This window comes from Oncorhynchus tshawytscha, linkage group LG11, assembly GCF_018296145.1.
Source record: "Oncorhynchus tshawytscha isolate Ot180627B linkage group LG11, Otsh_v2.0, whole genome shotgun sequence".
Taxonomy (NCBI): Eukaryota; Metazoa; Chordata; class Actinopteri; order Salmoniformes; family Salmonidae; genus Oncorhynchus; species Oncorhynchus tshawytscha.
The window spans coordinates 33629285-33864147 of NC_056439.1; the positions used below are offsets into that span (position 1 = coordinate 33629285).

Here is a 234863-nt window from a genome sequence, read left to right on the forward strand (position 1 = left end):
TTTTGTGGCACCTGACCACACGACTGAACAGTAGTCAAGGTGCGACAAAACTATGGCCTGTAGGACCTGCCTTGTTGATAGTGTTGTTAAGAAGGCAGAGCATTTTAGAAATATTTAGGTCGCTTTATTATAGACAGACAGAGGAGCCTCTTAAAGAAGAAGTTACAGGTCTGTGAGAGCCAGAAATCTTGCTTGTTTGTAGGTGACCAAATACTTATTTTCCACCATAATTTGCAAATAAATTCATTAAAAAATCATACAATGTGATTTTCTGGATTTTTTTTCTCATTTTGTCTGTCATAGTTGAAGTGTACCTATGATGAAAATTACAGGCCTCTCTCATCTTTTTAAGTGGGAGAACTTGCACAATTGGTGGCTGACTAAATACTTTTTTGCCCCACTGTATACCTACTTACATTTTGGAAGCTAATAGATTACATTTAGTTAAAATATGAGAAATAATAATTGTAATCAGAAGATACCTATAATATTTACATGCAAAATAATAACTGCAGATTAAATAATGCTTTCATTGAAAATAGTACACCCACCCTTTAAGAGCTAGAATTGACTTTGTACCTTATGTTGTGATTCTCAACAAATATATTGTTGTCTTCTCACACTATTTTAACCCCACAAGCCAATAAACAGGTTAAGAAGCTCTCTTTATATTGCAAACAAATAATCTGAACCACACATATTTTAGAATTTCTGTGCATCCTTGACAATCGCTAATCAATATCCCAAAACAGCACACCTTTTTTTCTATGAACCTGAACATCATCATCTTCTCTTTCCAATGTGAGTTTCAAGGCACAAGGCGAGACCCAGATGCAGACACAGGAGGCAGGTGGTTGGAGTCTTACAATGTTTAATAATCCAAAGGGGTTGGCAAGAGAAAGGTCGTGGACAGGCAAAAAGGTCAAAGAGCAGAGTCAAGGAGGTACAGAGTGGCAGACAGGCTCGTGGTCAAGGCAGGCAGAATGGTCAGGCACACGGGTACAGAGTCCAGAAACAGGCAAGGGTCAAAACCAGGAGGACTAGAAAAAGGAGAATAACAAAAAGGAGTATGGGAAAACACACTGGTTGACTTGTCTAAACATACACAACGAACTGGCACAGAGAGACAGGAAACACAGGGATAAATACACTGGGAAAAATAAGTGACACCTGGAGGGGGTGGAGACAATCACAGGAACAGGTGAAACCGATCAGGGCGTGACAGTGAGGGATTATGGCAGGGGAAACTGTGTTGCATAGTTTAGTGTGTGGTGCGGGAATAATGACAAGTGAACCTGGGGAGATTTTTGTTCACATTGCCCTTAAAAGGGGAAACAGACTGAGGATTTCAAGCAAACTGAACTCAGACGGGACCAAGTGTGAGAACACCCTAAGAAATATCAGAACGAGCAATGTCAGAGTCCAGAACTGCATGTACAAAACATTATGAACATCTTCTCTTTACATGACATAGACTGACCAGGTGAATCCAGGTGAAGGCTATGATCCCTTATTGATGTCACTTGTTAAATCCACTTCAATCAGTGTAGACTCCTGAACATCTAATCAAATGGCTACCCAGACTATTTGCATTGTTATTATCTATGAATTGGTAACTTTAATAACTCTACCTACATGTACATATTACCTCAGTACCGGTGCCCCCACACATTTACTCCGGTACCCCCTTTTATTACTGCTCTTTAATTATTTTTTATTTCTTATCTCTTACTTGTTTTTTTTAGGTATTTTCTTAAAACTGTATTGTTGGTTAACGGCTTGTAAGTAAGCATTTCACTGTTGTATTTGGCGCATGTGACAAGTAAAACTTGATTAGATTTTTTTGAAGGGGAGGAGACAGGTTAAAGAAGGATTTTTAAGTCTTGAGACAATTGAGATATGTATTGTGTATGTGTGCCATTCAGAGGGTGAATGGCAAGACAAAAGACTGAAGTGCCTTTGAACGGGGTGTGGTAGTAGTAGGTGCCAGGCGAGACGGTTTGTGTCAAGAACTGCATTGCTGCTGGATTTATATATATATCACAAACCCTTGAGGTGCCTTATTGCTGTTACCAACGTAATTAGAGCAGTGAAAATACATGTTTTGTCATACCCGTGGTATACGGTCTGATATACCACTGTTGTCAGCCAATCAGCATTCAGGGCTCGACCCACTCGGTTTATAATGGTGTGTATAAACCAGTGGAGGCTGCTGAGGGGAGGACGGCTCATAATTATGGCTGGAACTGATTCCGCTCCAGCCATTACAACGAGCCTGTTCACCCCAATTAAGGTGCTACCAACCTCTTGTACACACAGACAGTATGGACAGTATATGAATAGGAAAGGTGTGTACAGCAGTAGTTATATAGGGAGGCTGAGGTCCTTGATGATCTTCTTGGCCTTCCTATGACACCGGGTGCTGTAGATGTCCTGGAGGGCATGCAGTGTGCTAGTACATTATGTTCCTGGGAGAGCCTCTTCACCGACTCACATGAGAAGTGCTTTGTGTGTGTTTAGAGTGAGACACAGGGGGCAGAGGGGGTTCCCATTCCCTGCATGTGGAGTTTGATTACATTGTGAGAACATGTGCACACCCAGCAAAAATAGTTCTCAGCAGTGCATGCTTTTTGGGCTGTGCTCCTTCAGAGGCACACTGGTCCAGATTCCAAGACAGCTGTCTCTAAATGGGTGAAAGGTTAAAGCCGTAAAAAAAACGCTCTCTGTAAGGAAAGGCAAAGGCTGTTTAAACAGTATAAATGGAAGTATAGGCCTGTATGATGAATTGGACAAATGGAAACTCAGTCAACAGAAGCGTCTGATGAGACCTTATGTGACTGGATCCCTCTGTGTGCCAATAGGACTACACACTTCAATTGGAGGCCAACAGCATATTCGTAACAGAGTATGAAATCCTCTGCACTATTATCAATCATAATGCATCGCTATCTGATGACTCAGGAAACAACAAAGCATGACCTGAAAACCATTTGGGCTCTATTTCAAGTGCAAAATGCAGTTGACTTGACTCAAATCCACACCATTTTTATAGGCTGTTTTGAAAATATCCTCTGTAGTCAAAACACTTCAATTGGCTTTGGGAATAAATTAACATCATGATATGGTGGGGGTTAAAACCAGTTTGAAGACCTGGATGTACAGTATGTGATACTTCCAGGTTGTTATTGTAAAATATGTGTCCTCAATAAGTTCTACGTGTGTACTCAATAACCTGCTAATGTACTGATACACATGTGTGTTCTACTAATGTGTACTCAATAACCTACTAATGTACTGATACACATGTGTGTTCTACTAATGTGTACTCAATAACCTACTAATGTACTGATACACATGTGTGTTCTACTAATGTGTACTCAATAACCTACTAATGTACTGATACACATGTGTGTTCTACTAATGTGTACTCAATAACCTACTAATGTACTGATACACATGTGTGTTCTACTAATGTGTACTCAATAACCTGCTAATGTACTGATACACATGTGTGTTCTACTAATGTGTACTCAATAACCTACTAATGTACTGATACACATGTGTGTTCTACTAATGTGTACTCAATAACCTACTAATGTACTGACACAGATGTGTGTTCTACTAATGTGTACTCAATAACCTACTAATGTACTGCTACAGATGTGTGTCCTACTAATGTGTACTTAATAAGCTACTAAAGGCAATGTAAACCAATGTCTACACTAAAGTCTGAGTGGTTGCTTCTAGCATACAGTACCTTTAAAGTCAAAACAGGACAGCAATATGGCTAGTACAACAGGAATACAGTACACCATGAATGTGTACATGTACATTCTCATGGACAGTAAACAGAGAGCAACCGCTCTGTTAGATCAGTGATGAATCATTACGCAATGACCAGTTGGTTATCCTGAATATAATGAACTGTCAAGCTAACACCTCTTAGATGAGCTGATAATAAGGGCTTACCAATCAATAGAGCTCTCACAAAGCCTCCATGAGGGTTCCTTGGAGGCATATAGGAGTGAAAACATGACCCGGGGGTCACTCAATTAGAGCATAGGGATCAGGCACAGGCCATGTCATCATCCCTGACCATCTCCATTACATAACCACATGGCCTGAGCTCACTGTAAGTGGTCATTTAAGACAAAGTAAAAACCTAATCAAATAAAATGAAAAATGTAATTGGTTAATGAGGGGCAGACATTTCTTAACCTTGCAAAGCTGCCTGATCCTGCAAGCTTACATGACCGTTGGTGCACTGATATCTGCAAGAATCATTCTGGTATTTACGAAGGCTAAACCTTTCTAGCTCTGAAACTTTTGTCTATTTTGTTTTTCAATTGTTTCCCCTCTCACCCTTCTCAGCCCCAATGACTCATGTTCTCTTTTTTGTGGTCATCTGACATAGAAAATATGTAATTATGCACTGACCTGCATGTGCATTGATTGCAAGGAGCATGCGTAAACAATACTGAGGAGGAACAGAGCGACGTCACACATCCTCATGGTAATAGCAGTCTATTGGGAACAGGAGGCACGCTCCAGAAACATTGTTCCTGGCTAATCATCCCCTTAGCCTCCACCTGCATGCTAATGTGTACTCTGGCTGAACCCAGACCCTTGACCTTGTGTGGTCAGAAGGAGGTTGAAGGTCATCTTGAGAGTGCGTTAAAAAAGTGATTAGGGCACTAATGGAGTCTGGGCACTTAAGAGTTACTGGTCCTCAATAATGGAAGTAATCCCAAACCCCAAGGTCAGGCCTAGTGTCCACTGATAATCAACGGACCCCATCACAGACTGGTTCCACTGGACATGAAACCATTACAGACATAAAAGGCTCCACACAACAGAGAACAAATACTTCACACTAATCTAACACTAACAATGGGTAACGGGTTGGCAGTAAATCTGAAACCGCATATCAAAGCTACAGTTGAAGTCGGAAGTTTACATACACCTTAGCCAAATACATTTAAACTCAGTTTCTCACAATTCCTGACATTTAATCCTAGTAAAAATTCCATTTCTTAGGTAAGTTAGGATCAGTACTTCATTTTAAGAATGTGAAAAGTCAGAATAATAGTAGAGAGAATGATTTATTTCAGATTTTATTTAATTCATCACATTCCCAGTGGGTCAGAAGTTTACATACACGCACTTAGTATTTGGTAGCATTGCCTTTAAATTGTGTCAAATGTTTTGGGTAGCCTTCCACAAGCCTCTAACAATAAGTTGGGTGAATTTTGGCCCATTCCTCCTGACAGAGCTGAAGTAACTGAGTCAGGTTTGTAGGCCTCCTTGCTTGCACACCCTTTTTTAGTTCTGCCCACAAATTCTCTATAGGATTGAGGTCAGGGCTTTGTGATGGCCTCTCCAATACCTTAAATTTGTTGCCATTTTGCCACAACTTTGTAAGTATGCTTGGGGTCATTGGCAATTTGGAAGACCCAATTGCGACCAAACTTTAACTTCCTGACTGATGTCTTGAGACGTTGCTTCAATATATCCACATAATTTTCCTCCTCATGATGCCATCTATTTTGTGAAGTGCACCAGTCCCTCCTGCTACAAAGCACCCCCACAACATGATGCTGCCACCCCCGTGCCTCACGGTTGGAATGGTGTTCTTCGGCTTGCAAGCCTCCCCCTTTTTCCTCGAAACATATCGATGGTCATTATGGCCAAACAGTTCTATTTTTGTTTCATCAGACCAGAGGACATTTCTCCAAAAAGTACGATCTTTGACCCCATGTGCAATTGCAAACCACAGTCTGGCTTTTTTATGGCTGTTTTGTAGCAGTGGCTTTTTCTGAGCTGAGCGGCTTTTCAGGTCATGTCGATATAGGACTCGTTTTACTGTGGATATAGATACTTTTGTACCTGTTTCCTCCAGCATCTTCACAAGGTCCTTTGCTGTTGTTCTGGGATTGATTTGCACTTTTCGCACCAAAGTACATTCATCTCTAGGAGACAGAACGCTTCTACTTCCTGTATGATGGCTCCGGGGTCCTGTGGTGTTTATACTTGAGTACTATTGTTTGTACAGATGAACATGGTACCTTCAGGCATTTGGAAATTGCTCTCAAGGGTGAACCAGACTTGTGGAGGTCTACAATTTATTTTCTGAGGTCTCGGCTGATTTCTTTTGATTTTCCCATGATGTCAAGCAAAGAGGCACTGAGTTTGAAGGTAGGCCTTGAAATACATCCACAGGTACACCTCCAATTGACTCAAATGATGTCAATTAGCATATCAGAAGCTTCTAAAGCCATGACATAATTTTCTGGAATTTTCCAAGCTATTTAAAGGCACAGTCAACTTAGTGTATGTAAACTTCTGACCCACTGGAATTGTGATACAGTGAATTTTAAGTGAAGTAATCTGTCTGTAAACAATTACTTACTTGTGTCATGCACGAAGTAGATGTCCTAACCGACTTGCCAAAACTATAGTTTGTTAACAAGAAATTTGTGGAGTGTTTGAAAGAGTGTTTTAATGACTCCAACCTAAGTGTATGTAAACTTCCGACTGTAAGTTGTTAATTCAAACTGAAATGCCATATTGACCTGTTAGCTCAACGTTCACACATGCCTGAGCACACCAAAAGGTCTGTGAGCAGCTCTGCTTTGCAACAGGGTCTGTCTGAGTCAGAATTTACGTGTTCTGACTTATGTATCTACGTGTTGCTGTTAATGGTCAAGCTACCTGATTCTGCAAACAGGGACAACAAAATAATAACAATCATCCATCATCATATGATGGTAAGACACAAACTTCAATCCATCGCATCTATCATTCCCTACAGACTGATGTGTGTCCCACCTCCATACAGAGCACAACTAACAACCTCTGGATATTATAATCCAATCTGTGGGCACCAGGGCTCTGGGGGCTGGGGCCTGAACCAGGACTGACCTGATTAGCCTCTCAGCCAGAGAGCTGCCCTCTGCTTCATTAGCCCAACCCTCCTCTGTGGAATGGCACTTTTACTACTCTTAATTTAATTTCCCTAATCTAATTTCCACTTGAGCACACCATGGCCAACCCTCTTCTGGTTGTGGGGTGTTTTTGGGGCCTTCTGGTAAATAGCATTGTGAGATCATCTCTTGGAAGACTTCTGGCTTTCACTGATAGACGGGTGGGGTGGGGAGGGGGATCAAATTGATGTGTAGTTATAAAACAGTCTGGAGAGAGGGCTGATTGTGTGTTGGTAAACACTGGCTGTCTGTTTGCATTTCAGCCCACAGTCACCTGCTTGGCAACACAACAAAGACACCGGGACCATATGGTACTCTCGCTGAGTGACGCTATCTCGCCCTATCATCAAGATTGCACAATGTTGGTTGTCAGCACAAAGCAAACCATACTGACAAAGAAAACGTTTTTCCAGACCAGGTCTGGTTTGAGTTGTAACAGCAGACATAGGACAATGTAACTGATTGGGGAGGGATGAGCAAACAGCTCCCCCTGTTGGCTGTGTCTGTGTGAGATACAGTAGCAAAGAAACATGAATAAGAGAAAAGAGGATGGGACAAGAAGAGAGGTTGACATGGTAAGTTGGTAGAAGACATTGCAGAGAGGACAGATTATGAGTGACCTTTCTGACGGTCAAGAATTTTTTATCTTGAAACAATTTAGACATGGACTGTGTTTGTGTGCCATTCAGAGGGTGAATGGGCAAGACAAAATATTTAAGTGTCTTTGAAAGGGGTATAGTAGTAGGTGCCAGGTGCACCGGTTTATGTCAAGAACCGCAACGCTGCTGGGTTTTTTCACGCTCAACAGTTTCCTGTGTGTATCAAGAATAGGCCACCACCCAAAGGACGTCCAGCCAACTTGACACAACTGTGGGAAGCATTGGAGTCAACATGGGCCAGCATCCCTGCGGAACTCTTTTGACACCTTGTAGAGTCTATGCCCGAAGAATTGAGGCTGTTCATGCTCCTGTGTATTATTTACGAGCAATAAATAACGTGTAATAACTGATGTCGCTGTGTATTAGACTTTCCTTTAATTATTTCCACCAAAGGGCAAAGATCCTTGGTATAGATAGAGATGGCCCTGACATATGCACTCTGTAAACACTTATGTACCAAATTCACTTAGCAAATATCAAAAGGCCCTGGATGTTTCCTGACATTTTTCTGGAGAGTGTTTTCTCTCAAAGAACAGGAAGCAGAGCCTAATTTTCCCACAGACCCACAGAGGTTGGATCTCAATGCCGTTCCACAGTGGTTCCATGTTGTATTTACAGAGGACAATAAAGGAGAAGCTAACTTATTGTGAGAGGGCCTCTGTGTCGGGGCTACTTGGCCTCCTAATTACAGTAAGGAACACAAAAGCCCTTTAACTGTAACTCTGTCTGCACATTGTTTCATTCACATCATCGTTTCAGTTCATCAACAGCACATTGATTGGTTGGACAATAGAATTGATATTGGCCAGCATTCCTCTAATGTAAAAAAGGAAATGCTTGGGAGTTGGGGGGGCTCCCTAGCTAGCTTATTGTCAGCTTCACATTTCTGACAGTTTGTTCCTCCATAGTTGGCAGTCTTTCCATAGGTAATTTACCTGAGGTGGGAAGCATCTGCTGGCTGCCAGGAGCATTGTTCTGGGTCATCAGTCACGTGTCATTGACTAGTGATTCATCATGCTGTTTTCAAAGATAATGGGGTTCCCTTTTGACCCAACAGTTATAGGAACCAGGCCAGTCCTGGTGTGTTTTTCAAATAATATTTCAGCCAACCTGACAACTACAGCTTGTTGAAACATGTATAAAAAAAAAGTAAAATGTGGCTTTCACTTTGAGGGTAATGGTTTGGCTTAACACCATGGGTTGTGTGGTGAGCCATGAGTGAAGCATCATTTGTCAATATTTGTCAGGACTGTTTTGGTCCAACACCATCTTTTCATCACAGGTCAAACAGTGATCCTAGATAATGCTATGAGGACAAATCCAGCTTGGAAACATCCCAAAGGGGGCTATGCGGACTCAGGAAACCTCACTTCACTTACGCTTTGAAATAACTGCCCCCTTTGGGACAACTTGATACAATCTTGTATTAGCTAAAATCATCCGGGTTCTCTATATAGATTTCCCTTTGATGTTCTGCATTTGTGCTTGGGTTCCTTAATCTACTGCCCATTCTCAGTCACTGGAACCTTCTGATTCAGGTTCCTGATGATTGCCATGACTTTCATTCTTCACTTTTACCTATCTGAAAAAACAGAGAGACATGTCTGTGTCCAATGTTATCAGTGCTGTGAGCTAAAATGTGCTTGTTACAGATGGACAAGACTGGTCTAAAGTACACTATATATACAAAAGTATGTGGACATGTGGCTCTTCTAATTAGTATATTTGGCTATTTCAGCCTCACCAATTGCTGACAGGTATACAAAATCGAGCACACAGCCATGAAATCTCCATAGACAAACATTGGCAGTAGAATGGCCCGTATTGAAAAGCTCAGTGACTTTTAACATGGCACCGTCATAGGTCAGTTTGTCAAATTTCTGCCCTGCTAGAGCTGTCCCGGTCTACTGTAAGTGTTGTTATTGTGAAGTGTAAGCGCCTAGGAGCAACAAAGGCTCCGCTGCGAAGTGGTAGGCCACACAAGCTCAAAGAATGGGACTGGCGAGTGGCTGAAGCGCGTAGCGGGTAAAAATCGTGTGTCCTCGGTTGCAACACTCACTAGCACGTTCCAAACTGCCTCTGGAAGCAATGTCAGCACAATAACTGTTAGTCGGGGGGTCATGAAATGGGTTTCCATGGCCGGGCAGCCGCACACAAGCCTAAGATCAGCATGCGGAATGCCAAGCATCGGCTGGAGTGGTGTAAAGCTCACTGCCATTGGACTCTAGAGCAGTGGAAACACGTTCTCTGGAGTGATGAATCACGCTTCAACATCTGGCAGTCCGACGGACGAATCTGGGTTTGGCAGATGCCAGGAGAACGCAACCTGCCTGAATCCATAGTGCCAACAGTAACATTTGGTGGAGGAGGAATAATAGTCTGGGGCTGTTTTTCATGGTTCGAGCTAGGCCCCTTAGTTCCAGTGAAGGTAAATCTTAACGCTACAGCATACAATGACGTTCTAGAGGATTCTGTGCTTCCAAATTTGTGCCAACAGTTTGGGGAAGTTCCTTTCCTGTTTCAGCATGACAATGCCCCAATGCACAAAGCGAGGTCCATACAGAAATGGTTTTGTCAAGATTGGTGTGGAAGAACTTGACTGGCTGAATGGAAGCAAATCCCCATGGCAATGTTCTAACATCCCAGAAGAGTGGAGGCTTTTATATCAGCAAAGGATGGACCAATTCCATATTAATACCCATAATTTTGGAATTATACTGTATGTTTGACCAGCAGGTGTCCACATATTTTTGTTCATGTAATGTATATAATATATCACCATCACAACCCCAGAGCCGAAGGTCTCACCATCATTTCTCTCTCTAGGGCCTAGGCCAAGACAAATATTCCTGACTTGTACTTGTTAAATTATAGGGAGCTATTTCCTGAAGTGATTAAGGAAATCAGTCGTCACTGCATGGTAGGAATCAATTATCCATATTATGTGTTTGTTCGGAGTTCTTTACTCCTTTGAAAAGGGTATGTTTTACAGTTTAAAGGTAATCAGCAAATCTTGCCAGATTTTTTCAGCTTTTTTATTGATCCTATCATGCTTCAAAAGACCAGATGTTTGAGCTCGGACTGATCTGATAGGGACAAACAGATGTTTCAAAGGCCAAAATGTTCCTCAACATCTGATGTTGAGGCACTAATTCCATGAAAGACTATGGTCCCATGTGGATATGTCAATATATTGAGGCTAATGTCACAACATTACTTTATTAAACCCCTTTCAGTGGTGGAAAAAGTACTCAATTGTCATAATTAAGTAAAAGTAATAGGAAATGTCTCAAGTAAAAGTGAAAGTCACCCAGTAAAATACTACTTGAGTAAAAGTCTAAAAGTATTTGGCATTAAATATAGTAATAGTAATATAAAAGTAATAGTAAAAGTATAAACCATTTCAAATTCCTTATATAAGCAAACCAGATGGCACTTCTTTTTTTTTTGACGGATAGCCAGGGGTACACTTCAACACTCAGACATGATTTAAAAAACAAAGCATTTGTTTTTAGTGAGTCCGCCAGATCAGAGGCTGTAGGGATGACCAGGGATGTTCTCTTGATAAGTGTGTGAATTGGACCAATTTCCTGTCAACATGTAACAAGTACTTTTGGGTGTGAGGGAAAATGTATGGAGCAAAAGTAAAAAGTTTTCTTTAGGAATGTAGTGAAGTAAAAGTGAAAGTTGTCAAAAATATAAATAGTAAAGTACAGACACTCCAAAAAACTATTTAAGTAGTACTTCAAAGTATTTTTACTTAAGTACTTTACACCACGCCCCTTTTTGACACCAAGGTCACTCTCCCTCCAAATGCTGATATATAAAAATGTCAATCTGATATGATGGATGGTGGAGGGAAATATTAACCGCATAAGGGAAGTGGAAGACTGAAAAAAATCCTCTGGCACCAGGGGCCCTCTCCTCTCCAGAGCTGACAGGCAGACAGACAGGGTTGGGATAGGGGTTCCTGGGGGATCCCAAAAAGAGCTGGACAGACTGACCCACAAGGAGACGGGGATAAAGCCACACAGTCCGTATTTCCATCATAGGAAAAGTCAACTGGAATTACATGGTCAGGTATGCATTATGGGGACAAATGCTGTGGTGGTTACAGGCAAGGACTATAGCCGCTTTCATGTGTGAAACTTAGTGTGGTTCCAAGAAATACAACTGTGTTTCATAATGGGCTTTACCACACAAGCTCAGCTGAGTAGCACAATACAACCTTTAATGTGACTAGCACAGCAGACAGAGCTCACACCATCCTAGTTAGACTTGTGATAGGCGCTAACAGACAGAGGGAAGAGATTCAACTTGAAGGAGCGCTCCAGCTGACCCAGCTGACCCGTGGACCCAGGGTCGGATTGGAGAGACGCTTTGAAGGTGTTGTGTTCCAAGACATGGTAGGCTTGAGCTGGGAGACGCACCAACAGAAGGGAGATCAAGCCCCAGGACCCACTGAAGAAAAGACTAGAGTTACACCCCCTCAGCCCCCCAAAAAACTCATAGCTCCCCACTCCCAATGTGCTGACAGAGGACTGACAATGTTGTGGTCCAGAGATACTATGCCTAATGTGGTTTTGTTTTATTTGTACAGATACAGTTTATGCTGTATAACAGTAAAGTATGTCTGAAGGGTGATGAGTCATTTTTCATGATCCCTCACTGGAAGCATATTAAGCAAGTGATACAACATTTGAAACCTAACTCCACCACCTTAATTTATTACTGATGAGGCTAGCTTTGATATGGACCAAACATGTATGCAAATTAGTAGTTAATTCACTGACCTGGACTAAATATTCTATGGCCATCCAACAGGCAGTGATAAACATGAATCTTACTATCAGTTTTTGACCGTTTGTTTTGGAGCAGTGGTACTTGTCATCAGGGACATACCTCCTGTGGCTTTCTCTTGAGGACAAAGTGGGATTAGGGCTCCCCCTCCTCTTGGACCACTACCAAGGCTTAATGGAGCAGGAATTAATGAATTGGAGGATGGATGGATAGATACTGTAGATAAGTAAATGGATGATCTGAGGATACACGCAGGGTCAGGTGACCCCCAAATCAGCACTTGGGCTCTACTTACAGACAAAGCGCAGGGAGGAATAGGAGTTGTACTCTGGTGTGTGGGATTTACTGTGAGTAGTTTCTGCCACTTCTGCCATAACTGGCAACAAGTCAAAAATATGAGCAACAGGGGAGATTCACAGAGCTCTGAATTCCTATGAATCTACCCTGTTAATGAAGGAGCTATAGGCCAGGGAGGTGACCTGGGAAAGGGCTGTATCCTGTCTCCAGGGGAGGTGCAGAAATACAGACTAAACCAGTCTGGCCCTGTCAACATCTGGTTCCTCTCTGCCTAACCATACATGTAATGGGCCTAAGTAACTTACAGATATAGACCCGAACTGACTATTTATATAGTCTGGCTCTGAATATTCAGAACTAATATTTTACTATTAAATTGTACCTTGGGTTTGGGAATGAAAAGTCCAGCCAGGAACAAACAACCCTGGAGGAGCACTATAGACTACAATACCTCTCGGCTCACCCCCTTTGTTAGAGAGACACTCATGAAACACACAGAGAATCTCACTGTCAATAGACTGTCGCTAGAGCAAGTGCTGGCCCGGTAGTGACGAACCTAACGATTGTACTTGTAGAATTGCAATGCTCATCAGTGGACAACAACATGACTTTGAGCCAATCAAAGAGCACAACTTGTGGGAGAGAAAAAAAAGGGGGGAAAAAGAAAAACATTTTCATTTTTTCCCATACATCCGCAGATGAGCCATTCACACTTCATACTCAATGTAGGCTATGTAGCTAGCTAGGACGCAATGCACACAACACTAAATACCTCCTCTGAGCAAACTAACAATTGTAGCCATTATAATTAAATCACAATGGATTAGCTAGTTTCCATTAATTAGCTGACTGTGTTAGCTGCCAATTAGTGCAGTGTCCTTAGCTAGCTAGCTATGTTGTGCTAGCTTGCGAATATGCTAACGTTTGCTAGCTAGCTAAGCATTTGGCTATGTGCTGGCACTGGTAGTATGGGATTATGGAGAGGGAATTCAATTGTTTCTTCGTCATCTTGCTAGGTAGTTATCTAGCTGTGGTTATATGGCTAGTATCAACAAGGGCTTTCTACAAAATAACAACATTAGTGCAGATAGCTTGGAATCTATTCTAGACCTTAAGCAATACTCACGGGTATGCATTGCTAAACAATGCTACTGCCACCTGGTTTGGAGCATTTTAACAAGGCTGATGACTTCCAAGGTCTTTGCTGTGTGAACAACACTGTTCAGAGGTGCTAAGTACAGTCGGCAGGCAAACGTTTGACAAATCTACCAGTGTGTCTGAGCTTTAAGACGGATTCCACTGGACCCAAGAGGAATGAGGATCCGTAAAAGCGTCATCATGGGGTCCCAGAGAAATCTGTAACCTATCTCATTTGATGAAGGCGTGCTCTGCAAATACTCAACTGATAGCGCAGGCTTGAAGGATGCTGTTGCTTTCACTGGTAGATTATTCAGGAAAACATACCCCACATATGCAAAGAGCTTATTTTCTGCCCCATTTGACCCTATCTATGCCAGTGGCACGTTGATCTCCAGTTTACGATATATAATCCTTTAACACCTCTCTGACAGATTTTCTGTTGTGCTCCAATTCGGTCTAAAACGTGAACTTCAGTTACTGTGTTTACTCTTTAACATATTTTAAAGAACTGGTTCAGATGTATTTGGGTTGACGGACTGTTTTATATCTTCTGTGAAGCTGCTCCACAGACCAAAGGCCACAGCTTTGATAGCCTGTGAATGGAGCCCTGTACGCTAGTGCATTGTAGGCTCTGTTGTGGTGACCTGCAGATATCCATTCAGAGACCATTACTAAGCAGATTACTCCTCCAAATCTGTGTCAGGATATAGTTCTCATGTCTGGTGATGCTGATACAGAGATGTGGAATACGAATGGATTGCTCTTTTTATGAACCAGGCAGGAGGAGTACAGTAAAGGTCAGTACAGTGTATCAAAAACATGTTTACAGTAACTGAGGCGTGAGAACTATAAAGAATAGGCAAGGTAAACTAAGCAGCTGTGCAGTTCAATGAAGCCTAACAATCAGATGATCCTGAAAACAGAGTGCTGCTGACACCTACAGCACAGGTCAGGACATGCAGCAAATAGCAATAAATAGGGAGACTCCATTAATTTAATAACTGTTATTTCACACTAAATTTCATGCAAGTTATATAATCACACAAACTTGTGCCCGGGTCAAACATGTTAAGAGCAGCTATTGAAGAAAAGGGAAATTGGAAATCCAACTATAACGGTCTGTTTCCTGTGTATGGCAGTGTTACCTTGGATATGAGAATGAGTCCTGTGAACCACTGTGCCAAAATGCAGTATGGGGACTGGTGATACCATGAAGACAGGGTCCAGATGTTGCCCTTCTACCGAGGGGGAATACATTCCCTATCACTCACACTGCAGGTGGGAGAAAGAGAGGGAGAGAGAATGAGAGAGAGAGTAACAACGGCAAACAGGAAGTAGGGAATTTACAACACAATGCTCCTAGAATTTCCTGCATGCTTCAACAGATAAGGAAGTCAATCTAATTTTATATTTTCCCCTGAAATATATTCCCACTGTCCCAAGTCACATCTTGTGTTTTCTGCACAGTAGGCCTATACTATGGCATTGTGGTGAAATAACTTCACAAATACATAATTGTGTCCCTCAGACTGAAAAATCTTCATATAAATTTGTAGACCGTCATTGTAAATAAGAATTTGTTCTTAACTGACTTGCATAGTTAATTAAAGGTTAAATAAAATAAAATAAAAATATGAATTTGAACAATGCACATTCCAACTCTTCCTTATTTATATATCATGTAGAATTTCTGTGAATCAGGTAAATCCAAATACTATTGTAGTCTTTCATCGAGAGAATGATTGCATGCACAACCTTGAAGGCTCTAAAACACTGGGCACACATAGGTGTAACCTAATACATCAGACAGTGATAGCTAGGTATAACAGTCTGAAACAAAGCAATACAATTGTTTGGAAATGTTCCTCCCACGACCTCTGCAAGCCAGAATGTTCAATAAAATGACATTTGAACTACCGGTTGTCTGAGCGGTTGGTCCTTATGCAGCTGGAAGTTTGAGACAAAATATCCGCCGGAAAGTTTTATGAAACCGACTTTTTAAAATGCTAGTACTGAGATTTCCATCACCTTGCACATGTTCAAGACCACGTAAACACCCTCAAGAGCTTGGTTAGTAAGCATGCATCACGTTTTGCAAGAAAAATATGAACTCAAGAAAAATATGAATGCAACATGTAAAGTGCTGGTCCCATTTCATGAGCTGAAATTAAAGATGTTCCATATGCACAAAAAGCTTATTTCTCAGGTGATGAACAGACAAACCATGAAAGCCACACACAGACGTCTGTGTTTTGAATTTGATTTTCTGTGGATATTTGGTCAAAAATTTCTCCGGCATAAGGACGCAAACTCAGTGGACAACCGGCAGAGTAAATTAAAATTAAGTTTATTCAAAATTCTGACTTGTAAAGGGACTGTTCGGAATGATGTAATCTATGTTAGAGACGAGTGTAGAGGCATGTCCATTTCACACTCAGATTCGTAGAGGCTAACGCAGGTGATCCTCTGTGTATCTTCCTGACTAGTGGGAAATCACTCCAGAGAAAATCCCACCACTGAAATGGAACTTGGGACATGCTGCTGTAGCAGAGGATCCTGCTCCTGCATCTGACAGCTGAGCTGACCAAAGAGCAACTGTCAAGCTGTTGACAGAGCCACAATGCCCACTCAACTGAGCTATTTCAGAGGACAATCAGATCTGGGAGAGGAGAGGAAGCCACAAGCAGGTCTGGAATCACAGAGGGAGCTGGCCACACACACAGGGCTGGAGAGGCAGATATTGTAGCTGACAGTGGAACAACACTGCCTCCTATAGAGAGCGGTGACAGTCTCACATTATAGACCTACATGAAGTAAATAGTATTGCTTATTAGTTATTAGTAACAGGGTATTACGCAGCAGCTAGAGTACAATTACTGTGGTAGGCCTATAAGTATCTGTACTTAAACTGTTACAATGTATAAGGTCATCCAGAAATAATGCCCAGTATCAATGGACATCAGTGTTGTTACAATAGGCCTATAGGCATAATATTCTGCTTTCCAAGATAAAAGTATCCTGAATGGATAATTTCAAAAGTTGCTGACATTCTGATCACAATCTTGAATGGTGCAGTTGAGCGATGTGAGCGCATTTCCAGTAAACCTTTAAATTGCATTTACTGGTCACTTAAAAAGTTGAATATGCTTAGGCTTGCGTTGCAGTAAAGCTGTAGGCCTATGTGGCGAATCGGATATTGTTGTTTTTACCGTTTTTTCATTACCTCTGTGGAATTTCATACGGTAGTGAAGTGGGAATTCAGCAACTCTTCTTTATTCTTAAAAGTAAAATCAACACACTATTAGCATTCCTTAATGTATTAAATGTAATATACTTATTTGGTATCATGGCATTCGCACATTTTGTTTGTGCATTCCACCACCTACTGTGCGGTCAATCACCTTACATTTTGTTTGTGCATTCCACCACCTACTGTGCGGTCAATCACCTTACATTTTGTTTGTGCATTCCACCACCTACTGTGTGGTCAATCACCTTACATTTTGTTTGTGCATTCCACCACCTACTGTGCGGTCAATCACCTTACATTTTGTTTGTGCATTCCACCACCTACTGTGCGTCAATCACCTTACATTTTGTTTGTGCATTCCACCACCTACTGTGTGGTCAATCACCTTACATTTTGTTTGTGCATTCCACCACCTACTGTGCGGTCAATCACCTTACATTTTGTTTGTGCATTCCACCACCTACTGTGCGGTCAATCACCTTACATTTTGTTTGTGCATTCCACCACCTACTGTGCGGTCAATCACCTTACATTTTGTCATTTAAAAATTTTAAAAGAAGTGGGAAAATAAAAAATTGCACCCTCAACTAACCCTTACCATCCACCTATATACCACTGGTTTATTAAAAAAACACCACCCCATTCCACTACTTTGACTCTAAATGATCCTACACCAGGCCGACGGTCATTCAACACACCTTGTAACTCCAGGCCGACGGTCATTCAACACACCTTGTATCTCCAGGCCGACGGTCATTCAACACACCTTGTATCTCCAGGCCGACGGTCATTCAACACACCTTATATCTCCAGGCCGACGGTCATTCAACACACCTTGTATCTCCAGGCCGACGGTCATTCAACACACCTTGTATCTCCAGGCCGATGGTCATTCAACACACCTTGTATCTCCAGGCCGACGGTCATTCAACACACCTTGTAACTCTTCTGCAGTAAAACCTTGTACAGGCAAGTACATCTCTGCAGCTGCCATCACATCTACAGTGGCAACAAAAAGTATGTGAACCCTTTGGGGTGGAGTCTTATATCTCCCTCTCTAACTTTAAGCATCAGCTGTCAGAGCAGCTTACCGATTCACTGTACCTGTACACAGCCAAATAGTACACCCAACTACCTCATCCCCATATTATTACTTACCCTCTTGTTCTTCTTCATCCCAGTATCTCTACTTGCACATCATCATCTGCACATCTATCACTCCAGTGTTAATGCTAAATTGTAATTATTTTGCTTCTATGGCCTATTCATTGTCTTACCTCCCTACTATTCTACATTTGCACACACCGTACCTACATTTTTTTTCTAGTGTGTTATTGACTGTACGTTTGTTTATGTGTAACTGTGTTGTTTTTGTCGCACTGCTTTGCTTTATCTTGGCCAGGTCGCAGTTGAATATGAGAACTAGTTCTCAACTGGCCTGTCTGGTTAAATAAAGGTGAAATAAATATTTTTGGGGAATTACCTTGATTTCTGTATAAATTGGTCATAAAATGTGATCTGATCTTCATCTAAATCACAACAATAGACAAACACAATCTGCTTAAACTAATAACACACAAACAATTATATGTTTTCATGTCTTTATTGAACACACCGTGTAAACATTCACAGTGTAGGGTGGGAAAAGTATGTGAACCATTGGATTTAATAACTGGTTGACCATCCTTTGGCAGCAATAAACTCAACCAAACGTTTTCTGTAGTTGCGGATCAGACCTGCACAACGGTCAGGAGAAATTTTGGACCATTCATCTTTCCAAAACGGTTTCAGTTCAGCAATATTCTTAGGATGTCTGGTGTGAACCGCTCTCGAGGTCATACCACAGCATCTCAATTGGTTTGAGATCAGGTCTCTGACTGGGCCACTTCAGAAGGTGTATTTTCTTCTGTTGAAGCAATTGTGTTGTTGATTTACTTCTGTCTTTTGGGACTCTGTCCTGTTTCATCACCGAACTTCTGTTGAGCTTCAACTAGCCTTAAAATGCCTGCAAAATGTCTTGGGAATTCATTTTTCTGTTGATGATAGCAAGCTGTCCAGGCCCTGAGGTAGCAAAGCAACCCCAAACCAATTAGCTCCCTCCACCATACTTTACTGCTGGGATGAGGTTTTGATGTTGGTGTGCTGGGCCTTTTTTTCTCCACACATACTGTTGTGTGTTCCTTCCAAACACCACAACTTTAGTTTAATCTGTCCACAGAATATTTTGCCAGAAGCGCTGTGGAACATCCAGGTGCTCTTTTGTGAACTTCAAACGTGCAACAATGTTTTTTTTGGACAGCGGTGGCTTCTTCCGTGGTGTCTTCCCATGAACACCATACTTGTTTAGTGTTTTATGTATCGTAGACTCGTCAACAGATATGTTAGCATGTTCCAGAGATTTCTGTAAGTCTTTAGCTGACATTCTAGGATTCTTCTTAACCTCATTGAGTATTCTGCACTGTGATCTTGCAGTCATCTTTGCAGGACGGCCACTTCTAAGGAGAGTAGCAACAGTGCTGAACTTTCTCCATTTATAAACAATTTGTCTTATCGTGGACTGATGAACATCAAGGCTTTTAGAGATACTTTTGTAACCCTTTCCAGCTTCATGCAAGTCAACAATTCTTAATCTTAGCTCTTCTGAGATCTTTTTTGTTCGAGGCATGGTTCACATCAGGCATGGCTTCTTGTGAATAGCAAGCTCATATTTTGTGAGTGTTTTTTTACAGGGCAGGGCAGCTCTAACCAATCTCGTCTCATTAATTGGACTCCAGGTTAGCTGACTCCTGTAGCTTTTGAAAAAAGTCATGAGCCTTCACATACTTTTTCCAACCTACACTTTGAATGTTTAAATGATGTATTCAATATCGACAATAAAAATACAATAATTTGTGTGTTATAAGTTTATTAGAAGAATATCATATCACATTTTATGGCTAATTTATGCAGAAATCCAGGTAATTCCAAAGTGTTCACATACTTTTTCTTGCCACTGTATTTTCTGTGATTTACGTTTCATTTATACAGTACTGTGACGCCCTGATCTGTTTCACCTGTCCTTGTGATTGTCTCCACCCCCTCCAGGTGTCACTTATTTTCCCCAGTGTATTTATCCCTGTGTTTCCTGTCTCTCTGTGCCAGTTTGTCTCGTCTTTTTTCAAGTCAAACAGCGTGTTTTTCCCGTGCTCCTGCTTTTGCTATTCTCTTTTGCTAGTCCTTCCGGTTTTGACCCTTGCCTGTTTTCTGGACTCCGTACCCACCTGCCTACCAGTCTGCCTGCCCTTACCTCGAGCCTGCCTGCCACTCTGTACCTCCTGGACTCTGATCTGGTTTTGACCTTTTGCCTGTCCACGACTGTTCTATTGCCTACCCTTTTTGGAATTAATAAATATCAAATACTCAAATTATCTGCCTCCCGTGTCTGCATCTGGGTCTGGCCCTGAGCCCTTATAGGTACAGATGATAACCATGGCAATGACTGCTAAGAAGACAACTTCACTGAAGCACAAATTTGTAACATTATGTATTGGCCCAGGCTTACTACTCACCCTTGACCCATCATCCTCTACTCTCTTCATTGTCTCAGCATACAACATCTTCTGTTCTACTCTGACACTGGCAACCTCAACCTGTCTCTCTCTCCTACACACTGCTGCAACAGGACCCAAGCTTAGCATCTGAAACACTTTGGTTGGTTTGGCACAACAGCTCTCCCTGGATAACTGATATCCTAACATGCCTTTATCAGGTAAAGACTCTGCTTCAAATCTTAAAAGGACAGCCAATGTCTTCTCAGATAGCAGAATGCGGTTTGTACTTGGCACCATTCTTCCTCAACACACATTTTCCCACTGCACTCAGCTCGTCTCCTCGTAACCACGTCTATCCATTCACAACACACTTGCCGTGCCTTCCTCTGCATTGCTTGCAGAGCACGCACTGATGGCGTTTCTCCAAAACCCAACTTCTGTTCCTTAGCCCAATTTACAAGTCTGGCTATCTCTGACCTCTCCACACTTCTCTTCAATCATTACCAGATCAAAATCTTGATTCAGCTTACTGCTAAATTTACTATAGAGACTTAAATGAGGCTTTTATGTACTTCAAATGCACCTTCATGTTCAGGGATCCAATCACAATGGGAATACAAGAACACATTAGAACACCACCCATAGAACACCATTTTGAAATATAATAAAAACCTACATTTTTTGCTCTGTAAACCTTGATAAGGGTCCAAAACAATAGAGGCGCTTATCAACAGCCATTATCCTCAAGGAGTTGCTGCATTTCCTTTTCACTTCAGTTTGCTGCTCAATTCATGCATCTTGGTTGGAGTGGTAGATAGGTAGCCCTTCCCTTTGCACTGAAATCAGTGGAGGCTGGTGGGAGGAGCTGTAGGAGGATGGGCTTGTTGTAATGGCTGGAAAGGATTAAATGGAATGGTGTCAAACCTTGTTTACATATGTTTGTTGTGTTTGATACCGTTCCATTTATTCCATTCCAGACATTACAATGACCACGTCATCCTATAGTTCCTCCCACCAGCCTCCACTGACTGAAATGTGGTGGAACCATGACAGTAACTTGACTGGGCATATGAAGCGTCCGGGTTAGAGTCCCGCTCCTTGAAAGCGGCAGCTCTACCCTTTAGCTGATGCGGATGTTGCCTGTAATCCAAGTCTTCTGGTTGGGGCATGTACGTACGGTCAGTGTGGCGGTGACGTCATCGATGCACTTATTGATGAAGCTAGTTACTGATGTGGTGTACTCCTCAATTCCATCGGAAGAATCTCGGAACATATTCCAGTCTGTGCTAGCAAAACAGACCTGTAGCTTAGCATCTGCGTCGTCTGACCACTTCCTTATTGAGCGAGTCACTGTTACTTCCTGCTTTAGTTTTTGCTTGTAAGCAGGAATCAGGAGGATAGAGTTATGGTCAGATTTGCCAAATGGAGGGCGGGGGAGAGCTTTGTACACGTCTCTGTGTGTGGAGTAAAGGTGGTCTAGAGTTTTTTTTTCCTCTGGTTGCACATTTAACATGCTTGTGGAAATTAGTAAAATGGATTTAGGTTTTCCTGCAATAAAGTCCTCGGCCACTAAGAGCGCCGCCTCTGGATGAGCATTTTTTTGTTTGCTTATGGCCTTATACAGCTCGTTGATTGCTACGAAAAATATAGATGAAAAGTCTCTTGGTAAATAGTGTGGTCTATAGCTTATCATGAGATACTCTACCTCAGGCGAGCAAAACCTTGAGACTTCCTTGATACTAGATTTCATGCACCAGCTGTAACTTACAAATAGACACAGACCGCCACACCTTGATTTACCGGAGGCAGCTGTTCTATCTTGCCGATGGACCAAAAACCCTGCCAGCTGTATGTTATCCATGTCGTCGTTCAGCCACGACACGGTGAAACATAAGATGTTACCGTTTTTAATGTCCCAGTTGCTAGGATAGTTGTGATCGGAGCTCATCCATTTTGTTATCCAATTATTGCACATTGGTTAATAGGACTGAAGGTAGAGGGGAATTACTCACTCTCCATCGGATCCTTACAAGGCACCCTGAACTACGTCCCTGATATCTCTATCTATCTATCTTCTTCATGCGAATGACGGGGATTTAGGCCTTGTCGGCTGTCTGAAGTAACTCCTTCGTGTCCAACTCATTAAAGAAAAATCTTTGTCCAGTACGAGGTGAGTAATCACTGTCCTGATATTCAGAAGCTCTTTTCGGTCATAAGAGACAATGGCTGAGTCATTATGAACAAAATAAGTTACAAATAACGCAAAAAACCACACACAATAGCACAACTGGTTAGGAGCCCGTAAAACAGCAGCCATCTCTTCTGGCACAATCATTTGAACAATGTACAGTATTTGATGTTTACAACGTTTTCCGAAGTTTGTAATTTCCACTTTGAAATTTCAGACTTGATTGTCCCTTCTGAAAAATGTATCAATCAACCTGTACAAAAATATTGATTGAATCATAATTCACATTTCCTGTTGCTGCAGAACAATTTCCCTGCTGTAGCATGCTGCCTCAAATTAAGATTCCACATATGTACAGTGAATTCATCTGTCATTTCCTTGTTTTTTTGCAGGAGTTTGATCATTTTCACTCCATGTGTTAAAATCAAATATACAGTGCCTTGCGAAAGTATTCGGCCCCCTTGAACTTTGTGACCTTTTGCCACATTTCAGGCTTTAAACATAAAGATATAAAACTGTATTTTTTTGTGAAGAATCAACAACAAGTGGGACACAATCATGAAGTGGAACTACATTTATTGGATATTTCAAACTTTTTTAACAAAACAAAAACTGAAAAATTGGGCGTGCAAAATTATTCAGCCCCCTTAAGTTAATACTTTGTAGCGCCACCTTTTGCTGCGATTACAGCTGTAAGTCGCTTGGGGTATGTCTCTATCAGTTTTGCACATCGAGAGACTGACATTTTTTCCCATTCCTTCTTGCAAAACAGCTCGAGCTCAGTGAGGTTGGATGGAGAGCATTTGTGAACAGCAGTTTTCAGTTCTTTCCACAGATTCTCGATTGGATTCAGGTCTGGACTTTGACTTGGCCATTCTAACACCTGGATATGTTTATTTTTGAACCATTCCATTGTAGATTTTGCTTTATGTTTTGGATCATTGTCTTGTTGGAAGACAAATCTCCGTCCCAGTCTCAGGTCTTTTGCAGACTCCATCAGGTTTTCTTCCAGAATGGTCCTGTATTTGGCTCCATCCATCTTCCCATCAATTTTAACCATCTTCCCTGTCCCTGCTGAAGAAAAGCAGGCCCAAACCATGATGCTGCCACCATCATGTTTGACAGTGGGGATGGTGTGTTCAGGGTGATGAGCTGTGTTGCTTTTACGCCAAACATAACGTTTTGCATTGTTGCCAAAAAGTTCAACTTTGGTTTCATCTGACCAGAGCACCTTCTTCCACATGTTTGGTGTGTCTCCCAGGTGGCTTGTGGCAAAGAAGAAATGGCTTTCTTCTTGCCACTCTTCCATAAAGGCCAGATTTGTGCAATATACGACTGATTGTTGTCCTATGGACAGAGTCTCCCACCTCAGCTGTAGATCTCTGCAGTTCATCCAGAGTGATCATGGGCCTCTTGGCTGCATCTCTGATCAGTCTTCTCCTTGTATGAGCTGAAAGTTTAGAGGGACGGCCAGGTCTTGGTAGATTTGCAGTGGTCTGATACTCCTTCCATTTCAATATTATCGCTTGCACAGTGCTCCTTGGGATGTTTAAAGCTTGGGAAATCTTTTTGTATCCAAATCCGGCTTTAAACTTCTTCACAACAGTATCTCGGACCTGCCTGGTGTGTTTCTTGTTCTTCATGATGCTCTCTGCGCTTTTAACGGACCTCTGAGACTATCACAGTGCAGGTGCATTTATACGGAGACTTGATTACAAACAGGTGGATTGTATTTATCATCATTAGTCATTTAGGTCAACATTGGATCATTCAGAGATTCTCACTGAACTTCTGGAGAGAGTTTGCTGCACTGAAAGTAAAGGGGCTGAATAATTTTGCACGCCCAATTTTTCAGTTTTTGATTTGTTAAAAACGTTTGAAATATCCAATAAATGTCGTTCCACTTCATGATTGTGTCCCACTTGTTGTTGATTCTTCACAAAAAAATAGTTTTATATCTTTATGTTTGAAGCCTGAAATGTGGCAAAAGGTCGCAAAGTTCAAGGGGGCCGAATACTTTCGCAAGGCACTGTATGGCAGAGAAATGAACATGATATTATCTGTCAAGAGCTCTGGTGGACATTCCTGCAGTCAGCATACCAATTGCATGCTCCCTCAAAACTTTAAATATCTGTGGCATTGTGTTGTGTGACAATACTACGCATTTTAAAGTGACCTTTAATTGTCCCGAGTGTAACGGTTTTCTTTAGGTGAAGTAGAGGCGGACCAAAACGCAGTGTGGTGGTTATTCATGTTTTTTAATAAAGACACTAGCCACAAATAAACTAACAAAAACAATAAACGTGGAAAACCAAAAACAGCCCTATCTGGTGCAAAACACAGAGACAGGAACAATCACCCACAAACACACAGTAAAACCCAGGCTACCTAAATATGGTTCCCAATTAGAGACAATGACTAACACCTGCCTCTGATTGAGAACCATATCAGGCCAGACATAGAAATAGACAAACAAGACATCCAACATAGAATGCCCACTCAGATCACACCCTGACCAACCAAAACATAGAAACATACAAACTAAACTATGGTCAGGGTGTGACACCGAGCACAATGTGCACCTGTGTAATGATCTTGCTGGTGTCTTTACAGTCTTATGTCCAACAATTAAAATATATAGTACCAGTCAAAAATTTGGACACAATCACACCTACTATTTTTTAAAACTATTTTCTACATTGTAGAATAGCAAAGACATCACAACTATGAAATAACACATATGGAATCACGTAGTATCCAATTAATAAAAAAAACTATTTTAGATTTTAGATTCTTCAAAGTAGCCACCCTTTACCTTGATGACAGCTTTGCACAATCTTGGCATTCTCTCAACCAGCTTCACCTGGAATGCTTTTTTGAAGGAGTCCCACACAGTTTTGAAGGAGTCCCACATATGCTGAGCCCTTGTTGGCTGCTTTTCCTTCACTCTGTGGTCCAACTCATCCCAAACCATCTCAATTGGGTTGAGATCGGGTGATTGTGGAGGCCAGGTCATGTGATGCAGCACTCCATCACTCTCCTTTTTGGTCAAATAGCGCTTACACATTGTCCTGTTGAAAACAAATTATAGTCCCATTAAGCCCAAATCAGATGGGATGGTGTATCGCTGCAGAATGCTGTGGTATCCATGCTGGTTAAGTGTCCCTTGAATTCTAAAGAAATCACAGACAGTGTCCTCATCAAAGCACCCCCACACCATCACACCTCTTCCTCCATGCTTCACCGTGGGAACCACACATGCAGAGATCCGAATCAGTTCACCTATGCTGAATCTCACAAAGACACGGCGGTTGTAACCAAAAATCGCAAATTTGGACTCAACAGCCCAAAGACAGATTTCCACCGGTCTAATGTCCATTGCTCGTGTTTCTTGGACCAAGCAAGTCTCTTCTTATTATTGATGTCTTTAGTAGTCGTTTCAAAGTTTTCCGGATTGACTGATGTCTTAAAGTAATGATCAAATCAAATCAAATCAAATTTATTTATATAGCCCTTCGTACATCAGCTGATATCTCAAAGTGCTGTACAGAAACCCAGCCTAAAACCCCAAACAGCAAGCAATGCAGGTGTAGAAGCACGGTGGCTAGGAAAAACTCCCTAGAAAGGCCAAAACCTTGGAAGAAACCTAGAGAGGAACCAGGCTATGTGGGGTGGCCAGTCCTCTTCTGGCTGTGCCGGGTGGAGATTATAACAGAACATGGCCAAGATGTTCAAATGTTCATAGTCGAATAATAATAAGGCAGAACAGTTGAAACTGGAGCAGCAGCACGGCCAGGTGGACTGGGGACAGCAAGGAGCCATCATGTCAGGTAGTCCTGGGGCATGGTCCTAGGGCTCAGGTCCTCTGAGAGAGAGAAAGAAAGAGAGAAGGAGAGAATTAGAGAACGCACACTTAGATTCACACAGGACACCGAATAGGACAGGAGAAGTACTCCAGATATAACAAACTGACCCTAGCCCCCAGACACATAAACTACTGCAGCATAAATACTGGAGGCTGAGATAGGAGGGGTCAGGAGACACTGTGGCCCCATCCGAGGACACCCCCGGACAGGGCCAAACAGGAAGGATATAACCCCACCCACTTTGCCAAAGCACAGCCCCCACACCACTAGAGGGATGTCTTCAACCACCATCTTACCATCCTGAGACAAGGCTGAGTATAGCCCACAAAGATCTCCGCCATGGCACAACCCAAGGGGGGGGCGCCAACCCAGACAGGATGACCACATCAGTGAATCAACCCACTCAGGTGACGCACCCCTTCCAGGGACGACATGAGAGAGCCCCAGCAAGCCAGTGACTCAGCCCCTGTAATAGGGTTAGAGGCAGAGAATCCCAGTGGAAAGAGGGGAACCGGCCAGGCAGAGACAGCAAGGGCGGTTCGTTGCTCCAGAGCCTTTCCGTTCACCTTCCCACTCCTGGGCCAGACTACACTCAATCATATGACCCACTGAAGAGATGAGTCTTCAGTAAAGACTTAAAGGTTGAGACCGAGTTTGCGTCTCTGACATGGGTAGGCAGACCGTTCCATAAAAATGGAGCTCTATAGGAGAAAGCCCTGCCTCCAGCTGTTTGCTTAGAAATTCTAGGGACAATTAGGAGGCCTGCGTCTTGTGACCGTAGCGTACGTGTAGGTATGTACGGCAGGACCAAATCTGAGAGATAGGTAGGAGCAAGCCCATGTAATGCTTTGTAGGTTTGCAGTAAAACCTTGAAATCAGCCCTTGCTTTGACAGGAAGCCAGTGTAGAGAGGCTAGCACTGGAGTAATATGATCAATTTTTTTGGTTCTAGTCAGGATTCTAGCAGCCGTATTTAGCACTAACTGAAGTTTATTTAGTGCTTTATCCGGGTAGCCGGAAAGTAGAGCATTGCAGTAGTCTAACCTAGAAGTGACAAAAGCATGGATTAATTTTTCTGCATCATTTTTGGACAGAAAGTTTCTGACTTTTGAAATGTTACGTAGATGGAAAAAAGCTGTCCTTGAAATGGTCTTGATATGTTCTTCAAAAGAGAGATCAGGGTCCAGAGTAACGCCGAGGTCCTTCACAGTTTTATTTGAGACGACTGTACAACCATTAAGATTAATTGTCAGATTCAACAGAAGATCTCTTTGTTTCTTGGGACCTAGAACAAGCATCTCTGTTTTGTCCGAGTTTAAAAGTAGAAAGTTTGCAGCCATCCACTTCCTTATGTCTGAAACACATGCTTCTAGCAAGGGCAATTTTGGGGCTTCACCATGTTTCATTGAAATGTACAGCTGTGTGTCATCTGCATAGCAGTGAAAGTTAACATTATGTTTTCGAATAACATCCCCAAGAGGTAAAATATATAGTGAAAACAATAGTGGTCCTAAAACGGAACCTTGAGGAACACCGGAATTTACAGTTGATTTGTCAGAGGACAAACCATTCACAGAGACAAACTGATATCTGGACTGTTGTTTATCTTTTTTTTTATTTGAGCTGTTCTTGCCATAATATGCACTTGGTCTTTTACCAAATAGGGCTATCTTCTGTATACCACCCCTACCTTATCACAACACAACTGATTGGCTCAAACGCATTGAGAAGGAAATCATTCCACAAATTAACTTCTAACAAGGCACACCTGTTAATTGAAATGCATTCCAGGTCCAGGTGACCTCCTCATGAAGCTAGTTGAGAGAATGACAAGCGTGTGCAAAGCTGTTATCAATGCAAAGGGTGGCTGTTTTGAAAAATCTCAAATATAAATTATATTTGGATTTGATTTACACTTTTTTGTTACGACATGATTCCATATGTGTTATTTCATAGTTTACAATGTATAACATAGTAAAAATAAACAAAAACCCTTGAATGAGTAGGTGTGTCCAAACTTTTGACTCTTACTGTATATATACAGTATATTTGCTCTGAACTTGTGGGGCAAGCAAAGGATGAAGACATCAAATAAAATCAATCACCTGCAGGCCGCCAGTTGTGGAACCCTGGTGTAGGGTAAACACAGGTACTAAGGTTAAGTACATTGCGATTGATAATAATTTGACACATTCATACCGACACAATTACATTGTGTCCACTTAAGGACATTTTCATTCTGGGCAAGTCTCACATCAAACCCACTGACATGATCAAACCATAGAGAAATATGATTTTGTTATCAGGTAGTCGTTTACCCAAGGATTCAAACTATAAATTATCTACTGCCCTCTACTGTTGTACTGATGTACTGAATGTTACAGAAGCTACTGAGCTTTTACTTGTTTAAAGCATATTACAAATTGCATAGAAAATCTATATTTGTTAATTCTGTCGGGAAAATGTATTATTCATAATGATCAAATTCAAAGTCTTGCAATATTGGTGGTAGTGTCAGAAGGAGTTCCCTTTCACAGATTCAACATACAACTAAATCAGGTTGTACAATCCAATATCTTTCTGATAAAATGTCATATTTTACTAGACAATCCATCATCCATGTCTGTGTGTGTCATTATGTAGAAGTACACATATTATCAAAGACAATTTGATAGAATTTTGAATACAACCGCCTGCTTGTTTCATTCAAAACAACTTCATTTCCCAGCATACACCTCAATTTGCCTTTATAATCTGATCAGCTGATTTGACCTGGCTGGCAACAACAACAAACCTAGCGCACAGAAATTCGCTAGGGAAGGGGTTGATGAACAAAACAATGACAAAGCTAGGAAGGATTTCAATGCAATAATATATTTTAAAGTCTCCCGAAACGACTTGGGCTATTTTTCTTTGTATGCTTTTGTTGACCGACCAGTTGTTATCGTAGCATTCGTCTATAATATTATTGACAACCGAGTTTACCAAAACTGTCTAGCTTGGATAACACAGCTAGCTAGCCAGCCAGTTAATGTTAGCTGTTTCAGACAGGGGCGATTGTGATTTGTTGTCGGTTTTGTTGATCAGAACTCGTAGTTTGTCACATTGACATTGGAATAACGTTCTTTTAAACTAGCTAACTACGTTAGTTGGCTAACTATTGTTTAAATGTCAAGGTAAAGGCAGCTAACTTACTAGCTAGCTTTTTTAGGCAGCTGTCAACTAGGTTATTTTATTTTCGAGCTAGGTAGCAATTAGGAAGCTAGCTAACAAGGGAAGTAATTTATGTTTGATTCTAAACAGCTGGCTAGTTTTCCCAGCTGTGGTTTCAAGTTGGTGCCAGTTTGCACATATTCATGTTAGTGTGGTTAGCTATATGTTTCAGGGAAGTTGTCTTGCCAAACATTTGTTTTATTGCATACATTGAGTTTCCAGCTTTACTTTGCTGTAACGTATTTATTCTGGCAGTGTTATAATGTTCACGAAGCCAGTTATAACCCTAATGTATGTTATTGTCAAGAGCAGGTTGACTTAAAATAGCCGGAACAAACATTCAACCATATTGCCTCACAGTACTATATTTGCAATGTGTCACATATTGACATTTTTGTATTAAATGTATGGAATGCTGCAGTAATTGTTGGCTAATAAGCTGTAAGAAGTTGTAGTGGATCTTGAACCTTTACAGGTCAATTGGTGCACTAATCACCATGCAACCCTGTTAATAAGTCTACTTACATCAAGTTGTCTATGTTCTAGGTGTTGTGTAGGTGTAGCCTATAAAGCACACAATATTTAATACTACGGTCATGTGTTATCACAAACTACTTAATTGATATTTATTTACTCTTCTTTTGGGTCTATTTGGCGTTGTAGTCAAATTACTCCAGCTAGCATAAAACTGTTCAGATTTGGCTTGTGAAGGAACAATGAGTGGTCATGGTTCATCAGAAAAGGAAATTAACACCAGTCTAATTTGTCAAGAGAGCTATGCTTGTGGGGGCTCAGAAGAGGCTGCTTTTGAATGTGATGAATGTAGAAGCTTGCAGTGTGTTCGCTGTGAGCAGGAACTCCATAGTCAAGAGGGCCTGCAGAACCATGAACGGGTAGCAATAGGCCCATGGCATGTACCCTACTGTGACAACTGTAGAGGAGGGAAGGAAAGGCCAGTGAATGGCGGCAGCCATAGGTCTGTCGTCCGCTGTCAGAACTGCAAAGTCAACCTGTGCCAACCGTGTCGGAAAAGTACCCACAATGGAGGTAACAAGAGGAAGCACCCACTCACTGCCTATCCTCCTCCACCCAAACCTGCAGAGCTCAACTCAACCCCTTCACCCAAACCTGCAGAGATCAACTCAACCCCTTCAGCAAAACCTGTTGAAGTCAAATTAACCCCTCCACCCAAACCTGCAGAGATCAATTTAAGCTTATTGGTAGATGAGGCAGAAGTCCAGAAGGCAAAACTTCTGGAGAAAGTCTGCAGTTTTCTTCTGGTTGACGCGAATGAGGAGATGCAGGTAGGTAGTGAAGGGAATAAATAAAAAGTCCTTTGAGTTTTTGCATTCTGTCAGTTTTATTTCTAAACTAAATGGTGTTTTGTGAAATGGAATTACCTCATCTGCTAACACCACTCTTTTTTTTCTCTCCAGGTAAAGGACAATGGCGCGTTTGTGAAGAAATTGAACTGCAAACCTGACAAGCTGATCAAGGTGGTGTCCATCTTTGGCAACACAGGAGAGGGCAAATCCCACACTCTGAACCACACTTTCTTCATAGGCAGGGAGGTGTTCAAGACCTCCCCCACACAGGAGTCCTGCACAGTGGGGGTGTGGGCAGCATTTGACCCCATCCACAAGGTGGTGGTCATTGACACAGAGGGCCTGCTGGGTAACAGCTCCAACCAGGGCCAAAGAACACGACTCCTTCTCAAGGTGCTAGCTATCTCCGACCTCATAATCTACCGTACCCATGCCGACCGCCTCCATGACGACCTCTTCAAGTTTCTGTGCGACGCGTCGGACGCCTACCTGAAGCATTTTACCAAGGAGCTGAAGGCCACGACGGCCCGCTGTGGCCTTGACGTGCCTCTGTCCACACTGGGTCCGGCCGTCATCATATTCCATGAGACCGTCCACACCAAGCTGCTTGGCTCAGGTCAGTGCTGAGAAATACTGTAGTCAACACTTACCATAGTATGCTGTACACAAATCGAAGATTGTTACTTGCTGCACTCATCAGTCTCATTGTTATTTCACCTTCCTTGACAGAGTGGAAGCAGGAATACAGTAGATTCATGCATATTGTCAAGAATGCTGCTATAAGATCATAAAACATGTGATTTGTTTATTACTGGTGCACAATCCTACTCATCCCTATCTCCCTTTGACACGCTAAGACTAGTATTTGTTATTTCAACAGAGCTGTTTTGATACAGTGTGATCAGGTAACTGACCAGTCAAGCAGTTTGAATAATCTAGAGACCTTTTCCTTTTAAAGTATGTGGCTGTTGAACTGTAAATTATTTTATATCCCTTAAAATATGCTGAACAAAAATATAAACGCAACATGCAACAATTTAAAATATTTTACTGAGATACAGTTCATATAAGGAAATCAGTCAATTGAAATAAATTAATTGGGCCCTAATCTATGGATTTCACATGACTGGGAATACAGATATGCATCTGTTGCTCACAGATACAGTACCTTTAAAAGAAAGGTAGGGGTGTGGATCAGAACCAATCAGTATCTGGTGTGACCACCATTTGCCTTGTGCTGCGCGACACATCACCTTTGCATAGAGTTGATCAGGGTGTTGATTTTGGCCTGTGGAATGTTGTCCAACTCCTCTTCAATGGGTGTGTGAATTTGCTACATATTGGCAGGAACAGGAACACGCTGTCATGCATGTCGATCCAGAGCATCCCAAACATTCTCAATGGGTGATATGTCTGGTGAGTATGCAGACCACGGAAGAATTGGGACATTTTCAGCTACCAGGAATTGTCTATAGATTCTTGCAGCATGGGGCTGTGTGTTATCATGCAACATGAGGTGATGGCGGTGGAATGGCACGACAATGGGCCTCAGGATCTCATCATGGTATCTCTGTGCATTCAAATTGCCATCGTTAAAATGCAATTGTGTTCGTCGTCTGTAGCTTATGTCAGCCCATACCATAACTCCACCGCCACCATGGGGTACTCTGTTCACAACGGTGACATCAGCAAACCACTCGCCCACATGACGCTGTACTTTTATTTTTATTTGATCTAACCTTTATTTAACTAGGCAAGTCAGATAAGAATGAATTATTATTTACAATGATGGCCTACCAAAAGGCCTCCTGCGGGGAGGGGGGCTGGGATTAAAAATAAATAAAATAAAAATATAGGACAAAACACACAAGCGACAACACTACATAAAGAGAGACCTAAAGACAACAGCAAGGCAGCAACACATGACAACACAACATGGTAGCAGCACAAAACAGGGTACAAACATTATTGGGCACCGACAACAGCACAAAGGGCAAGAAGGTAGAGACAACAATGCGTCACTCAAAGCAACCACAACTGTTAGTAACAGTGTCCATGATTGAGAAAAACATGCACATTGTCTACAGTTGTAAGGCCGGTTAGACGTACTGCCAAATTCTCAAAAATGACGGAGGTGGCTTATGGTAGAGAAATTAACTTTAAATTCTCTGGCAATAGCTCTGTAGTCAGCATACCAATTTCACGCTCCCTCAACTTGAGACATCTTTGGCATTGGTTACAAAACTGCACATTTTAGAGTGGCCTTTTATTGTCCCCAGGACAAGGTGCACCTGTGTAATAATGCTGTTTAATCAGCTTATTTATATGCCACAACTGTCAGATGGATGGACTACCTTGGCAAAGGAAAAATGCTCACTAACAGGGATGTAAAACATGTGTGCACAAAATTTAAAATAAATAAGCTTTTTTGTGCATATGGAACATTTCTGGGAACTTTTATTTAAGCTCATGAAACATGGACCAGCACTTTACATGTTGTTTATATTTTTGTTCAGTGAATGTTTCTTGTCTTTAGAGTTGGACTTTTTTGTTGTGTGAGGCACCTTCCATCTCAGTTTTGATTGATCAACGTAATAAGTGAAATGTCATTTTTATGAAGGGATATATAAAAGTTAAGTCTGTCTTCTCATCCTGTTCTTTGTTCTCCCTCATTTATAACAGACAATTCATCAGAGTCTGTAGATCGGTTGCTACTTGAGCGGTTCAGGAAGTTAGGCCGTTTCCCAGAGGCATTTAGCTCCATCCAGTACCGAGGCACGCGTACCTGCAGCCCCCCAACCGACTTTGGTGGCCTGCAGCACACCCTGGAGCAGCTGCTGGACAACAACGCCACCCGCTCCCCTCGCTCCCCAGTCGTCATCTTTAAAGCCTTGCAGGTAGTAGACATGCTTATAACTCAGTCAGTAGTCAACTGGCTCCAAAACAGTTTCAAACAGGCTCACATTTACATGAGGCAAACACTAAAACAAGAACGGGATATTTTAGCAAGTTAGAAAAATTGCTATTCATTAGTTACAGATCTGTTTACTTTCACACTGTTTGAAAAATCTAATCAGGCTATGTGTATGACATTTCTGATGTATTGTTTCTCTCTGTCTAGGCCCTAAGTGAGCGCTTCAATGGGGAGATCTCTGATGAGCTCATAGCCCACAATTGCTTCTTCCCTGATGAGTATTTCACCTGCTCCTGCCTCTGCCTCAGTTGCGGGTAAGTCCTCTCATTTATTTCATTTTCTCCATCTCATGCCACTGACTACAGCGAGGGTTTTAACCAGTCACATTGTTGTTGCTATTTTAGCTCTGGCTGCAAGAACAGCATGAACCACCTTGGGGAGGGGGTGTGTCATGAGGCCAAACACCGCTGCCGTTACTCACCCCAATACGACAATCGCATCTACACCTGTAAGGTTAGTTCTGTGGATATCCACCTAAATCTTGTACTACCTGAACCCAATGTTGCCATATAATATTCTGAAGATCTGACTCTGTATCAGGCTGACCGCAATGCCTCTGTTGTCCCACTAGGCCTGTTACGAAGGGGGAAAGGAAGTGGTGGTGGTTCCCAAGACCTCTGCGTCCTCAGACTCTCCGTGGCTGGGCCTTGCTAGATTTGCTTGGTCAGGGTGAGTGACACTTGAGGTCATCGGTTGGGGTTGAATTTCTACCGGTGTCTCTAATTTTAAGTCATGGTGCTTTTTGATCTAGAATCACCAATCCATTCATTGCTAACCCTTAGCTGTTTACTAACTTATTTGGTGCACTCCAGATATGTAGTTGTTTGTCTTGAGGTACAGTGCATTCGGGAAGTATTCAGACCCCTTTTTCCACAATTTGTTAGTTACAGCCTTATTCTAAAATTGATTAAATTAAACATTTTCCTCATCAATCTACACAATACCCCACAATGACAAAGCTAGAACAGTTTTTGAAAATGTTTACACATAAAAAAAAAACTGATACCTTTTACAATTTACATTTACCCTTTGCTATGATACTTGAAATTAAGCTCACGTGCATCCTGTTTCCATTGATCTTCCTTGAGATGTTTCTACAACTTGTTTGGATTCCATCTGTGGTAAATTCAATTGATTGGAAATGATTTTGAAAGGCACACACCTGTCTATATAAGGTCCCACAGTTGACAGTGCATGTCAGAGAAAAAAACAAGCCATGAGGTCGAAGGAATTGGCCGTAGAGCTCCAAGACAGGATTGTGTCGAGGCACAGATCTGGGGAAGGGTACCAAAGAATATCTGCAGCAATGAAGGTCCCCGATCATTCATTCTTGAATGGAAGAAGCTTGAAACCACGAAGTCTCTTTCTAGAGCTGGCCGCCCAGCCAAACTAAGCCATCAGGGGAGAAGGGCCTTGGTCAGGGAGGTGACCAAGATCCCGCTGGTCACTCTGACAGAGCTCCTCTATGGAGATGGGAGAACTTTCCAGAAGGACAACCATCTCTGCAGCACTCCACCAATCAGGCCTTTATGGTAGAGTGGCCAGATGGATACTACTACTCAGTAAAAGGCACATGACAGCCCGCTTGGAGTCTGCCAAATGGCAGACCATGAGAAACAAGATTCTCTGGTCTGATGAAGCCAAGATTTAACTCTTTGGCCTGAATGCAAAGCGTCACATCTGGAGGAAACCTGGCACTACCCCTACGTTGAAGAATGGTGGTGGCAGCATCATGCTGCGGGGACATTTTTCAGCAGCAGGGACTGGGAGACTAGTCAGGATCAATGGAAAGATGAACGGAGCAAAGTACAGAGATCCTTGATGAAAACCTGCTCAGGACCTCAGACTGAGGCAAAGGTTCACCTTCCAACAGGACAACAACCCAAAGCACACAGCCAAGACAATGTAGGAGTGGCTTTGGGGCAAGTCTCTGAATGCCCTTGAGGCCCAGCCAGATCCCGGACTTGAATCCGTTCGAACATCTCTGGAGAGACCTGAAAATAGCTGTGCAGTAACGCTCCCCATCCAACCTGACAGAGCTTAAGAGGATCTGCAGGGAAGAATTGAACAAACTCTCCAAATAAAGGTGTGCCAAGCTTGTAGCGTCACACCCAAGAAGACTCGAGGCTGTAATCGCTCCCAAAGGTGCTTCAACAAAGTAAAGGGTCTGAATACTTTTTTTTTTAAAATGTATAAATTTGCAAACATTTCTAAAAATCTGTTTTAGCTTTGTCATGGGGTATTGTGTGTAGATTGAAGGGACAAAAATAACAATTTAATCCATTTGAAAATAAGGCTGTAACAAAATGTGGGAAAAGTCAAGGGGTCTGAATACTTTCCGAATGCACTGTATATGGTTATAACTGCTCTGTAAAATGTAACTTTTTTTGTGTCTCTGCAGGTACGTGATTGAATGTCCAAACTGTGGGGTGATCTATCGGAGCCGGCAGTACTGGTATGGGAACCAGGACCCAGTGGATACGGTGGTCCGCACTGAAATCCAGCATATATGGCCTGGGGTAAGAGAACTACCACACCACATACCTACTAAAATACTTCTAAATGCCTGTTGGTATTATTTCCACATTCTCAACATAGTCTTATATGTAAACAAAATAACTTGTAAACTTCTTGCAACTCAATGTTCACTTTCCACAGGCAGATGGATTCCTGAAGGACAATAGCAATGCAGCACAGCGTCTGCTGGATGGTGTTAACTTCATGGCCCAGTCTGTGTCAGAGCTCAGTGTGAAGCCTGCCAAGGCCGTCACCTCCTGGCTAACGGATCAGATCGCCCCGACCTACTGGAAACCCAACTCCCTCATCCTGGTGAGTGACAGAGGACCAACCACACACACATCATACGTGGAACATTTGAGTCAACACTTTCTTGTCCAGGAACCTGTTTATTTGCCCTTCGCTGCTTTTCAGCTGGCGGCCAATGTTACACAACCCATGTTTGCGGGTCACAAGATAAGGCTCAGATCGACCCCTCGTCCTAGATTCCCCAGTCAATAACTGCCTCTTGTTTTTGTTTTTCCCCTGTAATGTCCAGACATGCCTTAAGTGCCAAGAGGTCTTCCAAGACAACGATACCAAGCATCACTGCCGTGCCTGTGGGGAAGGGTTCTGTGACACATGCTCGTCCAAAGCCACGCCTGTCCCAGAGAAAGGCTGGGGTCTGGTCCCCGTGAGAGTCTGTGACACCTGTTTTGAGCAGAGGGCCACACATACAGGTACCAACACCTCAAAGCCAAAGTTAGCCTGTATGTATTTATTATTAGCCATGCTGTACAGTGGTAACTTAGTATACTTAGCCTTTAAATCTGTTTTTAGCCTTACATAGTCTGCATACGTGTTTATTTTAGCCATACTCATACAGTGGTAACATAGTTGTATGCTTTGTACAGAGATGTTGCATGCAGAGGTTGAAGATGAGGAAGGTGGAAACCTAGCCAGGAAGGTTGGAGAAGCAGTGTCAAACACACTGGGTGCCGTGGCTACTGCTATTGACATCCCACTGGGTGAGTGTTATGTAACACAAGAGCCAGATAGAATTGTGTAATGGGCAATGACTACAGGAATTTAAACCCATGGACAGGCTGCCATCTGGTGGCATATGAAAAATGTCTCTGCTGCTCCTTATCACAAATAAAAGTATTTTTAGATACTGCAGTATTAGGATACTTTTATCGTTCGACATGTTATTGGAAGTGCAATACTAAACCATTCTATTGTAACAGTCATTTTTTACTGTGTGTCCGCTCTCTCTTCAGGTCTGGTCAAGGATGCTGCGCGTCCCACCTACTGGGTGCCTGACCAGGATATCCTCTCTTGCCACAACTGCCAGTGCAGCTTCACTGCCAAGTTGTCTAAGCACCACTGTCGCGCCTGCGGGCAAGGCGTGTGTGATGAGTGCTCGCTGGAGCGTCGGCCGGTCCCGTCGCGGGGCTGGGACCACCCCGTCCGTGTTTGTGCTAACTGCAACCAGAAACCTGGAGACCTTTAACGGGGCTGGCCCTCTTCCCTTACAACACTGGACTGAACCACCTCTAGACCCTCCACCCACCCCTTATAGACCTCCATTAAATGGTTCTGTCCTGTGTCTGTGGCAAATGTAAATCTAGTTTTAGGGTTTCTGATGCCTTGTGGAACAACAGGAACATCTATGTAATTTGTCCTTATCAAAAGAGTGAGCCAGGAAGATATTTTGAGCTCTTCATTTACCCAAATCACAGCTTTTTTTAAATGGTTTAAAAATATTTTTATACCATGGAAAAAAAGTACATTTCTAGCATATTAGCAATGTTCTTTTCTTGAGAAACCTGGGGAGGGGATTATTTTTAATCAATACTTTCCATAAGGCCTTGTTTTACTGATGTTACTACTAATGTTGAGGGGATAATGGTATCAGTGAAGTCCCTGCTGCAGGTTAATTGCATGCTCTACTACACTATTTTAGGTTTGCTCTAAGTCTGTTGCAGCTTTACAAAGCTGCTGCTTATCATAGCCAGAAAAATACAAAAAAACAAAGATTTGACTTAGATTTGAGCATGCATGACCACCCATATCCCATTTTTCAACCAGTCTGTCAAGAGTTAGTCAACTTTAGATTTAGGATATTTGGTCTACAAATAGCCTTTTGGGTTACTGCTTCTGTTGGCACTAACTTCATATTTACTTCAGAGGTTATGGTTCTAGGAAGACATGGAATTATGCTAGAAGGTGAATTCAGGATTTTAGAAACTTTGTTTTGTAGAAAACAATTGTTCAGCTTGAGTCTGAAAGATGCATAGCCTTTGAGATGTTCAGAGGGTCTGGTGATCTCTGAATAAATCAATACCTAACCTCTGTTATATTTTAACTTATACTGGGTGGTATTTTTGTAATGTATCTGACAATTTCTGTTACTTAAGTGTATACACATGATGTGCATTATGCACCTAGAATTTGAATGGTGTGGCAGTTACTACCGTTTGTTTGAATCTTGTTTGATCACCATAAGCATAGGCTGGTGGGACAATGAACTCAGCATTTGTTTTCAGCCCTCTGCTTCTGTGGCATTATTTGTCATCCATGTTAAAGATTGCAGTGTCAAATAGATTGCATGCTCATTCTTTCATATTTTGTGCTTTTTAATTAAGAGATGATATGCTATATGTAGACAGTAAGTCATCTTAAGTAAGTTTAATGTGGTTTTATTTCTGAATAGTGTTATTGGTATATTTGAGTTCAATTGCTTTCTTGACTGGAATCTGTTGTCCTTCATTCATACAACACTTGGATATGCACAGTCAGCTAGCATTTATACCTTAACCATTTCACTTCTTTGATGGTTAGATGAATAAGAGGCTGAAATGTCAGAACCCAGGGAACAATATTACCTGGATACATGCCAACCAAACACATATGTTTATTTCCTTTATGTGTTTAGGGAAAAAAAGAAAATTAAGAAAAAAAGGTTGTCCTGTAAGCATTTAAGAGATAATTGTCATTTTGTTAGATTTGTATTTTTGCCCTTTTGTCTAAGCTGTAACCCTAGATAGTGAGGTATAGAAATTACGATGGAATCTGCCTTGTCTGCTGTCAAAATGTTTATCTGATTGAATGATGTCATTGTATGAAACTAAGTCATGTCTGTGTTGCTAATATTGCACAGAATAATAGCCAGGAATGTCAGCTATGTCCCCATCTAGTCCTTTGTTTTCCAAACCTATTGCTTGAGTGAGACCTTTGTGACAGAAATTATAATGGATTGAATTCTCTAATCGACACTCCTAATGCACAGACAAAGAGGTATGAAACACTATGTTATGCTGTTATTGAACATAAGATCATGAAAAAGTGTGGATGTATGCATATTGACAATGTCCATAAGTGGTGGAATAACTATATTATTAAAGTCTTATCAGCTCATGGCTGTTTATAATTATTTGGTTTGGCAGGGGGCTATGGATATTTAGTCAGGTTCTATTTCAAATTTCTAATAAGATGTGCTCTTCTTCGAACCCTGGCAACCTTAGTTTTGTTGCATTGGTAGGAAGAAAGTTTCTGACAACTTTAGCTATCTCTTCAAGAAGTCAGTATCATAGACATATGGTCGGTATTCCGTTTTCTACAATATAAATACAGGCAGAACCCTTTAAAATCGTTTTGACAGTTTACTCATTGAGTTTACCACACAGGCCACGCCTTATATACGTATACTGTGGATGCATTGGCCAACGATTTTACCCCGAGCCCTGATTGGTTGCTTTTGCGTAGGTTTCCCTCAGAACTGCAAGACGCTGATATTGCGTTACAGTGTAGCAAAATGGCGGCTGTCATTCAGAACCCACTAAAAGCGTAAGTAATTTTGACAAATTGATAAAATTCTATTTTGTTACTTTGTTGCCAATACTTAAATTAAAATGATCCGTCTTTTCAAGCAAGTACAAGACGCGTGCAAATTAGAAATAATGCTGTCTTAGCATTTTGTGTATGTCTACTTGCATAATGTGCCACTGCTTTCACCAAAGTAGCACCTACTTAGTTTTTTATTAGACATTTCTGCTTATGATTTATAGTATTCTAGCTATAATATTGGTTATGATATGCGAATGATATATGAATTACACATTAGGCCTATAGCCTAAACCTGCTAATTTATTGACTCCCCATCCAGAGACGCTTTGACCGATACTTTTAATCCTACTTCAAAATTAAGCACAAAAGTGTTTCAACATGCATTGCGCTGTGACGAGAACGAATAAAATACAATATTACATTCATGTTGGATATTTACGTAATAACATTGACATTCCGATTCAGAGAGTCGTTTATAGTTGGTGTGAATTTCCGACATATCAACTTTGGCGCTGAGCGCAGATGTGGTCAGGTCCAGGACCCGGTAGAGCAAGGGAGGAGGAATTTTACATTTGCATGCCTTTCCTTCCGAAAGCGAAGTGACAGCAACGTGAGCCCCGGAATTTCAGTTGGAGATAGTAGGCCTATGTATTTTGTAACGCCAGTGCCATAATTTCAGTTTTATGCTACGCTCTGTGTGCAGGCACCACTTTATGAGTCTCTACAGTGTTTGTCCATGACTCCATATATGTTTTGTAGTGTCTTTTTATTTAACTAGGCAAGTCAATTGAGAACAAATTCTTATTTACAATGACGGGCTAACCCGGACGACGCTGGGCCATTTGTGCACCAGCCTGTGATACAGCCTGGAATCGAACCAGGGCCTGTAGTGATTCCTCTAGCACTGAGATGCAGTGCATTAGACCACTGCACCACTCGGGAGCCCTTTAACATTGTATCTAACATCCTTTTGTCAGAAAATATCTATTCATCCCATTGAAGTTGAGAAAAAACTATTGTCAATTTAATAGTTTCAAAGCAAGTTTGTATGTATTGATTGGTATTGGCAACGCCTGTATGTCCATGTCTTTGAGAAAATGTACAAGACCTACCGGTAGGCCATTTCTTTGTTGCTATCCATGTTTGGACACTGACAGACTGTTGTAGTGCAGCAGGGCAGTTTAGGTATAAGCAGACCTTTTGAAATGTGCAGTACAGATGGTGAGACTGTCTGGAGGTGAAGAATGAGGGATATAACTTGACAGTGCCTTTTTTAAATGGAGGAGTGGTGCAGATGAACCTGGTCCAGGATCCTGTGCCAATTTATCAGGATGCTATGGCAGATGTCAGTAGTGTAGAGAAAAGATGTTGGTTGGATGGGCCTGCAAAAATTTGCTATGGGGCAAAGATACAATTGAGCTGTTTTTAAAGCTGATTTCCTGCAATTCTACACATTTTGCCTTGAGGCTGAGAATTTTTTTAAAGCTAAACTGTAGGTGTGTTGACTGTCATAAAGGCACTGGATTATGAGCTGTCTTGTTTGTTAAATGAACAAATAATGTAGGCAGTGGCATGGTGCATATAGCCATAGAAACACAGTGACATATACCTCAATGTGGTCATATTTGTGGCTTATTGGGGGTGTGGCTTTCAGTTAATTTTGGCCAACCATCCTATGAGAGTGAATGCCATTCCAGTTAATCTGAATGTCATTCCAGTGCACTGCTCTGAATTCTGAGATTGTTTGCATTTTTAGGTAAAAAGACTAATGTCCCATTTGGAACAAGTAGAGAGAGCATATCTGCTCAATCTGATTGGGTGGGCCCAGGCCCACCTGTGCCTACGCTGCTGGACAGAAGACCCATCTGCTCCTCGGTAGAAGTACCCTGGCACCCCCATGGGCCCTACAGGATCAAGGGAGTGTGCTCCTCGCCTATACCCTCCATTTACGTATGATTGCCATTGTTATTATACATTCATGACTGCATAAATGAGAGGGAACAGCTCTACCACTGACAAGCATAAAGGGATAGTCTTGTTTCATAATTTCATGGCTGTGGTTCCCAGTTGGCACAATGTAGCCTAGTTTGAGCATGTGCCATTTTTTAAAATACATTTTGCTGGACTAATTTCCTCTAAACCACTTTATCCTTGCATCCAACAAGATCAACCTACACATTATATTGTGCCTGAAGCTGCTGCTTCTTCATCTCATAGAGAGGTTTTAACATTCAAATGTGGAATATCTCCTCGCTATAAGCTATGCTTAATGAAGTGTTTCAATCTGCTATAATTAGCCACATGTCATTTTTCAGATTATAATTAGTCACACTTGACACTAATTGGATGTTGCTCATGTGGACCAGTTTGACAATTTTGTATCAAGAGTATTCTCATTTGAGATTAGGCAAATTTAATTAGGGAGTCTTGTTGGCTTTGTTATAGAGAAGGATGTGGTGGGTGTACCTTAAGTATTGCCCCTCCCACACTGTGTGTGTGTTAATTCCTGTATGCATGAGAGGGAGATATAGGGTGAGAAGAAGAGATGAGAAGAGGGAGAAGGGCCTCTACAAGCTGCTGATAAAATGGAACATAAATATGGAATATAAATTTTGAGCCTGTGTGTGCACAGTGTGTTATCTTTAAAGATGACTCGGTGAACTGGCTATCTTAGCTATAGGGTCAACGTGTTCGATAGGAAGTCTTGTATGACACTATGCCATTACTCTGCGGTTGGCTTTGAGTGAGTCATGCTGTATGTGTATTGGTACTGCAGTGAGGTGTACGCCTATCGTCTGGTTTTCCTCTAGCCCTCATCCTGGCTCTGTTGTGCTGATGGTTGTAATCAAGGGCCTGTTGTCAGGATGCAGTCTCTCTCTAGACCCTCCCCTCTTTCTATGCTGCAGCTCTGGTTTCCTGTAAAGCTGACATGTACCTACAAAACCCAAGGCATTTGCCTCAACAGATCTCAAAAGGCAGAAGTTGGTGGAGGAAATGGTTATTCTGAAAAATATGTATTGTATTGCCCTTTTTCAGCCTGTTGGAAAATGTATGGCTATAAGAGTATCAAGGTCTAGACAACAACATTGTAACTCCAACACTGTAACTCCAGCCCTCATAGGCCCTAAACTATACTGAACAAAAATATAAATGCAACAATTTCAATTATTTTACTGAGTTATAGTTCATAAAAGGAAATGAGTAAATTGGAATAAATTCATTAGAGAGCCTTAGGACCATGCCTCAGGACTACCTGGCCTGATGACTCCTTGCTGTCCCCAGTCCACCTGGTTGTGCTGCTGCTCCAGTTTCAACTGTTCTGCCTGCTGCTATGGAACACTGACCTGTTCACTGGATGTGCTACCTTGTCCCAGACCTGCTGTTTTCAACTCTCTAGACAGCAGGAGCGGTAGATATACTCTGAATGATTGGCTATGAAAAGCCAACTGACATTTTACTCCTAAGGTGCTCACCAGTTGCACCCTCTACAACCGCTGTGATTATTATTATTTGACCCTGCTGGTCATCTATGAACATTTGAACATCTTGGCCATGTTTTGTTATAGTCTCCACCCGGCACAGCCAGAAGAGGACTGGCCACCCCTCATAGCCTGGTTCCTCTCTTAGTTTCTTCCTAGGTTCCGGCCTTTCTAGGGAGTTTTTCCTAGCCACAGTGGTTCTACACCTGCTTTGCTTTCTGTTTGGGGTTTTAGGCTGAGTTTCTGTACAGCACTTTGTGACATCAGCTGATGTAAGAAGGGCTTTATAAATACATTTGATTGATTGATTAATCAATCCCTAATCTATGGATTTCACATGACTGGGCAGGGGCACAGCCATAGGTGGGCATAGGCCCTCCCACTGTGGAACCAGGCCCAGCCAATCAGAATGGGTTTTGCCGTGTATATTTTTTTGTGCTGTGATTTGATGCTTCACAAAAAGCCCTTAACCTTTCTATTCTCATAGCTTCTACAGATTGTAAATGAAAGATAATTATATTATTATATTATTGATCAATTTGAGTATGACTTTTCAAATCACCCAGTATTGCGATCTGCAGTGTTAGTTCTATGTAAATGTTGCAATTCTTCAGCCATTCCTGGACCTGTGACCAAAAATGAGCTACGTATGGACAGTACCAAATTAAATGATCAAATGACTCTGCCTCCTCGCAGCAAAATCTGCAGACCTGGGAAGATTGTATACCCCATATACTATATATAACATACTATTGGTTGCAATAATTTTGTATAATAATTTAAATTTTAAAAAATGAATTTTTGAATCCTGCTTCGTTTTGCTTGTCAAGTTATAAACCATGTGCCATGGAATCAGTACATCGCAAATTTCTTCCCAACTATTTTGCAATGTTTTGGTCCTTAAATGAAATTTGTATATATTTTTATTTATCACAATTTTCTTTAACAATTTTTGGTCTTTAATGCAGGGCCGACAGACAAGTTCTTCAGACAACTTCAGACAACTTTTTCCCCCTTCCACTTGCCTCTTCCATTTTTGTGGTAATGCTGCAATTAATTGGTGATCATTTTGGGTAGAGCAGACATTTCCATATGTCTGCGTTAGCTGCACGTGTGACATAACTCCACCAGTCCTGTTTATGATATAATTTACAAAAATGCTACTTTTTTAAATGTTTTTTTTTTAAATACTTATTTTTTTTAAATCAATTAGTATATTTGAGTTTAACCACAATATTTGCTGTATTATTTGTTCTGTATTTTGAGGTGGATTAAACTGAAATTGCAACCAACTTTCTAAGGCTTGTTTAAAAAATAACAATATTTTGGAAATTATTTAGTTTTCAGAAAACCGAAAGTGAGCAGTTGTAATCTGAATATAGGGAAAAAGGCCATTCTTGAACATGGGGTGATACATTCTTACTAATTTACAAGATAACTATTTCTGATTTTTAAGTATAACTTTTGTATGACTGATGCCTTTTGTGAGTAATTTAAGAATTTCTGCCCTCTGAATTCATACTCGTTATATAAGTAGGCCTTTTTAGTTTTGTCTGGCTTGCCATTCCAAATAAAATTTAATATTTTTTGTTCATATAATTTAAAACGTGTGTCACTAGGTGTAGGCAAAACCATAAGCAAATAGGTAAACTGTGATATGACTAAAGATCAGGGGGATTTTTCCACGAATAGACAGGTATTTTTCTTTCCATGGTAGCAAGATCTAATCTATTTTTGCTAACTTTCTATAAAAATGTATTGGAGTGAGAACATTTCTTTCTTTCGGGATATGTATACCAAGTATGTTCACATCCCCATCAGACCAATTTATTGGTAAACTACACGGTAATATAAAAGTAGTATTTTTCAGTGATCCTATGCGTAATATAGTACACTTATCATAATTTTGTTTTAATCCAGAAAGGTTAGCAAAAGTATGTAGATCCTTTATGAGGTTGTGGAGGGATGCTAATTGTGGTTTTAAAAGAACATGAATCATCAGTGTACAATGACACCATTGTTTTTAAGCCACGGATTTCTAATCCCTTAATATTATTGTTGGATCTAATTTTAACAGCTAACATTTCGATGGCAATAATAAATAGATATGCCGATAGTGGACAACCTTGTTTTACTCCTCTTGACAGTCTGAAACTTTCTGAGATGTAGCCATTATTTACAATTTTACACCTAGGGTTATCATACATAACCCAAAATCGAAATATTCTAGGCATTTTATATATAAACTCCAGTTGTACTTTATCAAAAACCTTTTCAAAATCAGCTATGAAAACCAGGCCTGGTTTCCCCGATACTTCATAGTATTCTATTGTGTCCAGTACTTGTCTTATATTATCTCCAATGTATTATCCATGTAAAAAATGGTCTGATTAGGATGGATAATATCAGACAATACCTTATTAATTCTATGCGCCAAGCACTTAGCTAGAATATTTGCATCATAACACTGACGTGTAAGAGGCCTCCAATTGTTTAAATGGACTGGATCTTTAAATATACACTTGGATTCTGTTTCAGTAATAATGAAATCAGACATTCTTGTTGCGTTTATATAGGAGTGGTTAAAACATGCTAATAATGGTCCTCTGAGTATATCAAAAAACAGTTTGGTATATTTCCACTGGTCTGCCATCCAGCCCTGGAGTTAAAGGCTTTAATTGCATCAAAACATTCCTCCTCTGTAATTTGGCCTTCACAGAGTCTTTCTGTACAGATGTTAATTTTACATTATTAATAGGAAAGAAATCCATACAATTAGCTTCGGTTAGTGGAGATGGAGGAGACTGAAACAAAAACATATTCTTAAAGTACTTTACTTCCTCTTTCAAAATGTAATTCTGTGAATCTTGTGTGACTCCATTTGTAACAAGTTTCAATACATTTTTTTGGTAGCATTTCTATGTTGAAGAATGAAAAAAATGTGCATTTTTCCCCCCCATATTCCATGGGACTAACACATGTTTACATGTTGTGTTTTATATTTTTGCTCAGTATAAAACTCTAGGGGTTCCTCAAATGTAGTGTAAAAATAAATGGAATTAATGTTCTGAATTAGGCTTCTGCAGATCACTTGGCTTGCCTGGCCTCATAGAAACTGAGTTATCATTCTCTATTATGCAAAATGTGTGTTCATCTAGTGCTCAAACTAAGGGCTGGGCACAGACATGCGACGCCCAGACTGTTGACAGGAGCACACTGATCGAGGAGGCCCCAGCAGCCACAATATTTTTTTGTTGTTGTTTCCCCCTCACTCACATCTATAAGATGATGTGTGCTTTTGAGCTTTCCCTTACTGTAGCTAAGTCACAACAGTGTCTGTGTCTGGTTAGCTCTGCTATGTATTTTTACCATTGGAACAACCTTCCAACCACTTCAATGTCACACAAAGGTGCTAAATAACGGACAGTGGGGGGAAAAAAACGTATGTGAGTATGAGCGGCACATCTCTCACCTCTTGTGCTCTCAGACGCTGAGGCTTGTCACTCATGATGAGTGTTGGAGATGTCTCTCACCTAGGCTGCTGCATCTGCTGCTCAGGGCCAGTGCACTAGTAGGATGAAAGACATGCAGCAGCCTTTGAGACAGACAGTTGACACCTCATAACAGAGGGAGCTTTTAACATGACTTTCGCGGCTTGTTTGTTTTCTATCCTCCTGGATGTTTTTGGTCAGACGCTGAAGCTCGACTGAAGTGATCTAGGTACAGCATTCAGATTCACATGACATGATGGTAGTTTAAGGCCTAAATGTTCTTTAAGTAGGTTAGTAGCCTCTAATGACTGTATTGTTCAACAGTTACATGTGTTGTAGCTGTTTATGGCATACAATCCTGAAACATGATTGAGGGGCTATGACATATTAGTCATTTCTGGTCCCAGGAACGTGGTGCTTTAGTTTGGGCAGGCATAATAGTCATCATTATTATCAGTAGTCTAGTCTTGAGGTTTATTTAAAATTGAATAAACTCTGTCACTCACTGCTCAATCACCTTTTCAGATGGATTATTTTATATTAAACCCTCAAGCGAGCGCTTACCAGTTGGCCACTCTGCATGTGCATAAACCCCAGTTTGTGATTTGTTCCTGTAAAAATTCCTGTGCTGCTCAGAGGTTAGTTTTAGAACCTTTAGAAATGTCATTGCGCTATGAAATTTCCACAAGGCAAAGAATATCATTGGCATTATTATCTAGCCTACTATTCACTGTCTTTGTTGGTTTATTACACGAGGAAGGAAAACAATGCAGCCTGCTAGTTACCATGCTATCCGTTCTGATGGTTTGTCTTTAACCTCTCTCTCTGAGCTTCATGCTCTCCGTCTCTCTCGTGCTCTCCCCTTCTTTCTCTCCCTTCTTTCTCTCTCTTTTCCCTCTTATTGCCTTGTGTACCTGGAACTGTTTACTCTTCACAACCACACTGACATGCAGCCTCATTCCAAGAATCCTCAAACACTGTGGCTTTGTCTTACCGCAGTGCCTTCCTCTATGTGAGGGAAAACATTCCAAGCATGTCTATCTGTTGGAAGTTGTCTAATCAGAGAGTTAGGGAGAAAGAGAGGATAGATTTGTAGGACAAGGAGGAGAGAGAGAAAGCGGATTTGGCCTTCTTTGCCCGGCCCAAGCGTGCCAATGCCTCCTCTTCTCACAGACCTCCGTATCTCTAATTGAGGCTGGGAGAGCTACGATTATAGCGCCTCATTAAGTGTGTCTTTTCAAAATGGCTGCTTGTGCGTATTGTAATCGAGAACATGTGGTGAAAATGTATTATGGGTAGGCTATACCAGTGGCGGGCCCAGCTAGGTAGAACTTTACACAGGCATATGTTGCTGCCTTTTGTGTAAGATTCAGCATTTATCCTCATCTTTGATGTAGTCAAATTAAAACCTGTCTGTGTGCTAGCGGCTCTGCTGAGATTAATTAAGCAGACTAATTACCATATGAGCTGTGTGGCAGGGACTGAAGGTTTGAATGTGAAATATCCTCCTTTCACAGCAAATATTAACATTGATACCCTAAGGGGCTGCCAAACTATCACCGGCATTGGAAAAAATCTCCACAAACTATAAGATCATTGAGATAATGTTAGCAGTAGTAGTGTCTGTAAATCTTTATATGTTAGACATGAGAATCTTTGAACACATTCTATATTGTGATACCCTCGCCCAGCACATCATCTTCCTCATTAAGTCATCACCCTAAATAGAAACCAAGGCTCACTACTGTGTAGAATCAGTCATGTGATTCAGTCATGTCCTAGCGACCCAGAGGTCATGATCAAATCAACTGTATTTATAAAGCCCATTTTACATCCACACATGTCAAAGTGCTTATACAGAAACTCAGCCTAAACCCCCAAACAGCAAACAATACAGATGTTGAAGCACAGTGGCTAGGGAAAAACTCCCTACAAAGGCAGGAGCCTAGGAAGAAACCTAGAGAGGAAGCAGGCTTTGAGGGGTGGCCAGTCCTCTTCTGGCTGTGCCGGGTGGAGATTATAAGAGTATATGGCTGTTAAGGCCAGATTTTTCTTCCAGACGATGAAAGGAAAGGCAAGGGATCATCAACTAGATTCAGCGGCAGGCCAATTATTATTATTTTTTTCTATTGAGCGGATGGTCAAGGGGTCGGAAAGTAATTACAAAGCATTTGTAGAATCATCTGCGAATTGACCGCAAGAAGCCCAAACAGATATAATATTTATCTAAAACATAATAATTTCAAACCTCACTTGGAGCTGATTTTCTGGTGTTTTACAGTCTTGAAATGAATGAATGAAAGTGCAAAAAATATATATATATCAGAACTTGATGGGCCAATTTGGGCTACGGGCCACCAGTTGGGGAACCCTGGGCTAGGCTCTATGAAAGTCACGCCAGTCTCCGCAAAGAGCAATGTAAGCATCACACAGACAACATTCATCTTAGTCACGTTGTTTGTCCATGGTAGAGCCACTCCAATCAGCGGTTGAAGATCCTGGGAATAGTGTTTGTTTGATTATTTGATTGACCCTGGTCATTAACATGATTTAAAAGCTGACTGTAATCATCATTGCATTTCTGCTGGTCGCTAGGGAACGGCCCATGACCCGCCATCCCTGATTGTATGCCGACAGAGCAGTACAGAGGATGAAGAGGTGAAAATATGCTTCCAGAATGTAGCCAATACCAACCCTATAATGTTTTACATGGTGTATAATTTGTCAGATCAGGAAAACCTTTATTTATTTATTTTATTGAACCTTTATTTAACTAGGCAAGTCATTTAAGAACAAATTCTTATTTACAATGACGGCCTATACAAACTCATCTTATAGTTTTGTTTGGGGCTGGGTTTAGGTCTACAAGATCTACATGGCTTAATGTACAGTATATGCCAGTCAAATGGAAACTTCTCTTCCCCTGAAGAACATACGATCTGTACGGATATTTCTAGTGGTCCATGGTGGTCAGTGAGTCATGGCTGAAATGAATTGTCTGGTTAGCCACTAATCTGGTATTTTGGCCTATTTCAGTGTCTATAACAGCCACATAACCAAATGCATGTCTCTGCCAACCACATGTGGTGTTGACCTCTGTCTGAATTGTCTCCCTGCTGCAGGTTGGGTGACCAGTTCTACAAAGAGGCCATTGAGCAGTGCCGCAGCTACAATGCCCGCCTGTGTGCCGAGCGCAGCGTGCGCCTGCCCTTCCTGGACTCCCAGACCGGTGTGGCACAGAACAACTGCTACATCTGGATGGAGCGCCACCATCGCAGCCCTGGTGGGTAGAGAAGCACTATTCTGTTGGTTGGGAGTTATGATGGCTGGCTCTGTGGTTTACTAAAGGGCAATTCCACGCCAACAGTGTTGCTGAGACTCTGATTTTTCACTTTGAAATGTATGTCAAATAAAAACAATGATTGCGGTTTATGCTGTCATTCTCTTACCAAACTTTGCATCTGCACTGTTATTCAAGTAAATGCATTTTTGTTTAATGTTCAGTTGAAATTGTTCAAAGTAGTCATTTTGCATTCTACAGTTGTATGGTTTGTTTAACTTTGCAATCATTGGTTTTTGTTTGACATGCATTTTTTAAAGGGAAAGTTCGGAGTCTCGGCATCACTCTTTTAGCATGGAATTGCCTTAAAACTATCATTCAGTTGACGTTTAGTGGGTAATGTCATCTGTCTAAATATGTCCCTCTGGGCACTACAGCTACACACATGTCTAATATAATGATATCCAATAGTGTTCATGTTCCCTCCAGGGAGAACTATTCATATACAGTGCATTCGGAAAGTATTCAGACCCCTTTACTTTTTCCACATTGTTACGTTACAGCCTTATTCTGAAATGGATTAAATTGTTTTTTTCGTTCATCAATCTACACACAATAACCCGTAATGACAAAGCAAAAACAGGTTTGTTGAAATGTTTTCAAATGTATAAAAAAAATCAAAACTGAATTATCACTTTTACATAAGTATTCAGACCCTTTACTAGGTTGAAGCACCTACTAGGTTGAAGCGATTACAGTCAAGTCTTCTTGGGTATGACGCTACAAGCTTGGCACACCTGTATTTAGGGAGTTTCTCCCATTCTTCTCTGCATATTCTCTCAAGCTCTGTCAGATTTGATGGTGAGCGTTGCTGCTCAACTGTTTTCAGGTCTCTCCAGATATGTTTGATTGGGTTCAAATCCGGGCTCTGGCTGGGCCACTCAAGGACATTCAGAGACTTGTCCCGAAGCCACTCCTGCATTGTCTAGGCTGTGTGCTTATGGTCGTTGTCCTGTTGGAAGGTGAACCTCCGTCCCAGTCTGAGGTCCTGAGCACTCTGGAGAAGGTTTTCATCAAGGATCTCTCTGTACTATGCTCTGTTCATCTTTCCATTGATCCTGACTAGTCTCCCAGTCCCTGCCGCTCAAAAACGTCCCCACAGCATAATGTTGCCACCACCATGCTTCACTGTAGGGATTGTGCCAGGTTTCCTCCAGACGTGATTCTTAGCATTCAGGCCAATGATCATGATCTGAGAGTCCTTTAGGTGCCTTTTGGCAAACTCCAAGCTGGCTGTCATGTGCCTTTTACTGAGGAGTGTCTTCCGTCTAGCCTCTCTACCATAAACGCCTGATTGGTGGAGTGCTGCAGAGATGGTTGTCCTTCTGGAAGGTTCTCCCATCTACCCCAGAGGAAGTCTGGGGCTCTGTCAGTGTGACCAACAGGTTATTGGTCACCTCTCTGACCAAGGCCCTTCTCCCCTGATTGCTCAGTTTGGCTGGGCGGCCAGCTAGCTCTTGGAAGAGTATTGGTGGTTCCAAACTTCTTCCATTGAAGAATGATGGAGGCCACTGTGTTCTTGGGGACCTTCAATGCTGCAGATATTTTTTGGTAGCCTTCCCCAGATCTGTTCCTCAACACAATCCTGTCTCGGAGTTCTAAAGACAATTCCTTAGACCTCATGTCTTGGTTTTTGCTCTGACATGCACTGTCAACTGTTAGACCTTATATAGACAGGTGCCTTTCCAAATCATATCCAATCAATTTAATTTACGACAGGTGGACTCCAATCAAGTTGTAGAAACATCTCAAGGACGATCAATTTCGTGTCTCATAGCAAAGGGTCTGAATACTTACAGTACCAGTCAAAAGTTTGGACACACCTACTCATTCAAGGATTTTTATTCAAGGGTTTTTCTTAATTTTTTACAATTTTCTACATCGTAGAATAATAGTAAAGACAACAAAGCTATGAAATAACACATATGGAATCATGTAACCAAAAAAGTGTCAAACAAATCAAAATATATTTTAGAATTTAGATACTTCCAAGTAGCCAACTTTGCCTTGATGACAGCTTTGCACACTTTTGGCATTCTCTCAACCTGCTTCACCTGGAATGCTTTTCCAACAGTCTTGAAAGAGTTCCCACATATGCTGAGCATTTGTTGGCTGCTTTTCCTTCACTCTGCGTTCCAACTCAACCCAAACCATCTCAAATGGGTTGAGGTCGGGTGATTGTGGAGGCCAGGTCATCTGATGCAGCACATCAGTCTTCTTGGTCAAATATCCTTTACACAGCCTGGAGGTGTGTTGGGTCATTTTCTTGTTGAAAAACAGATAGTCCCACTAAGCTCAAACCAGATGGGAGGGTGTATCGCTGCAGAATGCTGTGGTAGCCATGTTGGTTAAGTGTGCCTTGAAATCTAAATAAATCACAGACGGTGTCACCAGCAAAGCACCATCACACCACCACCTCCATGCTTCACGGTGGGAACCACACATGCAGAGATCATCCGTTCACCTACTCTGCATCTCAAAAACACATGGCGGTTGGAACCAAAACTCTTGAGTTGGACTCATCACACCAAAGGACAGATTTCCACTGGTCTAATGTCCATTGCTCTTGTTTCTCGGCCCAAGCAAGTCTCTTCTTATTATTGGTGTCCATTTAGTAGTAGTTTGCTTGTTAGCAATTTGACCATGAAGGCCTGATTTCACGCAGTCTCCTCTGAACAGTTGATGTTGAGATGTGTCTGTTACTTGAACTCTGTGAAGCATTTATTTGGGCTGCAATTTCTGGGGCTGGTGACTCTCTAGTGAACTTATCCTCTCCAGCAGAGTAACTCTGGGTATTCCTTTCCTGTGGCGGTCCTCATGAGAGTCAGTTTCATCATAGTGCTTAATAGTTTTTGCGACTGCATTTGAAGAGACTTTGAAAGTTTTTGAAATCTTCCGGATTGACTGACCATGTCTTAAAGTAATGGTGGACTGTCGTTTCTCTTCGCTTATTTGAGCTGTTCTTGCCATAATATGGACTTGGTCTTTTACCAGATAGGGCTATCTTCAGTATACCACCCCTACCTTGTCACAACACAACTGATCAAACGCATTAAGAAGGAAATCAATTTTACTAATTGATTTTTAACAAGACACAACTGTTAATTGAAATGCATTCCAGTTGACTACCTCATGAAGCTGGTTGAGAGAATGCCAAGAGTGTGCAAAGGGTGGCTACTCTGCAGAATCTCAAATATATAATATATATTTGATTTGTTTAACGTTTTTGTTTTTGGTTGCTACATGATTCCATGTGTTATTTCATAGTGGTTATGTCTAAACTAGTATTCTTCAATGTAGAAAATAATAGAACAAAGGAAAACCCTTGAATGAGTAGGTGTATTAGGTGTGTCCAACATTTGACTAGTACTGTCTATACAAAAGTATGTGGACAACCCTTCAAAATTAGTGAATTCGGCTATTTCAGCCACAACCGTTGCTGACAGGTATATAAAATCGAGCACACAGCCATGCAATCTCCATAGACAAACACTGACAATAGAGTGGCCTTACTGAAGAGCTCAGTTACTTTCAACGTGGCACCGTCATAGGATGCCACCTTTCCAAGAAGTCAGTTTGTCAAATTTCTGCCCTGCTAGAGCTGCCCCGGTCAACTGTAAGTGCTGTTATTGTAAAGTGGAAAACGTCTAGCAGCAACAACAGCTCAGCTACGAAGTGGTAGGCCACACAAGCTCACAGAACGGGTCCGCCGACTGTTAAAGCACGTCTGTCCTTGTTTGCAACACTCACTACCGAGTTCCAAACGGCTTCTAGAAGCAACGTCAGCTGGTCGGGAGCTTCATGAAATGGGTTTCCATGGCCGAGCAGCCGCACACATGCCTAACATCACCATGCGCAATGCTGGAGTGGTGTAAACCTCACCACCATTGGACTCTGGAGCAGTGGAAACGCGTTCTCTGGAGTGATGAATCACACTTCACCATCTGGCAGTCCGATGGACAAATCTGAGTTTGGTGGTTGCCAGGAGAACCTTACCTGCTCCAATGCATCGTGCCAACTGTACAGTTTGGTGGAGGAGGAATAATGGTCTGGGGCTGTTTTTTATGGTTTGTGCCAGGTCCCTTAGTTCCAGTGAAGGGAAATGTTAACACTACAGCATACAATGACATTCTAGACGACTCTGTGCTTCCAACTTTGTGGCAACAGTTTGGGGAAGGCCATTTCCTGTTTCAGCAGGACAATGCCCCATGCACAAAGCGAGGTCCATACTGACATGGTTTGTCGAGATTGGTGTGGAAGAACTTGACTGCCCTGCACAGAGCCATGACCTCAACCCCATTGTACACCTTTGGGATGAATTGGAACAGTGACTGCGAGCCAGGTCTAATCGCCCAACATCAGTGCCCGACCTCACTAATGTGTGTGGCTGAATGGAAGCAAGTCCCCGCAGCAATGTTCCAACATCTAGTGGAAAGCCTTTCCAGAAGAGCAGAGGCTGTTATAGCAGCAAAGGGAGGAACCAACTCCATATTAATACCCATGATTTTGGAATGAGATGTTATACGAGAAGTTCTATGTCCATATACTTTTGATCTGTTGCTTTTATACATGTCTTACTACTCGTAAGTCATCTTAATTCTAAAAAAGCTCCTGTGGCTTATTTTTCAAATTGGCATATTTTGTTTCTAAATGTCTGTGCAAGAGTGAAGGTTTTATCGAGTTGTGAGATAGTTCTTTTGCACATATAACACACTGGCAGAGGAAAGGCACTACTCCCAATATAAGTGAACCCCTTCGATGGTCCAACATCCCTGTCTGTTGTTCGGTGCTTTCCCAGGTAAGGGGGCAGTAGCTCTTCGGCTGCATCAGATTCACAACTGTCAGTGTCCATACTAGCTGGGTTAACAACAACATGTAGAATTACTGATGCTAACATTGGATGTGCTCGTGGCAGCAGAACAACTTGTGTCGTCGACAGGTGCAGGTGTGGTACTGCTGGTAGTAGCAGTACTACTAGTAGAGCTGGTATGTGTGTCTATTGACCCAGGCCTTTACTCTTTTTTTTTTTAACCATTTATCAATTTTCAAGCAAATGGTATGAGCAACAGCTATGTTTGGTTACATACGGACCTTTAGTGGAATTCCCGCAAGAGAGTAACGGTTAATTTGTTGTATTCTTTATTCTGTGTTACAGCATTCATCCCACATAATGCACAAAGCATTTAATGTTTAAAATTATTACATTGAAACCGAAATCTGTGATTTCCTTTTTTTTATAATCGAACCGAAACGACCTCAAAAAGCATAAATTGGCTAGCTCCGAGTCTCAGACATGGTTTTGGAAAATGTCAGGTATTTTTCTGTTTTAATATGGTGTTTGAATATAGAATGTGTTGTTTTATTTGTTCTACCAGTTATCAAGATATTTTTCACATTTTAAAAATATTATTTAGTTATTTTATGACTAGCTTTTTTTGGGGTGTGTGTTGTTTTGCTGTGGTATCGCGTATTGTTTTGGTATTGAGTATCAACTCATGATATTAAACCTGGTATCATATCGAAGTAAAAAAATGTGGTATCGTGACAACCCTAGTTAGAAGAGAGAGAGCCAGGGGTATTCACTAACTACCATATGCTAGCTACTCTGAGGGCTCATTCACACCGAAGCCCATCACCAATGTGTCTGCACATGTTGACTTTCAACTCTCCACAACTTGACAGCCTCTCCCCCTTGGAGCTGCAGGCTAAAAATAGAGCAGGCAGCCTGCAGCAAGGAGCTGATTCTGCATGCAGCCCGAGTCTCCCTCTACCACCGCCAGTCAGACAGCCAGCAACTTACTCTGGCTTGCTGCAATGCTAGCTACCTCTGCCCAGCTACAGGAGAAGGCCCTCTCTCAGTGGAGAGTCTGTAGACACCAGGCAGAACCAGCTAGTGCTCCTCTACTGGGCACGATCACATTCACTGGTATGTTGCACAGTGTTAGTGACAGGCAGAGCAGAGTGAGCATCAGTGAAAACAATACAATAGGAAGTGTGAGTGAAACAATGGCTGGGTTTCACTCCCTCTCTCTCGCTCTCTCCCAAACCCTACATAACACATCACTCTTCCAACAAGTCCCTTGCAAATAACTTGGAAGACAGTTTGAGCAAATCCACGAGAAGAACAATACAAAACTAAGTATTATTATTCATCACAACAGGATTATGATAGCTATTCCAGAACTCTTTTTGAGAACCATCATTTTTTGAAAATGCAAAAGAGAATTGAGCCGCTCTAACTTTGGCGCGAATAGGCTATTCAGTAGTCTACACTATACAGTACCAGCCAAAAGTTTGGACACACCTACTCATTCAAGGGTTTTTCTTTATTTTTAAAAATGTCTACATTGTAGAATAAGAGTGAAGACATCAAAACAATGACAAAGCACATATGAAATCATGTAGTAACCAAAAAAGTAGTAACCAAAGTGTAGCCACACTTTGCCTTGATGACAGCTTTGCACACTCTTGGCATTCTCTCAACCAGCTTCATGAGGAATGCTTTTCCAACGGTCTTGAAGGACTTCCAACATATGCTGAGCACTTGTTGGCTGCTTTTCCTTCACTCTGCAGTCCAACTCATTGAGGTTGGGTGTTTGAGGAGACCAGGTCATCTGATGCAGCACTCCATCACTCTCATTCTCGGTCAAATAGCACTTACACAGCCAGGAGGTGTGTTTTGGGTCATCAAATGATAGTCCCAATAAGTGCAAACCAGATTGGATATCGCTGCAGAATGCTGTGGTAACCGTACTGGTTAAGTGTGCCTTGAATTCTAAATAAAATCACTGACAGTGTCACCAGCAAAGCACCACCACACCACCTCCTCCATGCTTTATGGTGGGAACCACACACCCGGAGATCATCCGTTCACCAATAGTGAAAATTATGGTTAGTAAAATGAGGTATTTCCGATGTAAATTTTATTATACATTTGCAAAAATGTCTAAAACCTGTTTTCACTTATGTCATTATGTATGTATGTAGATTGATGTGGAAATTATTTTCTTTAATCCATTTTAGAATAAGGCTGTAATGTAACAAAATGTTAAATGGAAGGGGTCTGAATACTTCACGAGTACACTGTATACACCTGTGTAAGGATTTTTAGGGCCAGTAAGCAAGACATTATGTATCTGGGTGGGGGGCATTGAGACGTGAGAGGTGTTTTCTTTAGTTCCTGTCTCTGTGTCTGTCTTTAGCACTTTGAGGTTGTAATGAAAAGTTCTTAATAGTTTAATGTATTATTATTATAGGGGTGGCTGCAGGTCAGATGTATACATACCCTGCCCGCTGCTGGAGGAAGAAGAGACGGCTGCACACCTCCATGGACCCTCGTCTACGCCTCTGTGGCCTACAGCTAGGTAATAGAAATAGCAGTTTACTCCCACCCCATCCCCCAAAAGTCCAGTGTCTCTCTCTGCCACGTCTCATCACCCACTCTTTTGTCTTATTACTTATGATCTGGGATCATCTAACTGAAAGCACATAATTTAATTTCAGTGTGGAAATCAAACAGACTGCTAGTCACTTTTTATCAAATGAAAAGAGCTCCGTTCAGTAACCGAGTAAACGTTTTTTTGTGACAACAAGAACATGTAACAAATGGTTGCCTGCTGGGAGGAGATGGACAGGAATCACAACACGGCATTTAATAAATGTTATGAAATGGAGTTTGTCACTGCTCCTCACTTACAATCCTGACCATTTACTCACTCACTTTATCACCCGCTTCCATTTATTTTTAGTAGGGATGCACGATATATCAGTGGAACATATTGGAATCGGACGATATTAGCTAAAATTGCAAACATTGGTGTTGGCCGATGTCTAGTTTACCGTGCATACCTATAGAACGTAGGTACAGGACGTAATGACTCCATTTTGCGCTACACGTGCAACACAGCATTCCTAACCTAGCCCACAATGTGTGCTGTGTGGATCGAGCAGTCAACAAGTCGAGCAGTCATTTGAAAGAGTAAGAACATTTCAGCGAGACAACTCAAGGGCGAAATGGCAAGATAATGGAATTCATTGACCTTGACAAGCAACCGTTCTCAGTCGTGGGTGATGTTGTCTTTCGCCGACTGGTCAAGCACCGGTACACACTACCAAGTGTGCTATTTTTCAGATGTTGCCCTACCGGAGTTACACAGTAATAGTGTCACTGCTATTAGCTTCACAACATTCATACTATGGAACGCTGTTTGGGTCTTTGCGTGTCAAAAAAGATACAGTAGCACTGTCAAAGCTGTACAAAAAAGTCTGCAAACAAGTGAACACCGGCCACGAACGATGTGTTTACAATACCGTGTTGGTAATAAAGCATCATTTGTTTGACCTCAACTTCTGGGGTAGTGAGCTTTAGCTTGGTACCTAGCTAGCAACAATACAACCAGCCTGAAAACAATGACCAGTAGAAACTGCAGTCATTTTCATTATTCTTATCAATGATTTAGGAATCCTTGTAAGTATTAGCAAGGTTGCCACTTGTTGTTTGCCTATTGAAAATTACCTCCAGTTCATGAAAATAAATAGGTAGCCAGCTAAACAACCCTGTTGCCCAAAGCTAACGTTATAAGCAGCCAGCTAGCTTCATCTGGCTAGTGAGGGTTGACCGGACCGGGTTATGTGTTATGAAGCTCAGTTCTTATTTGATTAATGCTGGTCGTACCCATATATGTGAAGGTAGCCACAATTAGGATTAGCCACAATAGTGGACTTTGCGGTTAGCCTTTAAAATAAAAGTATGGCATAATTCTACTATTTGTATTCATTTGCATCACTGTCAATGACGTACTTTAATTTTGAAGGCAAACCGCAAATTCCACTATTGTGCCTAATCCTTATTGTTGCTACCTTCACATTCACGTACGACCAGCATTAATCAAATAAGAACTGTCTTATGAATTAGGCTTATTTTAGATGATGACACCTAGCTATATAGTTAGCTATAGCTACTGAAACAGATTCTGTCGTTTTGCTATGTTTTTGGGGAAGAACATTGTTTGCATTCTTGAGCTAGCTAGTTTTAAAAAAATGACCAGCACTGTAGGTGCGTGAGACAACTTTACAAGCATCACAGCTTACGTATCGATGAATCGTTGTGACATATGAAATACGAGTGATAGTGTAATCAATGTGTAATAACTACGTATAAAATGTATTTTTAAAATTAAATTATGTGACGTGCAGTCATATTCAGGTCCTCATTGGTCAACAAGCTTATTTGACATGTCAAATAGTGTTCTTTTTTTGACACGCAAAGTCCCAAATGGCATTCCATAAAAATCCTGGTTGAGAATGAAACGACTGAACAAATAAACAATGAAACAACACAGCAAGTAAGTGGAAGAAATCGGTTTTGATTAACTGGTAATGGGACATACAGTTGAAGTCTGAGGTTTACATACACCTTAGCCAAATACATTTAAATTCAGTTTTTCACAGTTCCTGACATTTAATCCTCGTAAAAATGTCCTGTCTTAGGTCAGTTAGGATCACCACTTCATTTTAAGAATGTGAAATGTCAGAATAATAGTCGAGAGTGATTTATTTCAGCTTTTATTTCTTTCATCACATTCCCAGTGGATCAGAAGTTTACATACATTCAATTAGTATTTGGTAGCATTGCCTTTAAATTGTTTAACTTGGGTCAAATGTTTTGGGTAGCCTTCAACAAGCTTCCCACAATAAGTTGACTAAATTTTGGCCCATTCTTCCCGACAGAGCTGGTGTAACTGAGCCAGGTTTGTAGGCCTCCTTGCTCAAATACGCTTTTTCAGTTCTGCCCACAAATTTTCTATAGGATTGAGGTCAGGGCTTTGTGATGGCCACTCCAATACCTTGACTTTGTTGTCCTTAAGCCATTTTGCCACAACTTTGGAAATATGCTTGGGGTCATTGTCCATTTGGAAGACCCACTTGCGACCAAGCTTTAAGTTCCTGAGTGATGTCTTGAGATGTTGGTTCAATATATCCACATAATTTTCCTTCCTCATGATGCCATCTATTTTGTGAAGTGCACCAGTCCCTCCTGCAGCAAAGCACCCCCACAACATGATGCTGCCACCCCTCTTCTTCACAGTTGGGATGGGGTTCTTCGGCTTGCAAGCCTCCCCCTTTTTCCTCCAAACATAACAATGGTCATTATGGCCAAACAGTTCTATTTTTGTTTCATCAGACCAGAGGACATTTCTCCAAAAGTATGATCTTTGTCCCCATGTGCAGTTGCAAACTGTAGTCTGGCTTTTATATGGCGGTTTTGGAGCAGTGGCTTCTTCCTTGCTGAGCGGCCTTTCAGGTTATGTCGATATAGGACTCGTTTAACTGTGGATATAGATACTTTTGTGAAGACGCTGGAGGAAACAGGTACAAGGTCCTTTGATGTTGTTCTGGGATTGATTTTCACTTTTCGCACCAAAATACATTCATCTCTAGGAGACAGAACGCTTCTCCTTCCTGAGCGGTATGACAGCTGCGTGGTCCCATGGTGTTTATACTTGCATACTATTGTTTGTACAGATGAACGTGGTACCTTCAGGCGTTTGATAATTGCTCCCAAGGATGAGCCAGACTTGTGGAGGTCATGCAATTTCTTTTCCGAAGTCTTGGCTGATTTTTTAAAAACATTTTCCCATAATGTCAAGCAAAGAGGCACTGAGTTTGAAGGTAGGCCTTGAAATACATCCATAGGTACACCTCCAATTGACTCAAATGATGTCAATTAGCCTATCAGAAGCTTATAAAGCCATGACATAATTTTTCTAGAATTTCCCAAACTCTTTAAACGTAGTGTATGTAAACTTCTGACCCACTGGAATTGTGATACAGTGAATTATAAGTGAAATAATCTGTCTGTAAACAATTGTTGGAAAAATTACTTGTGTCATGCACAATGTGTCCTAACCGACTTGCCAAAACTGTAGTTTGTTAACAAGAAATTTGTGGAGTGGTTGAAAAATGAGTTTTAATTACTAAGAAAAATTCAACAATTAAATGTTAGTTGTTTAATAAAGGAAAAATATCTGATGTTTCGATTTATTGCTCAGCACTACTTAGAGCAAACAGAATAATTGTACAATGACAGTCTAAACTGTTTTAAATGTAATTTGATACATATCAGGGATAATTTGCTAATCTGTGGCCATAATATTGGGTTAAATAACTTTCCATAGACATTATTCATTACAGCTAAATATTGTAATTTATTACATGTTTAGTTCCAAAACTACATAAACACTTTGAAGCTCATTTCTGAAGCTTCTATATTGCAATCGTCTACACACCATAGAAATACAATGGATTTTACACAGTATACGATTTCCAATGAGTATTCACTTCCCAGGGTCCAGGACTGCTGCCTGGCTACTGCTAGCAAGCCCAGACATATGTAAAGTAGTCTAAAATATGTTACTGTCACGTTATGAGTGCATTTCACATTACTATTGGGTTGTAATCATATTATAACGCTCACATGAATGAGATTCTGAATACATGTTTGTCATTGTCACTCAAAAATAATTCTAATTTAGTTGCTAGTAGAATAACGACAATGTTACAATGCAAATGGCATGGTTAAAATAGTTTTTATGTCGTTTTGGAACTAAACCTCCCTTGCACTGCACTGTACTGCTCTGCTTTGTAACTCCTTTTGCTCAAAGATATTTATAACTAACCCAAGATAGTTAATCTGTATCGTTTACAGTTGGAGCAAATGAAGCATAGTGGGCAGAATAAGCAAGGAGGTGGGCAAAGCCAAGCACGAGCTAGTGAGATCCTATGTATTTGCATATTTCCGTTAGGAAACACCGCCTCTGTGAAGTGCACTTGTGGACAAACTCAATTCAACCTTGCACTCCTTCTACACAACAAAATGTTTTAACTTTTGCAAAGCATCAAGTCTCTAAAGTTTAGTGCACTGTGTTCCTAACATATTCTAGTTTTGGGAACAGAAGCATTTATTAAGATCAGATGTTTCATGAATGAGAAAATTTGCGGAATGTCGGCCCAGTTTAACCTAGTTCCACCCTCTCCTACTACACCCGCAACTGGACCTCACCAGAAAACATTCTAAACCAATGTTTCAGCTTGATAGCCCTTGTGACGTGTCTGGGTTCAAATCAAATCAAATTGTATTTGTCACATGCGCCGAATACAACCGGTGTAGACCTTACAGTGAAATGTTTACTTACAATCCCTTAACCAACAATGCAGTTTTAAGAAAATACCTTTAAAAAAGTAAGAGAAGAATAACAAATGATTAAAGAGCAGCAGTAAATAACAATAGCAGGGCTATATACAGGGGGTACCGGTACAGAGTCAATGTGTGGGGGCACCGGTGTCGAGGTAATTGAGGTAATATGTATATGTAGGTAGAGTTATTAAAGTGACTATGCATAGATAATAACAGAGAGTAGCATTAGCGTTCCAGAGTGGGGGTGGGGGGTCAATGCAAATAGTCTGGGTGATTAGCTGTTCAGGAGTCTTATGCCTTGGGGGTAGAAGCTATTTAAGAGCCTCTTGGACCTAGACTTGGCGCTCCGGTACCGCTTGCTTTCGGTAGCAGATAGAACAGTTTATGGCTAGCGTGGCTGGAGTCTTTTACAATTTTTAGGGCCTTCCTCTGACACCGCCTGATATAGAGGTCCAGGATGGCAGGAAGTTTGGCCCCGGTGATGTACTGGGCCGTACGCACTACCCTCTGTAGTGCCTTGCGGTCGGAGGCCGAGCAGTTGCCATATCAGGCAATGATGCAACCCGTCAGGATTAGATTAGATTCAACTTTATTGTCATTGAACAAGTATAGTACAACGAAATACAGTTAGCATCAGACCAGAAGTGCAAATAAAAGAGTACAAGAAAAGTACAAGTAAAACAATTAAGTACAATGTATGTTATTAAGTGGGATGTATAAATATGCAATGAAGGCAAATTGAAAGTGCAAGGAGGCATGCAACTGAAATGCAGGGATAGTAACAATGAGGTTACCGAGGTAGACATGTACATGTACAACTGAATAATAAGGATGCTCTCGATGGTGCAGCTGTAAAACCATTTGAGGATCTGAGAACCCATACCAAGTCTCCTAAAGGGGAAAAGGTTTTGTCGTGCCCTCTTCACGACTGCCTTGGTGTGCTTGGACCATGTTAGTTTTTTGGTGATGTGGACGCCAAGGAACTTGAAGCTCTCAACCTGCTCCACTACTGCCCCATCGATGAGAATGGGGGTGTGGTCGGTCCTCCCTTTCCTGTAGTCCACAGTAATCTCCTTTTGTCTTGATCACGTTGAGGGAGAGGTTGTTGTCCTTGCACCACACGGTCAGGTTTCTGACCTCCTCCCTATAGGCTGTCTCATCTTGTCTGTGATCAGGCCTACCACTGGTGTGTCATCAGCAAACTTAATGATGGTGTTGGAGTCGAGCCTGGCCGTGCAGTCATGAATGAACAGGGAGTACAGGAGAGGACTGAGCACGCACCCCTGGGGGGCCCCCGCGTTGAGGATCAGCGTGGCGGATGTTGTTACCTACCCTTACCACCTGGGGACGGCCTGTCAGGAAGTCCACGATCCAATTGCAGAGGGAGGTGTTTAGTACCAGGGTCCTTAGCTTAGTGATGTGCTTTGGGGGCACTATGGTGTTGAATGCTGAGCTGTAGTCAATGAATAGCATTCTCACATAGGTGTTCCTTTTGTCCTGGTGTGAAAGGCACAGTGTGCTGTGCAATAGAGATTGCATCATCTGTGGATCTGTTTGTGTGGTATGCAAACTGGAGTGTGTCTATGGTTTCTGGGATAACAGTGTTGATGTGAGCCATGACCAGCCTTTCAAAGCATTTCATGGCTACAGATGTGAGTGCTATGCGTCGGTAGTCATTTAGGCAGGTTACCTTAGTGTTCTTGGGCACAGGGACTATGGTGGTCTGCTTGAAACATGCTGGTATTACAGACTCAGACAGGGAGAGGTTGAAAATGTCAGTGAAGACACTCGCCAGTTGGTCAGCCCCTTCTGCCTGTGTTTTGCATAGTTGCTTTGGTGGGATGGACCTCATCTGCTCTGTAATCAAAATAATCCCATAGTTCACTCCTGCAGACAGTTTTGTCAACAAGCTGTTTGTCAACAAGTTGTGAGTGTGGAGGTAGTATGTTTTTGCAAGAAGAAGCCATGCTGTCTCTCTCTTCTCTCTTGCTTCTCAAAGTGGCTCAAGCTGTGTCGACTGCATACACAAGCACAAGTATCCTGGCTAGCTACTGCCCCCTTGAGAAGAATCAGACAAATTACTAGACACTCGATCCTCTTATCCTCCGTATATGATGTGAGACACATTTGACAGAAGTACGGAAGTAACAAACATAGTACCGAACCATTTTTCATGTTCTAGTATCAAAGTATTTCCAAAGTTTCGATATACCGTGCAACATTATCTCCACCTCTATCTACTCAGATCCTCACCTCTTATCAACTGCTGCATGTTAGCATTCAGTTTAGGGATTGAGACTGCTAGGTGATTTTACTTGGGGAGATGAGTGTCTGTGAAGGTATGATAGCTTGAGGCTTTGAAGCCTGTCCTCTTTTCTAAAATCATAAGGCTGAAAGAAATGCCCATCAGTGAAGAGAAAGTCTTCAATATGATGTCCATAATAGACTGACTACCAACCAATGTTAGTCTTTTATCTCATCCACACTCTTTGTTTTGACCTCTATCACAACAGAAAAGCTTTGGAATATTTCACATTAAAGGGACAGTTCACCCAAATCACAAATGTACCTACGTTTATGGACATTTCCTAGTTTAACTAGGAGAATCAGCGACCCAGGGTTAAGGTTTGTTTAGTTATGGCTTTGCATTATTTATTTTTAAACAATGGCAGGTCGTCCCTGGTAGTGTGCTTTAAATAGCAATCCCAGATTAGACTATCTTTGTAACAAGTCATTACACATTGGATTAATGTATCCTTCATTTGCTGAATAGAAACATAAGTTATACAGAAAGTATCACACCCCCCTAATGAAGGGATTTGGCATTTATAGTGATGCTTTGTTAAAGCAAGCCATTTGTATCTTCCTGGCAAAGACTGACTAGATGAGGTGATGCCTGTCAGTGTCTTTAGAGTTACTGGTATACATGTCTACTTTAACTGATGTGAGGGGCGGCTCCCGGGTTTGTTTGATTTATTTGTGTGTGTTTGTTGCTCTGTATCCAGATGGAGGACTCCCAGGCAAGGATACGCTTCCCACACAGGACACCACACTGGAGGCTCTTCTTAGAGGGGAGGGCCTAGACCAGAGGACCAACTCTAAGGATGAGGAGAGTCTCCTAGAAATCCAGGTGGGTCCTAATGAAGTTTTATCCCAATGGCTTAAAGGGAAAGGGATTACTCTGATCTAGGATCAGCTTATCTAACCTCTGCCATGACTATAACCAGTCTGAGCCTAATACCAAAACTGCCTGGAAAGGTATAAAAGGGCACACTGTCATAATGCACTTTAAATATGCAAATAGCTAGTATCAGAGGTTTATGGCCTTATAGTTTATTACAACCATCTTTTTTGAACGTGTTTTATTTTGTTGTTCCTCAGACTGAGAGTCAGGCAGTGTGTTTGACCTCCAGACAAGAGATTGATCCGTCTATTCTCCTTTTTCCCACCACAGAGGGTGTTGGAGGCTGACGCAGCTGAAGGTGGATACAATGACGATGACTATGAAGCGGACCCCCCCAAAAAAAGACACAGAGGAAAAGGCAGAGTAAGTGATCCACAGAGACATACTGTACTGTAGTAAACTGCTGCTAATGTACATGACTGCCCTAGTTCATAACTCATTCAGTAGAAATCACATTTGCTACATTAGCTATGCATATAACCATCTAACGGTGGGTTTGCCCCAAATGCGCGTGTGCATGCCATCAAATCAAAGGCACTCTTTCGATATAACGTTTTTGAGTAATAACATGTTCAGCTACTTAAGACATTGGCTTGAAACTAAGTTGTGTGCCTTTTAGAAGTAGAGAAATATTTTCACTCATTGTCTTCTCAAACCCCGGTCTGGTCTGCCAAGTCTGCTTCGCAAGCGTTCTCGGAAGTCTCGTGATGTTGGGCCTCTGGGTTTAGAAACTCTGTGGTACTATATTTGCATCATTATATGTGCTGCAAGCACTTCCTGTTGTCTAAATAACACTAGGTGCTAGAGACTGATCTGAATCAATTCATTATAAACTACAGTACCAATATTAATAAATATTAAGTGCTCTTATATATTTATACTGACAGAACTACATTATACACTGAGTACACCTTCCTAATATTGAGTTGCAACCCCCTCCCCTTTTGCCCTCAGAACAGTCTCAATTTGTTGGGGCACGGACTACAAGGTGTCAAGTGTTCTACAGGGATGCTGCCACATGTTGACTCCAATGCTTGCCAAAGTTGTGTCAAGTTGGCTGGATGTCCTTTGGGTGGTGGACCATTCTTGATACACACGGGAAACTGTTGAGCATGGAAAAACCCAGCAGCATTGCAGTTCTTGACACATACCGGTGTGCCTGGCACCTACTACCATACCCCGTTCATATGCATTTAAATCTTTTGTCTTGCCCATTCACCCTCTGAATGACACACATACACAATCCATGTCTCAATTGTCTCAAGGCTTAAATCCTTCCTTAGCCGGTCGTCTCCCCTTCATCTACACTGATTTTGAAGTGGATTTAACAAGTGACATCAATAAGGGATCATAGCTTTCACCTGGATGTACCTGGTCAGTCTGTCATGGAAAGAGAGGGTGTTCTTAATGTTTTGTATACTCATTGTAGATTAGTATGTTTTTCAACACAACCCAGTCATAAGCTTCAGAAACGACTTGTCCTGAGAAACATTTCCTCCATACAGACTGTTACTATGACATTGATGACAAAGGAAACAGACGACCTATAGCTACGAACTACCATCTCACCTAAGATATTTTCCTGCCAGCCAGTTGAATGCACCTGTAGAAATTAGCTTATCTTTTGTTGGCTGCTTTCTTTGCCAGTGAATTACATTTTTTATCAGATTTATTTGTAAAAATGTAAATTCTTATACAAAACACCTTCCCTTTCTACTCTGTATCTTTCCAACAAAATGCTATTTTAATGAATCACCGTTTCATCTAATGCATTAGAAATATATTCTACCACAGTTGTTGGCTGGCAGGAAAGATTTTTGCTACATTAATGCACTCTATTGAGTGTGCTATATTTACCTTTATAAGCTGGTCTTTTTCAGTTGGACTTTTAGTTTAGTATGATATGGGCTTGTACTGTAGGTTTCTGTTTCATTTGCAACTTCCTTTGGATCACTGGGGCCTCTGTAGGACTAGCGCTGTCGTGTGATTGGTCACCATGGTGATGCTGGTTTTGTCCCCACAGGGTCGGGGTTCAGGCCGCAGGAGGACAGAGATGGATGACCAGGACAAGCCATACCGCTGTGACAGTAAGTAGAAAAGTCAAGAAATGATCGACCTTCCTCACATATCGGATCAATTATTATATCATCCAGTTATGAGACATTTGATCTCCACTTCAAGTGGTTTGTTTTTCTTAAGGACAATCTCCTAAAGAGAGATTATGTACTACCATGCCTCAATAAGCTAGTTATTCAAAAGTTATATTGATTTCTCTGGTCTGTTCTGGAAGTCGTTCTACAAAGGGATTAGGTGCTGTCAATTTCAATTCCCATGTTCAATAACATTGGGAAATGGCAGCACTCCAAAATGTTTAAAAAAAAACTCAAACACCTCATTTCAATGCTTTTCGGCAGTTATGCCTACATCACAGCATCAATAGATGTGCATCGTTGCGAGGGTGGTGAGTAGTGGTATTAAAAACATTAGTCAACAAACACAAGGATGCTGGTGCATGTTGACTCCAATGCTTCCCAGAGTTGTCAACGTTGGCTGGATGTCCTTTTGGGGGGTGGACCATTCTTGATACACACGGGAAACTGTTGAGCGGGAAAACACAGCAACATTGCAGTTCTTGATACAAACCAGTGCACCTGGCACCTACTACCATACCCCATTCAAAGGCACTTAAATATTTTTTCAACCTCTGAATGGCACACAAATAAAATCCATGTCTCGAGGCTTAAAAATCCTTATTGAACCTGTCTCTTCCCCTTCATTGACACAGATTTAACAGGTGACATCAATAAGGGATCATAGCTTTCACCTGGATTCACCTGGTCAGTCTGTCATGGAAAGAGCTGGTGTCCTTAATGTTTTGTACACTCAATGTATATACATATACACAGATCAGCAGAATAAACTCAACAAATAGCATTTGGGGATTAAGTGCTGTGTTTCCCTATGGACAGCATGTCAACAAGCTAGCCCACAGGCGTTAACTCAAACTAAATTAAACCCTGAAATCAACATGATGTACATAATGGTCATTCAAATCCCCCTTGGAGAACTCAGAGGCATGTGTTTCCACATGAATGAGAAGCACACAGAGGAGACCAGTGTTGTCAATGTACCGTCTCAAGTTGTCCAGTAGGCACACAATTTGCATGTGGAAAACCTAGGCAGGGGTATTGGATTTTCTTTAGTTGTGGTGACTCTTACTGAGTGACACATACCATTTTCTTTAGTTGTGGTGACTCTTACTGAGTGACACATACCATTTTCTTTAGTTGTGGTGACTCTTACTGAGTGACACATACCATTTTCTTTAGTTGTGGTGACTCTTACTGAGTGACACATACCATTTTCTTTAGTTGTGGTGACTCTTACTGAGTGACACATACCATTTTCTTTAGTTGTGGTGACTCTTACTGAGTGACACATACCATTTTCTTTAGTTGTGGTGACTCTTACTGAGTGACACATACCATTTTCTTTAGTTGTGGTGACTTTTCTTTAGTTGTGGTGACTGAGTGACACATACCATTTTCTTTAGTTGTGGTGACTCTTACTGAGTGACACATACCATTTTCTTTAGTTGTGGTGACTCTTACTGAGTGACACATACCATTTTCTTTAGTTGTGGTGACTTTAGAGTGACACATACCATTTTCTTTAGTTGTGTGACTCTTACTGACTGAGTTGACTCTTACATACCATTTTTCTTTAGTTGTGGTGACTCTTACTGAGTGACACATACCATTTTCTTTAGTTGTGGTGACTCTTACTGAGTGACACATACCATTTTCTTTAGTTGTGGTGACTCTTACTGAGTGACACATACCATTTTCTTTAGTTGTGGTGACTCTTACTGAGTGACACATACCATTTTCTTTAGTTGTGGTGACTCTTACTGATGACACATTTTTCTTTAGTTGTGGTGACTCTTACTGAGTGACACATACCATTTTCTTTAGTTGTGGTGACTCTTGTGGTGACTCTTACTGAGTGACACATACCATTTTCTTTAGTTGTGGTGACTCTTACTGAGTGACACATACCATTTTCTTTAGTTGTGGTGACTCTTACTGAGTGACACATACCATTTTCTTTAGTTGTGGTGACTCTTACTGAGTGACACATACCATTTTCTTTAGTTGTGGTGACTCTTACTGAGTGACACATACCATTTTCTTTCCTTTTTTTCTGCTTTGCTTTGTGTTTTCTCTGTTTCAGACAGATGCAAACAAAAGCAGAAGTCAAAAACTGCCGCCTCCAGTATCTGGACTTGTTGCCTTTTTACTTGTATCTTAGGACATTTTGAAGTGGTTTGATGTAGTTAAAGACCATAGTTGATTAGTATTCCTAGTGATCCTATTGGTGTAACTTGTGTACTGTACATCCGTTCTCTTAACAATGAGTCCATGTTGTATGTGTGACTCTTGCCACACATTTCTCCCTCACTGTCCTTATGTTACCGCATCAGGGTTATGCTTTGTCCTGAGAGTGTTCCGTATTACTGAGTAGTGAACCATTTCCCTGTATTTTCATTCCTTTCTCCAACAGATAAGCTAAGCTCCAACATTTGGATCCTATCAGTCTATTTACAGAACTCAACTTGATGAATTTCTCATGGCATGTTTTCTTAGTCTACAGATATGACCTTATTTGGCAACCTTATTGGGCACACTTGAAGATGAAATAAAGCCATGTTGCAACAATAATGACATGAATGCTTAAAGGTTGAAAACTACCTGACACTGTGTCAGTGGGTATTTGACCTACTGTTGAAATGGGTCCTAATGTTTTCAGTGCATTGACAAAAACATTGTCACTTAAGGGTCTTTTAGAATTTTCACAAAATCCCCAATGTGTCTAGAACTGAAGATGGGTGACACATACAGTTGAAGTCGGAAGTTTACATACACTTAGGTTGGAGTCATTAAAAGTCGTTTTTCAACCACTCCACAAATTTCTTGTTAACAAACTATAGTTTTGGCAAGTCGGTTAGGACATCTACTTTGGACATGACACAATTAATTTTTCCAAACAGATTTTTACAGACAGATTATTTCACTTATAATTCACTGTGTCACAATTCCAATGGGTCAGAAGTTTACATACACTAAGTTGTCTGTGCCTTTTAAATAGCTTGGAAAATGATGTCATAACTTGAGAAACTTCTGATAGGCTAATTGACATCAATTGGAGGTGTACCTGTGGATATATTTCAAGACCTACATTCAAACTCGGTGCCTCTAGTATGCAAGTATAAACACCATGGGACCACGCAGCCGTCATACCGCTCAGGAAGGAGACGCGTTCTGTCTCCTAGAGATGAACGTACTTTGGTACAAAAAGTGCAAATCAATCCCAGAACAACAGCAAAGGACCTTGTGAAGATGCTGGAGGAAACAGGTACAAAAGTATCCAAATCGTCATAACCTGAAAGGCCGCTCAGCAAGGAAGAAGAAGAAACCGCCATAAAAAAGCCAGACTGCGGTTTGCAACTGCACATACGGACAAAGTCAAAGAACACCATCCCAACCATGAAGCACAGGGATGGCAGCATCATGTTGTGGGGGTGCTTTGTAGCAGGAGGGACTGGTGCACTTCACAAAATAAATGGCATCATGAGGAAGGAAAATGGTGTGGATATGTTGAAGAAACATCTCAAGACATCACTCAGGAAGTTAACGCTTGGTCGCAAATGGGTCTTCCAAATGGACAATGACCCCAAGCATACTTCCAAAGTTGTGGTAAAATGGCTTAAGGACAACAAAGTCAAGGTATTGGAGTGGCCATCACAAAGCCCTGACCTCAATCCTATAGAAAATCTGAGGGCAGAACTGAAAAGGCGTGTGCGAGCAAAGAAGCCTACAATCCTGACTCAGTTACACCAGCTCTGTCAGGAGAAATGGACCAAAATTCACCCAACTTATTGTGGGAAGCTTGTGGAAGGCTACCCGAAACATTTGACCCAAGTTAAACAGTTTAAAGGCAATGCTACTAAATACTCATTGAGTGTATGTAAACTTCTGACCCACTGGGAATGTGATGAAAGAAATCCAAGCTGAAATAAATAATTCTCTCTGCTATTATTCTGACATTTCACATACTTAAAATAAAGTGGTGATCCTAACTGACCTAAGACAGGGTATTTTTACTTTGATTAAATGTCAGGAATTGTGAAAACTGATGTTTTTGGCTAAGGTGTATGTAAACTTCCGACTTCAACTGTAAATGCAATTTGTCTCAGACACATTCTCAGGAAAGAAGTGAATGTTTTGTCTCTGTTTTGTGTTCTCAGTCTGTGGGAAGCGCTACAAAAACCGTACGGGGCTGAGTTACCACTACACCCATTCCCACCTGGCAGAGGAGAGGGGGTCCGAGTCCTCCCGGTCACCCTCCACACAACGCTCCGACAGACACAAACGTAAGACACTCGTATTCAAGGCCTCTAAAATGTTTCTCTTCTGGTGTCACCATCAGCAACAGAAATGTACAGAGAGCATCTGTGGGGGTGTTTTAACCGTCATTGCTTTTCCTAGTACATGGTTTGCATGTTTTTTTTGAGCTTTGTTGGAGTCAATTAGCTAAAGTAGGGATAGCGGTACCTCTGTAGGTGTTTAGGAACACTGAGCTTACAGTTCCACCTGCACCTCATGGCTGACTACCTCCACTGGGCTCTCAACATGTGATTTCTGTCTTCAGAGCAAATTCACTTGCTCCGTTTTAACTAACAATGTACACTAATCATTTTCGGGTCAGCCCTGTCTAATGAGGTCTTTTGAAAACATTTTTTTTCTTCATAAATTGTTAAAATGTCTGAATGCTTGGTTCAGGGCTCAGTGTTTGATCTAGCCTTCTTCTGCAGGTCAGAAGGGCCCAGGTGGGTCTGCCAGTACCAATAACTACTGTAACTTGTGCCGGTGCACACCAGGCTCCAACAGGGGTAAATCTGGGGAGAGGGTACCCTGCTCAGTCTGCCGATGCTCCAGTGAGTACCCTGCTCTGCTACACAGCATCCACACCATGATTATGACAAAGCTGTACTGATTGCTGTATTGTAGCTGTTATGCCGTCCTCATCCTGTCATCTTGTTGCCAGCTGGGTGCCCAGAAGAGAAGGAGGACAGCAGGCCGTTTGCCAGGGCAGAAGAACTGTTTGGCACCACCTCAGAGAGTGACACGTCCACGTTTCACGGCTTTGAGGACGATGAGCTTGAAGAGCCCTCGTCAAACGGCAAGGGGACATCCAACCGATACAGATAGAGAAGAACTTACTAGGTTTAAAGACTATTTTTAATATGGATAACCTCTAGCAAAAGTCTGCTGCTTCTTTTTAAATGTTTTTGTTGTTGTTGTGGAAAGCACAAGTGATTATTTCAGGAGAGAAATGCAAGAAGTGTTATTTTATTATCTACTGAACCTTGTTTAATAATTTATGAACATGTTTTTTATATTAACTTTGAAAGCAACAAGAAACAGTGTTTCTGGACAAGTGACTTGCTCTTCATGTGAAACTGAAGGAAGAATCTGTGTGAATCAAGAATCATGTGAAACTTTTTCCCCCCTGGAACAGAAAAGGCAATTATGTTATAAACAAACACTGGAACGTGGATATCATTGTATTGCTCTTTTTGGGATGATTTGCCAGTGGAAATGAAATTCAATAATTTATCTGAAATTAAACAACTTAAATGATAAACTTGAGTTAGGATGGGGAATGAATGTCAACACCAACCCATCCCTCAGCTTGTTGATGTCACTGGAATCACCAGGCAGTTTGGAAAGAGGAGCTATTAGATGACACCTCCACTGCTTCCTTCTCTGGATTATAATAGTGTGGCAATGAAGGAGTGAAGGATTGACGTGTGTGGATGAAGCAGAGGGCTATGAAGGCATAACAGAAGCAGGGCATGGCTAGCTGAAAGGTAAGCACCTAGGTCCTATTCACACATTATAGTAGTACAGCGCTTTCTCATTTAATTGCAAGGTATATCCTTATTCCATCAGATCATGCTAGAGGGCTTTGCACTTTGAAGAACCTTGAATGTAAAAGTGCTCATGTTAATCTCGATCACCATCAACAAATATTTTTTTTTTTAAACAACTGCTGCTGGTTGTATGCCATTTATCTTGGAGAGGGTTGAGTCTGACCTATTTCTCTCTGTTGTAGGCGTACCATGGAATGAAGATCCAGAGGGCTGTGAAGCCAGTGAGGGGTGAGGTTCAGGACCCTCAACACTGGGCCTCTACATACCCCTCCACTCAAAAAAATCTATCTGGCTGACAGTCAGACAACATACAGCCATCCAGCCAGCCTGCCAGCGACCACACAACCCCATACTCTCTGACTCAGACATTTTCTCTTTGAATTTCCCCCCTGAGAATATGTATTGATTATCCCAGACAGAACGTAGAAAACGAGTGGCTCCACATACAGTGAGTCTCTCCTGCACTGCAATGCACTGTGCTGTACGGTACCTATCCTGTATAAGGAAAGGTCAGGGCTGTGGGTTCTCTGCCCACAGAGTGTGTTTGAACCCTGTGTGTTGCTACTCTACGGCTGTGTCCACCATGCCCATGGGATCCAATATGACACTGAGACGTCATTAACTTCATCACTGTGCCAGCCTGCGACCCAGTTGGGAACCAGCTCTGACGGCCATAGTGACCCAGTGACCTGATTGAACCACTCTGACCTCTAACTTCTGACCCCTGCCATAGCGACGGTGCTGAACTCCCTCCGTCACTAATACAACAAAACCTCTGGACTACTTAGACATGCTCTTTTCTCCTCTCTCTTCTCTTGCTCTCTTTAATGTCAAACTAATGTAGAGTTTGCTTTAATCCCATCCATCCTCATGTTTCAGAATTGTGCTATATTCCTTTGTTTTGAACAGAATATTGACAGATTGGGTTCTTAGTGTCATTTAAGTGTATCTGCTGATTATTCTGATGTTTTCTGTTTGTTCTGGCTTTGTTGATATGTCTTTCTACAATACCTACTATTACTACTACAGTACTACTACTCAGGCATATGATTTGTACTGCTGTTGATTGTTCTTGTGTCTGCATAATGATGCAGTCAGTATCAGGCCATTCTCCCCTGCCTGCCTCATGATGTATTCTATTAGTCAAAAGGATAGAAATAACTGATGAGGGTATTGACAAGGAATCAGAAAGGGCAATAAAATGAATGCCACAGAGTTTAGTCATCACACTAACACATGTCTATTTAGCCCAGCTTTAACAAACCATTGCAATAACAAAACATTCTGAACTGTGCCCAACTGAGTTCTTGGGCACATTACTCCAATTTCTCTCCTTCCTCTGATTCCTCAAACACTTTTGTCCAGAATCACTTATTGCTAACTGCCAAAATAAAGAAACCACTTCAGTAAATGAGGGATACAAAGTATATTGAAAGCAGTTGCTTCCACACAGCTGTGGTTCCTGAGTTAATTAAGCAATTAAAACATCCCATCGTGCATAGGGTGATGTATAAAAATGCCCAGTTGCCCATATTTCTTTGCTACCATGGCTAGAAGAAGTGATTTTGAAAGAGGGGTCTCAAAAGAGCATACAAAACACCAACATGATGGAATTTCTCATGGAAGAATGGTCTTGCATCCCCCCCAATATAGTTCCAGACGCTTGTAGAATCTATAATCTATTTGATCTGTTCTGGCTGTTAGTGGTGTCCAACGCCCTGTTAAGACATTTTATGTTGGTGTTTACTTTATTTTGCCAGTTACCTATACATGCCATGTGTACATAATGCGAGGAGAGTTATGTACAATTGCAGAAGAGCTGTAAAACAATGTGATGTGACATTTTGATTTGAGTGCTATATTAGGCATAGATACTTTATGAAGTGTAAAGGGTGCTTGGGATATTGAGCCAAAAACATGTTGATGTATTGTATATCTGTCACACAGTCATGTGTCCTTCCATGTGGTCATATGAGCAAGTTGTTAGTTGTTCCATTAGCTAAAATAACCTGAAAATGCAAGATAGCATTTAAATAGAAAGGAATGTCTTAAATGTTGGCACATTAGACACTCATTACACATTCTTAACACTGAATTCCCTCAGGGATACCTTCATCCACAGTTTCTAGGTCTTTTTTATGGATAATTATTTTGGTAATCAGCAACAACCTCCCTATCAATTACATGGTCACCAGTCATTTTGGAATGACAACCTGGTACTGATGTAGGATCTTAATTTGACCTTTATTGTCGCAGCAAAATAATTCTACAGCAACAGAATTTTAATGTTTAGTCCATAATTTTGCCACATAGGTGGTCAGGCTATTAGCTAGTCAAAATGAGGCAACATGAAAAGTGTTATATTGTTAATATAACTGTGTTAGTGCAGGTTTTCAATTAATCTGCAAATTCTCAGCAGCAAAAGAGTGATCAAATTAAAGTCTTACATCTGTATTAACCCGCCTGGAGTCAGCGGAGAGTGTGTGGTTTATGGTTAACGTTTTCTTTCACTGGTGACTTCCTCTAACAAACGGGTCTAGCATGGTGCACTTCCAAACAACACTCATTAAAGTCAGTGATGTCTGTATAGAAACAAGTGTCATCACCACCAATCATATAATCTTGCATAGCCTGTATACCTCGTCAAAGACGGCAATAACCCAAGAGCTCTCAGCAAGCCTTCCTGAGTTAGTGGGGAGTGCAGGGGTTGGAATGGAGCCAAGAACAGATTAAATGGACTTGACCGGTCATTTTATCTTCAACTGTAAATAACTAAAATCAAGAGAATGAAGTCTTTGTTTGTTAAACTATTTTTATTGTAATGAAAGAAAATAAAGAATGAGACTCCGGATGTTTGGGGATGTTTTGCTGTGGACCTATTTAACACCATTGTTGCTATTGTAGTATTTACGTTACTACCCAGTTATAAGAGTAACTGGTTACCAATATGCTACGAACTGGTTACTAACTGGTTACCAATATGCTACGAACTGGTTACTAACTGGTTACCAATATGCTGTGAACTGGTTACTAACTGGTTACCAATATGCTACAAACTGGTTACCAATATATTACTAACTGGTTACCAATATATTACTAACTGGGTACCAATATGCTACTAACTGTTTACCAATATGCTACTAACTGGTTATCAATATATTACTAACTGGTTACCAATTGCTACTAACTGGGTACCAATATATTACTAACTGGTTACCAATATGCTACTAACTGGTTACCAATATGTTACTAACTGGTTACCAATATGCTACCGACTGGTTACCAATATGCTACTAACTGGGTACCACACATGCTACTAACTGGTTACCAATATATTACTAACTGGGTACCAATATGCTACTAACTGGTTACCAATATGCTACTAATGGGTTACCAATATGCTACAAACTGGTTACCAATATGCTACTAACTGGTTACCAATACGCTACTAACTGGGTACCAATATATTCCTAACTGGTTACCAATATGCTACTAACTGGTTACCAATATATTACTAACTGGTTACCAATATGCTACTAACTGGTTACCAATATATTACTAACTGGATACCAATATGCTACTAACTGGGTACCAAAATGCAAGTAACTGGGTACCAATATGCTACTAACTGGGTACCAAAATGCTACTAACTGGGTACCAAAATGCTACTAACTGGGTACCAATATGCTACTAACTGGGTATCAAAATGCAAGTAACTGGGTACCAAAATGCTACTAACCGGGTACCGATATGCTACTAACTGGTTACCAAAGTGCTACTAACTGGGTACCAAAATGCTACTAACTGGGTACCAATATGCTACTAACTGGGTACCAAAATGCTACTAACTGGGTGCCACATGTGCTACTGTAAATGAGAGGCGGACACCATGTAGATGGAGGTCCCAAGGTTTTATTCTTTAGTCCCCACAAGATATTAGGTGCATGGGTCTTTTAGAGTGCTAATAGTCATTTTGCTGATTTGAGAAACTAGAAGCACAAATGTCCTGGATATGTTACATGCATAGTAATGTGCCCATACCATAGCATGTGCTTTTAGATAATGGAAATCTATATAGCCAATTTATATACAATGCACTCTGTACACACACACACACAGTGCTATTGTGTTTGTGCAGACAATATTCTTTAAAGGGATATTTCACACAGATTACAAAATTAGCCTTTGGTTTCCTTGCCCTGTAAGCAGTCCATGGACAAGGTATGACAGCAATCCATGCTTTGGTTTAGTTTCCCTGGCAGTGTTGACACTGTTTTCAAATGCTGGCCTAGCTAGCAGAAAGTGTTCCATTCTGCTTCCAGGGCAAGATTTGTGACAATAAATGTCAACATGTGGGATTTCTACTACAAAGCATTTGGAAACTGCCAGGGGAACTAAACTATAGACTGCTTACAGGGTAAAGAAACCAATATGTCATTTTGTAATTTGGGTGAACTATCCCTCAATAAATTAAGCATTTCTATCTTATAGTCAAGAGGTTTTAGTTTATGATAATCATATAAATATCAACCTGTACAGTGCATGGCAGCAACTCTAATTTAATTTGAAGTACTGTAATTCTCTCAGTATTTGACTTTAGTAATATTGACTCTGGCAGTTGATCATATGCCCCCCCTTACCACACGAGGGAGCTGTTGTGCTGTGAATGATACCCTCCTCTATATCAGGACTTTGGGAATGTAGAAGAGCGATGCAGCAGATGAATCATGTATCTTCCATGTATCTTCCAGTTCCAGGGATGGATGTGATATCAGTCAGGTGCATCCTGTTGGTTTATGTCCTTTCAGCAGAGATGTTCGTTGTTCTGTTCAGTGGTGGAGATTGAGGTCATTTCCCTTTTGGTTGTGTTTGAAGATAGAAGAAAAAGAACCAAGCAGCTTGCTGGTTGGCTGTGCACGTAACCTTTTCTCCCCAGCTCAGACTCCCTGAACTTCATTTCACAGAGCATTTCCCCTAACAAGCATACACACGGTTTGGCAAATAAAACAATGGCTTGCAACAACATGACATGAGGAATAATACATACACATATCTCTGTAATGACAGCATGTAAGCCATGGTTTACATTGACATGAATGCAACATAACGGCTAGCACTAAATGAAACATGCTTCTCTTGGTCTGTTAAGCGATATAGGATCCTTCTGATTGTGAGGTGATGACATATTTCAACATCCAAATAAATATTCCTGCCACAGTGCTCCTGTTCGGGCATGCCTGGCCACCATGGCCCATAGAGGTGCATGGTGTTTAGTCTCCATTAGATGACACTGGTGACATTCCAAAGTGGTAGTGATGCAGGGCTATTTTATTAGGGGCCTGTAAGGCAGGTGAATGTCACTTAAATATCTCTGTGACTGGTCTAATGTGGCATTTATTTGGCATGTATCTGCTTGAATAGGTGCAGGATAATACAGAAACACCATATATCACATTGTTATTCATCATTACATTGTTGGTTTTGAGTTTGCAAGAAAGGCATTTCACTGTACTTGTGCATGTGACATTAAAACTCGAAACTTGGTGCTGTGTAAAATACTAAATAAGGCTGAATTCACTGATTCTGAGACAACATTATTGAGATTTTCCATAAGGGACAGGGTTTTCGAGCTTTACAGCTGTCTATATTGATTTAATCAAATGGTAGGTGTGCTCTTGAGTGTATGATTGTCTGTGTTGGCCAGGTCTCCTTTGAAAAATAGGCCTATGACCTCAATTGGACTTCATGCTTTCAAAAAATAAGAATCCAACCATAGCATGAATTCTAAACAAACACAATTTGATGAAACATGCAATGATTAATTGTAGATTCTCTATCAAGCCCTTATGCCTACTCCTGGAATGTAATGAAATCATGGAGAATTTCCCTCAAAGTCGCTTCTATAATAACAATTACAATACCTTAGATTTATGGGCAAACAAAAATATATTCCCAATCACTGCAAAAATAATAGGTTTTAAGTTTCCATCAGTAAATAGGATTATATGGTGTACTGTATAAGAAAAAAATATGATACAGATTTAGACAAAGATAAAGATATAAAAAAAAGAGATTTGTTAAATACAGAACAGAAAAGTGTCCTCCTGCTGTCCTTATTGCTGACTGCCTAGTGTGGGCAGACTGTACTGTATATGTATATACAGTTGAAGTCGGAAGTTTACATACACGTAGGTTGGAGTCATTAAAACTCGTTTTTCAACCACTCCACAAATGTCTTGTTAACAAACTATAATTTAGGCAAGTCGGTTACGACATCTACTTTATGCATAACACAAGTAATATTTCCAACAATTGTTATTTCGCTTATAATTCACTGTATCACAATTCCAGTGGGTCAGAAGTTTACATACACTAAGTTGACTGTGCTTTTAAACAGCTTGGAAAATTCCAGAAAAGTATGTCATGGCTTTAGAAGCTTTTGATAGGCGAATTGACATCATTTGAGTCAATTGGAGGTGTACATGTGGATGTATTTCAAGATCTACCTTCAAACGCAGTGCCTCTTTGCTTGACATCATGGGAAAATCAAAAGAAATCAGCCAAGACCTCAGAAAAAAAATTGTAGACCTTCACAAGTCTGGTTCATCCTTGGGAGCAATTTCCAAATGCCTGAAGTTACCACGTTCATCTGTACAAACAATAGTAAGCAAGTATAAACACCATGGGACCACGCAGCCGTCATACTGCTCAGGTAGAAGACGCATTCTGTCTCCTATAAATGAACGTACTTTGGTGCGAAAAGTGCAAATCAATCCCAGAACAACAGCAAAGGACCCTGTGAAGATGCTGGAGGAAACATATACAGAAGTATCTATATCCAGAGGAAAATGAGTCCTATGTCGACATAATCTGAAAGGCCGCTCAGCAACGAAGAAGCCACTGCTCCAAAACTGCCATAAAAAAGCCAGACTGTGGTTTGTAACTGCACATGGGGACAAATATCGTACTTTTGGAGAAATGTCCTCTGGTCTGATGAAACAAAAATACAACTGTTGGGCCATAATGACCATCGTTATGTTTGGAGGAAAAAGGGGGAGGCTTGCAAGTCGAAGAACACCATCCCAACCGTGAAGCATGGGGGTGGCAACATCATGTTGTGGGGGTGCTTTGCTGCAGGAGGGACTGATGCACTTCACAAAATAGATGGCAACATGAGACAGGAAAATTATGTGGATATATTGAAGAAACATCTCAAGACATCAGTCAGGAAGTTAAAGCTTGGTCGCAAATGGGTCTTCCAAATGGACAATGACCCCAAGCATACTTCCAAAGTTGTGGCAAAATGGCTTAAGGACAACAAAGTCAAGGTATTGGAGTGGCCATCACAAAGCCCTGACCTCAATCCTACAGAAAATGTGTGGGCAGAACTGAAAAGGCATGTGTGAGCAAAGAGGCCTACAAACCTGATTCAGTTACACCAGCTCTGTCAGGATGAATGGGCCAAAATTCAACCAACTTATTGTGGGAAGCTTGTGGAAGGCTACCCGAAACGTTTGACCCAAATTAAACAATTTAAAGGCAATGCTACCAAATACTCATTGAGTGTATGTAAACTTCTGACCCACTGGGAATGTGATGAAAGAAATAAAAGCTGAAATAAATCACTCTCTACTATTATTCTGACATTTCACATTCTTAAAATAAAGTGGTGATCCTAACTGACCTAAGACGGGGAATTTTTACGGTATTTTTACTGTGTTAATGTATATGGCTAAGGTGTATGTAAACTTCGACTTCAACCCAGTGTCTGCATTCACTTCCTATCTGTACATGTCCCACTTTGAGTCATTGAGCTTGTATGTAGCCCTACTGTATGTGCTTGTACTGTGTTCATACCATGTGGTGAGTGGGTCAAGCTCCCCCCCCAGCTGGCATGATCTGTGGTTCTGTGAGTAGTCCTAATTCCAGCGCTGCATGGCACTGTCTGTGACCCACCAGAGCAGAGCTCCCCACCCCAGCAGCGCCCCTCTCCCTGCATGGTCATGGCCCCTCCAGGGGTGTCTGTCTGTGCCCCTCCAGCCCAGGCAGTGTCAGGATGACTGCATCAGCCCTGTCAGCCGCTTGCCCGTCAATGACTTGCCCTGGAAAATGGAAACAAACATTACTGGCTCAGTTTTTGGAAAAGAATGCAGTCTGTGTACAGTTCTGTGCCAAGAAAGTACTAAGACTAGTTACCCCTGCATAAATGTTGAGCACTTACCTGTCCTTAAAATGGTAATAAATGCCATCAAAAGACCTCTGCACTACTAGCCTGCACAATTATATTGAACTTGAAAAAGATCTTCATTAGGTTGGTGGCCGTGATACAGCCCCAGTTCCTGGTGACTTACCACACTGCGGGTGAACTTTTCCAGGGAGGTACGGCGGCCCTGCTCACCCTCTGTCTGCGAATAGGGGCAGCATGGTGTGGGGGTGGGAATCGGTGAGAGGCACGGGGGGGATGAGGGAAGATTAGAAAAGTGTCAGGTTACAGGAAAAACACAGGTTACATTTTAGGCCATGAAGCCAGAAGCGGTGGCTATGGAAGAAGAGCTAGGGACCAGGCCAGCAGGGGGGAGTGTCTTTGAAGGGGACAACATAACACAGGGATGCACTGCTGCTGCTCACCAAGAGAAGATGATGCTTTGATCTGCTGTGGTGCTGATCATCCTAGTACACAGTATAACAGGACTTGCTTTATTTTCCATTTTAGAGAGCTGTGAATGTATAAATCCGAAGGAGTCAAATAATATAATAAACTGAACGACATGAATACTCGAGCAAAGGTAAGCCGTCTCAGTTCAGATGTAAATGGTGATGTAGTATCTGCTGAAAGTGTGGATTTGAGAATAAAGTGGCATCTTCCAAAAAAAAAGTATGGAGTGCTTTCAAACATATTTAGTAAATCCATATTATCACAGGTTTAAGATGGTGGAGTTGTGACTGAGTAGGTGTTAGTTACAGCTCACCAGCTTCTTTCTGGCTAGCAGGAGGTCCTGATAAATGTTGGATCTCAGGAAGCGTGCATAGCTGTCACTTTTCATCAACTTGAAGATGTGTTCCTGGAGAAGAAGGAGAGGTGGTTGATGGTGTGTGTATGTGTGTATGTGTGTGTTTGTATGTGTGTTTCTGTGTTTCTGTGTGTGTGTGTGTGTGTGCGTGTGTGTGCGCGCGTGTGCGCGTTCTCGCGTGCGCACGCGCAATTGTGTGTGTGTGTGTGTTGAGTTGAGTTGATGATTAAGTAAGAGTGGGAACGAAGGAGCTGAGTGTAAACCATGCTTGATAACATGGAGGGAAGAAGGAGTCTCCTGAGATGGCTGAATGAACATAAAGCCATCGTATAGCCATTGAAGCTAATGCACCGTGAGGTGCAAAGCAAATACAGTTCGAATCTAGGATGAATGCATGTGCCATTCACGGGTAGTACTCAGCCCATTAGACCCTGAAAAACATAGTTTCGTCACCACCATTCACTTAATTTCCTTTCACTCCATCTGTCCCTCCACCCCCCCCCTCTCAGCCAGCAGTGTGTGGGTGGGGATTATGATGTTATGTGTTTGTGTGAGTGGTTGAATGTGTGTGCAGTAGTAGCAGTAATATTCACAGTCTGTGTGGGCGTGCATGCATATGTGTTTGAGTGAATATGGGAGACTGATATGTACCTGTGCGTCCTCATAGCTGTATCGTCCAGGATCTTTTAGGTTATGGCTGGTGAGCTCATAGCTGTGGGAGTCCAGGTTGATGGAGCTGGGTGCACCCTCTGCCAGGAACTCCTGCCAGATCTCCTGGGCCCTGGCTGCCACGTTCTCAAGGGGCCTCCGCTTCAGGTCCTGCACTGCCAACCAGAACCTAGTCAAGGGGCACAGGTAGGGCACAGCCAATAGAGATCAGTGTCTGCATTCACTTCCTAGTGTTAAACTGCCAGGAGAGGAGAGCGCCCCTTGTGGACATGCATAGCAGTCATTCCATTTAATCTCATTGCCGCCACTCAAAAGCCTCTATTGGCCTGGGGAATATAAATGGATGTGAAACAGTAGAAGGGAAGAAGATAGTGACAGTGTTATCATTGGGAACTGCGCCTGCCTGAGCCTATAAGGCTCCACCTCTCACCGGAGGTTCTCTGAGCTGAACTCCGACTCCAGGAACTTGAGGAAAGCGTCCCGTCCCGCTGGGTCCTTGAGGGCCTCCTCCAGAGAGAAGCCCCACTTCTTCACACGGTGCTGGCTGGGGTCCCGGCTGCTCACAGGGAAGAATGGTGAGAGACGACTGTGAGGCATCTCAGAATGCCAATCAAGCCTAGCATAGAGCTGGTTTACTGTACATGCTATTCTCACACTATTCTCCCACAGTACATATGTTGTGGGTGTGCATGCTGTTTAATATGTGGATGAATAGGGAAAGAAAGAGGAGCTAGCCATGGGGGTATCATGACAGTTTGGCCAGCACCTGAGAGCACTGACCCTCTGCCTGACCCCACTAGTCATTTGAGGAGTGATTATGTTTGACTAGTGAGGTCGGTCCATGGGGCCTATGGCCTCACACCACCGGAGGCTGCTGAATGGAGGACGGCTCATAATAATGGCTGGAACGGAGTAAATGGAACAAGGTATCAAACACATGGAGGCCATGTTCGATTACCATTCCATTTATTCCATTCCAGCCATTCCTATGAGCCCGTCCTCCCCTATTAAGGTTCCACCAACCTCCTGTGCCCCACACTGCCTCCCCAGTGAACCCACCTAGCCTCCAGGTCCCAGAAGGTCATGTCATCGCTGATCCAGGGGTTGGACGGTTCAACAGTTGACGCTAAAGGATCGTAGACCATGAACTGTTCTGTGTAGCTCATGAGGCTGTCTGCTACTTTGGACATTTTCATACAGTGTCTGTCCAGCTGCATGTTCAAGAAGGAAATCTGAGCGAGAAAAGATGGCAAAATGAGAGAGTAGCATTAATCAAGAGGAGAGTTGGCGTTATGATTGATGAGTGAGACAGATAGGCAGACAGACAGACAGCATGAAATAATGGATAATGGCAGTGTTAGTAATGACCTGTCAGGAGCATCACAGTGTGTTACCTCCTTCTGCACGTCCTCTCTGGTGGGCTTCCTGGACGGCTGGGACGGGAGGGACTGGTGGACTGAACTCTGAGTCTGGGTGTCGTCTGTTACCCCATACACCGACTGGACAGGGACAGAATGGATATACATGTCTGTCATTTGTATTTGTATTTATGATGGATCCCCATCTTCCTGGGGTCCAGCAACATGAAGGCAGTTTATACGATTTAAAAACATTACAAAACATTCCCAGATTTTACAACATACTGTGTGTCCTCAGGCCCCTACTCCACCACTACCACATATCTACAACATACTGTGTGTCCTCAGGCTCCTACTCCACCACTACCACATATCTACAACATACTGTGTGTCCTCAGGCTCCTACTCCAACACTACCACATATCTACAACACACTGTGTGTCCTCAGGCCCCTACTCCACCACTACCACATATCTACAACACACTGTGTGTCCTCAGGCCCCTACTCCACCACACCACATATCTACAATACACTGTGTGTCCTCAGGCCCCTACTCCACCACTACCACATATCTACAATACACTGTGTGTCCTCAGGCCCCTACTCCACCACTACCACATATCTACAATACACTGTGTGTCCTCAAGCCCCTACTCCACCACTACCACATATCTACAACATACTGTGTGCCCTCAGGCCCCTACTCCACCACTACCACATATCTACAATACACTGTGTGCCCTCAGGCCCCTACTCCACCACTACCACATATCTACAACACACTGTGTGCCCTCAGGCCCCTACTCCACCACTACCACATATCTACAATACACTGTGTGCCCTCAGGCCCCTACTCCACCACTACCACATATCTACAATACACTGTGTGCCCTCAGGCCCCTACTCCACCACTACCACATATCTACAATACACTGTGTGTCCTCAGGCCCCTACTCCACCACTACCACATATCTACAACTACACTGTGTGCCCTCAGGCCCCTCAGGCCCTCCCACCACTACCACATATCTACAATACACTGTGTGCCCTCAGGCCCCTACTCCACCACTACCACATATCAACAATACACTGTGTGTCCTCAGGCCCCTACTACACCACTACCACATATCTACAATACACTGTGTGCCCTCAGACCCCTACTCCACCACTACCACATATCTACAATACACTGTGTGCCCTCAGACCCCTACTCCACCACTACCACATATCTACAATACACTGTGTGCCCTCAGGCCCCTACTCCACCACTACCACATATCTACAACACACTGTGTGCCCTCAGGCCCCTACTCCACCACTACCACATATCAACAGTACACTGTGTGCCCTCAGGCCCCTACTACACCACTACCACATATCTACAATACACTGTGTGCCCTCAGGCCCCTACTCCACCACTACCACATATCTACAATACACTGTGTGCCCTCAGGCCCCTACTCCACCACTACCACATATCTACAATACACTGTGTGCCCTCAGGCCCCTACTCCACCACTACCACATATCTACAATACACTGTGTGCCCTCAGGCCCCTACTCCACCACTACCACATATCTACAACACACTGTGTGCCCTCAGGCCCCTACTCCACCACTACCACATATCTACAATACACTGTGTGCCCTCAGGCCCCTACTCCACCACTACCACATATCTACAATACACTGTGTGCCCTCAGACCCCTACTCCACCACTACCACATATCTACAATACACTGTGTGCCCTCAGGCCCCTACTCCACCACTACCACATATCTACAATACACTGTGTGCCCTCAGGCCCCTACTCCACCACTACCACATATCTACAATACACTGTGTGCCCTCAGGCCCCTACCACTACCACCACTACCACATATCTACAATACACTGTGTGCCCTCAGGCCCCTACTCCACCACTACCACATATCTACAATACACTGTGTGCCCTCAGGCCCCTACTCCACCACTACCACATATCTACAATACACTGTGTGCCCTCAGGCCCCTACTCCACCACTACCACATATCTACAATACACTGTGTGCCCTCAGGCCCCTACTCCACCACTACCACATATCTACAATACACTGTGTGCCCTCAGGCCCCTAATCCACCACTACCACATATCACAATACACTGTGTGCCCTCAGGCCCCTACTCCACCACTACCACATATCTACAACACACTGTGTGCCCTCAGGCCCCTACTCCACCACTACCACATATCTACAACACACTGTGTGCCCTCAGGCCCCTACTCCACCACTACCACATATCTACAATACACTGTGTGCCCTCAGGCCCCTACTCCACCACTACCACATATCTACAATACACTGTGTGCCCTCAGGCCCCTACTCCACCACTACCACATATCTACAACACACTGTGTGCCCTCAGGCCCCTACTCCACCACTACCACATATCTACAATACACTGTGTGCCCTCAGGCCCCTACTCCACCACTACCACATATCTACAATACACTGTGTGCCCTCAGGCCCCTAGTCCACCAACCACATATCACCACTACCACATATCTACAACCACCACTACCACATATCTACAATACACTGTGTGTCCTCAGGCCCCTACTCCACCACTACCACATATCTACAATACACTGTGTGCCCTCAGGCCCCTACTCCACCACTACCACATATCTACAATACACTGTGTGCCCTCAGGCCCCTACCCACCACTACCACATATCTACAATACACTGTGTGCCCTCAGGCCCCTACTCCACCACTACCACATATCTACAATACACTGTGTGCCCTCAGGCCCCTACTCCACCACTACCACATATCTACAATACACTGTGTGCCCTCAGACCCCTACTCCACCACTACCACATATCTACAATACACTGTGTGCCCTCAGGCCCCTACTCCACCACTACCACATATCTACAACACACTGTGTGCCCTCAGGCCCCTACTCCACCACTACCACATATCTACAATACACTGTGTGCCCTCAGGCCCCTACTCCACCACTACCACATATCTACAATACACTGTGTGCCCTCAGGCCCCTACTCCACCACTCCACCACTACCACATATCTACAATACACTGTGTGCCCTCAGGCCCCTACTCCACCACTACCACATATCTACAATACACTGTGTGCCCTCAGGCCCCTACTCCACCACTACCACATATCTACAATACACTGTGTGCCCTCAGGCCCCTACTCCACCACTACCACATATCTACAATACACTGTGTGCCCTCAGGCCCCTACTCCACCACTACCACATATCTACAACACACTGTGTGCCCTCAGGCCCCTACTCCACCACTACCACATATCTACAATACACTGTGTGCCCTCAGGCCCCTACTCCACCACTACCACATATCTACAATACACTGTGTGCCCTCAGGCCCCTACTCCACCACTACCACATATCTACAATACACTGTGTGCCCTCAGGCCCCTACTCCACCACTACCACATATCTACAATACACTGTGTGCCCTCAGGCCCCTACATATCTACAATACACTGTGTGCCCTCAGGCCACCACTACCACATATCTACAATACACTGTGTGCCCTCAGGCCCCTACTCCACCACTACCACATATCTACAATACACTGTGTGCTCCACCACTACCACATATCTACAATACACTGTGTGCCCTCAGGCCCCTACTCCACCACTACCACATATCTACAACACACTGTGTGCCCTCAGGCCCCTACTCCACCACTACCACATATCTACAATACACTGTGTGCCCTCAGACCCCTACTCCACCACTACCACATATCTACAATACACTGTGTGCCCTCAGACCCCTACTCCACCACATATCTACAGTACTGCCAGGAGACAGTACAAAATCCGTGTGTGTGTGTGTGTGTGTGTGTGTGTGCGTGCGTGCGTGCGTATACATGCATGTGTCTGCGCCAATGTTTGTGTTGCTTCACAGTCCCCTCTGTTCCATAAGGTGTTTTTTAAATCAAATTTTACTGAATAGAGATCCATGTAGTCATGGCTCTATGTAGTACTGTGTGCCTCCTATAGTCTGTTCTGGACTAGGAGACTGTGAAGAGACCTCTTGTGGCATGTCTTGTGGGGTATGCATGGGTGTCCGAGCTGTGTGCCAGTAGTTTAGACAGACAGCTCGGTGCATTCAAAATGTCAATACCTCTCATAAATAAAAGTAGTGATGAAGTCAATCTCTCCTCCACTTTGAGACAGGAGAGATTGACAGGCATATTATTAATACCAGCTCTCTATGCACATCCAAGGGCCAGCCATGCTGTCCTCTTCTGAGCCAATTGCAATTGGCACCTGACCACACGACTGAACAGTAGTCAAGGTGCAACAAAATTAGGGCCTGTAGGACCTGCCTTGTTGATAGTGTTGTTAAGAAGGCAGAGCATCACTTTATTATAGCCAGATTTCCCCATTTTAGCTAATACTGCATCAATATGTTTTGACCATGACAGTTTACAATCTAGTGTTACTCCAAGCAGTTTAGTCATCTCAACTTGCTCAATTTCTACATTCTTTATTTCAAGATTTAGTTGAGGTGTAGGGTTTAGTGAGTGTTTTGTTACAAATACAATGCTTTTCGTTTTAGAAATATTTAGGGCGAACTTATTCCTTGCCATCCAAGCTGAAACTAACCGCAGCTCTTTGTTGAGTGTTGCAGTCATTTCAGTCGCTGTAGTAGCTGATGTGTATAGTGTTGAGTCATCCGCATACATAGAAACTTTGGCTTTACTCAAAGTCAGTGCCATGTCATTAGTAGAAATTGAAAAAAGCAAGGGGCCTAAACAGCTACCCTGGGGAATTCCTGATTCTAACTGGATTATATTTGATAGGCTTCCATTAAAGAACACCCTCTGTGTTCTGTTAGACAAGTAACTCATAACACATAGGTTTTTCCAGCAGCAGACTATGATCAAGAATGTCAAAAGCTGCACTGAAGTCTAACAAGACAGCCCCCACAATCATTTTATCATCAATTCCTCTCAACCAATCATCAGTCATTTGTGTAAGTGCTGTGCTTGTTGAGTGTCCTTCCCTATAAGCATGCTAAAATTCAGTTGTCAATTTGTTTCCATATTGCTTATACACTCCCCCTCAACACACGCACACAGATACATACATAAACAGAGACCACTCATCACTAAAAGCCTTCTTCCTTACCTTTTTCACCTTCTGTGGATTCTTCTCTCTCTGGCACTTGCGAATGTCCATCTCTGTGGTGTTTACACAGCCTGGCTGTGAGAGAGTTAGTTTTCAGGTCAGATTATAGTGGGTCACCAGACATCCTTCCCTAGCCTGCAGGCTAGACTTAATTCAAAACTGGAGTTGGCTAATACAGAGCCCCACTAGGATCCAGATGAATTCAGGCTAACACGGGCCCCACCATACATTAAAACACTGTATTGTTCTAACAGTAGAGCCCTACAGGACTTTCACTGTAACATTCCTTGTCCTTTCATCATGCCCTCTCTCTATCACTCCTTCAGACCTTAGCACCACCTCCTCCTCTCAGCTTAGCACCACCACCTCCTCCTCTCAGCTTAGCACCAGCACCCTCCTTCCTTCCTCCTTTCAGCTTACCACAGGGCGATGGACGTCCCAGAATGCCCTCTCCTGGCTGTCTAGGATCTTCCTCTCAGCCTTGTCCTTCTTCCTGTCGATCCTGAGGGTAGGGGAGAGAGGACAGAGCCAAGTCAATACTGAGAACACAGACAGACATGTCACTCTTAATGAGAGACCAGAGGAGGGTAAAAGCTCAAAGTGGAAGTCACAACCTGTTTCGTCACCAAACAATTTGTGGTCTGGCTGCTGGCTGGTAGGGTACAACTCTTACATAACTGACATTTCCTGATCAGTGCTTGGTTGGACTGTTTCTCTCTCTCACTCGGAATGTAACAAAGCTAAAATATATTATCTCTTAACTACAGTAAATACTTAGTGCTCAGACTATAATCATTTGAAAGGGTAATCATGACCAATTAGGTTTTTCTCATGTCCTGATATCATGTTTACAAATGTCAACCAGCAGATGGAGATGTAGTGGAAGGAACAGTGATAATAGTCAATGAGTAAAATATCACCTAGAAAGTAACCTAGGGGTATGCATCTGGCACACTGGGGACTCTATAGTCACCTGCATCAATGCATGAAATATAAGGAATACACTGACATATGGCACAATAGACAAAGTATCAAAACCACAATATGTTGTGTGTGTGCTCGTTTGCCTAGTTACTGTCCACTCACTTGACCTGCGCCTCAGCTTGCATGAAGATGAATTCCCACTTCCTGGCGAAGGCCCTCTGCAGTCGAGCCAGGTTCTCCTGTAAGACCCCCAATCATTGAGAAATGAGGGGTAAGAGTAGACCAGTGAAGGTTCTTGGGTAATTGCATCGCTATAATGCTTTTTGCTGTATAAAGCTATCCAGCTCAGCTTAACCGGGAAGTAATATCATGGCTGTTGTAATTTGCATATAATAAGGGCATCTGCTTGGCAAGTGAGCAATACAAACATCTGTCATACATATTCAATGAAGTCACCTATTTGAATTGTGGGGAAAACAACACTCTGACTAAACCTATATGGCATGGAATAGACAAGAGCTTATGAGCATGGCATGTGATCTGAGAGAATCTGTAGTTGTGTAGTTGATACCTCTTTTAAAGAGTCAGTAGTGTATTGATAGTGTACTGACGACAGTTCCAGTAGGGTGAATATGGGACTCACAGCCTCGTAGTCAGCTAGCTCCAGCCTGGCCTTGTTCTGCATGGTGCGCTTGCACAGGTAGATAGCTGCAGAGGAGAGAGAAGACAGCAGAGTGTAGTCAGTTACTTACTGTTGCTTGGCAGACTGCCTGCCTTTAGTGATATTGCCAAACAAATGTCACATATGCTGTATCGCCAGTTGTAAGTGTAGTTTATTTCTTGCAAACAAATGCCACCTACTCGGTTTCCGCCTGAGTAAATCTGTTCCGATCAGAGTGAGGTGAGCAATATTTAATGAGACAGTTGGCAACTTTCCATTTACATAATCAGGCTGGAGAAATGCCATGCAAACATGAAACCCTGAAGATGTACAATAATGTCACGTAAGACGTCTGTACCCTGATTGGCTAATATAGCCTGGGGGTAAAATTAGATCCTACTGGGGAGATAGTGGGATGCATTACAGAGTGGGCCACTCAATCAATACTGGGTGTGAGACAACAACAGATCCGTAGTCTGTGTTTAGACTCTAGGCAGGAGGATATGACACAGTCTGGGCCAGACACTGCTCTCACTCTGCACTGAGCAGAGCTATAGGTTAGGCTGGCAGGGAGGGGCATCAGGGGGGAATAGCTGGGGGTTACACATAATGAAAATATGAGGGGTAACATTTAGACACATTTGAGGTCAGTGATATTTTCTCAATCCACCCTTAGGGACCACAACATAACTTACCATAGTCTGTGTTTTCAGGTTCCCAACAATTAGAGGGCCAGAAGTATGGAGCCTGAGGAGGAAAGTGGAGAGATCATTAACTTACTCATCATCTTAAGATCATTTATACATCAGAGCATCTGTCCAAGACTGGAGAGGGTCTCCTTTTTACTGTCTTTCCTAATGTTGATGCAGACATTTTTTCCCACGCTGTCCCTAGGAGCAGTGTTTGAAGTGAACAGATCCTTTTCTTTATGTTTCACTCTGTAAACATTTTTGTGTTGAGTATGTGGATTAAAATGCTCAAATAATGAGGTTTTAAACACATTTCTGAGACACAGTTTAGTTTGAAGATGGGCAGCCCCGGTTTTAATATGCATGTTGTGTCCAGTCCACCCTGACTCATAGCCCTAAGTCATGTTGAGATGAAGATGCTGGAGAACACACAAACCGTCCATACTCTTTGTTCATGCCTTTCCCTCTCTACAAACATGCTGAAGTTAAAATAAGATGAGTGGTGTGATAATCAATGCCCTTCTTATGCTCTGCATAACTATATAGGTAAGAACAATAGCTATATTCTCCATCCAGATTTCTTTGATTATCCCAATTGATATTTCAGATTCACAGTTCATTCCATGATGCATAAATAATGGATTTCTCAGATCTGTCATTTTTAATGATGGGCAGAATTTAGAATGCAGAGATGTGCCGAGACATCTCCAATATCACTCATATAATTAGCTTAAAGCCCCCATGCAGTCTTTGTAATTTTATTTTTAAATCAGCACTGTATGTCTAAAATATCACTGAGTGTTTAGTGAAAATGTGTAATTTAAATGCTCAGTCTGATCATGTGGGTGTTAGGTAACAAATTTGAAGATATTTACATAAGCAGCCCTGATTGGCTGATAGGATGGTCTAGAGCCGACCCCCTTACCCAGATGACATCATGATGTGGGCCAAAAGTTTCATCCCACCTGAACAGGCTGAAATTTCAGGATTTCCTCTCAAACAGCTCTTACACAAAAAGGGCAATCTGATCATTTTCACAGTTTCTTAGTGTTATTTCGACCTCATAGTGTGGAAATATCATTACTGCACTGCCCCTCTAACAACAAAAGGCTAACAAGATGATTGAGATATGAATATGTGTCAGAAGCAACACATCAAACAGACAGGTTAACATGTATTTTCTCAAGTCTAAACCAAACTGCAGCAGTGACATATCATGGTGTGACTAGCCGCAGGAAGTAGGGGTGCTGAAGGTGCTGCAAATTGAAATACTTTGGCCAAAATTATTTAAAATAAATGTACAAATTCAAAATACTACACCAGGGAGCATAATTTAGCCACAGAGGATCAGTAGCTTTTAAAAAATAGCTGTGGATTCAGTTTTATCACAAGCACTTACAGTTGTGAAAGCTGCAATTTGGGAAACATGCATGTCAAATATAGAACAGCTTGTTGCACTGTGGCCAAAGACAAATATTCTATAGAAGAATTTTGGAACCTTTAAACCTGGTACTTTGACTGTTAAATTCAAGGGTACACAAGCATTGGTTGCCAGGCCTTACTTTCGGTGCGATTGTAAATTCCATCTGGAGTGCCAGAGCATTGTCAGATTATCCGTTCGTAAACTCAGACGAGAGTGCTCTGAAATCGGAGTAGATAGCCAGAGTGAATTTACGAACACACCCTTGAATGGTAACTGTCATCTATGGTTGGTTGTGGCTGTCAAATAGCTTTTTGCACATTTCTAAATGCACAAGAAAAAACAATGGGATACCATTTGGAAAGCAAATCCCTACTGCTGAAAAGAGAAGACTAATCTAAGAAGACTAGTCTGTTGAAGCTAAGATTTTTTAACAAGTGATTGCATTGTGAATTGTTATGCAATAATTGATTAACAAGATACATACAAGATACATACAGATACGAGATACATACAGTGCATTCGGAAAGTATTCAGACACCTTGACTTTTTCCACTTTGTTAAGTTACAGCCTTATTCTAAAATGTATTAAATTTTAAATATATATATATATATATATATATCATCAATCTACACACAATACTCCATACAAAGCAAAGCAAAAACAGGTTTTATGAATACTGAAATATCCAATTTACATACAATTGAAGTCGGAAATTTACATACACTTAGGTTGGAGTCATTAAAAGATGTTTTTCAACCACTCCACAAATTTCTTGTTAACAAACTATAGTTTTGGCACGTTCATCTGTACAAACAATAGTATGCAAGTATAACACCATGGGACCACGCAGCCATCATACCGCTCAGGAAGGAGATGCGTTCTGTCTCCTAGAGATGAATGGTACGTTGGTGCGAAAAGTGCAAATCAATCCCAGAACAACAGCAAAGGACCTTGTGAAGATGCTGGAGGAAACAGGTACAAATGTATCTATATCCACAGTAAAAAAGAATCCTATATCGACATAACCTGAAAGGCCGCTCAGCAAGGAAGAATCCACTGCTCCAAAACAGCCATAAAAAAGCCAGACTACGGTTTGCAACTGCACATGGGGACAAAGATTGTACTTTTTGGAGAAATGTCCTCTGGTCTGATGAAACAAAAATAGAACTGTTGACCATCGTATGTTTGGAGGAAAATAGGGGGGGCTTGCAAGCCGAAGAACACCATCTCAACCGTGAAGTACGGGGGTGGCAGCATCATGTTGTAGGGGTGCTTTGCTGCAGGAGGGACTGGTGCACATGGAGTGGCCATCACAAAGCCCTGACCTCAATCCTATAGAAAATGTGTGGGCAGAACTGAAAAAGCGTGTGCGAGCAAGGAGGCCTTCAAATCTAACTCAGTTACACCAGCTCTGTCAGGATGAATGGGCCAAAATTCACCCAACTTATTGTGGTAATTTAATGGCAATGCTACCAAATACTAATTGAGTGTTTGTAAACTTCTGACCCACTGGGAATGTGATGAAAGAAATAAAAGCTGAAATAAATCATTCTCTCTACTATTATTCTGACATTTCACATTCTTAAAATAAAGTGGTGATCCTAACTGACCAAAGACAGGGAATTTTTACTAGGATTAAATGTCAGAAATTGTGAAAAACTGAGTTTAAATGTATTTGGCTAAGGTTTCTGTAAACTTCCGACTGCAACTGTAAGTATTCAGACCCTTTACTCAGTACTTTGTTGAAGCACCTTTGGCAGTGATTACAGACTCGAGACTTCTTTAGTATCATGCTACAAGCTTGGCACACCTGTGTTTGGGGAGTTTCTCCCATTCTTCTCTGTAGATCCTCTCAAGCTCTGTCAGGTTGGATGGGGCGTGTCACTGCACAGCTATTTTCTGGTCTATCTAGAGATGTTAGATCGGGTTCAAGTCTGGACTCTGGCTGTGCCTCTCAAGGACATTCTTGTCCCGAAGCCACTCCTGCGTTGTCTTGACTGTGTGCTTTGGGTCGTTGTCCTGCTGGAAAGTGAACCTTCGCCCTAGTCTGTGGTTCTGAGCTCTCTGGATCAGGTTTTCATCAAGGATCTGTCTGTACTTTGCTCTGTTCATCTTTCCCTCCATCCTGACTAGTCTCCCAGTCCCTTCCACTGAAAAACATCCTCACAGCATGATGCTGCCACCACCATGCTTCACCGTAGGAATGGTGCGAAGTTTCCTCCAGCATTCAGGCCAAAGAGTTTAATCTTGGTTTTCATCAGACCAGAGAATCTGGTTTGCCTTTTGGCAAACTCCGAAAACGTTTTTCTTCTTCTCCCAGAGAATTGGCCGAGGCCAATATTTTTTTTTGTCTTTTCAATATTTTTATCTGACAAAATCCAGCTATTACTGGCTAACGGAAACCCTGAGCCAGACAAGTGACCGGGACCCGGGAAGATTTATAATTTATTTGACATTTTAAGAATTTACCAGTCATCCATATGCATTGGGTGTGTAACCCATTAGGGTGTCCACCCACACAGCCAGCGCCATCAATAATCAAGGGATATTGGCCAAATGAGCCACATTTACACACACTTAAAAACAGTCTATAACAAATGACAAAAACACTATTCCTTGTGTTTCGAATTTCGATGTGTAGCATATGCAAAACTTTATAGCCCATTGTTTTATTGGTATTTACTTTCCTAGAACAATAAATGTCCATCTCATGTTCAGCTGTGGGAAATTTGAGCACTAAATGCAACAAGGAATTGCATGCATAGGCCTATAGACCTAGGTGTCCACTGTATGATATTAATAAAAAGTAAATATAAAGGAAGAGAAGCTTAGTCCTAGTCCCATAGAGAGAGAGAGATGCCTGAGGCATGCTATGACACCAACATTCATTCATTTATCCTTGTCAGATTGGCTACTGCGTCTGCTATACAGATATAGGCATAGAGAAGGAGTCTAATTCATACATTTTCTATCTGAATATTTTTTATAAAGATAAGTATTATATTGTTATATTATAGGGGTAACTCTGGTAGGCCTAAAACATTATTCCTCACCTCAATTTCAACTGTCAGTCAGTTGGAGCGCCTCTGCGCACTGCCTTCATGTCATAGGCCTTCAGTATAATAGAGGCTAATAGCCACACCACACCAATCCTTCACAAACGTTTCTAAACTTTATTAAGGTAATATCAAAAGTAAGTCAAGCCATTGTTTATCTGGAAAATATGAGCAGGATAATATATCATGGTAAACACAACACTACAGTTGGAACTTCATTTGGTCCCAAAAAATGGCTCAACAGAATGAAACAAAACACTTGCAAAACATTCACAAAGGTTTTGAACAGGCTGTATTGCAGCAATTACCAAGAAAGGCTAGTGCCTACCATACCCAACACATGACAGCAAATAGGGTAATGATGTTTATTTTACAACAGACCGTATAACTTATCTTAAACTAAATACAGAATTTAGCCAACGAAAATGTCTCCTCAGAATTAAACAAAATACCTTTTGCATAGGCTTTTTAAAGAACTGATTTAGACTAATACATATGCCTACAATAATAAAAATGATATACATAACAAAAATAATAAAACAAATGCTAAAAAATGTGTTTGTTTTTTTGCATCCTACCTGAATAGCAAGTTGCACATAAAGTACCAGTCAAAAGTTTGGACACATTTGTTTTTCAACGGGACAATGACCCAACACACCTCCAGGCTGTGTAAGGGCTATTTGACCAAGAAGGAAAGTGATGTTGTGCTGCATCAGATGACCTGGCCTCCACAATCACCAGACCTCAAGCCAATTGAGATGGTTTGGAATGAGTTGGACCACAGAGTGAAGGAAAAGCAAGCGCTCAGCATATGTAGGAACTCCTTCAAGACTGTTGGAAAAGCATTCCAGGTGAAGCTGGTTTAGAGAATGCCAAGATTGTGCAAAGCTGTCATCAAGGCAAAGGTGGCTACTTTGAAGAATCTCAAATATAAAATATATTTTGATTTGTTTAACACTTTTTTGGTTACTACATGATTCCATATGTGTTATTTCATAGTTTTGATGTTTTCACTATTATTATAGAATGTAGAAAATAGTACAAATAAAGAAAAACCCTTGAATGAGTAGTGTAGTGTGTCCAAACTTTTGACTGGTACTGTATGTGTGGTATTAATAAAAAATATTCTGCTAATGTCTTATATTATGTAAATGACGTAGCATGCATGACATGTGTTTATTAAAGGCTTGCCCCGAAACATCACAGATTTATCTCAAAGCACAGCAAGAAGTTGTCATTAAAAGCGGGGCTTCCAAAGATGCAGCACCTATTTATAGCACAGCGTGCCCACACAGCTTCTGTCAAAGCTCCTCAGTGCTGGCACAGAGACACACTCAAAAGGGCATCAACATACTCAAAAAAGCATGCAGGTCCTCTTTTATTGGCAATGACGATGCTCACTTGTTGCACCACACATAACATCAGAGGAAGGGTATTTTTTAGTCCGATTGATTATGGGTGACACACACGCATCCCCTTCCAGAAAAAGGCTCGTCATGCATTTTAATCTGAGGGAAAAGAAGTGTGCATAAATGGATTCTCCGGTAGATTGGGGGAGGAGTGGGATGGGTGAGTGACAGAGAAAAGTGCAGAGGAAGAGAGTGCCAGCTTAGCACTTCCCAAAGGGAGCTGCTCCTAGCTGGGATTAGCCAGCCATAGTGACTCATTATTCTGGAGCCTTTCAGCAGGACCAGGGACCATTCAGCCTCCACTACACTGTAACACACTCTGTTGAATGTCACAATGCATGCAGGGCCGGCTTAATGCAGGGGCGTACTAGGGCTGAAGCCCCTGGGCCCAGGCCCGATGGGTGACCAAGAGGCAGCAAAAAAACACACACAAAAAAAAGTTAAAATATAAACTCAGCAAAAAAAGAAACGTCCTCTCACTGTCAACTGTGTTAATTTCAGCAAACTTATTTTAACGTGTAAATATTTGTATGAACATAACAAGATTCAACAACTGAGACATAAACTGAACAAGTTCCACAGACATGTGACTAACAGAAATTGAATAATGTTGTCCCTGAACAAAGGGGGGGGTCAAAATCAAAAGTAACCGTAAGTATCTGGTGTGGCCACCAGCTGCATTAAGTACTGCCGTCATCTCCTCCTCATGGACTGCACCAGATTTGCCAGTTCTTGCTGTGAGATGTTACCCAACTCTTCCACTAAGGCACATGCAAGTTCCCGGACATTTCTGGGGGGAATGGACCTCACCCTCCGATCCAACAGGTCCCAGACGAGATGGGACCCAGACGCAGATGAGCAGGGACCCTGGGCATCTTCCTTTTGGTGTTTTTCAGAGTCAGCAGAAAGGCCTCTTTAGTATCCTAAGTTTTCATAACTGTGACCTTAATTGCCTTCTTAATTGCCTATCTTTGAAGGACAGGGTCCTGAAAAAGGGACGTTTCTTTTTTTGCTGAGTTTATTAAGGAAAAAATATACTGCATATATTATATACAGTGTATTTGGAAACTATTCAGACCCCCTGACTTTTTCCACATTTGTTACGTTACAGCCTTATTCGAAAATGGATGAAATTCATCTTTTCCTCATCAATCTATACACAATACCCTGTAATGACAAAGCAAAAACAGGGTTTTAGACATACTAATTTATATAACAAAACAAAAACAGGGTTTTAGACATACTAATTTATATAACAAAACAAAAACAGGGTTTTAGACATACTAATTTATATAACAAAACAAAAACAGGGTTTTAGACATACTAATTTATATAACAAAACAAAAACAGGGTTTTAGACATACTAATTTATATAACAAAACAAAAACAGGGTTTTAGACATACTAATTTATATAACAAAACAAAAACAGGGTTTTAGACATACTAATTTATATAACAAAACAAAAACAGGGTTTTAGACATACTAATTTATATAACAAAACAAAAACAGGGGCAGCAGGAAAAGTGGTTAGAGCGTTGGATAATAACCGAAAGGTTGCTGGATCGAATCCCCGAGCTGACAAGGTAAAAATCTGTCGTTCTGCCCCTGAGCAAGGCAGTTAACCCATTGTTCCCCGGGCGCCGAAGATGTGTATTTCGATTATGGCAGCCCCCCACACCTCTCTGATTCATAGGGGTTTGGTTAAATGCAACACATTTCAGTTGAATGCATTGAGTTGTACAACTGACTAGGTATCCCTCTTTTCTTTCCCTTTACTTACATAAGTATTCAGACCCTTTGCTATGAGACTTGAAATTGAGCTCAGGTACATCCTGTTTCCATTGATCATCCTTGAGAGGTTTCTACAACTTGATTGGAGTTCATCTGTGGTAAATTAAATTGATTGGACATGATTTGGAAAGGCACACACCTGACTTTATAAGATCCCACAGTTGACAGTTCATGTCAGAACAAAAACCAAGCCATGAGGTTGAAGGAATTGTCTGTAGAGCTCCGAGACATGATTTTGTCAAGGCACAGATCTGGGGAAGGGTAGCAAAACATCTCTGCAGCAATGAAGGTCACCAAGAACACAGTGGCCTCCATCATTCTTAAATGGAAGAAGTTTGGAACCACCAAGACTCTTCTTAGAGCTGGCCGCCTGGCCAAACTGAGCAATCGGGGGGGAAGGTCCTTGGTCAGGGAGGTGATCAGGAACCCGCTGGTCACTCTGACAGAGCCCCAGAGTTCCTCTGTGAAGATTGAGGTACCTTCCAGAAGGACAACCGTCTCAGCAGCACTCCACTAATCAGCCGCTTATGGTAGAATGGCCAGACGGAGCCACTCCTCAGTAAAAGGCACATGACAGCCCGCTTGGAGTTTGCCAAAAGGCACCTAAAGGACTCTCAGACCATGAGAAACAACATTCTCTGGTCTGATGAAACCAAGATTGAACTATTTGGCCTGAATGCCAATCGTCGAGTCTGGAGAAAACCTGGCACCATCCCTACGGTGAAGCGTGGTGATCACAGCATCATGCTGTGGGGATGTTTTTCAGTGGCAGCAACTAAGAGACTAGTCAGAGTCGGGAGAAAGATGAATAGAGCCGAAAGTACCGAGAGATCCTTGATGACAACCTGCTCCAGAGTGCTCAGGACCTCAGACTGGGGCAAAGGTTCACCTTCCAACAGGACAACGACCCTAAGCTCACAGTCAAGACAACGCAGGAGTGGCTTTGGGACTAGTCTCTGAATGTCCTTGAGTGCCCCAGCCAGAGCCCGGACTTGAACCTGATCAAACATCTCTGGAGAGACCTAAAAATAGCTGTGCAGCAACATTTCCCATCCAACCTGACAGAGCCGGAGAGGATCTGCAGAGAGGAATGGGAGAAACTCCCCAAATAGTTCAATAAAATATGTACCAAGCTTGTAGCATCATACCCAAGAAGACTCAAGGCTGTAATCGCTGCTAAAGGTGCTTCGACAAAGTACAGAGTAAAGAGTCTGAATACTGTTTTTGCTTTGTCATTATGGGGTATTGTGTGTAGATTGATGAGGATAAAAATATTGAATCCATTCTAGAATAAGGCTGTAACGTAACAAAATGTGGAAAAAGTCAAGGGGTACCTCAATTACCTCGTACCCCTGCACATCAACTCGGTACTATGACCCCATGTACAGTATATAGTGAAGTTATTGTTATTCATTGTGTATTTACTATTACTTTTATTATAATGTGATATACATTTTCTATTATTTCTCTATTTTCTTTATCTTTGCATTGTTGGGAAGGGCCCGTAAGTAAGCATTTCACTGTATGCCTGTTATTTTCGAAGCATGTGACAAATAACATTTGATTTGAACAGCAATGCCAGATTGTGGGATGCTGTGAGTAGATATGCAACACTGTACATTGTGCCTCTCCAATTGATATCATCTATAAAATCATATATATATTTATAATATAGTGATCTGTAGTGATTTACCCACGGGTTAAGGGAGAGAACAAGGGTAGTGAGTCCAGACCAATTACAACACTTGACCTGTTACTGAGGATCAGACTATAGGAATCTCTCAATTCAGTTGCTCTGTTAGAACACTCTCCCCTGGTTTTCTCTGCTTTAGAGCGTAAAGTGACCAGCCACAAGGTATTGAGGCTACTGTTCTAGACAGGAATAGTTCACACTATTCCAAGATGGCGTAGCAGTAAGTCGTCCTGTCTCTGTCCTGTCCTGTCTCTGATTTGATTTGATTGATTTGATTTGATTTGATTGATCTCGTCGTGTCCCTTGTATATATCGTCTATTTTTCGTTTTTTACATATTTTTCTTCAAAAACATTTTGCTAAACCTAAGCTTCCAAATACTTCCAAATACTCTCCTGCAACCCGCCTCACCCAATGTAGCTATTTTTCCTAAAGTATTTATATTTACTTCGGAACCGGAACCCCTCAACTGAAGCTAGCCGGCTAACCACCAGCTATGCTAGCGGTCTTCAGCTAACCGGTCATCAGCTAAGCTAACCTTTAGCTCGGAAAGCTCTCGCCAGCTCGAACAACGTGACTCTAACCAGAGCATAACGGACCTATTTATTTTTCATCCCCGGATTCATCCCTGGATTCCCACCGCAAACGGAACATTTCAGCTGGATCTTCACAACTAGCTATCTAGCTAAACCGCAACCCCGGATGATTACTCCTGGCTAGCGCTTCCACCCACTTAGCGTGAAGCTAGCCTGGCCAGCGCACCTGTACTACCACCGTAGCATACTCCTGGGCTACAATACCCGGGCCCACGACCGGTCTATCGATGTCACCGCATGAAGAGGAATAAACAGACTCACCCCATCACGACGTCCCCTAAAGGCCAACTCTCTAGCCCTCGCTATCTCCCTGCTTGCTAAACTCGGCCTGCTAACTGCTAGCTTGTCTAGCCCCGGTCCGCTAACTGCTACCTTGTTTAGCCCGGGCCTACGAACTGTTAGCTTGTTAGCACAGGCCTGCTAACTGCTACCTTGTTTAGCCCGGGCCTACGAACTGTTAGCTTGTTAGCACAGGCCTGCTAACCGTCTGAATCGCCGCGTCCCAAACACTCACCGGACCCATATTTACTTTCTATCTCTTCTTGATTTTTAATCTGTTTATACCTTTCCGGAAACCTGCCTCACCCAATGTGATACGGAATCGCTATTATTTTTAATTTTTAGAACACACTCAAGAACCTCCAGAAGCTAACCAGCTAACTAGCTACAAGCTATTTAGTCATTGTTAACTTTTTTTTCAACCTGGATAACACTCGCCAGTCCAGCTTCCCTGCCCCATCCACCGCTGCCCCCTGGACACTGATCTCTTGGCTACATAGCTGATGCACGCTGGACTGTCCATTAATCACGGTACTCCATTCTGCTTGTTTATGTTTTATCTGTCGGCCCCGTTGCCTAGTCAACGCCATTTTACCTGCTGTTGTTGTGCTAGCTGATTAGCTGTTGTCTCACCTACTGTTTTAGCTAGCTTTCCCAATTCAACACCTGTGATTACTGTATGCCTCGCTGTATGTCTCTCTCAAATGTCAATATGCCTTGTATACTGTTACTCAGGTTAGTTATCATTGTTCTAGTTCACAATGGAGCCCCTAGTTATACTCTTCATACCCCTGATAACTCCTTTGTCCCACCTCCCACACATGCGGTGACCTCACCCATTACAACCAGCATGTCCAGAGACACAACCTCTCTCATCATCACCCAGTGCCTGGGCTTACCCCCGCTGTACCCGCACCCCACCATACCCCTGTCTGCGCATTATGCCCTGAATATATTCTACCATGCCCAGAAACCTGCTCCTCTTATTCTCTGTCCCCAACGCTCTAGGCGACCAGTTTTGATAGCCTTTAGCCGCACCCTCATACTACTCCTTCTCTGTCCCGCGGGTGATGTGGAGGTAAACCCAGGCCCTGCATGTCCCCAGGCACCCTCATTTGTTGACTTCTGTGATCGAAAAAGCCTTGGTTTCATGCATGTCAACATCAGAAGCCTCCTCCCTAAGTTTGTTTTACTCACTGCTCTAGCACACTCTGCTAACCCTGATGTCCTTGCTGTGTCTGAAATCTGGCTCAGGAAGGCCACCAAAAAATTCAGAGATTTCCATACCCAACTATAACATCTTCCGTCAAGATAGAACTGCTAAAGGGGGAGGAGTTGCAGTCTACTGCAGAGATAGCCTGCAAAGTAATGTCATACTTTCCAGGTCCATACCCAAACAGTTCGAACTACTAATTTTGAAAATTACTCTCTCCAGAAATAAGTCTCTCACTGTTGCCGCCTGCTACCGACCCCCTCAGCTCCCAGCTGTGCCCTGGACACCATTTGTGAATTGATCGCCCCCATCTAGCCTCAGAGTTTGTTCTGTTAGGTGACCTAAACTGGGATATGCTTAACACCCCGCCAGTCCTACAATCTAAGCTAGATGCCCTCAATCTCACACAAATCATCAAGGAACCCACCAGGTACAACCCTAACTCTGTAAACAAGGGCACCCTCATAGACGTCATCCTGACCAACTGGCCCTCCAAATACACCTCCGCTGTCTTCAACCAGGATCTCAGCGATCACTGCCTCATTGCCTGTATCCGCTACGGAGCCGCAGTCAAACGACCACCCCTCATCACTGTCAAACGCTCCCTAAAACACTTCTGTGAGCAGGCCTTTCTAATCGACCTGGCCCGGGTATCCTGGAAGGACATTGACCTCATCCCGTCAGTTGAGGATGCCTGGTCATTCTTTAAAAGTAACTTCCTTACCATTTTAGATAAGCATGCTCCGTTCAAAAATGCAGAACTAAGAACAGATACAGTCCTTGGTTCACCCCAGACCTGCCTGCCCTCGACCAGCACAAAAACATCCTGTGGCGGACTGCAATAGCATCGAATAGTCCCGGGATATGCAACTGTTCAGGGAAGTCCGGAACCAATACACGCAGTCAGTCAGGAAAGCTAAGGCCAGCTTCTTCAGGCAGAAGTTTGCATCCTGTAGCTCCAACTCCAAAAGTTCTGGGACACTGTGAAGTCCATGGAGAACAAGAGCACCTCCTCCCAGCTGCCCACTGCACTGAGGCTAGGTAACACGGTCACCACCGATAAATCCATGATTATCGAAAACTTCAATAAGCATTTCTCAACGGCTGGCCATGCCTTCCGCCTGGCTACTCCAACCTCGGCCAACAGCTCTGCCCCCGGCAGCTCCTCGCCCAAGCCTCTCCAGGTTCTCCTTTACCCAAATCCAGATAGCAGATGTTCTGAAAGAGCTGCAAAACCTGGACCCGTACAAATCAGCTGGGCTTGACAATCTGGACCCCCTATTTCTGAAACTTTCCGCCGCCATTGTCGCAACCCCTATTACCAGCCTGTTCAACCTCTCTTTCATATCGTCTGAGATCCCCAAGGATTGGAAAGCTGCCGCAGTCATCCCCCTCTTCAAAGGGGGAGACACCCTGGACCCAAACTGTTACAGACCTATATCCATCCTGCCCTGCCTATCTAAGGTCTTCGAAAGCCAAGTCAACAAACAGGTCACTGACCATCTCGAATCCCACCGTACCTTCTCCGCTGTGCAATCTGGTTTCCGAGCCGGTCACGGGTGCACCTCAGCAACACTCAAGGTACTAAACGATATCATAACCGCCATCGATAAAAGACAGTACTGTGCAGCCGTCTTCATTGACCTTGCCAAGGCTTTCGACTCTGTCAATCACCATATTCTTATCGGCAGACTCAGTAGCCTCGGTTTTTCGGATGACTGCCTTGCCTGGTTCACCAATTACTTTGCAGACAGAGTTCAGTGTGTCAAATCGGAGGGCATGCTGTCCGGGCCTCTGGCAGTCTCTATGGGGGTGCCACAGGGTTCAATTCTCGGGCCGACTCTTTTCTCTGTATATATCAATGATGTTGCTCTTGCTGCGGGCGATTCCCTGATCCACCTCTACGCAGACGACACCATTCTAAATACTTTCGGCCCATCATTGGACACTGTGCTATCTAACCTCAAACAAGCTTCAATGCCATACAACACTCCTTCCGTGGCCTCCAACTGCTCTTAAACGCTAGTAAAACCAAATGCATGCTTTTCAACCGATCGCTGCCTGCACCCGCATGCCCGACTAGCATCACCACCCTGGATGGTTCCGACCTTGAATATGTGGACATCTATAAGTACCTAGGTGTCTGGCTAGACCTCAAACTCTCCTTCCAGACTCATATCAAACATCTCCAATCGAAAATCAAATCAAGAGTCGGCTTTCTATTCCGCAACAAAGCCTCCTTCACTCACGCTGCCAAGCTTACCCTAGTAAAACTGACTATCCTTCCGATCCTCGACTTCGGCGATGTCATCTACAAAATGGCTTCCAACACTCTACTCAGCAAACTGGATGCAGTCTATCACAGTGCCATCCGTTTTGTCACTAAAGCACCTTATACCACCCACCACTGCGACCTGTATGCTCTAGTCGGCTGGCCCTCGTTACATATTCGTCGCCAGACCCACTGGCTCCAGGTCATCTACAAGTCCATGCTAGGTAAAGCTCCGCCTTATCTCAGTTCACTGGTCACGATGGCAACACCCATCCGTAGCACGCGCTCCAGCAGGTGTATCTCACTGATCATCCCTAAAGCCAACACCTCATTTGGCCGCCTTTTTTCCAGTACTCTGCTGCCTGTGACTGGAACGAATTGCAAAAATCGCTGAAGTTGGAGACTTTTATCTCCCTCACCAACTTCAAACATCAGCTATCTGAGCAGCTAACCGATCGCTGCTGCTGTACATAGTCTATTGGTAAATAGCCCACCCATTTTCACCTACCTCATCCCCATACTGTTTTTATTTATTTACTTGCTCTTTTGCACACCAATATCTCTACCTGTACATTACCATCTGATCATTTATCACTCCAGTGTTAATCTGCAAAATTGTAATTATTCGCCTACCTCCTCATGCCTTTTGCACACATTGTATATAGACTCCCCCCTTTGTTTTCTACTGTGTTATTGACTTGTTAATTGTTTATTCCATGTGTAACTCTGTGTTGTCTGCTCACACTGCTATGCTTTATCTTGGCCAGGTCGCAGTTGCAAATGAGAACTTGTTCTCAACTGGCCTACCTGGTTAAATAAAGGTGAAATAAAATAAATTTTTTAAAAAGTGCACAGGATCATTTATGGTCATAACTCATGTTATGGATGGTGTAGTGGTCCAGTTTGGGACCACTACACTCCTAGAACAAAAGGTGCTGTCTAGAACCTAAAGGGGTTATTCAGCTGTCCCCACATAAAACCCCTTGAAGAATCCTTTAGGTTCCATGTAGAAAATAAGAAAGAAAACGTTTCTCTATGGGGGACAGCCGAAGAACCCTTTTTTAACCCTTTTTTTCTAAGAGTGTAAGGAGGTACGTCTACTGGTGCCTGACGTTGCCATGGTAGCTTACCTGGAAGCGGTACAGGGTCCCATCATCTTTGAGAGTGAGGACGTGGTCGGAGATGGGGAAGAGGTAGCCAAGGGCAGCGATCAGGCTCCCTAAATGAATGGCTTCAGCTACAGGAAAGAAGACTAACGCTGAGTAGAGAAAAATGGCTTGAGTAGAGACTGACATCAGGGGTCAATCCCAGTCACGCTGGCTATGTACATAGCAGACATACCTGAGTCCTCAATGGAGAGGTTTTTCATCAGCCACTGCACAATGTCTGCTCCTGGTATTCAAAGCAGAAGAACGGTTGATAGGGACAATGAAATGGCATTGTACACACACAGAAAACCTCTACACAACAGCTGCAATAGTTAACAGGTCTCCCCTCAACAATCTATTACTTTTAGCTTACAGCACAGCTACAATGCCCTTGGCTGAGGCTGAATGGAACAATGTGATCTTGGTCTAACAATAGGCAGGAAACCACACTGCCCTTTCCCACCTGGACAAAATGAACACCTATGTGAGAATGCTATTCATTGACTACAGCTCAGCGTTCAACACCATACTGCACCACAAAGTTCATCACTAAGCTAAGGACTCTGTGACTAAACACCTCCCTCTGCAACTGGATCCTGTACTTCCTGACAGGTCTCCCCCAGGTGGTAAGGGTAGGCAACAACACATCTGCCACGCTGATCCTCAACACCGGGGCCCCTCAGGGGTGCATGCTTAGTCCCCGCCTGTACTCCCTGTTCACCCACGACTGCATGGCCAAGCACAATCCCCCCTCCGTCGGCCCCCCTGCTACTGCACGGCAAGCGGTACCCTAGCGCCAAGTCTAGGTCCAAAAGGCTCTTTAACAGCTTCACCCCCAAGCAAAAAGACTGCTGAACAATTAATCAAAAGGCCACCCCCCCCCTTTGTCTTTCACTGCTTCTACTCGCTGTTTATTATCTATGCATAGTCACTTTGCCCATACCAACAAATTACCTCTTTACCTTTTTATTTTGTTGACTAAATATTTTCTTAACTCTATTTCTTGAAATGCATTATTGGTTAAGGGCTTGTAAGTAAGCATTCGGCATGTGACAAATACAATTTGATTTGATTTGAAACCAGGTAACCATCTTTTCTCTCCTGGACAGCAACATATTTGGCAAAATGTGAGGAGGAGTGAGACTGGGAGAGTGAAGCGTGAGCCCAGCAGGCCTAAAGAGACGTGAGGGGGTGAGTCACACTCAGAGCAACGTTACTGGGACCCCCCTCCTCTCCTATTCCCCAGCCCCATGGCTACTGTTGACTCTGTTGACTCACACACACACATACACACACCAGCCAGAACAGTCTTACTCACTCACACTGCACCCTTAAACCATGTCATAAAACACACAACCAGCCACTCTCTACAATGTCAGTGCTAGACGGCCTCATCTGTCCCCCTCTGCAGAGGCAGCAAGTCAAATGAGCCTGAAAGGTCATATTTGCTTTAATGATTCTGACTCTTTGTCTGCTCTCTCTGCTTTCTCTCATTGTATGAGACAACAGACACACACGCACGCACACACGCACACACGCACACACACACACACACACACACACACACACACACACACACACACACACACACACACACACACACACACACACACACACACACACACACAGCTGGTCACCTGATACCACACTGGGGATCTTGGACAGGAAGCTCTTGACAGTTCGGATGGCCACCCCTCCTGCCTTCTCATCCTGTAGCCGCATAATGACATCTTCAATCTAACAGGGAGAGGAGACACAACAAAAGTGATCAGGGTTAGAACACAAACGAAACCATCCACAGTCTCTCCATTAAAATGGTTCATTTTCATATAACAATCCAATTTTAATGTGGAAATCTAGGGTCTGTTTATCCAGCCCCACAATTCCCACGGTAACAAGGCCCACCAATGGGGAGACTAGGCCCATTGAAGATGGCTGTCAGAGCGATTCCCCAGAGGTTAAGATAAACATCACACCTCAAACGCCTTGCAGGCAGCAAGCACCCCGCCACATCACACAACAGCAGCCTAAAATTAGGCACGGCCGCACCGTGCTCGCAGCTCAAGACTCAGACACACACACACACCCACATACTGACTGACTGTAAACAAAGACGATTATGCTTGGATGAATTCAAAGGCCTGATTGTGTGCAAAGCTGATTTGATTTGGCTGCTCCTTTAGCTTCACCATCTCAGAAAGGTCATCTGTATTTATCTGCACTGTTAAATGGGAGATGGCATGGATCGACTCGTTCTATTACCATCAATATTCAGCAACAATCAGAAAACGCTCTTTATCAGCTATTTGTATAGAGCCCTATAGGGGACAGTGATAAAGTCACGCAATTCTCTGTTGTGTGTCACTGCCATTCCAGCATGTTCCTGACCCCCTTCTCTCCCTCTCCTCTCATCCATCATTCAAACAGACACATTTGCATGTTCCAGCAGCCTCCTTAGCCTCAGAAATTCAGCTCTTAGCGAGCGCACCAAGGGCCAACTGCCTCCTCTCCTAAGTGGTTGCAGCAGGTTGCAGTTGCACGGCATGCCTCAGTACTGTGTATCTCTGCCCGCACAACGACAACCATAGAGAAGTGCAGTATTCTGGCCAATCCCAACTAACAGGCCAAGGACAGTATAAATAAGAATGGTTGGTTTCGCAACAAGTACAAACATTGGTCACTATTTCAACAACCAGCCCCTACAACCATTGTGTCTCTGGTCTGATGGCCTGATGAGAGCAACAAGCATAATTCAGTAGACCCATTAGCAGGTCTGTCTCTGGCTAGAAGTAGTGTTGAGAAGACACAAGGTCCGTCTCTGGCTAGAAGTAGTGTTGAGAAGACACTAGGTCCGTCTCTGGCTAGAAGTAGTGTTGAGAAGACACTAGGTCTGTCTCTGGCTAAAAGTAGTGTTGAGAAGACACTAGGTCTGTCTCTGGCTAGAAGTAGTGTTGAGAAGACACTAGGTCCGACTCTGGCTAGAAGTAGTGTTGAGAAGACACTAGGTCTGTCTCTGGCTAGAAGGAGTGTTGAGAAGACACTAGGTCCGTCTCTGGCTAGAAGGAGTGTTGAGAATACACTAGGTCCGTCTCTGGCTAGAAGTAGTGTTGAGAAGACACTAGGTCTGTCTCTGGCTAGAAGTAGTGCTGAGAAGACACTAGGTCCGTCTCTGGCTAAAATTAGTGTTGAGAAGACACTAGGTCCGTCTCTGGCTAGAAGGAGTGTTGAGAAGACACTAGGTCTGTCTCTGGCTAGAAGTAGTGTTGAGAAAACACTAGGTCCGTCTCTGGCTAGAAGTAGTGTTGAGAAGACACTAGGTCCGTCTCTGGCTAGAAGTAGTGTTGAGAAGACACTAGGTCCGTCTCTGGCTAGAAGGAGTGTTGAGAAGACACTAGGTCTGTCTCTGGCTAGAAGTAGTGTTGAGAAAACACTAGGTCCGTCTCTGGCTAGAAGTAGTGTTGAGAAGACACTAGGTCCGTCTCTGGCTAGAAGTAGTGTTGAGAAGACACTAGGTCCGTCTCTGGCTAGAAGGAGTGTTGAGAAGACACTAGGTCTGTCTCTGGCTAGAAGGAGTGTTGAGCAGACACTAGGTCCATCTCTGGCTAGAAGGAGTGTTGAGAAGACACTAGGTCCGTCTCTGGCTAGAAGGAGTGTTGAGAAGACACTAGGTCCGACTCTGGCTAGAAGTAGTGTTGAGAAGACACTAGGTCTGTCTCTGGCTAGAAGGAGTGTTGAGAAGACACTAGGTCCGTCTCTGGCTAGAAGGAGTGTTGAGAATACACTAGGTCCGTCTCTGGCTAGAAGTAGTGTTGAGAAGACACTAGGTCTGTCTCTGGCTAGAAGTAGTGCTGAGAAGACACTAGGTCCGTCTCTGGCTAGAAGTAGTGTTGAGAAGACACTAGGTCCGTCTCTGGCTAGAAGTAGTGTTGAGAAGACACTAGGTCCGTCTCTGGCTAGAAGTAGTGTTGATAAAACACTAGGTCCGTCTCTGGCTAGAAGTAGTGTTGAGAAGACACTAGGTCCGTCTCTGGCTAGAAGTAGTGTTGAGAAGACACTAGGTCCGTCTCTGGCTAGAAGTAGTGTTGAGAAGACACTAGGTCCGTCTCTGGCTAGAAGGAGTGTTGAGAAGACACTAGGTCTGTCTCTGGCTAGAAGGAGTGTTGAGAAGACACTAGGTCCGTCTCTGGCTAGAAGGAGTGTTGAGAAGACACTAGGTCCGTCTCTGGCTAGAAGGAGTGTTGAGAATACACTAGGTCCGTCTCTGGCTAGAAGTAGTGTTGAGAAGACACTAGGTCTGTCTCTGGCTAGAAGTAGTGCTGAGAAGACACTAGGTCCGTCTCTGGCTAGAAGTAGTGTTGAGAAGACACTAGGTCCGTCTCTGGCTAGAAGTAGTGTTGAGAAGACACTAGGTCCGTCTCTGGCTAGAAGGAGTGTTACGAAAACAGTATAAGTTGCTATATTTACTCTTCTGCAAGCCGCACAATCAAAGGCAATTATCTCCTTGCACACTGGCTAAATATTAAATAGATGACTCAGACACTCAAGTCATGAATCTAATATACCTGAGCAACACATTTTAGATGCGTATGGATTTAATAATAGTCCGATAATGTGGAGAAGAGAAGGAATAGTGAGGCAAGACAATTATAATTCTCTCACCGAATGACTGCCTCTTTGCACAGACTGTGCAGTTGGAGACAGAGAGAGAGAAAGAGAGAAAGAAAGAGAGAGAGAAAGAGAGAAAGATAGATAGAGAGAGAGAGAGAGAGAGAGAGAGAGAGCACTAAGATACTACACCACATCAACTCTATTTTCAGAGAGAAGAAACAAGGATTTTACAGTACAGTTACATTCTTATCTTTTAGAACGGCACTATCAGTCCAACCAGATTTACTGTCTTCCTGTGTCTGAGTACAAACCTTGAGACAAAACACTGAGAATAAGTTATGAAATTATCTCCATTCGCTGCAATACAATGCCACTCCACACACACCGAGAGAGAAAACAGTAAAAGGATTTGGTTATTTTGTTCTTGTTAAATAATGGACCTTAGACTCCATAACAGGTTTGAAAATAATTAATTATCTCCCTATAGGATGACAGTGGGCACGAAGTACTTAGCAGGGGTACAGAAACCAGCAGTATCTTTTCACTGTGGAAGCTAATGGTATTTGCATCTTGGTGTGAAGGGCTTTTGAGAGCGGAACATTCCTGCTAGCTGCCGATAACAGTACTTTGCCCTGCCACACTGAGCTCTATTAACGGCAATCGGGGAAGAGGTATGTGTGTGTGTGCCTGTGTGTGTGTGTCTGCTGGGGCCCATTGTCATCCGTTCCTCTTATCTGTGAGGTTACTGAGGGCCCATGCTGCTGTCAGGGCAGTGGCTACTCAGCCAGCCACCCTGTGACGCTCCCTAGCAGGCCATTACAGTGGACTGCTCAACTTATTATCAACACAGAAACACTATCAGGACTTATGGTACTGTATATGCTGTGTGGCTTAGATTCCCAACTGTAGTTTCTACCTCAAACAGTGGTTTCAGTTGAAACAATGACTGGGAGCTACAATTGAAGTCGGACGTTTACATACAGCTTAGCCAAATACCTGATATTTAATCCTCGTAAAGATTTCCTGTCTTAGGTTAGTTAAGATCACCACTATATTTTAAGAATGTGAAATAGTTGACAGAATGATTTGTTTCAGCTTTTATTTATTTTATCACTTTCCCAGTATGCTTGGGGTCATTGTTCATTTGGAAGACCCATTTGCGACCAAGCTTTAACTTCCTGACTGATATCTTGAGATGTTTCTTCAATATTTCCACATAATTTTCCTGCCTCATGATGCCATCTATTTTAAGTGCACCAGTTCCTCCTGCAGCAAAGCACCCCCACAACATGATGTTGCCACCCCCGTGCTTCACGATTGGGATGGTGTTCTTCGGCTTGCAAGCCTCCCCCTTTTTCCTCCAAACATAACGATGGTCAATATGGCCCAACAGTTCTATTTTTGACCAGACCAGAGGACATTTCTCCAAAAGTACGATCTTTGTCCCCATGTACAGTTGCAAACCGTAGTCTGGCTTTTTTATGGAGGTTTTGGAGCAGTGGCTTCTTCCTTGCTGAGTGGCCTTTCAGGTTATATCAATATAGAACTAATTTTACTGTGGATATAGATACTTTTGTACCTGTTTCCTCCAGCATCTTCACAAGGTCCTTTGCTGTTGTTCTGGGATTGATTTGCACTTTTCGCACCAAAGTACGTTCATCTCTAGGAGACAGAACGCATGTCCTTCCTGCGTGGTATGACTGCTGCGTGGTCCCATGGTGTTTATACTTGCGTACTATCCCAGGGATGAACAAGACTTGTGGAGGTCTGCCACCTTTTTTTCTGAGGTCTTGGCTGATTTCTTTGGATTTTCCCATGATGTCAAGCAAATAGGCACTGAGTTTGAAGGTAGGTCTTGAAATACATCTACAGGTACACCTCCAATTGACTCAAATTATATCAATTAGCCTAGCAGAAGCTTCTAAAGCCATGACATCATTTTCGGAATTTTCCAAGCTGTTTAACGGCACAGTCAACTTAGTGTATGTAAACTTCTGACCCACTGGAATTGTGATACAGTGAATTATAAGTGAAATAATCTGTCTGTTAACAATTGTTGGAAAAATTACTTGTGCCATGCGCAAAGTAGATGTCCTAACCGACTTGCCAAAACTATAGTTTGTTAGCAAGAAATGACTGAAGTGGTTTAAAAACATGTTTTAATGACTCCAACCTAAGTGTATGTAAACTTCCGACTTCAACTGTGTCTATCAATGGAGATGAGATGAAATACCTGTCCATTTACCAGGATGTTTTGAAATACCGGTCAGGACAAGACTATACTCAAACTGTGACTAATACTAACTACCTTATATCCATAAATGGTGCCAGACAAGCTAATAATAAGCTAATAAAAGCAGAAAGTCTCCCAAAATGAGACCTTGATAAAAAATGTAGAAGGGTGTAATAGAGCATTAATGATTCAACAGCCGTCATCACCACAGACACATTGGTCATTGTTCAAAGACCTTTATGGCTGTGAAAGTCATAATGGCCAATCTGATAACTTTTCAAGACTGTTTTCTAACTTACTTTCTGCTGAATGAGATTCTCTTTACTGCCCAATTAACATATGAACAGAGCCCAACAATATGAAACATAAAGTGAGTATCGGATAAGTGTAAACTCAGTGCAGTGAGAGGTCACCGGTCCCAATACATTCTTCTGACTTGCTCTGGATGTCTTCTGATGCTGGATTTGTTTGTGCTTTCCAACAGTCTAAGCCATCACAATGAACTGTATATAGAGCATGTGACTTTTAGGCAAGAAATCCAACTGACTTTTGGCTGTGAGCATTCTTAAATAAACCAACCCTCCACCACCCCCCTTATTCCTAGGACCAGCCAGGCATCACACTGTGTGAATAGCAAGCTGATGTCTAGCTTGGCTCTAGCTGCTCTTCTCTGGGGATGCAGGTGTGAATGACAGCTGCTTTGGTGGAGAGGGTCTCCTTGTACCCTCTATGGACCAGAGGGGGGCTGCTGCAGGCCTGGTCATGATGAGGGGGTGCCGGGGGTTAGGGAGCCTCTCCTGGATTCGTTCCACCAAGGACAGGCACTGTGACAGCTACAGCAGCACCAGCAATGACTGGAAAGGCCAAATACCTACATACAGCTGATATATCAACGATGTATAATGGGTTGAAAACACAAATGCTTTCATTAGCCGATGTGAACAAAACCTTTAAACAGGTCAACATTCCCAAAGCCTCTGGGCCAGATGGATTACCAGGATGTGTACTCAAAGCATGTCTTCACTGACATTTTCAACCTCTCTTTGACTGAGTCTGTAATGCCTACATGTATCAAGCAGACCACCATAGTCCCTGTGCCCAAGGAAGGTAACCTGCTTAAATGATTACCGCCCCGTGGCACTCACGTTGGTTGCCATGAAGTGCTGGTCATGGCTCACATCAACAGCATCCTCCCGGACAGCCTAGACCCACTCCAATTCGCATACCGCCCCAACATATCCACAGATGACGCAATCTCAATCGCACTCCACACTGCCCTTTCTCACCTGGACAAAAGGAACACCTACGTGAGAATGGTGTTCATTGACTACAGCTCAGTTTCCAACACCATAGTGCCTACAAAGCTCATCACTAAGCTAAGGACTCTGGGGCTAAACATCTCCCTCTGCAACTGGATCCTGACGGGCGGCCCCCAGGTGGTAAGAGTAGACAACAACATGTCTGCCATGCTGAACCTTAACACTGGGGCCCCTCAGGGGTGTGTACTTAGTCCCCTTCTGTATTCCCTGTTCACCCACGACTGTGTGGGCAAACACGACTCCAACACCATCATTAAATTTGCTGACAACACAACAGTGGTAGGCCTGATCACCAACAACGATGAGACGGCCTATAGGAAAGAGGTTAGAGAACTGGCAGTGTAGTGCCAGGACAACAACCTCTCCCTCAATGTGAGCAAGACAAAAGGGCTGATCGTGGACTACAGGAAAAGGCGGGCCAATCAGGCCCCCTATTAACATCATTGGGGATCTGTAGTGGAGCGGGTTGAGAGTTTCAAGTTCCCTGGTGTCCACATCACCAATGAACTATCATCAAATCAAATCAAATCAAATCAAATGTATTTGTCACATACACATGGTTAGCAGATGTTAATGCGAGTGTAGCGAAATGCTTGTGCTTCTAGTTCTGACAATGCAGTAATAACCAACGAGTAATCTAACTAACAATTCCAAAACTACTACCTTATACACACAAGTGTAAAGGGATAAAGATGTACAAAAATATATATGAATGAGTGATGGTACAGAGCGGCATAGGCAAGATGCAGTAGATGGTATCGAGTACAGTATATACATATGAGATGAGTATGTAGACAAAGTGGCATAGTTTAAAGTGGCTAGTGATACATGTATTACATAAAGATGCAGTAGATGATATAGAGTACAGTATATACGTATACATATGAGATGAATAATCTCATGGTCCAAACATACCAAGACACAGACGTGAAGAGGGCACGACAAAACCTTTTTCCCTCAGGAGACTGAAAAGATTTGGCATGGGTCCCCAGATCCTCAAAAGGTTCTACAGCTGCACCATCGGGAGCATCCTGACCGGTTGCATCACTGCCTGGTATGGCAACTGCTTGGCATCTGACCGTAAGGCGCTACAGAGGGTAGGTCGAACGGCCAAGTACATCACTGGGGCCAAGCTCCCTGCCATCCAGGACTTATACAATAGGCGGTGTCAGAGGAAAGCCCATAGAAATGTCAGAGACTCCAGTCACCCAAGTTATGGACTGTTTTCTCTGCTACCACACTGCAAGCAGTACTGGAGCGTCAAGTCTAGGACCAAAAGGCTCCTCAACAGCTTTTGCCCCCAAGCCATAAGATTGCTGAACAATTAATAAAATCGCCACCGGATCATTTACATTGACCCCCCCATCCCTTAGTCTCTGTTTATTATCTATGCATAGTCACTTCATCCCTACCTAAATTACATCAACTAACCTGTACCCCCGCACACTGACTCGGTACCGGTGCCCCCTGTATATTGCCTCGTTATTGTTATTCTTATTGTGTTACTTTTTATTATTACTTTGTATTTTAGTCTACTTGGTCAATATTTTCTTAACTCTTCTTGAACTGCACTGTTGGTTAAGGGCTTGTAAGTAAGCATTTCACAGTAAAGTCTACACCTGTTGTAAACAAATCAAGTTTGATTTGATTTGATTAATGAATGTGTATTTGAAATAGTCCTATGAATATCTCAACAGGATACATTTCTCTTCTGTGTATGTTTCAGTGTTTAATGACAGTATGTTCCTGTTACCAAGGAGATCATTTTACACCTCACTGAAGCCCTTTTCCTCCACCAGCATAGCTCATTAAATCCTGTTGATCACTGGAGAGCCTGGATTGTACTGCAAACACACTAACAGTTTATCTTTCAGCGTGGAGAAAACAAAGCATAATCACTAAAATCCTGGTTGGGATTTAAGCTTCCTGAAGGTGAAAATCCATATTCTACCATATCCTTGTTAAATTGTTCTGATGAGAGTCTGGGTTGTGGTTGTTTAACTGTAGGTTGGCACACAAAGCAGGAGGAAATGATCCTTCACTGTAACATTGGAGAACTCCTTTGAGGGGGAGAAGCACAGGGCTTCCGTAAAATAATCCTCAGCCGTGTTTCCACAGCTAGGACTGTGACCCCTTGAACCTTTCTTCTAAACCTCAGTGGACATTCAACATTCTGAGCCCACCCTGGTAAACAACATTCTGAGCCCACCCTGGTAAACAACATTCTGAGCCCACCCTGGTAACCAACATTCTGAGCCCACCCTGGTAACCAACATTCTGAGCCCACCCTGGTAAACAACATTCTGAGCCCACCCTGGTAACCAACATTCTGAGCCCACCCTGGTAAACAACATTCTGAGCCCACCCTGGAAAACAACATTCTGAGCCCACCCTGGTAAACAACATTCTGAGCCCACCCTGGTAAACAACATTCTGAGCCCACCCTGGAAAACAACATTCTGAGCCCACCCTGGTAAACAACATTCTGAGCCCACCCTGGTAAACAACATTCTGAGCCCACCCTGGTAAACAACATTCTGAGCCCACCCTGGTAAACAACATCCTGAGCCCACCCTGGTAAACAACATCCTGAGCCCACCCTGGTAAACAACATTCTGAGCCCACCCTGGTAAACAACATTCTGAGCCCACCCTGGTAAACAACATTCTGAGCCCACCCTGGTAAACAACATCCTGAGCCCTCCCTGGTAAACAACATTCTGAGCCCACCCTGGTAAACAACATTCTGAGCCCACCCTGGTAAACAACATTCTGAGCCCACCCTGGTAAACAACATCCTGAGCCCACCCTGGTAAACAACATTCTGAGCCCACCCTGGTAAACAACATTCTGAGCCCACCCTGGTAAACAACATTCTGAGCCCACCCTGGTAAACAACATTCTGAGCCCACCCTGGTAAACAACATTCTGAGCCCACCCTGGTAAACAACATTCTGAGCCCACCCTGGTAAACAACATTCTGAGCCCACCCTGGTAAACAACATTCTGAGCCCACCCTGGTAAACAACATTCTGAGCCCACCCTGGTAAACAACATTCTGAGCCCACCCTGGTAAACAACATTCTGAGCCCACCCTGGTAAACAACATCCTGAGCCCACCCTGGTAAACAACATTCTGAGCCCACCCTGGTAAACAACATTCTGAGCCCACCCTGGTAAACAACATTCTGAGCCCACCCTGGTAAACAACATTCTGAGCCCACCCTGGTAAACAACATTCTGAGCCCACCCTGGTAAACAACATCCTGAGCCCACCCTGGTAAACAACATTCTGAGCCCACCCTGGTAAACAACATTCTGAGCCCACCCTGGTAAACAACATTCTGAGTCCATCCTGGTAAACAACATTCTGAGCCCACCTTGGTAAATAACATTCTGAGCACACCCTGGTAAACAACATCCTGAGCCCACCCTGGTAAACTGCCCAGAGGTGCAGCATTCTAAATAAGACCTAATTAGCTGCAGCTTGATTGGCTGTTCAGCCTGCTGTCCCACTGTCCCTAAAATCCATAGGAAAAGCCCCAGTGTGAATGTGTTTGTGATTCAGAACCAGGACCAACATGGTCAAAGTGTTAATGGGAATGGGAGTTGCCTGCTTAGGCCAGTTGGAGCTCCCTGCTTGTCCAGTTGGAACTCCCTGCTTAGGTCAGTTGGAGCTCCCTGCTTGGGCCAGTTGGAGCTCCCTGCATGGGCCAGTTGGAGCTCCCTGCATGGGCCAGTTGGAGCTCCCTCCTTGGGCCAGTTAGAGCTCCCTGCATGGGCCAGTTGGAGCTCCCTGCTTGGGCCAGTTAGAGCTCCCTGCATGGGCCAGTTAGAGCTCCCTGCATGGGCCAGTTGGAGCTCATCGATTGTCCAGTTGGAGCTCCCTGCATGGGCCAGTTGGAGCTCCCTGCGTGGGCCAGTTGGAGCTCCCTGTATGGGCCAGTTAGAGCTCCCTGCATGGGCCAGTTGGCGCTCCCTGCTTGGGCCAGTTAGAACTCCCTGCATGGGCCAGTTAGAGCTCCCTGCATGGGACAGTTAGAGCTCCCTGCATGGGCGAGTTGGAGCTCCCTGCTTGGGCCAGTTAGAGCTCCCTATTTGGGAAAGATGGAGCTCCTTGCTTGGGACAATTGGAGCTCTCTTGTTAAAGAGACTAATATAGGAGTGTAGTGGAAGAATGGGAAATAAGGGGAGGGTCTACATGGGCTCTAGTTTCCATGGCAACATGCATAGAGAGAAGGGGAACAGAACAATTAAGAGTTTGATGAACTCAAATAAAATAAAATGTTATTTGTCACATGCGCCGAATACAACAAGTGTGAAATGCTTAATTATGAGCTGTTTCCCAATAATGCAGAGTTAAAAAATAAGAAAATAAAAACACAAGAAATATACAAGAATACATAATACACTTCCCTGCATGGGAAGAGAGCCAGATATACACAGTTTACAAATTCCCATCAGGCCTGTAGAGAAGGATAATCTAGTCAGTAGTCCCTTTGAAAAACAGAGAAACAATATAAATGCCAGTAGAAAGCAGAGGATGAAGCAGGAAATAGGAAATATTGGAGCTTGAATGTACTCTGTCAACAACATATGGACCAGATATAGAGAAGCCCTTGACCGTCCTCTTCCCTGAGTGACTCGCCAGGTTATTCCTCTCTCAATGTGAGACAAGAGGGACAGAAAAAGATCCTCCCATGCAATTATCTGTTGTTACAGACTCAATGGGTTGCTAAGGACATGAGTGCAGACAACACAGAAACACATTTGAATCCCTCAGTCAGAATGAATGGTGCACTTTTAAATCTAAGTGGCCCATAGATAGTGACTAATTTCAATTATCTGCAATGACGAATGTCCTTGAAAAGCATTAGCAATTTCAGGATAGAAACAAGTAGCACATAACACCCTATATCAAGACCAACACAGCCATTTCTTTGGATCTCATTCACCAAAACTGGGGTCCAACATCTATTGAAAACAACAGCTAGTCTTCGAGGCACTTAGGTCAAACAAACAAATCTCACACCATCTACATCCTGAGCACCAGTAGGACTCCAGAGGGTCTGTGGTCTAATAAGGTCCCCTGACTTTAGCCCTGCTTGGTAATTGGGTAAGAAACGCTATAGTGAACCCTTTTTGCATGTTGCGCAATCAAATACAAAAGATGAGTTAGAAGTGAGATTGGTGGAAGCCCTACAACTGTCTGAAAGATCAACAGCAATATATTGCACTAGGAGGAAGAGTTGCCCTGCTGGTACTGTACTGGGTGTGTCAGATTTGCCTGGTAGGCACTTTAAAAAGTGATTCCACTTGCAACATGGTGACAGTCAGAGAGATTTGTAAATGACTGCAAGGAAGTCATCGTTTATTCACATTTCACCACTTCAACATGTGGATGTGTCCTTCATCTGAGCTAAAATCACAGTCAGTCTCACTTCTAAGTTGCATCCATCTGCACTCTTTCCCTCTGTTCCTGAGGTATTCATTTTTTATTTCACCTTTATTTAACCAGGTGGGCCAGTTGAGAACAAGTTCTCATTTACAACTGCGACCTGGCCAAGATGAAGCAAAGCAGTGCGACAAAAACAATAACACAGAGTTAGTTATGTAAAGCCAAGCTACTGAAATGTGAGAAAGTGCTATAAGACAACAGAGTGTTTGACAACAGGGTGGCTGTCTTGAGTGAGAACCCCAGATAGAACTGTTCTATTTTGAGAAGGAAAGGGAAGATGCACACAGATAGATTCTCTGTGTGGGCATCAGATGATCACAGCCCCTCTGTACTGATAACCATTTAGCTGCTGCAGTCGCTGAAGCTCACTCTCTGTCATCATTAGCACTGTCTGGGAGAGGAGGGGTGATGGAAGGCCGTGGTTGTTCGGATGAGTACGCTTTGATGTGATGTGTTCAACATAAATAGCAACAACCATCTGGGGTGGCTGAGAGGTTAAAGATGAATGCTGCTACTAGACAAAGTACTCACAGCAGCTGAGGCAGATTTGGTTATTGGTTATAGGCCGTTGTTATTTTCATTGTGTGGTAGCTCAACATCTTTATATCCAATCCAAGTCTGATTTATCATGTCTAGCAGAAATAAAAATACAACATGCAAGTACGTTTTTATTTTTATAAAGCAAAAAAAACAGGATGTTCAATTCATTCTTGACTTTGCAACGCTGACATGAAAGTGCATCAGGGTCTCCTACAATCTGCATTTGTGTTGTTATGGTGACATAAAAAATTGGTAGGTTAGTGGGATGTTTGTTTAGGCCTTGATCTGACTCACCTACACATCTACATGAGCCCACAGGCTTGTTCCTTATGTGAGAGAAGGAGGAATTCTGTTCCTTCATTACAGAATCCACTCCACCTTATGTGCAGGAGGGAGGACAGGACAAGCGAGTCCCGTGGGCTACAGTGGTGAGGCAGTCTTGACAGGGAGGACAGGCAGGGTGCCATGCCAAACAAAGGGCAGAGAATAATATTTTTTGAGTTATTAGACAGACTCCTTGAAGGATTTGGTTTGCTGGAACAGATGGAACTCCACAAATTTGATCTCGCTCTCCTTATTACTGAAACGACTACTGATCAGTTACATCTGTACAGAAGATATCTTCACAGCAGAGACAAACTTGGCTGTGCCTTTCCTCTAGCTAGCATGTCATTACTACTAACAAAACAGGGGCAGCCTGATTCCCTCCTAACAATCCTTTCTTATGTTTGTTGTAATCAGTGTTATAATGATCATTTTGCATCAAGATGTATTGTCACTGTATTCCTGACGCTCATTGGATGCTAACAGGTGATTGGTATCAAAAGGGTTAAAATAACAGTAACGGGTATTTAAATGGAACTAAGTTTGTTTCCTGCTCAGGGACAATGAGATTACTTCTCTGGACATCTGATCCATAAAAATTCAAATTAAAAAAAACACACACACACACAAGTTGGTTTTACTATCCAAGTGGGGACCACATTGTTTTATTCACATTCAAATTCCTATTTTTCCTTACTCTAAGCCTAACCCTAACCCTAACCCTTAACCTAACCCTAACCCTAAACCTAACCCCTAACCCTCATTCTAAATTAACCCTAATTGTAACCCTAGCCCTAAACCTAACCCCTAAGCCTAAAATAGCTTTTTTCCTTTTGGGGACCGGCGAAATGTCCCCACTCCCCCCTTGTTTTACTATCCTTGTGATGCAACATTTGCTTATTTAGCCTTATTTAGCCTGTGTATGTTTGTGTGTGTGTGTGTGTGTGTGTGTGTGTGTGTGTGTGTGTGTGTGTGTGTGTGTGTGTGTGTGTGTGTGTGTGTGTGTGTGTGTGTGTGTGTGTGTGTGTGTGTGTGTGTGTGTGTGTGTGTGTGTGTGTGTGTGTGTGTGTGTGTGTGTTGTGTTTGCCTAATGCTCCATAGAATCCGAATCATTTTTCCAACGTCTTGATTTAAAAGGGTTTTCTCTTTTTTTCTCCTTGTGTCACCAATGAAGGCATCTGTTCTTAATTCATACTAAACAACTCTCATGAGAAAGAACCATGCACAATCTGACAACACTGCATCATTGCAGTCCCTGTCATAGAAAAATACACACTTGCCACATCCCAAAATGATGCCATCTTCCATCTTCAGGAACAGGCAATCAGTGAGGTAAGGGCCTTGACCTTTGAAACACACATGCATTATCTGTCGTGGCTGCTGCCTTGTTAGATTTTATGGGGTCCCGTTCCCTTCCCCCAGAGTGTGACAGTCCTCCTCTATGCAGCACTGTGCCTGTTACCTGTATCCTATGTTTGGCCCTCCAGAGTGTTGCTAGAACAGAGGAGAGGATGCTGCGCTGACAACAGATGCTGCGCAAACAAATTGAAAATGCCTGTTCTGTGAGAGCCAAAGAGACGTACCAGTGCATCACTTGGGGAAGCTTCCACTGGCTTCCTCAGTGACATATAGATACTATTACTAACCCACTCTGCTGTCTGAGAGCAACATAAGAACATCAGGACCAATGTACCAATGTGCAGAATGTGCTTTACAGTATATGGGAGAGAAAGGAGCAACCTACTATTTTCAGAAAACCCACTAACACTGGATTCAATAATGAGGTCAGAACAATGTTTTACAACCTCATATTTCCTTGCGAGGTGACATTCTACCCACTTTGATAAACGTGTTCCTGTTCCTGCACACTCGTATGGTTGATAACCAAACCGCATTGAACAGGCTGAGCAGCAACACATGTGACAAGGAAAGGGGAGCCTCATCACGTAGAGCCACAGGGCACTAGAGTCACTAGCATTGCTCACCTCAGATGAGGTTGTGTCTGTCCCCTCCCCGGGGCCCAGGGCATGGCTGGCTCCTCGTTCTCCTGACAGACAGAGGGGAAGGTGTCAGTGGCACTGGCCTTTGTCATCGTGTCCTCATCTCCCTGCAGGGCCATTTGTCCCCATTATTATTCTCTAATGGCCTTTTAATAACCACAAATAAGCCTGGAGGTATTTGATGCCATGGAGGCTCTTTGATTGAATCAGAGAGTGAAAACAAGTGTTTTATAATAGGATCTGTTACATGCAGCATGTAACACAGCCCTGTAGCCTGTCTGTGTGATTGGGGGATGGTCTAATGATGGAATAAATCAGCAATGTTGTTTGGAAGATTTATTATAGTTATAATACAGTTGAAGTCAGAAGTTTACATACTGCTTAGCCAAATACATTTAAACTCCGTTTTTCTTTTTTTTTTCTTTTTTTTTTTTTTACAATTCCTGACATTTAATCCTCGTAAAATTCCCTGTTTTAGGTCAGTTAGGATCACCACTTTATTTTAAGAAAGTGAAATGTCAGAATAACAGTATAGAGAATGATTTATCTCAGCTTATATTTCTTTCATCACATTCCCAGTGGGTCAGAAGTTTACATACACTCAATTACTATTTCGATGCAGTGTCTTTTAAAATGTTTAACTTGGGTAAAACGTTCGGGTAGCCTTCTGCAAGCTTCCCACAATAAGTTGGGTGAATTTTGGCCCATTCCTCCTGACAGAGCTGATGTAACTGAGTCAGTTTTGTAGGCCTCCTTGCTCACACACGCTTTTTCAGTTCTGCCCACAAATGTTCTATGAGATTGAGGTCAGGGCTTTGTGATGGCCACTCCAATACCTTGACTTTGTTGTCCTTAAGCCATTTTGCCACAACTTTGGAAGTATGCTGGGGTCATTGTCCATTTGGAAGACCCATTTGCAACCAAGCTTTAACTTCCTGACTGATGTCTTGAGATGTTGCTTCAATATATCCACATAATTTTCCTGCCTCATGATGCCATCTATTTTGCGAAGTGCACCAGTCCCTGCAGCAAAGCATCCCCACAACATGATGCTGCCACCCCCGTGCTTCACGGTTGGGATGGTGTTCTTCGGCTTGCAAGCCTCCCCCTTTTTCCTCCAAACATAACGATGGTCAATATGGCCAAACTTCTATTTTTGTTTCATCAGACGAGAGGATATTTCTCCAAAAAGTACGATCTTTGTCCCCATGTGCAGTTGCAAACCATAGTCTGGCTTTTTTATGGAGGTTTTTGAGCAGTGGCTTCTTCCTTGTTAAGCGGCCTTTCAGGTTATGTCGATATAGGACTCGTTTTACTGTGGATATAGATACTTTTGTATATGTTTTTTCCAGCATCTTCACAAGGTCCTTTGCTGTTGTTCTGGGATTGATTTGCACTTTTCGCAAAAAAAAACTTCAGCTCTAGGAGACAGAATGCGTCTCCTTCCTGAGCGGTATGACGGCTGCTTGGTCCCATGGTGTTTATACTTGCGTACTATTGTTTGTACAGATGAACGTTGTACCTTCAGGCATTTGGAAATTGCTCCCAAGGATGAACCAGACTGGTGGAGGTCTACAATTTTTTTCTGAGGTCTTGACTGATTTCTTTTGATTTTCCCATGATGTCAAGCAAAGAGGCACTGAGTTTGAAGGTAGGCCTTGAAATACATCCACAGGTACACCTCCAATTGACTGAAATGATGTCAATTAGCCTATCAGAAGCTTCTAAAGCCATGGCACCATTTTCTGGTATTTTCCAAGCTGTTTAAAGGCACAGTCAACTTAGTGTATGTAAACTTCTGACCCACTGGAATTGTGATACAGTGAATTACAAGTTAAATAATTTGTCTGTAAACAATTGTTGGAAAAATTACTTGTGTCATGCACAAAGTAGATGTCCTAACTGACTTTCAAAAACTATAGTTTGTTAGCAAGACATTTGTGGAGTGGTTGACTGCAGCACAGCAGTAACCACATGCTCAAATGTATAGTTGCTTATTCATCTTTTATTATTATTCTTCAGTGGAGAACAAAAATAACAAACTATAATGTCAGTGGAGGTGGAATTTGCTACTGGGCCAGTACAACCCCTGCATTATTGAATACTCTACCCACTGAGACATGAGCCATGCTTTGTAATCTAATATCCTGCCACTATATTTCAAAATGATGTGAAATGTCATTTCTGTGTTTCTCTCTCTGCTGGTCCTATCTGAGCGTGACAGCTGCTTGTAATTCAGTGAGTTAGTTTGCAGGCGAACGGCTTGGCAATACCTGCCTCGGGACTTTGAACATCCCAATTATCTTGTAATTTCCCTCTACAAAGGCCCCTGCTGAAGGACATATTTCAGGAAAGGAATTTGAATATTTCTCTCCAAAACACGGGTAAGCTGTAAATGCACCAGGAATTAAGGACATGAAAGAGAGAAAAAGGCAAATATGTGACTCGGAAATGTGAAATGTCAAAGTCTCCCCAGAGCAGTAGTGTTTGCTGATGCTCCTGTCAGACCGTGGAAATGAGGCCCATCATTTCTGGGGGTCAAGTTTCATAGTAGAGATAACCCATCTCTTAAATGTGATATTGAGTAATGTTGGCCAGGTTTTACCTAAACCAGAGTCAGCTGAAATGTAGATATTAAAAATGACCTAATGTTATGCATACTTATTTTATGCAAAGCATGTTTAGATGGATCCTGCTGTGCACAAGTTCATGAGTGTTGCAGACATTTAATTGGAAAAACAATGGTCTGTCGTCTTGGCACAGAATACAGTGCCTTTTGTAGAAGCTGCATGTTAAGTTGGAGTAGGTCCAGATCAAACTGTAGTCTGGACAGTGGTATTCAGCAAACAGAACACATTGGGCTTATCACAAAATGTACAGTATATTCATACTGATACTGTACATTTGTACATCCACTGTATATCAACCGTATACCCACTGTACATTTGTATATCTGCACATTCGCTTATAGCTCTATGCTCACTCTATCTAATTGAATATAATGTATTGAAACTCTGTTGTCTGTATTCTGTCTCTAACATTAAATATTTTCTATCACTAAGCAGCACCATATTACCAAGTACAATTCTGAGTATTTGTAAATGTACTTGGTGAATAAAGGTGATTCTGATTCTAAATCTGATTCTGATGTGTCCTAGATAAGATTTTGCACCTTAGTACCTTGGCTAAATCATATTATTCTCTAACCACCATCTGTAACCATAGTCCCAGGCAGTCAGAGCATGGTCAGTGTGTCTGTAATGGGATTCCATGGCCTAGTTTCCACAGTTCTTCTAACACAGTGCTACTCTGCTTGGGCTGTGAAGTCAACATCTATCAGGCTTTCAAGTAAAGCCTACAGCGCTGCTCTGTTCTGGAGAGGCTCTCTCCTCCATTCTCCCAGTGAATATGCACTGTATGTGACAGCATTGCAGAGACAATTAGTCCTTCAGGGGATTAGCAGCATACAAAAAAAGGTTCAAATCCAAAACGTTGCTCAATGAAAAATGCACATAATATTTACAAATGCGCATTTCTCGGTAACTCAATTTCTGGTACGGCATCAGACCGTGGGAATAACCATATTTGCTTATTCTCATGTTTCAATCTGACTGCAGCATAGTCTTAACTCTTCTCTGGGCCGTATCGATTACCATGATTATTGTGAGCTTAAAAGCTTCAGGGCTCTCTTTCCGTCTTCCCTCTGCCCTTATGAAGACTAATCTCCACTTTAAGTTAACTCAGGCTCAAATTTAGGGCCTTCAAAAATGAGCATCTTCAAATTCAGCACCTTCAAAAATGAGCACTGTACCAGGTAAAGGTAAGCAGTTTTTGAACCGTTGTAGGTTTACTGAATGTTATTTCACCTCTGATAGATTCTGCACTTAGTTGAGAGAGAGAAAGTGAGAGAGAGTGAAAGATAGAGAAATTATTGTGGTATCTGACATGAAATGTTAGGTAGTATAACTTTCTTTACTTGAAAATCTGTCTGCCAACATGAATCCCAGACTTGATATTAAAACATTCAAACTTGTTATGTACAGGTAACTGCTAAAATAAAGGAAACACCAACATAAAGTCTCTTAATAATAGGGCGTTGGGCCACCACCAGCTGCCAGCTTCAATGCATCTTGGCATAGATTCTACAAATTGGTGTATGACACCATTCTTCCACGAGAAATTACCGAATTTGGTGTTTTGTTGATGTTGGTGGACAATGCTGTCTCAGGTGCCACTACCGAATCTCCCATAAGTGTTCAATTGTGTTGACATCTGGTGACACACACACACACACACACACACTTTAAACCCCCTATGCTCCTTTGAGACCCCTCTTTCAAAGTCACTGAGATCTCTTCTTCTAGCCATGGTAGACAAAATAATGAGCAACTGGGCATTTTTATACATGACCCTAAGCATGATGGGATGTTTTAATAAGAACCACACTTGTGTGGAAGCACCTGCTTTGAACCTATACTTTGTATCCCTCATTTACTCAAGTGTTTCCTTTATTTTGGCAGTTACCTGTATATTCTGGTTATGTTATGTACTGTATTGTCTATATTCTACTGGTTGTTACAAAACTGTAGTCAAGCCTCTCTGAACTTATAACTTGGCTTAGCTATTTGGATTAGGTATGGTGATATTGTGTTCTGGGACAATAGCTTAAAAATGATACATGATTGAGAACATTCAAGCCAGGTTGTATTTTTTCCTGTTTCTTTAGTTTATTGCCTATTCCGCCACTGAGCTGTGGCTTTCTGACAACAAGAAACACAAGAAAGCGCGAACCACTGCTTTTAATCAGGGCAAGGTGACTGGTAACATGACTGAATACAAACAGTGCAGCTATTCCCTCCGCAAGGCTATCAAACAAGCTAAGCGTCAGTACAGAGACAAAGTAGAATCTCAATTCAACGGCTCAGACACAAGAGGCATGTGGCAGGGTCTACAGTCAATCACGGACTACAAGAAGAAATCCAGCCCAGTCACGGACCAGGATGTCTTGCTTCCAGGCAGACTAAATAACTTTTTTGCCCGCTTTGAGGACAATACAGTGCCACTGACACGGCCTGCAACGAAAACATGCGGACTCTCCTTCACTGCAGCCGAGGTGAGTAAGACATTTAAACGTGTTAACCCTCGCAAGGCTGCAGGCCCAGACGGCATCCCCAGCCGCGCCCTCAGAGCATGCGCAGACCAGCTGGCCGGTGTGTTTACGGACATATTCAATCAATCCCTATACCAGTCTGCTGTTCCCACATGCTTCAAGAGGGCCACCATTGTTCCTGTTCCCAAGAAAGCTAAGGTAACTGAGCTAAACGACTACCGCCCCGTAGCACTCACATCCGTCATCATGAAGTGCTTTGAGAGACTAGTCAAGGACCATATCACCTCCACCCTACCTGACACCCTAGACCCACTCCAATTTGCTTACCGCCCAAATAGGTCCACAGACGGATGCAATCTCAACCACACTGCACACTGCCCATCTGGACAAGAGGAATACCTATGTGAGAATGCTGTTCATCGACTACAGCTCGGCATTCAACACCATAGTGCCCTCCAAGCTCGTCATCAAGCTCGAGACCCTGGGTCTCGACCCCGCCCTGTGCAACTGGGTACTGGACTTCCTGACGGGCCGCCCCAGGTGGTGAGGGTAGGCAAGAACATCTCCACCCCGCTGATCCTCAACACTGGGGCCCCACAAGGGTGCGTTCTGAGCCCTCTCCTGTACTCCCTGTTCACCCACGACTGCGTGGCCACGCACGCCTCCAACTCAATCATCAAGTTTGCGGACGACACAACAGTGGTAGGCTTGATTACCAACAACGACGAGACGGCCTACAGGGAGGAGGTGAGGGCCCTCGGAGTGTGGTGTCAGGAAAATAACCTCACACTCAACGTCAACAAAACTAAGGAGATGATTGTGGACTTCAGGAAACAGGAGAGGGAACACCCCCCTATCCACATTGATGGAACAGTAGTGGAGAGGGTAGCAAGTTTTAAGTTCCTCGGCATACACATCACAGACAAACTGAATTGGTCCACTCACACAGACAGCATCGTGAAGAAGGCGCAGCAGCACCTCTTCAACCTCAGGAGGCTGAAGAAATTCGTCTTGTCACCAAAAGCACTCACAAACTTCTACAGATGCACAATCGAGAGCATCCTGGCGGGCTGTATCACCGCCTGGTACGGCAACTGCTCCGCCCACAACCGTAAGGCTCTCCAGAGGGTAGTGAGATCTGCACAGCGCATCACCGGGGGCAAACTACCTGCCCTCCAGGACACCTACACCACCCGATGTTACAGGAAGGCCATAAAGATCATCAAGGACATCAACCACCCGAGCCACTGCCTGTTCACCCCGCTATCATCCAGAAGGCGAGGTCAGTACAGGTGCATCAAAGCTGGGACCGAGAGACTGAAAAACAGCTTCTATCTCAAGGCCATCAGACTGTTAAACAGCCACCACTAACATTGAGTGGCTGCTGCCAACACACTGACACTGACACTGACTCAACTCCAGCCACTTTAATAATGGGAATTGATGGGAAATGATATAAATATATCACTAGCCACTTTAAACAATGCTACCTTATATAATGTTACTTACCCTACATTATTCATCTCATATGCATACGTATATACTGTACTCTATATCATCGACTGCATCCTTATGTAATACATGTATCACTAGCCACTTTAACTATGCCACTTTGTTTACATACTCATCTCATATGTATATACTGTACTCGATACCATCTACTGTATCTTGCATTACGCTGCTCTGTACCATCACTCATTCATATATCCTTATGTACATATTCTTTATCCCCTTACACTGTGTATAAGACAGTAGTTTTGGAATTGTTAGTTAGATTACTTGTTGGTTATTACTGCATTGTCGGAACTAGAAGCACAAGCATTTCGCTACACTCGCATTAACATCTGCTAACCATGTGTATGTGACAAATACAATTTGATTTGATTTTGATTTGAAGAAGAAAAACCAGAATGGTTCCAATTGGGTGAGCTGTCAGTGAATCCTGAAAAGCTATTTTGATGCAGGTCCATGTTCTGAATCCAGGCCAATAGTCTGGCCCTCTGAGGGCTCTCCAGGAAGATCAGTTGGCTGTGATGATTAACATTAAGGGCGGGTTACTCATCCCTGCTTCACCCTCATCAGACAGGCAATTAACAAGCCCCTCCAACACTCCAGGAACACCACAGTCCATCATTACCTTACAGACCTGATGACTTGTGCTACATGGAGATGATTCAAATGCTATTTTGAGGAAAACTCATCTGTATGCCTCAGATTGTCATCAAAACAGACAGAAAAGTAGAGCAGAGGGTGATATGTTAAATTGCTGAAAGAGTTTTACATGAGCAACACTGTCTCTCCCCGACTTTATTTGGTGACAATAGTGAAACACATCAATATTCATTTTTTAAAATTTCAGGCTAACACTACACTGTCTATCTGTCAGCTGTAAAAAGCAGCCATCCACTGTCATGATTGACCCAACATTGAATGTGTCACTATATTCTCCTGTGTTGTTTATCTGTGAACTCATATTCCTCCTCAAGCCCCTCTTCCCTGTGGCTTTTCTCTGAGGAGACAGAATGTGTAGTCCACAGAACCACGCATCAGTGGCTGCGAGCCCAACACAGAAACAGTATACAGTGTGAAAATCTACAGGAGCATTTAACAAAAACACCCCCCTCACAAAGCAGACGAGTGAGAGCAAAATGTGGGACGGTGGAAGTAGAGGAGGATTTCTTTAGAAACACCTCCAGAGGTTTGAATGTGTCTCTATCGAAGTTGGTGCTTCATTTGAAGCTGGAACCGAATGCCGAGAGACTGCATGATGAGGATGAGACTAACAGAGAGGCTCTGCTAGAAGAACCAAACACTGACTGGTAGAATACAATAGAATAAGTGTTTAGTTTGACTGTGGCAGGTCCACTGAGCCTCACGTTGCTCTACTTCTCTGATAGAACGAATAAATGGCCACAGACTGATGATCTAATGGATGGTCCAACTCTGTAGTCCAGCTCTTAATTCACTGTGTCAGCAGCACCGCAGCGCCACAGTGAGAGGCCTGCCAGTCACACGCCTGCCTGTCAGACATGTCACAATGTCAGACCAGGGAGGATTCGGTCCTTTCACCTCTAGGCAGGCAGAGAGATGTCGAGAGCAGCTATTCTGTTTACACGTCACACACACAAAAGGACAGGGGAATCATTGTCGATCAGCGTCATAAAATATTTCAGAGCCCACCTGATTGCATTTCAACTGATTGATATATGGCTAAAAATCATCTTCAACTCTAACCCTATGAGGTGGGTTGTCATCAGTGATCTGCACACCCAGTTTCTGGAGTAATCTACTGTGTGATGATATTTAAGACATGTTCCGTTTACGCTACTATGGAGTTCTAAGCTGTATTTTCCGCCTGCAATGGGTGAGGTGCGACGCAGGGGGTTGTGGAGCATGCAGAAGTGGGGCAGCGTGGCGCCTGATCCCTCCCTACACCCTCCTGCCAACCTTCCCCCTGCCAAGCTCACAGCGGTGCCCTGCCTGCGGGGAGCCCTGCATCACCGTATGTACACATATGGAACCCCATGCATCTGCCCTAATGAGCACGATAAACATCTCGTGTGCCTGTGTCTCTATTTAATGTGCTCCTTTTGACTGCAGTTGAGTGGGAGTACCAGTACAGACAGCGAGAGAAGAGACAGAATCCACACTGAGAGGATTTCCCCTAGCTAGCTAGAGCAAAGCCCTTAATTTCCATCACAGCGTTTTCACTATTGAGTGGTGAATAATCCTTTTAACACAGTATACCCACATGCTGTGACTGATCGAATACAAGACCTCCAGGATTTGTTTTTGGCTATCTGCATTATTATAATTTGGATGGGTAAAATAACTTTCAGAAAGTCCATTACTTACTAAAGAAAGGGAGCGTTAATGTTATGTAACAGTTTGAGTTAACTACAGTTTGTGTAGTTTGGCCTTTATAATTTAACAGTATCAAAAGTGAAATATGCAGAGAGTTTAGAGACCCAGCCTGGCCTCGATACACAAGCTTTAGTACAACCGTATGAGTGACACCATACCAGCACTTCTGATAGGCCTGCCTTGGCACCAGTGGACACGCTTGTAAAACCATTCATGCTTGATAAAGTAGCAGGAGGCCTCCTACCCAGCAGTAGAGTTGATAACCAATGTGTCCATTTGGACCGTGTTATCTAAACTGCATACAGGAACCGTGAAGAGGAGCCAGTGGACACCTATGATGGGGAGAGTCTTTTGGAGTATTCAGATATCCTCCACTATCCTCCAGTCTCCCAGAGGCACTTGACGGTGATTGGCGAGTGAGTCATGGTCGGTGGCAGGCAGGCAGACAGGCAGGCACACTTCTATCCTCAGACCTGCTCCAGTGGAGAGCATGCCTGCCTGTGTCTCTCACAGCTAAAGGTACAAAATCAACAATCCCAAACTGTGCCAAGTCCTTCCTGTGGTGAGATAATGGACTTGTGATGAGGGGTAAGGTAAGGTGAGGTGAGGGCCGCTCTCTATACAGTCTCCTGTTCATCAGTGGGTAGGAGCTGTTGCTGAGTGAGGGGTAATACAGTATGTTTGGCACTAGCTGCTGTATGAGAGATGTATACTTTCAGGTCTGTCATTCCCTGATTGATTGCATAGCTCAGTTCAATTTAATTTAAAATTCTACTTTTGAGGACACAACAAACTAAAATATATTATATATATATATATATATTCCAAAAATGTAAATATATCCAGTCATTATTTTCCTCCCAAACTCTCTACATTTATGTGTCACATCAAGGGATAAAAATACCAACTGATGAGAATAAATGTGATGCACATGAATAAAAGAAAGGAGAGGAATGACGTCCCAATCGACACGATATTTCTCTAAAAATGGAACGCTTGAAATGAGCTTCAATTATTCATGTGCAATAAGCAGAGGAATAGAGTGTAAGAGAATGAGAGTGAAGGAATAGACAATGAGAGAGAGAGAGAGTTGGACAGAGGGGTAGAGATGAGGGAAGGCAGAGAGAGAGAGAGAGGGGGGGAGAGAGAGAGAGAGAGAGAGAGAGAGAGAAGGGGGGGGGGAGGGGTGTGAGAGAGAGAGAGGGGGGTGAGATGAGGGAAGGCAGAGAGAGAGAGAGAGAGAGAGAGAGAGAGAGAGAGAGAGAGAGAGGGGGAGGGGTGTGAGAGAGAGAGAGAGAGAGAGGGGGGGTGAGAGAGAGAGAGAGAGAGAGAGAGAGAGAGAGAGAGGGAGAAGGGGGAGGGTGTGTGAGAGAGAGAGAGAGAGAGAGAGAGAGGGGGAGAGAGAAGGGGGGAGGGGTGAGAGAGAGAGAGAGAGAAGGGGGGAGGGGTGTGTGAGAGAGAGAGAGAGAGAGAGAGAGAGAGGGGAGGGGTGTGTGAGAGAGAGAGAGAGAGAGAGAGAGAGAGAGAGAGAGAGAGGGAGGGAGAGAGAGAGAGAGAGAGGGGGGGGTGTGAGAGAGAGAGAGAGAGAGAGAGAGAGAGAGATAGAGAGAGAGAGAGAACCAGTATATATCTGACATGTGCTGTGTGACTTTTGTTGCACCCAAGAGACAATAGACAGTATGATTACAGCTATTTAGTCCAAATTGAATCTGCTGTGTAATATGTTGTAAACATGTTTCATCATGTGTACTGAACAGTAATGAGTTGTACGTCTCAGAGGGCTGGTAAAACATAACAGATGGCTAACATATCAGCAGCATTACTTGACTGAGACTAATATATCAGTTGAAGTACACATTATGTTTATATCTTCTCACTCTAAGGACACAGGCTAAAAGTGTCACTCCAGCAGTCTCCTTTTCACCTAATTTAACACCTAATTTACTTAACAAAAGGCACATCTCAAAAGATGGTCTAGGTAAATCATGAAATAGCATGACTTCCAACCAATGTCCTCCCTACTCCTTGAAGTTTGCAGTTATATCTAAAAAACACTATTTTGATGAAAACATATTTTTGTACCCTTTAGCATGTGTACTTTACTGTATTTCTACTTGGGATATTGCTTTTCAACAGTAAAAGTTTTTTTTAAATGTCTGGAGTACTTCTTTAAATCAGCCTAAAGAGTACATCCACCAAGCAAAAGAACATTCCCATTGAAAATAGCTGGATTTTAGAAAGTACATAGAGTGGGCTACTGTATGTGTTGTGTTGGAACACTAACTTTAGGCAGGGTGTGCTTTCTGCACAGTGGAGCCACAGAGAATGGAGCTGTAATGAAACATTACTCTCAGAATGCCCAACAGGCGTTGGCACAACAAATTGCCTCATCAACTCAGGCTCAGCAGGACTCATTTCTGTGTTAGTCACTCACAATCAACACACTGTTCAAAAAGCATCTGGGCGGGAGGTTGATACCACCATGCAAAGCACATCTATACACGCACAATTCAGGTACAAATGGGATGCATAACAACATTCATATCCCACACTTGATTACAAACAGAGATGAAATACAGGACCAACACATGATTCTACTAGGCAGAGAGAGAAAGCATGCCATGAGTCCCATGAGACCCTGAGTAAAAATGTGCGGTGTGTACAGCAAGCCACCACCACAGAGAAGAACCTAGACCTGGGGCAGTGTCACAGAAGAACAAGGAACAATTTGTCCTGGGGACTGGATATCTGACTTGTCTATTAATAGTTAATGAGCTTTACCCCATTGGAGCTGAGCTGTGGCCCGACTCCTTTGCCAGTCTCCACAAGGAAAACGGCTATTTTAAGCTTAGGGGTTAGGTTTAGGTTTGGGGTTACAATTAGGGTTAGGTTTAGGGTTAGGATTTAGGGTTAGATTTAGGGTTACGGATTAAGTTTGGGGTTAGGGTTAAGGTTAGGGTTAGGTTAAGGGTTACGGTTAGGGTTAGGGGTTAGGGAAAATGGGATTTTGAATGGGAATCAATTGTTTGGTCCCCACAAGGATAGCAAAATAGTATGTGTGTTTGTGTGTGCATCCACTACATATCGAGCTCTCTCTAAAGTGTGCCAGTTATTGCCTTGTTTTGCTTCAACAATTCCTCTCTGAGATTCAATACAACGCTGTTAAGACCAGACCGGGACAGGCATTCTCCACTTTCTGTGTAGTCATCACAGTCAGTTTCATCTAACTGCACATCCAGGTTAATATTATTACAACTCACTCTCAACAAAAGACAGGCTTAGACATGGCACTAATGTCCATGCAGTGAACGGCCCCATGTACGACAGCTTCATCTTCCCAGCTACAGAGACTGGGGTGAAAACCCCTCATGATGTTTTCATACCTAGTGGGCTGTACTGTAACTGTCTGTTGCTCTTTGCGTTAGGATAATACATTTCTTCGAGGCTGTGTGCGACCAGGAATAGGGGACGATGGTCCTTGCCTATTCCCAGGTGGCAGAGTGTATTGATGACCATCTGGTCTTACCTCAGCAGCTCCAGCATCATCTCACACTGACTATGCCAGGCTGCCTGCCCAGAGGGCCATTAGCATGCCGGGGGGCTGGGATAGAGTCCTTCACCACCTCAACTGCAACACTGCATCCCTGTTGTCGCATAAGCTACCTGTCAAAACATAGTGCTTCAAGATGATAGAGGAGTATTATTTAAAACGCTTACAATGTCCACTTTAAAATATAATCAATGGCACAGCCCCGGGCGCTTTTCTGCAACATGACAGCTCTTTTAGAACATGTAAGGTCCTGGAAAAACAACATTGAATAAGCATTTCCATGTAAACACACACACAGTCCATTTCTATAGCACCAGAAGGGAGTATTTTTAAATATTTTTTTTTATGTAGGCAAGTCAGTTAAGAACACATTTTTATTTACAATGATGGCCTACCCCGGCCTAACCCGGATGATGCTGGACCAATTGTGAGCCGCACTATGGGACTCCCAATCATGGCCGGTTGTGATACAGGCTGGAATCGAACCAGGGTTTGTAGTGACACCTCTAGCAGTGAGATGCAGTGTGGTAGACCGCTGCGCCACAGTTGTTATCAGAGAACAACTCAAAGCATGTGCTGACCAGCTGGCAAGTGTCTTCAGTGACATCTTCTCCCTGACCCGGTCTGTAATACCAACTTGTTTCAAGCAGACCACCATAGTCCTTGTGCCCAAGAACGCCAAGTTAACCTGCCTAAATGACTATCACCCCATAGCCCTCACATCTATAGCCATGAAATGCTTTGAAGGCTGGTCATGGCTCACATCAACCCCATCATCCCAGACACACTGGACCCACTCCAATAAGCATACCGCTCCAACAGCCCCACAGATGATGCAATCTCTATTGCACTCCACACTGCCCTTTCCCACCTGGACAAAAGGAATACCTATGCAAGAATGCTGTTCATTGACTACAGCTCAGCATTCAACACTATAGTCCCCTCCAAGCTCATCACCAAACTTGGGACCTTGAGACTGAACACCTCCCTCCGCAACTGGATCCTGGACGGGCCACCCCCAGGTGGTAAGGGTAGACAACAACACATCCGTCACACTGACCATCAACACGGGGGCCCTTCGGAGGTGTTTGCTTAATCTCCCTGTTCACCCACGACTGCGTGGCAGCGCAAGACTCCAACACCATCATCAAGTTTGCTGACGACACAACGGTGGTAGGACTGATCACAGACGACGATGAGGCAGCCTATAGGGAAGAGGTCAGAGACCTGGCAGTATGGTGTCAGGACAACAACCTCTCCCTCAACGTCAGCAAGACAAAGGAGAAACAGAGGGCCGAGCACATCGTTGAGGCTGTATTGGAGCGGGTCGAAAACTTCAAGTTCCTCAATGTCCACATCACAAGAAATGAACATGGCTGATACACACACACACAGTTGTGAAGAAGTGTGTCTTCACCCTTAAGAGGCTGAAAAGATTTGTTATGGGCCCTCAGATCCTCAAAAAGTTATACAGTTGCACCATTGAGAGAATCTCGACTGGCTGTATCAACACTTGGTACGGCAACTGCAAGGCGCTTTAGAGGGTAGTGAGTATGGCCCAGTACATCACTGGAGCCGAGCACCCTGCTATCAAGGACCTCTATACTAGGTGGTGTGAGAGGAAAGCCCAACAAATTCACTCCAGCCACCCAAGCCATAGACTGTTCTCTCTGCTACCGCACTACAAGCGGTACTGATGCACCAAGTCTGGAACCAACAGGACCCTGAACAGCTTCTACACCAAACCCATAAGACTGCTAAAACAAGACTGCTCAACAAGACTGCTCAACAAGACTGCTAAATAGCTAGCAGCTACCCGCTGCTGCTACTCTCCATTATCTCTCCTGTTGCCTAGTCACTTTTACCCTACCTACAGTATATGTACATCGTTACCTCAATTACCTCAATTACCTCGTACCCCTGCTTCTACTTGGTACTGGTACTTCCTGTATATAGCCATGTTATTTTTACTCGTCATTGTTATTCGCTATTCACGGTGTATTTATTCCTCGTGTCACTATTTCAACTTTTTTTTCTTTAATTCTGCATTGTTGGAAAAGGACCCATAAGCATTTCACTAGTGTTAGTCTACACCTGCTGTTCACAAAGCATGTGACAAATACAATTTGATTTGATTGACTGATTTGATTTGAATGCCTGCAGCTCAACAGGAAGCTGAATAAGGAGCATGAAAAATACATTTCTAATGTGATTACTGAGGCCATCATCGGGAAGCATTGGCAGCCCTCAGGCCAGGCAACGATTTACTGTCAGAGTACATCTGCCAGGAACAATCAGAGGCTGAAAAAGCTGTCTGCAATCTACGGAGGCTGAATATTTATGACATTGAAGTGTGTAGATGTCGTAATGTAGGACAGGGGTTCCTAAACTATTTGACTTTGTGACCCACAAATTGAGATGTCTTTTGAGTCGCAACCCACCATGAGGGTTGAGCGGTGAAAAAACAAACCCAGACCAAAGAAAAGTAAAAAATATATTAACAATACCCTCTTGTTAAAAACATTTAACTGAATGTAGATTTGAGTATGGGCTCTTGTGACCAATTTTAAGACATCTACTATATAATAATGATATTATTTGTAACAATGCAGGGTTTTTTTCTGTATCAAAAAGGGTCTTAGGTGGTGGGCATGACAGGGAGCTGAATTGTGTCTGGGCCCTGGACAAGAACTTTTGAAGCCCTCAATTTAATGTAGTTTTAAATCCAATTTCCTGCAATTCTACACACTTTGAGATGGTGAATGCTATGTTCTTATGCTCAAACATTATAACAAAATCAATCGGGGCCTAGTTGTCAAGCTCAGGAGTGAAAGTCGATTTAATTTCTTACCGGTACAGGACTCTCTTTTTTACAGGTGTAATCATAGAATTACATGTAAAATCCCTATTAATTGAATATGATCTCTGTGGGTCTAAAAGGCCTAGTAAAAATGTGTCTTATAACAGTTAACACGTTTTACAGTAAAAACAAACACTAAATCAATTATTAGGTCTGTGGTAGTCATGAAGTTTTGTCAGCCAATTATTGTCATGCAAAAGACTGCCGGTCTCAGAATAATTGACGGTTAATTAACATAAACACATTTAGCATCTCCAGGCCTCCATGCATACACGCCTCTGATGTGCACCTTTGGAACATCTGCATTTATAAAAGTCAAAAATCTATTCAATATACACCATCACAATAATAAATACATTATTTATTTTAGTCAGGTCTAAAAAATATATTATGATAGGAAGAACATGTATTTCAGAAGAACAGAATATGAGTTGGAGTACAATATGTTATCTGGCTATGTGCCATGCCATAGGCTGTAGGCTTATTCATTTAGCAAAGATTTGCTTATAAATCCCACAACATTATTTTATATTAAATGATTTTATAGTAAAAAAATATATAATTGAACTTAACTGAATAAAAAATAAAGGATATTTTTCCCATTTCGGAGTGGCTACAGTTGAAGTTGAGTCATTAAAACTTGTTTTTCAACCACCACAAATTTCTTGTTAACAAACTATAGTTTTGGCAAGTTGGTTAGGACATCTACTTTGTGTATGACACAAGTAATTTTTCCAACTATTGTTTACAGACAGATTGTTTCACTGTATCACAATTCCAGTGGGTCAGAAGTTAACATAGACTAAGGTGACTGTGCCTTTAAACAGCTTGGAAAATTCCAGAAAATGATGTCATGGCTTTAGAAGCTTCTGATAGGCTAATTGACCTAATTTGAGTCATTAGAGGTGTACCTGTGAATGTATTTCAAGGCATACCTTCAAACTCAGTGCCTCTTTGCTTGACATCATGGGAATAAAAAAAGATTGTAGACCTCCACAAGTCTGGTTCATCCTTGGGAGTAATTTCCATATGCCTGAAGTTACCACGTTCATCTGTACAAACAATAGTACACAAGTATAAATACCATGGGACCACGCAGCCGTCATACCGCTCAGGAAGGAGACGCGTTCTGTCTCCTAGAGATGAAAGTACTTTTGTGCGAAAAGTGCAAATCAATCCCAAAACAACAGCTGGAGATGCTGGAGGAAACAGGTACAAAAGTATCTGTATCCACAGTAAAATGAGTCCTATATTGACATAACCTGAAAGGCCACTCAGCAAGGAAGAAGCCACTGCTCCAAAACAGCCATAAAAAAGCCAGACTGCTTTTTGCAACTGCACATGGGGACAAAGACCGTACTTTATGGAGAAATGTCCTCTGGTCTGATGAAACAAAAATAGAACTGTTTGGCCATAATGACCGTCGTTATGTTTGGAGGAAAAAGGGAGGGACTGGTGCACTTCACAGAATAGATGGCATAATAAGGCAGGGAAATGATGTGGATATATTGAGGCAACATCTCAAGATATCACTCAGGGAGTTAAAGCTTGGTCGCAAATGACCCCAAGCATACTTACAAAGTTATAGAAAAGTGTCTTAAGGACAACAAAGTCAAGGTATTGAAGTGGCCATCACAAAGCCCTGACCACAATCCTAGAGAGAATTTGTGAGCAGAACTGAAAAAGCGTGTGCGAGCAAGGAGGCCTACAAACCTGACTCAGTTACACCAGCTCTGTCAGGAGGAATGGGCCAAAATTCACCTAACTTATTGTGGGAAGCTTGTGGAAGGCTACCTGAAAAGTTGGACCCAAGTTAAACAATTTAATGGCAATGCTACTAAATACTAATTGAGTGTATGTAAACTTCTGACCCACTGGGAATGTGATGAAATAAATAAAAGCTGAAATAATAATTCTCTCTACTGTTATTCTGACATTTCACATTCTTAAAATAAAGTGATGATCCTAACTGACCTAAGACAGGGTATTTTTACTAGGATTAAATGTCAGGAATTGTGAAAACTGTGTTTAAATGTATTTGGCTAAGGTGTATGTAAACTTCCGACTTCAACTGTATGTTAAGCGTAAAAGTGACCATTTGAAACAGGTCTTATACACTATATTTAGAGTTATTTGGCAACTTTAGTTATGAATGATACAAACCATAGAAGGGCTTAGAAATCAAAACATATATGGGCTGCATGATGTGACTATAGGCTGTTGATGATTTGAGAAAGTATCAAAAAAAGCTTGCGCTCTGTTGCTTGCCTCAGGCTGCACAGCTGTTCTCTCATCAAGTGATCATATTTTCACTGTTCTAAGTGTAATCTTGTCTTTACTAACATGTCAAATTAGTTTCGATATAGAATGACCCATTATCAAATGGGCAAGAACAGGGGCAGGGGTAAAAAGACATGTCATCCATATGCACTCCAATAGTGAATGGAGGCCGCTTTGCAGGCTGGTTCCTTTTTTAGGCTACTCAGTTTCTATCACTCCATGCATCCACCACTGGTTGAGGAGCATGCAGCCTCTCACTCGCTGCTCGACAGGTGATATGAGAACCATACCAGGCCAAACACATAAACACAACCTAGGAAACGAACAGACTGCCCACCCCAACTCACACCCTGACCATAATAACACAAAGACAAAATAAAGGAACTAAGGTCAGAACGTGACAGCTACCCAGTGATTCATTTGGGAAACCTTGTGAAATCTGTTCGGGAACATCGATAGTAACATGTTTTCACAACAAAACATATTTAATTAAACTGTTGACAGCCCCTCTCTCTGTACGTTGGAGAAAGGAATGAAGGAGAGAGAGGAAGAGATGGAAACACATGGGGTGAGATATTCTGTAGCTAAAGATGTGTCAGCCTATTAATTATGAATATATAAAAAATGCCCTATTACTAGGCTATTCAAAATCAAATACAAATTCAATAAAATTGTAGGCTTAGCCGCCTTGCAAAATCAATGAACCTACAGCATCGTTTAGGCCTATACGTTCTCTCCCAGTATCATGAATAGAAAGTTTGAAGTATAGCACAAGATAACCAGTCCATCCATAATAATAATACAGTCCACACTCAAAGGCGATTACTATAATTTGTTTAATTTTGGAGAATAGGCTAGACCAATTATGTAACATAGACATCTGAAATCAGTTTTTGTTATTTTTTTTACTGCTGTGCATAATATGCAAATCAAATCCAATTTTATTTGTCACATACACATGGTTAGCAGATGTTAATGCGAGTGTAGCGAAATGCTTGTGCTTCTAGTTCCGACAATGCAGTAATAACCAACAAGTAATCTAACTAACAATTCCAAAACTACTGTCTTATACACAGTGTAGGGGGATAAAGAATATGTACATAAGGATATATGAATGAGTGATGGTACAGAGCAGTATAGGCAAGATACAGTAGATGGTATCGAGTACAGTATATACATATGAGATGAGTATGTAAACAAAGTGGCATAGTTAAAGTGGCTAGTGATACATGTATTACATAAGGATACAGTCGATGATATAGAGTACAGTATATACGTATGCATATGAGATGAATAATGTAGGGTAAGTAACATTATATAAGGTAGCATTGTTTAAAGTGGCTAGTGATATATTTACATCATTTCCCATCAATTCCCATTATTAAAGTGGCTGGAGTTGAGTCAGTGTCAGTGTGTTAGCAGCAGCCACTCAATGTTAGTGGTGGCTGTTTAACAGTCTGATGGTTTTGAGATAGAAGCTGTTTTTCAGTCTCTCGGTCCCAGCTTTGATGCACCTGTACTGACCTCGCCTTCTGGATGATAGCGGGGTGAACAGGCAGTGGCTCGGGTGGTTGATGTCCTTGATGATCTTTATGGCCTTCCTGTAACATCGGGTGGTGTAGGTGTCCTGGAGGGCAGGTAGTTTGCCCCCGGTAATGCGTTGTGCAGACCTCACTACCCTCTGGAGAGCCTTACGGTTGAGGGCGGAGCAGTTGCCGTACCAGGCGGTGATACAGCCCGCCAGGATGCTCTCGATTGTGCATCTGTAGAAGTTTGTGAGTGCTTTTGGTGACAAGCCGAATTTCTTCAGCCTCCTGAGGTTGAAGAGGCGCTGCTGCGCCTTCTTCACGATGCTGTCTGTGTGAGTGGACCAATTCAGTTTGTCTGTGATGTGTATGCCGAGGAACTTAAAACTTGCTACCCTCTCCACTACTGTTCCATCGATGTGGATAGGGGGTGTTCCCTCTGCTGTTTCCTGAAGTCCACAATCATCTCCTTAGTTTTGTTGACGTTGAGTGTGAGGTTATTTTCCTGACACCACACTCCGAGGGCCCTCACCTCCTCCCTGTAGGCCGTCTCGTCGTTGTTGGTAATCAAGCCTACCACTGTTGTGTCGTCCGCAAACTTGATGATTGAGTTGGAGGCGTGCGTGGCCACGCAGTCGTGGGTGAACAGGGAGTACAGGAGAGGGCTCAGAACGCACCCTTGTGGGGCCCCAGTGTTGAGGATCAGCGGGGAGGAGATGTTGTTGCCTACCCTCACCACCTGGGGGCGGCCCGTCAGGAAGTCCAGTACCCAGTTGCACAGGGCGGGGTCGAGACCCAGGGTCTCGAGCTTGATGACGAGCTTGGAGGGTACTATGGTGTTGAATACCGAGCTGTAGTCAATGAACAGCATTCTCACATAGGTATTCCTCTTGTCCAGATGGGTTAGGGCAGTGTGCAGTGTGGTTGAGATTGCATCGTCTGTGGACCTATTTGGGCGGTAAGCAAATTGGAGTGGGTCTAGGGTGTCAGGTAGGGTGGAGGTGATATGGTCCTTGACTAGTCTCTCAAAGCACTTCATGATGACGGAAGTGAGTGCTACGGGGCGGTAGTCGTTTAGCTCAGTTAGTAGGCTATGCAGTAGGCTATGTATTGTATAAGGGCACAATTATTATTTTAATTCATTTTTTTCTAGACTATGTGTATACATAAACCCTAATATGTGATGAGTGTTTTGAATGAATCATCACCTTTCACGTCCATTTCCTTGTGTTAGGCTTTGAAACAACATCCACAATGACCATGTTTTCCACTCAGTTTCAACCTGTTGTTGAACTTCTTTCTTCAACTTGATTATCACAGGGAGGTGAATTTAAAAAGTACTATAGGCCTACTGTTTTGATAAGTGTTTGATGTGATTTTCAATTGCATTTGCATTGATGTCAGAGTGGTTAGAGGGACAGTAGAGCCCTGAGTACCAGGCCATTAGCAACCTGAAGGTCATTACCGAGTTGGGTACTACCAACGCATGTCCAGAGTGCATAAGAGGAGTTTACTGACACGTGGTCAGTGTGCTACTCGTCCTGGGGTCCAGAAACATTAAGGCAGCAGCTACTCGTCCTGGGATCCAGAAACATTAAGGCAGCAGCTACTCGTCCTGGGGTCCAGAAACATTAAGGCAGCAGCTACTCGTCCTGGGGTCCAGAAACATTAATGCAGCAGCTACTCGTCCTGGGGTCCAGAAACATTAAGGCAGCAGCTACTCGTCCTGGGGTCCAGAAACATTAAGGCAGCAGCTACTCATCCTGGGGTCCAGAAACATTAAGGCAGCAGCTACTCGTACTGGGGTCCAGAAACATTAATGCAGCAGCTACTCGTCCTGGGGTCCAGAAACATTAAGGCAGCAGCTACTCGTCCTGGGGTCCAGAAACATTAAGGCAGCAGCTACTCGTCCTGGGGTCCAGAAACATTAATGCAGTTATATGCGGTCACGCAACAGCTCTAATCATGATGTTTCCATCTGATTGTCAAACAATCACTTCAGAGAGGCACTCCTGTAGGCTACACACACACACACCACCAAACAGTGCACAGTGCACCAACAATTTGATGAATGGAAAGAGACACCTGTTACAAACACCTTACGATTGTAATTAGGCCTACACCTGAATTGATGTGTCCACTGCTGACCCCCACTATTTATTTTTCCGGAATGCCTACCCTGACGGTGCAGGCTTACTTTCACCCTTAGTCTAGAATTTATTATGGTGATTGTAAATTCTCAAAGATTATAGGCTATTTAAAAATATATAATAATAATATACAGTGCCTTTGGAAAGTATTCAGACCCCTTGACTTTCTCCACATTTTGGCACACCTGTATTTGGGGAGGTTCTCCCATTCTTCACTGCAGAACGCTTCCCATTCTTCTCTTCTCCTCTCAAGCTCTGTCAGGTTGGATGGGGAGCGTTGCTGCACAGCTATTTTCAGGTCTCTCTAGAGATGTTCGATCGGGTTCAAGTCTGAGCTCTGGCTGAGCCAATCAAGGACATTCAGAGACTTGTCCCAAAGCCACCCCTGTGTTGTCTTGGCTGTGTGCTTAGGGTCAATGTCCTGTTGGAAGGTGAACCTTCGCCCCAGTCTGAGGTCCTGAGTGCTCTTGAGCAGGTTTTCATCAAGGATCTCTCGGTACTTTGCTCCATTCATCTTTGCCTCGATCCAGACTAATCTCCCAGTCCTTGCCATTGAAAAACATCCCCACAGCATGATGCTGCAACCACCATGCTTCACCGTAGGGATGGTGCCAAGTTTCTTCCAGACAAGATACTTGGAATTCAGGCCAAAGAGTTCAATCTTGGTTTCATCAGACCAGAGAATCTCATTTTTCATGGTCTGAGAGTCTTTAGGTGCCTTTTGGAAAACTCCATGCGGGCTGTCATGCACCTTTCACTGAGGAGTGGCGTCCGTCTGGCCACTCTACCATAAAGGCTTGACTGGTGGAGAGCTGCTGAGATGGTTGTCCTTCTGGAAGGTTCTCCCATCTCCACAGAGGAACTCTGGAGCTCTGTCTGAGTGATCATCGGGTTCTTGGTCACCTCCCTGACCAAGGCCTTTCTCCACCGGTTGCTCAGTTTGCCTGGGCAGCCAGCTCTAGGAAGATTCTTGGTGGTTCCAAACTTCTTCCATTTAAGAATGATGGAGGCCATTATGTTTTTGGGGACATTTAATGCTGCAGAAATGTTTTGGTACCCTTCCCCAGATCTGTGCCTCGACACAATCCTGTCTTGGGGGTCTATGGGCAATTCTTTCGACCTCATGACTTGGTTTTTGCTCTGACATGCACTGTCAACCTTATATAGACAGGTGTGTGCCTTTCCAAATAATTTCCAATCATTTGAAATTACCACAGGTGGACTCCAAGTCGTAGAAACATCTCAAGGATGATCAATGGAAACAGGATGCAACTGAGCTCAATTTCAAGTCACATAGCAAAGGGTCTGAATTCTTATGTAAATAAGGTATTTCTGTTTTTAATTTTAATACATTTGCAAAAATGTCTAAAAACCTGTTTTTGCTTTGTCATTATGGGGTATTGTGTGTAGCTTGCTGAGAATTATTATTTTTTAATCCATTTTAGAATAAGGCTGTAACGTAACAAAATGTGGAAAAAGTCAAGGGGTCTGAATACATTCCGAAGGCACTGAATATATAAAATATATATATACAGTATATATATATTTCTTTTTATTGCAATGCACAAAAATGTTAATCCCACGAGCCTTCTGAACACCTGCCTCAACCCACAAGTTGGTCCCAACCCACAATTTGGGAATCACTGCTCTAGGAGATAACGTTGCCTACTTTTGCTTCAATCTTCATGGCGTGTGACCACATTCAACCACATTAAGCCTGCTTATGTTCTGACTGCTCTTCCAGGTGGCCCGGGGAAGTGGAAGCTCATTCTAGGAACCTTATTTCAGCACTGAACATGGCACAAGCTCATTATACTCATTATCCTCCTATAATCATACTCATTTTCAGACAGACATTAGAGAAAGAAGTTCAATCAGTGACATTTTTTTTCCTGAACAATATCATCATCAATCTTCCATTGGCTCCATTTCTTTTCTCAAATAATTTGTTTTTCTCTACGCACTATTGCAAAGTCATTAGCAAAAAGGACAAAAATAACAGAATGGAATCGGGACTGGATCTGTCAACTCTTTGCTTTAGTTTTGCAATCATCAGCACATAGGGACAAGTTCGGAGATTAGTTTAAGATGATCAGAAGCAGGTTTTTGAGTGGGCCTGCCTGTGCCGAGCAAGCTGTAGAGCTGAGAGTGAAGATAACAACCTCTTTATGAGCGGCTCCAAAGAAAGCAGACGAGCCCACCCTTGGAGGAGCAGCCACTCCTGTGAGTCCTACTACATTATTACCAAAAGATGCCACTCACCCTCTGCTCTCTCTTCTCCAATCGAAGCACAGGCATTGAGACTCAAGTGCCATAGGGATTATATAATTATCCCTGACACAGAAAAGGACCTTTTCTTCCACAACCTACACTGATGGAGAGCTTATTAAAACTTTTGAAGGTTGCAGAGTACAGACAGTCTGCCGGGCTGCCAGAGAAAGTGTGTGGTGGCCAGTGTGGGTCACATCAATGGCTGTCTCTGACAGACACACACAGAGAGGGTTTAGAACATGTTTCATCACCTGCCTGTGCGTAGGCCTCTTCCTGTCATACTCAGACATTGAGATGTAATGTGTTATAGACATTGAGAGATAAACCGCTGAGGTGTCAGAAACCACTGTGAGATTCTGTACCAATCTGCTTCAGAAACACTCAAATGAATTTGCTTCCAATGGATAACTACATTGGGTGCTTACCTATAGAAACTGTACCATCTTGTAAATGATCAAATTGCCCTATATCTTGCTATATGGGCTGTCAGAGAGCATACAGACACATACCTTTCTGTAGATGATCGTGTTGGGAGAGTCCTCCTCGGGATCTGTTGTCCCCACACACTGTTGTCCCTGGTCTCTGGATCCCTCCTCCATGACTGCTGTGTCCTAGGCTCAGGAGGCTGCACCGACACAGGGAGCAGAGGGGAGTTAGATGAAAGGACCATCATCAATGTCAAAGACTATTCATAATATACACTCATTTACCCAGGTTGGCCAAATATCCCATATTTGATTAACAGTTCCCCACAGCAATGTATTCACTTGGTTCAGGGTGAAAAACACGGTCAGTTTATTATTACCATTATGACATTCCCCAAAATGTTTGCTCTTCTCTCAGGTGACAACACCTGTCACAATACAGGCAGATATCAAAGCCCTGGCAGTAATGTAGCACAGTGAGGTGAATATAAACTAGCTGACTAAGCCAAGAAAAATGTCAGGCCTGTGAGTGAAAGTGGCAAAATGTCCTGGCGACAGTCATGTATAATCAGGCATCGTACAGCCTTCTGCTGATAAGGTATAGATACTCAGTGGTGTTCAGGACATTGGTGAGTCAGAGACTGTAAACAATAATTATAATAGGTACATAGTGTGTTGGGCATAGGTAATGTGCAATACGCCTGTTGTTGAATTCATTAGGCTACTATGGTTAAAACCTTGACCATTTGCACAGCTAAGACAACATTAGCCACATAGTGTGCTTTGGTCAGACTTGCCAGTCCTGTGTACTCACGTACGGCTTAAAAAGCTACCGTAAGGGATTATACATGACCTCCATTCAATATCCATCCCACTACATCTCTCTCTGTTTCTCTCTCTCTCTGTTTCTCTCTCTCTCGCTCTCACTCCCTCGCTCTCTTCCTCTTTACAGGATAATTAATTCTGCTTAACTAAGGATTTTCATAATCTAAGTTCACAAGGCTACAATCATATTCCTCTCCAGTTGAGTAATAATGTGTTTCAGATTGGAGTAAGCATTTGTAATCATGTGTCAGGCAGAGAAAGAGAGAGGATTACATCATTTGACACATTCATATTTTTGGAGTATGTAGAACAGAGAGGGACGATAAAAGCTTCCAAGAACAGTTTTATAAAAAAGCCTTATCATATTTATTTTAATAACTGTTTGTGTTCCACTACAAGAAAGTCTCATAGGTTATTATGGTTGTCCTGAAAGGAGGAGCTGTGAAACTCTGCATTCTGAAACAGCAGTGAGAGAGCATCATGGCACATTCTGTACAAAATTGCATGAAATGAAAGTTTCATACATAGTATAAATCAGTAAAACAACATTTTGCCTAAGTGAGTGTCAGTACAATTATTGTTTCTTGAAGTGTGGCCACCTGATGCATTGTAATCCATAACAAACATAGACTATAATGGTTAGAGGATCGGATTGAGATTGCATACATCCAATAGGCCACTAGCTGCTCAGCACTAGACATTCAAGGTTGCTTTGAGTCTTTCATAGTCATGATTTATTTCAACTGTTGAACACACGAAGAGCATTATCCTATAGAGCAGGAAGCAGTAATCATGCACATTATCCCCTTTTTATCCAATGTTGTTATTGCCACCATGATGATGGATTGAGGAGCTGTTGGCAGCCTGCATTAATTAGCAGAATGTCTAAGTAACCAAGAGTTCCTGAACTCAGTTAACATCCTCTCCCTTTATCAATTTCTCCAACCATTCAGACATTCCATATGAAGTATATGACACCTACAAGACAATATATTCCTATGTGAATAGATGAAGACCTGCAATGGCTCCTTGCTATGAACTGCTGCATCCTATTATTCATGGGAACAACTTCATTTCCAAAGCACGCAAATGTAACGTCACAGAACATCAGTCCTGTAGATGTCTGTGTTAGCGTTAACATGGATGGAACACAGGCACTGACATACATGCACTGACAGTCACCATCTAATTCCATAGCCTCAACAGGATACTCTGAGCTGTGAAAAGTTTATGTACAACAGGCACAAAACAGACATGCAGTTGATCATCCACAGCCAATCCTCCTCACTCACACCAGCCAGCCAATACAATGCTCCTGATATCTCCCAACTAATGAAGCATTCATTACCTTAGCAACAAAAGAATACCTTGTCCACTGCTCCCTGTTTTGCTGTCCTTAGGAACAAGCAGCAGGCAGGTTCATGGTATAATTGGCACGGGGGGAGAAATAATTTGAAAAAGAAAGGATGAAAGCAGTGGAGCAGCGATAGAGAGAGCAGCTGGTTGGTCACTGCAGTATTCCTCTATTCCTCCTCTTCTCCAGTTTTCTGTCTGCCATGGGATGGAGTACGGAGTGGAGCTGAGCGGTTAGGGAGGTCCTCGACTCACATGTGCGCTCCCCGCTCCTCTCTGTCTGTCTGTATGTCTGTGTGTGTTTCTGTCTGTCTGTGTGTGTGAGGGAGAGAGAGCGAGAGGCAGATTGAGTTGGGAAAGGGGGAGGTAAACGGGAATTAGAGAGAAGATAAAGAGAAAAAAAGAGGGAGGAGCGAAAGACAGATAGCGCAGAGAAAGGGTGAGTGAGAGATGGGTTGGAAGAGAGGAGATGAGATGGAGAGCTTTGGATGCTGGGTAGCAGAGCAGGAAAGCAGGGCAGAGAGAGCTGTACACAGAACCTGGACTCAGGGGTAGACGTAACATAGTAAATGTAAATCTGTTTTATAATATGTTACGTTTTGTATGGTATGTATTCATTTGTGGATGTCCATCATCCATTTCGTATGATATGTTACAAATTACAATTCATATAATAGGTGGCTAGGTGGCTTATGTTAGCTAGGCTAGGATTTAGGATTAAGGTTAGGGCTAGGGTTAGGGGTTTATGTTAGGTTTAAAGTTAGGGTTAGGAGTTAGGGGTTAAGGTTAGAGTTAGGGGAAAGGTTAGCTAACATGCTAAGTAGTTGCAAAGTAGCTCAAAAGTAGTTGTAAAGTTGCTAATTAGCTAAAATGCTAAAGTTGTCCGTGATGTGATTAAAACACGCAACGTTTGGGTTGCTAGACGTTCGCGTTAAACGCCTACTCATCAACCCTGAGCAACCTCACACCTTTCATTTTTTTAAAGTAATCTTCTGTCTTATGTAACCATACCATATCATACTAATTTGAGTGTCACAGATTTAAATTTACTATATTACATCTAGTCTTTGAGGCCACTGATGCTGAAAATAAGAATCATTCCATTAAGAGGACCATGAAATCATAATGAAGGCCAAGTTACACTTTGATGGTACAGGATGAATTTGAAATAATGGAGAGATGATTAAATGTGTAGCTTGTTAATCCACGGTTTCATTAACATTTAATTGAAAGCCCATATTCTACAGGCTGCACATAAATAAATGAATGTGCAAGTCGAAGGCTACTGGGTTTTAAATGGTCATATCTAAGACTGCACCCACTTAATGAACTGACAAACTGTACTGTAGTTATTCTGTAATTCTCATCAACATGCTATAGAAACATATTCCAACTAAAAATGTGCTTGTTCCAGGATGGCAAGAGACGATAATCTCTTTCCCTTGCCCTCCCGCTCTCTCTCTCTCACTGTCTTCTCCTCTCTCTTTAACACTCTAGGAACATCCAAGCTTAAATGGCCAACCAAAATGGCGGAAGCTTTTTTTTCTCTTATAAACGAGATCCAAATTCCCCCAATGAATATTCTCCCAGAAAATCTTTGCCTGGCCAATTTATGAATACATACAAACACACTCACTCACACACACACACACACACACACGTGCACACGCACACACACACACGTGCACATGCATACACACACACACAAAGACTTTTCACAGAACCAGTTAACCGTCTACATATATAAACTCAAACAGAGCACAGTGGCCTGTATTGCGGCATATATCCTGTTTGTCTACTCTAATTCCTTCCCTGTCATTCCTCTGTAACACCTTCTCTTGTAGCCGAGCAGCCCACATGCTGCGACTGAAACCAAGGACACCTCAGAAACATGCAGCTTACTTTCTGCTTCTATCAGATGAACTGCGTCAAAGGGAGCATTTCTACTTTGGATGCAAATCATCATTCAACATCGAATTGTGTAAAAAACAAGCTCACAGAAACACAAGCAAACCAGTCAGAGCTGAATAGGAAAGTCAGATGTCAGACTATGTGTGTCACGTCTATTATAAATGTACAAAGAAAAGTAACCCCAGAGTGCTTCCATTGAACCTTCTCATATAGTACTGTTAACCATATACTATTACTACCCTCCCCCATTATGGCTGAGATGTATTAACAATACCCTTTCTTGGTGCTTACAGTAAAACATAAACCACAGTAATATGGCGATATGATAATCCCCCACGCCCCACAGCGTACAGTATTGCATTATGTCCGTGACCTGCAAAGCTGTTACTGTAACATCTCCCACTTACATCAGCCAAATGTACCATTAAGACAATCTAGGCTCTGCATCATTAACAAGCAGAGAAGGAGGTCTCATTCTAATCAGCTTTAAAGGAGCCAGGCTTCATCTACATTCATGCTGAATTATTGAGGAGACATTCGCCACAGTTCTTCCCTGTTGATATATTAACCACGAGATCACCACATCTGACATCCCCCATCACCTCTGCTCCTCTCTGGACTCACTGCATTATTCAACTGGATCAGTAAACTGGGACAGGTTCTTATCTATGTACACCACAGCATGCATATGTTCTAAATCATGTCCTAGGACCTAGAGAGAACATCTGGAGAAGTCAGCAACTCTGAACTCAGCAGGGAAAACATACTTGGGAAAACATGGTCCTTTAAGCTTTTGATTTTTCTATTTAATCTTCATTTATCCAAGTTTTTTGCAAGAAAGACCTGGTTCAAGACAGCTGCAGGGTCAGCAATATTACAACTATATCAACAAATAACCTCCCAGTATAAAACTCCTTCAATGCGAAGACATCACCTAAAACCCCCTCCTCTCTCTCCCTCTCTCATGGTGGATCTGGCTGGGTGCGACATGCTGTAGCCTCAGTTAGGCTGTTGTGTAATGGTCTGTCAGTGGAAAAACAGCAGCTCACTATTAATTACAAAATAACACATGCTACCGCCCACCTTCTGAGGCTGCCACTGGACTGGCAAGCAGGGTACGAATTACGGGGGAATGAGAGCTCAGCTCCCCTGAATGAGACGTTAGCTCCCCTTAATGCAACAAAGGTACAATATTGGGGGGTCCCGAGTAGCGCATCGGTCTAAGGCACTGCATTTCAGTGCAAGAGGCGTCACTGCAGTCCCTGGTTTGAATCCAGGCTGCATCACATCCGGCCGTGATTGGGAGTCCCATAGAGCGGCGGGTTTGGCCGGGGTAAGCCGTCATTGTAAATAACAATTTGTTCTTAACTGACTTGCCTCGTTAAATAAAGGTTCACTTTAACCCCCCCCAAAAAAAATATATATATATAATGCTAATTTAACCATTCTTCTATTTGTTTAAAATATAGTGGTAGCTGTTTTACAGTGGTAAATATGAAAATAAAAGCTTCCAAATGAAATGAACACCCCCACCTCTCTGTCATGGTTTACACCATTTATTTGGTCGTATCTAAGACTACACCACTCAGTAGGGCTGAATGTCTGCCTCAGCTGTGCTTATTTGAGAATTCATTTCATCTTGTACTTCCTCCATTTGTTTGCCATGCGTCCTTGATTAAAATAGCCTTTATCCCAAAGCGTTAGATTTATCCGTTGATTTACCATTGTTTACTTCTTGTCGGTCAGCTGTTTAGAGCGATCATTGCTTTGTTTTTCAGGTGCACACGGGTGCTGGTGTTCTCCGTGCCGTCCGTGGCCAGAAGTACTAGACCATTTATTTACCTTTATTATTTTCTATCAATATTTGCTTTATTTCCTGGATCAGCTGATGACGGTCAACAATATCACTAGACAACTAGACACCAACGTGCATCCAATCCATCCAACAAGTACATTAATGACAGTAGGCCTATATTTGACTATTTCTGTGAGAAGCATTCGGCATAGGACTACATTATTTTGGATTTGAGGACTGTTGTCACGGCAGAACATAATGAAATGTTACGTAGGCAGAGTTATTTACAGTTACAGTGCATTTTCAGAGATCTCCAAGATACACACAGGGTTTAGGTTAAATGTTCTAATTCCATTGTTTAAATGCTTAGTAATGACAAATAACACTGTCATAAATGCTATTAACGTAAGGAAAGAAAAGCAGTGTTTTATATCACATGGTCTGTATAGACTTCAAGCATTAACTCATGAATTATGGACAACAAACATGCTTTGATTCAACTAAGTATGAGGTCTATAGTGAATGTAGGCTACCTGTTCTGCATATGTTCATGTGTGTAGAATTGCCTCCGCTGAGAGGATAGGCTACTGCCAGTGGGGTAAGCCTAGCGGAGGGTAAACGCAAGTAAACGCCATTTACCCACTTTTTTCAGAAAAATGCATTGAAAGTATAGGGAGCGTTAGGCAATCAGAGATAACCCACCAATTGTTTTTACTACTACATCACTACCGGTATGCCTATTAGAAGTTCATGGTAATACACATTGTAGCCTAGTCTAGTATGTTGACATATGTGTGTTAGCGTGGCCATCACGTTTTTCCCGGGACAGGTTCAGCCTAATTTCAGGTGTCCAACCTTTTCAGGCTACAAAAAATGTACATTTGTCAGCAAGATGTATCAATTAATAGACCCAATCAATATAGACCTAATCAATATAGACCTAAGACCTAATTAATATAGACATAATTAATATAGACCTAATCAATATAGACCTAATTAATATAGACATAATCAATATAGACCTAATCAATATAGACCTAAGGCCTAATTAATATAAACCTAATTAATACAAATGTAATTAATATAGACATAATCAATATAAACCTAATCAATATAGACCTAATCAATATAGACCTAATTAATATAAACCTAATTAATATAGACCTAATTAATGTAGACCTAATTAATATAGACCTAATTAATATAGACCTAGTCATTATAAACCTAGTCATTATATACCTAATTAATATACACCTAATTAATATAGACACAATCAATATAGACCAAATTCATATAGACCTAATCAATATAGACCTAAGACCTAATGAATTAGGTCTAATTAATATAGACATAATCAATATAGACCTCATCAATATAGACCTAATCAATATAGACCTAATTAATATAGACCTAACCAATATAGACCTAATTAATATAGACCTAATTAATATAGACCTCATTAATATAGACCTAATCAATATAGACCTCATTAATATAGACCTAATCAATATAGACCTCATTAATATAGTCCTAATCAATATAGACCTCATTAATATAGACCTAATCAATATAGACCTCATTAATATAGACCTAATCAATATAGACCTCATTAATATAGACCTAATCGATATAGACCAAATCAATAGAGACATAATCAATTTAAACCTCAAATCGAATTAATATAGACCTAATTAATATAGACCAATCCAATATAGACCTAATTAATATAGACATAATCAATATAGACCTCATTAATATAGACCAAATCAATATAGACCTCATTCATATAGACCTAATTAATATAGACCTAATCAATATAGACCTAGTTAATATAGACCTAATCAATATAGACCTAATCAATGACCATAGCTAAATATCATTAGGCACACTGTTTTGTAACAGATTTATCAAATGGCGCCAGAATAAATGCAGTTTGGATGCTGGAATTATTTTGGTGGACGACCATGCAGTTAGCCTACTTTTAGAAGTGATTTATTTGACAACCAGATGAAAATATCATGACCGGTTGTGTTCATGCCACATTAAAAGGTCATTCATTTTTAACGTTAAATGAGTCTTTATTATTAGGCCCATAAAACCAAATGTAATGCACACGCTTTACTTTTGACTACTTTAATACACTATAAGTGAATTTGTGCAAATACTGACGACATCTTCAACTGGGGGACTAAATACATAAAGTGCTTTCATTTCTAAACGCTAGAACAGATACATTTCAAAATACCCTCAAATTAAAGGTGACATTCTGTACTGTCACTTCATATGAAACATTAGATCTCAAATCCATATTCTAGAAACAAAAGTTACTAAAAGTTGCTTCATTATGCAAATAAATACGGAGGGGAATGGATGAAATCAATGCACTACTGCCACTAAAAGCTAACCATGATTATAATCTACTACATCTATAAATAATCTACATGGATTAGTGGAGAATAAGCGGAACCCTGTCCTGTGGCTACATCATACATACCATATCTGCATTTGGGTGTGCAGCCCCACACTATAATGACTGCTGTACGAAGACACAATCACCACAACGACCCCTGAACAAAGACAAAATTGCACAAAATATCTTTAATAGATATAAACATTTTTATACATCACAGCTCAAAGGAAAGATCATCACATGCTGTAAAACATGAATGAAGGTGCAAATTATGATGAGCAATCAGAATCCTTTGTTATATACAGGGTGTACAGTGTAAGAACATACGGGAAAGCTTGGAGGTTTAATAGTACAACTGACTGTAGACATGGAGGGTCTACCAAGTCGCACCATTAACAGGTGTCAGGGCTCCCTTCTAAGCAGACCAATGGTCAGGTTGGACTCACTAATAGACTTACAGAGGACCGTAACGGGCATTTCAGGATTTACATAACCTCTTTATGTGGCATGGCGTACAGTAGCGATTTCATCTACAGAGAGTAGAAAAGGATCACGTGTGGCACCAGAGGCCTTCTAAAACGCTGCGGACCAGGATCGAGTATAGTACGTATTGCCATGTAATCTGACATGTTATAATCACAAGGTGGCCCTGTGGATCCAAAACCGCAGCCAGGCAAGGAAGGAACCATACCAATATTCTGGTAGGATATTAAAATAGATAAAGAAGAATTAATATCGTCACTATGAAGTTCATTGAACAGTAACCCTCACCTTCCAGTCGTCCACCCAGACAGCCCAGTTGTTTTCACACAGAAACCAATAGTACAATCTGGTACTACTGCATCCAGTAAGCCCATTTTACTCTCCTGAAATGAGGTCACTCCATAGAGACATGGGGAAGTGGCAAAACGATATCCGTTTTTTTTCCAGTGGTAACATTTCTGTTCATATATATTTACAAAATAAATTGTTGAACAGCTGTAGTTGATGATGAATTGTCATCATTCTTCAACACAGTGGATGTGTAATACCGCAACCACTTACTGCTCAGTGAGGTTTTATAGGAGGAGAGAGAGGATGGAGAGGGAGAAAGACTGAGAGATCAACAGCATGCAATCTTTTCTTTAGGATTTGCTGGCACTGTACTGTAGTGTCCCTGCATGTCTGACAGAGATGTATTAACTTCCCTGGGCTATGATGATCATGACAATAATAAGCTTGGCAGATCAGTTCATGATGGGACCGTTGAAGACCAAAGTGATTCAGTTCATGTTGATCATATAGCATTTAGATCCACTGTGAATCGGTCCATGTCAATAGCAGAATCACAGTTAATGTAGAAGGAATCAAAGACCAACTCCTGTTGTTCTGAGCACCCATCGTGTGAATCAGTTTAAGTTTGAGTGTGTTGTGGTCACGTGTGTTCAGGTGCTCCTCCTGTCTACTGCACATAAACAGAGTCAGTTCATGTCGATGGTGTTGAAGACCCACTCTGTGAACTTCTTGAGCTTGGCCGAGGCGCTGTAGGACTCCTCGTGGAGCCGCTGGTTGTGCTCTCTCAGGCTCTGTATCTGGGCCTGCAGGGACACCTTGGTATCCTTCTCCTGGACACACACATAGGGCGAGTCATCAATAACACAGAGAGGAGAGTACAAGATGGCTAGGCTAAGACTCGGGTGCTAGAGGTCTGGTAGTGTCTTGTCTCACCTTAATAAGGTCATCCTGCAGCAGCTTCACCATTGACTCCAGCTGGCTTACCTTCCCCATCAGACAGGCTGGGCTCTCACTGTGGGAGGGGACACACTGTTCACTACCATATTCTAAACTAAAACAAGACTAGCATGACCTGGGCCAAATTGGCCTAGGCAGAGGAGTTGAATAATAGGCAGAGGAGTTGAATAATTCCTGGCCATGTGACCTAGCTGGGAAAAACTGGGCCCAAGTTGTAGGATAAACTCCTGGCCCTACCTATGTCTACAGAATTATCTGGACGTGCATGGTAAATGGATCTTACCCAGGCGAGGGGTGTCTCTCTGGGGCAGCCTGGGGTTCTGCCTGCTGGGGGCTGGTGTCTGTGACCTCTGGCCTGGAGCTTTCATCATTTACAGATAACAGTCTCTGAACTGCCAGAGAAAAACGGGAACAGTTACAGCTTCAGTCACAGCTCATATGGACAACACAAAGCAATGAGACAGAGTGCCACTGCCCTCTGCTGGTAAAGATAATACATCTCTAGCTTACTTTGCCTACCCTCGAAGGCCTTGGCAGCATCTACCAGGTTGGACCAGTCCAGAGCGCGGTCAGCTCCAGAGTTAGGTAGGGGTATGAGGCCTGGGTCCCCCAGCTGCTGCCTCATGCCCCCCTGGTCCTGGCTGGACAACTCACACAGGTCACCTGAAAGGGGGGAGGAGAGAGGGAGGAGAGACAGCAGATTACAACAAAGCCCCAATATATCAGAAGCCTTTCCCATCAAATAAAGCACTAAAAAAGATGACCAATTATACCAATTATACTCCATATACACATCATGGTAAACACAGTTAAACCTCTTGGTACTAGGGGGCAGTATTTTCATTTTTTGGAAAAAAAACGTGCCCATTTTAAACGGGATATTTTGTCAGGAAAAGATGCTAGAATATGCATATAATTGACAGCTTTGGATAAAAAACAGTGTAACGTTTCCAAAACTGTAAAGATATTGTCTGTGAGTATAACAGAACTGATGTTGCAGGCGAAAGCCTGAGAAAAATCCAATCCGGAAGTGCCCCAGGTTTTGAAAGCGCTGCGTTCCAATGACTCCCTATTCAGGTGTGAATGTACCATCAATGAGCTTACGCTTTCTACGTATTCCCCATGGTGTCTACAGCATTGACGTAGTTTTACGCATTTCTGTTGAAGAATAGCCGTAGGCGGCCACATTGCGTAAGTGGTCACATGGTGGCTCCGAGAGAGATTCTCGCGTAAAATACAGAGGTAACCATTACTCCAATCGGTCCTACCGAAAAACGAATTGTCCCGACGGATATATTATCGAATAGATATTAGAAAAACACCTTGAGGATTGATTATAAACAACGTTTGCCATGTTTCTGTCGATATTATGGAGCTAATTTGGAATATTTTTCGGCGTTGTGGTGATCGCAATTTCCGGGCGATTTCTCAGCCAAACGTGAAGAACAAACGGAGCTATTTCGCAAATGCTTGTCTAGCGTTGGCTGTAAAGCATATTTTGAAAATCTGAGATGACAGGGTGATTAACAAAAGGCTAAGCTGTGTTTCAATATATTTATTTTGAGATTTTCATGAATAGGAATATTTTCTAGGGATATTTATGTCCGTTGCGTTATGCTAATTATTGTCAGGCGATGATTACGCTCCCGCATGCGGGTTTGGGAATATCAAGAGGAGTTATGGCATTAATCTGATAACACTTCTAAGATAAACCCTGCTCCCCTGGTTTGAGATAGAACTCAATTGGAATGAAATGGCATTCCCTTTACTCAAGGATAATTTGCAGGATAATCTGAGGCTCACCCAGAGACTTATGTGAGGGTTGTCGGGGTGGCGCGTGGCGGGCGGTGGGCGAGCGGGGCACGGTGGAGCAGTTGAAGAGCAGCTCGTTGGGCGTCTCTCTGTGCCCACTGTGCGAGGGCTCCCGCTGGCCACTGTAGATGCTCTCATCTGACAGAGTCCTCTGCAGGGAGCGCCGGCTGGGTGGGGGGACAGGGAATGAGGGCTGGAGAGAGTGAGGGGGAGAGAGAGGAGCACTGTGAGGCTACTGATTGACCTATACACTCAGACTTTAGCATGTTGCACAGTTTACGTGGCAAAGCAGGGGAGGGAGTTTGGATTCATCAAGCAAATACTCACATCAACTACTCTGGAATACATTTTTTATATACAGTACCAGTCAAACGTTTGGACACATCTACTCATTCAAGGGTTTTTATTTATTTGTATTATTTTCTACGTTGTAGAATATTAGTGAAGCCATCAAAACTATGAAACAACACATATGGAATCATGTAGTAACCAAAAAAGTGTGAAAACAAATCAAAATATATTTTATATTTGAGATACTTCAAAGTAGCCACCCTTTGCCTTGATGACAGCTTTGCACACTGTTGGCATTCTCTCAACCAGCTTCAATAGGTAGTCACTTCAATTGCATTTCAATTAACAGGTGTGCCTTGTTAAAAGTTAATTTGTGGAATTTCTTTCCTTCTTAATGCCGGGGGAGGGGTACACAGAAGATAGCCATATTTGGTAAAAGACCAAGTCCATATTATGGCAAGAACAGCTCAAATAAGCAAAAGGAAACAAGAATCATTCATTACTTTAAGACATGAATGTCAGTCAATTCGGAAAATGTCAAGAACTTTTCTTCAAGTGCAGTCACAAAAACCATCAAGCGCTATGATGAAACTGGCTCTTATGAGGACCGCCACAGGAAAGGAAGACCCAGAGATACCTCTGCTGCAGAGGATAAGTTCATTAGAGTTACCACCAGAAATTGCAGCCCAAATAAATGCTTCACAGAGTTCAAATAACAGACACATCTCAACATCAACTGTTCAGAGGAGACTGTGTGAATCAGGCCTTCATGGTCGAATTGCTGAAAATATACCACTACTAAAGGCCACCAATAATAAGAAGAGACTTGCTTGGGCCAAGAAACACAATCAATGGACATTAGAGCGGTGGAAATATGTCCTTTGGTCTGATGCATCAAAATTTGAGATTTTGGGATCCAATCGCCGTGTCTTTGTGAGACGCATAATAGGTGAACGGATGATCTCCACATGTGTAGTTCCCAACGTGAAGCATGTAGGAGGTGTGATGGTATCGGGGTGCTTTGCTGGTGATATTGTCAGTAATTTATTTAGAATTCAAGGCAAACTTAACCAGCATGGCTAACACAGCATTCTGCAGCGATACACCATCCCGTCTGGTTTGCACTTAGTAGGTCTATCATTTGTTTTTCAACAGGACAATGACCCAACACACCTGCAGGCTGTGAAAGGGCTATTTGACCAAGAAGAAGAGTGATGGAGTGCTATATCAAATTACCTGGCCTCCACAATCACCCAACCTCAACCCAATTGAGATTGTTTGGGATGAGTTGGACTACAGAGTGAAGGAAAAGCAAGTGCTCAGCATATGTAGGAACTCCTTCAAGACTGTTGGAAAAGCATTCCAGGTGAAGCAGGCTGAGAGAATGCCAATAGTGTGCAAAGCTGTCAACAAGGCAAAGGTGGCTACTTTGAAGAATCTCAAATATAAAATATATTTTGATTTGTTTAACACTTTTTTGGTTACTACATGATTCCATATGTGCTCAGCATATGCGGGAACTCCTTCAAGACTGGTGGAAAAGCATTCCAGGTGAAGCTGGTTGAGAGAATGCCTAGAGTGTGGAAAGTTGGCATCAAAGCAAAAGGTGGCTACTTTGAAGAAACTTTTTTGGTTACTACATGATTCCATATGTGTTCTTTCATAGTTTTGATGTCTTCACTATTATTCTACAATGTAGAGAATAGTACAAATAAAGAAAAACCCATGAGTGAATAGGTGTGTCCAAACTTTTGACTGGTACTGTATATTTCAAATGTGATTTCTAATCAATGTAACAATAACGTCCATAGTAAAATGGATGATGGTGACAAAGCGTTGCCAGCTACCTTTTGATCGTGGGAGGAGGGCGGGGGGCTGTCCAGGGTGATGAGTTTCTTCAGTTCTTCCTGCAGGTTGGACTTGTTGACCCGCTGGGGCGATTGGGCCCTGAGTTGGGCCCGGAGCTGAGGGTTGCCACCCAGCAACCCATCACTCTGGTGACGTCTGAGGAAGACGGAGAGTGAAGACCAGCAGTGTTATGTTGCAGTTCTCAGTTGAACCACAGGGTGGGAGTGTTGCACTTGTTTATAAACAAACGTGAGCCATGACTGAGGTGGGAAATGCATCTCCTCTCAGTTGACTCAGATCTTAAGCCTCCATAACATCAACAATCTAGGACAGTAGGATTTGTTTGTATGGGGAAAGAACATTCTTTCACAACAAGACTCACAGTGTAATGGTCTCATTGACCTATCAATAAACACACATATGTTCAACATTCCTTCTCTATTTCCCCCCATGCTTACTTGCGTATGTTGCCAAAGTCCACAGAGTTGATGGTGCCTCCAGGCTTCCTCCAGCCGATAAGGAACTTGGAGGTGGCTCCCTGGCGGGGGTAGAAGCTCTTGGGGCCTCCAGGGGAAAGGGAAGTGTGGGAGGTAGGGGAGGTGGTCAGGGCTGACTCCTCCTGGGAGGAGCTGGGGCTGCAGCCTTGACCCATGGGACTGCCTGAGTGGCCCGAACTCAGAGTACTGGGAGGAAAAACAAACGACTAGTATTGGTATATTTATAAACTGGGTGGTTCGAGCCCTAAATGCTTATTGGCTGAAAGCCGTGGTATATGAGACCATATAGCACGGGTATGACAAAACATTTATTTTTACTGTTCTAATTAGGTTTGTAACCAGTTTATAATAGCAATAAGGCACCTCAGGGGTTTGTGGTATATGGCCAATACACCATGGCTATGGGCTGTATCCAGGCACTCCGTGTTGCGTCATGCATAAGAACAGTCCTTAGCCATGGTATATTGGCTATACTCTCACCCTCTGCCTTATTGCTTGATTAAACACTACCGTTCAAAAGTTTGGGGTCACTTTGAAAGAAAAGCATTTTTTTTGTCAGCTTCATTAAATAGTACCCACAAAACACCAGTCTCAAAGTCAACAGTGAAGAAGCGACTCCGGTAGCTGGCCTTCTAGTCAGAGTTCCTCTGTCCAGTGTCTGTGTTCTTTTGCCCATCTTAATCTGTTATTTTTATTGGCCAGTCTGAGATATGGCTTTTTCTTTGTAACTCTGCCTCGAAGGCCAGCATCCAGGAGTAGCCTCTTCACTGTTGACGTTGAGACTGGAGTTTTGCGGGTACTATATCATGAAGCTGCTAGTTGAGGACTTGTGAGGCGTCTGTTTCTCAAACTAGACTCTAATGTACTTGACCTCTTGCTCAGTTGTGCACCGGGGCCTCCCACTCCTCCTTCTATTCTGGTTAATGCCAGTTTGTGCTGTTCTGTGAAGGGAGTAGTACACAGCGTTGTATGAGATCTTCAGTTTCTTGGCAATTTCTTACATGGAATAGCCTTCATTTCTCAGAACAAGAATAGACTGACGAGTTTCAGAAGAAAGTGCTTTGTTTCTGGCCATTTTGAGCCTGTAATCGAACCCACAAATGCTGATGCTCCAGATACTCAACTAGTCTAAAGAAGGCCAGTTTTATTGCTTATTTAATTAGCACAACAGCTTTCAGCTGTGCAACATAATTGCAAACGGGTTTTCTAGTGATCAATTAGCCTTTTAAAATTATAAACTTGGATAAGCTAACACAACATGCCATTGGAACACAGGAGTGATGGTTGCTGATAATGGGCCTCTGTACGCCTATGTAGATTTTGCATTAAAAAAATCAGCCGTTTCCAGCTACAATAGTCATTTACAACATTAACAATGCCTACACTGTATTTCTGATCAATTTGATGTTATTTTAAAGGACAATTTTCTTAGCTTTTCTTTAAAAAACAAGGACATTTCTAAGTGACCCCAAACTTGTGAACAGTGGTATATATACATTTCTGTAATGTGCACTCAACTATGAACACATTTTTGTAAAAGTTTCAAAACTATTTCAAAAACACCTGGTACTTTTCACTACTTTTCCCCACACACTACCTTTCTGACACCTCCACATCTGAAATGAGAGAAATGAATAGGTCACAGTGTCCTTGGACTTCTTCTACTTTAACATTTCAAACAATATTTCTCCCCAGTTTGTCTTGAAAGCGAGCGTCTCCCACCTCAGACATGCTGTGTGTACATTAAAACAAAGTCACTAGTCTGGTGGTGCTGGAGTTATTTCAGGGCCACAGAGGAGAGGCTGAGAAGAGGAGGAAAGTCTCTGTTCGCTCAAAGGAACAGTGGTTTGGAGTGTTAACAGTGTTGAGCTCTCACATTCAGCATTCCTCAGTGTTTCAAGTGCTCTCTTTCTCTCTGTGAGAAACTAGCTCACACACACACACACACACACACACACACACACACACACACACACACACACAAACACACAGCAGATTGCAGCTTGCTACCTCTCTCAGCGCAAAGTGCAAGGCTTGGGAGTTTTCCATCTGGGACAATAGGGGATATATATGGACTACAATGCATCACTGTCTGCTTAATGAAACATTGATACGTGAGAGGAAATATTGGCTGCATAAAGAGCTGACTGTAATAGAACTCTAGTGTAGCACAACACAGGGAGGCACACACCTGGAATGGGAAGCAGCATCACTGAGGGTGTAGGAGCCACTGTCTGGGGCTGAGGGGAACACAGGGGGGCTCTGGGCGGGGTCCTCGCCGCTCCCTGGGGGGGCGGGTGAGTCTGGGGCTGAAGGAGAGGTCTCTGGGGCCCGCCGCTCTTTGGCCCTGGAGCCCCCGGACCCTGAGGCCCCGTAAGAGGTAGCGTCGATGCCGCTGTCTGTGGACTCCCGCTGCAGGTAGCCGTTGAGCTCTGAGTCAGGCCGCACCCCCGTCCTGCTGGAGCCAATCTCATACCACTTCTCATCACTGTGGGCGGAGCTGGAGGCGTTACTGGACAGTGTGTTACTGCCTGATTGGCTGGAGGAATAGGAAGTTTCCACCTGTAGAGACAGGGACCATAAAATCACTTCCTGGTTGTTTGACCACAGTAAATAAAGACGACTACATTGGCATAGACAACAATACATTGCCAAGCTAGCTATATTCCTATGTCTATCTGCCAGAGCTCAAGGTCCTGTAAGTCCACTACAGCCTCTTCACTAAACCTTAAAATACATATTTGGTCATATTTGAGCCTGCTGCCTGACCTTGATGTTAATGTTGGGGGACAGGTGCCCCCCCTGCTCCTGGAAACGAGGTACTGCAGCCTTGGAGACAGATAGGTCTGGGAGGGACAGGAGCAAACAGAGGAATGAGACAACCAGATAACAAAATTAGTAACATAGAGAGGTGGTCCTATCTCTGACTGTCACCCTCTGCATCACCCAAAACACCAGACAGGACATGGGCATTTTCTAAAGCATGTCCTCATACCTGTTGTGGCTCTATCGGCTCCCCTGTTGGCCCCCTCCCCCTCTCGGGGCCATCCGGGAGCAGGCTTAGCCCCGTTAGACCCTTCTCCAACTCCCTGACGCTCAGCAGACTCAGGGGAGTGACGGTTATTGTTGTTAAACCTGGGGAAGAGATGGAAGAAGAGGGCATCATGTCTAGCTGCATCATTTACTGAAGAAGAGTAGTTTATCATATCAGTTAGTACAACGTATCATTATATTTCAGTCATTTCCTTTCTGTTGTTGGATAACTCCCAAAGAAGTAATTAAAGTAAATACAGACTACATCTGGAAATAAAGCAATTAAAGCGAAACCCTGCAGCGAATTTGGGTCTGTGTATGATCGGGGTATGATCTGAATGTGGCCTTAGCTTGGCCCAGGTTTGTTGCGGCCTGACTGTTCTCTCACCCGTCTGGCATGGACTTCTGTCTCCAGTGGTTGGAGCCTGCACTCCCGGTGTCTGTGTAGGAGAGACTGGTGGGGGAGTTGCGGGTGTGTGGAGAGCGGCCCATTATGATTGAACAGGCCAGGGCATAGTTATCATTCCCTGGGGAATACCTGAGAGAGGGATACATACCAACATACATAGGGAGTTATCATTTAGGTTATTTCAATATGTTTAATGACAGAAAGAAAGGTTCCACCACTACTGATGAGCGATTAACCAAAATGTCTGTTTATTTTCTGTTTTTAAATAACTCATTGACTGAAGTCGGTTCCATTATTTGAATTGCATTTTGTTTTTGTAGTTTGTTTGTGCCATTTCTCTAGAGAGATTTCTCTCTAAGACATGTTGTCCAACTCATCATAGTTAAAGGAAAACAATGTTTTGGTATTTGTTTCATTAGTCCATTGTTGATATAGTCCCAAAATGTTTTGCATGTGAGCAATCATACCGGATATATTTCTGTATTTTCCGGTATGATTGCTGACATGCACAACATTTTGGGACTATATCAACAATGGACGAATGAAACAAATACCAAAAGATAGTTTTTGGGTGGAACTTTCCTTTAAGCTCAGAAAACATGGTAATGAACTACAATGACTAGAATCCATCCATCTACAGCTGCCTGTTCTCATTGGTTCTTGCCGTGCAAGCCTGTGGGTCCGGCAGACAGACAGACAGACAGACAGACAGACAGACAGACAGACAGACAGACAGACAGACAGACAGACAGACAGACAGACAGACAGACAGAAGAAGAGCAATAGAGACAGGAGCGGGATAGAGAGCGGTTGTTAGCTACACTATTATACAAAAGTATATGGACACCCCTTCAAATTTGTGGATTCGGCTGTTTCAGCCACACCCATTGCTGACAGGTGTATTAAATCGGGCACACAGCCATGCAATCTCCATAGAAAACATTGGCAGCAGAATGGCCCATACTGAAAATCTCAGTGACTTTCAATGTGGCACCGTCATAGAATGCCACCTTTCAAACAAGTCAGTCAAATGTATGCCCTGCTAGAGATGCCCCGGGCGACTGTAAATGCTGTCAGCGGGAGTGGTGTAAAGCTCGCCGCCATTGGACATGGGAGCAGTGAAAACGCGTTTTCTGGAGTTATGAATCACGCATCACCATCTGGCAGTCTGACGGATGAAACTCGGTTTGGCGGATGCCAGAACGCTACCTACCCCAATGCATAGTGCCAACTGTACATTTTGGTGGAGGAGGAAAGATGGTCTGGGGCTGTTTTTCATGGTTCGGTTTAGGCCCCTTAGTTCTAGTGAAGGGAAAACTTAACGCTACAGCATACAATGACATTCTAGACAATTCTGTACTTCCAACTTTGCGGCAACAGTCTCAGCATCCTGTCTCAGCATAACAATGCCCCATGCACAAAGCGAGGTCCATTAGGAAATGGGTTGTCGAGATTGGGGTGGAAGAACATGACTGGCCTGCACAGAGCCCTGACCTCAACCACATCTAACACCATTGGGATGAATTGGAACGCTGACTGCGAGCCAGGCCTAACCGCCCAACATCAGCGCCCGACCTCACTAATGCTCCTGTAACTGAATGGAAGCAAGTCCCCGCAGCAATGTTCCAACATCTAGAGGAAAGCCTTCCCATAAGTGTGGAGGCTGTTATAGCAGCAAAGGTGGGACCAACCCCATATTAATTCCCATGATTTTGGAATTACATGTTAGACAAGCAGGTGTCCACATACTTTTGGTCATGTAGTGTAGTTGTTATTTAGCAGCCTTAAAGGTATGCCTTGTCTAGTTTGAAGAACTACTGAAATAGTGATGTTGTCAGACAACAGGCAGCTAGCCAGCTAGACTAGCCTGAAGGATGACTCTTTGGGGAGCACAGAGATAGATGGCTGGCTGGCTGCTACTGTCTGAGCAGAGATAAGAAGATGACTTGGAATTAAATAGTAAGTCATCAAATAAAAAAAGGGTAATATACACAACTTAAATATTTTATTAAAGTAAAGTAATGTGAATAAAGGATGGTTTATTAAAAAGTGATATGCACTAATGGGCAGTCACTACCTTCATTGGGGTTTTATTAATTTAATAATAATGACATTGTTATACTAGAACAAATGTGTAGTATAAACAACCAAAATACATTATTTAAGTAAAGTAATGTGAATAAATTATGGTTAGAGCCTAATAAGTGATAGAAATGGGCAGTCACTGCTATCAACTGTTTTATTCTGTGTTGTTACAGTATCGAACTCACATAATGCATTTATTAAAAACCAAACTGAAACCGAACCAACCTCAAAAATCACAAATCGCTCAGCACTATCCACCACTAGGCTTGAACAACTTCCCTCCTATATATCATATCAATAGCTGGGGTGACTATCTTACCTTTTGGGGTTGAGAGGGCGCCCATCGCTGGACACACTGCGCGGGATGACTCCGGCCCGGTCCTGATAGTCTGAAGCCGGGGCCTTGATGAGCGTCCCCCCCAGCGCCGCTGTGGTGTGGCTCTGGGGGCTGGAGGAGGTGCGGGGCCACTTGTTGTTGTTGTTGCTGCGGAAGGGGAATTTAAACTCATAGGGCATCCCCTCCTTGTGGTTCTTATAGTCCACCAGGGGCATGTGGTACAGCTCTGAACAGCCTCTGTGAGAGGAAACAGAAATATGCACTAAAAACACTGCAATGCTGCACCAGTACCCAAATGCATGCTACTGATATGACTGATGGAGGGTATATCTGCTGATGGATAGATGATTGGCTGTCTATAAGCTGTACCTGCGAGGGGTGGAGTCCTCGTGCGGGGGGATGATGACCACCTTGACAGTGACGGAGGTCCTCAGCAGGTCGATCATCTGCTCGTGGGACAGCGATGCCACGGCCACCTTACAGATCTCTACCAGCCTGCTGCCCTGGCGCAGCCCCGCCTGCCAGGCGTACCCGTAGGACTCGACCTCCGCTACGATGCCCTCAAAGTTCACATGGAAGCCCAGCTGGCCCAGACCGTTCCTCCTCAGGATCATCTCTGTGGTCTGGCTGCCCTTCGTCAGAAGCTATGGACAGACAGGAGAGCAGGAGAAGCACGAGAAATAGGAGGAGGAGGAGGAAGAAAAGGAGGGGTAGGAGGAAGAGGTGGATAAGTGAGGAAAGAGTTTTTACTACAAAACATCAGAATCCTGCAGGGAAACTTAAATCAGTTTACCTAATTTCTATCAGCAAGTTAGATGTGCAACCAAAAGGAGAAAAAAACTCTAGACCATCTTTACTCCAGACAGAGATGCGTACAAAGCTCTCTCTCGCCCTCCTTTTGGCAAATCTGACCATAATTCTATACTCCTTATTCCTGCTTACAAGCAAAAATGAAAGCAGGAAGCACAAGTGACTATAAAAAAAGTGGTCAGGTGAAGCAAATTCTACAGGACTGTTTTGCTAGCAGAGACTGGAATATAATCTGGGATTCTTCCAATAGCATTGAGGAGTACACCACATCAGTCACTGGCTTCATCAATAAGTGTATCAATGACGTCGCCCCCACAGTGACTGTACGTACATACCCCAACCAGAAAACCATGGATTACAGGCAACATTCGCACTGAGCTAAAGGGTAGAGCGGCCACATTCAAGGAGCGGGACTCTAACCCGGAAGCTTTGAAATCCCGCTATGCCCTCCGACGAACCATCAAACAGGCAAAGCGTCAATATAGGACTAAGATCAAATCGTACTACACCGTCTCTGACGCTCGTCGGATGTGGCAAGGCTTGCAAACCATTACAGACTACAAAGGGAAGCACAGCCGAGAGCTGCCCAGTGACATGAGCCTACCAGACAAGCTAAATAACCTCTATGCTCGCCTCGAGGCAAGTAACACTGAAACATGCATGAGAGCATCAGCTGTTCCGGATGACTGTGTGATCACGCTCTCTGCAGCCAATGTGAGTAAGACCTTTAAACAGGTCAACATTCACAAGGCCACAAGGCCAGACGGATTACCAGGACGTGGTCTCCGAGTAAGCGCAGACCAAATGGCAAATGTCTTCACTGACATGTTCAACCTCTCCCTGTCTGAGGCTGTAATACCAACATGTTTCAAGGAGACCACCATAGTCCCTGTGCCCAAGAACATTAAGGTAACCTGCCTAAATGACTATCGACCCGTAGCACTCACGTCTGTAGCCATGAAATGCTTTGAAAGGCTGGTCATAGTCCACATCAACACCATTATCCCAGAAACCCTAGACCCACTCCAGTTTGCATACCACTCCAACAGATCCACAGATGATGCAACCTCTATCACACTCCACACTGCCCTTTCACACCTGGACAAAATTAACACCTATTTGAGAATGCTATTCATTGACTACAGCTCAGCGTTCAACACCATACTGCCGTCAAATCTCATCACTAAGCTAAGGACCCTGGGACTAAACAGCTCCCTCTGCAACTGGATCCTGGACTTCCTGACGGGCCGCCCCCAGGTGGTAAGGGTAGGTTACAACCCATCAGCCATGCTGATCCTCAACACAGGGGCCCCTCAGGGGTGCGTGCTCAGTCTCCTCCTGTACTCCCTGTTCACTCATGACTGCACGGCCAGGCACGACTCCAACACCATCATTAAGTTTGCCGATGACACAACAGTGGTAGGCCTGATCACCGACAACGATGAGTCAGACCATAGGGAGGAGGTCAGAGACCTGACCATGTGGTGCAAGGACAACAACCTCTCCCTCAATGTGATCAAGACAAAGGAGATGATTGTGGACTACAGGAAAAGGAGGACTGAGCACGCCCCCATTCTCATCGACAGGGCTGTAGTGGAGAAAATGTGGCTTTATTTATCATGGGTCCTCAGATCCTCAAAAGGTTTTACAGCTGCACCATCGAGACCATTCTGAAAGTTGCATCACTACCTGGTATGGCAACAGCTCAGGCTCCGACCCCAAGGCACTAAGGAGGGTAGTGCGTACGGCCCAGTACATCACAGGTGCCAAGCTTCCTGCCATCCAGCACCTCTATACCAGGCGGTGTCAGAGGAAGGCCCTAAAAATTGCCAAAGACTCCAGCCATCCTAGTCATAGACTGTTCTCTCTTATAGCGCACGGCAAGTGGTACCGGAGCGGCTTCTAAACAGCTTCTACCCCCCAGCCATAAGACTCCTGAACATCTAATCAAATGGCTACCCAGACTATTTGCATTCCCCCCCTAGCCCCACTATTGTTATTTTACTGCTTCACTTTAATTATTTGTTATCTTTATCTCTTACGTTGTTTAGGTATTTTCTTAAAACTGCATTGTTGGTTAAGAGCTTGTAAGTAAGCATTTCACTGTCAGGTCTACACCTCACACTTTTATTTGAAATCAAAAGACAGACAACGTTGGCTGAAGTCTGAATCGTTTAATCTTAACTATTCTGTTGGCTGCTACTGTAAAGCACACCATAAAACCCCAAATGTGCCCCATGGCAAAGATCTGATACACATGCCAGCACAGACACACGCCAGCACAGATTCAATCTATCACCAGCGGATGCAGCACCCTTCAATTAAAGTGTTTGTGTACAGGGGCGAGTGTTGAAGGAGACACGGGTAGTAACCCTGCCTGGCCTTCTGAACCAGCGTCAGGTGGATAGAGGTTGTAACAAAGTACTTAATATACAGTACCAGTCAAAAGTTTGGACATACCTACTCATTCAAGGGTTTTTCTTTATTTGTACTATTTTATACATTGTAGAATAAGAATGAAGACATCAAAACTATGGAATAACACATATGGAATCTTGTAGGAACCAAAAAGGTGTTAAATCTCAAATATATTTTATATTTGAGATTCTTCAAGGTAGCCACCCTTTGCCTTGATGACAGCTTTGCTCACTCTTGGCATTCTCTCAACCAGCTTCATGAGGAATGCTTTTCCAACAGTCTTGAAGGAGTTCCCGCATATGCTAAGCACTTGTTGGCTGCTTTTCCTTCACTCTACATTACAACTCATCCCAAACCATCTCAATTGGGTTGAGGTCGGGTAATTGTGCAGCACTCCATCACTCTCCTTGGTCAAATAGCCCTTACGCAGCCTGGAGGTGTGTTTTGGGTCATTGTCCTGTTGGCGTATTGCTGCAGAATGCTGTTGTAGCCATGCAGGTTAAGTATGCCTTGAATTCTAAATAAATCACCAACAGTGTCACCAGCAATGCACCCCCACACCATCACACCTCCTCCTCCATGCATCACGGTGGAAACCACACATCCGTTCACCTTCTCTACGTCTCACAAAGACACGGCGGTTGGAATTAAAAATATCAAATTTGGACTCATCAGACCAAATGACAGATTACCACCGGTCTAATGTCCATTGATCGTTATTACCACCGGTCTAATGTCCATTGATCGTGTTTCTTGGCCCAAGCAAGTCTCTTCTTCTTATTGGCGTCCTTCTGTAGTGGTTTCTTTGCAGCAATTCGGCCATGAAGGCCTGATTCACACAGTCTCTGAACAGTTGCTGTTGAGATGTGTCTGTTACTTGAACTCTGTGAAGCATTTATTTGGGCTGTAATTTCTGAGGCTCGTAACTCTAATAAACTTATCCCCTGCAGCAGAGGTAACTCTGGGTCTTCCTTTCCGGTGGCGGTCCTCATGCGAGTCAGTTTCATCATAGCGCTTGATGGTTTTTGTGACTGCACTTTGAAATTTCTTGAAATCTTCTGCATTGACTGACCTTCATGTCTTAAAGTAATGATGGACTGTCGTTTGTCTTTGCTTATTTGAGCTGTTCATAGCCGTAATATGGACTTGGTATTTTACCAAATAGGGCTCTTCTGTATACCACCCCTACCTTGTCACAACACAACTGATTGGCTCAAACGCAAGAAGGAAAGAAATTCCACAAATTCACTTTTAACAAGGCACACCTGTTAATTGAAATGCATTCCAGGTGACTACCGCATGAAGCTGGTTGAGAGAATGCCAAGAGTGTGCAAAACTGTCATCAAGGCAACGGGTGGCTATTTTGAAGAATCTCAAATCTAAAATATATTTTGATTTGTTTTACACTTTTTGGGTTACTACATGATTCCATATGTGTTATTTCATAGTTTTAATGTCTTCACTCTTATTCTACAATGTAAAATAGTTTTAAAAAATAAAGAAAAACTGGAATGAGTAGGTGTGTCTAATCTTTTAACTGGTACTGTAGAGCTCCAGGCAACCACAACAGAGCCAGAGCAGGATATTATGCTACAACACTGACACACTAACTAAACATAAACATTAAATAAGCCTTAGCAAACAGCGTTAATCTTTCATTGAAGACAACTGGCTTTGCCTAATCTCATGTGAATGATTAAACTACCTCCCCAAATAAGGTCACACTGGCTATTTCACCACAATGCTGAGAGCTATACGGTATCTCCTTTGAACATAATGGATAGTCAGAGGTGGAGATTAGAGATGTATTCATAATAACACATTTGTTAGTGAGGAAAATATCTTATATGACTTGAAGCTTGGAAGACCTGTAATTGTCACAACAGATGGTGTATGAAATATTATTTTAGGCCATCAGCCAGTAATAATACACAGACTAACTGTGCTGCTACTGACCTCCAGGCGTTTGACCACCTCTCCAAAGTCCTCCGTGTTGTTGTTGATGGAGCGCAGCGACACACTCTCTCCACGCTCATAGTAGATCTTCATGGAGGCGGGGCTGCCCGAGGACCAGCCAATGACGTCGCGCGTGGCGCAGTTGAAGACCACGGCTTTGGCCTCCTGGTCCAATAGGATGAGGAAGTCGTTGGAGATGGCCAGTAGACACTCCCTCTCCGCCCCGGCTACCTGGTCCTCTACATGCACCGGCCATGTCACCGCCCCCAGGCTCCGTAGCTCTGCCCCACTGTATGGCCGAACCCTCTCTCTCCGCTTGTGAGCCAATGAGATGAAAGGGAATTTCCCTGTGGGCTCAACCGGCGTGCCGGTCACGTGACGTTCTGCCAGGTCCCGCAGGTACTCCTGTCGCGTGCGTGTCGCCATGGCTCCGAACTTCTCAGACTTGTGGGCGGCGTTCTCAGCGTTGATGACCTTGGCCAGCAGGAAGTCCCTGAAGACGCTGGACTTGGGGAAGGTCACACCCTTGGGGATAGGGGGGCCAAAGGAGGGCACATCCCTGGAACGAGTCACAGCCACTCTGGGGAGAGGAGAGAGAGAGAAAGAGAGAGAGAGAAAGAGAGAGAGGGAGAGGTCACTAATTAGTAAGCACACTGAAAGAAGGAGTCCTACACCCAATCTCAATGGATCCCCAGGGCACTAGATCTGAGAGAATTGAATAGGAGGAAGCAAGATGGCAATATGTAGCTTTTACTATATTTCTTATACCTATCCTCTCAGGGAGAACTTACACACTTTGCACATGACAGAAATGAATTTGGTTTGGTGACACTGGGCCTAGAGTGCAGAAAACAGTAGAATAGGCTGGGAAATAAGAGGAGTAACATCCTTATAGAGTTTTCCCTTGGCTATTGTTCAATTTCACATGAGTCTTCCTAAAGGAGGGTGTGAGTCTTCCTAAAGGAGGAAGTGAGTCTTCATAAATGAGGGCGTGAGTCTTCCTAAAGAAGGGAGTGAGTATTCGTAAAGGAGGGCGCAAGTCTTCCTAAAGGAGGGCGTGAGTCTTCATAAATGAGGGCGTGAGTCTTCCTAAAGGAGGGAGTGAGTCTTCATAAATGAGGGCGTGAGTTTTCCTAAAGGAGGGAGTGAGTCTTCCTAAAGGAGGGCGTGAGTCTTCATAAATGAGGGCGTGAGTCTTCCTAAAGAAGGGAGTGAGTATTCGTAAAGGAGGGCGCGAGTCTTCCTAAAGGAGGGAGTGAGTATTCGTAAAGGAGGGCGTGAGTCTTCATAAATGAGGACGTGAGTCTTCCTAAAGGAGGGTGTGAGTCTTCCTAAAGGAGGGTGTGAGTCTTCCTAAAGGAGGGTGTGAGTCTTCCTAAAGGAGGGTGTGAGTATTCGTAAAGGAGGGTGTGAGTCTTCCTAAAGGAGGGCGTGAGTCTTCATAAATGAGGGCGTGAGTCTTCATAAATGAGGACGTGAGTCTTCTTAAAGGAAGGCGTGAGTCTTCATAAATGAGGGCGTGAGTCTTCATAAATGAGGACGTGAGTCTTCTTAAAGGAAGGCGTGAGTCTTCATAAATGAGGGTGTGAGTCTTCCTAAAGGAGGGTGTGAGTCTTCCTAAAGGAGGGTGTGAGTCTTCCTAAAGGAGGGTGTGAGTCTTCCTAAAGGAGGGTGTGAGTCTTCCTAAAGAAGGGAGTGAGTATTCGTAAAGGAGGGCGTGAGTCTTCCTAAAGGAGGGCGTGAGTATTCGTAAAGGAGGGCGTGAGTCTTCATAAATGAGGACGTGAGTCTTCTTAAAGGAAGGCGTGAGTCTTCATAAATGAGGGTGTGAGTCTTCCTAAAGGAGGGTGTGAGTCTTACTAAAGGAGGGTGTGAGTCTTCCTATAGGAGGGTGTGAGTCTTCCTAAAGGAGGGTGTGAGTATTCCTAAAGGAGGGTGTGAGTCTTCCTAAAGGAGGGTGTGAGTCTTCCTAAAGGAGGGTGTGAGTCTTCCTATAGGCAAGGCTCTCCTTAGATCACCTACTATTCTTCCCAGTCAACTACCATTGTTGCTCCACAATAGGCCTCCTAGAGTTGAATTACTATTCATGAAGTAGACCTGGAAATGAAACACTGTCTCATATCCATTGGTAACCACCTGATTTCCCATACACACACTGACAATACATCAGTCTTTGGCAGGCTACATGGCAGGTTTCTATTCTACTCACATGAAAGCTAACCTAGTTCTGATTCAGATAATTGACAATGATTGGCTTCCAAATCAATATAAAACCCAACAATGGTGAGGTAAGGCTGAACAGCAGCACTATAGAAACCCACTGCAGGCCAGGCTCGGGTAGGCTGATGTCAGAGTCCTGACAAGCCTCAGTCCATTAAACAGACAACATAACGATCGCATGTGACATTACAGCCCAAGCCTCACTAAACCAGGCCGGCGTATATAAATATAGATTCAGCACATCTGACAAGCCAGCTACCACTGAGACGGCCACTCTCAGCCAGCCCCAGATTACAGGGAAGAGGAGTGGAGACGGCCACTCTCAGCCAGCTGCAGATTACAGGGAAGAGGAGTGGAGTGGAGACGGCCACTCTCAGCCAGCCCCAGATTACAGGGAAGAGGAGTGGAGTGGAGAAGGCTACTCCCTATTTTTCGAAACAAAGCTCTGATCGTTATGCAATACGGCTGAGTTAATCTATCTGTGTTTGGACAGCAGTTGATAGCACAAGATTATCACTAGGCTGTATCGCTAGGCTGTACCACTATCAATATTTAAAGCTACTATATAGTCTGATCAATCAAAATGCAACGGTAACTTAAGACAAAATAAATGATCCAATAAAAAAAAGTAGATGTATATTGAACTATGAGATAAATTACAGTAGGGCAGGTGTGTGTGTGTGTGTATGCGTTTGTGAACATGCTAAAACCTCTGTCCACTGACCCCTCTTTTTCACACAGGTCATCAGCATCACACCTCAGACCCCCCAACACACACACCCCACACACACACACACCCCAGACCCACCTTTGTCTTCCGTAGTGCCTCCTGACTTGGCTAGGCATTACAATAATACATATCCATGAAGTGAATCCTCTCCTGTCTGTTTGGTCTGATCACAATACTGCAGGTACACACATATTTCTCCAACTAATTATAGCTGCTCATGCTGCCGTCCAACCGTTGTTCTGTTGCTAGATCTTGTGCGTTTCTTACTCCTCTTTGAAATGGCATCTCAGGCTTCAAACCAATCAGGCTCCTAGCGAATCAGCTCTCTGGAGGAGGCAGAACAGAACAGAGAGGGTTTGGAACTTGTAGTATGTTCATTAGATTAATGGGATTGAGCCAGAGGCTGGAAGCTGAGAGCTGCTCTGGGTGGAGTGGAGTCTCCACTGCTTCAGGGTCCTGCTCTCCATTTCATCCAAGAGGAAAACCAGGCAAACCAGCATTTTTCCCAATCAGCCTCTTTTCTTCGACGACACTTGTTGGCTTCCCTTTAAAAAAGAATAACTTCAGCTGAGGAGGGTATCCAATCTTTAGCAGGCAGCGCTGGGGGGGTGGAGAGGGGAGAGTTCAGAATAAATTAGCCCAACTTTGATGAGATTTAAGCTCAGACCCAGAGCCAGTACAAGTGTTCCCGTGGAAGGTCTGTGAGCACTGAGGGACAGAGCACTGCTCGGCTGCTCAAGAATCCTCTGATTTGCTCGTCCAGCAAGGGAAACCTTGATGTGCATGCCGATAACTCCTTCAGATCGCTCCGACTCCAGTGCTCCAAGGCAGTGTGGCAGGCAGGAGGGTTGAGTGAGTGCGTGAGTGAGTGAGTGTGTGTGCGTGTGTGTGTGGTAGGGGGGGTGAGCGCTTGAGTGAGAATGCCACAGAGCTCTGTGATCACAGGGGGTAAGGAGAACAGTAGAGTAGGGGCCCATCCTATCAGCTAGTCAGCTGCAGGGGTGATCTCTCCTAGTCAACCATAATCAAACAAATGTATACACTGCCTACAGTACCCTGGCTACAGAGAGAGAGCGGAGAGGAGAGTAGGGCTAATAGTTACACAATACATTTGATCTGGGTTTGTGAGCATGCCTCCCAGTGGTTCTCTTCCTCTTTATGTTATCTACCTGCATGAGTTGTTCAGAACAACCACTGTTGTAGCACCAGGGGCTTTCCAGGTTGTTTGTGACTGCCAGGTCCTCTAGTGGTCGCTAGTGGTCTGACCACGCTTTCACCGCGGTCTACGCTCACCTGTAGCAGGTGTTGTCGGAGCAGGGGCTGTGTACGCGGACGATGATGAACACGTGTTGGAAGTGGGAGAAGATGGTCTTGGGGGTGAAGGGGAGGGCTCCTGGCTCCTGGAACACGATGGTGACGATGTCGTTCCCAATGTGTCTCTTCCTCAGCAACTACAACACAGAATTAAGGAATCTCAATGACAAAATCTCAATGAATATCCTATTCTTCTTGAATTAAACTTGATTAATAATTGAATCCATCTATGACATAACATGTTATCCAAATGCATGTCATTTGATTGTCATTTCCTTATGTGATATCATAGAGTCCTTCCGTACCTGTTGTTTGTTGTTGGGTGTGTAGGGCAGCAGGGTAGACACATGGAACATGATCTCATAGTCCCTGTAGGCCGTGTAAAGGGAGTGGGTTCCAGTGGAATCAGCTGGAGGAAGAGATAGGATCACCACAATGTAAGGTCCCATTGTACTGCTACTGCAACCCAACTCTGTCCTCCAGCAGCAACCAATCTGCTCAGTGCTTTAGGCCTGCGTGCCGAATTTGGCCCACGGGTGATAATATTTGGCCTCCAAACTTTTCCAAGAAAAAAAAAAGATTATTTATTTTATTTTATTGGGAGATAAAAGACTAAAAACACCAGCAAATCAGCTCCAAGTTATTTGAAATTTGGAAATCTGTTCCAAAGTATTCCCACACATAATAGAGAGATATATGTGATTATATACAAATGTAAGCAAGGTTTGAAATGATTATGTTTTTGTGAAATATTATATCTGTTTGGGCTTCTTGTGGTCAATTTGTAGTCTACAAATGATTTGGAATTATGTTCCGGCACCCTGACCATCCGCTCGAGAACAAATTGGCCCGCGGCTGAAATTAGTTGATGATCCCGGTACTAGACTGTCTCCTGTTACATAGCACAAACAACAAGCCATGATAGCGTAGACTGATCACTGTCTGCCCGGATAGTGTGACAGGAAAACAAAAACAAATAATCGTAGTCATACAGATTGAGCCCTCTCAATACTATTGTTTGTTAAACAAAACGCCTTTCACATGTAACTATATTAAATATACAGCACAGCCTCTTGTGCATTACTGCAGGCATTGGAGTGGACAATTATACCATAACCCTATCAGTCTACCATAACCCTATCAGTCTACCATAACCCTATCAGTCTACCATAACCCTATCAGTCTACCATAACCCTATCAGTCTACCATAACCCTATCAGTCTACCATAACCCTAGGAGAAAAGTTTCTGGGTAGCCAGATTACCCAGGCAGCCACCTCAATCAAAATGTATGGACAAAATAGGAATGTTCATATTCATTGAGTTTATGGATAGAGGAAGTGACAAAAATAGCCAAATGTAATTAAGTGCATGATTGGGACGAGCTGCCATTTCCTGCTCTGCTCTCATGAGGAATATAAAAGATGTAGTGTAGTCTGTGGGCCAGCCATAGCGGACCTGATTTAGTCCTCAATACACCAGAGACAAAAGGAGGGAGGGAGGGAGAAAAGAGAGAGAGCTAGGGGTATGAGGAAGGGTTGGTCAGAGGAACAGGTATAGTGGAGTGATAAGACAAGCAAGGGGAAATGAGGGGTTTACAAGACAGGCTACATGAAGTAAACGGGATTGCACATAAAACATGTGAGAGACAGGACAGGAAAGGCTCTCTAGATTACAGAGATTACCCCAAACCTGTAGCTGCTAACATGCAAGGCAGAGCAGAGCACCACCTACAGCAGATAGTAAGCAGATCCTACAGAAGGACTCATAATTCATGCTGTGAGACCTGGGGTGGAGGTCAGAGAGAGGGTCAGAGAGGTTCCCACACAGGAGCCTGTCACGCTGCATCCTTGGTCAAATAAAAATACCAATCACTCTTTTAAACGCACGCTGCGTGCGTGCGTGTGTGTGTGTGTGTGAGAGCGTACTCTTGATGTCAAGCTGGGCGCGGTACTTGGTAAAGCCTTTGAGGCGGACTCTCTCCCCTAGCAGCTGTAGGAACTCTTCCAGGGCAGGGCCTGCCGTCTCATTGTTGTACATCTCCTCCTCACTGCTCTGCCCCGCCCTGCAGTACATCACCCCCACCTTCACCTGGAAACTCAACTAGAGAGGAGGATGGGGGGGGAGTTATAATGTTAAGACATTTTTGCAGTGCAAAACTACAGAAAATATGTTATAGTGCCAATAGTAGAGACAACTAAAGATCTGCCATCTATGAAAAATGACAACTGCCCCATTAACAACATACAGCTGTGGCATGACTCAGGGCTATTCAGAGAGTCTTTTTATGTCATGTGGGTGTGTATCCTCCTACCCCCTGTTCGTCCAGTTTCATCAGCTGTTCTGTGACCTTGGGCGTGTTGAGGGCCAGGCGGAGGCAGGGCACGTCCAGCTCTGGTAGCAGGTGCTCCAACACCTCCTTCAGGGGCAGCCCGCGGGTAGTGCCATGCTTAGTGGACGAGGGGACAACATCCTCCAGAATAGACCCCCGGAGTGTGGTCAACTAGAGGAGGGATAAAAGGAGGAGAGGAAGAGAGAGAAGTGGAAGTGGAGGAATGTGCCTCAGGAATCACCAGTTCATGGAATTTTTTTAAAAGATGGAACAAACTGTTTAAGATGGAACAAAATGAACATGTCAGTTCTGCTTCCCAAACACCATAACATCTCCTGAGTAAGTTTATAACTATTTAGCTAAAAGAATCTGACATAAAGCAACAGAAAAGAACAAAGCTCAGTTATGAATCAAACTTTTGGCCTGGGAAGTAGGAAGAGGAGGGTGGAGTGGGGGTTGTTCAGCGAAGCATAATGTTTACACAGAGTGTGCATTGTGTTCAGCAGTGGCAGTGAACTCAATCACTTTGCTATTATATGCAGCTGGAACGGAGGGGAACTTTCTCTCCCACACCCCTCGGAGAGGACCCTAACAAACGTCCAGTGTTCTCCAGGTTTGGGGCCCTGGGGTCCCGGGATGTCTCTCACAGAGCTGCAGGGTCTAATCACACACACCTGTCCACCATCCAACCGGGGGAAACCCCCATGACAACCCTCTCTGAACACTCCGAGGCAGGTGTGATCTATAGCTGGGAAGGAAATGGTGCAGTTTCGCAGTCACTCCATAACAAAAAGCATGACCTTCCAACTAAAAGTGGCCATGATTTTCCAGTGAAATGTAAAAGAAGGGTTCTCTATAGTGGTTTGAGGTTGTGTAGCATTGAGATGTGTGGAGGATGAGAGCAGTTCCTATAGTTTCTATACACAGAGCTGATCCGAGAGGACAGCTGATGGCTCTCTGGGCTTCTTACATAATGTGAACCTACCAGGCAGACAGAGATAGGGGAGAGGGACTGATCTACCGAAAAACAAATCTACAGACAATCAATGTGACATGATTTAAAAAAACAGAAATCTCTATCTATCTAGCAGGAGTCATTAACATGAGTTTGACACCCCTATACTAAGGGAATCTTTGATCATGTAATAAGTGACATGATCTAGGGAGAGTGGTTGTAATGTCAGAAGGCTAGCTGTCTGACCTCTGAGGTTCTGAAGATGACCCGGTAGTTGTACTGCTGGCCGTGCTCTTTGTGCTCCTCCTGTTTCTCCCTGCGCAGACTCACAGCCACCGGACCCAGAGCCTCGTCCATCCCAAAGTAGTTCCAGTGTTCTGAGGGAGAGAGAGAGGGAGGATAGGGAGAAAGGGAGGTAAAGTGAAATAAAATAACCTTTCCAACTATGTATAAACATACACTTGAATTTGGTAACTGTATTAAACGATGGGCTGTGTAAGACTGTTTGTTTATGTTTTACATTCTAGTGTTATAGTTCTTCATGTACTGTATAATGTTTGAACAGAATAAGTTTCATCGTGTATGTTCTGCATCGTGTATGTTCTGCATCGTGTATGTTCTGCATCGTGTATGTTCTGCATTGTGTATGTTCTGCTTCGTGTATGTTCTGCATCGTGTATGTTCTGCATCGTGTATGTTCTGCATCGTGTATGTTCTGCATCGTGTATGTTCTGCATCGTGTATGTTCTGCATCGTGTATGTTCTGCTTCGTGTATGTTCTGCTTCGTATGTTCTGCATCGTGTATGTTCTGCATCGTGTATGTTCTGCATCGTGTATGTTCTGCTTCGTGTATGTTCTGCATCGTGTATGTTCTGCATGTTCTGCATGTATGTTCTGCATCGTGTATGTTCTGCTCGTGTATGTTCTGCATCGTGTATGTTCTGCTTCGTGTATGTTCTGCATCGTGTATGTTCTGCATCGTGTATGTTCTGCATCGTGTATGTTCTGCATCGTGTATGTTCTGCTTCGTGTATGTTCTGCATCGTGTATGTTCTGCATCGTGTATGTTCTGCTTCGTGTATGTTCTGCATCGTGTATGTTCTGCATCGTGTATGTTCTGCATCGTGTATGTTCTGCATCGTGTATGTTCTGCTTCGTGTATGTTCTGCATCGTGTATGTTCTGCTTCGTGTATGTTCTGCATCGTGTATGTTCTGCATCGTGTATGTTCTGCATCGTGTATGTTCTGCTTCGTGTATGTTCTGCATCGTGTATGTTCTGCATCGTGTATGTTCTGCTTCGTGTATGTTCTGCATCGTGTATGTTCTGCATCGTGTATGTTCTGCATCGTGTATGTTCTCACCTCTAAGGTAGAAGAACTTCCTGTAGTAGTAGGCTCCCAGGTCCACGTGTTCTACGATGTAGTGTTTGCCCCGATCACCGAGGGCACTGGGGTTGTCCTTGGGCCCCTCCAGCACTGCCACCCCAGCGTTAGTGCAGTGGGAGCTGAGAGACAACTCAAACAGTCTGTTCTCGCCTCCCAGGGTCCCTGAGCCCCCACTTCCCTGTCTGCGGGGACCGCCCCCTGCCCTGCGCCTGCAGGTGGCCCCAATCTCGTTGCAGAAACAGGGGCAGTTGAGGAGCAGTTCATTGCTCTGCTCATCCCCGCATTCCATGCTGGGGCTGTCCCTGGCCCCGGTGTTGAGCTCCTCCTGACTGCCAGTGGGGGAGCTATAGGCCAGACTCTGGATGGAGGACACGGTGGAGGTGGTGGAGGCTGCAGCTGCAGCAGATGCCCCCGTGGTGGTGTTCTTCCTCTTCACTGCCGCCGTCTGCCTGCTCTGGATGACCTTTTTCAGGTCAAACATCATGCTCTGCACGTCGTAGTGGGAGAAGCCCCTCTGGCAGACCCAGGGCTTGAGGGGTGTGACCCCATCGTCTGAACGGCCGTCCTCAGCATCAGACCCTGCTCGGGGCGAGTCAGATTCCCCCCGCACGCTGCGTAGCTTCCGGAATATAGACTCGCCCCCTGTCTCAGACTTGGAGCGTCTCTTTGGGGGCTTCTCTCTTTCCTTGACTCTGCTGGATGCCTGGTTCTCACTAGTCTCCTCATGTAGTTCTATTGAGGCCTGCTTGAGTCCAGCAGTCAGCAGATCCTCTAGTCTGTCTGGGGCAGGGCTGCGCTGGTCAGGCTTCACTCCCTGGTAGCCCTTCAGCATCTCAAAGAAACTCTCCCCTGACGCCCCGTGCTGGTCTATAGAGGAGGTACTGCCATACTCTCTGTGTAGAGGGGACCACTTGGCCCCTGAGGAGCCCAAGTCCTCCCCACTGTCCCACCCACCGTCCAGCTCACTGATGGTGATGTCACTGTTGCTGCGCTGGCGGATGCGGCTGGTGTTCCTGTGGGATGGGACTCTGTAGTCTCCCGGGGACAGGTAGTGGCTGTCTGGGCTGTAGCTGGCCCCCTGGGTTTTACTCTTCAGTGTGTTCTGGATGTTGCGGAGCATGGAGGAGTCCTGGGGGCTCATCAGGTGACCGAGTTTCAGGTGGCTCTGCCCCTCTCCGGCCAGGGCTGGGGAGTCTGGCTCCATGGTAACTTGCCACAGAGCTCCCAAGTCCTTCCTCGGGGGCCATTCGGCAACCCGTGCCCGCACCCCCATTTTGGGCACCCCCAGGCCCACTTGAAGGTGGGCGCTGTCTGTACGTGCCCCTCCGTTGGCCAGGCGGAGGTGGCGGGTGTAGAACTCGTCAGAGGAAGGGATAGAACCCCCGACGATGCGCTCCATGGGTGGGCGCTTCAGACTGGTCATGGTGCCAAGGCCAGGGCTGGTCACCAGGGCACTCAGCAGCAGGGCATGGCTAGGCTGACTGTGGAGCTGGTTGCTCAATGTTCAGGCTTCCATACTGACCCTACAGCTCTGTCTGTCTGCCAATCAACTGGGTGCTCATCTTGCTCCAAGTGGCTACAACCGTGAAAAAACAGAGTGTTTGTATTAGAACATACTGTAAACTCAATAATTGCACAGCCTCTCATTTCATATTGACACCAACTTTCTCTAACTAGGCGAAGAGAGGAAACAGTTGGGGAATGTATAGTAAGCTGACTGACTGGTGTTGGATAATACAAACATATAGATCTGGTCTGGATAGGTAAACAATTACACAGTGACACAGGATCCCTGCCTGCTAATTGCCTGCTGTGTACAGTACTCTGTTACTGATGTGGCCTCCGCCATACTCCTAGGTTTTATAGCAGGCTAGCAGGCAGCACAGTGGAAAGTACTGGACTGAGTCTTACTACCTACTCTCTCTTTGGGCCTTGAGGCAAGCAAGCTAATGTTCTCCAAGTTTAATCATCTGACTGTGTGGGAGTATGAAAATGGCTGCAGAACAAAAAATGTATCTGGAAGCATTTGCAAAGAAACATTTTTTTACATTTCAGGGTTTTCCAGATGTGCTTTCTCATGACATGTCCAGGGGGACATAGTCAGTCAGCTAGCTGCTTTTAGAAACTCCAGGACAGCATTACAAATGTGCCGACATGTCTATTCTACAGAATTGAAAAGGATATCTGGATTTCACAAACCTGCCTGCAGAGTCATATTTGGATGTGATTTTTGCCTGACGGCTTTCTGACTCAGTTAGAAGTTGCTGACATGTTCAATTCCAGATAACGGCTCTAACCTTTTCAAACCAATTTCAGCATAAACATCTGGGGTGGAACATGAAAGTTCAGCCAAATCCAAAAAGTTGTAATTATTTTCTCCAAACTGAGCAAAATGATGCCTTAAACCTTATCATTAAATTCCTCAAATGAATTCCCAAAGTAGATTATTAGGTCATTCAATAAACCAATAGAAACATACTTATGTAATTACTTATAAGGTGTTACAAAAATCATGAGGTTTCAATCTATCAAAACAATGTGTACAGAGTACAGTCTGTTCAGCTGGAGGCAGGGCTCTCAATTCCCACTCTCTGTCACTGACGCTGGATTACTGACCTCTCTGAAGTCCCTTCACATGCTGTGGACAGCAGACTCACCGAATCAAAATGCTGAGATCCAGTATACTGGATCAAACACCTCGAGCCCACATCAAAAAAGGCCCTTTGAAAGGCGGCAGCAGAGAACTCAGTGATGTTTCTCCCTGGCAGATTGAGCCAATTTGGCAGCGAGAAACTGGGAGAGATTAAGGTTCCTCTCAGTCAGTCCTGCAGCACACAAGCTGTGATTACATTAGCCACTGGATGTCAATGCTGTGATGGGCTTTATCCATGCCAGGCACATTTATACAAGGAAAACATCTGTGTCAACTTTACACATACACAGACAGTCAAAAATTCTAGGAAAATGGACATTGATCTGAACGTTAATTGATTTACCTGATGAGACACCAAAAATATAAACACATTCTCTAAGCATGTTATATGTGTCGAATTTATGTGTCGAAAATGATTACAAGCTGATGGAAAATCAAAGGCAGTACAAACAAATGCTTCTGCCACCAAGAACCTCTGAACACAAAAAAATGTATACATTTTCCACACAACCAGTTCATATTACCCAGGAGCCATCAGCGCTGCTACTGTAAGCCAGTGACCCCAGGGAGATGGGTCAAACGGTCACTCTGAAAAGAGCACAATTTGCACACTGCACCCAATTTAATATTGTGAACAAAATACATTAGGAACCAAAACAAAACAAAACTACATTGTAGAGGTCGACCGATTAATCGGAATGGCCGATTTCAAGTTTTCATAACAATCGTAAATCGGTATTTTTGGACGCCGATTTGTAATTTTTTTTAACACCTTTATTTAACGAGGTAAGTCAGTTAAGAACACATTCTTATTTTCAATGACGGCCTAGGAACGGTGGGTTAACTGCCTTGTTCAGGGGCAGAACGACAGATTTTTACCTTGTCAGCTCAGGGATTCAATCTTGCAACCTTACGGTTAACTAGTCCAACGCTCTAACCACCTGCCTCACGAGGAGCCTGCCTGTTACGCGAATGCAGTAAGAAGCCAAGTAAGTTGCTAGCTAGCATTAAACTTATCTTATAAAAAACAATCAATCAATCAATCATAATCACTAGTTATAACTACACATGGTTGATGATATTACTAGTTTATCTAGCGTGTCCTGCGTTGCATATAATCGATGCAGTGCGCATTCGCGAAAAAGGACTGTCGTTGCTCCAACGTGTACCTAACCATAAACATCCATGCCTTTCTTAAAATCAATACACAGAAGTATATATTTTTAAACCTGCATATTTAGCTAAAAGAAATCCAGGTTAGCAGGCAATATTAACCAGGTGAAATTGTGTCACTTCTCTTACGTTCATTGCACACAGAGTCAGCGTATATGCAACAGTTTGGGCTGCCTGGCTCATTGCGAACTAATTTGCCAGAATTTTACATAATTATGACACAACATTGAAGGTAGTGCAATGTAACAGGAATATTTAGACTTATGGATGCCACCCGTTAGATAAAATACGGAACGGTTACGTATTTCACTGAAATAATAAACGTTTTGTTTTCTAAATGATATTTTCCAGATTCGACCATATTAATGACCTAAGGCTTGTATGTCTGTGTGTTATTATGTTATAATTAAGTCTATGATTTGATAGAGCAGTCTGACTGAGCGATGGTAGGCACCAGCAGGCTCATAAGCATTCATTCAAACAGCACTTTCGTGCGTTTTGCCAGCAGCTCTTCGCAATGCTTCAAGCATTGCGCTGTTTATGACTTCAAGCCTATCAACTCCCGAGATTAGGCTGGTGTAACCGATGTGAAATGGCTAGCTAGTTAGCGGGGTGCGCGCTCATAGCGTTTCAAACGTCACTTGCTCTGAGACTTGGAGTAGTTGTTCCCCTTGCTCTGCATGGGTAACGCTGCTTCGAGGGTGGCTGCTGTCGATGTGTTCATGGTTCGAGCCCAGTTAGGGGCGAGGAGAGGGACGGAAGCTATACTATTACACTGGCAATACTAAAGTGCCTATAAGTTCATTCAGTAGTCAAAGGTACAGTGGGGAGAATTTTTTGATACACTGCCGATTTTGCAGGTTTTCCCACTTACAAAGCATGTAGAGGTCTGTAATTTTTTATCATAGGTACACTTCAACTGTGAGAGACAGAATCTAAAACAAAAATCCAGAAAATCACATTGTATGATTTTTAAGTAATTAATTTGTATTAATTAAGGCACCATAAGACTCTCAGACCATGACAAACAAGATTCTCTGGTCTGATGAAACCAAGATTGAACTCTTTGGCCTGAATGCCAAGCATCATGTCTGGAGGAAACCTGGCACCATCCCTACAGTGATGCATTTTGGTGGCAGCATCATGCTATGAGAATGTTTTTCAGTGGCAGGGACTGGGAGACTAGTCAGAATCAAGGTAAAGATGAACGGAGCAAAGTACAGACAGATACTTAATGAAAATCTGCTCCAGAGCACTCAGGACCTCAGACACATTCCAACAGGACAATGACCCTAAGCACACAGCCAAAAATGTCAAAAATGTCTAAAAACCTGTTTTTGCTTTGTCATCATGGGGTACTGTGTGTAGATTGATGAGGGGGGGGGGGAACTATTGAATCCATTTTAGTATAAAGTTGTTATGTAACAAAATGTGGAAAAAGTCAAGGGGTCTGAATACTTTCAGAATGCACCGTATACTCATACTACCGTTTCTAGAGAGTACATAGCGCTCCAGGCTGAGCCTCCCCGTTGAGCTGATATGCACGTTGAGTTGACGAGGGAGTTTTTGACAACAGGAAAAACTCCTAAATCTGTGCATATTATACACCCTCCTGATGTGCCCCAAATCTTATTGGATCTAGTAGTCTAAGTAGCATAAAGCTTGCAGCCAGATTAAGAGAAATAATTCCCATTCTAAACAAACAAACTGGATTCCCTCACATGAATACTGCTCAGACAGATACAGACTCACTCTATTTCAGGCTCTATGTCTATATTTTAAAATACACTGTAATTTGCTCCTGCAGCAGACAGTTAACAAAACAAATATCAAAAGTAGCACCTTAATCCATCATAGCATAAATTAATTATTCCACATCAGTGTCACAATTGACTGTTAGAAGTCATTATGAATTATGAAATCCAACCTCCAAATGAATAGTGTAATGGAGCCTGCGGTTGGTCGTGCTCACAGTACATGACCTCCATCACCTGGCTGGGCTCTGCGGCTAGTGTTCTTCTCTAATGGATGGTATTCCGCTGTGGCACGGGAAGCCTTGTCCTGTTTGCACTCTGCATTTCAATCACTGCAGCTTTGGGCCCACTGCCTGGTTGGCTGCTGCAGCACAGAGCAGTGTCCACACGGACATATTAACAGAACCACAACACACACAACCACCGCAGCCGAAACACAGCCACAGGCCTAAATCTGGCTGCTGACAGACATTTGGAGGGCCCGAATTCATGGGACTGTCAGATTAGTCTGGGCAGGGTGGAGGGGAGAGGTGAATGAAGCTTCTGACTGACACTCCCCACCCCACCCCATACAGTAGTCCCTTCTCCCTGTCAGTTGTCTATTTTAGCAGGTCTGTGGGACATGTCGAGGCACTGTGAGTCTGTCCACTAAGTGAGGTTAACTTCCTGTAATTGGGGCTCTGACTTCCCAGCTGCTCCAATGAGCCTGAGGACAGATGAGTATTATGCTGCACCACTCAGACAGAGAGACAGCGGTGATGTCATCATGGCTGCCTCTGGGGAGATTAAGACTGGATGGGCCAGCCAGGGCACAAAGCCCTGTGTGCTGCTAGAGTAATATAGCCTTACTTTTCCAAACTTTTGTCTCTGCTCTTGGTCGGGTCTAATATAATTACCACGGGTGTTGGGTATGTGATATTAAAACTGATTTACCGACTGGACCCGATTGGACCTGTCCTCTGTTCATGTAGTGTTTGTGTGATGAGAACTGCTCAAGCTTGTAATCTGTGTCAGACACTTGCAACTCAATATTTGGCCAATATCGCTTGTTTATTGTTTATTGATGGCGATGGCAGCACCCAGTCTGAGGTTTCTTTCACTCTATATTTCTACTCTCGGATCTGAACAGGTCCCTCGGATCCGAACCAGCACGGGTCTGTTTGGGTCTTTTTTCCACGGAACGAGTCTGACTGTCCTCGGGTCCATTCGGAACGGGTCTCTGTAAATCAGGGCCACACAGAGTGATTCTTGGTAGTCTTACACAAATCTACTTTGAAACAAAGGTACTGTATATATCTCACACACATGGTTATGGCATTAAAAAAATAGTTGTATTCCATTTTGAGTTTGCATCCCAATATTACACTTGATATACATCACAGAAAACTGAAATATAACAAAACCATTGAAACATCTTTGTCGTAAAAATATATATATATCATTTAAATTCTGAAAAATATAACATTCCACCCATGAGGCCAAAGAGGCCACTTTTGGTCATTGACTGCAGGAAAGAGCTACATGTATTTATGCAGTTGGGAAAGCCATGAATCCATTTCCCAGTGGTACAAAAAGTTGACGTTGAAGACTGCTATTTCTCACTACTGTGTTATGAAGCACATACACAGACAGACCCAGTTACCAAGAACATTAACCATATTTAAGTATTTAAGTATATTTGGTGATCAACAAATCTATTTTGACACAATAACACTTGCAGAGCTGGTGAATGGGAGTTTGACTCAGAGTTTTCTGGGCGTTAGAGAGGTCTCTAATACTGGTTCACCAAGTACACAACATCAAAACCACTGCCGAGGACACATAGCACTGAGATGGGGAATGGATTATAAAAAGCACCTTTTTTTAAGGTATTCTAAAAGCTTCTGGTAACAGCTAACACACTCACAGAGAAAAAACTGCAGTAGAAAGTAAAACAAATGTGGTCATTTCCTTGTGATTTCCTTGTGAGGGCACATTCTGTAGAAGTTACCAAGGCAACTTACAGCCAGGGCTCACTGATGCCAGCTTAAAATGATGAGAGGCACACTCCTGTTGGTCGGCCTGAGCACCATGGAGGCCAAGCTATGCCCTATGAGAGACCCACAACATGTCTGGGAATGTCCAGGAGACCTCTAGCTGTTTCCCAGTGCCCTGCTCAGCTGGCACAAAGTTCCCTCTGTCCTGTGGAAGACTGGGATTCCTCTCCAGCACAGAGAAGCCCTTGATAAGAGGCTGGTCCTGACTGTGTAGGGCCCACTAAGAAGACCGAATGAATGTCAGAGACACAGAGACACAGAGAGAGAGAGAGAGAGAGAGAGAGAGAGAGAGAGAGAGAGAGAGAGAGTTAGGGGAGAGGGAGAGAGTTTAGGGGAGAGAGGTTAGGGGAGAGAGGGAGAGTGATTAGGGGAGAGAGGGAGAGAGAGAGGTTAGGGGAGAGAGGGAGAGAGAGAGGAAGAGGGGTTAGGAGAGAGAGTTTAGGGAGAGAGGTTAGGGGAGAGAGGGAGAGTGATTAGGGGAGAGAGGGAGAGAGAGGTTAGGGGAGAGAGTTTAGGGAGAGAGGTTAGGGGAGAGAGGGAGAATGATTAGGGAGAGAGGGAGAGAGAGAGGTTAGGGGAGAGAGGGAGAGAGAGGAAAAAGGGTTAGGAGAGAGAGGGAGAGAGAGAGGGGCTAGGGGAGAGAGAGAGAGAGATGTTAGGGGAGAGAGAGATAGAGAGCGGGAAGAGACAGAGTGAGAAGGAGGGGTTAGGGGAGGGAGCGATAGAGAGCGGGGAGAGACAGAGAGAGAAGGAGGGGTTAGGGGAGGGAGCGATAGAGAGCGGGGAGAGACAGAGAGAGAGAGATTTCAACATACCAATTAGGATCTGGCTAAAAATACTTGAATCAGTCATAGAGCCCATTGCCCTTTACGGATGTAAGGTCTGGGGTCCGCTCACCAACCAAGACTTCACAAAATGGGACAACCACCAAATTGAGACTCTGCATGCAGAATTCTGAAAAATTATCCTCTGTGTACAGCGTAGAACACCAAATAATGCATGCAGAGCAGAATTAGGCAGATACCCACTAATTATCAAAATCCAGAAAAGAGCTGGTAAATTCTACAACCACCTAAAAGGAAGCGATTCCCAAACCTTCCATAACAAAGCCATCACCTACAGAGAGATGAACCTGGAGAAGAGTCCCCTAAGCAAGCTGGTCCTGGGGCTCTGTTCACAAACACAAACACACCCCACAGAGCCCCAGGACATCAGCACAATTAGACCCAACCAAATCATGAGAAAACAAAAAGATAATTACTTGACACATTGGAAATAATTAACAAAAAAAAAAGAGCAAACTAGAATGCTATTTGGCCCTAAACAGAGAGTACACAGTGGCAGAATACCTGACCACTGTGACTGACCCAAACTTAAGGAAAGCTTTGACAATGTACAGACTTAGTGAGCATAGCCTTGCTATTGAGAAAGGCCGCCGTAGACAGACCTGGCTCTCAAGAGAAGACAGGCTATGTGCTCACTGCCCACAAAATGAGGTGGAAACTGAGCTTCACTTCCTAACCTCCTGCCCAAAATATGACCATATTAGAGATACATATTTCCCTCAGATTACACAGATCCACAAAGAATTCAAAAACAAATCCAATTTTGATAAACTCCCATATCTACTGAGTGAAATTCCACAGTGTGCAATCACAGCAGCAAGATTTGTGACCTGTTGCCACAAGAAAAGGGCAACCAGTGAAGAACAAACACCATTGTAAATACAACCCATATTTATGCTTATTTATTTTCCCTTGTGTACTTTAACTATTTGTACATTGTTACAACACTGTATATATATATATATATATATATATATATATATATATATATATATAATATGACATTTGTAATGTCTTTGTTGTTTTGAAACTTCTGTGTGTGTGTAATGTTTACTGTTAATTTTTATTGTTTATTTCACTTTTGTATATTATCTACCTCACTTGCTTTGGCAATGTTAACACATGTTTCCCATGCCAATAAAGCCCCTTGAATTGAATTGAGAGAGAGAGATAGAGAGAGATAGAAAGAGAGAGAGAGAAGGAGGGGTTAGTAGAGGGAGAGATAGAGAGAGAGAGAGAGAGAGAAAGAGAGAGGGGTTAGGGGAGGGAGAGAGAGAGCGGGGGAGACAGAGAGAGAGAAGGGGGAGTTTGGGGAGGGAGAGACCACAAATACAAATTCCATCTAGACACTGTTGCCCTAGAGCACACAAAAAAACTATACATACCTTGGCCTAAACATCAGCGCCACAGGTAACTTCCACAAAGCTGTGAACGATCTGAGAGACAAGGCAAGAAGGGCATTCTATGCCATCAAAAGGAACATAAATTTCAACATACCAATTAGGATCTGGCTAAAAATACTTGAATCAGTCATAGAGCCCATTGCCCTTTATGGTTGTGAGGTCTGGGGTCCGCTCACCAACCAAGACTTCACAAAATGGGACAAACACCAAATTGAGACTCTGCACGCAGAATTCTGCAAAAATATCCTCCGTGTACAAGGTAGAACACCAAATAATGCATGCAGAGCAGAATTAGGCCGATACCCACTAATTATCAAAATACAGAAAAGAGCTGTTAAATTCTATAACCACCTAAAAGGAAGCAATTCCCAAACCTTCCACAACAAAGCCATCACCTACAGAGAGATGAACCTGGAGAAGAGTCCCCTAAGCAAGCTGGTCCTGGGGCTCTGTTCACAAACACACCCTACAGAGTCCCAGGACAGCAGCACAATTAGACCCAACCAAATCATGAGAAAACAAAAAGATAATTACTTGACACATTGGAAAGAATTAACAAAAAAACAGAACAAACTAGAATGCTATTTGGCCCTACACAGAGAGTACACAGCGGCAGAATACCTGACCACTGTGACTGACCCAAAATTAAGAAAAGCTTTGACTATGTACAGACTCAGCGAGCATAGCCTTGCTATTGAGAAAGGCCGCCGTAGGCAGACATGGCTCTCAAGAGAAGACAGGCTATGTGCTCACTGCCCACAAAATGAGGTGGAAACTGAGCTGCACTTCCTAACCTCCTGCCCAATGTATGACCATATTAGAGAGACATATTTCCCTCAGATTACACAGATCCACAAAGAATTCGAAAACAAATCCAATTTTGAAAAACTCCCATATCTACTGGGTGAAATTCCACAGTGTGCCATCAAAGCAGCAAGATTTGTGACCTGTTGCCACGAGAAAAGGGCAACCAGTGAAGAACACGCACCATTGTAAATACAACCCATATCTATGCTTATTTATTTTATCTTGTGTCCTTTACCATTTGTACATTGTTAAAACACTGTATATATATATAATATGACATTTGTAATGTATTTATTTATTGTTATTGTTATTTATTGTTTATTTATTGTAATGTAATATATTTATTGTTTTGAAACTTCTGTATGTGTGATGTCTACTGTTAATTTTTATTGTTTATTTCACTTTATATATTATCTACCTCACTTGCTTTGGCAATGTTAACACATGTTTCCCATGCCAATAAAGCCCTTGAATTGAATTGAATTGAATAGAGAGCGGGGAGAGACGGAGAGAGAGAAGGAGGGGTTAGGGGAGAACAGAAAGAGGGAGAAAGGGGGTAGGTAAGGGAGGGAGAGATAGAGAGGAGATAGATAGATAGATAGATAGATAGATAGATAGATAGATAGATAGATAGATAGATAGATAGATAGATAGATAGATAGATAGATAGATAGATAGATAGATAGATAGATAGATAGATAGATAGATAGATAGATAGATAGATAGATAGATAGATAGATAGATAGATAGATAGATAGATAGATAGATAGATAGATAGATAGATAGATAGAGTGTACAAAACATTAGGAACACACCCCCTTTGCCCTCAGAACAGCCTCAATTTATCGGGGCATGGACTCTACAAGGTGTTTAAAGCATTTCACAGGGATGCTGGCCCGTTTTGACTCCAGTGCTTCCCTCAGTTGTGTCAAGTTGGCTTGATGTCCTTTGGGTGGTGGACCATTCTCGATGCACACAGGTAACTGTTGAGCATTAAAAACGCAGCAGAGCGGCAGTTCTTGACTCACTAAACCGGTGCGCCTGGCACCTACTACCATACCCGTTCAAAGGCACTGAAATATTTTGTCTTGCTCATTCACTCTCTGAATCGGCACACATACACAATCCATGTCTCAATTGTCTCAAGGCTTGAACATCCTTCTTTAACCTGTCCCCTCCCCTTCATCTACACTGATTGAAGTGGATTTAAGAAATGACATCAATAAGGGATCATCGCTTTCAGGTGTTCCTAATGTTTGTACACTCAGAGTATAGTCTCTCCCACACAAGGCTTACTTCTCTTCCTAGAATGGTAGGAGTTCTGTAGAAAAACAAGAGGTGAGGCCCACAAACAGAGCAGAGGCACAGGATGAGACGAGGCAGTAGAGGCACATATACTGTACACAACCCTCCTCCTCACTCACTCTGTGCAGCCGGGTGCAGAACAAGTAGCAACCTTTCTGCTGGAGCAAACGGAGAATCTGACACCTCCTGAGAAAAACACACATGCCTCGCGGAAGCAGACAAATGATAACGATACACCCGCACAAAACTGCAGGCGGGCGGGCTGGAATTTCACAAATTTCATCAATGTAGGAAGTGATGAGTGTGTGAGAGATAAAGGCAAGTAAAAGGTGGAGACTGTCCGATCCAGACGACCTGTTCAAAGTTACAAAGAAAACAGCCACATACCCAAAGTTCCCCCGAAACTGTCATAATCATCCCCTTTGGTTTCACAATCAGCGCCAAGTATATCAGCTTTGATCATGGGAATACTTTTCTCACATGACTTAGCACACCACAATAAACAATAATTGGAGTGATGACATGCTCTACTGACCACACAGACATACAATATGCATGGCGTGTTAACACTTCAAAGCAGCGCTGTGGCTACTAGCTGCTACACAGCTCACCACCACGGTGTTGCATGCCCTGGTCCAGCCCTTCAGTGGATGCAAGCCACAGTTCAGTGAGCATAGCTAACCACTGACAAAGTGTGATTAACTGAACCCTACAGAAGAAGACAGATCTGGAGGCCCGCCAAACGAAGACACTGACAGTATCTCTGCTGGGGCCTTCTCTCTCTCTCTCTCCTCCTCCTATCCTAGGATTTTGCTCAACCACAGTCAATTGTTTTGTGTTGGGGAAAGCAGTGATAAAGGGTGGGTGGCACCACTTTCCAAATTCCATTTAATCGAGTAGTATCTGTTTCAAACAAAAGTGGTGAGTATATAGGTGGGCTGGAGGTTTGGCACGAAGTTGTGTAACTTCTGAGATCTACTGTCTGACAAAGCCTATACAATTATTTACTTCTCATGGTGGCATTGTGTGTATATAAAAAATCATTCATGTTCTGCTTAATAATTCTCGAGATTAATAGCATTTACAGTTGAAGTCGGAAGTTTACATAGACTTAGGTTGGTCATTAAAGTCATTAAAACTTGTTTTTCAACCACTCCACAAATTTCTTGTTATAGATTTGGCAGTAAGGATATCTACTTTGTGCATAGCACAAGTAATTTTTCCAGACAGATTATTTCACTTATAATTTACTGTATCACAATTCCAGTGGGTCAAAAGTTTACATATACTAAGTTGACTGTGCCTTTAAACAGCTTGGAAAATTCCAGAAAGTGATGTCATGGCTTTAAAAGCTTCTGATAGGCTAATTGACATCATTTGAATCAATTGGAGGTGCACCTGTGGATGTATTTCAAGGCCTACCTTCAAACTCAGTGCCTCTTTGCTTGATATCATGGAAAATCAAAAGAAATCAGCCAAGACCTAAGAAAAAGAATTGTAGACCTCCACAAGTCTGGTTCATCCTTGGGAGCAATTTCCAAATGCCTGAAGGTACCACGCTCATCTGTACAAACTAGAGGTTGACCGATTAATCGGAATGGCCGATTAATTGGGGCCGATTTCAAGTTTTCATAACAATAGGAAATCAGTATTATCGGGCGCCGATTTTGCTGATTTATTTATATTTTTATTAATATCTTTTTTTATATACCTTTATTTAACTAGGCAAGTCAGTTAGGAACACATTCTTATTTTCAATGATGGCCTAGGAACGGTGGATTAACTGCCTTGTTCAGGGACAGAACGACAGATTTTCAATTGTCAGCTCGGGGGACCCAATCTCGCAACCTTACAGTTAACTAGTCCAACGCTCTAACCACCTGTTTCTCATTGCAATCGATGCAAAGCTGGGGGATGATTTACAAAAGCGCATTTGCGAAAAAAGCACAATCGTTGGACGACTGTACCTAACCATAAACATCAATGCCTTTCTTAAAATCAATACACAGAAGTATATATTTTTAAACCTGCATATTTTGCTAAAAGAAATCCAGGTTAGCAGGCAATATTAACTAGAGGTCGACCGATTATGATTTTTCAACGCCGACACCGATACCGACTATTGGAGGACAAAAAAAGCTGATATCGATTAATCGGCCAATTTTTATTTATTTATTTGTAATAATGACAATTACAACAATACTGAATGAACACTTATTTTAACTTAAGATAATACATCAATAAAATCAATTTAGCCTCAAGTAAATAATGAAACATGCTCAATTTGGTTTAAATAATGCAAAAACAAAGTGTTGGAGAAGAAAGTAAAAGTGCAATATGTGCTACGTAAGAAAGCTAACGTTTCAGTTCCTTGCTCAGAACATGAGAACATATGAAAGCTGGTGGTTCCTTTTAACATGAGTCTTCAATATTCCCAGGTAAGAAGTTTTAGGTTGTAGTTATTATAGAAATTATAGGACTATTTCCCTCTATACCATTTGTATTTCATTAATCTTTTGCGTGTAGGGGGCAGTATTTTCATTTTTGGCTAAAAAACGTACCCATTTGAAACTGCCTATGTCTCAGCCCCAAAAACTAGAATATGCATATAATTGTCAGATTAGGATAGAAAACACTCTAAAGTTTCCAAAACTGTAAAAATATTGTCTGTGAGTATAACAGAACTGATATTGCAGGCGAAAACCTGAGGAAAATCCAATCAGGAAGTGCCTCTTATTTTGAAACCTCTCTGTTCCGATGCATGCCTATCCTCCATTTAAAGCGATATCAACCAGATTCCTTTTTCTATGGCTTCCCTAAGGTGTCATCAGTCTTTAGACATAGTTTCTCAAAATGAGCGTGAAAGATCACATTACCTAAGTGGATATGTGGGGGCTCTCAGAGTGAGTTTTGCGCTACAGAGTAAAGCGGCCATTGTTTCTCCCGGTGTTATTGAACAACCTACACACCCAGTTGATATATTATCAAATATATATTTTAAAAACAACCTGAGGATTGATTATAAAAAACGTTTGACATGTTTCTGTGGACATTATGGATATTATTTGTCGTGACCGCTCTTTCCTGTGGATTTCTGAACATAACGTGACAAACAAACTGAGGTATTTTGGGTATAAAAATAATCTTTATGGAACAAAAGGAACATTTGTTGTGTAACTGGGAGCCTCTTGAGTGAAAACATCCGAAGATCATCAAAGGTAAACAATTAATTTGATTGCTTTTCTGATTTTCGTGACCTAGCTACTTAATGCTTAGTGTACGTAATGTTATGCAATGCTATCGGTAAACTTACACAAACGCTTGGAATGCTTTCGCTGTAAAGCATAATTTCAAAATCTGAGACAACAGGTGGATTAACAAAAGGCTAAGCTGTGTTTTGCAATATTGCACTTGTGATTTCATGAATATTAATATTTTTTAGTAATATTTTTTGTGGCGCTATGCTATTCAGCGGTTGCTGATTAAAATGATCACGCTAACGGGATGGGTAGCGTCAAGAAGTTAACCCACTGTCCCTCGGCCGTCATTGAAAATGAGAATTTGTTCTTAACTGACTTGCCTAGTTAAATAAAAATTAAATAAAGGTGTAAAAAAATAAAAAATAAAAATAAATCGGCGTCCAAAAATACCGGTTTCCGATTGTAATGAAAATGTGAAATCGGCCCTAATTAATCAGCCATTCCGATTAATCGGTCGACCTCTAATATTAACCAGGTGAAATTCTGTCATTTCTCTTGCGTTCATTGCACGCAGAGTCAGGGTATATAAAACAGTTTGTGCAGCCTGGCTGCATTGCGAACGAATTTGACAGAGTTTTTAGTAATTGCCACCTGTTAGATAAAATACCGAACGGTTCCGTATTTCACTGAAATAATAAATGCTTTGTTTTCTAAATGATAGTTTCCGGATTCGACCATATTAATGACCAAAGGCTAGTATTTCTGTGTTATTATGTTATAATTAAGTCTATGATTTAATAGAGCAGTCTGACTGAGCGATGGTAGGCAGCAGCAGGCTCGTAAGCATTCATTCAAACAGCACTTTCGTGCGTTTTGCCAGCAGCTCTTCGCAAGCACAGCGCTGTTTATGACTTCAAGCCTATCAGCCTAATAGCTGGTGTAACCGATGTGAAATGGCTAGCTAGTTATCTGGGTGTGCGCTAATAGCGTTTCAAACGTCACTCGCTCTGAGACTTGGAGTAGTTATTCCCCTTGCTCTGCAAGGGCCGCGGCTTTTGTGGAGCGATGGGTAACGCTGCTTCGAGTGTGGCTGTTGTCGATGTGTTCCTGGTTCGAGCCCAGGTAGGGGCGAGGAGAGGGACGGAAGTTATACTGTTAGACTGGCAATACTATAGTGCCTATAAGAACATCCAATAGTCAAAGGTATATGAAATACTAATGGTATAGAGAGAAATTGTCCAATAAATACTATATTAACTACAACCTAAAACCTCTTACCTTGGAATATTGAAGTCTTGTGTTAAAAGGAACCACCAGTTTTCATATGTTCTCATATTCTGAGCAAGGAACTCAAACGTTAGCTTTTTTACATGGCACATATTGCACTTTTACTTCTCCAACACTTTGTTTTTGATTTATTTAAACCAAATTGAACATGTTTCATTATTTATTTTACGCTAAATAGATTTTGATTGATGTATTATATTAAGTTAAAATAAGTGTTCATTCAGTATTGTTGTAATTGTCATTATTACAAATACATATATTTTTTTTAATCGGCCAACTATTCAGTATCGGCCCTTTTGGTCCGCCAATAATCGGTATTGGTATCGGCGTTGAAAAACCATAATCGGTCGACCTCTAGTACAAACAATAGTTTGCAAGTATAAACACCATGGGACCACGCAGCCGTCGGACCACGCAGCCGTCATACCGCTCAGGAAGGAGACGCGTTCTGTCTCCTAGAGATGAACGTACTTTAGTGCGAAAATTGCAAATCAATCCCAGAACAACAGCAAAGGACCTTGTGAAGATGCTGGAGGAAACAGGTACAAAAGTATCTGTATCCACAGTAAAACGAGTCCTATATTGACATAACCCGAATGGCCGCTCAGCAAGGAAGAAGCCACTGCTCCAAAACAGCCATAGAAAAGCCAGACTATGGTTTGCAACTGCACATGGGGACAAAGATCGCACTTTTTGGAGAAATGTCCTCTGGTCTGATGAAACAAAAATAGAACTGCTTGGCCATAATGACCATCGTTATGTTGGGAGGAAAAAAGGGGATGCTTGCAAGCCGAAGAACACCATCCCAACCGTGAAGCACGGTGGTGGCAGCATCATGTTGTGGGGGTGCTTTGCTGCAGGAGGGACTGGTGCACTTCACAAAATAGATGGCATTATGAGGTTGGAAAATTATGTGGATATATTGAAGCAACATCTCAAGACATCAGTCAGGAAGTTGAAGCTTGGTCGCAAATGGGTCTTCCAAATGGACAATGACCCCAAGCATACTTCCAAAGTTGTGGCAAAATGGCTTAATGACAACAAAGTCAAGTTATTGGGGTGGCCATCACAAAGCCATGACCTCAATCCTATCGAAAATTTGTGAGCAGAACTGAAAATGCGTGTGCGAGCAAAGAGTCCTACAAACCTGACTCAGTTACACCAGCTCTGACTGGAGGAATGGGCCAAAATTCACCCAACTTACTATGCGAAGCTTGTGGAAGGCTACCCAAAACGTTACACCCAAGTTAAACAATTTAAAGGCAATGCTACCAAATACTAATTATTGAGTGTATGTCAACTTCTGACCCACTGGGAATGTGATGAAAGAAATAAAAGCTGAAATAAATAATTATCTCTACAATTATTCTGACATTTCACATTCTTAAAATAAAGTGGTGATCCTAACTGACCTAAGACAGGGAATTTTTATTAGGATTAATTATCAGGAGTTGTGAAACACTGAGTTTAAATGTATTTGGCTAAGGTGTACGTAAACCTCTGACTACAACTGTACTTACAAGTTCTATTTGTGTTTTAGTGGGTGCAGATGAGATGAGGTGGTAAAACTGGTCATATTTAATAGTGTCAGCTTGACCCATTTTACAGAGAGCCTCAGACTTCTGAGGTCGTCAACTTTCCCCAGCTAGCTCTGTGGTATCAAGAGCAGTGAAGAGGAAGCAGAGAGAGCATTGGTGCCTGAAAAGGAATGTGAAACATTCTAATGAGGTGCCTGGCTGCCTCTGTTCCTGGCTATAGAGCTGCAGCAGTCACTCAGTCAGTCAGTCTGAGCCTGCTCTAGGCTGCACTTTCCCTCTCCTTGCCCTCACTGCTGCCTGTCTCTAAACTACCACTTACATCTCTCTCCCAACTCTCCTCTCCGCCTTTCTCAACCAGCAGGGCTTTCATTCCATTAGAAAGATGAGATGCAAGGCAAGACAGGATGACAGAGGCTAGATGCTGCGAGTCACTTCTTGGTACACACACCACAGTAGTACAAAATGTTAATGGGTCTTATTGATGAGCGGGCTCAGCAGTCACCTGTATGACTGATACTTCCTAACTTCAGTGACCTTGATGGCTGCTACAAAGCTAGCACACTCAATCTTATTTTCAATGACGGCCTAGGAACGGTGGGTTAACTGCCTCGTTCAGGGGCAGAACGACAGATGTTGACCTTGTCAGTTCGGGGGATTCAATCTTGCAACCTTACAGTTAACTAGTCCAACGCTCTAACCACCTGATTACATTGCACTCCACGAGGAGCCTGCCTGTTACGTGAATGCAGTAGAAGCCAAGGTAAGTTGCTAGCTAGCATTAAACTTATCTTATAAAAAACAATCAATCACTAGTTAACTACACATGGTTGATGATATTACTAGTTTATCTAGCGTGCCCTGCGTTGCATATAATAGATGTGGTGCGTATCATTGCTCCAATGTGTACCTAACCATAAACATCAATGCCTTTCTTAAAATCAATACACAGAAGCATATATTTTTAAACCTGCATATTGTCGGGCTGTTTCACCATCTGGTATGGCAACTGCACCGCCCACAACCGCAGGGCTCTCCAGAGGGTGTTGCGTTCTGCACAACGCATCACCAGGGGCAAATTACCTGCCCTCCAGGACACCTACAGCACCCGATGTCACAGGAAAGCCAAAAGGATCATCAAGGACAACAACCACCTGAGCCACTGGCTGTTCACCCCATTACCATCCACAAGGCGAGGTCAGTACAGATGCATCAAAGCTGGGACGAGAGGCTGAAAAATAGCTTCTATCTCAAGGCCATCAGACTGTTAAACAGCCATCACTAACACAGAGAGGCTGCTGCCAACATACAGAAGTGAAATCATTGGCCACTTTAACAAATGGATCACTATTCACTTTATTAATGCCACTTTAGTAATGATGTTTACATATTTTGCATTACTCATCCCATATGTATATACTGTATTTTATACCATCTATTGCATCTTGCCTATGCCGCTCGGTCACTTCTCATCCATATATTTATATGTATATACTCTTATTCCATCCATTTACTTCGATTTGTGTGTATTTGGTAGTTGATGTCGAATTGTTAGATTACTTGTTCATACTGTTGTACTGCCGGAACTAGTCGCACAAGCATTTCGCTACACTCACAATAACATTTTTGCTAACCATGTGTATGTGAACAAAATTTGATTTGAAAGCTGATGTTGCCAATTATTTTTTTTACAAATATTTTTTTTTATTCTTCCAAACAAGATATTGACCAATGGATTGATTATCACATTATGAGCACAAAAAAAAGCTATTTTAGCCTGCCATTGGAGTCAGTAGAGGACATGACTTCTTAGGGCTGCAATCCCGTTAACAGGATGATATGACAACAGCCAGTGACAGTGCAGGGCGCCAAATTCAAAACAAAGGAAATCTCATAATTAAAATTATACCGTTTTAAAGGTAATCTTGTTGTTAATCCCACCACAGTGTCCGATTTCAAATAGGCTTTACAGCGAAAGCACCACAAACGATTGTTAGGTCACCACCAAGCCACAGAAAAACACAGCCATTTTTCCAGCCAAAGAGAGGAGTCACAAAAAGCACAAATAGAGCTAAAATTAATCACTAACCTTTGATCTTCATCAGATGACACTCATAGGACTTCATGTTACACAATACATGTATGTTTTGTTTGATAAAGTTCATATTTATATCAACAAATCTGAGTTTACATTGGCGCGTTACATTCACTAGTTCCAAAAACATCCAGTGATTTTGCATAGCCACATCGATTCAACAGAAATACTCATCATAAATGTAGATGGAAAAACAAGTTATATACATGGAATTATAGATATACTTCTCCTTAATCTCTCTAGGATAGGGGACGCTTGCATCCCACTTGGCCAAAAGCCAGGGAAAATGCAGCGCGACAAATTCAAGTAAAATGATATAAAAATCTAACTTTCATTAATTCACACATGTAAGATACTAAATCAAAGCTACACTCGTTGTGAATCCAGCCAACCTGTCAGATTTTAAAAAGGCTTTTCGGCAAAAGCTTAAGAAGCTATTATCTGATGATAGCACCACAGTAAACAAAGAGAATAGCATATTTCAACCCTGCAGGCGCTACACAAAACGCAGAAATAAAATATAAATCATGCCTTACCTTTGACGAGCTTCTTTCGTTGGCACTCCAATATGTCCCATAAACATCACAATTGGTCCTTTTGTTCGATTAATTCCGTCCATATATATCCAAAATGTCAATTTATTTGGCGCATTTGATCCAGAAAAAAAACAGTTTCCAATTTGCGCAACGTCACTACAAAATATCTCAAAAGTTGCCTGTAAACTTTGCCAAAACATTTCAAACTACTTATGTAATACAACTTTAGGTATTTTTAAACGTTAATAATCAATCAAATTGAAGACGGGTCTATCTGTGTTCAATACAGGAAGACAACAAACCAACGCGACTTCAAGTCTTGCACAACTCTCAACAGTTTTACCCAGTTCCTAGATGTCCGTACTTCTTCATTGCACAAAGGAATAACCTCAACCAAATTCCAAAGACTGGTGACATCCAGTGGAAGAAGGTAGGAACTGAAAACAAGTGCCTAAGAAATATCGTTTCCCAATGAGAACTCACTGAACAGACAGAGACCTCCAAAAAAAATCTGAACGGTTAGTCCTCAGGGTTTTGCCTGCTACATAAATTCTGTTATACTCACAGACATGATTCAAACTGTTTTAGAAACTTCAGAGTGTTTTCTATCCAAATATACTAATAATATGCATACCTTATATTCTTGGCATGAGTAGCGGGAAGTTGAAATTGGGCACGCTATTTATCCAAAAGTGAAAATGCTGCCCCCTATACCTTAAGAAGTTAATGCTACCGCTGTGTCAGATTTTTTTTAAACTTAACGGAAAAAGCAAACCATGCAATAATCTGAGACGGTGCTCAGAAAAAAAAAACATTTTCCGCCATGTTGGAGTCAACAGAAACCAGAAATAACATTATAAATATTCCCTTACCTTTGATGATCTTCATCAGAATGCACTCCCAGGAATCCTAGTTCCACAATAAATGCTTGATTTGTTCGATAATGTCCATTATTTATGTCCAAGTAGCTACTTTTGTTAGCGCGTTAGGTACACATATCCAAACGCTCGTGCAGGTCCCGCATAACTTCAGACAAAAACTTCAAAAAGTTATATTACAGGTTGAAGAAACATTTCAATCTAAGTATAGAAACAATCTAGAAACATCTAGAATCTAGAAACAATCTTTATGGTGTTGTTACCATACCACAAAGAATTCCTTTGTGTCTAGAGAAGCAATGGAACGCAGGTCGATATCATGTGGAATGCGCGTGACCAGGAAATGGCTCTCTGCCAGTAACCTATCATGCAGCTCTTATTCAGGCCCACAACACAGTAGAAGCTTCATTCAAGTTTCTAAAGACGGTTGACATCTAGTGGAAGCCCTAGGAAGTGCAACGTGATCCATACCCCACTGTGAATTCAATAGGGCCTGGGTTGAAATCGACCAACCTCAGATTTCTCACTTCCTGTTTGGATTTCTTCTCAGGTTTTTGCCTGCCATATGAGTTCTGTTATACTCACAGACATCATTCAAAGAGTTTTAGACACTTCAGAGTGTGTTCTATCCAATACTAATAATTATATGCATATATTAGCAACTGCGACTGAGGAGAGGGCCATTTACTCTGGGCACCTTTCATCCAAGCTACTCAATACTGCCCCTGCAGCCATAAGAAGTTAAACCTATTGAAGTCATCACCCAATGCTAAATCTACAGGTTATGATCTTATGGACAATGTTTTACTTTATTATGCTACTCAGATTGCAGCTCCACTGAAATACATATTTATTTGGTCACTGGAAAAGGGAACATTTCCAAATGTATGGAAGCATGCTAACCTGTGTCCAATTCTGAAAGACAGCAAGGAACCATTACTCCTGCCAATAGTCGACCAATTGGTCTACTCGGTTCACTCAGTATGATATTAGAGGGTGTGTGCAGAAAAAAATGGGAATATATGGAAGAAAATGATCTGATCACAGCCAATCAGCATGCTTATAGCAAAAACCATTCCACTACCACTGCATTGGTTGATATGATTGACCAGTGACTCAATGCTATGGATAATGGCAGGTTTGCGGGTTACTATTTTTAGATTTCATTGCAGCATTTGATTTAGTGTATCATGAAATAATTTTGACAAAATTACTGCATTATGGGTTTAAGAAGGCAGCATTGAATTGGGTACAGTCATATCTAACTGACAGGAAACAGTCCACCTATATAAATGGGTTGTTTTCTTCCCCTCATGCTCTAAACTGTGGAAGGGCAGCTGCCTTGGGCCCCATCTTTACTAACGACCTTCCTTATACCTTATCTGAAACTCAAGCTACTATACTTGCAGATGATACAACAATTTATAAAGCAAGACAATCGGTTCAACAGGTACAGAAAGCTCTACAAGTAGATCTGGGAAATATCAGGGAGTGGGTTTTCCAGAACAAACTTGTTTTGAACGCCAAGAAAACAAAGGTTATGTTGGTCTGTTCCACCAGGAAAAGGTCAACACAACACAACAATTAAGTATGGGGGAAGTACAAATTGAGGAAGTGGCAGAAATCAAACTGCTAGGGGTGCAGCTAGACTCCTGCGTATCATGGCCGTCTCAAATAACTAATCTACACTGCATTCAGAAAGTATTCAGACATCTTGACTTTTTCCACATTTTGTTACGTTACAGCCTTTTTCTAAAATGTATTAAATCATTGTTTTTCCTCATCAATCTACAAACATACAGCATAATGACAAAGCAAAAAGCAAAAACAGTTTTTTAGACATTTTTGCATACGTATTAAACATAAAAACAGAAATACCTTATTTACATAAGTATTCAGACCCTTTACTATGATGCGACTCAAAATTTAGCATGATTTAGAAAGGTACACACCTGTCTATATAAGGTCCCACAGTTGACAGTGCATGTCAGAGCAAAAACCAAGCCTTGAGATCGAATTGTCCTTAGAGCTCCGAGACAGGATTGTGTTGAGGCACAGATCTGGGGTAGGGTACCAAAAAATGGCTGCAGTTTTGAAGGTCCCCAAGAACACAGTGGCCTCCATCATTCTTAAATGGAAGAAGTTTGGAACCACCAAGACTCTTCCTAGAGCTGGCCGCCCGGCCAAATTGAGCAATCGGGGTAGCTGCCAAAGGTGCTTCAACAAAGTACTGAGTAAAGGGTCTGAATACTTATGTAAATGTGACCGACTGGCTCGATTCGGTCTTTTGAAGCAACATTTGAAATTGTGTTTTTTACATTGGATAAAAGTAGAGACTCAGAGCTAGAATATGGTATATCATACACTACAATTGACTAACAACAAGAAAGTAATTATGCTTTGAAAGTTGATAAACTTGTAACCCCACTTTGAGAAAATGTCCCTTGAATATTTTGATACACCTACTGGAGAGCTTTTCTTTGTCTACACTACATGCAGCTTTGTTCACACCCTCTAAAGCCTTAGCCCCACCCATCTCTGTAAGGATTCACATGTGAGGCCATGTACTAAACAACCAAAGATTTCAAGACTAAAGGTTGGTTTATACTACAGGTGTGTTTGTAAATTTAATCTGGAGTGTGAGACTGTGCTCTGGGTGTTCGTAAACTCAGAGCGTTGTTAGATTGTCAGTTCGTAAATTCAGAGCGTTTCGCTCTCAGAGCACACACTGGACGCTCTGGCCGAGGAGTAGGGTTGATCAGAGCGTTCTGACCTAACAACAGCAGTAAAGCACCCAAGCTACCTGTCTAACATTGGCTAGATACTTCCAGACACAAATGAGAGAACAGCTCACTCTGACCATTTTACTCACCCTAGCAGAGTTGGTAAGGTTTTTTTAATGTTATCCAGAGCATTGGTGACTGCAACTGTACTGCTGACACCTTTTGGCTAACATTTACTGACACCGGCCATATTCAACCAGTTGTGAGCATTCATAAATTCATCAGTTATTCTGCGCTCAGGCACACTCGGATGCGAGTGCTCTGAGATCGGAGTAGATAGCCAGAGCGAATTTACCAGCTACGTATATCGACAGTTGGCGTAGTGACATCATGAAAATTCTATTGAAATGGTTACTTGCATAGTGGAGCCTTTTGTTTAGACATGTAGCTAGCTAGCTAAACAATGAAACATAATCCCAACTCATAATGTTACTACCCTGCATGAATCTGCAGATAGCTCACCAGCCAGGTTCAATGATAGCTAGCTAGCTAACATTAGGCTATAACTAGCAATGCAAATGGCTCTGAGATACAAATAATGTTACTACACAGATCACACAAGTAACGTCAGCTAGCAAGCCAGCCAGCTAATGTTAGCTAGCTAGCTAACAATATACTTTAAATTGAAAGGAAAATTACTTTCAGACAAAATTTGAAACACGTAATATCTGAAAATGTAGCTAGCAAGACTATCTTACTCGTATACATGGATGGACACTTCTCCCTCTCTGTCACCGTGGATACCATGGTTGCCCTTAGTTTGAAGATGTAATCCGGAGACAGGTGTTTTATACAACAAACTTCTGTGTGATTTTTTTTTCGACTTCATCTGCGTATTTGCAATCTAAAGGCAGAATTTTCTCCATCTCCTTAGCTATCATAATCTAATTCCACTGATTTCAAAACTCGGTCCTCCAGAAAGTGGAGAGCAACACTTATGCAGTTCTACTACACGATATCTTTTAAAAAAGCCACGTTATAAAGGATTACCTACACATACTGACCAGCTCATGTTATAGACAGAAGCGTGCTACATGGCAGACCAATCAGAACTCATCTCTCGGCATGCCCAGCCCACTCATTATCTCAGCCAATGTTGATGTCTTTTTCTGTGGCTAAACCAACTAGGCTTGTAATTTAACAATTTTATTTGTTTTTACAGACGGTATACAAGTTTGTTATTGAGGCACATGAAAGTTCACATGTTGCAGAAAGCATTTCTGCCAAAAAAAAACGCATTTAGATTTTTTTTTAAAGTTTGCGTTCAAATGGCTATCCTGTGAAGTAGTGTCATGCGACACACGCCTAGTTTAAAACTTTGTTTTAGGAGTGGGGTGTTTTATACATTTGCAAAAATGTATAAAAACCTTTTTTAACTTTGTCATTATGGGGTATTGTGTGTAGATTGATGAAGGGAAAACATTTTTTTAATACATTTTAGAATAAGGCTGTAACATAACAAAATGTAGAAAATGTCGAGGGATCGGAATAATTTCCGAATGCACTGTATGTAAAAAAATATATATATATATTAAAACCACATGCACGATCAGAAGGATAGCTAACTATTTACTGGGAAAGATTCTTAAGCAAACAACCCAAGTATCAGGTGAACTACTGTTCTGTGGTCTGGGGAAATGCATCAGCGGGTGAAATTAGGAGGATGCAGATTGCACAGAACAAAGCAGCAAGGACTGTTTTAAGGTGGAGATATGACTATTCTGTTGTAGTCATGCACAATGCTCTAGGATGGTCATTAATCAACAAGATAATTGCTTATTTTATTTCACAATGTACACCATTTAAAATGGCCAAACTCCATTCACAACAGTATTCAGTTGGTAAGAGACAGACACTCAGTAAATACCATCTATGTGTTATCCAGACAGAAAAGAGAAACAGGCTAAAGAACGTTTCGAGTCAGAGCAATAAAGAAATGTAATAATTTATCTGAGCAAACCAGAAACCTTTCAATATATTAATTCAAACAATACTTCCGAACCATTTAAATATAATAAATTGAAAGGTTGTGCAGGACTATGGTAGATGATGGAATCAATCTATCTTCTCAGACTGTTCAAGTATTTATCTGTTCAATATTTCAGTGTATTATGTCTGATGTGTGTAACAGTGTGTTATATGTGAAAATGTGATTGTATTATAAATTGTATTATAAATTGTATTTTAATGTTTAAGGACTCTTGGAAGATTCGTCCAAATTAGGACTAAAAGAGATCCTAATAAAATAAAATAAAATCAGCTAAGATGACAGTGATTCAGCATCAAAAACAATGGGGAGCTCGCTCTCAGGCTAAATCTACAGTAGCGAGTAGCCTAGCATAGTTTGAATGCTACACTAATCAATGTCAGAGCCAATTAGGAGCTGAGAATGCTCACTATGAGAGAATGTATGTCTGGGAAATGTAGTGTCTGGGAGAATCTGGTGAAAATGCAAGCAGTTAAACCAAATAACAGCTCAATGATAGGCTATTATTTCCATTTTGCCCTTTCGTTAGGTAGTGCAAGAGATCAAATCAAATCAAATCAAAAATCAGATGATTGGGTGAGTGTTCAATACAGCAGCAGTGCATTCACACATGCCTGGGTCAGTAAGGGTAGCCAGTGACGGTGCATGTCCGGGCTCTGTGCTGGTGCTGTATGGGGGTAGATTTGTGCTGTGTGTGCCAGTACCAGTCCATTCTGGAACACAGCCAAAATAACCATTTACTTCTCCCACACTGGACACTGTAGGTCTCAGCACAACAGGGACTTAACAACAGCCCTAGACAACGCTTAAGCCATGTACATATCATATTTGTTTCAAACAAAGTACACAAAGCAACAACATCTATCCTATGTCCCTGTGTGTGAGAGCGCTTGCACGAAGTGCATGAGTGTGTGAGAGAAGGAGGGAGGGAGAGGGAGAGAGAGATAAATGAGACTGAGTGGCTCTAGTGACAAACTGCAGTATAGCAGCAAGGTCAGTTGACAGTGACCTGCCAGATTCCCTCTCCAGAGGTGTCAATATGGCACAGACCTGTGATGTCTGAAGCCATCCAGAATCCTCTCACACTGTGGGCCAGGACACAGAGATACTTAAGGCCCTATTCCCACTACGAGAGATGGAGATTCTGAGGAGCTGAGTGGTGAAAGGGATTTCTTCATTACATCCTTGCCTTACTTTTCATTGTTGCTGGCTATGCAACATTCTTGGTCCCCAGCTCAAATTAACCATAAATATCAAAGTATCCAGTAAGCACAAATTATTTAAGAATCCAAGCAACTTTTCTACGGATAATGCAACCAAGCCATACAACTCTTGAATAATGCAACAATTCACAAGCATGAGCAGACAGTTAAAGGGTTTACTTTCTCGTCCGTACACATTAAATTAGCTAACAATACACATCCAACTCCTGCTAGCTAGCTAACTAACAACATGCTTCATGATCAAGTAACGTTAGCATATTAATAATGCACGTTTACCCCTCCCATACAAATATAAAAGTACAGTAATGTTATCATACAGTGTAATTCATATTATAACATAATTTACACAGCTAGGTAACGTTAGTGAGCAATCTATCTAGCTAAACAAAATCATTTCTGCTGACATTTAGCTGAACCATAGCTAGATAGGTGATCTTAAGCGTACACAAGCGTATTAAAGTTATCTTAGAACAAACCACAATGTAGAAAATAGTAGGTGTGTCAACTTTTGACTGGTACTCCAGTCAAACGTTTGGAAACACTTACTATTTTCTACACTATTTCCAACAGTCTTGAAGGAGTTCCCACATATGCTGAGCACTTGTTGACTGCTTTGCCTTCACTCTGTGGTCCAACCATCATCCCAAACCATCTCAATTGGGTTGAGGTCAGGTGATTGTGGAAGCCAGGTCATCTGATGCAGCACTCCATCACTCTCCTTCTTGGTCAAATAGCCCTTACACCGCCTGAAGATGTGTTTTGGGTCAACAGTCTTGAAGGAGTTCCCACATATGCTGAGCACTTGTTGGCTGCTTTGCCTTCACTCTGTGGTCCAACCATCATCCCAAACCATCTCAATTGGGTTGAGATCAGGTGAATGTGGAAGCCAGGTCATCTGATGCAGCACTCCATCACTCTCCTTCTTGGTCAAATAGCCCTTACACCGCCTGAAGATGTGTTTTGGGTCATTGTCCCACTAAGCACAAACCAGATGGGATGTGTATCACTGCAGAATGCACTGCAGAATGCAGTGAGGTAGCCATGCTGGTTAAGTGTGCCTTGAATTCTAAACAAATCACTGACAGTGTCACCAGCAACAACAAAAAACACACCATCAAACCTCCTCCTCCACGCTTCACAGTGGTAACCACACATGCGGAGATCATCCGTTCACCTACTCTGCGTCTCACAAAGACACGGCGGTTGGAACCCAAAATCTCAAATTTGGACTTATCAGACCAAAGGACAGATTTCCACCGCTCGAATATCCATTGCTCGTGTTTCTTGGCCCAAGCAAATCTCTTCTTCTTATTGGTGTCCTTTGGTAGTGATTTCTTTGCAGCAATTCAACCATGAATGCCTGATTCACGCAGTCTCCCCTGAACAGTTGATGTTGAGATGTGTCTGTTACTTGAAGTCTATGAAGCATTTATTTGAGCAGCAATCTAAAGTGCAGTTAACTCTAATGGACTTCTGTAGCAGAGGTAACTCTGGGTCTTCATTTCCTGTGGCGGTCTTCATGAGAGGCAATTTCATCATAGCGCTTGATGGTTTTTGAGACTGCACTTGAAGAAACTTTCAAAGTTCTTGGATTTGCCGATTGACTGACCTTCATGTTTTAAAGTAAACATGGACTGTCATTTCTCTTTGCCTATTTGAGCTTTTCTTGCCGTAATATGTGAACCGTTTCAGGAAACTAGGCATATGTCGCAAGTCACGACTTCACAGGAGAGCCATTTTAAGTTTTTGTTTTGTTATCAAAATGCGTTTTTTTGGTGTAGAAATGCCTTCTGGCACATGTGCACTTTCATGTTCCTTAATAAAAAACTTGTATTTTTTTATTTTACCTTTATCTATAGGGGGCAGCATTTTCACTTTTGGATAAATAGCGTGCCCAATTTCAACTTCCTGCTACTCGTGCCAAGAATATAAGATATGCATATTATTATTATTAGATTTGGATAGAAAACACTCAGAAGTTTCTAAAACTGTTTGAATCATGTCTGTGAGTATAACATAAATTATGTAGCAGGCAAAACCAAGAGGACTAACCGTTCAGATTTTTTTTTTTTTAGGTCACTGTCTATTCAATGAGGTTTCATTGGGAAACAAGATTTCTAAGGCACTTGTTTGCAGTTCCTACTGCTTCCACTGGATGTCACCAGTCTTTGGAAATTGGATGAGGTTCTTCCTTTGTGTAATGAAGAAGTAAGGCCATCTTGGATCAGGATAATGTTATGTGTACTGTTTGAGAGTTGCGCAAGACTAAAAAAGTAGCGTTAGTTTGTGATCCTCCTGTTTTGAAAACAGATAGACCCGTCTTCAATTTTATCGATTTATTAACGTTTAAAAATACCTAAAGTTGTATTACAAAAGTAGTTTGAAATGTTTTGGCAAAGTTTACAGGTAACTTTTGAGATATTTTGTAGTGACGTTGCGCAAATTGGAAGCTTTTTTTTCTGGATCAAACGCACCAAATAAATAGACATTTTGGATATATATCGACGGAATTAATCGAACAAAAGGACCATTTGTGATGTTTATGGGACATATTGGAGTGCCAACAAAAGAAGCTCGTCAAAGGTGAGGCATGTTTTATATTTTATTTCTGCGTTTTGTGTGGTGGCTGCAGGGTTGAAATATGCTATTCTCTTTGTTTACTGTTGTGCTATCATCAGATAATCGCTTCTTATGCTTTCACCGAAAAGCCTTTTTGAAATCTGACATGTTGGCTGGATTCACAACGAGTGTAGCTTTAATTTGGTATCTTACATGTGTGATGTAATGAAAGTTGAAATTTTATATTATTTTATTTGAATTTGGCACTCTGCATTTTCCCTGGCAATTGGCCAAGTAAGACATTTGCGTCCCGCCTATCCCAGAGAGGTTTAACTAAGCAAGTCAGTTAAGAACAAATTCTTATTTTCAATGACTTTCAACCTTCGTCTCTTCCGAGCCCGTACGGGAGTTGTAGCGATGAGACAAGATAGTAGCTACTAAAACAATTGGATACCACGAAATTGGGGAGAAAACGTGGTAAAATTCACACAAAAAAATTTTTACAAATAAAGTTTCTGTTGTCAAAACACTGATGATGAAACAACTGCATTAATCATATTAGATAACACAGACATAAAATAACAGGCCTCTAAATAATTTTGCTTACTGATTACGATATAGGACATATTAATATTACACAGGTAGACATCATGCCATAATCATAAACTGCATGTAATACATTCTTGTGGTTTTACATTTTCCCTCACAGAAGAATCTGTTGCTCAGGACAGGACAGTGATGTGTCAGCTTATTATGACTCTTTTTGACAGAGAAGGTTGGCTGGGTTGATCTGATGGGAGAGGAGCTGTAGTGACAGTTAAGAAGCCTCAGTATGGGAAAGGTCAGGAACTCACTAAGTGAACATATATAAGTTACCATGAGCTCCCGTCTACCATCCAAACACCACCAAGCCAAATGGCTGGACTAGAGTAAGCCCAGTCAAACCAGCTACAGTAAGCCTAGTCTCACATTGCCATATTTTGTAGCCTAAGCCTGTAACCAGGAACATGAGAGCAGGAGAGAGCACACTAAATAACCATGACTTACATTATAATAAAGTGATTCAGTACAAAACATGATGATCCCCCATTGCCAACAAATAGAAGGGAATACAACAAACACTGTGGTTTTTCTAGAATAATAACAGAGTAATAGCATTTGTATGACAATCAGTGTCATTTAGAAAGCCTGATGCAGCAGAAGCTCAGTGAGACACCCTTTTCTTTCCCCACTAACACAGATCTCAAGGTGAAAGCCTCATTAATATCCCCTCACACCCGCCAAAAATCTGCCCTGCTGCTGTCACATACTAATTGCTTCTCTACCACACAAGAAGATGTGCTCTGGAAAAGATGAGCTCTTTTAATTAACCCCTCGACCGACTGTGGATTAACAAGAGAGGTTCTAATCCATTCAAATCTCATAGAAGAGGAAGTGCTACCTTAACTCTCATGTTCTGCAGGACCATGTAAGCGTTTAAAGAACATCCGGTACTAGCTGCCTGCAGGTGCTGACTACAGGGGAAAGCTGTGGCTGTTAGGAGTCCCAAGCTATGCTGAAGGAGAATACTAAAGAGGAGAAACACTGGATCTCCCCGCTGAGGAGCCCATCTGACAGAGAGCTGGCTCAGTCAGAGAGCGAGTGACAGCGTCAAATACACAGGTACTGCTGCTCAATGAGCTAAATCTAACAGAAACCAACTGTTGGAGTGAATGGGCCAAATGTAGGCATCCCTTAGCATATTCTCACAGCAGGAAGATGTTGCAATGTGAAGTCAAATATGTAACATCAACATATCATATTGTATTGGGCTTATACCATTTAGCACATCAATTCCACAATGTTTCCTTTGCACGTTAACTACTTCCAGCCATTGATTAGGGCATGGCTCCACTTATGGCTTGATGCACTTCTAGTCCTATTATATACAGTAAAGCCTCAGAGTTAATCAATTCATACAGAGTCATTTGTGCAGCAGTAATTCAGGCAGCATTGCATAACAGGAGCCATGCTAAATCACTGGCCGTGCCAGGAAACCAATGTCCAACCTGCATAGTGCACTGCTGCTGACCTGCACTGCAAACACACCACACTGTAGCCCACAGTGTAGACAGCTCTGGAACGGTGCTGATCAAAAGCCAAAACTAATCTACACAGGGCCTAGGGAGGACCGCTTTCCTATTCTTATCAAAAAGAAAAGCAAAAATACAGAGACCTCATTCACAGTCAAAAAACCCACAAGGCCTACAGATTAGCATATGCTGTATTAGGTTGACAACATCTGACAGTTGTTCCAATTTTTCAATTTTAGTCTTGGTTCACAGGACTCAGGAAAAAGCGGATTGCAATTACCACGCCCCACTCATACCCCCACTTCGCTCTAATCAAGGCTCAGAATCCCCAGAAGTCTTGAAGGAAAAAAACATGCAGAGTTTAGGTTTGAGCTCTGTGTGATCCTTAATTTGTATCTTTACAATAAGAGTATCTCACGCACACACACACACCATAGACACTAATATTCTCCCCAAGGAACATACAAACATGCACACGCAGTCACACACACTCATGTTTGCATCAGAGCTGTGGAGAGAGCTTCAACCTGGATCACTATAGACACAGTGACATCTGCAGAGGTTAACTAACAACAAATACAAGTTAAACGTAACGGTGTGATAATAAGGTTACCAAGTGGAGCAGAAGGGCGAGAGGCCAGGGTGTGCCGGTGTTTTGAATCCAACAGTACATGATCCCTAGCGACTAATTAGCATTCAAAGCAGGGAGCCGCGCCACATAAACACTTGCCCACCTGCCGCAAAAGGCCCACATCACAAAGAATCCTCCCTGCCTCTCCTTGAGCAATAATGGCCGGCAGGCTTTTATGTGATACCTTGCACAGCAGACCTCTTGCACCTCTTTCCCATGCAGTCCCTCCTCCCAACACATCAACAAATGAATGTATTGTAACAGAAGACCGGCCTTCAACTCAACACTTTAAAACGATCAGATCTAGAGTCAGTTTAGTAGTCTGGCTCTTCGTCCTTGGCCTCAAGAACAACATCTGAAAACAGACCAAATCTGTCAAAACGGAATTGTTATTTATTTCTGAGAGCATGAGCTCCCAAATATGGAGTTGATGTATGTATGTATCTCATACCAGCAGAGAAGCTGTAGCCAAGATATCCAGGAATACATCAATTAAATACACAGGAAACACGCTGGGGGGAAAGCCCTTGAAAAGCAGCAGCCATGTTTGTTATTGGTCGGCCTCATCTGCTCTCTCCACCTGGAACAGATGGAAAGAGTGTCTCTCTGCAGCAGTCAAATTGATAGGGAGTGGGACAGTTTATCAAGTCAGAAAGTAGGCAGGGTGCTGATGTGTTACCTATTTCTAATTCTCCTAATCTATGAGGTGTGGCACTGTCAACAACAAAGTGAAAGTCACGTGTGGCTCAGATTGTGGAGCAGGGCGTTTGCAACACCAGGGTTGTGGGTTTGATTACAGCAGGGGACCAGTATTAATAAAATATAAAATGTATGTACTCACTTCTGTAAGTAGCTATGGATGAAAGATTCTGCTAAATAACTGAAAACTAAACAGCAAGAAAGGAGAGGGGTTGTCCTGAATATCACAGAATTGTCCCCCCTTGTCAGTGAATCCTAGCAATATCAGGTGAGAACACAGTCAATTGACTATTCCATTGTGTTCCCTCTCTCTCTCTGCAAGTGTTTCAGAGGAGAGCCTCTGAAATTCTCACACAGGACAAGGAAGGAACTGGAGCCAAGCAGTCTCATTCCTCACCCCCAACCATGCCTGGAGTAGAGCAGGAACTCAACTCACAGGATGGAAATGTATTACGTGTTTTGACTAGAGAGAGGATGTGGAATCTTGGAGCAATATGAACAGGGATTTCTGCTAGTTGGGATGCAGGAAACCAAGAGGAGGGAGCATAAAGTGCAACTCTTTCAGAAATGTTAACAATCAGCGTCTTTAGATTTTGTGTTGTGGGTTTCAAATCAAATCAGTTCTGAGCAGAACTCATGCGGTGCTGTGTGGCATGGAATTTCAGTTTCACTGTACGCGACGCTGCACCTGAAAGTAACAAAAACAGTTGAGCCGTTAAAGTGAAGGAATGAGGACTAGCTGAACAGACCTGTCTGCAAATTGATATCCTGATTCAGGCATGCTCAACCCACTGCATATTCCAATCTGCTTCTCAGATTTCTGCCCACAGAACAACACTATAGCTGTGTGGTTTCGACCCTGTATGGGAAAATAATATGTCACTATTGTATGGAAGACACACAGCATGAGGCATGGGCCTTGTTCTCTGTTTATAGACTAGGAATGGTAGCAAAGATTTTGTATGTGAGGGAGATACAGGGGGGAGTAGATCTGACAGTGTGATACTGTAGGCAGTGACTGACATGTTTAGACACAACCAGGCAGATCATCACTATAAGGCAACATAGCCTAAAGCAACTCAACACATCCTCAGGTACCAACATTTTATTACGGAAGCGTTTTCTTTCTTTCCGTGTGTGGTTGTTTGTTGGAGATGTGTTTTCCCCAATCCTTTCCCAGAACACACTATTTCCAGCACTTGTGCCTGAGAGGCAGAGAAAGATGGGAATTACAGCCTGTCTGGTCTGGTGAGACTGTGGCTTTGGGTTAGAATTGAGAGTTAGATTAAATTAGTCAGGGTATCACTCTTTCTCTTAGTGTGAGGTTACTTAAAATCATCAGCATCAGCAACAGACTGAGACTATGAGGGCAGCACAAGAAGTGGATTGATACTGTGGGGAATAGGCCTATTTGTCAGGGCTAGATTAGAATAGACATCTTGTCCCAAATCAGCACATCAGCTATGTTGCAACTGCACCACTACATTACATTCTGCCTCATCAGGAGAATGTGTGTGTGTGTGTGTGTGTGTGTGTGTGTGTGTGTGTGTGTGTGTGTGTGTGTGTGTGTGTGTGTGTGTGTGTGTGTGTGTGTGTGTGTGTGTGTGTGTGTGTGTGTGTGTGTGTGTGTGTGTGTGTGTGTGTGTGTGTGTGTGGTGGAGGGGGGTCACAACGCAAAATAATAATGTGACCTCCACATAAATAATTGTAAAGCCGCAAAAGTTAAGAGTTGCCTATATCATTTTTGTGATGTGGTGGAGGGGGCCGTTTCTTTGTTCGTCTGCATTTACTCTGTGACAGCGAGTTAAAAGAGATGACATCATCTCCATTGTGAGTTCCGTGCTCTTTCGCTGTTTCCATTGGTTGACATATACCCGGCAGGCCCAAGCAGACAAAGCCGGAGCATTCCAACAGTTTAGCAGGAGACAGTACCACAGTCATCCTCATCCCAGTCAGCTTTATCACCCCCATTCAACTCAATGGTGACATCGTAGGGCACCGGAGGACAGATTGCCAAGACAATCATTTACTCTTCTGCCTTTGGTCTGACAAACATTGCTTAATCATTCGAACAGGAGCCTACTCATTTTTTCATAACGTAATATATTTCTTGTCGTTATCCTTTATGGTTACGGACGGTTTGCCAAAAGGTCAATCCGCTTCTTTGATTTCACAGAGCTTAGTCAGAATAGAAAGGAAAATAACATGGCCTTGTACTTGACATCAGACATGTGTATCAGTCCATTCAGTGGCACATCCCAGGGCCTGTTATGTCTGTTCTCAGCCTTCAACAACTAACAACAGGAGGGAAGGCAGGCAACATTGCAAATTCAAGCAACACATTACTTGAGGAGAAAGACGATTTAAATCAAGGTGGACTAGACATTGTTTTTCTAATTAGAATTCTTACTGATTATTCAAATTATTGTTGAAAGTAAACATTTGAGCACCTTGAATAGGCAGGCAGTGGGCCAGGGTATTTAATTGGCCTGGAAGCATATTCCACCCTTTTATATTAACATGACATGTTATACCTATATATAAGAGTAGGCCTGTCATGAACAAAGCAAACATTTAGTTTTAGTATTTCACTTCAAACACATTCCAGAGAGGCACTTTATAAAACTGAACTATGCTCCAATTGTTGCTCCTCCTATCTGGCATTCAGAGCCAGGAGTCAAGAGCTTGCCCTGGACTCCACCTCCCTGTCTCTGCTGTCATACTCTTGTGATAAGATATGCGAGCTGCATTTACCCTATACTATTGTCCTATGTTAACCATGGGGGAGGGGGGGGGCACAAAGCAGAGAATGGTTCACCCATCGTGGGAGATTAAAATAGAAAGACACTTTTCCCCATAACAGTGTCAGCACTAGATTGATTTAAAGTGAAAACTCCATCATAATGGGGCACTGGTCCAGTTTGCATGATGATTTTGCTTCAGCAAAACAATATCAGACTAAATATAATGAGTAATGAGGTTAAAAAAATATTTATTCAACAGTAAAACAGAGGTCTTCAATTGTTATGACTATGGACCTGTCTGATGTTTTCCCAGTCATCAATCTCCCATGTTCACAAAGAATGCTAATATTTTGTCCACTATGCAACTCAATATTCTTTCCTTCCCCTTTCTGACTCATCCCACCATAACCAATCCCGTTTCCTACAGAACAATGCCACGGATCAGCATACACCAATATGGGTAGAGAGACAGAAGAAACAGTAGTGCAGGGATCATCAACTAGATTCAGCCGTGGGCTGATGTTTTCTTGAACGGATGCTCGGGGGGCCAGAATATAATTACCATTTCTTTGTAGACTGTAAATAATTGGGAACAGATTTCCAAAATTAAAATCACTTGGAGATGATTTCCTGGTGTTTTTACAGTCTTTTATGTCCAACAATTAACATGTTATGAAATTTTCTCAGAAAACCACAGGCTGCCAGTTGGGGAACCCTGTACTAGGGGGACTCCAATTGCAACACTGTGATGTTCAAGCTCTTATATGCAGAAGACAGAAAGTACAAACAGTGAGTGAGTGCTAAATCGACTGTATTTGGACTCCTTGTGACAGCTACTGGAACTGTCAGAAACAGCTGGCCAGAGAGGCCAAGTTCAAATCTCATGTCTAAGTGCATCCAGATTTGCCACTGTAGGGGCCCTTCAATGCAAAATATAGCCTGCCCCATAAAATGTCAACCAATAGCTTTATGTAACTCAATAGGCTACTACTTGGTCAGTGGGGCATTTGAATTCCCCCTGAAACTAAAACTCATTTCTACCGTGTCTCACAGGTTGCATACAAAAATGAAAGTTTTTTGCCAGTCACATGTCTGAAGGTCTATACTTCATCTTCCAGAAATGTATAACACTTTACATTAACCTGCTCTAATTCTTGTGTAGTAACTCTGTAATAATACTTTAATATTTGCTTTGAATTCAAATCAACGTGTATTTGTCACGTGCTCCGAATACAACGGATGTAGACCTTACAGTGAAATGCGTACTTACAAGCCCTAACCAACAGTGACATTTTTAAGGAGAAAATAGGTATTAGGTAAACAATAGAAAAGTAAAGAAAAGAAAAAACAGCAAAAATAACAGAAGCGAGGCAATATACAGGTGGTACCGGTACAGAGTCAATGTGCGGGGGCACCGGTTAGTCGGGCTAATTGAGGTAATATGTACATGTAGGTATAGTTCAAGTGACTATGCATAGATGATAAACAGAGAGTAGCAGTAGCGTAGAGGGGGTTGGCGTAGTAATAGTTCAATAGTTAGTGTTACTTACTAAACAGGTGTACAGCCTGTGAGCAACAATGTAAAATGTTACTCAGAACTCTGACTAATACATTGCCTGCTTTATTACAACAGCAATGTCTAGTCAGCTGTGTCAGATCATCAGTTAGCCTAATTTAGCTGATGTAAAGTATCAATTTTCCAAACAAACGTTGTGAATTTGGCCATTCTGTCCAAAACAGGGAATGCAAGGTAGGTGTTCTTTCTTTGAGTTCGAGACGAACTCTCAGGCTTGGAGGCATCTCACTGACAAAGAGCCAAACAGGCAGTGTAAAGGCCAAGTTAGCATACTGTATGTCCTAACCGCAGTGTTGAGCAATACTGTACAGGAATTCAGCTTTGTACCTATAGTGGTTGAGTAGACAATAGTGTTATGCCTTGTGACAGTCCAACCTGCATATGTGTTGCCTGGCTTATAGAAAGATCCATCAACATTAGCCCTTTAGAAACATTAACCCACCACTAGTAGAGGCCTGGGTTAACAGACCTAACAATATTTATGTGGTTCTCAACCTTTTTCACAAATGTTCGGTTATTGTACCACCAACTGAATTTTGCTTTACCCGTACTACCCCATGAAGTACCCCCTTATGTGCATTTCACCATAGGCCTATGGTCTCATGAGTCGTCTCAAGTACCCCCTGTGGATAGGCCAAGTACCCCCAGGGGTCCTAGTAGGCTACTCTGGTTGGGAACCACTGGTTTATATATACCAAAGGAGAGTACTACAACAAAAGCTGCAGCATAACAGGTCTATTACAGCGCTATTAAACCATGTCAATTTGCTCGATTACCACCTGTAAATCAGCAAACCCAAACTGAACTCGAAACAATGCACATTGTCCTTGAAAAACGTGATACAGTGGTGCATTGCATTGATCATGACAAGACCAAAATTGACATTTTCCACTCCAGTCACGTGCAGCGTGCGCGTTCTAAACCCACATAGCAACCTTTCTGGATCCATCCTAATTTGGGGAAAGAAAATACCCTGATTGCGTATTCAAATGTAGATTACTTACTAGTAGAGAACATAAATGGGTCATATTTTGCTGTTTGACATGCTAATTGTTTGGGGAGACAATCCAGATGTTGCTTGCGCCCATGTAGCTTAACCCCAAAACACCATGCACATGACATGCATCGTTCCCCAACGACATAACGCAGGTTTGCGACTCACCTTTTCTTGTCTCTCCCTCAACCGTTGGATGGCATGAACACAATACTACGCGTTTCCCCCCCTTTTGCTTCTCGTGGAAGACCCTTTAATGTAAAAATTAAATAAAAAATACAGGAACAACGTTAACTATATGGCTTTAAATCAGATGTTTCCGTTCCAGTTAAAATCACAATTATCTTTGCGCCTTCCCCAGAGATGCAGTCTAACTTAGAAGTTGGATACAAAGTTACTGGTTTGCCTCGCTGCGCTATGCAGTTGCTGTAGGGATGAGATCATACCAATATTACCAACCACCCTCCCGTCACTGTACTGGAATCTCGCGAGAGGGCTTCATACAATAAAGCAAACGTTACTGTGGTAACAAAGCAATTTCTGCTCACCTGGTAGTGTTTCTGCTGAAGCTCTTTTTGAAATTGCCCAAAATATAACAAGGTCTATCTAGGATAGAACATGTGAAAGCAACTGCAATACTTCGCAAATCAATGTGACTGAATGCAATCAATCATTTCCATGTCATATCAGCTTTATTTTACTCTAATGGGTTGTGAAAGGTTTATTATCCTTGTTCATTTTGCCTATAGGGACTATGGATTGTTTCTGGACTGAGCTACAGTCTTACATTAGCCAAGGCACTCATTCTACTTGCAAAAAACACAAACCTCAGAGAATCCTTAACTGTTGTCACAGATCTCCTCAAGGGCTGACAATGCATAAATGACATTAAGGCATTACTCAGCAGCAATGTCTCTCTGTCTCAGCCTGCAGTAGATGTGACTGTTTGAGAGAATATGCAATGCTCACTCTCTTCCTCTACTGCTGGGTGGCTCTACCAAAACTTCCCTTTTAATAGAACTAAAACCAAGAGGATAGGAAGAATCACTCCAGGTACTATAGTGTTCAGAGAGGACACAGTGCAAGGGGATGGATTGGGTGGCTGCAACCTTGACTCAAGTAATAGAGTAAATGTAAATCCGGGGCACGACAATTAGTATGATGTGTTACATTTCGTATGGTCGATGTCCATTATCCAATTCGTATGATATGTTATCAATTCCAATTTGATGAGGCTAATGTTAGCTAGGTGGCTAGGTGTCTAATGTTAATGTTTTCTATGTGGCTAACATTAGCTAGGCTAGGGGTTAGGTCTTAGGGTTAGGATAAAGTGTTAAGGTTAGGGGAAGGGGAAGGGTTAGCTAACATGCTATGTAGTTGCAAATTAGCTAAAAAAGTAGTTAGTAGTTGCAAAGTTGATCCTTAGCTAAATGTACAAAACGTATCCGTGATGAGATTCAAACACGCAACCTTTGGGTTGCTGGACATTCGCGTTATATGCCCTCACACCCCGACTTTGCGTTATATGCCCACCCATGACCGACTGACTTACCAACCACCCTATTGCCTTAAGTAACCATCTGTCTTATGTAACCATACCAAATGTAACATCATCATTGGCGATTTTAGCATGTAAATCTTGGTGGGGCAAACCCCTCCCAAAATATTTGATGCATGCCAGCAAAGCGACTACTGTCACACCCTGACATGTTTCACCTGTCTTTGTGCTTGTCTCCACCCCCTCCAGGTTTCGCCCATCTTCCACCTTATTTTCTCCAGTGTATTTATACCTGTGTTCTCTGTTTCTGTTGCCAGTTCGTTTTGTTTGTCAAGCCTAGCAGCATTTTTGCCCTTGCTCCTGTCTGTTTCTAGTTTCTGTTTTCTAGTTTTCTGCCCTGACCCTGAGACTGCCTGCCGTTCTGTACCTTTTGGACTCTGATCTGGATTGCTGACTTCTGCCTGCCCTTGACCTGTCATTTTGCATGACCCCTGTTCTAGTAATAAACTTTTATTACTTCGACATTGTCTGCATCTGGGTCTTCCCTAAAAAGTGATAGTACGAACTGGCCTTGACTGACCCAGCAGACTCGGACAAGCTCCGCAATGCCATCTCCTCCCAAGGAGCCACCATCGGAAGGCACGAGGACTTGCTTCGTGGTCTGATGGAAGGGTTCCAGACCTTGGCTGAACGCCATGACCGAGCATTGAACACATTGCTGGAGCAATTCCGTGTGTTGTCTGTTAGGCAGCCTACCACGACTGTAACCTCCCAGCCCCTCAGTAACTCGGCTGTTAGCACCGCCGCCTCCCCGGCCATCCCGGTTTCCCGGGAACCCCGCATACCTCACCCGGAATGCTTCGATGGAGAGTTGGACACCTGTCAGGCGTTTCTCGCTCAGTGTTCCCTCATCATCGAGCTGCAGCCCTCCTCCTTCCCCTCGGACTGCTCTAAGATAGCATACCTCATCACGCTAATGTCCGGAAGGGCTCTCACTTGGGCTAACGCAGTATGGGAACAACAGTATGCTTCAGAGGTAAAAAAATAAAAAAAACATTTTCAATGCTCCATTGTCTGGGAGAGAGGCTGTCCGGAAGTTACTCCAGCTTCGGCAAGACTCCAGCAGTGTGGCAGACTACGCGTTGGATTTCCGCACGTTGGCAGTTGAGGGTGCCTGGAACCCGGAAGCGTGGTTCGACATGTTCCTACACAGAGTTTCGGAGGAAGTAAAGGACGAGCTTGCAGCCCGGGAACTGCTGACAGATCTCGACTAGCTCATCGCCTTGACCATTCGGATCGATGGGCGACAACAGGAATGAAGGAAGGAGAGGAGATTTGATTTCACTCGCCCACGCAAGGATCCCACCTCACCTTCGAGGAATCCCGATGGCTCCGTTGCTGAGAGAACCCGAGGCTACCCGAGTTCCCCCGAGAGTCTCCGAAGTCTGCCGATTCACCTCTATCTGAGCCAATGCAACTAGGCAGAGCTAGGCTGTCTCCAGTCAAATGGCTATACAGGCTTCACTCTAAGCGTTACCAGTATTACGGAACTACTGGTAATTTCGTCTCCATCTATCTGTCCACTAAAAGACCAGGCTCACCGGTAGGAGCGAGTACTCTGGTGGGCCATCCGGAGAACTTTTTCTCTCCACTTATTCACACCTCTTTTCATGCCATTTTGCTGTGAGGGAACCAATTGGAATCATTCTGGGTACTCATCGACTCTGGGGCCGATGAGAGCTTTATGGAGACTACCCTGGCATTCGAGCTGGGCATCCCCATTCAGCCCCTTTCCATTCTCATGGATCTGAAGACCAAGGTTTGGAAACCTACATTGAGGACTCACCCGTCCTTCTGCCTCCCCCACTGGCGGAGGACAAAACCCTGCGCCCGTGCATCAACTACTGGGGCAAAACAAAATCATGGTGAAGAACCACTACCCACAACCACTTATCTCCTTGGCCTTCGAGCCGCTCCAGGGGGCCACCGTTCTCTCCAAGCTGGACCTAAGAAACGCCTACCACCTGGTGCGGATACGGGAAGGGGACAAGTGGAAGACTGCCTTCAACACGGCCAGTTGTCACTACGAGTATCTGGTCATGCCATTTTGCCTTACAAACGCCCCAGCTGTGTTCCAGGCTGTGGTTAATGATGTTCTCTGCGAAATGTTAAACCGGTTCGTCTTCATCTACCTCAAAGACATCCTCGTCGTCTCCTGCTTCGTCCATGTGTCCCACGTCCGACAGGTTCTCCAACGCCTCCTGGAGAACCAGCTTTTTGTGAAAGCAGAGAAGCGCGAATTCCATCGCTCCACCATCTACTTCCTGGGTTACATCATCGCTGCAGGGAGTGTACAGATGGATTCTGGGAAGGTGAAAGCGGTGGTGGATTTGCCGCAGCCTACATCCAAGGTGCAGCTGCAACGTTTCCTGGGATTCTGAAACTTTTATCGCCGCTTTATTCGGGGTTATAGCACCCTGGCTCCCCCCTGTCTGCACTCAACCTCTCCCAAGGTTCCATTCACGTGGTCTCCAGCTGCTGACCCGGCATTCTGGGATGTCATACACCGTTTCACCACAGCTCCCATCTTGGTTCATCCTGACCTGTCCCACCAGTTCGTGGTGGAGGCCGATGCTTCGGATGTCGGAGTGGGGGCTGTCCTGTCCTAGCTTTATACCCTGGTACTCAAGTTACATCCCTGCCCCTTCTTCTTCCATTTTCTCAAAACCACAGAGAGGAACTACAATGTGGGGAATCGTGAGCCTCTTGCGGTGAAGATGGCGTTGGAGGAGTGAATGCACAGGCTGGTGGGGGCGGAACATCCATTCATTGTGTGGACCAACCACAAGAACCTGGAATATCTCTGCACCGCCAAGCTTCTCAATTCCAGGCAAGCTAGGTGGGTCCTGCTTTTCACCCCGGTTCAACTTCTCCCTCTCATACCGACCGGGATCCAAGAATGTCAAGTCGGATGCGCCGCGTTAGACCCATGGCTACTACCCCGGAACCCAAGACCATCCTTCCCACCTTGTCTCTGGCGAAGGCACTCAGCTGGGGAATAGGGAAGCAGGTCAGTGAAGCACAGCATTCCCAGCCGAACCCAGGGGGGCAGATAACCGGATGTTTGTTCCTGACACGGTCCGCTCCTCGGTCCTGGAGTGGGCCCACTCCTCCATGCTTGCCCAACACCCAGGCTCCGGCATTCTGCACACTCATTGGGTCGTCGGCCATCTTGTCCTCTGGGTTCCACACCCAGTCCAACGGCCAGTCGGAGCGAGTTAACCAAGACCTGGAAAAGACTCTTCACTGCCTGGTCTCCGCCAACCCCACCACCTGGAGCCAGCAACTAGTGGGGGTCGAATACGCCCGCAACACCCTTGCTCTGCCACGGGTCTCCAAATCTCTAAGGTCATTAGCCCCTCTGCTGTTTGTCTTCTGTTGCCCCGTACCCTCCGTATATATCCCACTTTTCATGTGTCTAGAATCAAACCCATTTGTCTAAGCCCTTTGTCTTATCTTATTATCCGGGGAAAAGGGACCAAATTAGTAGCGTAAGGCACATAGGCTACTAACAGCTTACTACACAACATATACCTTTTTTTCTTTGTTTTTACCCCTTTTTCTCCCCAATTTCGTGGTATCCAATTGTTTAGTAGCTACTATCTTGTCTCATCACTACAACTCCCGTACGGGCTCGGTTGAAAGGTTGAAAGTCATGCGTCCTCCGATACACAACCCAACCAAGCCACACTGCTTCTTATCACAGTGCCATCCAACCCGGAAGCCAGCCGCACCAATGTGTCGGAGGAAACACAGTGCACCTGGCAACCTTGGTTAGCGCGCACTGCGCCCAGCCCGCCACAGGAGTCGCTGGTGCACGTTGAGACAAGGATTTCCCTACCGGCCAAACCCTCCCTAACCCGGGCGAATCTAGGCAAATTGTGCATCGCCACATGGACCTCCCGGTCGCGGCCGGTTATGACAGAGCCTGGGCGCAAACCCAGAGTCTTTGGTGGCACAGCTGACAGCATATACTTTGTACTACTTTCTTAGCTACAGTATACATATCTCCCTGGCATATTATATAATTTATGCAGCAGCATACAATACATTTTTGGACTCACGTTGTTGTGCTCTGCTCACTTGAACAGGAAGGTGGCGCAACGTTCCCTCGTGGGCATATTGTGTCATAAAACTTTGTCATCAAAGTCTGGCATCATTTGGATTTCTGGTTCTTTCCAGACAACTGGGATGAGCACCGATATGTTTTATCTGCAATTTCTCTTCATAATTTCTCTTCATATGACCAGGATGGAAAAGGATTTGCCAGTAGATTGTCGAATTTATTCATGATGATGACTGCTAGCTTGCTAGCTAAGATTTTGAAGGTATGATGTTGACATGATCAGTCCAATCAAAGCTATGGTAGATATAACGTGATTTGACGTAATTTTATCTGAAGCCAATGACCTTGAGCCTTCTTGGGCGGGCACTTCTAATGTAAATCTATGGAAGCACCCAAGGGGCTAGAATTTTCAAGCTCTACCCGTAGATTTTGCAGTGACGCAGTGTCTCCATGAGTGACAGAACACTGAGTCAATCACGACGTAACTAGAGAACATTACCAACCCTGACGTTCCGTATTTTCCGCTGGCTGCCCCAGCACCACAGAAAGTACTGAGCTAGGCCGAAACACCTGCCTTTTGGAGCTGCCTTACTCAAGAAAGCGAAAAAGAGATCATGATTGTATGCGGCTTTGTTAAGTTAATGATTTTTTTTTACACTGTTTGCAAACTAGTATGTGACATATTAATGCCAAAGTAACATGCAAGATAGGCAACAACAAAAAACAGGTAGGGTTCATAACAGGTGGCACACTGGGTCGCAAGTGCATATCATACTAATTTTCAGTGGTGTAAAAAGTACACAATTGTAATACTTGAGTTAAAGTAAATACACCTTAACAGAAAATGACTCAAGTTAAAGTGAAAGTTACCCAGTAAAACACTAATTTGTTACGGTTGTCATCGGAGTGTGGTATGCGTACATTTTGAATTTATTAAGTGAACAACACAAAAAAACAAGATAAACTACACGTAAAGTAATGTAGCGCTAAACCAGCAACTAACAAAAACAAGATCCCACAACGGAAAGTGGGAAATAGGGCTGCCTAAGTATGATTCCCAATCAGAGACAACAATAGATAGCTAGCTGCCTCTGATTGGGAACCATACTCGCCAAAAACAAAGAAATAGACAACATAGAATGTCCACCCCAAGTCACACCCTGACCTAACCAAATACAGAAATAAAATGGCTCTCTAAGGTCAGGGCGTGACAGTACCACCCCCCCCAAAGGTGCGGACTCCCGGCCGCAAACCTGAACCTATAGGGTAGGGACCGGGTGGGCATCTACCCTCGGTGGCGGCTCCGGGTCTGGATGTAGCCCCCGCTCCCTACGCTGATCCCTCCGCTTCTGTGGAACCGGACCGTGAATTGTTGCCGGAGGAACCGGACCGTGGATCATCGCCGGAGGCTCTGAACTGGGAACCACCGATGGAGGCTCCGGACTGGGGACCGTCGCTGGAGGCTCCGGACTGGGGACCGTCGCTGGAGGCTCCGGACTGGGGACTGTCGCTGGAGGCTCCGCACTGGGGACCGCCGCTGGAGGCTCCGGACTGGGGACCGTCGCTGGAGGCTCCTTGCCATGGATCGTCACTACAGGCTCCGGGCCATGGATCATCACTGGAGGCTTCGTGCCATGGATCATCACTGGAGGCTTCATGCCATGGATCATCACTGGAGGCTCCGGGCCATGGATTATCACTAGAGGCTCCAGGCCATGGATTATCACTGGAGGCTTCGTGCCATGGATCCTCACTGGAGGCTTCGTTCCATTGATTATCACTGGAGGCTTCATACGTGGAGCCGGAACAGGTCTCACCGGACTGAGGAGACGTACTGGCAGCCTAGTGAGTGGAGCTGCCACAACACGTCCTGGCTGGATACCCACTCTAGCTCAGTGAGTGTGGAGAGCTGGCACCGGACACACTGGGCTATGATGGCGCACTGGAGGCATAGTGCGTAGAGCCAGTGCAGGACACACTGGACCGTGGAGACGCACCAGAGGTTTGGAGCGCAGAGCTGGCACAACTCGTCCTGGCTGGATACCCCAGTAGCCCAGCAAGTGCGGGGAGCTGGAACAGGCCGCACTGGGTTGTGCTGGCGAACTGGGGATACCGTGCGTAGAGCTGGCGCAGGATAACCTGGGCCGAAGAGACACACCGGAGGCCAGGAACGCTGAGCCGGCACAATCACTCCTGGCTGAATGCCCACTCTAGCACGGCAACTGCGGGGAGCTTGCAGAGAGCGCACCGGGCTGTGGCTGCGCACCGAAGGCATGGTGTGCAGAACCGGATAACACGGTGCTTGACCAGTCACTCGCTCCCCATGGTAAACACGGGGAGTTGGCTCAGGTCTGAACCCTGACTCCGCCAATCTCCCGGTGTGCATCCCCCCCCAAAAGAAATGTTTTGGGGCTGCCTCTCGTGTTTGCTTCGTTGAGCCAACTCCTCGCAACGTCGCCGTTCCGCTTTAGCTGCCTCCTTCTCCTCCTTCAGAAGGCGATCTTCTCCAGCCTGCGCCCAGGGTCCTTTCCCATCTAAGATCTCCTCCCAGGTCTATTCTTCCTGACCACGCCGCTTGGGTCCTTTGGTGGTGGGATCTTCTGTTACGGCTGTCATCGGAATGAGACCAAGGTGCAGCATGGAAGGCGTACATTTTGAATTTATTAAATGAACAACCCAAAAAAAACAAGAAAGATAAACAACACGTAAAGTAATGTAGCGCTAAACCAGCAACTAACAAAAACAAGATCCCACAACAGAAAGTGGGAAATAGGGCTGCCTAAGTATGATTCCCAATCAGAGACAACAATAGACAGCTAGCTGCCTTTGATTGGGAACCATACTCGGCCAAAAACAAAGAAATAGACAACATAGAATGCCCACCCCAAATCACACCCTGACCTAACCAAATAGAGAAATAAAATGGCTCTCTAAGGTCAGGGCGTGACATAATTGAGTAAAAGTCTAAAAGTATCTGGTTTTAAATGTACTTAAGTACAGTGGTAGAAAAATTACTAAATTTACTAAAGTTAATGTAAATGCTAATACATCAAATTCTTTATATTAAGCAAACTAGACGGCACTATTTTGGTATTATTATAAATTACGGACAGAAAGGGGCACACTTCAATTTACAAACACAGTAGTTGTGTTTTGTGAGTCCACCAGATCAGAGGCAGTAGAGATGACAAAGTGTTATATTGATAGGTGCCATAATTCCGTCCTGCTTGAGCATTCTAAATGTAACTAGTATCTACACACAATACCCCATAATGACTAAGCAAAAACTTTTGCTAATTTATTAAAAACAAAAAACATTTACATATTCAGACCCTTTACGTAGTACTTTGTTGAAGCACCTTTGGCAGCAATTACAGCCCCGAGTCTTCTTGGGGATGACGCTACAAGCTTGGCACACCTGTGTTTGGGGAGTTTCTCCCATTCTTCTCTGCAGATCCTCTCATGCTCTGTCAGGTTGGTTGGGGAGCGTCGCTGCACGGCAATTGTCTCTCCAGAGATGCTTGATCGGGTTCACGTCTGGGCTCTGGCTGGGCCACTCAAGGACATTCAGAGACTTGTCACGAAGTCACTTCTGCATTGCCTTGGCTGTGTGCTTAAGGTTGTTGCCCTGTTGGAAGGATTACCGTCGCCCCAGTCTGAGATCCTGAGCACTCTGGGGCATGTTTTCATCAAGGATCGCTCTGTATTTTGCTCCGTTCTTCTTTCCCTCGATCCTGACTAATATCCCTGTCCCTGTCGCTGAAGAACATCCCCACAGCATGATGCTGCCACCACCATGCTTCACCGTAGGGATGGTTCTAGGTTTCCCCCAGATGTGACACTTGGCAATCAGGCAAAATAGTTACATTTTGGTTTCATCAGACCAGAGAATTTTTTTTTCTGATTTCACCTTTATTTAACCAGGTAAGCCAGTTGAGAACAAGTTCTCATTTACAACTGCGACCTGGCCAAGATAAAACAAAGCAGTGCGACAAAAACAACAACACATAAAGTTACACATAAAGAAACATACAGTCAATAACACAATAGAAAAACATATGTACAGTGTGTGCAAATGTAGAAGAGTAGGGAGGTAAGGCAATAAATAGGCCATAGAGTTGAGATAATAACAATTTAGCATTAACACTGGAGTGATATATGTGCAGATGTGTCAGTTTATGCTCTACTGGTGTTGAAGTCAGGTTCAGGAGAGCAGACCGTTGTGATCAGGTGCAACAAACTTGTGATCAGGTGCAACAAACGGACACAACTGCGTCAAACCTCCAGCCGAAATGCAAAAAGAGGAAAGCGCAAACTACAGTCACAAAACGAACGTAATAATCAAACCTCATATGGGTTAAACAAGAATACCCAGGGGGGAAATAACCAGCCTGGCGCGTCACACTGAACATGAAACAAAACAATTCCACACAGGGACATGGGGGGAACAGAGGAATATACAGTATATATATACAATGTGAAGCAGGGGGGGCTTGGGCAAGTTGCTGCAGGGGGTGCAGAGCTGTTGGCCGGGGTAGGGGTAGCCAGGTGGAAAGCATGGCTAGCCGTAGAAAAATGCTTATTGAAATGATCGATTATCATAGATTTATCAGTGGTGACAGTGTTTCCTAGCCTCAGTGCAGTGGGCAGGTGGGAGGAGGTGCTCTTATTCTCCATGGACTTTATAGTGTCCCAAAACATTTTGTAATTAGTGCTACAGAATGCAAATTCCTGTTTGAAAAAGCTAGCCTTAGCTTTCCTAACTGACTGTGTATATTTCTTCCTGACTTCCCTGAAAAGTTGCATATCGTGGGGGCTATTCAATGCTAATGCAGAATGCCACAGAATGTTTTTGTGCTGGTAAAGGGCAGTCAAGTCTGGGGTGAACCAAGGGCTATATCTGTTCTTATTTAAGATGGTGAGGAAAGCACTTTAAAGAGCAACCAGGCATCCTCTACTGACGGGATGAGGCCTGCTCGCTGAAGTGTTTTAGGGAGCGTTTAAGGGGTGGTCGTTTGACTGCGGACCCATTACGGACGCAGGCAATGAGGCAGTGATCGCTGAGATCCTGGTTGAAGATAGCAGAAGTGTATTTAGAGGACAAGTTGGTCAGGATGATATCTAAGAGGGTTCCCATGGTTACGGATTTAGGGTTGTACCTGATAGGTTCCTTGATCATTTGTGTGAGATTGAGAGCATCTAGCTTAGATTGTAGTACGGCCGGGGTGTTAAGCATATCCCAGTTTAGGTCACCTAACAGTCCGAACTCTGAAGATAGATGGGGGGCAATCAATTCACATATGGTGTCCAGGGCACAGCTGGAGGTTGAGAGTCATGTTTCTGGAAATCTGGAAATAATCTTGTTTCTCATGGTCTGAGAGTCCTTTATATACCTTTTGGCAAACTCGTTTTACTGAGGAGTGGCTTCCGTCCGGCCACTCTAACATAAAATCCTGACTGGTGGAGTGCTTCAAAGATGGTTGCCCTATTGGAAAGTTCTCCCATCTCCACAGAGGTACTCTGGAGCTCTGTCAGAGTGACAATCGCGTTCTTGGTCACCTCCCTGATCAAGGCCCTTCTCCCCCGATTGCTCAGTTTGGCAGGGCGGCCAACTCTAGGAAGAGTCTTGGTGGTTCCAAACTTCTTTCATTTATGAATAATGGAGGCCACTGTGTTTTTGGGAACCTTCAATGCTGAATACATTTTTTGGTACCCTTTACAATTCCTTCAACCTCAAGGCTTGGTTTCTGCTTTGACATGCACTGTCAACTGTGGAACCTTATATTGACAGGTGTGTGCCGTTCCAAATCATGTCCAATCAATTGAATTTACCACAGGTGGACCCCAAACAAGTTGTAGAAACATCTCAAGGATGGTCAATGGAAACAGGATGCACCTGAGCTCAATTTCGAGTCTCGTAGAAAAGGTTCTGAATACTTATGTAAATAAGGTTCTAAAATTCTATTTTTTATTTTTAATACATTTGCAAACATTTCTAAAAACTTGTTTTCACTTTGTCGTTATGTTGTATTGTGTGTAGATTGATGAGGGAAAAGTGAATTTAATCCATTTTAGAATAAGGCTTTCTGAATGTGACAATGTTATAAACAAGCGAAGAAAGGATAATAATTTTAAAAAGAAAACCTAGATAACCAAATTATATAATAGCTCGTTTATTAGGCTAAATATCGACATCACTTTCATGTATGTGCAATCGATAGACCTACCTAGTATTAACACATTAGGCCACTTAAATATTTGTATCTATTAGGCCTGTAGGCTAGTATTATCGAAAAGCTGACACATTTTACTGTAACCTAACCAATGACCTAAATGTCAACTTATTAGGTATATGGCAACAATTAGCTTGCTACTATTTCTATTGTTTAATTATTTAATTGTATAATACCTGTAGGCCTACTTGAAGCTCACTGATTTGTTGAGCAATTATGGAAACCATTGTCATCCTATTTTTAGGTCATGTTGAAAAAGCAACTTTGACTTTATTCATATTTGCTCCCAGTTTAGACAAACGGAAGAAATGCTGAAATTACATAATCAAACATTGCATACAAAATAGCACAAGAAAACACTTAGAATACATAACACATGGCAAACATTTACGGAACAAAAATATCAACCCAAAAACATGTTGGTCCCATGGTTCATGAGCTGAAATATCCCAGACATTTTCCATAAGCACAAAAAGCTTATTTCTCTAAAATGTTGTGCATTAGTGAGCATCTCTCCTTTGCCAAGACAATACATCCACCAGACAGGTGTGGAAAATCAAGAAGTTGATTGTGCTGGGGACAATAAAAAGGCCACTTTAAAACGTGTAGTTTTGTCGCACAACAGTTTTGAAGGAGCAAGCAATTGGCATGCTGACTGTATGAATGTACACCAGAGCTGTAGCCAGAGAATTTAATGTTAATTTCTCTACCAACGTCATTTTAAGGAATTTGGCAGTCTGTCCAACCGGCCTCACAACCGCAGATCATGTGTATGGCGTCATGTGAGTGAGCAGTTGCCTGATGTCAACGTTGTGAACACAATGCCCCACATCCGGCTTCTTCACCTGCAGAATTGTCTGAGACCAGCTATCCGGACAGCTGAGGAAACTGTTGGTTTGCACAACCGAAGAATTTGCACAAACTGTCAGAAACCGTCTCGGGGAAGCTCATCTGCATGCTCGTGCTCCTCACCAGGGTCTTAAACCTGAATGCAGTTCGGCATTGTAACCCACTTCAGTGGAAGAATGCTCACTTTTGATGGCCACTGGCAAGCTGGAGAAGTGTGCTCTTCCTGGATGAATCCCGGTTTTAACTGTACCAGGCAGATGGCAGAGAGCGTGTATGGTGTTGTGTGGGCGAACGGTTTGCTGATCTCAACATTGTGAACAGTGTGCCCCATGGTGGAGGGGTTATAGTATGGGCAGGCATAAGCTATGGACAACGAACACAATTGCATGTTATTGATTGTAATTTTAATACACAGAGATCCCGTGACGAGATCCTGAAGTCCATTGTCACGCCATTCATCCGCTGCCATCACCTCATGTTTCAGTATGATAATGCAAGTCCCCAATGTCGCAAGGATCTGTACACAATTCCGGGAAGCGGAAAATGTCCCAGTTAGTCCATGGCCTGCATACTCACCAGACCTGTCACCCATTGAGCCTGTTTGGAATGCTGTGGATTGACATGTACTACAGCGTGCTCCAGTTCTCGCCAATATCCAGAAACTTTGCACAGCCATTGAAGACAAGTGGGACATTCCACAGGCGGCAATCAACAGCCTGATAAACTCTATGTGGAGGAGATGTGTCGTGTCGTGCTGCATAAGGCAAATTGTGGTCA

At 43.0% G+C, this 234863-nt stretch overlaps 4 protein-coding genes and 1 long non-coding RNA gene across 9 annotated transcripts; 3 read left to right on the plus strand and 2 right to left on the minus strand.

Annotated features, from left to right (window-relative positions):
• The first annotated feature begins 29479 nt into the window (after positions 1 to 29479).
• LOC112261804 (zinc finger FYVE domain-containing protein 1-like) lies at positions 29480 to 40140 on the plus strand. Of its 2 annotated transcripts, XM_024437418.1 has the most exons (12): positions 29480 to 31229; positions 31362 to 31866; positions 32598 to 32666; positions 33933 to 34147; positions 34372 to 34478; positions 34569 to 34677; positions 34796 to 34893; positions 36626 to 36743; positions 36883 to 37053; positions 37280 to 37460; positions 37635 to 37748; positions 38001 to 40140. In XM_024437418.1, the coding sequence occupies exons 1-12, from the start codon at positions 30642 to 30644 to the stop codon at positions 38231 to 38233; spliced, it is 2508 nt and encodes an 835-aa protein (XP_024293186.1). In that variant the 5' UTR covers positions 29480 to 30641; the 3' UTR covers positions 38234 to 40140. The 2 variants fall into 2 exon arrangements, with proteins under 2 accessions (XP_024293186.1, XP_024293187.1); XM_024437419.1 differs by lacking the exon at positions 32598 to 32666.
• A 337-nt stretch (positions 40141 to 40477) lies between these two features.
• On the plus strand, positions 40478 to 73816 carry LOC112261805 (zinc finger protein DPF3). The gene is made up of 9 exons (XM_024437420.2): positions 40478 to 40569; positions 50662 to 50822; positions 58136 to 58243; positions 66081 to 66205; positions 66530 to 66622; positions 68283 to 68346; positions 72567 to 72692; positions 73134 to 73256; positions 73367 to 73816. The coding sequence occupies exons 1-9, from the start codon at positions 40538 to 40540 to the stop codon at positions 73528 to 73530; spliced, it is 996 nt and encodes a 331-aa protein (XP_024293188.1). The 5' UTR covers positions 40478 to 40537; the 3' UTR covers positions 73531 to 73816.
• A 7-nt stretch (positions 73817 to 73823) lies between these two features.
• LOC121847732 lies at positions 73824 to 77106 on the plus strand. The gene is made up of 2 exons (XR_006084566.1): positions 73824 to 74192; positions 74438 to 77106. It is a non-coding gene; the product is annotated as an uncharacterized LOC121847732 (long non-coding RNA).
• A 5034-nt stretch (positions 77107 to 82140) lies between these two features.
• LOC112261806 (regulator of G-protein signaling 6) lies at positions 82141 to 150791 on the minus strand. 3 transcript variants are annotated; one of them, XR_006084567.1, is made up of 18 exons: positions 150321 to 150791; positions 148232 to 148347; positions 109268 to 109367; positions 107824 to 107874; positions 107613 to 107719; positions 92756 to 92807; positions 92043 to 92107; positions 91562 to 91638; positions 90896 to 90977; positions 90476 to 90550; positions 85330 to 85434; positions 84995 to 85167; positions 84366 to 84491; positions 83918 to 84104; positions 83225 to 83317; positions 82884 to 82972; positions 82607 to 82660; positions 82339 to 82357 (listed from the first exon to the last, which is right to left on the minus strand). XR_006084567.1 is itself a non-coding variant. In XM_042330033.1 (17 exons), the coding sequence occupies exons 2-17, from the start codon at positions 148319 to 148321 to the stop codon at positions 82307 to 82309; spliced, it is 1488 nt and encodes a 495-aa protein (XP_042185967.1). In that variant the 5' UTR covers positions 148322 to 148347; positions 150321 to 150791; the 3' UTR covers positions 82141 to 82306. The 3 variants fall into 3 exon arrangements, 2 of the variants coding, with proteins under 2 accessions (XP_042185967.1, XP_024293189.1); XM_042330033.1 differs by lacking the exon at positions 82884 to 82972 and having other exon boundaries at positions 82141 to 82357; XM_024437421.2 differs by lacking the exons at positions 82339 to 82357; positions 82607 to 82660 and having other exon boundaries at positions 82727 to 82972.
• Positions 150792 to 156614: 5823 nt separating this feature from the next.
• LOC112261807 (signal-induced proliferation-associated 1-like protein 1) lies at positions 156615 to 221823 on the minus strand. 2 transcript variants are annotated; one of them, XM_024437425.2, is made up of 21 exons: positions 221549 to 221823; positions 182582 to 184181; positions 181465 to 181595; positions 180246 to 180434; positions 179860 to 180034; positions 178238 to 178341; positions 177912 to 178069; positions 173669 to 174248; positions 168854 to 169128; positions 168467 to 168721; positions 166042 to 166191; positions 165616 to 165755; positions 165390 to 165466; positions 164812 to 165182; positions 162582 to 162806; positions 162123 to 162279; positions 159976 to 160177; positions 158692 to 158835; positions 158456 to 158564; positions 158149 to 158227; positions 156615 to 158045 (listed from the first exon to the last, which is right to left on the minus strand). In XM_024437425.2, exons 2-21 carry the CDS (start codon positions 184026 to 184028, stop codon positions 157902 to 157904), a joined length of 5112 nt encoding a protein of 1703 aa, XP_024293193.1. In that variant the 5' UTR covers positions 184029 to 184181; positions 221549 to 221823; the 3' UTR covers positions 156615 to 157901. The 2 variants fall into 2 exon arrangements, with proteins under 2 accessions (XP_024293193.1, XP_024293191.1); XM_024437423.2 differs by having other exon boundaries at positions 158683 to 158835.
• Positions 221824 to 234863: the final 13040 nt, after the last annotated feature.

Coding starts and splice junctions, on each gene's coding strand:
- LOC112261804 (XM_024437418.1), top strand. CDS start 30,642: ATGAGTGGTCATGGTTCATCAGAAAAGGAAATTAACACCAGTCTAATT. Junction 37,461..37,634: donor GCAGAGGGCCACACATACAG/GTACCAACACCT, acceptor TGCTTTGTACAG/AGATGTTGCATGCAGAGGTT. Junction 37,749..38,000: donor TGCTATTGACATCCCACTGG/GTGAGTGTTATG, acceptor CTCTCTCTTCAG/GTCTGGTCAAGGATGCTGCG.
- LOC112261805 (XM_024437420.2), top strand. CDS start 40,538: ATGGCGGCTGTCATTCAGAACCCACTAAAAGC. Junction 58,244..66,080: donor CCTCTGTGGCCTACAGCTAG/GTAATAGAAATA, acceptor CTCTGTATCCAG/ATGGAGGACTCCCAGGCAAG. Junction 68,347..72,566: donor CAAGCCATACCGCTGTGACA/GTAAGTAGAAAA, acceptor TTGTGTTCTCAG/TCTGTGGGAAGCGCTACAAA.
- LOC112261806 (XM_042330033.1), bottom strand. CDS start 148,321: ATGGAGGAGGGATCCAGAGACCAGGGACAACAGTGTGTGGGGACAACA. Junction 90,551..90,895: donor GGGACGTCCATCGCCCTGTG/GTAAGCTGAAAG, acceptor ACTCTCTCACAG/CCAGGCTGTGTAAACACCAC. Junction 83,318..83,917: donor ACAGCTATGAGGACGCACAG/GTACATATCAGT, acceptor CTTCTTCTCCAG/GAACACATCTTCAAGTTGAT.
- LOC112261807 (XM_024437423.2), bottom strand. CDS start 184,028: ATGACCAGTCTGAAGCGCCCACCCATGGAGCGCATCGTCGGGGGTTCT. Junction 181,596..182,581: donor GAAGTTCTTCTACCTTAGAG/GTGAGAACATAC, acceptor TCTCTCCCTCAG/AACACTGGAACTACTTTGGG. Junction 165,183..165,389: donor CCCCCAACATTAACATCAAG/GTCAGGCAGCAG, acceptor CTGTCTCTACAG/GTGGAAACTTCCTATTCCTC.